General features: G+C 45.6%; 3 protein-coding genes across 7 annotated transcripts; 1 reads left to right on the forward strand and 2 right to left on the reverse strand.

Moving 5' to 3' along the window:
* The first annotated feature begins 1,804 nt into the window (after nucleotides 1-1,804).
* Nucleotides 1,805-137,149, forward strand: SH3RF2 (SH3 domain containing ring finger 2). 3 transcript variants are annotated; one of them, XM_056116884.1, is made up of 10 exons: nucleotides 1,805-1,882; nucleotides 3,281-3,789; nucleotides 70,453-70,722; nucleotides 74,413-74,508; nucleotides 85,391-85,711; nucleotides 113,633-113,730; nucleotides 115,702-115,872; nucleotides 127,993-128,225; nucleotides 132,814-133,172; nucleotides 136,855-137,149. In XM_056116884.1, exons 2-10 carry the CDS (start codon nucleotides 3,418-3,420, stop codon nucleotides 137,122-137,124), a joined length of 2,190 nt encoding a protein of 729 aa, XP_055972859.1. In that variant the 5' UTR covers nucleotides 1,805-1,882; nucleotides 3,281-3,417; the 3' UTR covers nucleotides 137,125-137,149. The 3 variants fall into 3 exon arrangements, with proteins under 3 accessions (XP_055972859.1, XP_055972856.1, XP_055972857.1); XM_056116881.1 differs by lacking the exon at nucleotides 1,805-1,882 and having other exon boundaries at nucleotides 3,121-3,789; XM_056116882.1 differs by lacking the exons at nucleotides 1,805-1,882; nucleotides 115,702-115,872 and having other exon boundaries at nucleotides 3,121-3,789.
* A 16,698-nt stretch (nucleotides 137,150-153,847) lies between these two features.
* Nucleotides 153,848-167,566, reverse strand: PLAC8L1 (PLAC8 like 1). 2 transcript variants are annotated; one of them, XM_056116976.1, is made up of 5 exons: nucleotides 167,449-167,566; nucleotides 167,167-167,184; nucleotides 165,699-165,824; nucleotides 155,740-155,876; nucleotides 153,848-153,988 (listed from the first exon to the last, which is right to left on the reverse strand). In XM_056116976.1, exons 1-5 carry the CDS (start codon nucleotides 167,564-167,566, stop codon nucleotides 153,848-153,850), a joined length of 540 nt encoding a protein of 179 aa, XP_055972951.1. The 2 variants fall into 2 exon arrangements, with proteins under 2 accessions (XP_055972951.1, XP_055972952.1); XM_056116977.1 differs by lacking the exon at nucleotides 167,167-167,184 and having other exon boundaries at nucleotides 165,699-165,835; nucleotides 167,442-167,566.
* A 3,514-nt stretch (nucleotides 167,567-171,080) lies between these two features.
* On the reverse strand, nucleotides 171,081-236,900 carry LARS1 (leucyl-tRNA synthetase 1). 2 transcript variants are annotated; one of them, XM_056116681.1, is made up of 32 exons: nucleotides 236,773-236,900; nucleotides 231,620-231,738; nucleotides 230,197-230,284; nucleotides 228,999-229,079; nucleotides 225,054-225,191; nucleotides 221,484-221,645; nucleotides 220,017-220,129; nucleotides 219,137-219,200; nucleotides 215,943-216,010; nucleotides 215,612-215,837; nucleotides 212,975-213,062; nucleotides 212,819-212,895; nucleotides 210,712-210,765; nucleotides 208,562-208,702; nucleotides 206,258-206,335; nucleotides 204,833-204,918; nucleotides 204,505-204,570; nucleotides 204,148-204,230; nucleotides 202,853-202,991; nucleotides 201,716-201,928; nucleotides 199,805-199,862; nucleotides 198,575-198,638; nucleotides 196,299-196,482; nucleotides 194,725-194,815; nucleotides 193,494-193,634; nucleotides 191,986-192,126; nucleotides 191,197-191,307; nucleotides 187,065-187,175; nucleotides 183,657-183,761; nucleotides 182,041-182,136; nucleotides 177,738-177,870; nucleotides 171,081-171,471 (listed from the first exon to the last, which is right to left on the reverse strand). In XM_056116681.1, exons 1-32 carry the CDS (start codon nucleotides 236,776-236,778, stop codon nucleotides 171,266-171,268), a joined length of 3,531 nt encoding a protein of 1,176 aa, XP_055972656.1. In that variant the 5' UTR covers nucleotides 236,779-236,900; the 3' UTR covers nucleotides 171,081-171,265. The 2 variants fall into 2 exon arrangements, with proteins under 2 accessions (XP_055972656.1, XP_055972655.1); XM_056116680.1 differs by having other exon boundaries at nucleotides 231,620-231,741.
* Between the last annotated feature and the right edge of the window lie 16,638 nt (nucleotides 236,901-253,538).

The raw sequence follows: 253,538 nt of genomic DNA on the forward strand, positions 1-253,538 counted from the left end.
CTACACAAGCACGTGACAGGGATGAATGGAGATGTTACTGGTGCCCGCTCAAGCAAATTGATGAGTAACGGGATGTCAAGTGATCAAGTGATGAAGTGATGGAGCCACAAACTTTCAGTCTAGTAAGAGACTTGTCACCCTCTGTGGAAAGAAGCTTGGGATATTCAGTTTCTGCCAGTGCGGGGGGGGGGGGGGCAATGGGAGGGGTGGGTGGCCTTTTGACTCTGCCACCCCACCTGAGGCTGAGCTTCCAGCATCATATCTCATTCCCCCAAAGTTTATTGGGGCTGGAGCGATAGTACAGCAAGTAGGGCGTTTGCCTTGCATACAGCCGACCTGGGTTTGATTCCCAGCATCCCGCCAGGAGTAATTCCTGAGTGTAAAACCAGGAGTAACCCCTGTGCATCACTGGGTGTGACCAAGAAAGGCAAAAAAAAAAAAAAAAAAAAGCTGCATCACCCAGGGGACAGGGCAATTCAGCACCCAGACCGCCCCTCTCTTCATGGAATAGACAAGAACATTGGTGTTACCTAACTGGGCTCAGTTGCCGCCTTGGTAAAATGAGGTGAAGAGGAACACAGTGTATCTTCAGGTTGTGCAAAGGATTACGTGAATTAACGTAAGCAAAGTATTTAGACCAGTGCTTGGCACTGATGAGGACGGCTTAGGGAATGACAACAATTCTGTTGGGTACTAAAAACTTTATGAGGGAAACTAGGGATATTGGTGGTGGGAAAGGTACACTAGTGAAGAGACGGGTGTTGGAACATTGTATGACTGAAACCCAATCCTGAACAACTTCGTAACTCTGTATCTCATGGTGATTCAATTGAGAAATCCAAATTTAACAGAAAATACAAAATAAAATAAATGTACTTTAAAAATAAATACAAACTTTATTGGACATCTTTGTAATGACAGAAAACATAATCCTCCCCTGCAGTAGAAATAGAAGCATTATTTGGGGTGAGGGAAAGACCACAGAGGAGAAGAGGCATGAGAAGATGAAATACACAGCTTTCTTCTTGGTTAACAAGACTTCTGGAACCACAGAGCTTGTGTTTTGCATGAAGGAACTCTGGGTTTGAACCCCAGCCCCATGTGGTCCCCTCAGCACCACTAAAACTGATCCCAGAGCACATGTGGGAGAAAATAAATAAATGCCCTCCTGTGCTCTTTCAAATTTCTGCATGGAAATTTCTACTGGAGACACTCCTTGTCATTGAAGGCGATGGAGCTAAGAGATCACTAAAGTCTCTCTAAATTCAAGTAGTGACGTGACAATGATCTTTTCAGGAGCAAAGAACCGTTTGTGTGCATGTGTGTGTGCATGTGTGTGTGAGTATGTGTGTGAATGTGTTTTTATGTGTGTGAGTGTGTGTGTGTGTGTGTGTGTGTGTGTGTGTGTGTGTGTGTGTGTGTGTGCAGTGTCCCCGCTGTGGATCATGCTGGCTCCACTAGAAGAAGAAAAATTCTTCTAAAGGTTTGAAAGATACACAGGTTTAGAACTGAGCGTTCTTCCACTTCTAGGATAAAAGGGGAACCCAGGAAGGCAAAAATAGAACCATCTTAAGCCCTTCTCGGCCTGAGGGGATGACTTATCCTTTACCCCTGGGAACCTTTTCCCAGAACTTAAGATCCAGGCAGGAAGGCGCAGCGCCGAGCAGAGCGCAGAGCGTGGCTGCCCAGCGGTGAAAGCGTTAACTGGGCTGGGTAAGGCGATCCCTTGAAATGAGTAAGACTTAGAGTTGAAAGTTTTCAAAGCTCTGAGGAAGCAGCGGCAGCGCTGCAGCAGCTTGGGGAGGAAGAAGCGAGTTGGAGGGAGCCTACAAGCCGCAGAGAAGCACGCTGAGCTGAACTGAGCTGGGGTTACAAGCTCAAGGTGAGTGACACCCCAAGCCCCCTCTCCGCCGGTCCTCGTTTCCCCCCTCCCCGCGCGTGCGCGCGCGCGCTCACCACACACACACACACACACACACACACACACACACACACACACACACACTCTTTCCCAGCAATGACACCCTGGAAGAAGCGGCTGGGGAAGGCGGGAGCCATAGATCTTTCTGGCACGACCTGTCCGCTCTGTCTGTCGTGCACCCCTCCCCATACACACACTCCCCACCCCACCCTCCAGCCTGCCGGGTCTCCCCCTGCCACTGTCACAGTGCCCCCTTCCCAGGAGTTTCCCAAGCTGGAGGTGTCTTCTCAGACCTCCCCCAGGAAGCTGTTCAGGGGGTTGGGGACCACACACGTGCACACACCTGTATCTGCTCTCCGTCTTGGTCACTGCTGGCTGGGACCTCAGCCCAAAATGAAAGTGAACAAACTGTGTGACTGTCTCTTACGGGAGGAACGGTACCTCAGAGGCTAAGATAGGAAGGTAGGAAGGAGAGAGGAGAAAGGAGAGAGGAGAGAGAGAGAGAGAGAGAGAGAGAGAGAGAGACAGAGACAGAGACAGAGACAGAGACAGAGACAGAGACAGAGAGACAGAGAGAGAGAGACAGAGAGAGGTGGTTGGGGGGAGACCATAGAGATAGCACAGCTAGCGAGGTGTTTGCCTTGCAAGCAGCTGCCTATGCTTCAGTCCTCATCGTCCCCCAAGCACCGGCAGGAGTGATTCCTGAGTACAGGCATATGTGGCCCCAACCTCCCAACCCCACCGAGAGAGAGAAAGAGAGCGAGCGAGAGAGAGAGAGAGAAAGAGAGAGCGCCAAAAAAGAAGGGGGGGGGGAAGCTCCCCCTGAAGCAGAGGCAAAACTATGTTGGGAAATGAGTTTGAAACTAAAAATGTTCTTGCTCCTTGTTAGGTCAAAATCAGGGGCCAAGAGACCTAAGGGGTGAGGGGGCGTGTGCCAATCTGCACGCATGTGGGATGGCCCTTCTATCTAAACTGGACTTGTTTGCCTGCCGAGCAGAACCTAGATCAACTGAACCCTGGGGACAGAGGGAGGAGCAAAGAGCAGGGCAGAACCGCGGGCTGGGGGGCTTTGGTGTGAGAGTGGAGTCTGCGGTCCTAGGACCCCCCCCCCACCCCCCAGTTTTATTTCCCTGCCTTGGGCTCCTGCCCGGGAACGGGTGAATGAAGAGTCCTCCCTGCTGGATGCTCCTCCAGCAGCGAGAAGCTTTACCTGCGCGCGCTGAATCAGAATGAGTCATTTGGAACTTGGGTGCGGGCACCCTGAGCTTGCAAACTGCCTTCTGAGACGCGGCCTTCCGTGTAGGTGGGCTGGAACTCCCGGAGCAGACACCGTATTTTCTCTCTTCTTTCCTCCTTCAGGCACGGATTCTGACGGTCTCGGACTTTGTGTGCGTCTCTGGGCGCCGCCCCCCCTTCCCACTCCCCCACCCCACCCCAACCATGTGGACCCGGTCCCTCCGGGTCCAGATTGGAGTTCTGAAATAAAAAAAAAAAAAATGGATGATTTGACGTTACTGGATCTCCTGGAGTGCCCCGTGTGCCTGGAGAAACTGGATGTCACGGCCAAAGTGCTTCCGTGCCAGCACACCTTCTGCAAACCCTGTCTCCAGAGGATCTTCAAGGCTCACAAGGAGCTGAGATGCCCCGAGTGCCGGACCCCCGTGTTCTGCAGCATCGAGGCGCTGCCAGCCAACCTGCTGCTCGTGCGTCTCCTGGACGGCATGCACAGGGGCCCCAGAAGAGGGGGCTCCTTCCGCAGGCCCATGGAGCTGAGTCTGCAGGACAGCAGGAAGAGCCGGACTCACCTCAGGGGGCTTCCGTCCAGTCCACTTCGACTTGTGCCCAACATCAGGATTCACATGGATGGGGTAAGCACGATCTTGTTTACTCCTCCGGGAGGCTTTTGTGTAGTTCAGCCTTTAGGCCTGATCTTCTTTTAGTTGCCCTTCTGAGAGTGCTGTGAGGGGTTCCCCAAAGATGAATCCCCATGTTGGGCAGAGAACCTTTTCCACTTCTGAAATTCTCTCTCAGCCCCTCTGCGAGATCTTAAAGCTGGGAGAGAGTGAGTCAGGTTGCTGCCTCTCCTTTGAGAAAGTCATGGGGAAAGCTTCTATTTCTTTTTCTGCTTTTTCACCCATGCTGTTCTGAAGTGGTCCCAGAACATGGGAAATGCAGGGAGGGAAGGAAAGAGAAAAAGAACCAAGGCCACCGCTCAGAGCTCGGAGAGCCAGGAAAAGTTTCCAAATGTCAGGATTCACTTTGCTTGTATACCCTTATTTGTCTTCCCACCCCCAGTGGGAGAGTGCCATCCCGACTGGGCTCGCTCAGAACCCACTGACAGTCATCAAGGTTAAACTTGTAGGGAGGGAAGTGTGTTCTGGGAGCACTGATTGACTGGAGCCTGCATTGTAGGACCACCAGCAGATATACGTAGGAGCTCTCTGGTGCGCCTTACTGTAGGAAAGGAATAAAACTCACACAACAGATGCATGAATGGCAGTATCAGAAGCCCCCAAAGGACCTAGCAGCCACCCAAGAGACCCTCTGGTAATGCTCTCAGGGCTGAGCTAAGCGGGTGCAAGTCCACAGGGCACAGTCTCCAGGGGAGCTATTTGCACTGTCACCCCTGGAGTCTGCTTGCCAAAGTGACCAAGGACAGTCAGGCTCTGGGTCATGCCATCCTTAGAAAGCCAAAGCAGGATGTTCCTCTGAAAGTGTGAGTGCCAGGCTCACCGTGGGCAGGGCAATCTGTCCCAGACTCCTTCCCTACATAAGAGAGCAGGGACATAATGGGCATTTGGGGCAGTTTTCTAAATGATTCTTCGTGTCACCTCGCACCTGCTGGGACTTGGTGGGTATGGAAAGTTTCCAAACAGAACGTAGTGGGACAGGGAGGTGGTTCAACAGCACAGCACTTGCCTTGCGTGTGTCAGGACCTGGCTTTGATCCACAGTATTGTTTTGTTACGCTATGTTACGCTTTGTTACATCCCATTATTGGGGTGGGTTGTGTGTGTATGTGTGTGTGAGTGTGTGTGTGTGTGAACGCATTTCAGAAAATAACCTTGGGATAATAAGTATATAACTTGGTGCCTATATACAAATATATCGTTTGGTGTCTGACTTCAAACTTAGGCCTCCTGCATGCAAAGCATTCACTTTATCACTGAACTGCTTCCTGAGCCCCAGACCCATCTTTGTGATCTGTTCTAGTCATTGATCAGACAGAATCCACAGGCCTGAAAGGGTGGGATGGGAGTAGGGGAGCCAACTTTTCCCAAATACACCTTGTTTCTATTTTTTTTTTTTTTGCTTTTACTTTTTGGGTCACACCTGGCGATACACAGAGGTTCCTCCTGGATCATGCACTCAGGAACTACTCCTGAAAGTGCTCAGGGGACCATATGGGGTGCTGGGAATCAAATTCGGTCGGCCACATGCAAGGCAAACACCCTACCTGCTGTGCTATCACTTCTGCCCCAAATATGCCTTGTTTCTAGAAAATGCTACCCCCCAAACTCCTTCAAATTCCTAAGATTCAGCAATCTGTTTCCCACCCCATCCCCCACCATGCAAAATCTGCCTAGTTATTATTCAATTTGGTGGTATTGCCACACTGGAGGGTGACAAGATCTCTATGGCCTTGGGAATCTCTTTGTTTGTGTTTCTATCTTTTTAGCGTCATTATGTTGCTTAGAAAATGTAGCATCAGAAAGAACCCAGCTACCATGCTTGTAAACCACAGAGGATTCTCCAGCCCCTCCTGGTGTTCCAGCGAAGGGAGTGGTGGGGATCAGGGCTGGTTCTTTGAAAGATGCCTCATTTCCTGAGAAATCTTTCATAGGGATTTGTAACACAAGCCAAGGTGCCAGCTCTGGGGTGGTGTCCTTGATGCAGCGGGCACAGTCCTGTCGTGAGGCTGAAGCACATAAGCACGTTGTTGCAGGCGCCTGTGTCCAGGTAGGGCCAAGGTTTCAAGGTTTGTTGAAGATGATTGGCACAAAATAAAAGCTTACAGCCACCCTCAAACTGCCCCCACTTCCTTCATTTCTGGAGCCATCCTTCCTTGGAGAAGCTCAACTCATTCTTTGGTTGCCTGCCTGGAAGGGCAGATGGATGAACCCATTCCTGGCTATAAGTGTACCATTCCCTCACTCTCCGCCTTGCTAACCACCTTCCTTCACAGCAATCTGAGAATTCTATTTGTGAAAGACTCATTTCGCCTTAGAAAAAGAACATGTCCTGCTGATGCAAGGTGTCATTGTCATTGTGAATGTAGGACTTTGAGCAAGCCACTTAACTCTGCTGGGTCTTAATTTAAAATTCTGTAAAATGGGGAAAGGTACTGTAAAAGCAGAGAGCCATTGTGAGGCTTCGTTAATTAATGTTTTCTGAGCACTGGGATGAAAGACATTTGGAAGATCATTGTCGTAGTAAACATTATTATTGACTGTTTATTGTGTTCTACAAAACACAGAAGGCGTTCTACAAAACACAAAAGCGTGATAGCCCTCAAGGGAATGCGTAACACGTATTATTATTGAACTTGATTCTATGATGAGTCCAGGCCAGGATGATGCTAAGTATAAAGTACTCTCCTCTGAGGACATAAATAACCAGTGTCACAGGGTGCTATTCTAGAAAGCTCCTCCACCAGAAGGCCCCATCTCAACCTGACACTCTGCAATGTTTCATTTCACTTCCTGACCCCGAGCGTTCCACAGCCTAAGTCACTTCTGCTTACCTAGTCCTGTCTGAAAAATAAGCTTATCAGGACCTGTTTGCTGGCTCAGAAGACCCGGAGCTTCTTGTGCCAACCAGTATGTTACAATGGTACCAACAGTCACTCTTCACAGTGTCAGCCCCAGACAGAAAAAGTAGTTCATTGTATCCACATGCCTCAAACTCTCCCCCATCAGTTATGTAAAGAGAAAACTTGAGAAATGGTCCTAGTTTCTGTAGCAGTCAATGTTTTCCAAGCCAACAGGTGAGATCAACAAACTCCTGGAGGCACCTTGGCTGTGCCAATCCCACTAACCCTTTTCCCTTTCATTTCTGCCGTCAAACCAAGGAAATGTGCCAGGCTTCACCAAGATTAAGGGCTTCCCAAGAGTTGATCTTTTGGCCTCTCCACTTTGCTACACTTTCCTTACATTTCTGAATTCCAAATGGCAGTAAATCAATGCAGTTAAAAGTGTGCTCATTTTGGTTTGAAAAATATCAGCGTTTTCCTCCTGAATCTACCCTCTTCCAGCGTGTTGTACTTCTAGTGAGTCAAACCCCCGAGCCTGCTATTCTCTCATCTGCAAATTGGACATAATAGTGGTACCAACCCCCAATGGTTGTTGTGAGAAATAAATGAGATGATTCAGGTCAATTAGCTCTCAGCACGGGGACTGGCTTATACTAAGTGCTCAATAAATGTTACCTGTTATTGTTACTGAAGTGACTCAACACTTTCTGCTCTAAATTAGATGTCCTCTTTCACCCCTTCTTAATAGTGTCATCCAGAGAAGGTTCATGGTACCCTGTTTTCGGGTTTGTTTTGTTTGTCTTCAAATGATTCATGGCCATGACTCAGCTGTAGGAGTCTTCTCAGCTCCATGCCAAGACCCTTTAGGAGCTGGGGGGTTGATTCTAGAAGAAAATTCTAAAAGAAAAAACCCTTCGTTGAACAGCAAGCTCTCAAACTCTAGGCAGGCCAAGAAGCCTGTCCACTTTCCGAGTATCCCAAGTTCATTGACTTGTGTTTTTCCTTCCCCTACTTTGCACCCTCCATTCAATACAAATGTTAATGCCCTGTGCTTGCAGGGCAGGACTTTCTCCCTTTGTGAAGCACCGTGCCAACAACACACATTCCTGTCCCACACTCCCCATCTCAGTGGGAACACACCTGCCACCTCCAACCTTGGGCCAGATGGCTGTGTCCTAAAAACATTTTAGTTGCTTTTGCAAGTGACCAGGGGGTGGGGAAAGAGGAGAGGGGATAAGGGCAGAGGCACAGGAGGGAATGAGAAGCCAGAACATATTCAGCCCTTCCCTGGGTCCCTGTTGTTATGTCCTCGGCAGAATGGTGCCGCGAACAGTGGATTTTGCCAAATTTGCAAAGGGACAAAGATCATCTCAAGTCTCTGAAAATAGCCAGCAGGTGCCTCCTAGGTCAGCAAGGACTACATGTGGCAGGTAGAAGACCCCACGGTAGGAGCCAGATGGCTCCAGGTTCATACACAGTCACAAATCCTTTCTAAACACATAGGAGTGTTTAGGAAAAGTCTCCATAAAAGAAACAGAAGCAGAACAATAAATGGGACAAATTCAAACCAAATACCTCATGGAAAACAACAAAACAAAACACTACAAAAACAAAAAAGACAACTTTCTGAATGGGAGGAGATATTTGCAAATCATTTATTGAAAAAGGGTTAACATTCAAAACAGCTTAAGGGGCTGGAGCAATAGCACAGCAGGTAGAGCATTTGCCTTGCACGCAGCCAACCCAGGTTCGATTCCCAGCATCCCATATGGCCCCTTGAGCACTACCAGGAGAAATTCCTGAGTGCAGAGCCAGGAGTAACCCCTGTGCATCGCTGGATGTGACCCAAAAAGAAAAAAAAATTTCAAAATAGCTTAAAAACTTATATAACAGAAAAACAAACAGGTGCTGAGAGATAGTATAGTAGGTTAAAGGAGTTTGTCTTATTCACAGCTGACCTGGATTTGATCCCCAGAACCACATACTGGGCCCCAAGCCTCGCAGGAGTAAGCCCTGAGCTCTGCTGGGTGTGGCCCAAAATAGGAAAGAAAGAAGGAAGGAAGGAAAGAAGGAAGGAAGGAAAGAAGGAAGGAAGGAAGGAAGGAAGGAAGGAAGGAAGGAAGGAAGGAAGGAAGGAAGGAGAGATAATATTTTTGTCATTTGAGAGAACATGGGTGAACCTACAGGATTTTATGCTAAATTAAATAAGTGAGATGGACAAAGATATAACATAAGATTTTTGGTCATGTGTGGAATATAAAGAAAAAACACAAACAAGACACACAAAAACAAACTCATATATTGGGAAGTAATTTGGGGGTGGCTTGTAGGTCAAGGGGGGTTCAAGTGTATAATTAATAGATAAGAACTAAATTCTTCTGTGATTATACAGTATTCACAGATGTACAATTATAGTGCTATATATACCTGAGATGTATAATGTTATAAGCTAATATTAGTTCAATAAAAAAACAATTTTATAAACAAACACCACTTAGCCCCAAATCATCTGTGCACCTCTCAATTAGCCTTATTTCTAGTTACATACCATCCTCTTTTCTTACTTATGCTTGGGTTCAAGGATTTGAGGCAGTGGGACTGGGTTCAAACTGGGATTCATCAGCTGTGTGATCTTAAGTCAGTCACTTAACCTCCATGACCACAAGTTTCCACAGTCACATAATAGAGCTGATAATGGCATACATGTGTCATAAGGCTATTGTGGGATTTAAATTAGCTAATGCATGCTAAAAGTTTAGGACAAGTGCCTGATGCATCACATGCAATTACTATTAGCCGCAGCCAAGAGCAAAACAAAACATCTGCTGGCATTGTGTCTGCCATTCTTTGCCAGTCCCACGCATTGATATGCAGAGACCTCCACTAAGCAAGGGGAACAGCAAGGGGTAAGGAGTTCTTACAAAGTAGAATGAAGAAAAATAGAGGTGTTTCAGTGGTTACGAGGATTGTGGGTTAGGAGAGGATAGGACCATAGAGTGGGAGCACGAGGCAATGGTGGAGATTGAGTCTGCCTTGCCTCCTGATCGTGGTGGTTGTTAAATATGCTTGCCTGTTAAAAGTCATTGAAATATAAATGAATTTAAATGTATACATACTTAGATATTGGTAGGCCTATGTTTTACGTCTTATATACAATATGTTCAATGTACAAAGCGAAGAGCTCATGCACATTTCTCTCCTCGGCCTGGTTTTCTCTGACCTGCTTTGATTTCCTTTCATCCCTGTGCCTGGCATCAATACTCCTCTTGAGAAGGGTTTTTCTGTCATTTAAATGATCAGAATCACCCCACAGGTAAGCTCTTCTGAGTTGAAGACAGCCCCTTGGTTACCAGCTTTAACTATTAGTGGTAACTAATGGTATCTGGGCCTTTAACACCTTTAACACTAATAGTGGTGTGATCTACAGGGAGAGCCTAGACCACGGTTGCTAGCCCATAGGTACCTTCTATAGAGTATTGGCCACGGCCCCAGCTCTGGCTCAGCACTCACTCCAAAAGCTCATCCTCATCCCTCCATTCCAGTTGCCACTTCATGCTTTGAGCAGAGCTGGGACCAGCTCAAACTCTGCTCTCCTCAATTTCTTTATTTTCTCCTTTCTTTCTCAAGTTGCATTCCCAATTTTATACATCAGCTCACTTTCCGTAGGCCTATTCTGCAAGCCCTTAATCAGCATTCTGTAGTGTTCCAACAAGACAGACTAAAACAGACCTAAGAGGGGAGTGGAGAGATAATACAGTGGGTAGGGTACTCGGCTGACTGACCTGAGTTTGATCCCTGGTATCCCATTGGTCCTCTGATCACCACCAAAAGACCAGGAGTCACCCCTGAGTACAGAGCAAGGAGTAATCCCTGAGCATCACCGGGTGTGACTCAAAAAACCAAAAGACCTAGAGTGCCTGGATTGTGGATAGCAATAGGGCCCACCACTCATGTGTGAGACTTGGGGTCAACCTAAATTATATATTTTTTCCTCTACTGCAGTGTTTTTCAGGGCTTTTACTACCTACTGTGTGGTAGATATTTAGGTAGATGATAATAAAACATTTTCCAAATTTCTATGACCGTACGATCTCCACCCTCTCCCCCTTTAATTAGCACTATGACTATTAATTGCCATGGAATACATATTTGAGAAATGCAGTCTCAGACCAATGCAGAGAAAGCCAAGCCCCCAAAACAATCTGTACAGAGCTAGAGGCTATTGACTCATTCCAAGAAGAGACTTAGGCAAGTTCTTACCATTAGGAGGTATTTTTAGAAAATTCTGTGAAATTCGCTATCCCGTCTTCTGTAGAATTTATTTAGCTCCTACCAGTATCCACATATAGGCACCCAGGAACCTACGCAGTAAAGCTTCTCACCTTCCTGGTGCTAAGTGGCTTGCCAGATTTAGGAACTGGTCAGTATTTCTGGATCTATCTATGTATTTTTATCCCTGATCTAAAGATATTTGCCATTACAAGATACTTTTTCTAGTTGGTTATATTTCTTAAGGGGAAAAAATACTATAATGATAGTTGTTCACAGTGAGATGCATCCTATTTTAGAAATGTTAAATATTAAAAGAGTACATACTGTCATTCCATTTATATAAATTCTAGAAATGGCAAAACTATAAATTATAGTGTTTGGGGGTGGGTGAAGACAAAGTGTCACATGATATGATCTAAAGGTTTGTCTCAAAACATCAAACCTTGCACTGAAAACGTACCTTGTGGATAAGTCAATCATGGCCTGATAAATTGATAAGACAAAGGATTCTTAAACACAGGAGTAAAGGGTTTAGAAGTCGGGGGTGAGCTGGTTTCTTGTAAGGGAATTGAAGCTTGGCAATAAAGAGAAGGTTCCTAGGGGGAAACTGGAGTCTCCATGGCCAGGAAGGACATGACCAGGGGATAAAATAGTCAGGTCTCCTCTGAGCATGTGAGTGGGAAAAGGCTGGAGGGAATGGGGGGAAAGACATCTCAGAGGAGAAGCCAGAGAAGAAACCAGATGGAAGGGGAAATCCTCAACCCCACCTCCAACCCTGCTGCCACACCCCCCTCTCACCACCACCCCTCCCCTGCCAGCACAAGGAAAACCAGCTACTGGTCTTGTCTCAGTGCTGTGTTCAGCACCCGGCCTATGGGAATCCCCCACTCCACACCATTTCTGAAGGGATAAATGCACGAAGAATCCTGGTGCTATCTGAGACCCATCTCATGGTGCAGAAACCAATGGCCAGCCAGAGCCTTGTGACCAGCCCAGGCACAAGGTCCTGGGGTGACTGAGATAGTCTAGAAGAGAATGTCTTTATTAAATACCCTTCTGGGTGACAGCCAGCCCTTTCTGGAAAATATTGTGAGCCAGGTTCAAAACCACTTAATTCTAGCTTTGTTTTGTTTTTTTGTTTGGGGGCCACACCTGATGATGCTCAGGGGTAACTCCTGGTTCTGCACACAGGAATCACTCCCGGCAGTGCTCAGGAGACCATAGGGGGTACCAGGGGTCGAACCCAGGTGACTGCCTGCAAGGCAAGCACCCTACCTGCTGTACTGTCTTTCCAGTCCCAGAAACTTAATTTAGGTCTTGAACTGACGAGCTGGAAGACAGGAAAATCCTTTCAGTGTGAGACTAAACTGTCATTTCAGTTGTTTATTGGGTCTTGGGAGAAAGACTGACTGCTGAGTGAATTGGCACTTGGTCACAGGGATGCCCAAGACAGTAGAGAAGAGGTTAGAGAATTCACCGCTGCTTTTGGAGCTGAATCATGCTGTCTTTGTTATGAAGGAAATGCAGAATGCCAGGTGGGCCATGGGCTTCACATGCCACACGTACCACACCTCCATCCCGTACGTCACAGACATCTGTCTGGGTGGGAGCATAGGCCAGCGGCGCTGGGAACGTTTGAACTGGTGTGCAGTCATCCATTTCAGAACACCTTTTCCTTCTTTTTCCTTTCATGATTGAGATAATGGGTTGGGGCTGGTGGGTGGGCACACGCACACTTGGGTGCAATGTCTACTCTCCTCTTCAGTAGAGTATTGGTGGCTGGTGATCACACATTCTGTGGCATCACTGGGTACCCCAGAGAGCAGAGCCAGAGAGACAGCACTAGGGATCAGACTCGTGGCCTCATGTTTACGAGGCATGAGGCTTTCTTTTTCCCTGAGTCATGCCCAGGCCCTCCAGATCTTTTTCACCACTGCAGACAGAGATTTTGTGCCCAATAAACCATCGCTGTCATTAGCACATACTTTTTCTTTTTAAGTGCATCTATTTTTATTATCAATTTAGTGGTAATTGAGGTCACAAGCTTACAAAAGTGTTGTCATTTATGGTTTTGATGTACAAACATAAATTGTATATCTACCAAAGTACCTCAACTCGACTGGCGGGGTGTAGGGTGATGATATTGTACTTCGAAAGCAGATATACATGGTCTCGTTCAAACAAAAAACGCAGAATCTTTGGGACCAGAGATAAAGCACAGAAGGTAAAGCATTCTTCTCGCATATCCCACAACCACCAAGACCACAACTGTCCCGAGCCCACTTCTGGCCCACCTTTCCCCTGCCTCTCCCCCACATCTCCCACCCATGATGCTCTCTAACTTCAGTTCTAGAGCCAAAGACCGAGGAGTTCTGTTTTCAGTAGTCCTCCCCTGCCGCACAAGGGAAGACTGTCTGCTCCTTTGCTTTGTCTCTTTTCATACTCCAGAGAGGTGAGATCACCCAAGTATCTGTGATTCTCCCTCAGTCCACACTCATTTTTCAAAGCTTCTTTCTAAAAAAAAAAAAAAAAAAAAAAAAAAAAGGAACAGGCGTGGGGCTGGGGTGTTAGCACAGTGGGTAAGGCATTTGCCTTGCACACAGCCGACCCGGGTTCAATTCTCAGCGTCCCATATGATCCCCTGAGCACCTCCAGGAGTAATTCCTGAGTGCAGAGCCAGGAGTAACCCCTGAGCATCGCTGGGTGTGACAAGAAAGAAAGAAGGAAAGAAAGAAAGGAAGGAAGGAAGGAAGGAAGGAAGGAAGGAAGGAAGGAAGGAAGGGAAGGAAGGAAGGAAGGAAAGAAAGAAAGAAAGAAAGAAAGAAAGAAAGAAAGAAAGAAAGAAAGAAAGAAAGAAAGAAAAAGGAACAGGCATTTGAATCCCACCTTCAAAATACAGACACCGGTCTTCTGAAGGAGCCCCCGCAGGGGGAGAGGTGGACAGGCTACAGCTGTCACTCAGACCAAAGGCTCCGCAGCCATAGGTGCCAGCTGTTCCTTGTGGGTGAGTCGCTCAGAGCCTCTTCGCTGTAAAATGTGAGCGGCGCACTCACCTAGAGGCTGATGGGGAGGATGTAAATGAGGGGAGACCTGTGAAGTGTGAGTATCCGGGCTGGATGGAGGTGGCTTTGTGGACACCCAGTCCTCAGGCTCACCCTGCCTGCCCTTTGGATAGGACCTCGATTGGGGGGAGGGACGAGAAGACAACAGTGAGCAGCGCTTCTAACCATAGAACCCTTGAGCAGTTCTTCCCAGCCTAAGGGTGTCACGTATCACCTTAGATATTAACTTTCAGTGTCTCCTTCATGTCACAGACAAGTCTAGGACATCTTTTCTGTGTAGGACCTTTTGCTGACTCCCAATAAAAAATAAAAATCGTCAGATCAGATCCTCGGCGTCAGAGAGGTCGTGGTCTTGACAGAGAAGAGTTCAAATGGGAGTCACAGTTTATTTTTTTAAATTTTTATTAGTAAAACACCATGAGGTACAGTTGTAGACTTACAAATTTTTGTGCTTGGGTTTCAATTATACAATGATCAAATACCCATCCCTCCACCAGTGCCCATTCTCCACCACCACTGGTCCCAGTATCCCTCCCACCCACCCCCCATCCCCCCATCCCACCCTGCCTGTGTGGCAGGGCATTCCCTTTTGTTTTCTCTCTCCTTTTGGGTGTTGTGGTTTGCAAAAGAGGCATTGAGTGGCAATCATGTTCAGTCTATAGTCTACTTTCAGCATGCTTCTCCCATCCTGGGAGGATCCTCCCAACACCCTTTATTTGGTGCTCCCTTCTCTATCTGAGCTCCCTTTTCCCCCTAGCATGTGTGGTTGGCCTCCAAGCCATGGAGTAAAATTCCTGGTACTAATCTCGGCCATTCTTGGGTGTTAGTCTCCTATTTTGTTACTTTATGTTCCCCAGATGAATCCAATCTTTCTATGTCTATCCCTCTCTTTCTGACTCATTTCGCTAAACATGATCCTTTCCATGTAGTACCACTTGTATGTAAATTTCATGGGGAGTCACAGGTTTGATCCCCAGCAGAATGTGGTCCCTGAGCATGACCAATAGTTGGTGGCCCAGGGAGAGAGAGAGAGAGAGAGAGAGTCTTTTAGGGTGAAACCATGAAAACTAGCAATTATGAAACACTAAATCTTAAATCTAAAAGACTATCATTTAGTATGTCTTGCAAAGTTAGTAAATCTTAAAAAGTCTAACTAAGTTAACAAATCTTAAAAAGACTTACTATATGTCAGGCACTGAGTTAAGCACTTTTTTAGAGGAGTCTGCTTTCTTGATGTTTGATTTGGGGCCATATCCACCTATGCTCAGGCATACTCATGGCTCTCTGCTCAAGGATCACTCTTGGCAGCTTCAGGGGGACTGTGTGTGGAGCTGAGGAGCTAACCTAGGTCAGCCGCATGTGAGATAAATGCTTTACCTACTGTACTGTATCGCTGGCCTCAACGGTTCAGCTCTTTTGTTTGAACAAGACCATGTTTATCTGTTTTCTGAGTACAATATCACTACCCTTGATATTGAGGAAAGTGCTTTTACCTACAGAATCTCATTTCTACAGTTCATTGGGATTGTTGCCACTATTTTCATTAGCTTACAAACAACACGTTTATGCTCAGTAAATGTTCATCTTTTTTTCAATGGGAGAAAATAGACACATGAAAACTTAGCAGTCCTATTATTATAGAAGGGTTCCGGGTAGTTGTAGGGGCTGCATTTGGGTTATTTTTGTTTGGTTGGTTTGGGGCCACACGTGGTGTTGCTCAAGGCTTACTCCTGGCTCTGCACTCAGGGCTCACTTTTGCCTGGGTTCAGGAGTCCATATGTTGTGTTTGAACCCTTATTTGCTGTACTTCAGCCCCTTTTGCCCTTTTATAGATAAAGATATATTCTATTGCATATATTATATATAATATTTTAAATTTTTTATTTTAATCCCTGTGAGATACAATTACAAACTTGCAAACTTTCGTGATTAGGTTTCAGTCATACAATGTTCAAGTACCCATCTGTCCACCAGTGCCCATTCTCTACCACCAATGTTCCCAGGATCACTCCCATCACCCCCGACCCCCCACCCCACCCCATACCCCACCCCCACCTCTGTGACAGGCACATTTCCTTTCTCTCTCTCTCTCTCTCTCTCTCTCTCTCTCTCTCTCTCTCTCTCTCTCTTCTCTTCCCTTTTGGGTTTATTTGGTTTTCAATACAGGTACTAAATGGCCATCATGTTTGGTCCATAGTCTACTTTCATCATGCATCTACCATCGTGAATAAGCTCTCCAATCATCATTTACTTATAATAAATGGTCCCTTCTCTATCCCAGCTGCCTTCCCCCCTCTCCCCCCCCCCCCCCCGCCCCAGAACATGACTCTGGCTTCCAAGCCTTGGAGAGATCCTCCTGGCCCTTATCTCTACTGTCCTTAGGTGTTAGTCTCCTATTATGTTACTTTATATTCCACAAATGAGTGCAGTCCTTCTATGTCTGTTCCTCTCTTTCTGATTTATTTCACTTTTTTAGCATGATACTCTCCATGTCCATCCAGTTATGTGCGAATTGCATGATTTCATCTTTTCTAACAGCTGCAGAGTATTCCATTGTGTAGATGTACCAAAGTTTCTTTAACCAGTCATCTGTTCTTGGACACTCGGATTTTTTCCAGATTCTAGCTATTGTAAATAGTGCTGCATATATATATAATATTTTATTATAAATAATATACATCATATATACTTTTTTGTCTTTGTCTTTCACATCTCAGATGACTGTTGAGAAGCGATGCCCTCCTCTGTTTTGCTTGGTGTTTTTTTCTGGTTGTGCAGGGATTAAACCTGGACTCCTGCAAACAAAGCATGTGCTCAGACCATTGAACCATCTCCCTGGTCCAAATCTCTTTTCTTTCTGAATGTGGGTGTGTGTTTGCAGAGCATCCCAGCTTCATCCCAGAGGGCTCTGTGGTGCTGAGCAGTGCAAAGGTCCTAATGGCCCGAGAAGCACAAGCATTTTTGTGGGGTTTGGGAGCCATATGTGGTACTGGGGATGAACCCTTACTTGCCATACTATCATTCCAACCCCTTCTACCCTTATAGGTAGATAGATATAGGTATAGATATATTATATTATATGGGGTGGGGAGTCCTGGCATCATGATCCCTCACTACTGGTGGAGAAAAGGCCCTTCTCTGTCCCCCTCTGAAGGCAAAAGGAGAAGCAGGGAGAGAACCTGGATTCCTTGCACTTACTCTTCCCAAGAGCTAAGGAGAACACATTGACCTGGAAACAGGAAGAACAAGTCAAATATTCCTCCTTACATGACTTTCAAGATTTCCCTTCAGCAAAGCCCCCAAGCTGAGACAATGAGCAAACCACCCATGTTCGAAAAGGCAAGAAGGGGTCTTCAGAAGAATGAGGTGGGGTGGAGTGGTGTTGCAATTACATGCGTAAGAAATCATCACTAATAGCATTGTAAACCACAGTATCTCAATTCAAAAGTTAGAAGAAAAAAGAAGCAAGAAGGAAATCAAAACTAAATACAAAACTGAACAACATAGCTCCCAACCTCTTGGAAAGTCAAGGTCCAAATTCCAAACCTGCCAGAGGTCCCTCCTTAGGGTTCCAGACCCCTAGGGCTTCCCCTCTGGCCCCATCACTTGTATCAGGCTGTAGGTGTTGTTTGTTCACTGCTTTTTCATGCTGGATTCCAGCACGTAGGTCTCTCTGGGGCTTAAGGGTGTGGCTCTCCTTCCTATCTAGCTCAGTTCTTGCATTGCAACTGACATGTTATGGATCCATATGCATCAAATGTTTAAACTTCACAGTGAATCTTGCAGTTACAAGAAACTGCATTTAGCTTCTGCAGCCCTAGGAGCAGAGGAGAAGGACTCTCCGAGAGGAGAAATATCAACCATTTTGTCCCCAGGATCCTGTTTTAGACCCTGCCTTGTTGACAAGGGTGTATCTTGACTTCGGACCAGGTGTGTTCAGAATGGCATGTAGGTGCTTGCAAGGGATTCAGAGGTAATTGGGAGATGAAAAAGACGCTGAACCAGAAAGGAGCCAGCTAGAGAAACACACTCTGATTGCCTGGCACGTCACAGCCTCTGAGCAGGTTGCCCTGGTTTTGCAGAATTTAAGATGATCTTGCAGCACATAGAGAGGTATTTTAATTGGTTGCCAAGGCAATGCAGCAGAATCAGTGGGCCTGGAGCAGGAATAGAACTCAGCAGAGCTGAGTTCTGGAAGGGTATTTGGTGGGATATTAACAGCCTTTCTGGATAGGAGGAAGTCAAGGCTACAGTAAATCTTCCCTGGAGTTCTTGCTTACTAAGCAGGAAGGACAGGAGCAACAGGGCTCTCTGGAGAAGCAGGAGTGCCATCTCCTCCTTCCAGAAGTGAATTCCCATGGAGGGGAACAACACAATCACCTTCATTCTATGCTTGAAGGGAGGTGGGGGGAAGGGAGCAAGATGGGGGAGGGTGAGAACAGAAAGAAATGCAGTGTTCTCTTCCTCCTGAGAGATTTTACAAGGAGACAGGAACCAGTATTTGTAACTGAAAGAACATTTCCCCTCTCTCCCTTTTGCTTACTTTCTGTAGAAGAGCGTGCCATGGTACATGTCTCCTTTGATTGGCAAAGATTTGCTTTCTGCAGCGTTCAAAATGCTACCCCACCCCGCCCCCAAATCATAAAACTTGGTGACCAAAACCTGATTGAGTGCCCTTAACTTCTTTCTAGGTACTAGTCCAATGTCTAGAGCACTGACTCGAGCAAACTTTTTGATGAGCATTTGTTCTTAAAATTGCTTGACCTGGAAGGGAGAAGCCTCCCCCCAGCCTCCAGAGACAGAGAAGCTAGGAGGCATCAAATAGTCATCGCTCAGCAACTTCATAGCTGGGATCCGAACACCTCATACCAGGCACTGGACTGAGGAAACAGGTTTCTTGTTTCCTTCCTGTTAGCCTCGGAAGGCTGCAGTGTTGTCTCACTCCTAGACACAGACACTGTGAGGAAGTGGCAGTGCCAAGCCAGCAGAAGTCTTTCCACATCCAAGCCAGGGGCATTTAAGCAGATATCCAGGCAACTATGATGCTCACAGTGTTTCCGTGGAACCAGGGGAGCCGACACTATCTGCCATTGCTGCTGGCTTCCTGTTGGCACCACCAACACCTGTCTCTCAAGCTTTCTGAACAGGATGCCATCTGCCACCATTCCAACTTACTGTTGGTGGTATGCTGTCAGATTTTTTACTTGAGGGGCTCTTCCCAGAAGGTCTGGGGGTCCCTCCCAGCACTTCTCAGCCAACCAGGCTGGTGATTCAGCTTGGAGGGGCTGAGAATGTGGTGTTTCTTGGCCAGTGCAAGAGATTAGCAGGACCGTGTTCAGCAAAGCTAGGGGCCTTTACCCATCGGTGCCCTTTAGGATGGCACCCAATGACTGATGAACCAGGTGGTACCAGTAACACGCAGATGGATGCTTTCAGTCTTACCTGCCTATTGAGACATGTCTTAACTGAGTGCCACGTCATCAGAATTTTAAGGATTTGTACATTAGAAATAAATAGAGGAGATGGGTGAGGAGGTGGAACCGGATAAAGGAGGAGGGCAAGGTAGGAGAGAAAAAGCAGAGACCCAAACAACAAATACTTGGATGAAGATGAGGAAAAGGAGGAAAGTGGAATGAGGGACCAAGAATGCAAAGGAAAAGTACTTAGGGAGGCATGTTATCAGGAGATATAACCAGCTCTAAGCAGGAGCTGGGCTGTTCTTCCTGAAATGTAAACAGTGAGAGCCCAAGCAAAATATTTATGCTCATTCCTTAGAGAAACCTGTGATCTGGGTAGGCAAAATGGTCCATTAGAGGTGGGAAGAAATAGATCCTGAAATTCAGGAAAGTCAGCCTCTTAATCCCATCTTAGCTAAGAACCAGCCAGGTGACATGAAATGTATCTGAGTGTTTAATAAGTTTGTGATTAGCAGCATGATGGAAACCAACCCCAGATTCTTAGAGTCTTGAGATCCCAACACCTTAGATTCTAAATTTTCCCCCTTGTTTTGACAGTACACACAGATACAGAAATATTTGCATTTCTAGGCAGAGAGGTTGAGGTCTGAGGCACACCCAGTGGTGCTCTGGACTTACTCCTGGGGCCATGTGTGGTGCCAGGAACCCAAGTGCTCTATCCCAACATTTGCTTTTAAGAAATTAAATATAAATGCAGGTCTGGGATGTGGATCTAAATGATAGAGCAGTTAGTCACCTTGAGTATGTGAGGTTTTGTGTTTGATTTTTTTGCACTGCCAGGTGAGAAATAAAATTAAAATATAAGGATTATCAGGGGGAAAATAGCTAATTTGGAGAAGGGGGAGGCAGGCCCAACAGTGCTCAAGGGTTGTTTCTGGCTCTGTGTTCAGGAGTGACCCCTGGCAGGGATCAGCAGGATGGAAAGCAAGCTCCTTAATTCCTGTTTGATCTCTCCAGGCCCCAAGTAGTAGATATTTTTAAGAACCTATGCTAAACACTTAGCTGCTAGCTCTTATTTAACCCACAGCTTAGCACCGTTTAGCAGGTAAGGAAACAGAGGCTTGGAAGGACCTATTAGCTGGCCCAAAGTGACCCATGTGGATTGACTTCAAACCTGAGCTGTAACCATGACTTCCTGCTGGTTCATTCTGCAGCTCATACCCCTGCAATATGAAGTATATGCATAGCACTTCACTGTCAGCTCATTAACAGAGCTCATCCAGTGATCTGTGACCTGTGTAAAATCTTGTCACTCCAGAACTACATAGAACCAACCACATATGCAAGAACTGTGGTAAGAATCTTCTCGTTGGATTTTTTTTCTTCTTCTTCTTCTTGGGTAATGCACAGGGGTTTCTCCTGGCTTTGCACTCAGGAATTACTCCTGATGGTGCTTGGGGGATCATATGAAATGCTGGGAATTGACCCCAACAAGTGCCCTTCCCACTGAATTATCGCTCTATCCCCTCGTTGTTTTGTTGTTGTTGTTGTCTGGTGGGGTGTCACACCCAGTGATTCTCAGGGGTTACTCCTGGCGGTGCTCAGGGGACCACATGGGATGCCAGGGATATAACCCAGGTCAGCCGTGTGCAAGGCAAATGCCCTACCCACTGTACTATCTCTCCGTCCCCTCTTCTTTTTCTTTTGTACTCTAGAATCTCATGCCTAAAAGAGATTTTGAAGCTACCCCAGCCTCTCAACCACCATTTTTTGTTTTTTGTTTTACTTCAGTTCTCTCTTTGACTTCCTACAGAATTCCACACAATCTAAGCATTCAAAGCTTATTTTCAACCTTATTTTCTTCTGGATAAAATACTCAGTTCTCCTGATCAGTTTTTTTTAATTGTCCAAAGTTGCAGGTGTGGGGGGATGGATAGGCAAGATAAAAGAGTAAGAACACAGCTTTTTAAATCCTAAGAGCTCATTTCCGCCCACCCTTGTTTTATCGCTAGTCAGCTATATATGATCTTGAATGAGTCATTTATCGCTCCTGAGCCAAGATCTCTTCAACTTGAGAATGGAGTTGTGTTTGACCTACCCCACGTTATGGTTCTGAGGATCAAACTAGGTAACCCATGGCACACTCTCAAGTGCTGGCCCATAAAGGCACTTGAAACAAGTTGATGGTTTAGGCTTTATTTGGTGGTATTATTGTTCCTTCTGCATAGACATCAGTCTAGTTCCACCCAGGGCAGGACCCAGTTGCTCTCTGTTTAAACCACCCTAAAATAAACAGAATAAGATTTTGCCCCATAAAAGATTTCTGAGGTAGCTCCACACTGGAATTTCAGGTGGTTCCAGGAAGAACTGCCACACCCCTGAGAACAAACACTCTCTCTCTCTCCTTCTAAACCATAACACAATTGACTGAATCAAAATTTTCATGAGGAATGAAACTCTTGAAAGGGCTAAAGACTACATAATATTTATTTTCTCTAAATTTGGGGGGGGGGTCATGTGAATTGTTCTGTGAGTACATGAAGGTTACTGGTCTAAACTGAAATCAACATAAGGAGAATATAAAGAAATAAAGCCTAGTAGTTTCGCATTAGGCCAATCGTGCTCACTGTGTTTCAGACACTGTATGGGCACTAGGAGGTAACTATGAATAAGCAAGACCTGTATGCTAGGATAGACTGAAAGAACACAAAACTTAGCTGAGTACCCAATACTATACCTGGCATGAGAGAAGAGTGAACCTAGAGTCCATGGCAGGTAAAGCTTTAGACATTGTCAGAGAAATAGGGACAGTGGGCATCGGAGGCATAGTGGCTAGAAAAGGTATGTTATGAAACCACTTACCTTAGGGGGTAAATGAAGCTTAGTTCTTCTGCAAAACTCTAGAAGACAATGTAAAACTTGAACCTCAGAATTATCCTGGCCAAGCCCTCTTGAAACCCCAGCAGCTACCCCCATATACCACAGTCACCACCAACGGCCCAGCCTCACTGTTTCACAGTTAATCCCTGCAGAGACGCCAACCCGATAAAAATTTCAGCCAGTAAAAGGCACATGAGGAAATGCTCTACATCATTAATCATCAGGAAGATGAAGATCAAAACAACAATGAGATATCATTTCACACCACAGAGACTGGCCCACATCCAAAAGAACAAAAGCAACCAGTGTTGGCATGGATGTGGCGAAAAAGAGACCCTCCTTCACTGCTGGTGGGAACGCCAACTGGTTCAGCCCTTTTGGAAAACAGTATGGACGATTCTCAAAAAATTAGAAATTGAGCTCCCATTTGACCCAGCAATACCACTCCTGGGAATATATCCCAGAGAGGCAAAAATGTATAGTCGAAGTGACATCTGCACTTGTTTGTTCATTGCAGCACTCTTTACAATAGCCAGAATCTGGAAAAAGCCTGAGTGCCCGAGAACAGATGACTGGTTAAAGAAACTTTGGTACATCTACACAATGGAGTACTATGTAGCTGTTAGAAAAGATGAAGTCATGAAACTTACATACAAGTGGTACTACAAGGAAAGTATCATGCTAAGCGAAATGAGTCAGAAAGAGAGGAATACACATAGAAAGATTCCATTCATCTGGGGAACATAAAGTAACAAAATAGGAGACTAACACACAAGAATAGCCGAGATAAGTACCAGGAGGTTTACCCCATGGCCTGGAGGCCAGCCACACATGCTAGGGATAAAGGCAGCTCAGATAGAGAAGGGAGCACCAAATAAAGGGTGTTGGGGAGATCTGCCCAGGATGGGAGATGCATGCTTAAAGTAGACTATAGACCGAATATGATTGCCACTCAATTCCTCTTTTGCAAACCACAGCACCCAAAAGGAGAGAGAGAACAAAAGGGAATGCCCTTCCACAGAGGCAGGGTGGGATGGGGGGATGGGAGGTAGGAGAGATGCTGGGACCCGTGGTGGTGGAGGATGGGCACTGTTGAAGTGATGGGTAGTTGATCATTGTATAACTGAAACCCAAGCACAAAAATTTGTAAGTCTACAACTCTACAACTGTACATCATGTGTTTCACTAATAAAAATTAAGAAAAAAATTTTCAGCCAGTTTTTGGCTGAAATCTCTGATGTCTTTTCAGAGTGGGGGTAGGCAGCTTTCCCCAACCCCCAGCCCCAGTACTTTCAGAAGCCAAATTCACATTCCACAGCCACTACCATGTAAACTCATCAGTCTAGTTCTATAGATCCTGGAGTTTCTGGAGTTTGCAGCTGCATGACATTTCCAAATGCCACAATAATGACATACCAGTAGGAGCACACCAAATTCAATGGGAAAGTAGCATTGCACCCAAGTAAGCTCAATAAAAAGACAATTACACAGAAGTTTCAACTAACAACAAACAGCTTAGTAAACCCCCAGACTAGGACTTAACGACCCCATGATGAGATGTAATGATTTTCACAAATTTTCTTTTACTGAAGTATTTTTTGAAAATTCTATCAACCACTCAGTTGTTAGAAACAATATAAAATAAATTATTTTGTGCCTGTTTGAGGAGCAGGCTTGGAGGGGCAAGTGAGAAACTAGGGGCAATATTGGAGGGAAGGGAGATCACAATGATGGGATTGGTGTTTAAAATTTTTTTTTAATTAATTAACTTTTAAAAAATTATCCTAGCTCAGAAGTGACAGGTGTTGAGTACTAATATCTTCTTACATGTTAATCATTGGTTAAGAGCTGCCCCCAGTGGCAAAGCAGAAATTCCAACACTTGCGGGAAGGCTCAAACAAAATGCAGATATGAACTATAGAATGGGGAAATTAGACGGTACAGAAAGATAAAGGGATCTGAAAGACATGGGAGAATTACAAACGACATCACACATGCATCCAAAACATCCCAAATTGTGTTGTGTCTGCTGTGTATACCCAAAGGATACCCAAGAACATGAAGTAGAGGATTAAAAAGGAAGACTTAGTTCTGGGTGGTCAAAGGAAGACCAAACAGAAAAAGAGGAATTTATGCTAATGCCTAAAGGATGAGAGGGAGGCAGCTTTGTGAAGATTGAAAATTGAGTCCTGCTGGGGGGAACATCTGGGACCTGTTCCAGAGGGCAAAGAGAAGCGGATGGGGGAACTGGCTGAAGACCATCCACCTGGCTGAGTGAGGGGTGATAAGGAATGAATGGCAGGAAAAAGGGTTGCTGAGGAGTATTGGGTGAGGAACCACGAGCCATCCAGGTGCCCTGAGAAAGATTCAAGCTGGAAAAATGATCTGAATCTGACTTCTAGTTTAGTATATATTTTGGATCTTATGTGGGAAATGCAATTTGGGGAGGACAAGAACTGAAACAGAAGATTGACCTGATTTGGGGTGGTCTGGTCTAAGAGGGAATCAGTGCTGGAGAGAAGGACATATTTAACAGCACATTTGAAGGTTGATGCAGTAGCTTTCATTTTGGAATGCAAATTGGACCCATTAGATCTCACTAAACTTATTGAAAACTCATGATAAGCATTTTTCTTATCTTTTGCAAGCTTTGTCTGAGGCAGGTGCTAATACTTCCTGTATAGGGACACTAAGGCTGAGAAAGATGAAATTGCTCAAAAGCAAGGGACAAACCGCATTTGACCATGGCTGATGCTCTTGAGTCTCTATTGCAGCCTTAGAACTCAAAGATGGGGACCAGAGCAATAGTAGAGCAAGGAGGTGCTTGCCTTACACGTGGTACCTCATTTGGTTCTCTTAGCCCCACTAGGAGTGATCCCTGAGCAGAGAGCCAGAAGTTAACCCCGAGTACCACAGGTTTGTCCCCCAAAAAACAGAACAAAAACATCAAAGGTGTGGTCAACTTCATAGCACCCTCTCTCAATAAGCACCTCACTAGTGTTGATCAAAGGAGTGAAAATCAAGCAAAATCCGTTTGAACCCCAACTCTTTTACTTACTATCTGTACTAACCTTGGTTCCTCTTCAATCAAGTCCTAACACCTTCTTCAATTGGTGACTCTGAAAATGAAAAGAAATCTTGAAAGTCTGACTTACTAAGTTGCCCTAGCTTCAACCCATCTGCTCCCTGGGTCCTCCAATGTATTGGATCAAAGACACTGAAATTCCTGAACTTGGCAGTGGGGTGAGCTTCCTCCCATGGTCGTACTTCAGGTATTACTTACATCACGTATTACTTCATAAGGATCATCCTAAACCCAGCTTTCTTTTAAAATGCCACCTTGTAAGAAATCATAAAATTCAGGCACCAAGAACCACTGTCACTGTAACTGTCCTACCATTGTTCATCGATTTGCTCGAGCGGGCCCAGTAACGTCTCCATTGTGACAATTGTTACTGTGTTTGGCATATCAAATATGTCACGGGGAACTTGCCAGGCTTTGCCGTGCAGGCGAGATATTCTCCGTAGCTTGCCAGGCTCTCCAAGAGGGGCGAAGGAATTGAATTTGGGTCGGCCATGTTGGCTGCTTGCAAGGCAAATGCCCTACCCACTGTGCTATCACTCCAGCCCACCAAGAACCAAAAGAACTATTTTTTAAAAGGGGCTGGAGAAATATTACAGTGGGTAAGGTGATTGCTTTGCATGTGACTGACCCAAGTTTGATCCCCAACATCTCATATGATTCCCTGAGAACTGCCAGGAGTAATTCCTGAGTGCAGAGCCAGGAGTAACTCCTAAGCATCATCAGGTGTGACTCAAAAAGAAAAAAAAAAGTCACTGTTTTTAACAAAAACTATACATGGCTCTTCTAGCTGTGACAAATGTAGAGTTTGGTTTGGTGAGAAGACTGGACTTTCCATACCATTCCATGAGGGTCAGGGGTGCAAGGAACATACTCCAGGTTTTCCTTCTCTCCGCCTGAGCACTTAGCATTCAAGCAAACCATTTTGCATCATGACCAGGCCATTGTAATAAATTCACTTATTTCTTTGGGTTAAAGGTCTTCAAACCAGATACCAGCATCAAGAATCTCATTAGAACCCAAAAGGAGAAAGAGAACAAAAGGGAATGCCCTGCCATAGAGGCAGGGTGGGATGGGAGGGATGGGGGGTGGGAGGGATACTGGGATCAGTGGTGGTGGAGAATGGGCACTGGTGGAGGGATGGGTGTTCGATCATTGTATAACCGAAACCCAAGCACAAAAATTTGTAAGTCTACAACTGTACCTCATGGTGTTTCACTAATAAAAATTTTTTAAAAATCTCACTAGAAACACAAACTCATTCTGATCATATGTAGCACTTTGTAACACGGATTGTTCAGAGCACCTCCAAACCTCTGAGACTGAACTGCAGTCTGAGCTGATAAGAAAGTTAGTGTTGACATGGACTCAGAGTTTATGCCAAGTTTAAGACTCCAAGGCCATTTTCAAAGCCTGATCTGGGGAAAGGACAAGAAACAATCTTTGCAGAGACGTGAATTAGACAGCAATGAAAGGTAGCAATGAAACCACCTTCTATTTTTTCTCTTTATTGTTATTTTTTCCACTGTTGTAACATCATGTAGGTTTCCAGTGAAACTGTACACATCTGTATGAGCAACATTACACTCATCAAAAGGCTAGTTTCTATCCTCATCACACAACTGGCGGCCCCTTTTACTAAATTCACCCAGCCCTTTTTCTCCTCTTCTGGTACCCACTATTTTCTTCTTGTCATATAAGAGTTTGCTTTTGCTCTCTGTTATTCTTTCATCTGAAAAATATTTCTCAAATGTAAATTGAAAGGTAGGCCCATGAAATCAACAGCAACACCCTAGATATTTGTTATCTCGGAAGCACTTACTTAGGTAACCATTGGCCCAATCCCATCCACTTTTTCAGATTTGCTTTTTAACCTCTTAAATTGTCTCCACAGAATAGAAAAGTGATGACTAGTCGAAGCAGATTATTTTTATGACTCCTGATGTACACTCTTCATTGGCTTTCATCTGTTTGCCAAAATGCGTTTTGCAAGTGACAGAAACCCACTTCAAACTGGCTCAATCAAAAGCGAGGATTAGTTACTCATAGAAAGGGAACTTCAGACTTTGAGTTCATTTCAGGACCTCTAAGGACCAGATCTTCCTGTCTTCCTTCTCCTCTCTTGCCTCCACTTCGTTCTCTATACAGCATCTTTCCCTCCGATTTCCCTCTCATTGCCAATGGTATTCTTTATACACAGAAGGTCACAGAAGGTTCACAGAAAGTTCATCTCTCTGGGTTCTTCACTGAAAATAGTTGAATTCACTGCATAAAAAGATTCCAAATCTCATCATCAACCACCCTCCAGATCACACGGCTGCTTCTCCCGGAAGGGAGCGTAAAATGAGGCCCCTATTGCCATGCCACTAGACTCCACTCCAGGCTGTTTTCACTCAGGGTGCCCCAGAGTGGGGCAGGTGAGAGCCCTCTCTGCCTCAAGGAACCCAGCCCCAGCAGCCGACCTCCACAACCCAACTGCCGCCACACTCCAGGCCGCTCCCCACTCTCTTGGGCCGAGCCTCTTATATAGTGAACATATTCCTGGACTGCATGGCCGCTTTCATGACACTCCCTACCCATTCTCCATAATTGCAAGACAATATTTGATGGGGTTCAGACATTAGGCAACAAATCATAGAGGTAAATATATATGCATATATATATATATATTTTCAGATATATATACCAAAGCTCACATCACCCAAACTTTAACAACATGTGAGTGATATCCTATAGAATGTCTTAATGGCTCCTGCCAAGATAGAACAATCTTCACACTAAAAAAAAAAAAGGATTACAGAAGGGAGGTGATCAACAGGGAGAATGAGTCTCGCAGCAGTTCACAGATTTCAGAACTGAAATGCCACATTGAAGCCTCCGTGTTAGAAGCGATGCCCCAAGGCCAGATTGGTCCTTCCCGTGGACATTGGTGCTGTTTCTGGAGACCCCTCTCACTGCTATTGCAGTTCCGCTGCCTTCACACACTGGTCTTCTTTAGTCCTCTCATTGTGGCACTGAAACCGAAGGTGAATTTAGAGCCCCACAGCTGACACATCTTAGATCCAGGGCTGGAAGCAACGATGACAAAGCTGGCAGTTTCAACTTCTTAATTCTGAAGGTGTTTTTGTCTCTCTCCAGAACTCAAATGTGGGTGAGTTCCCAAAAATAGAAAAGGGTTTCAGATATGGGGGTTCCAGATGATGAACACATACTATAAGAAGGCTGGTAACAACTAAGATTTATATTAACCAACTTCTACATCCCCAAGGCTGGAGCGATAGCACAGAGGGTAGGGCGTTTGCCTTGCATGCAGCGAACCCAGGTTTGATTCCTCCACGCTTCTTGGAGAGCCCAGTTAGCTACCGAGAGTATCTCGCCCTCACATCAAGGCCTGGCAAGCTCTCCATGACGTATTCAATATGCCAAAAACAGTAACAAGTCTCACAATTTGTTGTGAGACGTTACTGGTGCCCACTCGAGCAAATCGATGATCAACGGGAGGACAGTGCTACAGTACTACATCTCCAAAGGGAGAAAAAACAAAGCAGGGAAACTCTTCACCACCAGCTCTTTCAATGTCTGGTTCTTAGTGAAAAGTTATTGGATTGAAATGATCCAGAATATTTAATAAATGAAGTCAATTCCAAATCCCAGGACTCCCTTACAGCTGGTACAGTCAACACCAAGACAAAGTTAAAGTCCCCTCCTGTAACTTCTTTATGTCTAAAATATTTTTCCTTGGATTTTTTTTTTTGTTTAAAGATAGGGGGCTGGAGCGATAGCACAGCGGTAGGGCGTTCGCCTTACAAGCGGCCAACATGGCCGACCCGAGTTCGATTCCTCCGCCCCTCTCGGAGAGCCCGGCAAGCTACTGAGAGTATTCGATATGCCAGACACAGTAACAACAAAGTCTCCAATGGAGACGTTACTGGGCCCGCTCGAGCAAATCGACGATCAACGGGAGGGCCTTTTTAAAGATAGGCCAGCTCATGCACATTGCTTATGTTTGGCTTTTATGACTGTGAAATATTTTTCTGGGGGAAATAATGGGATCTCATATTTCTGGAGGGAAATAAATGGAAATCTGGCAATTCTGCCAGTGGAATTCTGCTGAAATAAAAAGGATGCTTACCTAGAAAGAACATTAACAGGATGTAAAATGGACATTGTCACTTAAGGACAATTTTGTCACTCCAACTGAAGTTGCAATTTTGTCACTCCAACTGAAGTTGCTGGTGCAAGTTGCCGATTCAGCAAGAAAGAAAAGTTGGCCAAGCCATAGAGTAACCTTACATGTCCATTTTTATTAAGACTGATTAGAGACAACTTATCCAGGAAAATTTCCCTTGTGTCAACAGTTTATCGACTCTTTTAGTGATAGATTGCAAAATTCCTTTTTAAACTTCCTTAAACCAGAAACTAGAGTCGAAACTAGAATCGAAACTAGCAGAGTTGAAACTAGAATCCAAAAGAACCCAATTGGCAAGGCAGATGGCAAATACAATTCTCAGTTTCATTGCAAAACAGAGTAGTGAGTTGGTAGGCAATCCTCAAAGAGTTTTTTACAGGATGGTGATATTGACTAGCAGCAAGCAATTGATGGAAATTTTTCTACAGCTGCTGAAATTAGCTTTGTTAACCCACCTCCCTGGGGGCATGCCACCCAGCCTTGACTCTGTAATGTTCTCTGTGGAGATGAAATGAAGAGGCATGCTAATAGTGTTTTTTGAAGATAGGGGGTTTTCAGGAGTCGCTGTCTTCCTGGATCTATTGTCATATATTATGCTTCATGTCAGTTCCAAAGTGTTTGTAGTTTGGGTGGGAGTGGGGGGGGCAGTGGGAAGGAAAGTAGGGGAAAGGCATCGGTCCTTGTTATTTGTGTCAGCTTTCCTGATTTAGGAATAAAAAGAAAGATATGTTGACTCTTTCGAATTTTCTCTTTTCTCAGAAAGTTCTTTCTTGGACCTTCTCCAGAGAGCCTCTGCCTCTGTCGGGTCTGTGGGGAAGGGATCAGGAAAGAGATCGCATTTCAGAGTTGGATCAAGTTAACACTCTAGAAATCTACAGGCCCATGGGGAGCCATTTCAGGATTCCTTGGAATGAAAAGACTCCAATTCCTAAAAGACAGAAAATAATCACGGTGAATAGTTGGAATAATTTTGTACCTTTCATCAAAATAATCCAAATCTTGCCACCCACTGTGTTTACTTACTATAAAAACCACGGCAATTTTGTCACTCCAGCTGAAGTTGCTGGTGCAAGTTGCCGATTCAGCAAGAAAGAAAAGTTGGCCAAGCCATAGAGTAACCTTACAGGTCCATTTTTATTAAGACTGATTAGAGACAACTTATCCAGGAAAATTTCCCTTGTGTCAACAGTTTATCGACTCTTTTAGTGATAGATTGCAAAATTCCTTTTTAAACTTCCTTAAACCAGAAAATAAAAAAATGGGATCGGGTGATTTAAGGACTAGAGGCCTCTGGATCTGAAACGGCTGAGTGTTGGCAGGGCAGGATCTGTGGGCTTGCAGTCGGCTGAATTCTATATCTCTGTCTTTTGTCTCTGCCTTCTGTGGCTTCCTCCATTCTCAGAAGTATTCTTTCCAGGAGAAAGATACTGGCAACCAAAGTCTACATCATTCTTTAAGCTTTTAATTAATCTTAGAGAGTTAAGAGCATTTTCCAGAACAGAGATTGCAGTTAATTTACCTTGGGTCCAGAGTGCATCCTTCAGCAGTTGCTCTGGATAAGATGTAAGAAACGCTCTATTTTTGTTTGGGAGGGCCACACACAGTGGTGCTCAGGGGACCATGTAGTGCCAGGGAACAAACACTTCCTCTTCCATTACAGCTACCAGCTCGGTGCTCAGGAGTCACCCCTGGTGGAACTCAGGGAACAAAACCAAGCCTTCTGCATGCATAGGGAACAACCAGATAGGTCGCAACCTGGTGATGTAGCCACCCCTAAGGGCAGAAAGGGTCAGCCCATCTATTTACCAAAGGTTAAGCAAAGTTACTAGGGAATAAAGGAGAGGTGATTGACTAAAGGAAGTGAGCCTGTGCTAACAAATGTCTCCTTAAGTATACTTTTCAATCCCAGGTCCTGCCAGGATTATTAGCTTTTTGATTCATGGCAGTGAAAAGCAAAAAGGGCGCAAAACTCAAAGTACTTCCCAAGACCTTTTTATGTCTCTGATCCCTCTGACTTTCAGTTGATCAGACAAGTCTGCCCACACCTTTCAAGAGCCTTTTCAAATGCTGCCTCTTTAAAATAAAAAAAAAAAAAACCTTCGAAGTCTGCCCTTCAATGAGGCAGTCTTCCTCTTCAGTTACTGCAAGAAGATTCCCCGTGAACATATCTTGTCCTGACTTCGCATGTCTTATACAGGCATGGGTTTGCCTTATGTGGCCTCACATATATAGCTTAAAAACTAAAAAGAGAAGGCTGGGAGAGAGCTCAGTGGTCTGAGCATATGCTTTACGTGTAGATCAAATTCTATTTCTGATATAGCCTCGTCCCCTGAGCAGTGAGTTGGGACAACCTTTAGGTATAGACCCCCTCCAAAAATAACAACAACAACAATATAGTGAAAATATTTATAGAAAAACAGGCAGGGGACAAGAGGAGAAAGTGACAAAGTCAGGACCCCTTGGTCTTATTCTTCTCACAATATGAAGCCTACCTCCTCAGTTGACACAGAATTTCTCTACTCATTCCTTCTGAACTCAGATTTCTAAGATCAATATCTCTATCTTGTTCAATTTTTTAGAAAAATTAACCTAAAATGTTTTTTACTGAAGCATTTACAACTATAAAGATTATTCACAAAGCCAAGATATTACAGTGCTCATGGATATATGATCTTTTTTTCCCCAATTTTTGTTTAAGCACTGTGTTAACCTTTATTCATAGTCATCACAAAATAAATACTGGGTGCACAGATGGAAAAATTAATTATTTTATAGAATTAGTTGTAGGCTGACATAAACCTTCCCCTTGTACCAAGAGAGCGCTCTGAAGAATGAAGAATTAAGATTTGCTGAGTGCAGGAACTTTATCCTGGAAAATATCACAACCACATTAAAAATAAAGGGAACAAAAGACATTGAAAGTACCACACAAGAACATTTGTTTTAATATAGTGAAAGATGGCTGTCTTGTCCAGCTTATTAAACTTTTTAAACACAAAACCCCTTCTATGAATGCTTGTAACTGCTTTTCATTTTATTTATTTTTGGTTTTTTGGTCACACCCGGGTATGCTTAAGGCTTACTCCTGGCAGGATGCCAGGGATCAAACCCAGGTCAGCCACAGGCAAGGCAAGCACCTTACCCTAGATCTATGCTCCCTGTCATTGCTGTTCAAGTGAAGACAAGAGGAGTCGATTAAATGACCTCAAGTGACCTTCCACAACCTTATCCCTTACCCTCAGCGTTTTGATTCCTTAGAGTGCTTTTTACTGTTTTATTTACCTCTCTATATTCAGAATGACCCCAAACTGCAATTCTAGATCAGTTCTATTTAAAGCCAAAAAATAAAAGATGATCTGATTACAGACTTTCCCTTCTTGGTATTGACTGTATTTTTTTAATCAGCCATATGCAAGGAAAGCACCTTACTTCCTGTACTATATCTCTGACCCCGTGACTGTACATCTTTAAGTGTTCCACCTCAGAGCACCAATGGGTTCTCATGAAAGCAGCTACTGAAATACATTTCCTCCTATGTTCTGAGAAAAATTAAGCAAGTAACAGACTCATTGTTTAGGCCTTATGATTTCATATTAGGATATTCCAAAAGCAAACTCTAGACCCTGATTTCAGCCCATTGCAGTTTTTTCAGTTTTCTACCTAAAAATGACACTGCCTTTTTTTTTCAGTGGTACTTCTTTCCAGGCAATGCCTGGTTCTGAAGATAGTGAAGGAAGACATGAATTCACTTGTTTATCCAGGACTCTATTAGTCAATGGCCGATTGACATGCTGTGTTACAAATCAGTGTAAAGCTGCCCTAGAGATTACCATTTTTGCTATTCAGAACCATCATTGCTTAAGACTATGATGATGGTAGTCTTCTATCAAAATAAAACAAGTAAAAGAATGTTGAAATTCAACTGTAATTCACTTCCACAAACATTGTCTTTTGGCACAGAGAACACTAGATTAAGCCTTCTAGGTTTTCAAAGTTGAAGAACTAAAATAATCAGAATTTACAATAACTACTTTACGTGTTGTGTATGCTTTCAACAAGTACTTATGTATCAGCAATCTTATGCCAGCTATGCCTTGGTTTGGAGAGGATCCAGGAGAGAGAAGTGTACAGCCTCTGCACTGACCGAGTGTACCATCTCAGCAGAGAGCTGTTAAATAGGAAGCACACATCACTAGACGAACTTGAAGTGTTTCTGGAAAAGCAAGGGCCTGAAAACCCTGGCCTGTTCTTGAATAGAGACAGTTATTTAAGGAGGGAAATTTAATGTAAAATAACATCAGGGATCAAAAAGGTAGTTTCTGGGCCAGAGAGGTAATACACGAGGTAAGGAACTTGCTGGGTACTGTTCAATCCCTGGCATGGTCTATGGTGTCCCTAGCACCACCAGGAAGATCCCTGAGCACAGAGCCAAAAGGAAGCCTCAACACAACCAAGTATGGCCCAAAGCCCCTGGTATTATTTTTTTAAAATAAGGTGGTTGATATTTTTTCCTTTTTTTTTTATTGAATCACCGTGAGATACAATTAGCTTTTGTGTTTGAGTTTCAGTCATACAATGATAAAACACCCGTCTCTTCACCAGTGCACATTTTCCATCACCAAAATCCCCAGTATCCACCCTCTTCCTAACCCTTCCCCTGCCTGTGTGGCAGACAATTTCCACAGTACTGTGTCTCTCTACTTTGATTACATTCAATATTTCAACACGAGTCCCACCATTATTATTTGGAATTTTCCCGCCATCACTCAAACCTGCCAAAAAGGCAATGCTAGATAATTTATTTTGTATTGCTTGTTATGAATAGCATATGATGTAGTGTGGCTGTTCTCACAGCCACAAACTTCTGGATTCTAAAATTTTAATGACTAGGGTCTGGAGAGATCTCTGCAGTGAGCTGTTTGGTTCCAAGGTTCTTTTGTGTATTGTGTATCTCTGGATCATGGATGTTAAGGAGCTTAAATAGTAGTCAGGGGAAGTTCATGGGCATCATCTCAGGGTCCCATGAGCTGGTGGGATGAGAGGGCCTGGTTCCTCCCCCAATCCATGAGGCCTGGCATTTGCTGTTACTGCTCCCTCATACCTGGACTTTTCACTGGGTTCTGGAAGATGACGGCCGCTGGGATTCCTAGGGGCCAGGCAGAAAGATAGCACCTGCTTCCATCTGGAGTAGCCCCATGAAAGCAGCCTGGTGCAAAGTCTGGAGGCATCTCTGCAGCTAGCTGCTTGGGTTCCAAGATTCTTTTGTGTGTCGGTTGATTTATTTTTAAAGGTAATTCCCATAGTAGTGAAAGATCAACCAGGATGACCCAACTAAAGAGTAGGGCAAGAATATTGATAGGAAACAGCTTGTGCACAGGCCCTGGGGAGGGAGAATGCACCCTTCAAGGATCTCAGGCCACGAGAGAAAGAGGAGGCTCTTCAGAGGTTTCAGTGGGGACAGTATGATCCAATTTACCCTTTCTACATTCTGACTGCTGCTAACATGGATCGAGTGACGGCAAAGCTAAATAAGGAAGCCGATTAGAAGAGTATGAGGAGAGTGAGATGACAGTAGCAGTGTGGACAGAGAAATGGCATATTTGATAGTGATTTTGGAGACTGAATTTCTCCAATTATATATTGGAACCAGTAGTACCTCTATTGTGGGGTCTTAAGAATAAAGGAACAGAGGCGAGGTGAGGTGGAGGGGGATGGGAGGGCTACTGGGATCATTGGTGGTGGAGAATGGGCACTGGTGGAGGGATGGGTACTTTATCATTGTATAATTGAAACCCAAGCACCAAAGTTTGTAAGTCTACAACTGTACCTCATGTTGTTTCACTAATTTAAAAATAAATAAATAAATAAATAAATAAAGACAACATAGAGTTTATATAGCTTATAGTTTACAACAAAGCTGACACATTGTAAATAGTCATGGGAGGATAGGGAGACAACAAAAAGGGGAGAGTACTTGCACAAAGATCCACGTTCCATCACTGGCACCTACATTACCTCTTGCCCCTGCACCAAGCACCTCTAGGTGCACCCGGATGGCCACCAACTTTGTTGAGTCTGAGCATTGAACCGTGGAGCCCAGTGGTTGAAAATCACCAGGACTAGCCCTAGGGGCCCCCTGTGTGCTGTTTAGGAGACCCCAAAATCAATAGATAAGTTCTCAGTGAATGTCAGCAATTGTTTTCAGTATTCTCAGACTAGTGAGAATTATTTGAATAAAAACTTTTTCTCCATGAAAGACCCCTCTGGTCAGAAACTCTAGTTGACAAAAATTAAAATACACAGTACCCAGCACTGTAACTAGAATTGGTTCCCTCAAATGCTGGAGGGGCACAGAGTAGAAGATGATGGCCATCCATATCAGTTCTGGCATTAAGAACAATACAGATTTTTTTGAGTTTATCTTTTTCTTTTTTTAATTTAATTTAATTTTTTTAAATTTTTTATTAGTGAAACACCATGAAGTACAGTTGTAGACTTACAAATTCTTGTGCTTGGGTTTTAGTTATACAATGATCGAGTACCCATCCTTCCACTAGTCCCCACTCTCCACCACCAATGATCCCATTATCCCTCCCACCCACCCCCATCTCATCCTGCCTCTGTGGTAGGGCATTCCCTTTTGTTCTCTCTCCTTATGGACGCTGTGGTTTGCAAAAGAGGCATTGAGTGGCAATCATGTTCTGTCTATAGTCTACTTTCAGCATGCATCTCCCATCCTGGACAGATCTTCCCAACATCCTTTATTTGGTGCTTCCTTCTCTATCTGAGCTGGCTTTTCCCCTAGCGTGTGTGGCTGGTTTCCAAGCCATGGAGTAAACCTCCTGGTACTAATCTCAGCTATTCTTGGATGTTAGTCTCCTATTTTGTTACTCTATGTTCCCCAGATGAATGCAATCTTCCTAAGTCTGTCCCTCTCTTTCTGACTCATTTCGCTTAGCATGATACTTTCCAAGTGGTACCACTTGTATATAAATTTCATGACTTCATCTTTTCTAACAGCTACATAGTACTCCATTGTGTAGATATACCAAAGTTTCTTTAACCAGTCATCTGTTCTCGGGCACTCAGGTTTTTTCCGGATTCTGGCTATTGTAAACAGTGCTGCAATGAACAAACAAGTTCAGATGTCACTTCAACTATACTTTTTTACCTCTCTGGGATATATTCCCAGGAGTGATATTGCTGGGTCAAATGGGAGCTCAATTTCTAATTTTTTGCGAATTGTCCATACTGTTTTCCTAAAGGGCTGAACCAGTTGGCGTTCCCACCAGCAGTGGAGGAGGGTCTCTTTTTCGCCACATCCACACCAACACGGGTTGCTTTTGTTCTTTTGGATGTGGGTCAGTGTCTGTGGTGTGAAATGATATCTCATTGTTGTTTTGATCTGCATCTTCCTGATGATTAATGATGTAGAGCATTTTCTCATGTGCCTTTTAGCCATTCGGATTTCATCTTTGAGGAAGTTTCTGTTCATTTCATCGCCCCATTTTTTGATGGGGTTAGATGTTTTTTTCTTGTGGAGTTCAACCAGTACTTTGTTTATCCTTGTTATCAACCCCTTGTTGGATGTGTATTCGGCAAATATCCTTTCCCATTCTGTAGACACTCTTTGTATTTTGGTCACTGTTTCTTTTGAGGTGCAGAAGCTTCTTAGTTTAAGATAGTCCCATTTGTCTATCTCTGTTTTCACTTGCTTGGCCAGTGGCATACATCTTTGAAGATACCATTAGCTTCAATGTCATGGAGGGTTTTGCCAACTTTGTCTTCAACATACTGTATGGGTTCTGGTCTGATACTGAGGTCTTTAATCCATTTTGATCTTACTTTTGTACATGATGTTAGGCAGAGATCTGAGCCCATTTTTTTGCATGTAGCTGTCCAGTTTTGCCAGCCAGCACAATTTTTTTAAAGAGGCTTTCCTTGCTCCACTTCACATTTCTTGCTCCCTTATCAAAGATTAGATGATCATATGTTTGGGGGGAGATGTCAGTATATTCAACCCTGTTCCATTGGTCTGCAGCTCTGACTTAGTTCCAGTACCATGCTGTTTTAATTATTACTGCTTTGTAGTAGAGTTTGAAGTTAGGGAGGTTGATTCCTCCCATTTTCTTTTTCCCAAGAATTGCTTTAGCTATTCGTGGGGGGGTTATTGTCCATATGAATTTCGGGAGTATTTGCTCCATTTCTTTGAAGAATGTCATGGGTATCATTATAGGGATTGCATTGAATTTGTACAATGCTTTGGGAAGTATTGGCATTTTGACAATGTTAATTCTCCTGATCCATGGGCAGGGGATATCTTTCCATTTTCTCGTGTCCTCTTTTATTTCCTGTATTAGTGTTTTGTAGTTTTCTTTGTACGGGTCCTTTATTTCCTTAGTTAAGCTAATTCCTAGGTAGTTGATTTTCTGTGGCACAATTGTGAACGGGATTAGAACAATCCAGATTTTATAGGTGAAAGGAAGAGATGATAACATGAAAACTCATGAAACAAATAGCAGTAGTTACTTTAGGAAGTACCCAGAGTTCCATTAAAGAAGTAGAAACTTTTCAAAATAATTAAATTTTACTATTTATCAATTTTTTAATTTTAGTTCAGACAACATGGCTACAGTAGTGTTGATGTTTATAATATACAAAGTTATTGTACCCCACCACTGTTAATGTGTCTGTGGTCCTCCACCACAAACCTATGTCACCTCTGGTTTTATCTTCGTTCTCCCTCCCTTCTCCCAGTTTGCTCATCAGTTTTAAACCCGAGGCCAAGGGTTTGTCATTGTTCATACTGTCAAGAAATAAGAACTCTTACGCTTTGTCATTTCAAAGGAGCAACAGACAACTTCACTGATAGCAGCTAAGGAAGTTCATGGACACTAAACTGGTGCTACAAGACACTAAACAAAGTTTTATAGAAGATAAATAAAAGGTCAGAAAAACAAAGATTACTCTATGGTACAGAATTCACACAAAAAGATGAAAACAGTTGATTTGATTTCAACAGTTTATTACATGTCAACAATCTCAACTAACCAATCAAAAGACTGAAAGTGACTGATGGCTCAGAACACTGAATCCAGTGTTCTGCTGCTCATAAGAGACACAACTGAACCATTATGATAAACAAACACAGGCCCAAAATAAAGGACTGGAAAACCATCGTACAGACAAATTTTTAAAAGGGCTAAAAAGAAAAAGCTGGAAAATCACCCTGCAGGTGAATGGTTTATCTATTACATCAGATAAAATAGACTTTTAAAAAAGTAAAAAAGATAGCATGACCATTATATGACAAAGTATCTATACATCAACAATTTTATGTCATCAACATATATGCACCAAATGACAGCATATCAACATATATGCTTTAAGAAATAGAACTACTAGACTGAAAGAGAATATCAACAACAATTCTATAGCAGTTGAGTATAGTTCATTATACTCTATATATAAGTATAGATACACATTATATTCTATGTATATAAGTATATATCTATATATACTTACATAGAGAAAGTTCATTACTACTTTCTCACCATAGATGCAGCAACTAAACAGAAAAGCAGTACATCGAGGCACTAAAGGAAGAATAGAGAGATCGGGGCTTAAACATTTACAAGGCCCCCCATCCTAAAATTTGACCATACATTCATTTCTGGTATACATAGATCATTCTTTAAGATTGACTATATGCTGTATCACAAAACGAGACTACAGAAAATCAAGAAATATAAATCATACCAAGTATCCTCTCAGATCACAATGTTCTATTTATGTAAATTAGCCATAAACATAAAACTGGGAAAAATTCAACATCTAGAAGTTGAAACTTTGCTGTAAGAGATGATCTACCCAAGAATATACTAATATGAGCTGAATACTGTGTCAAGTCCTATATACAAACCCGTTTCAGACACTGCCTCAAGAAAATAGCCTTGAAGCTGGGTGTGTTCCCAGAGTGAGCCCTGAGCACTGATGCAGAACTTTCTGAGCATGCCAGGTGTGGCCCCAAAAGAAAGGGGAGAGAGATAGAGTATAAGTGGACAAGGTGCTTGCCTTCAATGTGGCCAACTCTGATTTGATCCTGAGTACCACAGATGGTCTTTCTCAAAACCACCATGAGCGATCCCTGGACACGGAGTCCAGAGTTAGCCCTGAGCCCAGCAAGTTGTGGCCCAAAAGTGCCTTTGTAGTAGTTTCCTGGAGAGATTCCACAGATTAATCAATTTTCCAAAAGGTCCATGACACCACTCCTCAAGTGTTAAAATTTGGCCTAACCTGTCAGAATTTAAAATGTTTACTCAGCTGGAGTGATAGCACAGCAGTAGGGCATTTGCCTTGCACGCGGCAGACCTGGCTGACCCAGGTTCGATTCCTCTGCCCCTCTCAGAGAGCCCGGCAAGCTACTGAGAGTATCTCGACCGTAGGGCAAAGCCTGTCAAGCTACCCATGACATATTCGATATGCCAAACACAGTAACAAGAAATCTCACAATGGAGACATTACTGGGCCTGCTTGAGCAAATCAATGAACAATGGGAGGACAGCGCTACAGTGCTACAGTGCTACTCAGTGAATCAATATATTCAATAATAAAAAAATGAATAAAAGGTGTGTACATACTAATAATCTCACCTGTGAAATAGAGTAAAGTTCTTAACAATATTTGTGTAAGTGCTCAAACATTTAATCATTATGAAAGAAAAATACTAAAAATAATCCAAAACCCCATTAACAGATTAAACTATAATATGTCCATAAAATCAAATACTCTCACCATTTTAACAATGTAATATCTTTACGTATATTAATAAGATACTAATAATTTTTATGCACTAAGATTTGTATGTGCTACAGTACCTGTTTTGTTAAGAATTTTGTTAAGAATTTTGTTAATAATTTGTTAAGAATTATGTTTAAATATACATTCGTGCTGGTATTGAATTTATACATGCAGAGAAAATATTCAGAATGTTATTTTCTAATCAAAGTGTATTGAAGCCAGAGATATAACTTTCTAAGTTTTTAGTAATCACATTTAAAAAGCTTTAAATTTTTAAAATAAAAACAAATCAATTTAATATTTTTACTCAGTATATTATACATTATTGTTTCAAACATACATCCAATATAAAAATTATTATGATATGAGTGGTAGCACAGTGGTAGGGCGTTTGCCTTGCACACAGCCAACATGGCCAACCCAGGTTCGATTCCTCCACCCCTCTTGGAGAGCCCGGCAAGCAACCGAGAGTATCTCGCCTGCACAGCAAAGCCTGGCAAGCTCCCCGTGATGTATTCATTATGCCAAATGCAGTAACAACAAGTTTCACAATGGGGACGTTACTGGGCCTGCTCGAGCATATCGGTGAAAAACAGGAGAACACTGCTATAGTGCTACAGTGCTACATTTTTCTGTACTAAGTCTTTGAAGGTTTTGAGAGATTTTCAGGGGAAGGAATTGACTTATTTGGGGGTTCTTTGGGAGGCCACACACAGTTATTATCAAGCCCTCCTCCTGGCTCCATGCACAGGGATCACTGCCAGAAGTGCTCAGTGGATCATCTATGGAGCCAGGGATATGATCCAGATTGGTCATGTGTAAGGCAAAGACCTTGCTCCCATACTATCTCTCCAGCTCCACCATACTCTTTAAAACAGAAGATGCATTTTTCACTGCAGCATATCAGAATTCAATTAGCCACATTTTAAGTGTTTGTTAGACACGTGACTAGTGTCTCTCTTATTGACCAGGACCAGTCTAGAAAGACACACATTATACTGCAGACAAAGTTTATCTTGATCAGGAGGTGGGATAGACAAGAGAGCAAAAATAGAAGGTAAAATATCTTTAGTCATTCTACAGAGTCTATATATCATCATAGAAAAGATATATATAGATAGAGAGAGAGTTTACTTTTTAATTAGAGATCTATTAAGAGCAACTTATAGAAACTGGAATTTGCATCTTAGGTCCAGCCAGATAACAAACTCATCCTTCATAACAAAGGTTTGTGGTCCAGGGTATGCAAGTATATACCTGCTGCTATGAAGCAGCAAAATCAATTCATTGAGTGTTTATTCAAATTTTGAGATCTGGATTCCATGGAGGTTACGAAGAAGCAGGAGAAACAATTCCTACCACTAGATTTAGAATTTTGTTGGGGGTGGGGTGGGGAAGAAAAGAAGTGGTAGAGGGTGGGGGGAGAGGGGAATTAGAGGAAAAACCCATGGCTGAATGTCGTCATCAGGTAGGCAGTATAAGACTGACAGGCAATTGCAATGCAGAGACAGAGGAGTTGGTGGGAAGTGGGAGTGAGGAATGCAGGGAAGAGAGGAACAAAAGATGCTCCACATGGGCAGATGAGAGCATGCAGGCTGTAGGTTCCCCTGTGTCACTGAGTGGGCTTGGAAAGGGAGAGGGTAGCCTCCTGCTCCTGATGTTTCTGCACATGACTTTTGCAGCAGCTATAGAGTAATAGGACAAAGCAGGCTAATGGAAAGGAGAAGCCAAGCTGAGAGTAAGCAACGGATATGGGGGGAAATGGGATTTGTCGGGATATACTCTCACCAAGGTGAAGGACTCCCAGGATCCCCGATGATCAAGGTTATACAATTATGTGTCGTGTCATGAGTGTTTTTGTGAGAATTATTCCCTCTCTTCCCTTACAGCTGACAATTTTCTACTCTAAAAAGAAAAATATCGGAGGCCCAATAAATTCACTCTTACTGTCATGTGACAATAGTTAATCATGACCAAGACTTACTCACTTTGATTTCATGTGCATCAATTGACTTTTTCCTCACAAAAAATAATCTTTGGTAGCTGTGTCATCCTCACCCAGAGACCAAGAAATTGCGATTTGGGAATATGATTGGGCTTGCTTGTCAGTAAGGGCTGGAGTTGGGCTTGGGCATAATCTGAACCCAAGATATTTCTCCTGGCCCTTCACACCACATCTGTCATCCTTTTGTTGAGTAGTAAGGCACTGGGGAGATAGTGTAAGAAAACATATTTTTTGTTTTCCCAACCCACTGGAAACTATGAGTTCAGAGTTTGAAGAATGTTTTCAAGAGGGAAAGTCTAGGTATTTAGGAAAAGATATAATGGAAATTAATGAATGTGGACTTTTTTCACTGATGTGCTCACTCATACACTCAGACCTGAAATCACTCTCAGAATATTTGGAAATAAGGGAAAGGAATGGAATCAATCTCTTTGTGAATCTCTGTATCATTTTGACACATTAGAAATATGACTAGAAACCTGATTCATGACATTTCAAATCTGAAGTCTGTAGCATAAATTTGTGTGTGTGTGTGTGTGTTTTGTTGTGTTGTCCTTTTTCCATGCCAGGCTTGATAACGCTGAACCATATCCCAGCTTTACAAGTTTTCTTTGACAGTGGGCCATTTCTCCTTAGACAAGGAGTCCATTAGACATCTATCCCCAAGCAGCCTGTGACTATTGCCTGCCAAGCTGTGCCTGTACTTAAGGAAGCTTGCCTGTTTAATCTACAAATTCATCCGAGTCCTTTGGTCTTGGAAACATTTTCTCCTTACCAAAATCTGATCAGCAGGCTTTACTGGGAGTAATGAGGAGACTGATGGAAGTACTTAGCAGGAAAGTGACGTTGACCTTTAGGAGCTGGGCATTTTCATTACCTTCCACACCAGCCAAGAAAGACCAATTAGAAAAGAGAGGTTCTCTCAAAAATACGTCTTTTTGCTTAAATGGCCCTGATCCCAGAGACTCAGAAACAAATCTTGAAACCCAGTGGCTTTTGGCAGATATGTGTCCAGACCCTGCAGTAGGTTACTGTTGCTGAGCCACCCCAGGGGGGAAAGGGTACTGTCCCTCTGCCTGCTTCCCCTAGGTGGCTCAGTTGCCACCATCCTCACGAGGCCACTGGACAGTCGGGTTTGGGCCCACAGTGATGAGACACGCAGGGCCTCATGTGATGGAGGTGGAGCCAGCCCTTTCCTCCCTGCCCCAACAAGACCCCAAGTCACCACCCACGAATGGCCTCTTTGGCTCCTAATCAAGCTGCTTAACAGCCATGATCCAAGAGACTCAGGAACAAATCTCAGAACCCAGCAGGTTTTGGCAGAAATCCCTCCAGATTTAAGTGTTAAAATTTCAGAATTTCAAAATTGCGCGGCCACTACTGCAGCTGCGTGACATATGTTATTTATAACCAGCAATAGAAAACACATTGTCTACGATTGCCTTTTTGGCAGATCTGAGTGTTGGGGTAAAATCCCAAATAATAATAGTGGGTCTCTTGTCAAAATATTGAATGTAATCAAAGTAGAGAGAGAGTAATGTGGAAATCATTTGCCCCACAAGTAGGGGGAGGGTGTGGGATAGGGGTGTACTGGGGGTTTTGGTGGTGGAGAATGGGCACTGGTTGAAGGGACGGGTGTTTCATTGTATGACCGAGACTTAGACCCGAAAGCTTTGTAACTGCTCTCATGGTGATTCAATAAATAAAATTATTAAAAAATGGGGGGGAAAGTAAGGTGGTATTCATGCCCAATTCAATCAGCCTAATCAGTGGCTGAATAAATAGCAGTACTTCTACATAAAAAATAAATAAATAAATTAATTAATTAATTAAAATAATTTTTAAAAATATGTCTTTTCCATATCTGTCAAACTTTTGGGGCATGCATGTGATCATTGTTGAAATGTTCAAAAATAGAACCCTCCTTTTTAAGAAGGACGAGAAGTTGCTGAAATCTCTATAGCCCCATATAAGACGAAAAAATATGCTGCTTTTATTCTGCCACAAAAATAACCACAGCTTCCTGCCGTCTCACTCCAAGAAAACTTAAACCCATTCAACCCAATGCAATATTTTTTTCATTTGCTTATTTTATTTTATATTTGACCTTAAAACAAAATAGCCTTCTCCATTTCAGCAAGGGGTGGAGGGATATGGTTGGAATACCTTTTATATGTATAATATGTGCTTGGGAATGATGAAAGTAATGAAGTAGCAAAAAGGAAAGAGGAATAGTTGAAGTAGTCAGTGTATTTTTAGGGCATCCAGTAAATTCACACACACACTTAGAGGCTTAAAGCAGCACACAGTTTTGATCTCAGTTTCAGTGGTCCAGGCACAGCCAATTGTCTGCTCTGTCATTAAGAGGTCTGCAGGACTGAATTCTCATCTGGAAGTTGAGCAGAAGAAACACCCTCTTCCAAATTCACTGAGGTAGTTCTCAGAATTCAGACAGAAGCTGCAAGCTTCCTGCTGGCCATTGACTCCTGAAGACTGGTTTCAACTCCCAAATCCACTAAGTTGGTCGCTTGTTTCTGCAAAGCCAACAAAGGCAAGAATCTCTCATGAGACAAAGTCTGAATAGGACACAAACGAATTCTATTAATGACATCTCAACCCCTTTGGCATGTTCTATGGGTTAGAAACTAATCATAGATCCTGCCTACAGTCTGGGGGAGGAAATTATACCAAGTCATGAACACCTTTGTTTATGGTGAGAATCCGGGGAATCAGATAGCTAGAAAAAAAAAAAAAGAAGTGAGGAAAAAAAGGTAATATGAATGCATAACGCTCCTGAGCCTTGGCTTGTGTCCTAGTGTGGTGTTGCATGTACTGAGTCAGTTATGTTTACATGCATATTATAATTTTATCTTTCACCATACCCAGCAGCATATTATCCCTGTTTGACTAAAAGAACAAAACAAGGATTCAGAGAAGTTTCTCAAGTTCTCACGGTATAAAAATAAAGAGTGAAACCAGAATTCATCCTCCCTTATGCTGGATTCCATAGCTCAAGGGTATAACTATGAGGTTGGAATTGAAGAGGTGAGGAGGAAGGAGAATAAAAGAATAAAGGAATAAGAGAACAGATTTTCTAAACAGCTGTAGCCTTGTTCAGAGTTGTTCTGAGTTGACAAGAAGAAACCCTGTAGGTCTACAACATACTGGATCGTTTCCAACAAGAAGCAGTCGATTGGAAATGCTTGACCTTGAACTCAAGCCAGTGGGACCATTGTGGAGTCTGAAGCTTCTGAACCTTTTCTAGGCCGCCTGAGAGTTTCAGAATCTAGAGCTCCATATTCCAGCCAAGCTCTGCCTAGAAGCCCAGAGACATCCACTCATCTTGCCAGGAGCCTTGAGTCACGTGCTGCCAACTTTCTGCAGGGGCACATCTGGGCCTGGCAGCTGGACTGGGCCCGGGCTTGTTTTTCACGGCTCATTTACAATGTCCTGTTCTATTTCTGGCCACTCCGTCCTTTCCAACTGACACTGGAGCTCCGTTTCCCAACAGCCCCTTGGAGAAATGGCTCCAAAAGGACTGTTTGGTGTCAGTCCTTGGACGCTCCCATTTTCCTGCGTTTCTAGCTCTCAGATAGAGGCTCTGAGCACTGCGCTCCCATCTCCCTCCCGTTATTGTCTTAAAGGAGCAGCTGTGGACCAAGGTGAGTTGGAGCAGAGTGGAGAAGAGAAAGGTTGAGAATTGGGTCCCTGCCCTTTCCCAGAACAGGCTTCCAGCTTGTCCCAGCACCCGGCTGTCTGCTCTATTGAAGGTGACCGAGCCCCCAGCTGGCTCTCATTTACCCAGAAGGTGAACTGAGTAAAAAACAATTGTTCTTGGGCTTCACATTCAGAACTGTCAGAGTCCTGGCCAGCACTGAACTGTTTTCAGACTCTCTGCAGGCTTATCCTGTCTGGGAAATTGTGTCTTAATCAGAGGACTTACCTCTGGAGGGAAGTGTAGACATAGCTGAGACACAGTCTTAGGGAAGAGTACTAGTTCACCAGTGAAAGTGGGGTAAAAGACTCAGGAAGGAATGAACGGTGTTGCCTTTTTTGAAAAGTTAGGCAGCTACAGTGAAAAGCACATAGCTGAGACTTAACTGCAGTGCAAGTAAGAAAGGTGTTCATGACTTTGTATAATTTCCTCCCTCAGCGGGTAGCGCATTTGCCTTGCACACGGCTAACCAGGGTTTGATCCCTGGCACCCCAGATGGTCCCCTAGCCACTGCCAGGAGTAATTAATGAGTGTAGAGCCAGGAGTAAACCCTAAACATCACTGGGTATGACCCAAAATTTTTTAAAAAATTAATGTAAAAAATAAAAACGGGATATGTTGGGGTTGGGGCAATAGTACAGCAGGGAGGACATTTGCCTTGTATGCAGCCAACCCAGGTTCAATCCAGGCATTCTGTATGGTTTCCTGAGCATCGCCAGGAGTAACCCCTGAGCATCACCAGGTATGACCCAAAAAGCAAAAATAATAATTAAAAAACAAGAAAGGGACAGGTCATACACACACACACACACACACACACACACACACACACACACACCTGCCTTTGTGTGTCATGAAGTTTTAATAAATGCCCATGGCACATTTGTTAACTTGAAAGAGTGAGCAACAATAATTTTTTTTTAAATCACACATATAATACCAGAACGAGCAAGAGAGAGCACAGGAAATCACAAATGTGAGCTCTCCAGCAGTCAGCTCCTGTGTTTCCTTGCCAGCTAGAGACAGTTCTCCTTTCTGACACTCCATGTCTCCTACAAAGTGACAGAAATATCTTCCCTTCAGATTGGTGGTAAGAATTTGATGAGAGACTGTATACCTGCTCCTCAGCCCTGATTCATCACAAACACTCAATGAAAGGTGATTCTCATTGGTTATTTGACAGACGAGGGGAGTGAAGAAGAGAAAACAAAGAGTCTTTTCCAAAAGGCAATTGACTCAAGACCACAATCACTACCTGCTTAGAAGCCACTTGGGAGAAGTTTCATTCCCCAAGTTAAGAGAATCGATTTCAGAGGTGGCATGTGATTTAAGAGGTGGAGCACGTGCCAGCCATGTGCCTGGCTCTGAGTTCAATCTGCAGCACAGCTTGCCCCCACTCACCCACCGCACAACCAGGGCCCACCCCTCACCATGGACAGGAGTAGTCCTAGGCCTACTACCACCCTCAGTACTGACGGGTGCGGCTCCCAGGAAAGCAGTGAAAAAGAAAGGGGGTGTGCGGGGGGGAGGGGCAATAATGCTTCATTCATGTGCCTGACTGGGAATTCAAACAGTCTTGTTGTAACTGGAAAAATTCATAAACAGTGGAAGGCATTAGTCATTGATTGATGGAATATCAGAGTTAGATAGACCCACAGAGCAAACCAACCCGAGATGAATTAGCCCAAACAAGTCAAAGACATGAAACAGAATCTCATTTGCCTTAGTAAAATGGTTGACAGCTTAGCCGCTCTGGTCAGTTTTCCCTGTGGTTCTTTAAGTTAAAATTCACCTGACACCATCTAGCACCGACCCATTGTATGATCCCAGCCAAGTCCTGTCATCTTACTGAGAGATCTAGAATAAAGCATGTTGGAACGGGAAGTTGCTCTAAGACCTGATCACCCCTCACCCCTTTCTTGAGTCTGGCTCATGCTCCCTATTTGCCTATCCATGCCTGCCCTGATACAGCACGTGGCCTCAGCCAACCCACACCCACCTCTCATTTACTGATGAGGAAATAGGCTTGATGAAGAGCACCTGGACAATTAGAGGCAAGAGGTGCTGAGCTGGGCCAGCACCCCAACCTCTTGATTGCTAGCGCAGGGTTCTTTTCCTTAGGCCAAACTCTCTCCCACACATGCTGTATGAAAAGATAAGGGAGCTCATGGTGACTTATCACCTACACTGTGTTCTGACATAGGTTTTTACTAGTTATCCACAAAGGGGACAGGAATTACATTATTAACATCAGCTCTATGCTGTTGATGCCTCTCTTGCATGCAATTTTGAACTCAAATCCTACCTTTGCTGCTAGGCAAGTTGATTTGGGCTGGGATCCATCGTATGTTAAGTGCTGTAGAAACCTTAGACCATCTCTATGATGGAGAGTTAGCTCTATCATCGGGTCTACAGCTGAGTCTAGAATTTATTGTACAGGCACAGTATTATAGGTTAGATGCCAGGTACTCTTCTATGGGCTTTACGTGCATTCACTAAGATTCTCAGTCTAGGGGGCTGGAGCAAGTACAGCAGGTAGGGCATTTGCCTTGCACACGGCCGACCCAGCTTCGATTCCCAGCATCCCATATGGTCCCCCGAGCACTGCCAGGAGTAATTCCTGAGTGTACAGACAGGAGTAAACCCTTGTGCATCACCAGGTGTGACCCAAAAAGAAAAAAAGACTCTCAGTCTAGAAAGTACTCTGGAGACTGAAGCCAGTCTCTGTTTACCAAGCCTTGAACTGGAACCACATCTTAATGTGATTGGCCTCTTCCATATTCCCGCCCAGGAGCTAACTCTTCATCATGGAGGTGGCCTAAGGTCTCTACAGCTTTTAACACATGATTGCTTCCAGTCCAACTCAGCTTGCCTCGTGGGGATGGCAGGATTTGAATTCAGATGCTATTTGATCCAGATATGTTTCTGAGAGGTAACTTGAACAAAATTCTAGTATTAAAATACACATTGAAGGCAGAAATTCTGCCTTTTTCATTGATTCAGACTTACTGCTTAGAGCAGTGTCAGTGTATGTAGGCATTCAGTACTTTATGTTACTCAATGGCTTCCCACTCTACAGATTTAAAAACAAAACTTGAGAATCAAAGAGGAGAGATGACTTGTTTAAGATCACACATTTAAACTGTAATTGATATCATTGGGATCTGAGTACATATTGGTCTGACTCCTAAGCCTTCATTCTTTCCATAACTCTCTGTCATTCTGAAGCGTTTTTTTAAATTATTAAACCCTATGTGCTCAGGAGTGTGGAATACAAAGATTTAGTATGATTTGACTCCTACTATCATGAACCTGAGGTTCTAGTTGCCTATAAGAATTATAATCCCGGGGATTGGGAAATGGTGCAAGGGGCTGGAGCACACACTTTGTATGCTGGAGACTCGGGTTCATTTCCTGGTATCCCAATTCCTGGTCTCTTAGCAACATTGGGAGGGTCCCCCAAGTACTACCAATTATTCTTGCTCCAGAAACTGAACTTCTATTTCTTGATTTCTTACATCTACAAATCCGAATTGCATATGGCTGTGGAGCATTTTAAGCCAACGGTACCTGCCTTGTCTCTCAGATCCAGAACTCCAAAAGAAACCCACACTCTGGATCTGAAGAGATAGTATAGTGGGTTGGATGCTTTCCGTGCACAGGGTCAGCATGGGTTTGATCCCCAGCACCCAATATGGTCTCCTATGATCCCTGCATACAGAGCCAGGAGTAAGCCCCAAGCACAGCCAAGTGCCCTCCTAACCCCGGCCCTGAAAGAGGTAAACCAGCAGCCCATTTGTCTACTCTACTCTTTTTAAATGCCAGTTGATACCTCAGTGATTCTCAATCCTTTCCCCATCATGATCCCTTTCCAATCTTCTAATTTTGTTTCCTTTTTCTTATCCTACCACGTGACCTCCAAGAGCCATACCAGGGCCTACCATTTATATAGTTTCACCTGTGCCTCCCTTGGGATATCCTGGGTGCTCACAGAGGGCTCATATGGCCCCCAAATTGAGAACAACTTCTCCAAACCATGGACTTGGCATAGATACTATGCTGCAGAGAATAGTGCAAACTAGCAAGAACCAACACCCTCTCCCCCACCTTAGCTCTTCTAGACGCTTTGATGTGATATCTACATCTAAAGGATGTACCCCAGGACCTCCTGCTTTCTCTTCCCTTTAGGGTTTTTTTTTTTTAATTTAAAAAAATGCTTAAGTTATAAAACTAGACAGGGAAGGAAATTGTGCTTTTGAACAGCAATCATTTCAATAAACATGTTCTGATCAGGAACATTAATTCAGGGCTTACCTCATTTTCCTTCCTGGTTTTGTTTTTCTATAATATTTAGGAAACAAGAGGTAGTTAAAAGAGAAGGGTGGGTTTAATTAATTAAATAAATAAATAAATAAATAATGTTAAAAAAAAAACCTCTAGATTCATTAATTGAATTCCACAGGTTTGTAAGCACAATCTCTTGATAATCCTACATCAATATGAGAGGAGTTGTAACTAGTTCACTTAATGTAATTATAGGGCAGCTTTCTGCCAGACTTTAAAGATAGACTTTGAAATGCTTCTTTTTTCATTGGCCTCCCACTGTGTGGGGAGAGGCTCAGGGCTCCTGGGATGCCCGCCAGACCTTCATAGGGGCCAGCTGGGGAGAAAGGCACCAAGATTCTGTTCCTGTTTTCCTGCACTCAAAGTGCTGGGAGCACAAGATACTTTAGAAAAAGGTCTCAGGTCTCCTGTGAAGCCCAGGGTCTACGACTCTGTGAATCCTCTCTTCTTTTAATCAAAGAAGAAAAGATAAAGCCATGATCCAAATTGTCAAGACAAGGCATGACACACAAAGTTCCAGATTCTGCATTCAAACAATCTTCCCCAAAGACTGGTCTTCTGGCCAGCAAAGACTAATCTTTTGGCCAGCAGCATCAACACTACCTGGTCACTAGGAACTCAAATGATTGAACTTCGCTGTTGTACCCCCAATATCTAAGAACTGCTTTTCTAAGGCCATGGTGAATGGAACATTATCCTACAAGCTTTGTTTAGGAGATGAGAGCTCTGACTTTACAGAAAGTTTTATTTGTACAAGACACACCGGTCCATTAGACCTTGAGAGTGGAACAAATCTGTGTTCGGTCACTCAGCTGCTGCTTACCTAGTTACTTATTGTTCTTACTGGTGAGTTACTTAAGTACTCTGAGCAGTATGTGCTAGGAAATACTTTCCACACAAAGCTCTTTGGAAGAAAACCTAGTGTTTGCCAATTTCCATGGTGTTAATACTCCCACAGAAAACTTATTGATTGGCTCTCTAACCCCCTGAGAGTTGGTGTATGAACATCAGACTCTAAGACTCAGTTTTCTCTTCTGTTAAATGGATAATAATTTTTATCCCATAGGGTTGATGGAATGTTGAAGTGAGAAAATAATGGTAGTCCTTAGGGGGTGGAGATAGTACAGTAGTGAAGACACGTGCGGCCTAACCTGGAATGGATCCCTAGCACCACATGACCTCTCAAGAATTGCCAAGTGGGGCTCTGGAAATCCTTGAGTATTTCCTTGTTGGCCCTGAATGAATAGGATAACCCTGGTAGCACTTGGCACTGCAGGGTCCACATAGCACCGTATCCCCAAGGCCTGACATTAAAACAGTCCGCTCAGGGTGTAAGGATGGACGTGGTAGCTCGACCATGCCAGAAATCAGATTCCTCGGTGCCTGGCCACTTTGGAAGAAGGGATCAACATTTCCTACAGAATTAAACTTCTGAGTCACAGAATTCATATTTATTTATTTTCTGGGAGAAAGGGTCAGTATCTTAATCCTTTCGGCTGCTTTCACCAAATACCACAGACCCGATGACTTAAAAACCACATAAATGCATGTCTCATGGATTGTAGAATTGAAGCCGGGTTTGGGGGAGTTTGGCGGGGAGGGGGAACCGAAGGATAGGCACTCTCTCAGAGCTCTGTTCATGGCTCCTAATGACTCTTCTCGCCATGTCTCCTGTGGTGGAATTGTCAAGGCTGTCCATGAGCGCTCATCTATCAATTCATGGAGTTGTGACAGCTCCACCCCAGGGCCTAATCAGCAATCTAAGGCTTCACCTTTAACGTCATCAACTGGAATGTGGAGGGTAGAAACTAAATGTACAAATTGGGGAGGGACACAGCATAGCAGCATATGTTGCCTTATAGAAGAACAAGTTATTGATTATCCAGGGAACAAATGATAGGATCAACAGATAATATGGCTACTCTGTCTCAATTTGGTAGAGATTTAAGTCTCTTCCTCTCCAATTTGCTCCCTCCTCCCTCAGTCTTTATATGTGGTTATGCTGGTGTATTAGAATTCCATTCTAATTTTTAATGGGTTTTTATTAGATCATAACACATACACACACACACATACACACACACAGCAATTTGCTTTTCTTTTGAACCTAAGACTACAACATGGACATCCATCCACTCTTTTGGATCAAGCCCGTCTACTTTCACAATCACAATCACAAATCATCCTGTTATTCATTGATTGCCTCGAGCAGGCCCCAGTAATGTCTCCTTCACCCTAGCCCTGATATTATATTCAAGGCTCTTTAGGAGAATGAGACCCATAATTGTTACTGGTATTTCGCATATTGGCTACGCCATGGGGAGTTTGCCAGACTCTGCTGTGTGGGCAGGCTACATTCGGTAGCCTGCCAATTTGTCCAAAGTAGGAATGAGATAATAAGATGTCATAATAAGATGTCGCGCGGCCGCAAATGCAGCCACGCGGTTCCAGGAACTGGTTTTTATAGTCTCTGAGTCTTGGCTGCTGATGGGATTACACAGCGCCAGGGGGCCAGTTGGTGGGTGTGACCCCCGCCTACTGGAATTTGGAGGATCTAGGTGGAGGATGCTCGGCCCAAATCCAAGTAGGCTTGGAGATCTCGGCCCCAGAACCCGCGTGACTTTGTACCTCTGCCAGTACCTTCATGTGTGCGGAGAGTGGTCTCAGCATGGTAGTGGCTGGTCCTGGAGGTCTTTGGCTGCTGGAGCCCCTCTACTTTAGTCTCTCTAAATTTGTTTAGCATTCCACAATTGTTACATACCATCATTTGTCTAAACAACCCCTGACTGGAGGACATTTAGACCATTTCCTGTTCTTCATTCTCATAAGTAACTCCACAATCTCTTACAGTAGATCTCTTATATGCCTACAGGAAAAATTCTTAAGGTTACGATTTCTGGGTAAAACCAAAAAAAAAAAACCCACATAATTTAAACATTTATCATGTGTTGAAATGGTCTTCTCAATGTGAAATTTTAAGCATCCACTATTTAAGTGCCTGTTTTCACATATTTCACCAACTTTGGCATTACTTGATGATTTTTTAAAATATTTTTATTATGAAATTTTCTAACTAGAGAAAATAATGATAATGAACCACTATATATTCATCACTTGGTTTTCACAGTCATCATCATAAAGCAAATTATATTTCATTCATAACTTGCTCATTTTCTCCTTTTACTAGATAAAACTGAAACAACATTCCTCTTTCATATTTAAGGTACCCTCAATACTAATGTCACATCTAAAACTTTCTTAAAACCATCAACTATGCAATCATGCAGTCAATGTTTATTTTTTCAACTGTCTCATAATTTTTCAATAATTACTTTGCTTGTGTTGTTTGGTTTATATTATCTCTTTTGATCTCTAGATTTCAAACACACATGCGCACTTTCTTTTCTTTTTTCCCCCCTTACAATGTATTTTTCAAAGGAATTGGATTGTTTGCCTTGCAGTTTTCCATTTTCTGAAATTTTTCTTACATCTCTGTGTTTTGTGATATGTTCCTGACACAGATGACATGGAGTGGCAGCAGTGGGTCTCTGTCCACGATTCCAAGATTCTTAATGAATGACAATATTGATTAATAACGATGCTCAGAGTCAGAGTTACTGGAAAATAGAAAAGTTTATTGGGAAGTAGGAGAGAAAAGGAAAGGAACTCCCCATGCGGGGAGGAACTTAGTATAAGGACTAAGTTAAAAGTAAAAGTTTTGTGTCAGTCTTTTTAAAGTCCCTTTGCATTTCCTATCAATTGACAAGTATTACAGAGAAAGCAGGGAATCTATGGGTGGTTGGTCCAGCTGGTTTGAGTCTTCCTGGCATCTGCCTCAGGTATTGTCCATTTTCTTAGTGTCCCTGTGAGCCTAAGCCCTGGGGTAGAATTTTATGATGGACAATTGTTAATTCCCTGTTTATCAAAAAAAAAAAAACAACAACAACAACAGGAATTTGCACAAAGTCAAAAATGTAAGATGAACCAGCCAAAAGTAGGACTGCTCACAGCAGCTGGCAAGGGTAAACTGAGGCTTCCTCTTTCATTCCTTGCTCCCTGTATTTTCTGTCACTAATCACTAGATCTAGAGCTCTGTGGGCCTATATAGACACTAGCCACATATGTGAATATTTACATATTAATTAATCAAACAATTCAGTCCCTTGGTCACATTAGCCATATAGCAGGTGCTCAGTAACTTTATGTGGCCACTGTATGAACCAGCACAGGCCTTTAGCACAGAGATATATTACACACATATGCATCTAGAGACATCACAGGACCTTCTGTTCAATTCTTTCTCCTATATATACTAAAGAGGAACACCCTACAGTTTGTATGACCAGGCAGACTCAGGTTGAGAAGAAATTATGTGTGCAGGACTCTGCTCTCACCTGTTTTCAGTGACAGCGACTGTGTTTACAGAAGATGATGAGATATTTGTAAGGAGTGCCTCAGGTATGCAGGACATTCTGCAGGGAGAAAAGGTCAGCATTCCCCCAACATTCAAGCTGCCCTAAATATTTTCTGCATTGTTAGAGAGAAATGGAGGGAATCAAAGCTAACACGACAGGTTTAGTCTTGCAATTCCAGGAGACAGGCTGGTCCCAGGATATTCCTAAACATTCCTCTTTTCTGGAAGGTGCCATTGCTTCTGGCTGAAGCTTTCTTCCTGAGGGTGTCTTTGTCTTGACTTGTGTGTAATGAGCACATTTCACAGCACACCAAACCGGTTTCTCAGCTAGCCTCTGTGACAGTTTGCAAAGGCCAGAGGAGCCATAGCCAGGCAGGGGTTGATGATCAGCTGCAAATGACAGTGGAGGAACCTCCACAGATTCTTAAGAAAACCCTCAAATGATGTTTGAGGAAGCAGACATTTTGAGATCTTGATGGAGGAGAGTGCAGGAAACAAGTCCACCAGTAAATTCCCAATTAGGATACCACCATTCCTGGATTCATTGATTCATTCTAAAAATACTTACTGGACCAGATACTGTTTGGCAGTAGAATCAGTGGTGAACCAGATTAGTTTCTGCAAGTTTACAGTATGATGGCAGAAACAGAACTATAAAGAAGCCGCTTTAACACCCATTTAGCAAATGACAGGTTGGGGGTGTTAAAGCATCATGTAAATAAAGAGGGGGAGGTCCCCCTAAACCCAGCATGGACCCTCAGGGACAAATGTTTGAACTGAGCTTTAAAAGATAAGCAGAAGTTGGACAAGAGATGGAGAGCACAGGGTGCAGAAGGAATATTCTGGAGAGGTTAAAAGCATGTGGCATTGGTAGTTGAAAAAGAGGTTCTCCAATGTGGACATTTCTCAAAAAACTAGAAATTGAGCTCCCTTTGACCCAGCAATACCATTTCTGTGAATATTCCCTAGGGGCCTATAAACACAGAGCAGAAACACCATCTGTACTCCTATGTCGATTACAGAATGTTCACCATAGCCAGAATCTGGAAATAGCCTGAGTGCCGAAGAACAGACAAATAAGTAAAGAAACTATGGTACATCTACACAATGAAATACTATGCAGCTGTCAGGAAAAATGAAGTCATGAAATTTGCCTATAAATGGATGGACATGAAGAGTGTCATGCTAAGTGAAATGAGTCAGAAGGAGAGAGGGACAGATATAGAATGACTACATTCATTTGTGGCATATTAAAAAAATGCATATATATATACTAATCTAATATCCATGGCCAGGGGGAGAAAAGGGTTAGGAGGACTGGTTAATGGTCGGAACTAACCACAAGTGTGTGTGTGGCTGAGGGTAGGTAAGATAGAGAAGAGACCAGTATGACAATAATAGCTGGGAATGATCACGCTGGATAAGATCTGAGGGTTAAAGGTAGGTAAAGGGATATTCTTTTTTTTTTTTTTAGGATGAGTACTTTTTTTAAAAATTTTTTTAATAGTGAGACATCATGAGGTACAGTTGCAGACTTACACATTTTTGTGCTTGTTTCAATTACACAATGATCAAACACCCATCCCTCCACCAGTGCGCATTTCCCACCGCCATGGATCCCAGTATCCCTCCCACCCCCCCATCCCCCCCATCCCACCCTGTCTCTGTGGCAGGGCATTCCCCTCTGTTTTCTCTCTCTAAATGGATATTCTTAATGACCTTTCAGTATCAATATTGCAAACCACAATGCCCAAAAGGAGAGAGAGAGACAGAGAGAGAGAGACAGAGACAGAGAGAGAGAGACAGAGAGAGAGAGAGAGAGAGAGAAGAAAAGTGCCTGCAATAGAGGCAGGCCAGGGCTGGGAGGGAGTGATGGGAGGGAACCTGGGGACACTAGCGCTGGGCAATGTACACTGGTGGAGGGATTGGAATACTGTATGACTGAAATCCAATCATAAACAGATTTGTAAGGGTGTATCTCACTGTGATTCAGTAAAAAGAAAAAAAAGCTTTAAAAAAAGAAAGAAAAAGAGGTTCTCTTGGACTGAGGTAGACTGAGGTAAGTAGAGCTCCTGGTGGAGACGGCTGCAGACTGAGTAACTCCCTGTTCAAGGGGGGCCTGGCATCCCTTCCTGAGAGTCTGCTTCTCTATTCACCAAACAGGCAGAATCACTCTTGCCCTGCGAGGTCGGGGTAAGAGCCCAACCGTTGAGCACATATAGGACCATTTTGCCCTACCCTAAAATCAACAGACCTTGGTCACACAAGACAATGGAGGCCAAGGAGAAGTATGGACATGGTGGCAGCTGGCAGCCCCTACAAAACTAGCATCCTTGTTTTGCTTTTGTTATGTTTGTTTGTCTGAGAAACATTCTTTCAGCACACCGCAGAGAGTGAAAATAATCAGAGTAGCAAGAAGCCTCTTGAGGCAACAAAGGTCAAGGAATGATCACCTAGAAGAGAGCTGTTTTTGCAAGAGTGACTGGCCTTTTCTGCCATCTGAAGCAGGCCCACCCAGACCCTGCCTGGAGGGAAGAGAAGGGGCTGTTCCTTCATGCTCCCATTCACAGACCCGCTGATTTACAGAGCAGGGATACCCAGATCTTAAAAGTGAGGTTGGCGCCTCTGACATCAGCAGTTGCTGGTGCTACTCTCTTTAGTACCAGTGATAAGTCGGTTTCAGTGGTCCAATTAGAAACAAGGATCTCCTGCTCCCTGCCCTGGAGATGCCAACTGGTATGTTTGGTCACTAGTTATGGTTAGCTGCAGTGACCATTGCACATTCAGTGGGGGGATGGACATCTAAGTCTTTCACAGTAACTATCTCTAAGGAAAATATCCACTGGAAAAACTGGGACATGGGCATAGTTCTAAGTACATTTTTTAAAATGTGGCCTTTTTAACATATGGCCTAGAAAAAGACTATATTTATCTGTGACTACCTTGTCTGGATATGCCCCTACACTAGAAACATAACTAAGTGTGTGTGTTGGGGTTTTGCTTTTGTTGTTGTTGTTGTTGTTTTTGTTTTGGCATATATTTTTTCTTTTTGTTGTTGTTTTGGGGGACTTATTCAGCACTCAGAGATCACTCTTGGTAGGACTTGGGGAACTATGTAGAATGTCAGGGATTAAACCTGGGTCAGTCACATGCAAGGCAAGTGCCCCACCCACTGTACTATCTCCCCACTTGCTGGGCATGTTGGAGCTTTATGTTATGAGCAGAGATGGCAAAATATCAGAGTAGAAACTGGACTTAAGTAGTGTAGAGTGGATTCATATGTGTTGTTTATTCACTCAGCAAATACATATGGAGTGCTAAGAGCTGCTAGAACTTAATTCCCATAAGGACAGAAATTGTTTCTGTCTTACCCAAAGCACTTGATATTTGGACTAGCATCCACTTGCCTCCCAGGTGTTAGGGGTATAAAGATAAACCTCTTTTGGAGGATCATTGACTATCTCATAGTGAAACATAGTGTTCTAATTTCCAGAATATTTGTGAGTTGAATCATCAAAGGTTTTTCCCTTTGTGAGACACTGGCAGAGGATCTCAAGAGTAGAGACAAATGATCTTTCAGCTCTCTCTGATGCACAGAGAATACCCTCACTCCTAACACAGGAGTGGAAAAAAGGTTAGTAAATACCCTCACTCCTAACACAGGCTCTGGCTCTGGAGGCACCTGGGCACTTCTCCCAGTGATGTCTTTTCCATTTGGTATCATTGAGAGGAAAGCTCTGCATTTTAATTGGATGGAAACAAAGCGCGGACTCTTGCAGAAGAGTCTGATGGTAAAAATGTCGACCTCAAGGACAGCTGCAATGGGAGGAAGGAATTCTAATTTCCCAAGGCTTGCTGCTTTCAACAATGGGCATGTCAGAATTTTTCTCTTGGTATCAATCACAAAATTCAAGTGCAAGTCAGTAAATACACACACACCCACACACAATTCTTTTTTTAAATGGTAATTAGCCATTTTATTAAGTATTATCTAATACGCGTATATTGAATTTTACTCTTGTTGTGATTTTTTTATTATTATTAGTGAAACACCATGAGGTACAGTTGTAGATTTACAATTTTTTGTGCTTGGGTTTCGATTATACAATGATCAAATACCCATCCCTCCACCAGTGCCCATTTTCCACCATCATGGATAATATCCCTCCCAGCCCCATCCCTCCCATCCCACCCTGCCTCTGTGGCAGGGCAATCCCTTGTGTTCTCTCTCTCCTTTTGGGTGTTGTGGTCTGCAAAAGAGGCTTTGAGTGGCAAACATGTTCAGTTCATAGTCTACTTTCAACATGCATCTCCCCTCCTGGGAGGATCCTCCAAACACTCTTTATTTGGTGCTCCCTTCTCTATCTGAGCTGCCCTTTCCCCTAGAATGCCCAGCTGGCCTCTAAGCTATGGAGTAATCCTCCTGGTGCTGATCTCAGCTACTCTTGGGTATTAATTTCATATTTTGTTACTTTATATCCCCCAGATGAATGCAATCTTTCTATGTCTATCCCTCTCTTTCTGACTCATTTCGCTTAGCATGATACTTTCCATGTTGTACCACTTGTATATAAATTTCATGACTTCATCTTTTCTAACAGCTACATAGTACTCCATTGTGTAGATGTACCAAAGTTTCGTTAACCAGTCATCTGTTCTTGGGCATTCAGGTTTCTTCCAGTTTCTGGCTATTGTAAAGAGTGCTGCAATGAACAAACAAGTGCAGATGTCACTTCGACTATACATTTTTGCCTCTCTGGGATATATTCCCAGGAGTGGTATTACTGGGTCAAATGGGAGCTCAATTTCTAATATTTTGAGAATCGTCCATACTGTTTTCCAGAAGGGCTGAACCAGTCGACATTCCCACCAAGAGTGAAGGAGTGTCCCTTTCTCGCCACATCCGCACCAGCATTGGTTGCTTTTGTTCTTTTGGATGTGGGCCAGTCTCTGAGGTGTGAGATGGTATCTCATTGTGGTTTTGAGCCATTCAAAAGCAATGTGATTTTTTTTCCAAGAAAGGACAAGCCTCACCCCATTAGCTCTTCAAACTCATTTTCCCCAGGGATCCATGAGCATTTACCCTCACTGTATTTCTTGTTGCAATAGCCTATTTTACTAGTGGTATGTGTATACCTCATAGAAAGGATATTATAGGGGTTGGAGAGGTAGTACAGGAGATAGGGTGCTTGCTTTGCAATCAGTCAATCCAGATTTAATCCCTGACATCCAATATAGTCACCTGATTCTGCCAATAGTGATTCCTGAGCACAGAGCCCTAAGCAAGCCCTAAGCACCATTAGTTATGGCCTCAAAACCAAAACCAAATAAAAAAGATATCATAATAAACCACCTTCTACTTATGAGTCAGATTTCAACAGTAACATTTTGAGTGCTTGTATTTTTCATATCCTATTCCAAGTACAATGTATATATACATAAACTATGACTGTGCCATTTTATATGAGAAAGAGGAATACAGAGAAGTGAAATAAAATTTCCCAATGTTTCAATCAGTCAAAAAAAAACAGTAACATTTTGCAAATTCAGTTACATCTTATCCATCACCTTTATTTCTGAAGTACATTTCTGATTCTTCCCTCTTCTGTCCACTTTTCTTGATTGGCAGAATAAATGACAAAATTCACCTTCTTCATTTAGTAGTTGGGAAAACAAAGTTCCATGAAGGTTCAGTGCATCACCTAAGGACACTGGTAACAACAGCCCTTTACTGCAAAACATTCCTCTGTTATTCTGGGCCATGATGCTCCTAGTCGTTCCTTTTCACTTAATCACTTAAGTGAAATCACTTAACTTCCCGTTAGTCGTCGATTTGCTCGAGCGGGCGCCAGTAACGTCTCCATTTGTCCCTGTCGCGTGCTAGTGTAGCCCAATGGCATCTCTTCGCTCCGGGAACATGGAGGGCCTCAAACCGATCGTTCATGACCTTGACAAAGAAGTCTGACCATCTGGTAGGTGGGCGGCCACGCGGTCTCTTGACATCCCGTGGAATCCAATCAGTAACAGCTCTAGTCCAACGGTCGTCTTTAAATCTCATTACGTGACCAGCCCATCTGATTTTCGACACCTTGGCAAATGAGACAGCGTCCCTGATCCTTGATCGTCGACGGATGTCAGAACTCCGGATTCGTTCTCTCATTTGAGTGAAACGTGATATTCCAAGCATAGCTCTTTCTATTCTTCTTTGGGAGACCCGAATGGCGTTCTCATCTTGTTTGCGTAGGGCCCAGGTCTCTGAGGCATATGTTAATGCAGGAAGAACAGTGGAATCAAAGAGATGTGCCCGGAGCCGGAGGTTCTTCGTCCTCTTAGCTATTTCTTCGACGTTCTTGAAGGCGTTCCAAGCCGCTCTCTTCCTCCTGCGCAGCTCGGGTGCCAGGTCATTTGTCATGTTGACCTCTCGACCTAGGTACACATAGCTGTTGCATTCAGAGATGGTCGTTCCATTGAGAGCGAATGGGGCGTCAGGAACAAGGCTGTTTCTCATAAACATTGTCTTCGTAAGATTCAGCTGTAGTCCTACCTTTCCACACTCACGGTCAAAGTCGGCCAGCATTTGTGCCGCTTGGCTGATGTTTGGTGTTATTAAAACAATGTCATCAGCAAAGCGGAGGTGGTGTAGTTGCCGACCATCTATCTTCACTCCCATTCCTTCCCATTCCAGTCGTCGCATGATGTTCTTGAGGGTGGCACTGAAGAGTTTTGGTGAAATGGTATCACCCTGCCGCACCCCTCTCTTGACATCAACGATCACTTCTTTGTAGAATGGTGAGATCCTGGTAGTGAATCCGCAATACAGCTCACGGAGGATCCTGATGTATTGGGCTTGAATGCCCTGATTGGCTAGGGCTTCAATGACCGCTTCCGTCTCAACAGAATCAAAGGCCTTCTTTAAATCAATGAACGTTAAGCAGAGCGGCATCTTGAACTCCCGAGAAACCTCGTTCCTTTTATACTCCAGAAATCTGATCATGGAGCAGGAAGAAGAACGAAGAAGAAAGTCCGGTTCAGAGGGCCAGAGCTTCCCCTTCAGCCAGGAGAGAGTCACTGGACTCACCTCTCCTCCCTGTGCCTGGTGGATTTGACTTCTCAACTGCCGTGGAAACATAACCACCATGTACCACACCTAAAGGAAAAGTTGACTATGGACATGAAAGGGAGCAGAGAAATCTACCAAGATGAGGGAGACAGTCCTCCTTTGTCCTCCAAGCCACCCACTGCACCCATGAAGGGACCTTTCCTGGGGAAAAGTCTTGAACTTCCAGTGGTCCATTCTCGAGATCCCATCACAGCCTTTGTCTGCACATTCCCATTGGAATTCCCAGTGCATCTGTCCTTTCAGGGACCCATCTGTGAGCCTGGAATTCTGCATCTTAATGACTTTCTAAGCCCCGGAGATGGGTGCTTTGTGTCAGAGGCCCCCGTGCCTTCATGCTGCTTTAGTTTCCAGACTCTGTTTTCCCACAATGTGCATTGGTGACGTCTTTCTGCCTATAACTCTTTCATTCAAAGTCAGAAACAGTCTCCCAGGGCAGAGTAACACAGGAGAAACCAGGCACCAGCTTTCAGTCATCAACTAGAGAAGCAATAGCTAGAGCATTGACTCTTCCCAGCAATAAGGCCTGAGAGCACACAGAAATGTCACCCACCAAGGAAGCACTCCTAGGGTGTCATCCACCAATGAAGCGCTCCTAAGGTGCCACCCACCAAGGAAGCTCTCTTAAGATGTCACTCATCAAGGAAGCGCTCTTAAGGTGTTACCCACCAAGGAAGTGCTCCTAAGGTGTCATCCACCAAGGAAGCTCTCCTAAGGCATCCTGTCGAGGGGCTTTGTTCAGGGACAGCCTGGAAGGAAAGACTGCTCTCCCATGTGGTTGAACTCAGTCTCCAACCCATTCAAGCTAAGGTCCTACTGCTGACCCAGGTCCCCATCACAAAACACATTGGGAGCTTAGACTACTTGCTGTGTCTCAAGTCATGTGTCCCAGATGAGCAGAGTCTCTCTAAGGACTTAAAGTTTATCAGGCCAATCTTTTGCAGACCACAACACCCAAAAGGAGAGAGAGAACACAGGGGATTGCCCTGCCACAGAGGCAGGGGGAAGGGGGGGATGGGGGTGGGGGGGATATTATCCATGGTGGTGGAAAATGGGCACTGGTGGAGGGATGGGTATCTGATCATTGTATAATCGAAACCCAAGCACAAAAAATTGTAAATCTACAACTGTACCTCATGGTGTTTCACTAATTAAAAAAAAGGAAAAAAAAAAAAGTTTATCAGGCCAAGGGCCAAACTGTTCAGTGGCATGTGCAGGGTTTGGATAACCCTGACCTCTGCACTCAGAAAGGTTAGTCAGAGTTTGTGAAGAGTTCAAATTAAGCAATGTGGCCAATGTGACAAACGCCAGATTGCAAACCAGCATCCTCCTTCACCCTCACTTCTGTCTTTCTGGCATTCCAATACCTCCCCTAAACAAGTCAAAGTTCCACAAAGTTGCTCATAACCCTAAAATACCCCTCCACTGAAATGCTCAGGTCCAGTGATGGTCCCTTTGCAGGATCTCAATCCCATGAGCCTTTGCTAACTTCAGGCCCCCAAGCAATTGATAGCCTGGGATTTTCCCAGGTCAACAAAGAAGACCCCTTTAAGGGAGTTCTTTGTTCTTATCTGAGGAGGAAACAAATAAAAGACCAGTCAGCACTTTCGAATACTCTCTCGCCATTGCCCTCAACATATGTGTGCCAAATGAGTTATCATTACAGGAAATAAGGGGGTGCCTCAAGGGGTTTAGCTGACTAAATAGCAGCTAAGGAGTGATGATTCTGTCTCGCCAATAGGGTGATATCATGTGAGATGTCACAACTCCCTTATTCATAATACCCACAGCCTTACAAATCAGCCAGTTCTGCTAAACTTGCCATGTAGTCCAGCTGCAAACACAGAACCACAGAGCAAAAGCCAGACAGCAAAGAGAAATGTGAGGCTGTTTCACTATTTCCTGCGCACAGTTGAATATGCAACCCTTTCTGAACGTGTGTGGCTACAAAGAAAATTTTAGGACCATTTGTAAAGTGAAAACCCCAGCTCTTTTTTTTCTCCTTTTTAGCTCATGCTTTCAGGACATTGTTATCATCACATTTCCTTCCCTGGCAAGCATTCCTTTCCTCCATGGCAAGTCCCAGAGTTGCCTTGGTTATTTCCCAAACATGTTCACTCATCCAGCATTCATCAAACACCTGCTGTGTGTCCAAAGCTGAAGAGAGGGACCCACAGGTGCTTCACACGCAGATTCTGAATTCTCCAGCCAAGAATGCAAAACATGTTCACTTGATGATAACTTAAATCCAAGTCCAGGAGACATTTTTATGGACTCCACCTACCAGGTCTGGGGGATTTGCTGACCTGCTCAGGGAGGTGAGTGTGCAACTCTGCTGGTTCATTTTGGTTCCAACTGGTTCCAGGACTACAGGGATCCAGGTCATCCCTTTCAAGATGAGTGGGAGATGTCCTTGGGGTGTGGGAACAAGCATCCTCCCTCCCCATTTTCCCTTCTCACTCCTGTAGATTCTCAGCAAGAAAATATGTTGTAGGCACCCACAGATTTCTCAGAGTTAACTGGCTCTTTGGAAAACACCAGGAAAAAGTGTCTGGTCATGGTCTGGTTGTGAAATCTCCACCCACTTTCCCCCCACCAGTTCCCCTCACCACTTACCCCCCACACCTGCACCCCACATACTGAGCCAGAAAACTATGGTGGATGATAAAGCTGCTGGTTACAGTACAACAGTTGAGAGCCAATGGGAAACTCACTGTTCCTCGAGAGAACAGCTGAAGATCTGGTAGAAGTAATCAGTCTCTTCAGGTGCTTAACTTTTATGTGAGGGCTCTGGGGTTCAGTAATTCATGCTAATACAACCAGCAGCAAGTAAATTACATTCTCGCCTTATTCAGATTTTGATTACAAAACACAACCCCAAATGAGTTTTCTGATGGAAAAACATGCTAGGTGACTTCAGCAGGATGAATGAAAATGAGGGTGGTAGAAGCGCGGGGCTTTGAGGTCAACCTCCTGCTGCTGCCACACCTTGCACGGTGACAATGAACAGCTCAGAACTTCCATCCTCTCAGCAGTAAAACGGGGGAGGTTGGGAGCGGGAGGATGCCACCTACCTTATAGGATGTGGGGATTGGAGGAACGAGCTGATGCAAGTGCAATCAGGCAATAATCGGGTGAGGAAAAGTTCAGAAGCACAAGGAAAGTTCATTTCTTCCCTTCTCCGGATTCCCTTCCTTGCCAGTTCTCCATCTCTCTCTCTCTTTCTCTCTCTCTCTCTCTCTCTCTCTCTCTCTCTCTCTCTCTCTCTCTCTCTCTCCCTCTTTCTCTCTCTTTGTCTTTTTTCTCTTTACTGCATGGAACCCGGTGTTTCTTAGTTTCTTATAAGTATTCATGCAGAGCTGAGGATGGCGGGGAGGAATAATCTAGACTAAAAGAATAATCATGTTAAAAATAGAATTTACAGTTCACTTCCACAAAACCTGCCTGTCCTGAAGGGAGAGAGAGAAAAGATGGCCAAGCAATTAGTACTCTCTCAGAGTTTCAAAGTCTCTGCATCTTAAAAGAGATGTAAGCATTTTTTTGTCTGATTTTAGTTTAACACACTTGCTCAAAGTAGTCATTAAAATACAGAAGCCACTTACATGAGAATACCTTCCAGAAAGAGGAAGAAAGAGTAGCTTAACCCTTTATAGAACCTACAGTTAAATGTCAGTGTCTCTGTCTTCATTAAAATGAGCTCTACCACTGACCTAGGCAGCAAAGAGGAGTCCCTGGGGGGGTGGGGTGCACTTGATTAAATAAAAGGCAGGTTGAATGGCACACCCACGGGTTATAGTCACATGGGTCAGGGAGTGGATGCAGAAGTCTACATGTTGGGGTTTTTTTGTGGGGGGGGGTGTGGGATTCAATCAGACAGTGCTCAGGAGACCCCAAGACACTCAAAGAAATAACTGAGAATATGGTGCTGCTCTAGCCCTGCAGTGCTCAGGATAACTCGTGTCACCCAGCAGTGCTGGGGGGGGGAGGAGGGGCAGGGAGGGGCAGTGCTACACCTGGCGCTGTACCTGGCAATGCTTGGGGAACTATGTGGGGCTGGGAAGCCACAGCCAGCTGCATGAGAAACATATGCCTTAACCCCTGAACCATCTGTCCAGCTGGCCAGGATTCTGACACGAATGAAACTCAGACTTCATTCTCAGGCCCCTGACTGAATGCTTAGGGGCTTACACTTGGGAATAAACATACCTGACATCCAACATCTAAAATCTGAATTCTAGCTTCATTAACTTGAGCAATTTGGTGGTGGTTATTGTTGTTGCAACACTGGGTGGGGGGTCAGTCAGTCCAGTGGTTACGCTCTTTGCGGGTGCTGAAGTGGTGTCTGTACTACTGATTGTATTTGGAACATAGGCCAGGGCTGGGGATGGTACTCAGGGTTTCATGCCTGCCAGGCCAATGCTTTACCACTGAGTCACATTCCTGAACACCTTTTAAGCTCTCTGAGCCAAGTTGGGTTTTTTTTGCCATAAGTTTTAAGAAATAAACAAAGTATATGGTCGTGTGTTTGGCAGTGCCTACCCAACAGGAAGAAGCTACTGAATAAAAAGGAGCTACTGACAGTATTATTAAGACATCAAGGCAAAAGGACTTTGACTCATTTTTCTTTGTGCTGTCATTCTTTCCTTTTTGTAAATCCAAAACGCAGTGCAGTAAGGAAAATGAAACTTTATGTCACCCTCACCCCCTTTGCTCAGAATGGCAACTGGAGCACCTGCAATCATGTCTGCATCCCACACAGCGAGGTGAAAAAATTGAAAGGGGGAAAATATCTGACTCAGTAAGACTAGATCCTAAAAGTTCCTGGGGCTCCATGGGCCAGAACTTTGCTGCCAATTAACCTAGAACCTGTAGCCAAATGGTCTCATACCTAGAAAAAATGTGAATAATATTACAAAGAAATATTGAAGAAAAGAAATATGGAAGAACATCTATTATTCCATGGAATACTCAACCCAAGGATTGCCATAGACTCAGTTCATTTCCCAGAAATCCTCTGCTCTAATTCTGCTACCTGCCTCTTTCTCTTGAAAGAATATTTTCTCCAAAAAGCTAGTTGCAAAAAGTTAGTTCTTATCCTACTCCCTTTGACATATTTTCTTCCTAAATTTTTCTCATACCCCAGTTTCATTCATTTTTTTGCATTCCAATATGAATAGACAATAGTAATTTTATTGTAGAAAGGTTAGAAAACACTGCTAAGAACATTTTTTTAAATATTCAAAACCCACCACTTGGAAACAACTATTCTTCAGATGTTGGTATATAGACGTTCCATATTTGTCCCTAGTAAGAAATATTTTTACATGTATTGCTAGTGAAAGTCTCATCAACTGTTTTTAACCTTCTCCATAAAACTTACAAGTAAGTATATTATGTATGACTTGCAGTGCTGTTAATCATGGATCAATGTCATCAATTTTAATGACTGCAGTTGTTTCATTGTACTGGGTGTACCTTATAATTTATTCAACCATTTCTACTTAGATAGTCACAACACTATACTAACCCTCCTAGCTTATGCATCTTTGCCCACTTGATCCCTAGTTTTCCAAGGATAAACTGTGTTTCCATGGTTTTCTAACTCTATAGATGCATTTTACTTGTCCAGGGACCAACTAATCTGCCAATCCCTCAAACTTCTCTGCCCCTAAATGTTTGTAATTCGTCTTTAAATGAATACTCACCCCAAAGTCTTTTCAAGAATTAAATTCATAGGAGCTGTGGAAAGCAAGACTGCACCTAAGAGAGGAGATAATTTACCCCATTGCTGAGTAAAAGCACAAATAAAATTACAATCCTGAAAAAAAAATAATAAATACACACTTATAAAAAATAAATAAAATCAAGTAATACACACTTAATAAAAAAATCACAATCCCGGGTGATGATTAAGGGATTGATATCAAACCTAAGTTACTAGAACTTTCCATTTGCCAAAGTGACTACAAGCAAGACCAGAATGAGGCCACTTCTGTGTGGATAAACCAGTTTTTAATTGGAAGGGAGGGAAATGCACTTGACTAAAATAATTATTTTTCACAATTGGTTTGACATATGTTGATTCTTTAGCTATTTTTGTTTCAGTTACTGGTGGATTGTTGACTAATTGTTTCTTTGTCTCTACTGTGCCCCCAATGATCCAAACACAGGTGGGGACAATTTATAGAGAAGGAGAATGTGGTTGTGGCCTTCTCATGGATCACTTCCTGTTTTCAGGGCATCTCATCTCAATTTCCTTCCCTTCAACCCTAAGGATAGGCAGAAGTGTTATCATTCGCCTCTGTTAGAGAGAGTGATGATAATAGGTACTGTTTATTCAGCTCACACACTGTACCAAGCAAAATGCTAAATGCATAGTGAATATTAGCCATTCCTTACAACTACCCCTGATGGCATAGGTATTCCCTTATGACCCAGTTTTTGACTGGTGTCAAAATATTGAAGGTAACCAACGTAGAGAGAGAGTATTATGAAAATTGTCTGCCACACAGGCAGGGGAATGTGTTGAATGGGGGTGGGGGTGGGGGGATACTGGGAATTTGGGTGGTAGAAAATTGGCACTGTTGAAGAACTGGTTGTTTGATGATTGTTGATTGAAGCTCAAACATGAAAGCTTTGTTACTGTACCTTATGACCCAGTTTTTTAAATGATGACAGTTAAAAAAAAATTATTTAGATCTGTTTGCCATGATCACACAAGAGGAGAGAGGTGGAACCAGAATTTTTTTTAAACTCTTTTTATTATTATTATTATTAGTGAAACACCATGAGGTACAGTTGTAGATTTACAATTTTTTGTGCTTGGGTTTCGATTATACAATGATCAAATACCCATCCCTCCACCAGTGCCCATTTTCCACCACCATGGATAATATCCCCCCACTCCCATCCCCCCCATCCCACCCTGCCTCTGTGGCAGGGCAATCCCTTGTGTTCTCTCTCTTCTTTTGGGAGATGTGGTCTGCAAAAGAGGCATTGAGTGGCAAACATGTTCAGTCCATAGTCTACTTTCAACATGCATCTCCCCTCCTGGGAGGATCCTCCAAACACTCTTTATTGGTGGTCCCTTCTCTATCTGAACTGCCCTTTCCACTAGAATGCCCGGCTGGCCTCTAAGCTATGGAATAATCCTCCTGGTGCTGATCTCAGCTACTCTTGGGTATTAATCTCATACTTTGTTACTTTATATCCCCCACATGAATGCAATCTTTCTATGTCTATCCCTCTCTTTCTGACTCATTTCGCTTAGCACGATACTTTCCATGTTGTACCACTTGTATGTAAATTTCATGACTTCATCTTTTCTAACAGCTACATAGTACTCCATTGTGTAGATGTACCAAAGTTTCTTTAACCAGTCATCTGTTCTTGGGCATTCTGGTTTCTTCCAGTTTCTGGCTATTGTGAAGAGTGCTGCAATGAACAAACAAGTGCAGATGTCACTTTGACTATACATTTTTGCCTCTCTGGGATATATTCCCAGGAGTGGTATTGCTGGGTCAAATGGGAGCTCAATTTCTAATTTTTTGAGAATCGTCCATACTGTTTTCCAAAAGGGTTGAACCAGTCGGCATTCCCACCAAGAGTGAAGGAGTGTCCCTTTCTCACCACATCCGCTCCAGCATCGGTTGCTTTTGTTCTTTTGGATGTGGGCCAGTCTCTGAGGTATGAGATGGTATCTCATTGTGGTTTTGATCTGCATCTCCCTGATGATTAATGATGTAGAGCATTTTCTCATGTGCTTTTTTGCCATTTGGATTTCTTCTTTGAGAAAGTTTCAGTTCATTTCATTGCCCCATTTTTTGATGGGGTTGGATGTTTTCTTCTTGTGGAGTTCAACCAGTATTTTGTATATCCTTGATATCAACCCCTTGTTAGATGTGTATTCGGCAAATATCCTTTCCTATTCTGTAGACTGTCTTTGTGTTTTGGTCACTGTTTCTTTGGAGGTGCAGAAGCTTCTTAGTTTAAGATGGTCCCATTTATCTATCTCTGTTTTCACTTGCTCGGCCAGTGGGGTGGCATCTTTGAAAATACCATTAGCCTCAATGTCATGGAGGGTTTTGCCAACTTTGTCTTCAATGTACCTTATGAGAACCAGAATTTTAAGGAACCCAAATTCAGGAGTCAGAAAGAATCCCTGACTCACTCAAGTGCACAGAGTTGAGGCATCAAGTCCAAACTACTATTCACCACCTAGAGCACAAGCTCTCGAGTCAGGGAGCCTTTGTACAGACCCCATTGCTGCCACTTCTTAGCTAGGCCACCCTCCACAGACACTAGGTTGCATTGGGGTTCAGGCAACTAATCCTAGAATGGGGGTAACAAATGTGAGCCAATTTCCAATTTTAGATGATATGGTCCACACACACTACAGAGGAAGTGGAATTACGAATGTGATGCCTAACGCCCCTCCAGATTCCAAGCTAAGTGCCAGTTTTATTGGTCTGTTCTCCTGCAGGTACCACGGGCAAAGGCCTTGTACAGCTACCGAGGGCAGAATCCTGGGGACCTGCGATTTAATAAGGGAGATGTCATCCTCCTCCGGAGACAACTGGATGAGAACTGGTACCAGGGGGAGGTCAATGGAGTCAGTGGCATCTTCCCCGCCAACTCCGTGGAAGTCATCAAGCAGCTCCCCCAGCCACCCCCTCTCTGCAGGGCCCTCTACAACTTCGACCTTCGGGACAAAGACAAAAGTGAGAACCAGGACTGCCTGAGCTTTTTCAAGGTAAGTTTCTGGGCAGCCCCAGAAATCACCAGTAACTGCAAGGAAACCGTTGCGAACTTAAGAGCTGTGCATTTAATACCTGCTCATGTTTTTATTATGTGTGACTCTATACATAGATATAGACAGCAGGCCCTTGTATCAAATTATTTTGTTCAATGTCTCTTGTTATAACACTGATGAGAAGAAAGAAAATAATTTCAACCAAGATTATTAAACCTAACAGTGTCATCCCAGGACTTGCTTTGGTCATTTACCGTTTCAATTAAAGTCCAAAAAATGCAAAATAGAATGTTACAAATGATAAAATTAGGGGATTATAACTTGGTCATCACAAATGCCCTTAGAGATTCATGATGAACTTTGGTGGGGCATGCTCTTAAATTGCTTGTAACATTCTATTTTGTCTTAAAGATTACATTCAAAACACTCCCATCCTAGACAACAATCTAATTATCCTTTACACATGGAAATAACCTCATAATATATATTTTCCAAGAAAATTAGTGATTCTGGTTTTCTGCCTCTTTTTTTAATTATGATTCTTCTCCACTTGCAAGAAATGACATCTCTACTAAAGCGTAAACTACTTTAATACTCAGTGTTCTGTATTTACTATTCACTAAACATTCAAGTTCATAGAAAATAGAGTTGAGGACTTTTCTGCTACTTGTGATAAGTGAATCAAAAATAAGTATAAGACTAGTCACTATTGCAATAACTCAGAAATCCCCTTTTGTTGTATAAAACATTATTCTACTTCTACCAGAAATGAGATTTACTCAGATTCTTTCAACTAGATAACCTCACCAACCTCCATATTTTGAAATAAATTTTATTACTGCTTTGACACCGCGGAATGCGTTTCCTAAGGAAGGTCTCTGTAGTGAGTTAAGCCGCAAATATTTTTCCTACTACACTTTCGCTGCTGCTTGAGGGTTCCAAGAGCATTTACTATTTCCTTTGAGCCAGTCAGTTGGTGCTGAGCTCTGAGGCAGCACTAGAGGAAGACTCAAGCAGCAAGTATCATCCACTTTTTTGACCGTCTCTGAAAATCCACAAACAAGAACCATTCGTTCAGTTCATTCATTATGCCCATCCAAGATGGAGAGAAAGTGGTGAGTTACCATACCCAGCCTTCATGGAGCTGGCAGTCCAAGGGAAAATAGATACATAAATGGGCAACTATAAAAACTGAACCACAGGGGCTGGAGTGATAGCACGGGGGGGTAGGGCATTTGCCTTGCATGTGGCCAACCTGCGTTCAATTCCCAGCATCACATATGGTCCCCTGAGTACCGCTAGGAGTAATTCCTGAGTGCAGAGCCAGGTGTAACCTCTGTGCATTGCCAGGTATGACTCAAAAAGAAAATAAAAAAGGAACCACAAAAGCGAATTTGGTCAATGTTGGAGAGCTGACTTACACTTGAAGAAATCATGGTCTTCCTAACTCAGCTTGTCCAAATCAAAGTCCAGATCTTCCCTCCAACAATACTTTTTCTCTAATGTTTTCTCTCTTAGTAAATGGTACCGATTTATGCACATATTTATTTATTCATCCTCATGGGCAGGCATTCAAGAAATATTTATTGTATGACTCCTAAAATGGAGCCACTGTCTAAGATACTGAGGACACAGACATGAACAGAGCAACACAGGTCCTGTGTACTTGGAGTTTACAATCTGATGGGTAGACTATCACTAAAGATATTATCATCTAAAAATGTCTAATAGAAAATGGCAAAAAAAAAAAAAATACAGAGTAGCCTAAACAGAAGGACAATGCAGTCTTGAATTTGGCATCATCTAAAATAAATGAGGGATATGAATCAGATGAAGGTCAAAGAGATCAGTGGATGAATATTTGTGTTTAGATTGATAAGAGGTATGAATGTGGAAAGGTATTACTGAGATGGTATTTGTTCAAAAATCAAGGTGTCATGGAGTGCAAGAATAGGCAAACTAAATGATTTGTGCTAAGACAGTGAGATAGGGTCAGGTTGGATGAGGAAGAACCCTCAGGAAAGGAATTCCCAGTGTGCAGAATCAAGGGTGAATGAGCCCAGGATGAGCCCATAACCTGAATAACACAGATTACCCAATAGCAGAGGATGATCATCTCAACATCTTACCCCTGTTTTACTAGCTCGCCTGCTTTAAACTAGTGAAAAATGCTCACTCGTTCCCCTTTGTGGATATAAAAGTATATCAAAGGAGAAAGGTTTCTACCTTTTTCTGGAATCCTATTTAAGGATACTGATTCCCCCCATAATCTGGAATATTCTCTGCCTTTTCCCTTTCTTTCCCATATTACATAGAATCTTAAATGAAATATTGAATTAATAAATGCACACAGACTTTTCTCGATTCAGCTATTTGATCTCTGGTCTCTTGCTTTCATATATATATATATATATATATATGTATATATATAGAGAGAGAGAGAGAGCATGTAGCACTGTCCTCCTGCTGTTCATTGATTTGCTCGAGTGGGCTCAGTAACGTCTCCATTGTGAGACTTTTTGTTACTGTTTTTGGCACATCGAATACATCACAGGTAGCTTCCCAGGCTTTGCTGTGCAGGTGAGATACTCTCTGTAGCTCGCTGGGATCTCCGAGAGGGGCGGAGGAATTGAACCTGGGTCCACCATGTGAAAGGCAAATACCCTACCGCTGTGCTATCGCTCCAGCCCATATACATATACATATTACTTTCGGGTCACACCTGGTGTTGCTCAGGGGTTACTCCTGACTCTACACTAAGGAATAACTCCTGGGGGACTTACATGGGTTGCCAAGGATCGAACCCAGATCAGCTGCATGCAAGGCAAGTGCTCTACCTGCTGTCTATCACTCTAGCCCCTCATGCTTTCAATTTTGAATGCTTGAGGGCAAGACTCTGACAGCTGTAGCCATTAGAACTGAATCAGGAGTCAGACTAGGGTTACCTGTTGCTGAGTGAAAGGGCTTCAAAGCATTTTCTAAGTGCAGGAAATGTTGATCTAAGACTTGTATACTTTATTATAGTACCTCTGTATATGTAGGAAAAAGTTTGTCTAAATCAATATGTTTATATGTATATATGGTCCATCTTTATAGAAATGAATTTGGAAGAAAATATGTTAACCAAGATGTTAACAGCAGTTGTGTCTGTGTAGTGATAGAATTTTTTATTTTGCTTAGCCATATATTTAAATGTTTCTACCAATCTACATATGACCTTTTGTAATAGGAAAAGGTTGAATTTCTGATACATCGGAAAAGGTTGCTGATTTCTGATACATCAAATGTTGAATTGGTTCTGAAGAGTGTTCAGCATTAGAATAAAATCATTCTTCTTTTGTCGAGCTACAAGTCTGTCTCTCTGTAGTTTCCATCATGAATTTTTTTCCAGATTAAATTAAATGAAAATCCCAGGTTCTGCTGGTGATTAAATATTAGAAACAGATCCAGATTTTCTAATCAGATTTCACTGGTCCTCCAAATTATTTCTACTTCCCCTGTGGTCTTGGCAAGCTAAATACTGCCCATTACGAAGAAAGATCACTTGAGTAAAAGATTTAGTAAGTTCATACCTTAAGTTACATTTCTTGTACAAGACACCAGCTGGGACCCCAGCCTGCTCTCCACTGAGGGCTGTCACCAGCTGGAAACTGAGTGTTAACATTGACCATGAGACTTTCTCTCTTTCAGGATGATATCATTACCGTAATCAGCCGAGTGGATGACAACTGGGCAGAAGGCAAGCTGGGAGATAAAATAGGCATCTTCCCCATCTTGTTTGTAGAGGTACGTGAATATCATGTCTACATTGATGCACGCTTACCTAGAAATACACATGCATCACAGCAATCCTGAGACTGAATCTGTGATGTGTGGGTGTGTGTGTATGTGTGTGTGTGTGTGTGTGTGTGTGTGTGTGTGTGTGTGTGTGATCAAAAGAGAGTTCTATTGGCAGTAGGCTGGAAGGTTCAAAACTGGCAGACTCATGTCCTCTCAGCAACCCTCTTGTTTGTATGGTCACAGATAATATGTAAAGACCTGGAGAGAAAGGTGAGCTACAGACCACAGACCAATAAGCACTAGAATGAACAATAAAAATCGTGGGCTTCAGGGTAGAGCGATAGCACCGGGTAGGGTGTTTGCCTTGCACACGGCTGACCTGGGTTCGATTCTCAACATCCCATATGGTAGCCTTGAGCACTGCCAGGAGTAATTCCTGTGTGCAGAGCCAGGAGTAACCCCTGTACATCACTGGGTGTGACCCAAAAAGAAAAAAAAAATTCTGGGCTGGTCCCCTGAGACACTGTATCTTAGCTTCAAACCTAAACAGAGGTTGCAGCCTTTCTGGGAAAGGTTTAATAGAAAATTAACCTTATCTTTATCCTTATCTTTAAGCTTTGGGGCAAAGATTTGGGGGTGGGGGAACAAAATTTTGTCCTTGTCTATTATTGATCTTAAGTCCATTTCAAGCCCACTGTCAGTTGTTCCTTTCATTTCTGTGGAAGTTGGGGCCTTGAGTTAAAACTATTTTCTTCCTTCTCTTGGAGCTTCTAACAGAAGGGAAAGCTATTCCCTTTGATGCTAGTTCTTTTCATCTCCACTATCAGTCATTTGAGTGGGGTGTTGACTCAGCTCTAGCCATTTCCTGTTGAATAGCGTCATCCCATCAAGGGAAGGAGGAAAGGGAATAAAACTAACTGACCTGGGGGGAAAATATTTCTACCAAGGTAAACTCTGGTTTACCTGCAGTGTCTCTCCCAGGACTGTCATCTTTTAACCAAGAACAATTTGGAGTTGACACTTTTGCAACTCTACAAAAAGTTCCAAAGTTCTGCCTTTGGAACTTTGGTTTGGTTTGGTTTGGTTTGGTTTGGTTTGGTTTGGTTTGGTTTGGGGCCACACCTGGTGATGCTGGGGCCTTACTCCTGGTTCTGTGCTCAGTGATTACTCCTGGTTGGCTCCGAAGACCTTATGGGGTGCCAGGAATCGAACCTGGTTCAGCTGTATGCAAGGTGAACACCCCACCCACTGTACTATTGCTTTGACACCCCCCCCCCCCACCTTTGGGACTTTCTAAGAAGTCCCAGAACTCAGAAGTTGCTTTGTCCAATTATTTCACAGCAAAAACTTGAAAAAATTAAGAGTAAAATCTGATTTTTATGAGAAGCCATGTTACTGAAAAACATTTTTCTCTCCACTTTCACTGCTGATCTACTAAACAATTCTAGTCACAGATTGCTTCTAATAAACATGGCCAGTTATTTTTTGCAAAAGTACAGTCAGAAGCGGATATGATAATACACATTCCTTTAACGTGTGGCTTGAGATTGAACTTAAAGGGACCCTGTGGAATTGTTTCATGATTGTGTGGGTCTTGCCAGAATATTTTAAAAAGCTGATGGAGGCTGGAAAGATAGTATGGTGGGTAAGAAGTTTGTTGTGCAAGGGACCAAAATGGTTTCTATTCCCAGCACCCCATGTGGTCCCTCGAGCCCACCAGGAGTGATCCCTGAGCACAGAACCAGAACTAACCCCAGAGCACAGCTGGGAGTGACCCAAAAACCAAAATAATAATAATTTTTAAATGAATAAAAATATAATGGCTTGCATTATATCAAACTAGATTTAGAAATACTTGTGTGTATCTGTACATGGATAAACAATATCAACATATTATCAATGGTGATCCCTAGATGAGATCCTAAACTATTTTCATTTTCTTCTCCAATGTATTTGCATAGTATTTCTCTTCTGAAATGACCATATGTGTTTTTTAAAATCACCAACAAAATTTATATAATTAAATTTTGATCAACACATATAGTTCTTTACTCATTATGAAATAAAAATCGATGAATGACCATATGTTTTTATTTCTGGTTTTGTTTTGTGTTTTGGTGGAGCCTCAAAAACCCTAATGGGGTAGCCCTGGGGATGTTCCCAGCAGTGAAGTGCTCAGGCCCTTCAGTGGTTCCGCTCTGATATGGCAGATAATGTGGCAATACTGGAAACCACCAGTGCTAAACCACGTGGTGCATGGGAATCCAGCCAGCCACTGGATTAAACCCAGGGGCCTCTGCAGGCAAAGTGCTTAAATCTCTCTGGCCCTCTGTTATTGGGGTGGGAAGAGACACAATACCCACCAGTGGCAGGGTCTACCTCAACCCCCACGTTTAGGGCCCCCCCAAAGTGATTGGAGGCGCATGGTGCCAGGAATTGAATCCAGTCTCCTTCGTGCAAAGCACGTACCCCAACCCACTGAGATATCTGTACAGCACCATAAGGTACTTTTTAAAACAATTTACTTATTTATTCATTTTATTTTTATTTTTATTTTTTGCTTCTTGGGTCACACCCGGCAATGCACAGGGGTTACTCCTGGCTCTGTGCTCAGGAATTACCCCTGGCAATGCTCAGGGGACCATATGGGATGCTGGGAACCCGGGTTGACCACGTGCAAGGCAAACGCCCTACCCACTGTGCTATTGCTCCAGCCCCTATTAATTCATTTTAGATTTGGGGCCATACCTGATGCAGCTCAGAGTTTTCCCCTGGCTCTGGCACTCAGGAATCACTCCTGACAGTGCTCAGGTAGCATATGGGGTACCAGGGATCCAACCCAGGTCAACCACATGCAAGGCAAGCACCCCACTTACTGTACTATTTCTCTGATCCTGTAAATTGCTTTAAAAAAAAAAAAGCAGCACCTCTTAGGTTGTCTCTCTGCTTCTCCCAAATAAAAAAGGTAGCCCAGAGTCTCTTTTCCTTATCCTCACCCTAGCTTGAATCAGGCTATTACAAATTTTCTCTCTCTCCCATATTCCATGTTGAGCACAGAACGGTGAGAGGCTCAACCCAGAGTCCCTCGGGAACCCAAATTAAGTTGGCTAGATCGTGTTGTAACACCATCTGTGATACATAGACTTTGTCTGAAGGGAAGACAAAAGACAAATTGTATTTGAGCAAAGACCTCAGCAAAGTGACAGTTGTCACTACTCATTACCTGTTGTCTTGAACTGCTCCCATAGTGCCTCTGCCCCCAACCCCCAGCAATTTTCAAATCAACTGAGAAGCACATGGAGTCTTGATGAACTGCTGTGTCTGCCACCCCGGAAAGACAGAAGTTGATAGAAGTCATTGAAAGATTCTAACGAGGCAGTGATTTCCCCTTATTTGGGTTTCTTAAGAATAGCTGTAGCTATTGTGGGAAGGAGAATTTGAGAAGGAGGATGGGAAAGGCAGTAAGGCCAACTAGCAAACTACTACCCGGGTCAACTGGAAGATGATGGTGGCGTGGACTCAGAGTTTGCAAGCTAACAGGCAGATTTATGGAGCTTTTCTGAGGCGGATACACTGAACTTGGAAACTCACGAGTGAGGAGAGGAGTGGTCAAGGAAAGTGCCCCACTCTCTGACTTGTGGTAGAGTCCTTTGTTGTGTTGAGCAATGCATGCAAAGAAAAGCTAATTATGATGGTTGGAAGATGTGGTTGAGTCTCCAAGGACAGAGATTGGCCACAGCTAATACCTAATTAGCCATGTAGGACGGTCTTACACTTTTGCATTTTGGAGATTACTTCAAGCTTCTATGTCCTCTACATTATTTCAAGAATTTTCTTCGTAGATCTGGGGCTTGGGGCAAGGAAGTGGGGATGGAAAAGCGCCACTGATTTTATTGCTCATTCCAAGTATTCTACGTTGAGCAGTTCTTGGTTCTGTTACTCTCAACACTTCACCTCTAGAACCAGTAATTGTACGAACCCTCAAGATTATCCTCAAACTAGCCATCGCTTCATTTGTGGGGGCAGGCAGCAGGGGATAATCAAGTGGTTACTCTAATATGTAAGTCTGGGTTTCAAAAACTACATAAGATCTAAATTGAGCTTTTTAAAGCAGTACTTACATTTTGACTCCAATCTCTTCATCGAGAATAGTATTAGTGGAAAATGCTTTAAATAAACTTTGAATTGCAGAGCAATCGGAAGAAAGGAAAATGTTCTCAGAAAAGTGATGTGTTTTTTTTGGCCCAAGCAGGATTTTCCTTGTTAACATATCATTTGATTTATTGAATTGCACCTGGAGAAAAAGGTGGTACAACAAACGCCTGGTCTTGTCAGGACTTCTCCCACAGGACCTGCCTGGTTCATAGGAAGCCTGCTCAGCGCTGAGAACCACGAGGATACTGTTTCAAATGAGTGGGTGCAAATTTAAGAGATCTGCAATCCTTCTCCAGCTGAGTTATTAATCACATTGGCAGATGACAGGACACACCGCAAGTCACACGGGAGCCCTTTGTCAAAGTCTTTGATGGAAAAGCTGATGGTGTGACAAATAGAAAAGTTAGGAGGAGGCAAAAAAAAATTAACTTATTTCACCGTAGCCACAAATGACTATATAGAACTTTACTTACGCAACATCCGGCATTTATTGTCCTCTTACTGGGCAAGCGGTAGAGAAATCTGGGCTCCAGGGAGAGACTTTGTCCCTAGTTCAAGCTTCCGTCAGAACTTACCAAATCAATCTCAAGAAATTTACAGCTGGTCTCCGTACTGGAACTGGGACTAGCAGCTCGAATGAGCCTTTTCTCTTCACTCTCATACACTACAGTATATTCTCTTTGGTATCTTGTTCTATATTTTTTTATGAATCCATGCAGTATAACCACACTGCAATTCAGACTTAAAATAGCTCCAGCACACTCCTAAAATAGAATAGCGCGCTTCCACCTTGAAGTCAACTCCTCCAACTCCAAACAACCAATATTTTCTCACCCTTTTTTTTTGGGGGGGGGGGGGAACAAGGTGGTGTTCTTTGTTTGAGAGCCACACCCAGTGATGCTCATGGTTTACTTCTGGCTCTGCACTCAGAAATTACTCCTGGCAGGTTCAGGGAACCATATAGTATGACAGGAATTGAGCCTAGGTCGGTCACATGCAAGGCAAATGTTCTATCTGTGTATTATCACTCTGGCCCCAAGGAGACAATCAATATTGATCAGTCTTCTCTTCCATTGTTCTGGAATGTTATATAAATATAATCATGCAGGGCATGTCAGCCATTGGGTCTAGCTTCTCTCATTCAGAATAATGTATTGCACCCATCAATACTGCTGATGCATCTGAGTTCAGTGTGTGTGTGTGTGTGTGTGTGTGTGTGTGTGTGTGTGTGTGTGTGTAGACCATGTTTATCCAGACACCAGCAGTGGCAAGACACTTTTTCCAGTTGTGAAGTTGTAACAACTATGAATAAGGCTGCTATAAGCATTAAGCGTTTGCATATTGTTTTTTTTAAGTGGGCATAGTTTTCATTCTCTCGGGTAATTACCTGGTAATGGAATTGCTGACTCAAATGTTAAGTATGTGTTTAACTTTGAGGAAGGGAGGGAATTTTAAACCATGAACTTTTACAAGCATAAATCAAGATCGTGTCATTCCTCTACCTATGTTCTGCCCGAGGCTTCCTGTTTTACTTGAATAATCCTGAAGCCTCCCAGGGCTTCGAAAGTTAGCCCCTGCCTCTCTCTGTAATCCTCTTCCCACTCCTTACTCTGTCTGTCTTCTCTCTGCTTTTTTTTTTCTTGTCTTTTTCTCAAAAAACCTTAGCTCTCCCCCACCTCAAGGACCTTTCCATTAATATCTAATTTTTCTGTCTGCCTTGTGCTTACCTCTATCCCTGTGTGGCTGACTCCTTGTCATCAATGTTTCTTTTTGGTCTTTGGGCCACATCCAGGGATGCTCAGGGGTTATCTTGGCCTGTATTCAGGAATCGCACCTGGTGGAGCTCAGGGGACCTGGCTGTGTTCAAGGTTTACTCCTGGTTCTGCACTCAGGAATCACTCCTGGTGGGGATCAAGGGACCATATGGGGTACCAGGAATCAAACCTGGGTCTGCCACATGCAAGGCAAGTGCTTTATTTGTACTATCTCTCTGCCCCCCCTAAAAAGTTCTTAAATAGGGAAATTTTCTTTTATCTCTTTAAGTGACCCTCCAAGTGAAAATGAGGCATGGGGATTTAGACAACCTCAGTGGTGGTCATTTAACTATCCTTAAAGGGAAAGGACAGGAAATATGTGTCAGGTTTGGAAAGAAATGAACCCACAGGGGCCCCTGCTGGACAGGGAACTCAAAAGCTATTTCTTGGGGTTAGAGACATGCAGGGTGTGTAGGGCACTTACCTTGCAAGCTGACCCCAGTTTGATCTTTGATACCTCATATGGTCTCCCAAGTACTGGCAGGAGTTATTCCTGAGCACTGAGCCAAGAGTAAGCTTTGAGTATGATAAGAGTTACCCCAAATTCCCCCACTCCCAAAAAATCTATTTCTTGTGGAAAGTTCGCACATACTGAGGAAGACAGATGGTAATGCAGGATTTCTGCTGGTTGATACAAGTTGCAAGTTTGGCTTATAACATTTTCAGGAATTTTCCTAGACCATTGCATTTTTTTGTTTGTTGAGGAATTTTCCTAGATCATTGGAGCGATAGCACAGCGGGTAGGGCGTTCGCCTTACACGCAGCCAACATGGCCGACCCGAGTTCGATTCCTCCGCTCCTCTCGGAGAGCCCGGCAAGCTACCGAGAGTATTCGATATGCCAGACACAGTAACAACAAAGTCTCCAATGGAGACGTTACTGGGCCCGCTCGAGCAAATCGACGATCAACGGGAGGGCCTTTACCTTTACCTTTTATTCTTGGGTTTGGGGACAGGGGTGGGGGAGTTAGTTTGGGGAAACACCCAAAATGGTGCTCAAGGGTTACTCCTGGCTCTGCACTCAGAGATCACTCCTAGTGGGCTTGGGACCATATGGGATGCCATGGATTGAACCTGAGTCAGCTGTGTGCAAGATAAGTGCCCTGCCCATTGTACAGCTGTGTGCAAGAAAAAACTCCCTGCTCATTTTACTATCACTCTGGCCCCACCTAGACCATTGTTGAGCCACTGGCAGGTCTTTATGTCGCAAAAATTGATAACCTTTACAATTTCTTTCTGATTTGCTTCCGTATCACAAAAAGATATAGAAAGGAAAAAAATCATGCTGGGATGAAAGAATTAAAGGAAACAGTAACCAATAATCTTATCATAAAGTCAGGGGCCCAGAATAAGGGTAATATCTCAAAGGGCAGGAGTGCATGCCTTGCATATGCGAGCCTTGAGTTCAATCCCTGGTACAACATGGACCCTGGCACCACTTGCAAGACCCCCAAGGACTGCAAGTTAGGACCACCAAAAGGAAAACTACAAAATAAAAAGGTCTTGGGATCCCAGAGGGATTTGCCCACTACTCACATAGCGAATGTCTGATCATGAGCAATGTCACTCACTCTGACTCATGACTCAGTGAACACCCTACTTGGGCTCCAACAGAGAACCTTATGTGTCAGCTCCCTGTCAGCCATAACCAACAGCCCAGTCAGGAACTGTGGGAAGGAAAATCTATGTCAGAGTTTGAAGTGAAAACACCATGATGGGGGGCTGGAGCGATAGCACAGCAGGTAGAGCATTTGCCTTGCACGTGGCTGACCCAGTTCAATTCCCAGCATCCCATATGGACCCCCGAGCACCACCAGGAGTGATTCCTGAGTGCAAAGCCAGAAGTAACCACTGTGCATCACCGAGTGTGACCCAAAAAGCAAAAAAAAAAAATTAATAATAATAATAATAATAATAAACACCATCATGGAAAGCCAGAAAAGCAGGGGTTCCAGGAAGGCAGCCCAAACACAGTGAGGGAGTCAGGAAGGTCGAATGAGGATGAGGTGGGGTATGGTGCCGCCAGCAGGTCAATCTGTACCTGTGAGGCGAGTGCATAAGAAGCCTGATGGTGCCTATAGACTTCCAGATACCACAAAATTGCTGCTGTGCCTTTCGCCAGACCCCAACAACTTGGGACAAAGTTTACCAAGAAAGTAAATGGCCAAAAGTTAGGTATTTGGGAGATACACCCACAAACCACCTCCAGTTCAGCTTTTGGAGGCATGGCCTCTCTGGTTCCTTATCAAACTGCTTAACGGCCATGATCCCAGAGACTCAGAAACAAATCTCAAAACCCAATGGCTTTTGGCAGAAATGCGTCAGTCCCTGCAGTAGGTTACCGACGCCGGGCCACTCCAAGGGGAAAAGGGTGCTGTCCCTCCACCTGCTCCCCCTAGGCGGCCCGGCGGCCATCATCTTTCAGAGGCCACTGGGCAGTCAGGTTTGGGCCCACAGTGACGAGACATGTGGGCCTCACAGGATGGGGGTGGAACTGGCCCTTCCTTCCTAGCCACGTGACATTGTATGTTATTCATAACCAGCAATAGAAAACAAATTATCTATGGTTGCCTTTTTGGCAGATCTGAGTGTTGGGATAAAATCCCAAATAATAATGGTGAGTCTGGTGTCAAAATATTGAATGTAATCCAAGTAGAGAGAGAGTAATGTGGAAAACATCTGCCCCACAGGTAGGGGGAGGGTGTGGGATGGGGGTGTATTGGGGGTTTTGGTGGTGGAGAATGGGCACTGGTGAAGGGACAGATGTTTCATTGTATGACCAAGACTTAAACCCAAAAGGATTATAACTGCTCTCACGGTGATTCAATAAATAAAATTATAAAAATTATATTAAAAATTATAAATTATAAAAAAATGGAAAAAAAAGTAAGGTGGAGTTCATGCCCAATTCAATCAGCTAATCAGTGGCTGAATAAATAGCAGTACTTGCTGGTGGGAATGCCGACTGGTTCAGCCCTTTTGGAAAACAGTATGGACGATTCTAGAAAAATTAGAAATTGAGCTCCCATTTGACCCAGCAATACCACTCCTGGGAATATATCCCAGAGAGGCAAAAATGTATAGTCGAAGTGACATCTGCACTTGTTTGTTCATTGCAGCACTCTTTACAATAGCCAGAATCTGGAAAAAGCCTGAGTGCCCGAGAACAGATGACTGGTTAAAGAAACTTTGGTACATCTACACAATGGAGTACTATGTAGCTGTTAGAAAAGATGAAGTCATGAAACTTACATACAAGTGGTACTACAAGGAAAGTATCGTGCTAAGCGAAATGAGTCAGAAAGAGAGGAATAGACATAGAAAGATTGCATTCATCTGGGGAACATAAAGTAACAAAATAGGAGACTAACACACAAGAATAGCCGAGATAAGTACCAGGAGGTTTACCCCACGGCCTGGAGGCCAGCCACACATGCTAGGGATAAAGGCAGCTCAGATAGAGAAGGGAGCACCAAATAAAGGGTGTTGGGAGGATCCTCCCAGGATGGGAGAAGCATGCTGAAAGTAGTTGCCTTCATGCCTCTTTTGCAAACCACAGCACCCAAAAGGAGAGAGAGAACAAAAGGGAATGCCCTGCCACAAAGGCAGGGTGGGATGGGGGGCATGGGGGGTGGGAGGGATACTGGTATCCATGGTGGTGGAAAATGGGCACTGGTGGAGGGATGAGCACTTGATCATTGTATAACTGAAACCCAAGCACAAAAATTTGTAAGTCTACAACTGTACCTCATGGTGTTTCGCTAATACAAATTTAAAAGAATAAATAAATAAATAGCAGTACTCCTACATAAAAAAAGAGGAAAAGGCTCCACTGGGTGCAGAGAGTTGGGACATGACTTCAAGAAGGGGGTAGGGAGAGTGCTCCACTCACAAAATCGTGTTAGCACCTGTCCAGCTCATAAAAACTGAGGATTTATTGATGATGCTAACTTGGATCTATTGATAAAACCAGCCACTGACCAAGGAGGATGGCTGAAATGGAGGCATCTGAAAGGGTTAAAGCTCTCAGCTGACAAGATTATTAATTTCTCTTGATACCTTTTTCATTTTTAATTGATTTTTATTTAAAACACCATTATTTACAAAGCTGTTCACTATACAGTTGTTTCAAGCATTTAGTGTTCCAACACCACCATTGTGACCTTCCTTCCAACAATATCCCCAGTTTCCCTCCCAATCCCAGCATGCTTTTCCCAATCCCATAACAAATTTACTTTATATTGCTCATTCCAACATAATTTTAAGAACTGACAAATAGAACAATCAGAAATAAATCAGTAAGGGCCAATTAGTGGTTACTACAGGACTTTGACCTATGTGAAAGTAAATTAAAACCATTTAATAAAATATTTTAAATGTCCATTCTCATTTACATATATGTGTTTTCAACTCTGGAATGTAAAGTATGTAACATTCAATTTCATTTTATACTTGGATCTCGTTATGGTAGTCATCATGTCTCATCTGTCATTAATAATACTTTTAAGGCAATTCTGTGTTAATATATTTTGGAGTTTATATGAAATAGGTAATAAGGCCTGCCTATGTAAAATTTCCCCTTATGCTTTATATAAACACCATAGTTTACCCCAATTATGAACAGCTTTGTAATGGTCTATCTCACAGATACCCAATTAAAAATGTTCTTTAAAAACAGTAATGTGAAGTTCATGCCCAGCTCAATCAGCTTAATCAATATCTGAATAAATAGCAGTCCTAGCATATTAAAAAAAATAATAAAAAGAATAAACACCATAGTTTACAAAGTTGTTCATGATGATTTGTTACGACACCAATTATATATTATATATCATATATAATTATATTCCAATACCAATCTCATTACACCTTCCCTCCATCACTATCTCCAATTTTCCCATCTACCTTTTGTCTCTGCAGCCAAACCTCACAGCCAGACACCTCCTAGAAAAGAACAAAGGCCGCCAGTCCTTCAGCACAAAAAGCCTGTCCCTGATGTCTCCCTCCTCCAGAGGCAAAGAGACCAGTATGGCCACTCTCCAAAGGGGCCCTGGGTCCAGGAGGAAGGGACCAGGGCAGTTTTCCATCACAACGGCCCTCAACACACTCAATAGGATGGTCCATTCTCCTTCCGGGCGCCACATGGTGGAAATCAGCACCCCCGTGCTCATCAGCTCCAGCAACCCCTCTGTCATCACCCAGCACGTGGAGAAGGAATTGCCTCCTAGCAATCTGGGCCAGGTAAGGAACTGACACCTGGCAGAAGGGTACCTAAGTCCTGGGCCTGCTAAATGCCTACAATGCCTCCATGATTGTGTCAAATGTTTCATGTTGCATGGTGGGTAGTGACCTCTTTCCTCCTGATAGCAGCCTGCGAGTTGGGTATTATTCCTCTCTTGACTTTACAGATGAGAAAACTGAAGCTCTAAAAGGTTAAGCAACTGGTCATATCCTCTCTTTGCCTTGCTTTCCCAGAATAATAGCAGGCACGTGGTCTCTGCCCTCAACCAATGAGGTAATGGTACCCATTTTTCAGAGGGGACTTTGGCATCACCAGTTGAGATTCTCTGCCCATCCGCTGCTGTGGTGTTAGGCATCTTCTAGAAAGGGGAAAAAAAGAAACACTGGTTTCCTGGGGTGTTTTCAGGACTGGTTGCATAAATGGAAAGAACCAATGAAAAGGAAAATTCTTAAGGATGATTAAGACTTTCAAGATGGGGGACTGCAGTGATAATATAGGCATAGGACATTTGCTTGGCACATAGCTGACCCAGATCCGATCCCCTGCATCCTATATACTCTCCTGAGCACCACCAGGGGTAATTTCTGAGTGCAGAGCCAGGAGTAGCCCCTGAGCATCATTGGGTGAGCCCCTCTCCAAAAATAAAAAAAAAGACTTCCAAGATGATGACCACAGCAGAGCAAGTAAGCAATATGTTTTCTTTCTGAACACGGAGCCCTATGGGACTTTACATGTCACACATCCCTGAAGCCACCCTTTGCGTTCCCATAAGGAGCAACTACTAAGGCACAGCCTGAAGTGCTCGGCACCATGGGTGGCACAGGCTCAGCTCACAGATGGGAGAGTCAGGTCACTGAGTCACCAGCTGGGGGGTCAGAAGCTAAGGACTCCTAAGAGCACAGGGCTATTTGGATGGAAGGGCACTTTAAGAGATGAAGGATGGGAGGCAGGAGGCAGAGCAAGGAAGAAGCTCTGGGCATTGGACACACTGCTGAAAACACTCCTTACAATCAGACAGGTGGCAACTTGAAAGCACAAAATTCAATGCACACTGGTGTCTTCTTTTTTTTTTAAACTGTAAATCTTGTTTTTAAACATGAATCTCTGCCTTGGGATTAATGGCTTAATTGGACTCTAATCCCTTTATAACGAGACAAGGGGGAGGAGAGAGTCAAGGGTTGCTGCCAGCCACCTGTGCTGACCTGAAAGGAAAACCATCAAGAAACTTTGTATCTTCTACCCTGGTCTGGATCACACACACATATACACACACACCATGTTTCCATGTGTCCTTGCATAAGACACTTACATTAAAAACCTTTAAACTCCTGGGACTGGAGCAATAGCACAGCGGTTAGGCCTTGAACACTGCTGACCCAGGTTCAATTCCCAGCATCCCATATGGTCCCTCAAGCACCACCAGGAGTGATTCCTGAGTGCAGAGCCAAGAGTAACCCCTGTGGGTGTGACCCAAAAAGAAAAAAAAAAACTTTCAAACTCCCTTCCTATACTTACATTCCAAACATTTTTTTCACAAATCCATACACACTCTGTGCTCTAGATTGTCCCTCAAACACACAACACACCATGCATACACACACACATACACATTCCAAAATGAACACACCATACATACACACACACATACATACACACTCCAAAGTGAGGGCTGAGTAGTGATTAGTTAGACCAAAGAGTAAGAGTTTTTCTGAAGCTGTTCTTAAGATACGGACAGACGTGGCTCCAGGTAAGCTCAGTCCTTTGGGTGCAGGCCTCCCAAACAGTTTAGCCTTCACGTCCTGTGTGCCCTGATAAGTCTTCTTCCTTGTACTTAATCTACAGAGAGACTGACCTAGAGAGAACAATCCTAGTGGAATTCGAAACAAGGAACATCCTTGAGGCTAGAGCGATAGCACAATGGGTACAGCATTTGCCTTGCAAGCAGTCAACCCAGGTTTGCGTTCCGGCACCCCTTATGGGCCTCATGGTCCCCGAGTGTTGCCACAATTGACCCCTGAGCACAGAGCCAGAAAGAGAGCACCTGGAACAAGGACCTCGCTTGGCAGGGACCCTTGTAAAGGACATGTGCATCTCTTGAGTCCCTCGAGATTCAGCAGCATGGGCAAGAGCCTTAAGTCCAGCCTCAGGCCATGCTCCTCTCACCATCCCTGCAGGGAGACGGGGTGAATCAGTAACCACCCTGGGCTCATCTCCATAAAAACAGGGCTAACCTCCACCTCATTAAGTTTCGAGGAAAGTCAAAAGAGGTCAGGTGCTTGACTACCACTATCACTAGTTGATTATTAAAAAGTTTTAGTGGAGCTCAGAGCAATAGTACAATGGGTAGGGCATTTGCCTTGCACGCAGCCAACCCAGGTGCCAATCCCTGGCATCCCATTTGGCCCCATGAGCACCATCAGGACTAATTCCTGAGTGCAGAGCCAGGAGTAAGCCCTGAGCATCTCTGAGTGTGATCCCAAAAGAAAAGCAAATGAACTGAATCAAATTTCTTGGCAGTCAGTTACTAGATTTCTTTTATTCACAATCCTATCCACATTGAGAATTTTTTAAATTTTATTATTTTTTAATGTTTTTTTTTTATTTTTCTTTTCTTCTTGAGTCACACATGGCGGTGCACAGGAGTTACTCCTGGCTCATACACTCAGGAATTACTCCTGGTGGTGCTTGGGGGACCATATGGGATGCTGGGAATCAAACCCGGGATGGCCGCATGCAAGGCAAACAACCTACCCACTGTGCTATTGCTCCAGACCCAGCATTGAGAATTTTTTTATAAAATAAATTTTTAAGCATATAAACTAGCACATGTATTGAAGTTGAAAGAGGAATATAGGAAGGGGCCAGAGCAATAATACAGCGGGTAGGGCATTTGTCTGGCATGTAGCTGACTCAGGTTTGATCCCCAGTATCCCATCTGGTTCCCAGAGCCCTACCAGGAGAGACCCCTGAGCACAGAGCCAGAAATAAGTCCAGAGCACAGCCAGGTGTGGCCCCTAAACAAACAAGAGTATATTGAGCCCTGAAGTACACATCAACCAGTCTCAGCAATTACCCCGAGTGCCAGTCTCATTGCAGTGATATCCTCACCATATACCTTATTCCCAAGTCATGCCCAGAGAGCCTCTCTTTTCATCCATACCCACTGAGGCGTGTAGCCCTTAAAATATTCCAAGAAGACCCAGAGAGATAAGACAGAGGTCAGGCATTTGCATTGCATGGAGCCAATCCCCAGCACCCCATGTGGTCCCCCAGCATTGCCAGAAGTGACCCCTGAGCACACAGCCAGAGAAAGCCCTTAGCTTCTCTGTCAAGTGAGGCTTCCCAAAGCTAAACAAACAAGCAAACAAAAAAGCAAACAAACAGCCCTTTCCGGAAGGAGGCCCTGCGGATATGACTCAGAGGTGAGCACCAGTGGTGCCTGATGTGAGTTTAGTCCCTGGCACAGCCCTATGTCACCAGCTGTCTCAGAGTGCTGCTGTTATTCCTGTGGTCACAAATGTGTCACTGCAACAATAGGAAAATAATCAATTTTTTTAATGATGGTAAAAATGTCCATTTCAGTGTTGAATTTCTAAGATATTACCACATGTTTAAAATACACAGTGGGGTGGGGGTGGGGGCTGGAGCTGTGGTACAATGGGTAGGGTGTTTATCTTGCACATGGCTGACCCAGGTTTGATTCCCAGCATCCCATGTGGTCCCCTAGCACCACCAGGATTTATTCCTGAGTGTAAAGCCAGGAATAAGCCCTGTGCATCGCCAGGTATGACCCAAAAAGCAAAGTAAATAAATAAATAAAAATAATAAAATGCACAGCAGGTGCTGAGAGTGTGGCAACAGTTGTACAATTCTCAGCATCATACTATCTCTCCACCCTCATCCCCAGCACCGCTAAACAAACAAGCAAACAAACAACCCTTTGTGGGAGTACGTGACCCCTATTTTAAATATTCATTTCTTTAAAACAGTAAATATTCTATTTGGTTTCTAAATATTCTTGTAGAGTTGATTTGTTCAAACAGCACTGAAATGAGAAAAAAATCCTGTTTTGTGTTGATATCTTTTGCATTTCTCTTATTCCAGATATCCTTTCTCTCTCTTGTCCTTTCTTATGTACATCTTTTTTTAAAAAGCCAAATCATTTGTCTTGAATTCTCCACATTCCGGGGGCATGTTGCATCTTTGCAGTGTAGCTCACATGGTCCTTCCTCTCCTGAGCTTTCTGTAAACTAGGAGTTAGATCCAAAAGTTTAATCAACCTCAGACTGATTTTCTTTTCTCCTTCTTTCTTTCTTTCTTTCTTTCTTTCTTTCTTTCGCAAAAATATTTTGTAGGTAGAGCTAAGTGCTTCTTTTTGGTGGGTTGAGTTGGGCTTAACAGTTTAGTTCAATGGCTTTTAGTATATTCATAGAGCAGTCCATTCATCATTGCAACTAGTTTTAACACTTTAATTATTCTAGAGAGAAACCCCTACCTCTTAGTCAACAGCGAAGTGCCCGTCAGTCCTAATTTACTTTCTGTCTCTATAGATTTACATCTCTCCATGCAATTTCTATAAGTGGCATTATTTGGTTCTCTGTGGTTCATATTAAAGCCTTCACCATACTATCCCTTTTTATGTTTGATATTTTGTTTTGCTTTGTGTTTGCCCAGACTCAGCTGTGCTCAGGAATTACTCCTGGCTCTGGGCTCAGAGATCACTCCTGGCAAGCTCAGGGACCATATGGGATGCTGGGGATTGAGCACGGGTAGACTCCAGGCAAGGCAAGCTCCCTACCCACTGGAGTATCACCCCAGTCCCTATCCCTTTTACTGGTTCAATATTGTTCCATTTCATGGATAGAGAATTATGTGTTGCTTAACAGTTTTAGCATCAGGCAATCACATGGACTGTACCATGTGTCCTAGTTGTATCATGGTTTCTGCCACCTATGTTTGTATGATTACCCTCTGACATTCCCCCCCCCCAACAAAATGGCTTAATGAATGACACATTTCTCAGAGAGGTCCCCATTGTTAAGCAATGTGTGATTTCATTTTTTATTGATTCACCGATAGACATAGCTCTTCACTATTAGCCTCTTATAAATAATGCACCTCTGAATATTTGTGTATGTTTTTGAATGGACGTGTATTTTTCATGAGTGTATAGACCTAGAAGTGGAGATATAATATGATATAGTAACTCTCTTCTTGAGTGACTCAAGCATGTTACATTTCTTCCAGCAGAGTATAAAGATCCTAGTTTCTCCACCGCTTCTCCAGCTAGTTTTGTTACCTGTTGTTTTTATTCTGGCCATCGTAGTGAGATGTAGTGGTATCTACTGTGGGATTTAGGGAGGAGGAGTTCAGATTGGATTTGGATTTGAGGGCCATACCCAGCTATGCGCAGGCATCACTTCTGGAGGTGCTAGAAACTATCCATGGTGCCAGGGACCAAACCAGTATTCATTACAGGCAAGACAAGCACCTTACCCCAGTACTCTCTCACCATTGTGTTTTGATTTGCACTTTCTTAGTAGCTAGTGACGTTCTTATGTTCTGAGTATATGTTCTTTGGAAAACTATCTGTTCATAACCTTTACCCTTCTCGTTTGTTTTGTTTTGGTTTGGTTTTGGTTGGGGGCCAGACTTGGTGGTGCTCAAGGCTTGCTTCCTGGCTCTGCATTTAGGGATCACTTTGGGCAGGGCTCTGGGGGGCAAATGTGGTACTGGGGCTCAGTCAACCCAGGTTGACCACATGCAAAGCAGGTATCCTACCCTCTGTACTATCTCTCAAGCCCCATCTTTTGCCCCTTTTTAATGGGGTTCTGTTTTTATCCCTGTTCTTTTCATACCGTAGATGCAAGTCCTTTATCAGATATGCATCTTGCAAAATCTTTCTTTTATTGTGTGGGTTGTTTCACATGTTCTTGATGGTATCTTTTGAAGAAAAAATATGTTTTATTTACCCCCACTTTTAATGTGCTTTCAGTGTCATATTTTTAAAAATCATCACCTTATCAAAATTCACTTAGAATCACTCCCCACATGAATAGTTTTGTAGCTTTGGCTCTTCAACGTAGGTGCCCAATCCACTCGGAGTTCATTTTTCAATGTTTCGTAAAGTAGGCTCCAACTTCACACTCCTACAGGTAAGAGCCTTTCATCTTGCACCACAACTGATTCTGATTCAAAGGCGGTGCGTCTGCTTCTTCCATCAGCTTTTCACCTAATGGCTTGAAGTGCCATTTGTGAACATGACTTCATTCAGGGCTGCAGAATGAATGTGTTTTAAGCTGCAGTTCTCCTAAGATCGCCTTCTGCTTTCTGAGAGTCAAGTATATTTCAAGATGCTCTACAGTGAGTTTGACCTAAATTATTCCCGAGATCTCAGGTGGCTATGGAGGAACCCAGACCCGTGCCTCGAGCCCTGTTCATCTCTGCCACCACCCCCCCAACTCTCTCTGCCTTTTCTCCTGTCCCTTCTTCCCTCCTTCCTGCCAGTGTTTGTTCTGGGCGTTTCCCTAACTCCAAGACAGACTCAGTTCTCACCAGCCTCTTGCCTGGCATGTTTGCCATCGCTGAGCTGCTACCCCTTTTTCCATGAGCAGCTGCCAACTGGGCAGCCTTCCTCCGCCTGTCTGCGCCAGTCTCCTTGTTTACAGCCTTATCGCTGCCCTGGGGCGGCCTCCCCGTGCTGGTACCTCGGGCCCTGCATACACCCCTCCCGTCTCGGCCGGGTCCCACAAACGCCTGAGTCTAGAACAGCAAGGCCTTCAGAGTTGACATGGAGGTGGATGACGACTTTGTTTTTTCAAACGTGGATAAACACTCTGACATTGCGTTCCTGTGTCCAAAAGAGGCAAGGATCATAAATCAGAACATGAAGAATTTCGTGAGGTACAAGGAGAAATCTCGCCCATCATGTAAATATTTTTTAGAAACTAAGTACTAAAAAAATGCTGAAAGGGCCCATGGCAACAGTTGGGGGATTTAAGGGCTTGGTTTTTATTTTTCCCTGCAGCAACAAAGGAGGTTTAGTCTAAACACCAAAGCTTTGTGCTGGGTCAAGATGGTCATAACAACTAAGTACCAATGGTCATAATAACTAAGTACCAAGTACCCCTTTGATCCTCAATGTTCTCATCTAAGAATAGGAGAGAGGGCAAGTGATAACCCAGAACACAGTAGCTATTCCCCCCAGAATAACCCAGAACCATAGCTATTCCCCCCTCACCACCACCCCCCACCCCCGCCGCTGGTGTCTGTGACTGAGGACTATCCCCAATTTAAGCAGAAATGACCTAACATCTCACAGCATCTAGAGGACCCTTCCAGGCTGGATTCCCTATTGGCTATTTCTCACTACTTCTAGCAAATGGGGGTGTATGAAGGGTGGGGAATGTCTCATTCTCTCTGCAGGAAAGCCGGCAGGGAAAGGGGATTTCCACAACAGACTCAAAGTCTTCCCCCCAAATTAAGACATCAAACGCTTTGTAATTGAAGACCGAACTAAACAGATCCCTGCAATAAATCTTTCCTGCAGCCACGTAGCCCCAAGTTGTGGCAGGCCCCAAGAATACAGACAGGTTAGCAGGATCCTTACCAGTTAGGCTGAGAGAACTCGCCCAAGTGTTCCTGTCAGGAACTGCATGCATGGTCCTGCGTGACTGTTTCTCCTCTCCAGCTTCCACTGAAGGGTAGAGCACTCTTTTGCTCAGTCAGTTACCAGCACAGTCTGCAGACAGATCTCTAGCAAGAGCTGGGCCTTCTCCTCAGTTAACCACTGTCAATAAGATTCTTCCTGTTTTCTGCTCAGCCATTGATCCAAGGGGCCCGTTTTGCTTCCAGCAACTGCAGATCCTTCTCAGCCCCAGCTCATGCATCAGGTTGAGTGCCATATGGAATGAACTAAAGGGCTCTTGAACAAAGAGCTTCTCACGCTAGGCCACAAAGCGAGAGAAGGCCAGTGAGGGCCCTGAGCCTGGAAAACTCTGTGAGGTGCTGCATCCTGCCTTTCACTGAACAGAGAAACGTTGGGTGACTTCCTCTCTCTGGGCCTCTTGTTCCATCTGTAAAATGGAACTGGCACCATGCAAAATTGAACTTAACCTCATAGGAGTGTTGGGAGGATAAAATGAGGCAGTACTGACACAAGAAACCAGCGCTGTGGGCTGCTGAGGTCCTGCAGAGGTGTTTGTTCTCAGTGTGGGCTCCAGGGAGGAAGCAGTAACCCTCCACATCCCGCCACCCAAGCCCAGCCTGTGCAGACAGGCCTCACCCAGTGTTGCCAATTACCAGTCACTCTCCAGCCGAGTGATCTGTTGTGGCCTGCTCCACAGTGAGGAGGGCAAAGGCTTCCTAAGTCTTTGCCTTACAGCTCACAGGGACAGTTCTGCAAGTAGAAAAGGGCTGTGTGGGGCCAGAGTGATAGTACAGCAGTAGAACATTTGCCTTGAACTCGGCCAACCTGAGTTCAATCCCCGGCATCCCATAGGATCCCAAAGCACCACCAGGAGTAATCCTGAGGGCAGATCCAGGAGTAACCCCTGAGCATTGCTGGGTGTGACCCCAAAAAAAGACAAAAAAGAAAAAAATGAAGGGAGGTCCTGGGACAATTGAACTTGCTCAGTTCAGAAGTGCCAAGGGAGGGGCTGGAGCAATAGCACAGCAGGTAGGGCGTTTGCCTTACACACGGCCAACCCGGGTTCGATTCCCAGCATCCCATATGGTCCCCTGAGCACCGCCAGGGGTAATTCCTGAGCGCAGAGCCAGGAATAAACCCTGTGCATTGCTGGGTGTGACCCAAAAAGCAAATAAAAAAAGTGTCAAGGGAGAAGCCACTCTAAGGTCTAGGAAATTCTCCGAATGAAGTCCCTAGCAGAGGAAGAGGCTACATCACCTGTCCACCATCATCTGTGAACAACTTCCATTGTTTTTCACGAGCCCTGGTATGGAACACCCCAGAAATCCAAGACCCTCACTTCCCACCAGCAAAACAGCACATAGCTCCATGCCCAGGGGCAGTCAATATCCACGTGCTCCCTGTGCTCATGAGACATCCAGGTGCTCAGAGAAGACAAACACCAAATGTCATACTCATTTTCAAGGTCACCAGTGTGTGTAGTGTGGTGAACCAGAAGGATAGGGAATGGTGGGGCCTGTGAGGGAAGCCTCGCACATCTAGGAGGTCAGTCAAGGAGGCTGCGTGGAGGAAGTGGTCTTCTGGTAGAGACTCCAGGAAAGCCAGCTGACATGTAAGATGAGAGGGGCCCTGCATGCAGCTCTCCTCTACCAGGGCAACCCTGGTGGAACCCTTTTCAGCAAAGTCACTAAAAGCATCTGTGTTTCTGCCACAGAACAAGGCCCTCGCAGCACCAGCCTCCCCAGCCCTGCTCCTTCTCCTGAGTTCCTCTGGGGAAATCCCACTCTGGTTTCTGGTGACCCAGACAAGTTCTGTGATTAACCCTGCCACCCGGCTTTCTTCCTTGATTCAGCACTTCTCCAGTGAAAGGTTTGACCTGACATCATCACTTGCCCAATTAATCCCATCAAATGAGCCGATGAGGAGATCCAACCCTGCCCCATGGTGCAGGGCGCAGCCCAGCCCACACACAGACCTTGGGCCTGGGGTCAATGGCTGAGACGGCTCCTCTCCATGGCTGCTGGGCCTCCAGTGCTGTCCAGCCCATACTGCAGATTCATCAAGAAGGAAAAGAAACCATACAGAAGGACGAAGCTTAGAGAGAAGAGGTGGTCAGAGGGGAAGTAGGGGATCAATAGGAGACCACTCTGAGGGCACAAGCTTTCCTGGAAGCTTCTGGGCAACCTGGCATAGGATCTTGCCCTAACTGAGCTCTTGCCTTTTTCTTTGGCACAAGGCTTGACCTCACAAGGTCTCAATTGCTTCATCTTCCATGGAAAAGCAAATAGCATTGTTCCTGTAGATGGTGAGAGAGTCCCATGAAACAGCCTCTGACCATGGGACTCCACAATCTGGCCCTTTGGGCACATTAGGATGGCTAGTACTTTGCTGTGGGGCCATGCCATGCATCAAAGGATTTTTATCAGCCTCCTTGGCCTCAGCCCAATAGATGCCTAAGCACCTACCACTGAATCACGGCACCTAAGGTCTCCAGACATTGCCAAATGTCCAATGGGTTACACATGGCTCAGTTGAGCACCACTGAGGGGGTAGGACACAACCCCAGGCCTGCTTTGAGGGTTCATGCATCATATATGGAAAACCGCCCAAGGGCCTGGACAAGGCAAACATCTTGTCTAATCACTGCAGTGGGTCCCTGTTCCCAAGCATATGCGCAGAGTACAAGGGCTTTGGAGGAACATTCCACAGTGGAGCCATTGGGATTAGTCAGTGCCAAGGCTGGAAACGGGCAAGCAGGACAAATGTGCCTGTCTGGGGAAGCTGACGGAATCTGTGCATTGATAGAGTTGCTGAAGAAGGTCCAGCTTCCAGACAGTCAGTTTGGAGGGGGAAATGCTCGTTGTAAGGGGAGGGGAGCTGGCAAACATCAACCTCCTGCAAGTATTGTGAATTGATGTTACTTCCATTCTGATGGAGAAACAGAGACCCAGGGAGGTTTAGTCATTGCGATTTACTTAGCAAACACCTTGCAGGCTTGGGTCCCTATGGATCTCTCTTCTAAGTCCATGCTCTCTCCCCACCCAAGCTTATTTGATTGCCCACAGTGAGAATATAGGGGCAGTAACTGGACAATGGGATTGATTGGTAATGTCTGTCCTGCATCCAGGAGGAGGAAATCCGTGTGCCATCCACAAATCAGCTCATCATCCAAGATAAAGTGATTCTCTCTCAACCTAGCCTGTTTAAACTGGGTGCTATGCTGGTCAGTGGAGTTTATTAAACAAATAAACTACTGTTACTAGAAGCTTTCTCTGAACATGAGCACAAAATGAGTTCTTCTCCAAAAGAGGGTTTTACTGAGGGCACAAAATGGGCTTGTTCTTAACAAAATGTTCTCTTACAAAAGTGAGTTATGGGCACCTCTGATAGCCCTTTATTTGTGCTTCAGAAATTTTATTTTTGGGTAGTGGCACTGTTCTTACAAAAGAAAAGAGAAGCTTCCCAGGAAATGGATCATTTTCTTTCACAGAGGAAAACAAAACATGTTTATTTTATTTCAAAGGACAAGTTCTGAGAGATACATATCTGTTCTTCTTCTTTTTCCTACTCCAAAATAACCAAGCCCTGGTGGAAAATTGCACAACTAGATGCATGGTAAAATATTCTTGTATGTGCAGAAAATATTGCGCACACCAGGTTGTCAGTTTCTAGACACTTTGCTTTATACTTTCTCACAGCTCCAGCACCTCTGAGAACAAAGAGGGCAGAAGCAGCAAGGGAACAAATTGAACCCACGTCTGGGCTCAGCACAATTTTTTTTAATGACTTCATGCTATTATTTATTTATTTATTTATTTATTTTGCTTTTTGGGTCACACCTGGGGTGACTCCTGGCTCTGCACTCCGGAATCACTCCTGGCAGTGCTTGAGGTACCATATGAGTTGCTGGGGATCGAGCCCGGGTCGGCCATGTGCAAGGCAAACGCCCTACCCACTGTGCTATTGCTCCAGCCCCTGGACTCAGCACAATTTATCTAACTGAGCTCTTGTCCTATGTTTTGGACATTGATTAGAGGAGACGGACTTCCTCCACATTCCTCCTTCCAGACATGGAGTGTCCAACACATGCCCAACTTTTCACTCAGAAAAGACCCACTGAGTCCTGCTACATGCTCTGTCCTGTGTTTGGGGTCCCTGTCCTGTGTTTGAGCTAGCATACACAGAGAGCTCATTATTTTATTATTTTACTCATTTCTTAGCCTTCATTTCTGGTGGGCTGGATGTTAATAAAGACTGTTCATCCTTTTTCTTTCTTTATTTTGTTTTTGTGTTTTTTGGGCCACACCCAGCGATGCTCAGGGATTACTCCTGGCTCTGCACTCAGGAATTACTCCTGGCGGTGTTTGGGGAACCACATGGGATGCTGGGGATCGAACCTGGGTCAGCCGTGTGCAAGGCAAATGCCCTACCTGCTGTACTATTGCTCCAGCCCCTCATCCTTTATTTTCAAAGTCAATTACCTGTGCTCAAGATCAAGCATTTGCTGGGCCCCCACTTTTCTGCATGGGTCTAGATAGCAGTCACCAGAGAACTCCAAACTGTTGTCCCCTATAAATTACCCATTGTCCATTCACTTCTTTGAGCTACAATGTGATGGGTAAACTACAGTCTACCAGACATTTGGCCCTTTGACTGTTTTGAGTAGTCTGCAAGTTAATGCTGATTTCAAGTTAAAATGATTGAGAGAGAAGGAACAAAAGAATAGTAATCCATGGCTCAAGTTAAGTGAAATTTCACTTCTGATGTTCCAAATACAGGTTTGTTCTTCAGCCATGCTCACTCCTTAGCTACTGCCTAGACAACATGCAGACCTCCCATAGCCACAGAGACATATGACCCAACGAGCCTAAAGTATTTTCTTTCTGACCTTTCACTGGAAAAGTTGGTTGACCTTTGGCCAGAAACATTTCTCTCTCTGTTTTTCTTTAAAGTGAGAAAATTGACTGGTGTAACTGTTTCTGAAGTCTTGAAAGCTTTTGAGAAAGTGTCTTTATATGGTGACTTTTGTCCAGTAGGCCAGAAAAGACACCAGGTGCCTCAGAACCTCACAAGAGTGACCTGTGCCTCCGGTACACATAGAATCCCTGCTCCCTCCCCAAGTGCTGCTCTTCTTGCTCCTAACTTAAAGACAAAGTAACTTGTCCCTCCCTCATTAAGTCTACTGAACCTGGCACAGACCTGCTTAGATTTTAGTTGAATGTGTATGTGTGTGAAAATGCACGTAAATCCCAATGGATCTATCTAAGCACACGGAACCTATGTATGTCAATAGCACACATACACAGTGTCTGCATCAGTGTAGGAATTAATAAATAATTAGGGGAGCTAGAGGCTTGGTTGGAGGACCAAGAATGAGAGAGCCCCATTTAGAATGAAGACTTGGGAAGATTGTAAGGGATCTATGGAGTGGGGAAATGAGCAAGTATCACAAGCTCTATAGAGTCCAACAAATGACATAAAGGGGATCAAAGGTGTCACCGTAAGCTCTGCTGATCTCGTTGTTTTACCTTGGTTGCCAACACCCTACCAGCCGTGGGAATTGTGAGCACAAATGACACCCTTCTAAGCCGAGGGTGTGCCTGTGCTTTAATGGTTTAGTGTCTGGGACTTCTAACCGAGGAACAAAGCCGCTACACCCTGGGTTTGAGGCTAGAGAACTGGGCTTCTCCGAGATGGTGGCTCCTGCCTTTGGGAAATCAGACCTTCTTAGCCCCGTTCCCCGACCCCACCGTGTGCTACAGAACAGATCCTGAAAACACACTTCCAGGTGCAAGGAACAGCAATATGGGAGGTTAGGAAGAAGTTCATGGCCAAAATCATCCTACTATAGAAGTAGGATCCAAAATATTCTATCCAAAGTGGGTCCCCAGTTATCCCAAACCCAATTCTCTTACTGCCCGTGAGTTTTGTGTCCCTGTTTTTCCTTTGGGCGGGTAGTACTTGCCTGTTCCTTCTCTAGAGTATAAGCTTCGTGAAGGCAAAACCAGACAGGTGGAAATCACAATAAATAGTTGTTGGAAATGAGTGAAACATAGTCCAGAAGACAAGCCAAGGAAAACAACCACTTGAACCAGAATGACCTCCACCCTCCACAAACCTCCCCAACCCTGCCAGATGGACCAACTGAATCCTAACACTGCTGGGTCTGAGCACCTATTGAGCCAAGTATTGATTGATGGAAGTAGCTTCCCAGTCCTTGAACAACCCCCTGAAATAAAAATATAAAAAAAATTAACTCCCTCCTGCAAAAAAAAATATATGTATGTATACATATATGTGTGTGTATAGTGTGTGTGTGTATATATATATACATATATATACATATATATGTCTTGATAGGTTGATGATAACAAAATCTGAATGTCTACAGAAGTCCATCTGATCTGTCTCTGGTGATTTAGCCCCTGACTTTCATGGAAGCATCTTAGCAATTGAGGTGCTGAACCTTGAGTCTAAAGACTGGGCATGCAAGTATACAAACAATATTTTTACCGTTGTCCTAAGGACAAGCCAAGCTTAATAATCCACTTCTGCACTGCAAACCCATGTTTTCATTCCTTCTTAGCCCAAGAGAGAAAAGTGCCAGGATCCCAGGAAGCAGAGCTTGCTGGGAAAGTTTTGCTTGAGACAAACTGCATCCATGGGAAAATACCTAGACCCTGAGCCTCTGTGTCTTGCTCAGAGAAAGGGAAAGACTTGATGACATTGCAGCAGCTCCACAGGTGCCCCAGACTGGCCCTCTGGACAAGAGTGGTGGTCAGCCCTGTCTGCCAATCAAACCATCAACCCTGCTCTGTCCACCATAAAATATCACTCTTGGGGGCTGGAGCCATAGCACAGTGGGTAAGGCGTTTGTCTTGTACTCAGCCAACCTGGGTTCGATTCCCAGCATCCTATATGGCCGCCGAGTACTGCCAGGAGTAATTCCTGAGTGCATAAGCCAGAAATAACCCCTGTGCAACACCAGGTGTGACCAAAAAGAAAAAAAAATGTCACTCTCTAAAGACATAAGGCCGTACTGTCTCTAATGGAGGCAGGCAGAGCGTGGAAATTTCTAACTGTTCAGTGATGGCTCATTTGTGGGGATGCTTCTAGTATCTTCTGAAGAGGGCAGACCCGGGTAGGTGGTTTCTGACACTAGCTGAATCATTGGTACAATGGCCTTTGTCACAGCCCCAGTCTAGAAGCAGGAGGGTACAGGTTTCTCTCGGTTTCTGCAGTCCAGACAGGGGCTTTCGGCACTGCCTGTGGAACTGTCACATACCCTGACACTTGTGGTACATCTCTGAGCCCAACTCTAAGGAGGACGCCAGATCTTGGGGGATCTGATTTCCACCTAAGTCATTTGTTGGAAGGGAAAATGGTTATGGGTTGTACCATGCATCCCCCTCAGTTTTCAGCTTCCAGATCAGGGGGTTGGCCCAAAGTTTCTGATCACCATTGTCAGAGAGGAAGCACACTAGCCAACAGGAAGGGGCTGGGCATTGTTTGGGGGGTGCCCGAAGAGCACCTGCTGCAATAGTTTCTGAGATTGCAAATTGTTCATTTATTGAGGGGACTTGGTTACTCACAGGGGGGACAGATGCTGCTTTGATAATGTTGACGTGTATGAGATTATTTTATTTCTCTTCACAAAACCCTTCTTGAAGGTTGCTGGGACATCCTGGGGACCATGACAGTGACTTTTCTGAAATTGTCAAGTGAACGCAATATTGTCAGATGATTTCTCAAATCTTTAGAAGAATTTTTTTATTTGTTTTTTTTAAAAAAAGGATTTGGGGGTTGGAGAGATAGCACAGCGAGTAGGGCATTTGCCTTGCACGCGGCCGACCTGGGTTCAATTCCCAGCATCCCATATTGTCCCCTGAGCACCGCCAGGAGTAACTCCTGAGTGCAGAGCCAGGAGTAACCCCTGTGCATCACCAGGTGTGACCCAAAAAAAGCAAAAAAAAAGTATTTTTTGTTTGTTTTGTTTTGGGGGGGTTTGGGGGCCATACCCAGCGATGCTCAGGGGCTACTCCTGGCTCTGCACTCAGGTATTACTTTTGGTGGTGCTCAGGGACCATATGGGATGCTGGGAATCGAACCTGGGTCAGCCATATACAACACCCTATGCACTGTAGTATCACTCCAGCCCTCATTTGCTTTTCTTCCTCTCGTATTCCTACTTGCTTCTATGGCAATTCCCCACTCCCTAACTTTCACCTCAGAAGATAGACTATAAGATTGACAAGTCATTAGAGAAAAGGAAGGTATTTAAGGGCCAAATCTGTTCAATAACTTGGCTAGGGTTACACCAACAGTAGCAAAGCAGGGACCCACACTCAGAGGACTGTGAATGGAGAAGCCAAGTGCAAAAAGTGGATGCTGAGACTGGAGAGAGAGTACAGCGGGGAGGACTCTTGGTTCAATATAGGCCAACATAGGTTCAATCCCTGGCACCATGAACCCTGCCAGGAGTGATTCCTGAGTGCAAAGGCAGGAGTAACCCCTGAGCATCTCCAGGTGTGGCCCAAAACTCAAAATAAAAAGTGTATGCTCTATTGTCTCGTATAGACCTTTGGAATCCTCAGCATCCCCTCCCAACTCACACCTCCAATTCATCTTCCTTAGATAACTGTCCATTCCCTCTCACCACCATCAAAAGCTGCTTTCCACGAATATAAGGTCAGGTTGTCTATCAGATGCAAACAGAGCTTGGAGATTTCTGGGTATTCAGTGATGACTTATCTATACATTGCTCCTGGCTGGGAAATGTGAGGGCAGGTCCTGGTGTGAGACAGATTTTTCATATACTCTCAGCCACTCTGGAGGCTGTGGCTTTGGTCACCATTTCCCAGCCTGATGTTCAGGACCTAGTTACATGACAAACATCTTTGGTGAACAAATGCCTCGAGAGAACCCACAGCCAACTGAAGAGGAACATCGCTTGCTGAAATTTTTATGACCTCTAATGAGGCTTAGTGAGAGTATTTAATTACAGTGATTGCTAAGTAGTTATATCTTCAAGTGGACAGTTAGGACCAGGAAAGCAGGGGTTATAATTAAGGTTTTGATAGACCCTGGAATTTAAGAAGCACTAATAGTACTCAACCCACCACAAGCTGTTTTGATGCTAAAATCTTGCCTTGAAGGCAGCAGGCCATTGGACTCAGGGAAATGTGAGGCAAAAAAAAAAAAAAAAAATGGAGGAGCACTAGGAACCAAAAGATGGTACAGTAGGTAATGTGACCTTCCATCCCCAGCACCCCATATGGTCAGGGCCTTCAGGAGTGTTTCCTAAGTGCAGAGCCAGGAATGAACCCTGAGCACTGAAGGGTGTGGTCCAAAATAGAAAGGAAGGAAGGGAGGGAGGGAGGGAGGGAGGGAGGGAGGGAGGGAGGGAGGGAGGAAATGATAACCTGGACCAACCACAAGACCCAGGCTTGGGAGAATTCATCTGTGTGAATTGAGTTGAGGGGTAAGTTGTATTTTCTGCTCAGCATTTTTCCCACTACAGTGCAAAACTGAGCTATAGAGAAATGTCTACCCTTCCTGGGAAGCCCTGGTGGTCTTGAGCATGACCTAAGTGTTCTGAAAGAGATTTTTAAATCCACATCCTCCTGCCTGGAGTCAGACATCCTCAGTGGCTCTTCCTCCAAGAGGGGACTCTGGAGTACTGTGACCTGCAGCCCTCTGGGCTAAGAATGAGTCTTTCTTCCCTCTTAAATCCAGTTCCATTGAGAAATCCTATTGTCTTTCTCCCCATGTGTGTCTCTATCTCTTAACAGTAACAGTTCCTATAAAACTCTTGATAGGAACCAGACTATGCAAACTACTTTGCAAGCATGTTCAAACTGCATCTTCACAAGAATTAGGCAGTGGCTCTTACTGTTGCCCTCCAGAAGATGAGGAAACTGAGACTCAGAAGAATTAAATCTGAGCCTTATGTAGTCAATGCAGTTAAGTGATGGTGCCAAAACTTCAAGGAACTCCACACACACACACACACACACACACACACACACACACACACACCAAAAAAAAAAAAGAAAAAGCCATTGACAACAGCAATTGAAATTTTTTAATCCCTAGGAATATGTCCAACCAAGCTCTTTATGGAAATCATTTCTAAAACATGATTATAAGGGCTGGAGAGACAGCACAGGGGTTAAGATGATACTTGCCTTTCATCTCCAGCACCACATATGGTGCCCCAATCCCCACTAGGAGTCCTGAGTACAAAGCCAGGAGTAAGCTCTGAGCACTGCTGGGTGTGACCCAAAGTAAAAAAATAAATCACTTGATTATAAGATATTAAGAAAGTCATAGAATAAGCAAGGAATCACTACACACTGTTGAATGGGAAAGAATAGTTGAAATATATTTGTCCTCCCCATTCTGATCTATAAATTAGTTTGTGTGCAAAAATACCATTCTACAATTTAAATAGAAAAACAGAAAGCCAACACTCAGAGACTTCCAAGGAAGAAAAGGAGGAGAATTGGTCAAGGTGAGGAGCAGAACATGCCCTTTTAAATATCAACTTTCCTTTGAAAACTATAGTAATTAGGTTTCATGGATTGAGCATAGGGATTCTATTAAACCAATGAAACATACTGGAGGACCAAGAAATAGGCACAGCAGATACCTGATTTATGACAGAGCAAGCTTTGCAGATGAGAGGAAAAGGACAAATTACAAAAGGACAAACCAGGCCAGAGAAGGTGCTGGGCTAATTGGGTGTCCATGTGGAAAAAAAATGAAATTGGATTCCTCCCTTGTCAAAAATCAATTCCAGGTGGATTAAAGTCTTAAATATGAAAGACAAAACTATAAAAAATTTTAGAAGACAATATGAAAATATATCTTCATGACCTTGGCAGAAAAAAATCTTATATGAGATTTTATTTTTAAGTGTAAACCATAAGGGAATATCTAGTGTATCTGGATATTAAGAATAAGAATTTTAAGGAGCTAGAGAGATAGTACAGCCAGCAGGGCGCTTGCCTGATCCCTGAGCGCAAAGCCAGGATTAAGCCCAAAGCATTGCTGAGTGAAAGACAAAAAAATAATAGAATAAGAATTTTTGTTCATCAAAATATATCACAGAGTAATAACACAAGTTACAGAGGATTCATATTCAAAGTAGTAGAGTCTGTAATTTAATTACAAAAATAATAACTCATCCCTGGGTATATAACTTAACAGTAAACCCTGTACCTTGCATGTGTAAGACCCTGAGTTCAAACCCTAACACAGTGAATAATAATAATAACACAATAAATAATAATAAAAACCCAACCAGAAAGAGAAGACAACATGAAGAGCATTTCATATAAAAATAAGATGAGGCCTAGAGAAATAGTTCAAGAATAAGGTGTATTCTCAAGAATAAGAATAACCTTGCATGTAGCTGACCCAGGTTTGATCCACGGCACCACATATGGTCCTCTGAGCTCTGCCAGAAGTGAACCCTGAGCACAGGGTCAGGAGTAAGTAAAAGCACTGAGAACCTTAGGTCTGCCAAAAAAAAAGAAAGAGAGAGAGAAGAAAGAAATGTGAAACATGGAAAAGTTTCAAGTTTGAACATTTGAAAAAATACACTCATTATTATTCTGAGAAATTAATTTGAAACCACAATGAGACATCAACTCGGATTACCCGAGGCAGATATTAAAAAGCTGGGCATTACCACATGCTGGGGAAGTTATGCAGTGACAGGAATTGTCATCTGCTGCTGATGGAAGTACAAATTGGTCCGGCCACACCGGGAAATTGTTCTCCCCTCATATACCTGGGCAGAGTCACACCCTGTGGCCCAGCAGTTCCACTTGGAGGTAGTTATCCTGGGAAAACTTATCCAAGGACACAGGGAATGTGTGTGAGCTAGTAAAAGACTCTCAGGGCTACATCAGCACCAAACTGAATCAGCAACAAACTGAATCAGCATCCAATGACCCCGAGGATAGAATAGTTCAATGTTGATGTGTTCATCCAATGAACTACAAGCAACCACAGAGACATGACAAACTAATTAGTGAGCAAAAGATGTATGTTCCAGGCACTGCACCGCATAAATGCATACTGCCTTCCGGGACAGGCAAATCTAAACTGCACATTGTTTAGAAGTGGAGGGCAGGGTGATCCAAATGATATAGAAAAGCAGTAAAATGACTTGACTCAAGTTTCAACATGGTTGTTGCCTCTGAAGAGAGGAAATGCTCAGAATAGAGAGAAACTTGCAGAAGTATGTTTTATTCTAGTTCTGTTTCTTTTCTGTCTTGAGTTGGGTGCTATGTTATATATGTGTTCATTTGATTATTATAACTGAAATTCTTCATGCTTATTTTTATGCATGAGGTATTTTATTTTAATTATTTAGTTTTATTTTTTGTTTAAATGTTTAATAGCAAAAGAGAATAAGAAAAGGGGGGAACAAGGATTTGCAAAATCATGAGTTACTCATCAGCCAGTGCTTCTCCACAGAGCTGAACAGGAACCTCAAGGAAGAACTAGGGGGAGCAGAGGAAGATGAGCTAGAGCTAGAGGGTGAATAGCACAGAATTCACCAGAATTCACCACACTATGTGATCCCGCCCCTGCCCGCCAAGCTAGCCTGTTGTTCTGAGGTGATTTTTGTGAGCTGGACTCTCAGGAGCCTGCTGTCAGTTCATTATGGAGTGCTCTCTCTCTCTCTCTCTCTCTCTCTCTCTCTCTCTCTGTGTGTGTGTGTGTATGTGTGTGTCTCTGCCTCTGTCTCTCTCTCCCTCTCTGTCTCTGTCTCTGTCTGTCTCTGCCCCCCCTTTCTCTCTCCCTCTCTGTCTCTCTCTGTCTGTCTCTGCCTCTCTCTCTCCCTCCCTCTCCTTCTCCCTCTCTTTCTCCCTCTCTCTCTCTCTCCCTCCCTGTCTCTTTGTCTCTGTCTACCTGTCTGTCTCTATCACTGTCACTGCCTCTGTCTCTCTCTCTGCCTCTCTCTCTCTCACACTGCTGTCATTCTCTGAGGAAAAAAACAGCAGCATTAAATGGTCACTCCTTGTCCCCCCGAGACCAGGAGGAGCTGCAGACCTGCCCGGCTCAGGCAGGTTTGGCTGAGGGGGGCAGGAGGCGCCCTGCCTACAGCAGATGCATGGGCAGCAGGAGGGCACACTTGCATTTTGGAAGAAAGAAATGTTTGCCTCTGGAAGAAAGTAATGTCACTTGCTCCCTTCACGTTCTTGGGTGCTGCTCTCAGTTTAAGACCTTGCAGGGTTATTTCATAAAACGAGGGCTTTACACACCCTACCCCCACCTCCAGAAGCAGCATATGTCTGCAGATCAAAAGAAATCACATTTATAATGCATGAATTGTCTTCTACAATACCTCCAATACCTCTGAGAGAAATACTGTTGTTGCACCATTTTACAGGTGAGACATGGTGGATCCACAGCCTAACAAGTGAGTTCAAACCCAGTAGGACATCTGGGGGGAAGCCACACTCCCTGGGCCTTCTGTACACTATGGAGAGTCAAGGGGATGCCTCCAGGATGTCACCCCCAGATTCACTTTCCCATCCTCCACCTGAAAATACCCATAGGCCGCACAGCTGTGGATTCTGGTTATTGACAAAGACTTCTTTTAAATGAGTCATTTCCTTCAAAAGCAAGGGAAGTTTCTAGAAACCCCTCAAATACAATCTCCCCTCTGATTCTGCTCTGGTCAGGGCCCCCATGCCAGGAAGCATCGGTGCTTTAGGGTCTTGCATTAGCCTCAGTGTGCAAGGCTCAGAGATCTGCAAGGTCTCACTCTGCATGCTGGGAACTGCCTCGGGAAGCAGGGCTCCCCCTGAGCTCCCAGAGACAGAAGCCCACTGGTCTCCTCAGAAGGGGTCCCTCCATCTGGCTGTCTCAAGAACCAGGTGGGGCCTTCGTTTCTGTGCCAGTTTCTTCTCTCCACCTTTATCTCCCCAATCATTCATTCATCCTTATTTTGGCCTTAGTTATTGAGCCTCTGACTGATCTGTTTTCCACTTTTGATTTCCTCCTCTGTAGTTCACTTGCCTGCTATGATGTGGAACCATTCCTTCTGTCTCCTTCTCCTTCCCCTCTATCCCTCTGCATCTCTCTCTCTCTCTCTCTCTCTCTCTCTCTCTCTCTCTCTCTCTCTCTCTCTCTGCTCTTTGGGCCACACTGCCAATGCTCAGGGGTTACCCCTGGTTCTGCATTTAGTTACTCTAGGGGGCGCTCGGGGGACCATATGGGATGGCGGAGATTGAACCCAAGTCAACTGTGTGCAAGGCAAATGCTCTCCCTGCTTGTATTATCACTCTGGCCCCTGCATCTTTCTCTTTCTTCCAGTGTGTCTCTCGCCCAATTTCCCTCTTCCCTCTTCTTTTTACTTTCTCCCCTTTTGCCCCTTCTTCTCTGTCTGATAGATGGTGCAGACAGAGGAACAGAAACAAATAAAGTGAAGGAAACAGGAGAAGTTTACTGGGTTGCACTCCCGGACAGAACTCTACAAACCCCTAATGAGGCTGGGGTAGAGCTGCATCCTGGGAGAGACTAGCGGGGGCTTTTAAGTTGTCTTGGGCAGGAAAAGGAGACAAGGGAACAGAGACCAGTGGAACCGGTCTTGGTCTGGCCTGTTATCTGTAGGGAATGGATGTGACGAAGCACGAGATGCAGCCTGGTGGCTTCCTGTCCAAGGTGGGCCATCTGTCCTGTCATCTGTGCTGGGGGCAGGGTGCTCTTTGACTCTGGGCATGTCACTATTTCACCCACTAGCCACCATCCCAAGCAAACCTTACACTGCCTCCTTCGCCTTTCTCCACTAGTTTTCTCTCTTCCCCTCTAAGATATCACAAATCTTAACAAGGGTCTCTTGGGCCTGGAGTGATAGCACAGTGGGTAAGGCCTTGCACAAAGCTGACCCGGGTTCGATTCCCAGCATCCCATATGGTTCCCCGAGCACTGCCAGGAGTAATTCCTGAGTGCATGAGCCAGGAGTAATCCCTGTGCATTGTTGGGTGTGACCCAAAAAGGAAAAAAAATAAAGGCCTTTTTTTTCCCACTCCATGTGAAAATGAGCTCCATGATTTTTCATTTTTGATTTTGATTTTGATCAATGATCCATCGATTTTTACCCCGGCCAGGTTCAGGAGAAAAGATGAAGGCTAGAGAAGTGGAAAGCTAAACCAGGTAACAGAGCCTGGCTCTGCATTCTGCTGCCTTCCTCCTCCCCGATGATTAATCGTGTTGATGGAGAGAAGAGCTGTTTGCTCTACCACCCCAGAGTCATGGGTATTAAGTGAAGTTCAGCCTGTTAATCAGTGGCCCAGCAGTCTCCACAAACATAGGATTAGCCGCTCACTTGCATACCTAGGCTCTCCCTTGGCACACCCCGTAGGGATTGCTCTCACCCAGTCACAGGGAAGACGCAGCTTAGGTAAAGCCAACAACTTTTCATCTGTTTGAAGGAGCTATTTGTCAATATTTGATTGCAAAGCTTTGAACACTTCAGGCAACACTAGAGAGCCATGAATGAGTCACCACAGAGTGGTTTTACTTTTGAGAGCTTCTCAAGATGGAATGTGTGTGCCATATGTTTCACCCCTGTAGAGTGTGTACGATTCTGTAAGTTTTAATACACTCACAGGGATGCACAACCATTATTACCTCAGTTTGACATTTTGTCACCTCAGAAAGAAGCCCGAGGGGGCCAGAGTGATAGTACAGCACGTAGGGCATTTGTCTTGTATGCAGCCGACCTAGTTTCGACCCCCAACATCCCAGATGATCCCCAGAGCACCATCAGGAGTAATTTCTGAGTGCAGAACCAGGAGTAACCCTGAGAATCACCAGGTGTCACCCAAAAAGATCCCCCCAAAAAACCCTATATCCTAATCTCCCCAACCCTTGGAAACCATTAACCTGGATTTCCCTGATTTAGACACTTTATATCAATGGGATTATATAATGTGGTCTTTTGACTCTGTTTTCTTCTACTTAGTCTAATGTCTTCAATATTTATACATGTTCTAGTGTGCATCAATACTTCATTCCTTTTGTGGCTGATTAATATTGCATTGAATGTATAAGGCATTTGCTTATATAGTCACCCACCAATGGGCATTTGGGTGTGCACCTTTATTGGCCAATATTGTTATGCTGTGTTAAACAGCCATGTATAATTTTTTGTATTGATGTATGTCTTCATTTGCCTGCCTATGGACTAGGAGAAGACTTATTGGGTCATCTCATGATTCTGTGTTTAATCATTTGAGTAAGTGCCAGACTCCTTTAAGGGGGCTGCTCCATTTAACATGCCCCCAGACTGCATAAGGACTTCGCTTTACTACATTCTTATTGACCCTTGTTATTCTCTAACAAGAATGGTTTTCTGATCCTATAACTGGATTATTAAAAGACCACATGCATACTCAGCCACACCTACACTGATACAGTCATTGAAACAGATGCACACAGAAAACTATGCTCCTATCTGTACCTACTTCTGGAGTTCTATGCAATACAGAGAATTCCAGAGTCGTTTACAATCGCAGATACAACCAAAAGATATATAATCACATAGCATATATGCATATGAATTCATAGATCCACATGAGCAAACATAACCAACATACAGTAGACCAGTGCTTCACATATGTGCATACATTTGTCATGGCTCCCACACAAACACATATTTAAACAGAGACCCATATACGTGCAGCTGGTAGCATATTCACCCTTGCTTAAATAGCCGTATACAAACAATAGTGTGCCCACAAAAAAACACAGTGCTAACTAGGAATACACAAACATACACACACACACACACACGCACACACACACACACACACACACCAGCATAATTTGTGGTTGCTGACTGAAGAAAATTGAATGTATTTGCTCTAGATAGCAGGGAGATGACTGAGATGTATTAGTCCTTGATGTATTTGGTAGGAATTCCTTTTCATTCATGCATACATTTATGCTTTCATTAAGCTACAATGAAGTATAAGTTGAACACATAATACAGTGAAGAACTGGAGTGATCGTACAGTGAGTAGGGTTTTGCCTTGCATGCAGCCAACAGAGGTTAGATCCCTGACATTCCATATGGTCCCCCAAGCACTGCCAGGAGTAATTCCTGAGTGCAGAACACAGGAGTAACCCCTGAGCATTGCTGGGTGTGCCCCCCCCAAAAAAAAACAAAGAAATAAATTAAATACAATGAGGGACTGGATAATACAGTGGATAGGGCACTTGCCTTTGCGTTCAGCCAACCTGGGGTCAATTTTTGACATCCTATATGGTCCCCAGAACCCAACAGGAGGGATCCTGAGTGCATTGCCAGGTGTGCCCCTGCCCAAAAAAAAACAAACCAGAAAACAAAGAAATACAATGATAAAAGAGGCTGGGAGATAGTACATGGTTAGAGCAGATGCCTACTGTGCTCCTGATCTGAGTTCAATTCCTGGCACTAAATGATCCCCTGAGATTCACTGGTTGAAGCCCTGGAGGCCTTCAAGCACCAAGTGTGTGACCCTGAAAGTCCCTAGCATTGTGAGGTGTCCTGGTCCTCCTCAATACTGCAGGATCCAAGCAGCAACACTTTGCATTGAACCACTGGCCAGAAACTGTTGGGACCTGTGGACCTCCTGAGCACTGCTTGGGAGCCCCCCCCCCCCGCTCCCCCTCAAAAGAAATATAAGAGATGACACATACAATACAATACAGAGTTCTTGTCACTAGGGACAGTTCTAGTGAGGGGTTAGCTAGTAAGTGAAGAAACAATCTGTGATAATGTGCCAAGAAAAAAATAAAACAAAGTGCTGTTGACCCTTGAAAATACCAGTTTTAACTGCATAGATCCACGCACATGCAGAATTTCTTGTCAACAATGTATACTTACAGGATCAATAAATACAGTATTGTCAATGTGGTTTTTTTCTGCCTTAGGATTATCTTAATATTTTCTGTTCTCAGCCTTCCTCATTGTGTTTAAGAAGTTGGTGTACAATACATAGAACACAAAATATTCATTGAACAGTTCTTGTTTCTAGTAAGGCTTTTGGTAATTGAGGGCTAATAGCAGGAAGGTTCTGGGGGGAATCAAACATTGCACATGGAATTTCAACCGTGCAGGAAGTTGGCAAGTTTGAACCTTTTGTTGTTCCGGGTCATAGGAATCTGTTAGGTCATACGCATGTTTCCAGGACAGCTGCAAGTTTCTAGGAAAACAGGAGACTTCAGCATTGCTGCTCCCTCTTTCTTTTCTTTTCCTGGAAAAGAAAAGTTTCAAGGGGGCTGGCTTGGTGGCTGAAAGTACTCGCCTTGGGGCTGGAGAGATACACAGTGGGTAGGGCATTTGCCTTGCATGCGCCCAACCTTGGCTGGATCCCAGGCATCCCATATGGCCCTCTGAGCATCTCCAGGAGTGATCCCTGAGCACAGAGCCAAGAGTAACACCTGAGCATCATCAGGTGTGGCCCAAAACAAACCAAAAAAAAATTTTTTTTAGGGGTTCGAGTGATAGCAGATCAGGTAGGGCATTTGCCTTGCACATAGCCGACCCGGGTTCAATTCCCAGCATGCCATCTGGTCCCCTGAGCACCGCCAGGAGTAATTCCTGAGTGCAGAGCCAGGAGTAACCCCTGTGTACTGCCAGGTGTTACCCAAAAAGCAAAAAAAAATTTTTTAATGTTTTTTAAGTGCCTGTCATGCACACTTGGAGTCATGAGTTAAATACTTGGTGGCACCCACGAGTGCTGACTGCAGTCCTGAAGTTCTGCCGTCAGGGACCCTGCTGCCCTCCCCAGCGCACAGGCAGGTGTGCGCAGGGACAGTCACTAAGGTGTGTGACCTCCCAAGCTCACCAGCTCCACAGCTAGCAATGTCTCCCCCATGAGCACAAGTGGATGCTTCCCCTGCAGTGTGTGAGCACTGTACCTGTGTGCAACTACCACCGACTACGGGTGCAAGTGCCACATCCAAATGGTGCAATAACCCCTCAACACCCTGGGCATTGCAATGACAAAAACAACAATGGGAAGTGAATGGGGGACGGGGGGGGGGGGAGAAAGGAGTCTTCGTTGTTGTTATTTGTTTGTTTAAGTTTGGGGGCCACACCCAGTGATGGTCAGGGCTTACTCCTGGCTCTGCACTCAGGAATTATTCCTGGTGATGCTTAGGGGACCATATTGGATGCTGGGGATCAAACCTGGTTTGGCCTCACGCAAGGCAAGTGCCCTTCCCACTGAACTATCTCTTCAGTCCCTCAGAGCGAGTCTTTAAAAATAATTAAGGGGGTCGCAGAGACAGTACAGCAGACAGGATTCAATCTCCCAGATTCAATCTCCAAGCCCCATCAAAAGTGATTTCTGAGTGCAGAGCCAGAAGTAAGCCCTGAGCACCACTGAGTGTGGCCCCCAAATAAAAACAAACGAACATTTGACAGACTCCCCTGTCCATCCCGGGCTCGGTTATGTGTGTGTGCACGGACATGTGCTAATAACAGCAGTAAAGAGTCTGCAGTTGGGACCTAGACTGCCGCTTTGAAATGTTCATCCTACCTGGATGACCTCTCCGTCTCTTTCTCTTTCCAAAACACGAGGCTGATAATAATAGTCACTTTAAATGGACCAAATTAGCTCGTACTTGTAAAGCACTTTAAACTGCCTGGCAAGCATTACGTGCTCCATCAGTATTAGCTCTCTAATCATTTCCCAAGGTAGGTCTTCACAGAGGAAAGATGAACATCCAAGAACCGGGGCAGGGCGAGAGCCACAATATAGAAAGTAGGGCTTGGGTTTGATCCCCGGCATCCCATATGGTCCCCCAAACACCACCAGGATCAATTCCTGAGTGCAAAGTCAGGAATAAGCCCTGAGCATCACTGGGTGTGACCCCAAAACAAAAAAATTTTTTAGAACAAATTGTATTAGCTGATACTTGTAAAGAGCTTTTAACTGCCTGGCAAGCATGACGTGCTCTATCAGCATTAGCTCTCTAGTCATTTTCCAAGGTAGAGTTTCACAGTGGGAAGATATGCATCCAAGGACTGAGGGAACAGAGCAAGGAAGTTGGTGTGGCCAGCTCTGAGGCTGAGCAGGGCTTCACACTGGGCTGTAGTTGAAGGGTCTCAGAGTGAGGTGCCGGCATGTGCCCTGAGCAGGCCGCAACCGTCTCCATCCTACAGACCAGCGGGGCTGCCCTGGGCTTCCAGCCCCATCAGGCCTTCCTGCTGTGGCCAGTGCACTCACGGGTCACCTCTGCTGTGTTTCCTCTGTAGGTCAGCACGTACCACCCTGGGCCTGCCTCCCCAGCGCACTCCACGGCGGCCGCCATCCTCAGCCTGCCCAGCTCCCAGCAGCACCTTGCAGCTAACATGTGAGTACAAAGCTCCAGCAGCCAGCCCATGGGCCAGCACATCGCCAGCCCTGTCTGCTGATGCTCTGCTGTGGGCTGTCACCACTCCAAGTAGCCCCTAGAGATTAGAGCTTCTGGTCCTTTGCCACCTCCTGAAGAAACGGGGCTACCAAACACACAGGAGCAGAGTTCCATCATTCCACTCCTGGTTTTACAACAGTAGGGACTCAGGGATGATGTTGCTGGGAGCTTGGATGTCGATTTGCATCTTCCTTTGGTCTGCAATGGGGCTGGAGCCATAGCACAGTGGGTGAGATGTTTGCCTTATATGCAGCTAATCTGGGTTCAACCCCTGGCATCCCAGATGTCCCCCAAGCCTGCCAAGAGTGAGCCCTGAGCGCAGAACCAGGATAAGCCCTGAACAAACACCACTGAGTATGACTCCAAAACAAAAATCACCATTTTTTTTTTTGAGTGACAAGTTGACAAGGGAAGGGCTGCAGAGGAGATCATTCCTAGCCCCATGGATAAACTGGTCCAATATTCCTGATCTTGAGGGTCTAGCAGAGTTTCCAGATATCTAGTCTGAGTATCAGACCCCTGGATCTGGCACGCCGATGTGGGCAAAGGTGTAAGACTTTAGTTAGGCAGGGATGCCTGTACAGCCATACATTCCCTAGAGCATTCTCTCCCAGACACAGACCTAGGAGTTTCCTGGCTCCCCCTGAAGAGAAAGTCATGTCTACCCCAAAGGACTCTGCCGGTTCCCAACCCAGCACCCCAGTTCCACTGTGTTTCCCTATCTCTCCCACCCGACCCCCAGAAGCCCAAATGAAGCCTCCTGCTCCCCCAAGGCTGCTTCTCAATCCACAACAAAGGAGAATTGCGGGACACTCCCTGGGTCCTAAACCAGCCCCTCTGCTCGGAAACAGGCATGAACCAGACTTCCAGCCCGCCCTACCTCTCCCATGCCTTCATGGCTCTGGCTGTTTTCAGTGTCCCTTAGGGAGAGGCCGTTGCTTCTAGGCAAGAGAGCCGGCTCAGTCCTAACTCCTGCTGGCCAACTGCTTTCTCTAGTAAAATATATTCCCACCGCTGGGGCTGGAGCGATAGCACAGCGGGTATCACAAAGGGCATTTGCCTTGCACACAGCTGAACCAGGTTCGATTCCCAGCATCCCATATGGTCCCCCGAGCACTGCCAGAAGTAATTCCTGAGTGCAGAGCCAGGAGCAACCCCTGAGCATCGCTGGGTGTGACTCAAAAAAAAAAAAAAAAGAAATATATTCCCACTGGCACCTCCCGCTGTGGACTCACTGTGTGCTCCTCCATGTGATACAAGCGAGAGGAGAGGCAAGAAGGAGACCTTGTGCCCCCATTCCCCACCATCCCAACCAGATGCTACCCCATTGATCACATTCATCAATGTGTATTAATTGGTTTCAATTTGCTTTTTAAATAAGTGAGCTTTGGGGCCGAAGCAATAATACAGCAGGCAGGGTACTTGCTTTGCAAGCGGCAGACCCAAGTCCAATCCCCAGCACCACACATGGTCCCCGAAGCCCTGAGCACAGAGACAGGCATAAGCCCTGACCACCACCAGGTGTAGCCCCAAAACCAAACATAAGTGAGCTTTATTTGTCTTTCTTTTTCTGTGGGAAAGGGCTTCCCCAGCATTGTTCAGGGGTACTAGTGGATGTTTCCCATGACTTTCGGCCCTGCTATACTCAGTGTTCAGCCTGGCACTGTGACATTGTTCAGACTCAGTTGAGGGCACCAGTATCTTGCCCTGTGAGGCTGGAGGTGGAGTTTGGGGCCTTAAGCCTGCTTGTCGAGGTGCCCAGTTTTGTGAGCTCAGCTTCTGCTTTTTCAGGCTTTGGGTTATGAACTCACTAGACTAATGGGCTTGCCTCCCCCATAAACCCCCTGCCCACACACACACACACCGTGACTCTTGCCCTTTCTTCACCTGGCTCATCTACTGTCTCTGCAGGTTTGTGGCCCTGCGCTCCTATGCAGCACACGGACCCGAGGAACTGGACCTGCAGAAGGGAGAAGGCGTCAGGGTCCTGGGGAAGTACCATGATGGCTGGCTCAAGGGCATCTCCTTGGTCACCGGGCGAATGGGCATCTTCCCAAACAACTATGTCATCCCGATCTTCAGGTGTGTCCCTCCCGTCCTGGGCATGGGGTGTGGTCCTCTAGGCAGGGGCCATCAGCGATTGAAGCAAGGACTTCGTATGCTTTCAGAGTGTAGTCAAAAAACTGTTTCCCATTTCTGTCCCATACTTGAGCGGAATAGCAATGGGAACATGTAAGATCCACAGATTCTGGACTGCTGACCTACAACCCAGGTCTAACACTGTCTACCCCCCGGGTCTTTCTTTCCCAAATAGCTTTTCCCCCAGTCTTTCATTCTCTGGCTGTACCAGCCCAGGTTGCCTCTAACCATCTTTTTTTTAAATTTTTATTAGTGAAACACCATGAGGTACAGTTGTAGATTTACAATTTTTTGTGCTTGGGTTTCGATTATACAATGATCAGATACCCATCCCTCCACCAGTGCCCATTTTCCACCACCATGGATAATATCCCCCCCATTTCCATCCCCCCCCCCATCCCACCCTGCCTCTGTGGCAGGGCATTCCCCTCTGTTCTCTCTCTCTCTCTCTCCTTTTGGGTGTTGTGGTCTGCAAAAGAGGCATTGAGTGGCAAACTTGTTCAGTCCATAGTCTACTTTCAACATGCATCTCCCCTCCTGGGAGGATCCTACAAACACCCTTTATTTGGTGCTCCCTTCTCTATCTGAGCTGCCCTTTCCCCCTAGAATGCCCGGCTGGCCTCTAAGCTATGGAATAATCCTCCTGGTGCTGATCTCAGCTATTCTTGGGTATTAACCTCATATTTTGTTACTTTATATCCCCCAGATGAATGCAATCTTTCTATGTCTATCCCTCTCTTTCTGGCTCATTTCGCTTAGCATGATACTTTCCATGTTGTACCACTTGTATGTAAATTTCATGACTTCATCTTTTCTAACAGCTACATAGTACTCCATTGTGTAGATGTACCAAAGTTTCTTTAGCCAGTCCTCTGTTCTTGGGCACTCAGGTTTATTCCAGTTTCTGGCTATCATAAAGAGTGCTGCAATGAACAAACAAGTGCAGATGTCACTTCGACTATACATTTTTGCCTCTCTGGGATATATTCCCAGGAGTGGTATTGCTGGGTCAAATGGGAGCTCAATTTCTAATTTTTTGAGAATCGTCCATACTGTTTTCCAAAAGAGTTGAACCAGTCGGCATTCCCACCAAGAGTGAAGGAGTGTCCCTTTCTCACCCCATCCGCTCCAGCATCCGTTGCTTTTGTTCTTTTGGATGTGGGCCAGTCTCTGAGGTGTGAGATGGTATCTCATTGTGGTTTTGATCTGCATCTCCCTGATGATTAATGATGTAGAGCATTTTCTCATGTGCTTTTTTGCCATTTGGATTTCTTCTTTGAGAAAGTTTCGGTTCATTTCATTGCCCCATTTTTTGATGGGGTGCCTCTAACCATCTTAATCCCGTAGCCTCAGATGTGCACAATCCCCAGGCCCAAATCCCCAGTCCTCATTCCTCCATGCCTCCACCTTGCCCTCTACCCCCAGCAAACAGGAAGTCTGTCAGAGATAGCCAGGTGCCACATCAGGCACTGTCTTTCTGACACAGACCTGAGTCATAACCCCCAGGACAATGAGACCTCCACTGAACTCTGTGGGGGGACTCAGACCTGCAGTCATATGTCCAGTTTGGGGTCCTTCATATAGGCAAGATCTGTAGCCTGAAGGTGGGGAGCAAGGATGGTGAAGAGATAGAAAACCATTCCAGGAGAAATGATAAAGAAAGTTGGCTTGGGGCTGGAGCGATAGCACAGCTGGTAGGGCGTTTGCCTTGCACGCGGCCGACCCGGGTTCGATTCCCAGCATCCCATATGGTCCCCTGAGCACCACCAGGAGTAATTCCTGAGTGCAGAATCAGGAGTAACACCTGTGCATCGCCAGGTGTGACCCAAAGAGCAAATAAATAAATAAATAAATAAATAAAATTTTAAATGAAAGAAAGTTGGCTTAAGTAAGCTGCGGAAGCCAGGGTGTGGCCATAGCCAACTGTCAACTAGGAAATCATGTAAATTAGGACTATGTAACTTAGTATGCTAAAAGAATGAAGGTCAACCCATGGCTCTACCTTCGAAAGTCGAGGTTTGGACTGGAGCTATTGTATAGCGGGTAGTACGTTTGCCTTGCACACAGCCAACCTAAGTTTGATCCCTGGCACCCCATATGGTCCCCTAAGCACTGCCAGGAGTAATTGTTGAGTGCAAAGCCAGGAGTAACCCCTGAACATCACTGGGTGTGGCCCAGAAACAAAATAAAACAAAAATTTAAAAAGAAAAAGACAGGATTCAATAAAAAATAAAGTTGCACTTCCTAAGCCATAGAGTTTTTTCCTGCCAGGCTGGCTGGTATGGTAATGGCCTTCCTTTCTAGGAAAAATGCAAGCCAATTCTAGGGTCCCTGTTTTGTATAGAAATCTCTCTTCATACGGTAAAAAGTTGGAGCAGAAGGTCTGAGCTCTTCCCTTCAGTAGAAGGCTCTTGTAATTGATTAAAAAGTGGGGACAATTCCAAAAGCAAACAATGTGTCTATAACCAACCCTTTAATTCATTTATTCACCAAATATTTACTGAGCACTTACTAGGTATAAGATACTGGAGAACAGACCCCAGTGAGCAGAACACTTCAAATCCCTGCCCTCAGGAGCTTACATTCATTGAGGTACAAAGAGAGGCTAATAAGTACTGTACATAGGGTGCAAGAAGAGCCAAGAAGAAAATCATTTCAGGAAAGGGGATACAATTATGTGGGATCCATCAAAATGTTGGTGGGGGTGGGGCAGAGCAATAGCATAGTGGGTACAGGATATACCTTGCACGCAGCCAACCCAGGTTCAATCCCTGGCATCCCATATGGTCCCCAAAGCACCACCAGGAGTAATTCCTGAGTGCAGAGCCAGGAATAACCCCTGAGTATTTCTGGGTGTCACCCAACTCCCCCAACCACTAAAAAAATAAATAAATAAAAAGAAGTTGGTCAGGGTTGATCAGGCTGGCCTTATTAAGCTACATGATCTCTGAGGAACGTGTGTCCCAGGCCAAAGGAACGGCATTTACTCAGGCCCTGAGGTAGGAGTGTCCTTGACTTGATCCTTGAGACTGAAGTGGGACATCTGAGAGGAGACAGGATGGTAACAGGAGGGCCAGCTTGTAAGAGTTCCCCAGCTCACAGCGGAGGATGTTGGCTTTCACCTTTTTGCACTGTTGAACGGAGGAGATTTATGATCTAATACATTCTCACCAGAACCCTCTAGTTTCTAGGTTGGGGACAAATTGTAAAGAGCAGCAGGTGAACACAGAGTAATTATCTGAGGCTATTGTAATAATCTGGGCTGGAGCGATAGCACAGTGGTAGGGCATTTGCCTTGCACGAGGCCGACCAAGGTTCAATTCCTCCATCCCTCTCAGAGAGCCCGGCAAGCTATCAAGAGTATCCTTCCCGCACAGCAAAGCCTGGCAATCTACACATGATGTATTTGATGTGCCAAAAACAGTAACAACAAGTCTCACAATGGAGACATTACTGGTGCCCGCTTGAGGAAATCGATGAACAACAGGAGGACAGTGCTACAGTGCTATTGTAATAATCCAGGGAACCAGTGTGTTGGTGACTAGACCCAGGATGTGAGCCATAGAGATGGAGAGGAGTGGGTAGCATCTGCAATGTTCTTTGTTTTTTGTTTTGGTTGCTATGATTTTTTTATTTTTTTAATTTTATAAAGTAGTTCACAATATTTGATTACATTTAATATTCAAACACCAATCCCACCACCATTTCACCGTCCCACCACCATACTTTGGTTATTTCTGACCAGAACCCCAAATTCCTACCCCAAAGTAGAACCGAAATAATATATTTTTTATTGTTTGTTGTGGAAAACCTGCGATGTTCTTTGGAGGGAGAGACAGCACAGTGGTCCGACAAGTATCCATGTGTAGGACTAGATGTGCTTCTTCAAGGTGAATCCATGTCTTTGGGTCATTTAACCAAAAGATGGAATGGCCTCATGCCGAGATGGTGGTATAAACCAAAATAATAGATTTTTGAGGACTGGGGAGGTAGTTCAAAATCAGGAGAAAATGCTTTACGTGTAGGAGCCCCAGATATAATTCCCCTCCGGCACCAATGGAAAGGGTGGCGCCCCTCCCTTAAAAAATACTAAATTTTGAGTGGGTAAAGAGCAAAGGCTTAGGTAGAATCAGATTGTTTCAGATACTTAGTCATTCCAGCAAAGAAGTCATACGTGATGAAAATCTGTATGTCTAGCATTTACCGGAGAGAGACAGACTTAAGCTGGTATTTAAAGTCCTAAAACAAAATGCCAGTTTTCATGACAGGACCAATTATACTGAAGAGAGAGGCTGGTGACAGGGCTGGGATCCTGAGGGAATTAGGAGGAGCACCTCAGATGGAAAAACGACAGTCCCAAGCTGGGACTGGTGGCTGGCAGGGATGGATAATAAGAGCCAAACCTCGGTGCAGAGTAATAGCACTGTGGGTAGGGCACTTATCTTGCATGCAACTAGCCTGAGTTTGAGCCCCAGATCCCATATGGTCCCCTAACCGAGACCAGGAGTAATTCCTCAGCGCAGAGCCAGGAGTCACCCCCTCACCATCACCAGATGTGGCTCAAAAACAACAGAAAAAAAAGAAAGTTAAAGCTCAGAAGTACTGAGGAAGGAGGGAGAATCATCTAGAAGTAGCAAGACTCACGGGACACTGACCCACTCAGGAGCAGCGTCTTCTGAGGGATCAAACATGAATTCCCCAGGGCCCAAGTGGACTGCTAGGGACACTCTCTGCAGGTCAGATGCAGGAATCCTGGTTCTTAAAATAGTTCCATAAAAACAGTCCCTGGTTCCTAAAATAGTTCTAGAAAAGAACTCTTTGAATCCTGGGTCTGGAAGGATCGTATCAAGGGTAGGGCACTGGCCTTGCTTGCAACCAAGCCGGGTTTGATCCCCCACCACCCGATCTGGTCCCCTGAACCCCGTAAGAAATGATCCCTGCACAGAGCCAGCACAAGCCCTGAGCACTGCCGTGCGTGTCCCCAACAAACAAAAACACTAACCATTGGAATCAGACTATATCGTTTATCACCAACCAAGGATCTGTGTGAGGGAAAGGACTTTGCCTCCCCCAGAGACAGAGGCCCAGAGACCCCTTCTCTCCTTGGTGGCTTTTCTCTTGTGTTCTCGAGGACATCGAAAGAGCCTAGACTCTCAGCCCACAGAGCACCGAGTTTTTCTGGCCCCACTCAGAGACTCTGCACTTGGCGCGCCTGTGTCGCGTGTCCGACATGAAGGACTGGTTTTACTTCTAGGGATCTAGGTTTCCCAGAAGTAAAGGTCCTTGGCAGTATGTGCCCCAGAGGGCTGCAAGGAGTGAGAGGACCAAAGCTCTGTGTGTGTGTGTGTGTGCGCACGCGCGCGCGCACGTATGTGTGCATATGTATGTCTTTCCCACTGTGTATGTGTGTGCGTGTGTATGTGTGTGTCTCTCCCTCTGTGTATGCAAATGTGTATTTGTGTGTGTCTCTCTCTTCCTCTGTGTGTATGTGTGTGTGTCTGTGCGTGTGCGTGTGTGTATGTGTCTCTCCCTCTGTATATGCGTGTATGTGTGTACATGTGTATATGTGTGTGTGCCTCTCTCCCTCTGTGTGTATGCATGTGTATCTGTGTGTATGTCTTTCTTTCCCTCTGTGTACACATGTGTGTATGCATATGTGTGTGTGCGTGTGTGTGTTTCTCAAGGGCCTCACTCTCTCCAAGCACAGATAGACGCAGATACATGTACCTGCTTTGTCTGTCTAGAGGCAGCACACCTCGATTCTGAACCACCCTCAGCCCCCCAGAGAGCTGCTGCTGCTTTTAGCAGGTTGGATTTGAGAGCTGGTGGGTTGACTTGCATCCCAAAGGCCTTTCTGTTGGTACATGGGAGGTTCCATCATCTCCTCACCCCATTTTTGTTTTCATTCACACCACACCACCACCCAGCCCCCTGAGCTATAGTGCAGCTTTTTTCAGAAACAGTCAGGAACAAAGGGTGAGGGGCCCGTGGGGTCTCTGAACCCCTCCTGAGCTGAATCTACCAGAGATGGAAGGCGAACCAACAGCCGCGCTTTTGCACAAGGCCAGCTGTTCCACTTAGAATCCAGTTGGAGCTGAAGAGATAGCACAGTGGGGAGGGCATTTGCCTTGCATGTAGCCAACCATGTTCGATCTCTGGCATCCCATATGGTCCCTTGAGCACCACCAGGAGTAATTCCTGAGTTTAGAGTCAGGAGTAAAGGCAAAGAGAGAGAGAGAGAGAGAGAGAGAGAGAGAGAGAGAGAGAGAGAGAGAGAGAGAGAGAATCCTCCTAGTAACAGGGAGTGAAAGCCTACCAGCCTCTTCCAAGCTCTTCTAGACAGTAACAGTGAGCTGCCCCCACCTGACCCCAACTGATCTCTCCTGGTGGGACATATTTTACGGTGGCCCCAGGTGGGACAGAACATCTGTCCCATCTTCACCCAGACTGCTGAACACACCAACATCCTGGGACAGCCCCTTTGAGCACCGTCTGGGTAAGCGGCCAATCTTTCTTTCATTCCGGATTTTGCAGAAGCCCCCTCTGCCCCATGCCCCCTCTGCAGCCCCTCCCCAGGGGTGAGGGACAGACTCAGCCAGTCTCACACTCACGCACTCTGGGACTTAAACCTTGAACAGGAAGGAAGCACCTGAGCAGAGCTGAAACCAGCCACCCACCAGCATCCCCTCGGAGCCTCCTGGCTCCTTCTGCCAAGCCCCCCACCCCCAGCCTCTTCCTTTCTGCCCACACAGCAGGATGTTACTATCTTACAACCTTCCTCAGTCCACCCCCCATGGCCCTCTGTTGCCTTCCATGGGCCACGACTCAGTTCCTCTTCTTTTTGCACATGACGGAAAGAATGACTGAGTCCAACTTTCCCCTTGGCAGGAGGCTGAGGAAGCACAGCCAACAAGCTGACGCAACGCCCTGTCCAGGGGCTGCCCATGGGCCCGGGTCACTGACTAAGAGCCTCGGGAACCTGCACACACGTCAGAGGCATGTGCCACTCCCACTTGGGCTCAAACGTCTCCATGTCCCTGTCTGGAAAGCCAAGGGTCTGCGACATCTGCCAGCGGGTGTCGGGAATCAATGAATATGTGTTAGGTCAGTGCTTTGAGCTTAGAAGTAAGTGCTGGGAAGTTTTGAGCTTCTGGCCAAAAGACTAAAGCACTTGGTTGGAGGTATGAGGGGGCAGGGGGGATGTACTTGGGATTTAGGAGCTTCTGGAATTGAGCCTGGTGTTGGGCTCAGAGAAATGATGTCACATCTTGGCCCGTAAACAGTTGTTCAAAGAAGGGACGGGTGGAAAGACTTTGGGCTGGGCCCTAATTAGCTGTATTCTGTCCTTGCTGTGTGGCGGCCTCTGGGAACAATTTTGGAACCTGTCTTTCCTGTTTTCAGCCCTTTTCGCAGCATCCGACATGTTTAAGCCTCGGTGCAAAGGCAGGGCAGAAGTCGTGCTCAATTGTGGAAGTCAGAGTGGGGTTTGCTCTCCATCCCACAGTGCTCGTGTCCAGAGTTTGGACTGAGCATGCGCATGTGGGCAGTCATGCCCCTTCCTTGGCCCCAGCATTGCCACAGAGGCAGGTGGCAGCGATGATTGTAAGTTAGGCCAGTGCTTTGAGGTTAGAAGAAGTGCTGGGAAGTTTTGAGCTTCTGGCCCAAAGACCGAGGGACTTGGTTAGGGGTATGGGTGGTGGACGGGGGAGGAGCCCCTGTTTGGGATTTGGTAGCTTCTGGAATCCTCTTGCTGTTAGCATCTATTTCTAGCAACTTGGGTAGCAAATGCTTCTGGGACAGAGTTAAATGACGTTTTTCCTGCTGTGTATGGCCCTGGCTGGCTTGTTACTTAGCTGCATAGCATTGCCTTTTAACCAAGAGCAGGAGAGAAATGGAGAACGAGGAGAAATCAAGGAGAAATTGCCAAATGAGAAGCCCAGAGGTGGTATTGAGAGTAAGGAAATGACAGGGAGGGTGTCTTTAAACTGGACTTCAGTTGAGTTGTTTTTCCCAAGAAATAAACCCAATCTGTGTATTTATTTATTTTTATTTAATTAACTTATTTTTATTGAATCACTGTGAGACAGACCCTTCCAAAGCTGTTCATGATTAGGTTTCAGTGTTCCAACACCCATCCCTTCACCAGTGCACATTTCTCAGCACCAGGTTCCCTCTCACCCCTAGCCTGCCTCTGTGGCAGGCACCTCCCCACCCCAGTCTATCTCTGTCTCCTCTGTCTCTCTGTCTGTCTGTCTGTCTGTCTGTCTCTCTCTCTCTTTCTCTCTCTCTCTTGCTCACTCTTCTCCCTCCCTTTTGGGCATTTTGGTTTGTGATACAGATACTGAAAGGTTGTCATGTATATCCCTTTACCTACTTTTAACGCTCAGTTCTTGTCCAGCGTAGCACAGTCTGTTTAATGAGCAGAGTGACCATTGATTGATGGACTTCTCTGCCATGTTGAGGCAGGATTGGTAAAGCAACAAGAAAAGCATGTAAACAAGTGTTGTTCCCTGTGGAATATAGCAGTTACAGCCCACAGATAGGGATAAGGAGTTGCTGTTTAGCAAACACACATGCAGTTATTAAAAGTCAATGCCCAGGGGCTGGAGCAATAGCACAGTGGGTAGCGCATTTGCCTTGCATGTGGCCAACCCGGGTTTGATGCCCAGCATCCCATTTGGTCCCCCGAGCACCACCAGGAGTAATTCCTGAGTGCAGAGCCAGGAGTAACCCCTGAGCATTGCCGGGTGTGACCCAAAAAGCAAAAAAAAAAAAAAAAGTCAGTGCCCAAAAGGAAACAGAGAGGGAGAGAGAGAAACAGAGACAGAGAGACAGAAGAAAAATGCTGCCAGAGCTTCAGGCTGGGACTGGGAACATGGGGTGATGGGAAACATACACTGGTGAAGGAAAGTGTGATGGAACATTTTTTTTTGCTTTTTGGGTCACACCCAGCAATGCACAGGGGCCACTCCTGGCTCTACACTCAGGAATCACCCCTGACGGTGCTCAGGGAACCACATGGGATACTGGGAATCAAACCCAGTTCGGCTACGTGCAAGGCAAACGCCCTACCCGCTGTGCTATTGCTCCAGCCCCCGTGTGATGGAACATTTTATGACTGAAACCCAATCATGAACAACTTTGTAACTGTGTATCTCATGGGGATTCAATAAAAAAGAAAGTAGAAGCAAAAAATAAATAAATAAAAAAATAAAAGTCAGAGTCCTGGGCAGAGAGACGATAGTTACAGTAGGTAAAACAGTTGCCTTGCATGTGGCCAACCCAGTTCCATGGAGTCCCCTGACCAAGGGTCACTCCTGAGCACAGAGCCAGGAATAGCTCCAGAGCACTGCCAGATGTGGCCCAAGTGCCACCCCACCCTCAAAAAAAAAAAAAATAAAGAGACCATGGCCTGCAAAGACAGTGAAAAGGGCTGAGCACATGTTTTTGCATGTGGGAGACCCCAGTTCAGCCCCTAAACACCCAGCCAGGAATCCCACCAGGTGTGACCCAAAGACTCAAAATAAAAAATCAGAGCTGGAAGGCAGAAGAATTGGGGTCGTATGGAAGAGGCAGGGCCAACCAGATACTTGAGCTTATTGCTTTTAAACAGGATGCAGGTTTTTCCAATCACCCATAATGTATGCCTGAATCAGCCAAAGGGAGTGTAGTTCAGTAGTAGGAGCAGAGGGCCAGCCTGGAGCTGGATTCAAATCTCAGGTCCAGTAGCTTCTTGTGTCTAGCTTTGTCCTCAGTAAGAGGACATTAGTACTACCTCTCTGAGAAGGCTGCAATGAAGGCTCGGGGATCATTTCATCCACTGGCCAGGGCCCTGCGGATCATGACTCCATATGGGTTTGTCCAAGTGGCTGCACGGATACTGCGTATATTACAGAGGCCGTCTACCACTATTAAATATCACTGTCACTGTCCTCCCATTATTCATCGATTTGCTTAAGTGGGTCCAGTAACATCTCCATTGTGAGACTTGTTGTTACTGTGTTTGGCATATCAAAATACATCACGGGTAGCTTGCCAGGATTTGCCGTGTGGGCGAGATACTCTCAGTAGCTTGCTGGGCTCTCCGAGAGAGAAGGAGGAATCAAACCTGGGTTGATTGGGTCGGCTGCACAGAAGGCAAACGCCCCACCGCTGTGATATCACTCCAGCCCCATTATTAATACATAATAATCAATCGTGAATCTTATTAATAAATCAATACAGAACACCTAAAATAAGTCATGTAAAAACTCTGCCTTTAAGGAGCTTAGAAACTAGTGGGAAGGACCTACGCCACACAGAAGAGCGTCCCTGCAGAGTGAGGGAGAATGACATCCTATCCTCTGACCGGAGGGCCAGGGGTGAGAGTGACCGGAGCTGGAGTAGGGGGGAGGCATCCTTCCAGCTTCTATATCCCCCAGGCCTCCACTGAAGAGCTCCCTGCACTCAGATAGCCACAGTTAACAAGGTGAACGTGGGGCTGGAGTGATAGCACAGCGGGTAGTGGGTTTGCCTTGCACGCAGCCGACCCAGGTTCGATTCCCAGCATCCCATATCATCCCCCGAGCACCACCAGGAGTAATTCCTGAGTGCAGAGTCAGTAGTAACCCAAGTGCTTTGTCAGGTGTGACCCAAAAATAATTTAAAAAAAAGAAACCCCAAGGTGAACAGGGGGCCGGAGAGAGAATACAGTGGGTAGGGCACTTGCCTTGCACACTGTCACCCTGGATCTGATCCCTGACACCCCTTATGGTCCCCCAAGTCCCAGCAGGAAGCATCTGCGAGCACAGAGGCAGAAGCAAGCCCTAAGCTCTGCAGAATGTGGTCTAAAAACACTCATAAAATAATAAACAAATTGGACAAGGGAGGCCTCATTCCTGCAGCCTAAGTGGTTGGCAAAGAAAGGAGGGATGGAGCGGTGGCACATGTGGGAAACAGCTGGAGCTGATGGGTTTTAGAAAGAGGGATGTTTTATGCATCAACCCTGCCATGAATACAGGGCCTAAAATAATTTATTTTTAAATAACAAATTAAAAGTAAAGATAAGACTCCTGGGGCTGAAGGGAGAGCAGCAGGGGGTTAGGTGCTTGCCTGACATGCGGCTGGCCCTGGTTCAATCCCAGCACCATACAGCATGACCCTTGGGCACCACCTGTATGGCCCAAAAAACAAATCAAAAACTAGGACTCTCTCTGATAGGTAAGATTTTATGGAAAGGACATTGCACTGTAACATTCTAGAAACTTCAGGTGCGCAACATTCTCACCCACATCTGGTACTTCCACCAGGTTCACTGAAAGTCCAGTAATGGCAGCCAGGCCTGTGACCATGTGACTCGGCAGGTGTGAAACCCTGAGTTCCATCCCTAATTCTGTACAGAGAAAAATTAAAGAAAGACTAACCCTATTTTCACCATGCATCTGAACCTTCTCATTTTTTTTCTTTTCTTTCTTTCTTTATTTATTTATTGAATCACCATGAGATACCCAGTAATAAAGTTGTTCATTATTGGGTTTCAGTCACAGGATGTTGCATTACCCATCCCTTCACCAGTGTAATTTCCAACCACCAATGTCCCCAGTTTCCCTCCCGCCACCTCCCTTTTCTCCTACCCTTGCCCCAGCCGCTCTCTATGGCAGGACTTTTCTTCTTTCTCTCTTCCTCTCTCTCTCTCTTTCCTTCCGGGCATTATGATTTGCAATACAAGTGTTGAGGGCTGGAGCAATAGCACAGTGGTAGGGCGTTTGCCTTGCACATGGCCGACCCAGGTTCAATTCCCAGCATCCCATGTGGTTCCCCCAGCACCGCCAGGAGTAATTCCTAAGTGCGGAAGAAACACATACACACACACACACACACACACACACACACACACACAAATTACAGGTACTGAAAAGTTCTCATGTATCTCCCTTTCCCTAACTTTCAGCACTCAGTTCTTGTCCAGAGTGATCCTTTCCAACTATCATTGTCATACAACTGAACCTTTTTAAAAACAGGATTCTTGTGTTTTTTCCCCTTCTGTGTTTTGTCTTTGGGAAAAAAAAATGTCCCCCCCACCAGAAGGACATCTAGTTTTCCAGACCCCCGGAGCCCTGGTCTCTACGCCACATGGACGCTGTCCACCTCGTCCGTATCTTCCCAAGGCAGCTTCTGCGAAGGGGACCCTCGCCAGAGCCATCCGTTCAAGTCTGTCTTTGTGCCCACTGCCATCGTCAACCCCGTGCGGAGCACAGGCAGCCCGGGGACGCTGGGTCGGAGCTCTTTCCGGAAAGGCAGGAGCAGCATGAGAAAAAGTAAGTGGAGACAGAGCGGTGTGTGCTTAGAGATTAGGTGGGCACCTCGTACCCCAAAGTCCAGGGCACTTTCCACCAGCATTTAACACAGACATCACAGAAGTGGGCCTTGCCTTTCTCCAATACTGGGTGGTCTATTGCATGAAGCCAGGCCTCTTCTGCTAGCCACTTCTGGCCTGCGCCTTGGATTCCCAGAAGAATGATGGCAGTTCTGGACACCAGTGTGGGCATTAGGACACAGCAGGGAAGATGGTGGCTGTGATTTGATCAGAGCCAACCAAACACTTGGGCCAATGCTTCTCAAACCATATCCTAGAGAACCGTTGTGGGTGCCAGAAAGGAAAGAAGAGGAAGAAGGGGGGACCAGAGTGATAGTACAGTGGGTAGGGTGTTTGCCTTGCATACGGCCAACCAGGGTTCAATCCGGGGCATCCCATAGGGTTCCCTAAGCACCACCAGGAGTAATTCCTAAGTGCAGAGCCAGGAGTAACCCCTGAGCATCGCTGGATGTGACCAAAGAGAGAGAGAGAGAGAGGAAGCATGTGTTCAAGATAGAACACAGGCTGCCTGAGAGGAGAAAAAAGAAACCAAGCAAAGTGACAGAGAGACAAGCAAGTGAGATGTGTATGCAAGGGAGAACATGGCTTGAAGAGCAAGCTCTGGCTTTTATTTTGACGTTATAGCAGCCACGGTGCTCACATGGCAATGTGAGAGATCCTTCATCTTCACGGCTTTGCTTTTACCTCCTCACACATTGGACTTCTAAAGGAAACTTCATTTTCAGGGATTCTAAAAATAGTGCTGGAAATCCATTATTTCACAAAACACCAAGATTCTAATATTTGTACAGCTCTCTAGAGGAAGACAGGGAGCTAAACAAAGCCAGTTGATTTACTTCATAGCCCCTAGTTTAAACAAGCTCTGGAATCTCTCACTATTTTTTTTAATAAAATGTTTCACGCAGTATTATTACTCAAAAGTAAAAGGTAGGACCATAGTCACAGCGGACCATGCCCTATCTCCTACACTGTGTCTCTCTAAGATATGGCCCGAACCCCCCTAAATTTTAAGCTACACCAGAAAAAGTGTTCCAAGAAATGTGAAGGAAGCATCTTAGCTCCACCCTTTCACTTTGCATCTGATCCCCTGCTTGACCATTTTTGCCTCTTAGTTCACTATCTCCCTCCACCCAGATCCTCCAAATTCCAGTAGGCGGGGGTCACACCCACCAACTGGCCCCCTGGCGCTGTGTAATACCATCAACGGCCAAGATTCAGAGACTATAAAACCCAGCTCCCGGAAGCGTGTGACCGCATTTGCAGCCGCGCGACATCTTATCATCTCATGCCTACTTTGGACAAACTGGCAGGCTACTGAATGTAACCTGCCCACACGGCAGAGTCTGGCAAACTCCCCGTGGCGTACCCAATATGCCAAATACCAGTAACAATGAAGGGTCTCATTCACCTAACTCTGAAAGAGCCTTGAATATGGCACTTTTTTAAAAAAAATCTCAGGGCTAGGACGAAGGAGACTTTACTGGGGCCTGCTCGAAGCAATCAACAAAAAACAGGATGGTTGTGATTGTTGTGATTGTGATTGTGACTCCCTCCTTAGTCTTCCTGTTGCTTTGTCTACCTTCCCTCCAGCTCTTCCCTCCTCTAACCTCACACCAAATAAGTAATCCCTCCATGACAGCCTGCAACAAATTGCTGATCTCATCCATCTTCTCTTTTCTCATTTGTGAAACAGAAATGGATAGTACAGTGGTAGGGCACTTGCCTTGCATGCAGACGACTGAGGTTTTCTGCATCCCATATGGTCTCCTGAGCACCACCAGGAGTAATTCCTGAGTGCTGAGCCAGAAGTAACCTCTGCGCATCACCAGGTGTGCCTCCCCCAACTCCCCCCTCTAAAAATGAAATGTAAAAGCAGAGAAGATAGCCCAGTGGGCCAAGTACCTGCCGCAGATCTGGGTTGTATCTTGATCCCGGCACTACATAATCCCCCTAAGCTACCCCCAGAAGCAACCCCCAAGGTCTCAGCTGGGAGTAGCCCCTGGGCACTGCTCAGTGAGTCCAAAAACAAAATGCCAATCTCATCAAGGTTACTGCATGTGTTTCTTAAACAATCCACGTAAGATTATGCCACGGTGCCTGGAATATCCTAAGCTCTTAAGAACTATTAACTTTGTGTAAGGTATTATTCCATTACTGCTGTTATTGCTGCTACAGCTAAGCAGATCTCTGATCCAAACTGAACATGAACTCCTGTCGACACATTCTCCCCCCTCTCCAAGTACGCACTGCTAGCAGGAACTCCCTCTTTCTTCCTTTCACATTCTCTTACTCCAGCTCTGCAAGCATTTTCATTGATTGGGAGCTTTGCTGTTTATCTTGCTCTAAATATATTGGGAAAGCATTGAAATGAGGAACCAACAAGATAAATAGGCCTTAAAACCCGAGTTCAATTCCTCCGCCCCTCTCGGAGAGCCCGGCAAGCTACCGAGAGTATTCGATATGCCAGACACAGTAACAACAAAGTCTCCAATGGAGACGTTACTGGGCCCGCTCGAGCAAAACCAATTTCTCAGACACTTCCTGGAGCCTTAGGGGGTGTCTGTCTAGTGACACTTGGATTTTCCCTGGTCCCAGATTTTTCTCTCTCCCGTTCCCAAGGTGAGATGGTCAAGCTATCAATCTCCCCAGAAGCAAAGAGCAGGGACTGAAGAATTGACTCTGCAGGTCCCAGGGCTGTCGGGGAAAATAAATGCATCTCAAGGTCGAATGTGTGGATGGTGGCTGGCTGCCTTGCAACAGCTAAGAAGGCCCACGGGATCCTCCTGCATTTTACGTTCACCTCAAGCCTCATAAGGAATGACAATGCTGAACATGGGCCCAGCGCAGGTCCTTGGAACTGAACGCAAGTGACAGATTCACACATGAGTCTGTAGAGTCATGAAGGGCAAATACCAGGCTGGACGTTACTTAGCATTGTCTTCTACAGGGCCGGAGACAGAAGCCAGGACCTTGTGCAAGCAAAGGCCTGTGCTTTCCTGAAGAGCCAGCTCCTGGCCACATTTGTGGTTCTCCAAATGCTGAGACACTTTTAGGGGGAATTTCCCTTGCATTCTCAAGAATGCAAGGGAAGGGCCAGAGCAATAGTACAGTGAGTAAGGCCTTGCACATGGCCAAACCGAGTTCAAACCCCTGCATCCTATATGATCCCCTAAGCACCACCAGGAGTAATTCCTGAGTGCAGAGCCAGGAGTAACCCCTGAGCATAGCTGGGTGTGACCCAAAAAGAAAAAAAAAATGCAAGCGATTTCCTGTCATTCCCAAGTCTCCAACAGAGCGTGTGTCCCTCGGGGGTGGGCTCTCCTAAGAGAAAGGAGAATGTCTTCCGGTTCCTGATGGAAGACCATCTCCATTAACAGGAGCAACAAAAATAAAAGAAGAGCTCATGGAAGGAGCCAAACCAAACCTCCTGGGCCTTGCATGTCTAAAGGTTTCTCTCCTTTACCCCAAACTGAGGATAGCCAATAATCACGGGCCGATCGACATTCCCCTAGATGCCCCTCACACTTGGCATACATCATTCAGTGGAGCCCTCACACTAGCACCCATGGGTGATGTTAGTAGCTCCAGTTAACCAGAGAGGAGTGAGGCAGTGACGGGTGCCATGATGGGGGACAGGTCTGACCTCTGAGCCTGTGTCAGGGACTTTCCAAGGCTCCATCAGCCCTGACCCTGGAAAGACTTTCCCAAGACTTTTTCTTGTCTCTAGTGCTACATTTCCTGTCCTCCCTTTTGCCCCCCACCACCTCCCCTCCGCCACACACACACACACACACACACACACACACACAATACTACCTTCTCCTGCACCATGTCTGACCCCAACAAAAATCAGGCCACCACCCCGCCAGAATGAGCTGCTCAGTTCCAATTGTCTCCAAGTCGCAGGTCAGGGGTCTCTCTTGCTCCTTCCCTCTCACCTCCCCCTAAGTCTCTCTCTCCTGTGCTCCTCAGCTTCCTCTGTCTCCTTGTCCCATGTTTCCTCGTTGGTACCCTTGCCTCTGTGTCGGACTCTCACCTCAAGGCTGGCTCTTCAGGTCTGTCAGCTTTGGGCTGGGGTGATACCACAGTGGGTAGGGCATTTGCCTTGCACGCAACTGACCCGGGTTCGATTGCCAGCATCCCATATGGTCCCCCAAGCAGCACCAGGAGTAACTCCTGAGTGCATGAGCCAAGGAGTAACCCCTGTGCATTGCCGGGTGTGACCCAAAAAGCAAAAAACAAAAAAAATCTAGGTCCTTCAACTTCACTTTCCATCTTGAAGGTTGTCTGAGGGGAAGAGAGTAACTGGGAAGCAAAATGCCTCAGCCACATCGCCCTCCTCTGCAAACATCCAGCGAGACAGAGAACATCTACCAACAGCTCTCAGAAAAGAACATGGTCCCCTTGAAAAGACAGGAGTGAATGTGCACCATCCCAGGGGCAAGTGCCTCACTGTTGGGGTGAGGAGGGCCTGCTGCTGGCCTTGCCTCCAGCCCACCATTGCTAAACTTTCTGTCCTGTCTCTCCAGATGGATCCCTGCAGAGACCTGTGCAGTCAGGAATCCCTACCCTGGTGGTGGGCTCCCTGCGACGAAGTCCCACCATGGTGGTCCGGCCTCAGCAAGTCCAGTTCTACCAACCGCAGGGGTCCCCTACCTCCCCCTCACCGGTGATGGTGGAGATGGGACCCAAGGCTGCTCCCACCGGGGAACCGGTCCTGACGTGTGTCAGCAGGGCCGGTGACACCAGGATCCACTCAGCGGCCAGTTCCTTGATTATGGAAGGCAAAGAAGTCCCCATCAAGAGTGAGCCCCTTCCCAAACCGCCTGCGTCTGCCCCACCATCAATCCTGGTGAAACCGGAAAACTCAAGAAATGGCACTGAAAAGGTAGGAGTGTGTGGCATTCAGGAAGCTGGCCCTTTAGATCCCTCACCTGGAGAGGGTTCCAGCCCCGGAAGGTGGAGGATAAGAACAGAATTGCCAACTCAGTAGTAGAATCCCTACCCAAAGGGATAGGGTGGCAGTCTCCACAGCCCTGCTAGATGAGTTACTGAATCTCTCTCATGCTTTTGATTATTTTACACAACTTCTCTTAATGCCCAGTGGTGGCTCAAGAAAATAATAGTAAAAGATGGAAGGATTTGACTTGAGTTCAAAAAGTTGGTTTGAGTTTCACCTCTGCTACTTGCTAGTTTGTGACTTTGACACTTCACCAAGACACTTCACCTTTCTTCATCTGTTTTTTTTTAATCTGTAAAATGATGGTAAGGACCATAACCACCTCATTGGATTGGAGATTAAGCAAGAAAAGATTTGTAAATCCTACACAGGACTTGATACTTAATCACTCATGGCATAGAGAAGGCAACTGAGGAAAACTTAAGTGACTTCTCAAGGTGGTACTGAATTTTAACGACCCAAACAATTAATTGTTACTATGACCTCCAGAGGTCAGATCCATTAACTTCTAGTCTAGTCTAGTCTTTTTCCACTAAAAGACATGGATATTTTTAAGGTGCATGTAATATACTCGAAGCAGAAGAAATGATGGGAGGGAGAAGGTGACATTAAGAAAATTGCATGGTAACACCTGTGCATCACTGGGTGTGACCCAAAAAGAAAAAAAAAACTAGAAAGAAAGAAAGAAAGAAAGAAAGAAAGAAAGAAAAGAAAATTACATGGTACTCATTCGTTAGCTTATTGAATACATCAGGGCCATGACCACAACTCCATAATTTCCACCATCCTCACCACCATCATTATTATCACCACCACCATCTCTCCCACTATCCCCCCACCACCATCTCTCCCCCATACCAACCACCACATCATCACCACCATCACCACTAACCAGCATCTCTGCCACCATTAGCATCACATGGTCACCATCCACCACCACCATCACCATGACCACCACCACTATCAGCAGCAGCAGCACCATCACCACCCCAGGCCTCCCAAATGAAAGAATGGCAGACCTGACTTCTCTATTGAAGGCCATCATGTTCGGTCCATAGTCTTCAAGTAGGCTAGCTTTAAAGGTACAGGGAAAGGCATTTGGAAAAAGTTTATGTGAGTTGATATAAATGTCAGAAGTTTTTTAATTATAGTATTCAAACAGTTCTAAGTGTTTCCATTTCCCATTACCCCAAGCTGCTAGATGCAAAAATAGATGTAAAATACCCTTTTCAAAGGGTATTTGCTAAGTGCCCAACCCCTGCTATATATGATGAGCATCAAAAGTGTGAAGCAAGTTAGATTCTCAGTGAGAGATAATTTGAATCAAATTTCATGAGAGACTATGCCATTCTTAAGTGCTACCACAGAAAACTTTATAAATTCTATGCTAGGGTTTGCCCAAAGCCAATACCACCTGGTACCAAGACCAGCCATTACTAAGGAAGCAGGAGAGTGGCATTGGGGCAGCCAGAGACTGGGCTTTTCCTCAGCAAGGGAAGGCTGATTGCTAACTAGCTCCAGCCCATTGCCCCCATAGCATGGGGCATAGGCTTCATATGCAAGGTGTTTTCTTATTTTTCCAAGAGAACTATGAAAACCTGCTTTTATTACGCAGTCTCCCCATGTTTAAGTGTTTGGTAAGAACTAAGTCAGACTCTCAGACGGGGGGATGGGGGGATGGGGGTGGGAGGGATATTATCCATGGTGGTGGAAAATGGGCACTGGTGGAGGGATGGGTATCTGATCATTGTATAATTGAAACCAAAGCACAAAAAATTGTAAATCTACAACTTTAAAAAAAATAAAATAAAATAAAGGGAAAAAAAAAAAAAAAGAAAAAAAAAAAAAAAAAAAAAAAAAAAAAAAAAAGAACTAAGTCAGACTCTCATTCTCGAGACTTAAATCCAGGCGGTAGGGGTTCCGTTGGCAAACTCTACTCTCCCTCAGTTTCTAGGTCAGTGGTCCCAAAGTGGGCAATGTTTCTGGGGGGGGGGGGGGGTGGAGGGAGGGGTAGTTTCTGGCCATGCAGTTGGTGCAGGACACTTTCTGTTTGCTTCCTAAAAGAAGGTAGGTTCTAGGAGGACTGGGAGGACTGGTGATTTTCTTTTTTTCCTGAAAAGCAGGCAGTAGATTCAATCAATTTGTGAACTTTAAATGGAGTCACCTGGGGATATTTCAAGGGTGAGGTTGGCTTTGAGAGAAGGCCCATGGAGAGGGGAGCAGGGACTGGGGAGCGGGAGTTGTAGTCCTGGGAAAGACTCAGGCACTCCGGCCTCCAGCCCTCCTCTGCAATTACCTCCTCTATTGCTCCTTCCTAAGAATGTGTTCCGGTAGCTCTGCTTCTGGGAAGTCTCCCGGGCGAGCCCCCTTCCAACTTTGCTTAGATATTCTCCTCCCAGATGTGCGCTCAAAGTAGATAAATGACCAAATGTGATAGCCTCTCAATATCTGTATTGCAAACCACAGTGCCCAGAAGTAGAGCAAGAGTTTGGGGGAAAATTGTCTGGCATAGAAGTAGAGGGAGAGCTGGGATGGGGGAATTGGGGGATGCTGGGGACATTGGTGGTGGAAAATCTGCACTGGTGGAGAGATGGATGTTCACTCATTGTAAGACTGAAACTCAAATATGAAAGCTTTATAATGGTATCTCATAGTGATTCAATTAAAAAAGGGGAAAAAATAAAAAATAGGAGCTAAAGAGATAGCACAGCGAGTAGGGCATTTGCCTTGCACGTGGCCGGCCCAGGTTCAATTCCCAGCATTCCATATGGTCCCCTGAGCACCGCCAGGATTAACTCCTGAGTGCAGAGCCAGGAATAACCCCTGTGCATTGCTGGGTGTGACCCAAAATGCAAATATATGTAGATATAGATATAGGTATAGGGCAGGAGTGATAGCACAGCAGGTAGAGCGTTTGCCTTGCACACGGCCAACACGGCCAACCTGAGTTCAATTCCTCTGCCCCTCTTGGAGAGCCCGGCAAGCTACTGAGAGTATCTCACCTGCATGACAAATCCTGGCAAGTTATCCATGACGTATTCGATATGCCAAACACAGTAACAACAAGTCTCACAATGTTACTGGGCCTACTCAAGCAAATCGATGAACAATGGGAGGACAGTGCTATAGTACATAGATATAGATATAGATATAGATATAGATATAGATATAGATATATTCTCTCCCTTTAATATCATATTCTTTCAAACATATGACGTTTCAATGTATGGCTAACAATCTCACAGTTCCGGCCACTCTGGCTGAAGCCCCTTTTAGGACATCCCAGAAATTCCACACAGTACATGGGGACAAAAGACCACACCTCAGTTGGGGAAGTGAGTGGGCATGATGCTCTCACCGGCCCCACTCTCACCCCCTCAGAACACTTGATAGATTTGTCTGAGCAGCTTTGTTTATTCTTCCTGGGCCACACCTAACCCCAGGGTACTCGATGCTTATGGACACCCAGGCTTGACCCAGGTGTTCACAGAATGAACGCATGCATGAGACATGACCAGGAAGAACAAGCATGGAGAAGCGACAAGCACCAAGGCCCGGCTCAGAGCTTGTTCCTCTCCTGACTCACCCTTCACTCTCCTTTCTCTTGCAGCAAGTCAAAACCGTGAGGTTTCAGAACTACAGCCCTCCTCCCGCCAAACGCTACACCTCCCCGCCCACCTCCGGGAAGCCTGAACAACCAGCCAGCCCCAAGGGGTGCCAGCCTGAAGCAAGTCCTTTAAGCCCAGAGATGAATATCTTATATGCCCACCGAAGTGGCTGCCATTCAGGTCAACCGACTGACCTCCGGAGGAAGCCGACTTTCAGCAAGACCCCAATGGCCACTGCCTCGGCCACACAGGCCATATTTGCCAGCAAATGAATCTGCAGGTGGCTTTTCTAGAGACTCCCCCCCAAAAAAAAGGTTAGTTGCATTTAAATACAATCTGCCTCCACTGTAGGCATCCTGTCCTTCTTGGGGGACTAAGCACAGATTCTTCTCTTCCCATGTGACCTCCAGGAAAGGCGGAAGCAGGGCTTGAGGGAGGGGTTGGGGAGGAGAGGAGAGAGCAGGTGGTCTGACAAACACAATGACTCTATTATGAGCGAGGTCAGGGCCCAGCCCAGGGCCTGTGAGAGTGTCCTGCCCACTCGATTCCCCGCCGAGGTGTGGCCTCTCGTCTCCCTGTACCATGTGGAATTTCTAGGATGTCCTAAACGGGGCTTCAGCCTGAGTCTCCAGAACTGGTTGGCCTTGCTTCTTGGACCTCATCACCAATTATCTTTTCTTTTTTTTTCTTTTTGGGTCACATCTGGCAATGCACAGGGTTTACTCCTGGCTCTGCACTCAGGAATTATCCCTGGCAGTGCTCTGGGGACTATGTGGGATGTTGAGAATCGAACCCAGGTCAGCCACATGCAAGGCAAACACCCTATCCGCTGTGCTATTGCTCCAGCCCCTCATCACCAATTTTCTCACCACACATTGAAAGAGTTTCTTACAGGGGCTGGAATCATATTACAGCTGATAGAGACTTGCCTTGTGTGCAGCAGACCCACATTTGATTCCTGGCATCCCATATGGTCCCCTGAGCCCACCAAAAGTGATCCCTGAACACAGAGTCAGGAGTAAACCCTGAGCACCACCAGGTGTGCCCCCCCACCAAAAAAAGTAAAAGCATTTAATGACAGCTGAAGCAATAGTACAGGGGGGATGGCCCTTTCCTTGCATACCACTGACCTGAATTCAATTCCTGGTATCCCATATGGTCCCCCGAACCCTGCCAGAAGTGATCCCTACCTTTAATGCAGAGCAAGGAGTAAGCCCTGAGCACTGTTAGGTGTGCCCCATCCCACACACAAACCAAAAAAAAAATAAAGGAAGGAAGGAAGGAAGGAAGGAAGGAAGGAAGGAAGGAAGGAAGGGGAAGGAAGGAAGGAAGGAAGGAAGGAAGGAAGGAAGGAAGGAAGGAAGGGAAGGAAGGAAGGAAGGAAGGAAGGAAGGAAGGAAGGAAGGAAGGAAGGAAGGAAAGCAGAAAGGAGTCCAACTTCCAGACAGTGTGTCTCCCCACATTGCTGCTTTCAGACCCTGGCCAAGAGTGGGTGCTAGGAAACCCCTGCTGAGTGACATGTGACGTGGTGGGGTGGGGGGGGACTGCTGGGGGTGGGACTCTTTCAGTTGCTCAGCCCCATGCCCTGACCTTCGCTCTCTCTGCTGTGTTCTGTTGGTCAAGTCCAGTTCATAAGTAGAGGTCAGTTCCTGGGAGCATTTGGTTTCTGCTCTGGCCCAGGACCCATGACTGAGGCCAGCCAGCTGTATTATCTCTCTGGCCCCACCTTTCTGCGTTTCTTCCCCTTTCACAGATCATTCGGTAGCAGCATCAAATAGCCATTTGCCCCAATCTGGCTCTTTCCAGAGCTCCCATCCACACCCCTGCTCCTGCCCTCTCTCCTCCTCCCCACCTGCCTCCCATCCACGTTCCTGCATTCCACACTGACCGTTCCATGGTGCATGTCCCACACATGTGTCCTGTGGAATTTTCAGAACAATCAAAGTCAGTCAACAAGAGTCAGAGGGTAAAAAAAGTGGCACAATTAGAATACTGCCTGGCTATTTGAACTGCCGCCTGGCTTCTGTTATGGGATGTCCCAAGGCTTTGTTGCTCAGCTGGGAATTGAGATTTTTGATGCACCAATGTGCCTGCCTTCCAATGGTTCTAGTCATATTTTTCTTTAATTTTTTTATTTTATTTTTATAAAGTTGTTCACAATGGGCTGGAGCGATAGCACAGCAGGTAGGGCGTTTGCCTTGCAAGCGGCCAACATGGGGGACCCGAGTTCGATTCATCCACCCCTCTCAGAGAACCCGGCAAGCTACCAAGAGTATCTTGCCCACATGGCAAAGCCTGGCAAGCTACCCATGACATATTCGATATGCCAAACACAGTAACAGTTGTCACAATGGAGACGTTACTGGGCCCGCTTGAGCAAACTGATGAACAATGGGAAGACAGTGACAGTGTTCACAATATTTGATTACATTTAATATTTGAACACCAATCCCACCACCACTACACCTTCTCACCACCATATTTCCATCCCGAACCCCAAACCCTGCCCCAAAGCAGAACCGAAATGTGTATTGCTTGTCATAAATGAGCCACTAGAAACAAGACCAAAAAGGTTTCTTAGAGGAAAGTGTGTGAAGATTGTTGTATTTCACGCAGGAGCCATTACACCCTTCTATAAGACATGTTGTTACACACTGAGCCTTGTGTGCTTCTATCTATATCTGTATAAATATATTTTCCCCTAAGATTGGTTGCCTTCTAGGTTCTAGTCAGTTTTTTGCAAGAATTCCTCCAAACGGTTCTTCTAAAAAGCCTTATCATGCTGGTGGGCCATGGGGCTTGTGCAAACTATCTCAGCAAAGGGTTATCTGCTCTATGCCTAGCCTGACCCCGGTGGGGAGTGAGCCACAGATGCCAGGAAGCGCCTTATTCAAACAGCTCTTGCCATCGTTTTCCACTCTTGCTACTGTTGTCTCATGAGAACTTCCTGAAAGAGGCCTTGGAAGTCTATTTTTGTCCCCAGAATATAGAGCAGGAGATAGTCTCCTCATGCTTCTGTGATGACCTGTGTAAAGTCAGTTTGAGATGTGAGAGAGTTTTGTTGTTGCAGGGAGCCATGCCCCCACCCAGTGGTGCTCAGAAGTCCCAAGGGCTACTCCCAGCAGAGCTGGGAGAGGGATGAGGTGGTACAAGGCGCCACGTGCCTGGTTCCTGAGGGAGATGTTTTTCTCCTCATCTAGCAGCCAATCCCTCCTTTTGCTGAGCAGCTATTCTGTGTCGAGCAGTGTGTGCTATAGTCTTTGAATTCTACCTAGGAGGAGAGGGACTACTATTCGCAGGTTGTAGAGATCAGAATGCTGGCTCAAAGGTGAAATGACTGACCCAAGGCAGCAAGGGTTAGAGTCCAACCCTAACCTTAAAGCACCAGTGAGCAGTGATAAACACATACTCAGTGTGGCTCGGGTGGGAGCAGGTAAACATAAAACTGTGTGCTGCTGAGATCGTGGGAGTGAGGACGGAGAGGACTTTTGGGTCATGTGAGGCAAATTCTCCTGGACAGAAACTTAAGCTGCAGCCAGAGCAATAGTACAGTGGGTAGGGTATTTGCCTTGCATGCAGCCGACCCAGGTTCGATCCCTGGCATCCCATATAGTCTCACAAGAACCACCTGAAGTAATTCCTGAGTGCAGAGCCAGGAATAACCCCTGAGCGTAACTGGGTGGGACCCAAAAAGATGAAAAGCAAATAAATAAATAAAATTCAAATAAACCTTTCTACCTATTTTTTAAAAGAAGAAGAAAGAAAGAAAGAAAGAAAGAAAGAAAGAAAGAAAGAAAGAAAAACTTGGGTGGGGCTGGAGAGAACGAACACAGGCAAGTAGGCACTTGCTTTGCCCCCTGCTGACCATGATTCAATCCCTGGCACTGCATATGGTTCCCCTGAGCCCTGCCAGGAGTAATCCCTGAGTACAGAGTCAGGCATACCACTAATTGTGGCCCCCAAAGCAAACAAATAATAAAGCTTGGTCCTGATGTCCCAGTAGGGATGGAAAGGAAAGTCCCTGGCAGCCAGCAAATCGACCCCCTGCTGCAGAACTTCGAAACCTGAGGAAGAACACAGGTGCCAAAGGCAACCAGAGAAGAAGAAGAGTCCAGCCCTAGTCTCACACAACCAGCCACCTTGTTCCAGAGCAGCTATAAACAAACAAGGAGCGTGGCAACAGCTTGAGATGAGAGGGAGGAAGAGGTCTATTGTGGATATATGTGGTGGGGCACACCCACCCAGTGATGCTAAGGAGTCCCCAAGGCTATGCTACCAGCAGGGCTGTGGCAGGGATAAGGAGGGTGCCAAGGATCGAACCCAACACAGCCAGGCAACCTAACACAGAGCCTGGCACGTGGTCCTCCACCAGTGACATGAAAACACAGCAGCAGCCGTCCTGTACCCCAAGTGTGCTTCATGACTTCATTTCCGGTTTTGCCTGTCCTCCTCAATGAAAGAGTAAGGCTCAGAAGAAGGGAATATGATTCCCACTCCCCAGCTCCCCCAGGACATCACTCCCACCCACAGTTTCCTCTTTCCTGTGAGAATAAGAGGCCTTAGAGGGGCTGGAGCAATAGCACAGTGGGGAGGGTGTTTGCCTTGTACATGGCTGGCCTGGATTTGATCCCGGCATCCCATATGGTCCCCCAAACACCACCAGGAGTAATTCCTGAGTGCAGAACCAGGAATAACCCCTGAGCATTGATGGGTGTGACCCAAAAAAAGCATAAATAAATAAATAAGAGGCCTTAGTGACATCTTCCAGTGTTTCATGCTGGTATTTATAGGGATCAAGGTGGGTAGATCCCCACCCACAGAGACAGGGTAATAATGCAGAGAGGATCCCTGCTTGGGGGGGGAGGAGGGGGAGAGCTGCCATATTAGACCATGGAGAAAGTCCTCTGACTTGCAAAGGTCACTCTGTATGTCTCTGGTGCCACTAGAATCAGTGAGCATGTGGCCTGCTCGCTCAGCCAGTCACAGTGTCAGCATTTGCTGGCTCTCAGGCAGCGTGTTCTGAAGGCCAGAGCTATCCTGACACCATTACCATGAAAACAAAGACAGCCTGGTCCATCCCAGGGACAGTGAAAGGCCATTATATCCCAGAGACCCTCACAAATTAGCCAAAACACAAGTATAAATCCAAACAAGCAGCTACCATGGGCCTGGGGGATCAAAGAGGAATTCACACAAACATCACCCCGAGAGGACTGTGCCCAAGTCCCTCAGCCCAGTTCCCTGAACTTCTCTGCTGGGGGCTAAGCCAGAGGCCGCTCAGCATGCTGGAAACATGTCAGTCCCCGTCACAGTGTGCAGTGGAGCACCAGCACCAGTTTCTTGGATGAGCACAGAGCAGTCAGCACTGAGCCTGCTTGGAAGGGAGGTTACCTTTGGATATCAGAAGCACATTTTTAAATACTCTGCTCTGCACACTATTTATATACTGAGCAATCTTTTTTAAGCTTAAGTTGTTTTTAGGTGTTGGCAAATGTGAGAATTTGCGCCTTCTTCGCTACAGAGGCATTTCTGCATCAAAGAATCTTTTTTTTTTTTTAAGTGTTTTTCTTCTCTTCGAGGCAACAGGATGGCAATAGTGTCACTATTCTGTTGGCAGTGTAATCAACCTCCTACCAGGCAAATCAGGAACTGAAGCAAGGGAGGAGTGGACAGTGCCCAGTCAAAACTAATCTCAGGGATTCTTACCACAGAGCTGAGGTCACCAAGTGGTGGGGGAGGAAGTCTGGGCGTGAGGAAGGAAGAGGCAGACTGGAAGTGACATCAGGACAGGGGTGGGGCGGTCACTGGTGTGTAAACTCACACAAAGGGGCACGGCACACAGCGGCGGTGGCTCTATCTCTCCAGCCGTCCGCGTTCGGTAGTCTCACCCTTCTCCCATCCCGGGGAGGTCGATGGCGATGGTCAGGAGGAGGAAGGAAACGAGGGCCAGGCTGGTTGGTATTAGTCGTGGTTTATTCCGATTCTCTCTCCATCTACACCAGTCTTCCTTCTCTGCCTCTGCCCCCTTCTTCCTCCCCCATGCTACTTCATTCTCCTTCTCCATCCCCCTTCATCCTCCTTCTCTGGAGTCTGGATTCTGATCCCTCTCTCTTCCTTCTGATCCCCTTCTGATCCCTTCTGAACATCCAGCCCACTCCTACAATCTAGTTAAATCCTCTCTCCATGAGGAATTGGGGGAACAATTACACATAGGTGCGGTCACAATCAGTAGGGGTAGAACTCTTAGTCTCAGGGAAAGCCGCTCCTAGGATAGATCCTTTCTCAGCAGGACAACCCACCCTAGGGCGGGATCCCATGGGTGTGTCTCTCCTCTCCTTGTCTGACAAGCATATAAGCATATATAATATAAATCATTTTGTATGGATACAGTAAGAAATATCTTAAACTCATAGAATCACTCTCCTAGGGCCATCTTGGTCTCAGACTACAGTGCTCAGGCCAGATAGTCTTTCTCACCCCTAGCCGGATCCTAGTCTCGTCATTACCTTTGGATCATGACAGCATTTGTCTATGATCAAACTCTTAACTTATAGTTAAGAATCGTGGCACTTTGGCCTGGCCCATTTCGATGCCAGGGTAGCTCACCGCTTGCCCTGGGTCCATTCAGTCCCTCATCGGGACTCTGCTTTTGGGGTATTAGGAACTAAGGGTAACTGAGGCTTAAGTCGAGAAAGCAGATGCCTGGGAGTGAATAATATTCAAAGCCAATCAAATCCTAAGTTACAAAGTATAATGTTAGCGGTCTTCCTGTATATATACAAAAAGGATATTGCTTTAAAGTAAACTGTTCATAAGGCATAAGGAGAGGAGAAAGGCAATATTTCACTCATACATATAAAATCATAGATTTCTGGGAAACTGACCTTACAAATTAACAGAGTCTGATTAAGGGGAAAGCTGATTAACTGGGTGGGGAGGAGAGCATAGGGAAGACTGTTTACAGATAAACACAATGGAATGGAAGTGCCCCAGGAGCACTGTGATGGGTGTAACCAGATAAACCTAAGCTTCTTGTGGAAGAAGGACAAAGCAGTGTTACCCTACACACTGGCACTGTGGTGGTGTCGGCACCGGCACCGTGACTGCACATCACAAACGCTATTGATGCTAAAGGGTTACAGGGCAAAGCAACAGCCCACGGGGATTCAGGGCTAGTTGCTCCATGATCTGCATTTCCAGTCACAGCGCTTTGTGGGTCATGGAGAAGCAAAACAACAGAACAGCTAGGAAAATGGGTCTGGGAGCCAGATCAGTTGAGATTTGGGACCAGCTTTCTCACATATTGTGTTTTCTTTCACCAGTGACTAAAAAAACTTAGAAGAGGGGCCAGAGCAATAGTACAGTGGGTAGAGCATTTGCCTTGCATACAGCCAACCCTGATTCTATCCCTGGAACCCTCCACAGTCATTTTATTATATCCAGATTTAGGGTTTCCCACTCGCAGAAAGACCAGTTCCACACTTGAGAATGCAAAAGCAAAGGACCTTTATTGTTAGCTCGAGCTAGGTCCAAGTCTCATCCAACACAGTGGAGTCTTGACAAGGGCCCCAGTTGTAGTTTCAGAGGGCATATAGCATATGGTTCCATAAGCTACTCATTCTTTACAGTTAACAAAAGACAGTTTCCGGCACACGGTGATTGATTGTGCCCACTTGCTGGGCCCAGGAACCTTTCAGGTGGGGTTACGCTGGCTAGTTATGCATTGTTTTATTTCTGGGAAACTGAAACAGTTTCAGTTCCAGGAACTGAACCTGAGTCCTACCTGATTTTTCTCATTTCTGCCACCTGTCGTGGTGTTGCCACTACTTATGGCGTAGCTCATTTCTTCACTCTGAGCCCTACCAGGAGTGATCCCTGCAGTGCACCCAGGAGTAAGCCCTAAGCATCGCCAGGTAGGGAGCAAAAACCCAGAGAGAAAAAGAAAAAAGAAAAAAATTAGAAATGACACCCCTCTGAGACCTGTTTTCCGCTCCATAACTTGGGGGTCACAATGCCCACGTCAGAGGCTTCCTGGAAGGATTTAACTAGATGGCATGTGGTCAGCACTGGCCATACCATCAGGTACCTGTAAGTGCTGCAGAATGGGGCCTTCACCTGGAGATGGGGCCATGGAGAGAGGGTAGGGAGAGAAAGCGACACTGGCACAGATATAGACTAGGGGAAGCAGGGAGTGAGGCATGGTCAGGAGAGAGGGTAGAAGAGAGAAGAGGGGAGAGAGAGAGAGAGAGAGAGAGACAGACAGACAGACAGACAGACCGATTTGAACCCCTTGTCCCCACATCCAAATCTTTGCCTGGTCACTTCTAGGCTTTGACCTTGAACCAAGCTCCTGAACTTCTCAGTCTTTCCAGGATGGGTGAGCCGGGGATCGGGAGGTCAGATTCCGATCCAGGCTCCATGACTCCTTCCTGCTTCTCCCTGTACTCCCCGAGGCAGCTCCTAGAATCTCTCCTGCCTTTAGCTCCCTTGCTTAGAAACAGTGGGGCTGAGCTGTGCTTTCCTCGGGGGCTGTGCAGGGGTTCGAGGAGAAACTGCCAGTGGAATCATTAGCGTGTGCTCCGCCCAGCAAAACAGCTTTAACCTGGGTGATCCTCCTGTACGAAGGCTTCGTCCTGAGTCCTCACAACTACCCAGGAGGCAAGAGCTAATGTTCCTGCTTTACCCACCCGACTGAGGTCTATTCCATAGCTCAGGGCATAGAGCTGTGGGGTCACTCCCTGGAGGACTGGAAATCGCCACTTCCCTGCTCTCCTTGCCTCTCTGATAAGCCAGCAAATGACATATGGACAACGCCATATAACAAACCTTTTTTTTTTTGGCTTTTTTTTTTTTGGAGGGGGGAGAGGTCACACCTGGCGATGCTCAGGGGTCATTCCTGGTTCTGCGCTAAGGAATTACTCCTGGCAATGCTCAGGGGACCATATGGGATACCAGAGATTAAACCCGGGTCAGCTGTGCGCAAGGCAAACACCCTCCCTCTTATTCTCTCTCTCCAGCCCCTGACTAATCTTTTTAGATGCATCTTTTGTCACAGCCCCTTATCTTTGTTTTCAGGGCCACACCATGCAGTGCTCAGGGTCTAGAGAACTGAGTCTGAACCCCGGCACTGCGTCGGACCCCTGAGAAATAAAAAAGGGTCACTTGAGGCCCACTGAGCCATCTCCTCAGCCCACCCTCACCTGCCCTTCCCACCTGCCCTCATCACCTCCCCTGGTCCCCTGTTGCAGGTGCAGGTGTAAGGTTGTCCTGACCCCACCCGCAGCCTGGAGCTCCCCAGCTGTGGTTCTCTGCCTTGGCCACTCCACACAATGGACACGGGTTTTTTTTTTTAAATGTCCATTCTGATTTGCATGTAAATTGGACCTGGACTGACTGGCCCAGCTGACTTGTGATTTTAGAGACAATCCCTCCTTTTTGGTGCCAGTGAACAGAAATGAAATGCCTCTGGCACACTGTGTCATTAGAACCTGCCTTTTCCAGGGCCACACCCTGCAAAGCTGAGGAGTGACACCTGCTGGTGCACAAGGGACCATATGGGATGCCGGGAATCGAACCCAGGTCAGCTGAGTGCAAGACAAGCATCCTCCTCATTGTGCTCTGGCACCTCCTTCTGCATTTAAAGTCCCAGAGAGGTGGGGTTTTTTTTTACCCGCCATCTCTAGACATGGGGAACATCTCAGGCACTAGGCTTCCATGCCTATCAGAACTTAAGAACTTGCCTCTCCTGAGGCTAGAGAGAGAGGGTACCGCAGATAAGGAACTTGCCTTGCACGTGGCCACTTTGATCCCTGGCACTGCACATGGTCCCCTCAGCATGCCCAGCTCTGAGAGCCATGACTGGGCAGTAAGCAAGAAGCAACTCTTTCCCAAAGATGCTCTTGAAATGGACACTCTGCTCTCAGAGATTCTGTACTGACTTTTCTCTTTCAGAAAATACAAGTTTTGAGTCTCAATTTCTGTCTGTCTCTCTGTCTCTATCTCTGTCTCTGTATGTCTGTCTCTGTCTCTCTCTCCCTTTCTCTCTCTCTCTTTCTCACTGCCCCCTCTCTCTCCCCACCCCTTCTCTGGCCCATCATTTTGGGTATCAGACCTAGGGCCTAAGACCAGACCCCAAGATGTCAGAGGTGCCTGGGTCTGCTCAGGCCTCTTCACCTGAGCATCATGTTCTCAAGCCTAACCTGGGGCTAACACGGCATCTCTGAGAACCATGGAAAGTGAACACCACGATAAGCCTGGGAGAATCTATGAACTCAGCCTCAAAAACTGAGATTTAGGGCAAAGGAAACACTAGTGCCAGTTCAATGTCCCCACAGTGTCCTCCATTCAGTGTGTGTGTGGGGGGAGGGGTTTGCACACTTGGCTGTGATGTGCTGGGAATAGCCCAGGGCCCATGCATTTAGCGGTGCTCGGGGCCTCCAAGGCTACGCTAATGCTCTAAGGATCAGTATAGGGATTAAGGTGCCTGTTTTGTGGGGCAGGAGCAATAGTACAGCAGGTAGGGTGCTTGCCTTTCATCCCATAGGTTCTCCTGAGCACCACCAGGGGTAATTCCTGAGCATAGAACCAAGAGTACCCCTGAGCATGGCCCCAAAATGAACAAAAACTTGCTTGCTTTGTGTGCCGCCAACCCCAGCTGCCAGAGATCAAACTGGCGTCAGGTGCATACAAAGCAAATACCTTAACCCCTACACTAGCTCTCTGCCCCATGGATTGTGCACGCGCGTGTATGTGTATGTGCATGCATGGATATGTATGCGTGCATCTATGTGTTGTGTGTGTGTGTGTGTGTGTGTGTGTGTGTGTGTGTGTGTGTGTGTGTAACCAAGGATTGAACCCAGGGACTCACACAAGCAAAGCAAGTTATCAACCACTGAGATACAGGCTTGGTCGGCCAACAGATATCAGTGGGTGAAATCTTGAAGAGCTCTGAATTTCTCCTAACAAGAGACTTAGTCATCACAAAGGAGAAAATTGGGAGTAAGTAGACCTCTACTTTGACCAAAAGGCCAACATTAGCATCCCCAGTAATAAAGAAGCAAAGTGACACTCTGTATACCCAGTAAGATTAACTGAGCTTCTAACATCTCAAAATTTAGGGTGGGTACCACACTCAGTGATGCTCAGGTCTCACTCCTGGCTCAGCACTCAGGGATCACTCCTCGCAGGGGACAGGGGTCTAGGGGATCGAACTCAGAGGCAAGGCAAGCACTCTACCTGCTGTACTATAGCCCCATCCCCAGCTTACAAATTTTTAAGAATTATTGTTCTTCCTAGGCTCCATCTGTGCCCAGTCGATTCTGAAATGTTTCTCGCCCTCACAGGCCCTTTGCCCAGGAGGACTGGCAGCAACGGGCTGAAGGGAACCATGATCTGCGTGATGGAAACTCCCTTGGCCGTCGGGAGGGGATGGGAATACCAACATATTGGCTGGCTCCCAAGACTGAAGGATGCTAGAGGAGGAAAACATCAAATCTCTCTTCACCCCCTGCTTCCTCCCAGGGCCGAGATGGAGAAGAGCAGCTGAGTCGAGTCCTGCCAGCCCCGGCCTTCCTGCTCCTCTGCACTGCTGGCAAAGCCAAAGCTTCTCTGGCCTGTTTCTCACACCCTGGCAGCCTCGGTGGTGAATGGAAGGCTTGGCCATCAGCCACCGTCCTACCCTCCATCTCACCTGTCCTTCAGCTCGGTGCGGGAGCACTTCAGGGAGGAGTGCTATTCTTCCTGCAGAGGCTCTCACCAGAGGCACTGCCTGCCCAATGCCCCCAGCCTGCCTGCCCTCCCCGGACACGACTTGGGCCCCCTCACCCCCAACACACCCTCTACTCCAATTGCATCATCCTCCCCCTTCTTATTCCAAGGGTTTCCTTGCAAACTTGCTGTTCAAGGGAATCAGGACTGGAAACATAAAGAATCTTAGATTTTTCTTTTTTTAAATCCCTGGTGAGGGCTAGAGAGAGAGTACATGAAATAAGGCAGTACTTGCTTGCGTGTGGCTGATGTGGGTTTGATCCCCATCACCCTATAGGGTCCCCCAAACACCGCCTGGAGTGAGTCCTGAGCACAGCTGTGTGTGGTCCCCAAGCAAAAACAAAACAAAAATCCTTGTTCTAAGAGTTAGCACAGACAGCAATGCTTAGAAAGAGGCTATTTCAGGTCTAAACATTTAAAAATTAGCAGTAAAAACATAAAAATAGCAGTCTAAACATAAAAATTAGGAGTAACCAGGCATTCTTTTGTTATTTTCATTGTTGTTGTTCCAAAGTGAATCATCAGAGAGAAACATCATTAGAAGAATTCTTTGCCAGCTTAGAAAAATTATGATTGAAAATGATCTGTAGTAGCCTAAGAGTCACTGCATCGATTAAAAAAAAATCCCAAGTACCAGAGATGCCCAGGACCCTACATTTGCCTCTTCTCCCCTGTTTTAGAATGAGAATTTCCATGTCACCTTGATCGTCAGAGATAGTTGCAAAAAGGCCGCCCTCGGTGGGTAGTTCATGGGTTGAAGATCCAGGCTCATAATTTTGCCCTGAAGCATCTTTGGTCTCTAATCCAGTCCTGTCGGGGAGGAGGCAGAAACTTCAGCCCCATGACTGGCAGACTAAGACGCTGATTTTGACTCACGAAAATGTTTTCTTGTGTCTCAAGCTGCCACTTGCAGGCCACAAAGGGGCACCGTCCCTCAATGGGATGAACACTGACTTCTTTTTTTTTTTTTTGTCTCCACTTTATTTAAACACCATGGTTTACAAAGTTGTTCATAATGCTTTGTTACAGGCAGTCAAGTATTCCAACCCCAATCCCACCACCACGTCACCTTCCCTCCACTATTGTCTCTCTTTTCCCAGCCTTTGGAACACTGACTTCTTAACCATGCCCTCCTCCCCATTAATCACAGGGGAAGATGGGAGTAAGCCATACGAAGCCCCCAAAAGATTGGTTTTATCTGCCAAGTGGCGAGTGAGAAGAGCGAGCCACAGCAAGAGGGGCTTGGCAGTGATACCGCTATCTCGCTCGTGGCCAGAGACAGTGGGCCACTGGGCCACAGTGCTGTCCCCTTTCCCAAGAATGAATTCAGGGCCCTCGCAGCAACTCTTCAGCCGCAAAGCCAGCAAATAGAGATGCTGCCTTCAGCTTCTGGAATCTACTTGTTACCACTATAAGGCCTTATAGCCCAGCTATGATTTGGGTTCCTGGCTCAAAATGGAAAATGCCAAAGGTTAAATCGTAGAATGTAGAGTTAGGAGTTAGAGAGTGTTAGAGAAAGACCGAGTGTAGCAAACAACCCACTCCAAAGTGAGTTGTAGAAAGTGCAGAAGACAAGCGGCCCTCAAAGCACATAAACCAACCATGAGGCCCCACTGGCTGGGGGCAGCATTGTGTGTGAGACTTCCTGCCAGCTCAGGGGTTTTTTTGTGTTTGTTTTCTTGAGTTGGGTTTTTTTTTTATTTTGTTTTATTTTTGTTTTTGTTTTTTTGTTTTTCGTTTTTTTGTTTTTTTTTTTCTTTTTGGGTCACACCAGGCATTGGTGGACCATATGGGATGCCGAGATTGATCCTACCTGGGTCAGCCACATACAAGAAAAACACCCTCCCACGTCTTATCGCACCAACCCCTCAGATCTTCTTAGATGCTGCTTTTTCCCCTCTCACACTTGAGAAATTGGAAACCAGCTTTTTTTTTTTTTTGACTATTGGCTTTTGGCTTTTGGGTCACACCTGCTGGTGGTGGTCAGGAATTACTCCTGGCTCTGTGCTAAGGGATTTCTCCTGGACACGCTTCTGGGACCATATGACATCTAACCCAGGCCAGCCACATGCAAGGCAAGCACCCTACTCACTCTACTCTCTCTCCAGCCCCACCTCTCATCATTTTGACTCTGACTAAGTTTTTATAAGTCTCTGGGAATTTTCATGGCTTGGGGTGCAAGGGTTTCATAGACACTGAGTTTTTCCCACAAACCTGCTTGGCCAATATATCAAATACTTTCTTAAAATGCAAAAGCAAGGAGCCAGATAGCACAGCACAGAGAATGCTTTCCTTCCATGCAGCTGACCCAAATTCAATCCCAGGCACCCCATATGGTCCCCCAAATCCCTGCAGGAGTAAGCTTTTTAGCTCAGAGCCAGAAGGAAGCCCTGAGTATTGCCAGGTGTGGCCCCCAAACCAAAAAATTTTTTAAAAATCCATTTGTTCCCAGCAAAGCTAAGCAACTTAGGAAAAAGCTTCCCATTTCCTGAAGTTACTTTTGGTTCTGAGTTCCTGCAGATACCAAGGTGTCAGGGGCCAAAGAGGGGTGCAGAGGGAGAAGGGTCAGGATGGATTAGAAAGATCAGAATGAGGCCAGCCCAGAGATGATCCTACTGGGGACTAAGTCTCAGCTCCTACAGTGGTGTTTCCATATTGGCCAAGGGGTGGGGTCTTGTTTAGAAGGATCCAGAAAAAAGAGAAATTCACTCCTGAGAAACAGAAGCAAAAAAGCTCTAGACTCTTGTGAGTCTGCTTGCTTTTTTTTTTTTTTTGAAAATCAGTGTTTTCAACAGACCAGAAAAAAATCATTATGGGTTGACATATATGTGAATAATGTTTATAAAGAGGGTATATATCATATGTAAGTCATCATGGACTACTATCGATATAAATCTTAGATATATAAAATATATAAGCATATAAAAACATTTTGTAGGGCAGTGGACACTTAAGGGCTCCCAAGATTTTTTGAATTTTTGTTGCAAGAGTATAAAGTTTCAGGGTTAGTAGCTTAGTTTTTTTGGTATACACCCCTGGGTGGGGTGCATGGTCTCGAAACATTGGCGAAAGTATTTTGAAATACTTATAGCAAGTGTGTCGTTGTTGTTTGCTCGCAAGGAGCCACTAGTGATCAGTGTGTCCATTGCAGTGTGAAAAGCCAAAAGGAATTTTGCAGAGAAGAAACAGAAAGTGTCTTCACTGTGGCAAGCTTTTGGACTGAAATCGACAAGTACTTTTGAGACTTCCGGTGTCAATGCTATTGTCTCTCACTTAAATCCCCAGTGTGGGATGACTTTACACCAGAGAAGAAGGCGCAGATGTTTACTAAGCCCCCTTTCTTGGGTTTACCTGACCTGTTCCAGAGGAATCCGGAAAGTTATGGTCCAAAGTCCTCTTGCTTTAGGCTCACGCTCCACTCACCATCAATTTTCAAAGAACTGGCTGTTCTTTGAAATAGTTTTGTTCTGGCATTCAGAGGCTCAAAGCTTTGAAGGCCAATTTCACTTGCTTGGTTCAAGGCTCCCAGGAAGGGTTGAGTTTGCTCTTTATAGCCCAAAAGGATCAGCAAAGGGGAATAAGGGAGTTCCTTGCTGGAGAAGTCCACTCCTTCCTTTCCGCCTACCGAAAAGATGACTGTGCTCCTAAGCATTGTAAAAATGCCCTCTGCTCTTCCTCAGGGAGCAGTCTGCCCCATTAAAGTGGAGAGTCTCCTTTGCCAAAAATGCCCACTGTTCGCAGCTGCAAGCTTGTAAGTTCCATTCTGTATTTTTGCATGAAACAATAAAGCAGGTTTATTTTCACGTAATGCACTCGTGTCTCAGGTCTGCTCTACGCACAAGCTAGCCTGGAGAGGGGACTCTTGAGCACTGGTTCAATGTCCCCAGAAGTGGGGACGAATGGAGATACAGCAGAGAGGGCGTCCGCTTGCTGCATTCAGAGTTGAGTGATCCATCCCCTCAAGCTTCCAACTTCTAGTACCCACAGGGATTTCTGGGTGGGTGGGACCACGCCTCCAGTCTCTGCCCATCCCTGGGATCCTGCCATGTCTCGGAAGGGCAGTGGGCATGGTTGGTTCATTGCTAGTAAATCACTGCAGATGACATCCTCGAGACCCCGGACCCATGCACAGACCCCGGTGTGTACACAGCAATATATCCTTGAGGGAACGAAGAATACACCACCCCCACTATTACCCACGCAGGGATTTGGGAGCTGAAGGTTTGCAGGTGCTAGAGAGAGCTCCAAGCTTGGAAGCAGCCCAAATTTTCCCCAAGAAGGGCAGAAATAAGCCGGTGAAAGGACAAGTCCACTCTGTTTTAGTGACATTGAGTGCCCAGTCCAGGAACTAACTAGCATTAACCATCTCCTGCTCCATCATTGGGACTTGGGGGAAGGGACTTTGGCAGAGAAAACAATTCTTCCAGCTTCCCAAATGTCACTCATGAGAGGATTGATACAGAAAGCAACCTCCGGGGCTGAGAATGAGGTTCAAGAGTAAAGCAAAGAGGCTGCACTGGGCAGGGTGAAGCCGGGGGACACAACCTCCTCTCGAAACCTGCCCTAAACCATCGTGCTGGGAAGAGCAAATCTGGGGAAGAGTCTCTGCTGCAAGTCAAAAAGAATGTCAACAGCAAGATGGTTAAAAGAATTTTTAATTTGAGATGATTTCAGTGACTTAGGAAGCATCATCTTTCCACTTGGAGGGCTCAGAGAGGAGGGTGCTGGGAGTTAGGAGGAGGGGGGAGGAGGAGGAAGAGGAGGAGAGAGGAAGGGGAGAAGGGGAGGGTAGGAGAAGGAGGAGAAAGAGAAAGGGAGAAGGGGGAGGTGAGAAGAGGAGGAAAAAGAGAGGAGAAGGAAGAGGAGAAGGGAGGTGGAGGGAGAGGAGGAGGGGAGGGGGAGGAGGACGGGGAGAAGGCAGAGGAGGAGGAAGAGCGGACAAGGGATAGGAGGACAGGGAGAAAATAGAGGAGGAGAGGGAGGAGGGGGAGGAGGGAGAGGAGGGAAAGGAGGAGGGAGTAGGAGGCACGGAGGAAGGAGAAGGAGAAGATGGGGGGAGGAGGGAGGGAAGGAGAAGGGATGAAGGAAGGGGAGAAAGTAGAGGAGGGAGAGGAAGGCAGAAGGAGGACAAGGAGGAGGAAGGAGGAGGAGGAGGAAGAGGAGGGGAGGAGGGGGATGAGGAGGAGGGAGGAAGGGGAGGAGAAGAGGGAGGGGCGGAGCTCCCCAGCATCAGAGCAGGGTGTCCTTGGTGGGCGGGGCCGCGTAGACCTCATAGAGCTGCGCCGGCCGCACCTTGAGCTCCCGGGCCACCTGGCAGATGGAGAAAGGCCAACAGCAGTGCACCGCCAGCCAGTCCTCACACACAGTGCCCTAGGGGGAACCCAGGGCTCTGTCCACCACCACAGCACAACGCCCCCCCCCCCCCCCCCCGCCAGTCTAGCCCCAACCCCAGGCCTTTCCAGCCACTCACACATATACCCTGGAGCCTCTAGTTCAGGCCTCAGACCTGAAGGCACCAATTTCTCCATAAATGTTTTTCTGTTTTCTCTGAAGTGTTAGTATTTGTCATTTTTTTCCCTTTGGAGTAAATAATAAATGTGCATGGTCCAAAATGCCCACAGTGGGGCTGGAGCAATAGCACAGCGGGTAGGGCGTTTGCCTTGCTTGTGGCCAGCCCGGGGTTCGATTCCCAGCATCCCATATGGTCCCCCAAGCACCGTGAGCAAAATTCCTGAGTGCAGAGCCAGAAGTAACCCCTGTGTATCGCCAGGTGTGACGCAAAAAGAAAAAAATGCCCACAGTTCAAGGGAGAGAAAGGGAAAAGGATACCCCTTCCATAGCACGTCCTCTCCCCCATCCCCCACTCCACCCCCGGGGAGTGCCACTGTGACTGGTTCCTTTGCCTCCAGAGGGGGACTTATGGGGACTGAAGGACTAGTTACAGCAAGTAAGGCAGGAAGCCCACCCAGGTTTGATCCCGGAAACCCATATGGTCCCTGAGTCCACCAAGACTGATTTCAGGAGTAAGCCCTGATCACTAGTGGATATGACCCAACACCCCAAAACATACAAACATAATGTATAGGCAAGGAACATCGATCAAAAGATAATAATGTATGCCTGGCATGCCCAATGCCTGAGTTCAATCCAGCACTGTCAGGGTTAACTCTGGTGACCTGCCCTCCCCACCCCCCACCCTACCCCCATCCCAACTGCACTCCTGGGTCCAAGCATGGAGGCACAGACACACTGATGGCCAGCAGTGCTGAGGCGGTGCCCCTATCCATGTGTCTTGGGGGTGATTCCACATGAAACCAGAGAGACCGCTTTTCTCAACTTCCCATGGGGGTCGTTATATCACTTAGTCTCTCCTTGCAGCCCAGACTCCACCCAACTGCGTCTTTGGAGGCCCCCAAAAAGCCCCCGCAAAGTGAATTCTGCGTATGCCACATATGGCCCACTTGGTGGGGGGGAGCTCCTTTTGGGTTATACCCAGCAATGCTCAGGGGTTACTCCCGTCTCTGCACTCAGAAATTACTCCTGGTGGTGCTCGGGGGACCATATGGGATGCCGGGGATTGAACCTTGGTCAGCTGCATGCAAGGCAAACACCCTCCCTGCTATACCATAGCTCCAGCCCAACATGCTCCATTTTAAGTCCAAGTTCTTCCATCGTCCCTTGCTGGGATAAGAGAGAAGCAGGAGCAGCTTGTAGACAACCATCTGCATTCTACTGTGTCCCCCTTAAAATCCTTCACAGTGTGGCATTTTGATGAGCAAATATCCTAACAGTGAATAAGTCAAAAATGGCTTTCCTGGGGACTGGAGAGATAGTACAGTGGGTAGGGTACTTGTCTTGCACGTGTCTGCCCCAGGTTTGATCCCCAGCACCCCATCTGGTCCCCCAAGTCTCTCCAGAGGTAATCCCTGAGCATAGAACCAGGAGTAACCCCTGAGTACCACTCAGCGTGGCACAGAAAAACAAATAAAGAACATGTCTTTATTTTCCCAAGGCTCCCACTAAGAACTAAGAGTGCTTTGAAGAATCTTTGTCTGCGTATATGTCTGTATGGGCGAGAGGGTGAGAGGGCCTCGTTCTCACGTGCTTGGAAACCTACTTACCCGTATTTTGTGTCTCTCTCGGGTGCCAGTTCTCAGTGCAAAGGTGGAACCAGGTAGCATTGGCAAACAGAAACATTCTCCATAGTGCCTGGCCAGGTCGCACTCCAGACACATGGGGCAGAACAGCCCACAGAGACCTAGCAGGAAGCACGGGAAAGGAGGCCAGCGCTCAGCTCTTCTCAGATCTGCGTAGTCTATAGAAGAGTCTCTCCAACCCTCCGATCCCCAGCCCTGCTGCCTCTGAGCCCCGCAGCTAGATGGAGAGGAACCTGTCAAGCCTCAAAGCTGCGAATGGAACATGGCCAGAACTGAGCCACATCCACATTGTCTTCTTTTGGGGCCCAGAGAGATAGTACAACAGGTAGAGAGTGCTTGCTTTGCATGCCGGCGACCCAGGTTCAGTCCCCAGCATCCTATCTGATCCCCTAAGTATCACCAGGAGTGATTTCTGAGTGTAGAGCCGGGAGTGAGCCCTGAGCATCACCAGGTGTGGTCCTAAAACAAAACAAAAATATCTTTATTTTTTGTAACGCTTGCAAAGCTGAACCTAAGACACTTCTGTGAGCATTCACTATGGTCATTGTCTTTTCCTGTCTAACAAAACAAAAACAAAAACATCATTTTTACCATTCAATCATAGCTGTTGCTTCTATTTATACTTATCTACCTGGTTTCAATACTTAAAAGATACAGTTGGGCCAGAGAAGTGGTACAATGGGTAAGGGGCTTGCCTTGCATGCGGCTGACCCAAGTTTGATTTCCGGCACCCCATATGGTCTCCCAGGAGTGATCCTGAGCACAGAGCCAGGAGAAAGCCCTGAGCACCACTGTGTGGCGGAAAGAAAGAAAGAAAGAAAGAAAGAAAGAAAGAAAGAAAGAAAGAAAGAAAGAAAGTCACAGTACACACAATATCAGACATTTTGTATACTTCATCCTTTTGGATAGTAGGCATATTTTTCTTTTTTTTTAAATAATGTAGGAGTACTACTATTTGTTCAACCATTGATTAAGCTGATTGGATTGGACATGAACTCCACATTACTTTTTTATTTTATTGTATCACCATGAGATAGAGTTACAAAGCTTCCATGTTTGATATTCAGCCATACAATGACGGAACACCCATCCCTCCACCAGTGCACATTTTCCACTACCAATGTCCCAAGTATCACCCCCCTCACATACATACATATCACAGTCCTCACCCTGCCTCTGTGGCAGAAAATTTCCCCAATACCCTCTCTCTAATTTGGGGCATTAATTTTGCTCTAATTTTCCCACCACCATTCAAACCTACCTGCCAGAGGCAGACACTAGATAATATATACTCCATAGCTCATTTTGAATATCACAAAAAGTCCACATGGGAACAATTGTAAATGTAAATTTCTAGATTGTAAATGGTTGGGTTCCAGAGACATCTCTGTATGGCACTAAACCATTTTGGGATTCAACTGGAGCCTCTGGGTCAGGGTTGTTGGTGCACTAAGATGGCATCCAGAGGCAAACTGTGGGTGTGACAGCCAGACTTCTGGGTAGGTGGTGACCCAGGGAGGGACAGCCCAGGTCCTCTCCCACCATATGGCCTGGAGATATAGTCCTGAACCCAACCCGCATACTTAGGCCTTGCTTTAAAAGCTCTTGGTCGGGGGCTGGAACAATTGCACAGTGGGTAGGGCATCTGCCTTGCACACGGCCGACCCGGGTTCGATTCCCAGCATCCCATATGGTCCACTGAGCACCGACAGGAGTGATTCCTGAGTGCAGAGTCAGGAGTAACCCCTGTGAATCGCCGGGTGTGACCCAAAAAGCAAAATAAATAAATAAATAAATAAATAAAAGCTCTTGGTCACTGGGATTCCATCTGGAGTAGGTGGGGAGACTGCACCTGCTCCATCTGGGGTGTCCCAGCAATATTGGCTCGGTATGAGGTCCAGAGAGATCTCCGGTGCTGTCATCTGGGACTTGTTGCTATTTCTCTGGGCCAGGGCTGTTGGTGCACTAAGATGGTGCCCGGAGGCTAATTGTGGGCATAACAGACAGTCTTCTGGGCAGGTGGGGACCCGGGGAGGGACAGCCCAGGTCCTCTGCCACCATGCAGCCTGGAGATGTAGTCCTGGAACCCACATAACTGGGCCTTGCTTGTAGAAGCTCTCGGTCACCGGGATTCCATCTGGAGTAGGCGGGCATATTTTTCTCTAACTGTGATCAAAGTCTGGTTCCGCTTGCTGTGCTTCTCAGGACTCTAGTTCTTAGGCCAGTATAAGCTTAGCTGACTTCATGGAGCGTCTGCCAGTTTTAATCAGTCAATGGTCCGAGGTGAAGCTTCTCAGATGTCAGCTGGACACAGTCTGCTTTAACTCCTGCATTCAGCTCTGCACTTGTTCTGCATGAACATCTATTGCAGAGGCTCTGTTTTCAGTATGTTTGGGGTCAGAGTCTCTGCTGCGAATATGACCATAGCTATCAATCAGCTCCTCGAGGGAGAAGAAAATGACAGACACACAGACACGCAGAATTGAAGAGCTTCACGGGCATGCACTGCAGGCTGTGAAGCCCTGATTTACAGAGCTGTTCTGAACCAAGAAAACAGCACAGGGGTTAAGGCTCTTGCCTTGCATCCTGCCGACCCTGGTGCTAATCCCCAGCACCACAAATGATCCCCCATTCCCACTCACAGCCAGAGCTCACTCCTGAGCACAGAGCCAGCAATAGATCCTGAGCAGCCCCAACTCCAGAAGAAAACATTGGTTATGGGAAAGGCATACTGGTGAAGGGGTAGGTGTTGGAACATTAGAGAACTGAAACCCAATACAAACAACTTTGTAAACATGTATTTCACTATGATTCAATAAAAAAAAAATAAAGAAGATAGTATGTCATCTAGCACTGCTAAGGATGACCACCTTGATGAATAAAAAAAAAAATCAGGACTCTAAGAGAGGGGAGAGGTAAACTTCACCTTTAAAAGAAGTGTATTCGGGGCTGGAGTGATAGCACAGCGGGTAGGGCGTTTGCCTTGCACGCAGCCAACATGGCCAACCCAGGTTCAATTCCCAGCATTCCACATGGTCCCCCGAGCACCGCTAGGAGTAATTCCTGAGTGCATGAGCCAGGAGTAACCCCTGAGCATCGCTGAGTGTGACCCAAAAAGCAAAAAATAAATAAATAAATAAATAAATAAAAATGAAAGAAGTGTATTCAGGGGCTCCTGGTTAGGAGAATACCCCACTGTGGAAGCTTCCTGCTCACTCCCCTTTATTTTCCTTATTCCTTATTTGTTTGTTTTTTGGAGGGTCCCATCTAGCCATGCCCAGGGGTTACTCCTGGCTCTGCACTCAGGAATTATTCCTGTTGGTGTTTGTGGGACCCTATGGGATGCTGGGGATCAAACCCAGGTCAGCCACAGGCAAGGCAAACACCCTGCCTGCTGTACTATTTCTCCAGCCCTAATTTTCCTACTCTTACATAAAGCCCTTATCTGAAAAACAGTGAATCCAATAAATGTCACTGAGGCATAATTTTTCAACATTAAGAAGAAATCGGGCTGGAGCGATAGCACAGTGGGTAGGGTGTTTACCTTGCACGTGCCCGACCCGGGTTCAATTCCTCCGTCCCTCTCGGAGAGCCCTGCAAGCTACTGAGAGTATCCCACCTGCATGGCAGAGTCAGAGTAACTTGTTTTTACTGTTTTTTGGCACATTGAATACGTCACGGGGAGCTTGCACAGTCTGGCAAGCTCCCCGTGGCGTATTCAATGTGCCAATAACAGTAAAAACAAATCTCCCAATGGAGATGTTATTGGTGCCCACACAAGCAAATTGATGAACAATGGGAGGACAGTGCTACAGTGCTAAGAAGAAACCATGTGGAATAGAGCAGGGATCACTAAGTCAATGATGGTTGGAGGAATCATTCGGGATGGGAGATGAGTACTGAAAGTAGATAAAGGACCATACATGGCAGCCTTTCCATCTGTATTGCAAATCATAATGCCCAAAAGTAGAGAGAGAGTAGCACTGTAGCACTGTCCTCCCCTTGTTCATCAATTTGTTCAAGCAGGCATCAGTAATATCTCCATTGTAAGACTTGATGTTACTGTTTTTAGCATATCGAATACGTCACGAGTAACTTGCCAGGCCTTGCAATGCGGGCGGGATACTCTCAGTAGCTTGCCAGGCTCTCCGAGAGGGACGAAGGAATTGAACCCAGGTCGATCGCATGCAAAGCAAATGCCCTACCCGCTGTGCTATCGCTCCAGTCCAGAGAGAGAGTATGGAGGAAATTGTCTGCCATATAGGCAGTGGGAGGGTTGGAAAGTGGGTGGAGGGCAGGGGGTATACTCGGGACATTGTTGATGAAAAATGTACACTGGTGGAGGGATGGGTGTTCGATCATTGTATGACTGAAACTCAAACATGAAATTTTTGTAACTGTATCTCACGGTGAGGAGGAGGAGGAGGAGGAGGAGGAGGAGGAGGAGGAGGAGGAAAAAGAAAAAGAAGAAGAAGAAGAAGAAGAAGAAGAAGAAGAAGAAGAAGAAGAAGAAGAAGAAGAAAGGGAAGCATGACCCTAGGTAGCACCACAATCAAACCTATCATTGTAGTCATGGAGACAAGCAACCAGCAACCAGGAAGGGAAGGGAGAATGTATAGAACATATAGAAGGAAACCCGGGATAACCCCCTCTACCCCCAGAATCACATCATGATAAAGCTGGCAAGTTAAGTGATGAATCAATTGCCTGAGCGGCCACTGGAACACACAGAGAGAAACACACAGGATCCTCAGTATTCCATCATGAAGAAGTTTCTTGCTTCAGAACTACTGTGCTTAGTTGTTAAGTCATGTGTACTTTTGAAAAACGAAACCCAAGCACAAAATTTGTGAGTCTACAACTGTACCTCATGATGTCTCACTAATAAAAATTTTTAAAAATTAAAAAAAAACCATTATTTTCATTTTCAATCCTGTTGGTCATATAAACCATGTCATTTAAGTGTTCACCGGGAGATGGTCCTAGATACTGAAAGAAACACAAACAAAGCTCAATTATCTTGATGGCACAGCAGTCAGATGTGATTTTTAAAACACACTTCGGCTTTGCACACAACCATCCTTTGTCCGATCCCTGGCATCCCATTTGGTCCCCCAAGCAGTGCCCGGAGTAATTCTTGAGTGCAGAGCCAGGAGTAATCCCTGAGCATCACTGGGTGTGACCACAAAAAAGCCAAAATTAAATAAAATAAATAAATGAAACAACTCTAAAAGCCAAGGTGGTACTACGCAACAGCTAATGCTTATACAGAATTTACCTTGGGACAAAATATTAGTTCTGCTGAAAAAACACTTTACATTTATTAACTCATTCATTTCTCACAACAATCCTATAAAACACACATACAGTGGTAGTTATGCCCATCTTAGAGAGGCATGAACTGCAACCCAGAGGATTTAAACAGCCCTGGTCAGGCCTTCATTAGAAAGGTTTGAGAGAGAACACATTTGAATGAAGGTCATCTGGCTCCCAAATCTACACTACTATACCCAACACACCTGTTCGTGCATTCCTTGGTGTGGCTTACTTAGCCAGCAGTCACACTGGCTGGGGATTTGCAAGCATCAAGACACTGTGGTCAGGAAGCCAGAAAGACAGTAAAGTGGGGAGGGCACTTGCCTTGTACGCAGCTGACCTGGGTTGTTCAATCCCCAGCATCCCATATATGGTTCCCTGAGCCCACCAGGAGGGAAACGAGTACAGAGCCAAGAGCAAGGTGTGGACCCAAAACAAAACCTTTGTGGTCAATAAGTATATTCCAGTAATTATGGAGACTAGTGGTACTACCACTTCCTGTTTGCTCTCATGGGAGTTTGAAACACCCAACTTCTCTAGGAATGAGCCTTGGCTGGGTGAGGGGTGAAAAAGTACAGTGGGTAAAGCCGTCAGGTCACATTCAAGAGATGTGTAGGGGCAGAGGATGATTCGGTGACTTAAGGAAAATGTTGGCAAGCACAAGGCCCTGAGTTCAAACCCTGGCGTCACTTGCAAATGTGGACATGATCCTGGCAGTCAAGCAATGTAGCTTGGTGCCTTAGGCAGCACCCAGAGCAAATGTGAGGTCCAGAGTTTGATTCCCAGTACTGCCTCTACACCACATGATCCTGACTGCTCCATTTCCTTGGTGAGGGGAAATAAAGAATGATGTGCAACAAAGGAGGAATGGAGGGCCTGGAGCAATAGTACAGTGGGTAGGGCATTTGCCCTGCATGCAGCTGACCAGGGTTCAATCCCTAGCATCCCATATGGTCCCTCCAAGAAGCGCTAGGAGTAATTCCTGAGTGCAGAGCCAGGAGTCACCCCTGAGCATCGTTGTGTGTGAGACACAAAAAAAGACAAAAGAAGTATTTTAAAAGAAAAGGAGAATGAAACTGTTTGTTTACAAGAGTCTCTAGGAGAGGGGTTGGAGCAATAGCACAGTGGGTAGGGCATTTGTCCTTGCACGCGGACAACCTGGGTTCGATTCCCAGCATCCCATATGGTTCCCTGAGCACCACCAACAGTAATTCCTGAGTGCAGAGCCAGGAGTAATCCCTGTGCATTGCCAGGTGTGACCCCCCCAAAAAAAAGTCTCTAGAAGAAACTTTTGCAACGTATATTGCAAGTTAAGGAGTGAGTATTAGGGGAACAGGAGTGAGCTTACAGTCCTAGGGTACATGCATGCATGCAGGAGGTGCCCAATATAACATGGTTCCTCAGCACCTGGCCAGCTGCTGGTAGGCAGAAGTGCACCTGGGCAGTAGGTCCAGGAAGAAATCTGCTAGGATTTGGGTCAGCTGGGCCAACTTACAGGGACAGTAGGAGTTGTCCGGTGCTAAGTCTCTGCTCTATGAGGTTCAAGCGGCACCAGCCTGGATGATTGGAATCTAACGATGTGGGAGATCTTCCATCTCAGCCCAGCTCAGTTGCCTGTGGATTCAGCTCCCCTGACAGCCCCCAGCATCCTATGAGCTTTAGCACAAGTTCACTTCTTCCCAGACACCAAAAAAATGACAGTGAGAGCCACAGTCTTGGGAAATATTACGTCCAGGGCAAGAGAAGCAGTACCTCTGGTTGAGGCTGGCCTGGCATGGGTCTGACTTGGGTTGATTCCCGGCACCACATTTGGTCTCCAGAGCTCTGCCAGGAGTGATCCCTGAGCACAGAGATAGGAGTAAGTCCTGAGCACCACCAGGTGTGGCTTCCCTGCCGCCTGCCTCCTGCCTCCTTCCTCCCTCCACCCCACCAATATATATTATTAGGCCTAGGATCTTTTCAGTTTTGAAATTGACAGGCTGACCCTCATCCCTTTAAGAGAATCGTCCACATCCAAGAGAGACCCAGTAACCCAGTTGCTTCGTAGAGCAAAAGCATCGGGCCAGTAAGAGGATATTTCTATGTGGTACCCAGGGATGAGTCATAATACTCCAATTAAAATGGAAATGAGGGACGGGTGTGAAGAGATAGCGGGGAGAGTGCTTGCCTTGCACGTGACTGACCCGCATTCCATTTCCAGCAACCCATAGGGTCCCCCAAGCACCACCAGGAGTGATCCCTGAATGTAGCATCAGGAGTAAGCCCTGCGCATCGCTAGGTGTAAACCCAAAACAAAAATAGAACTGATGTGCTTTGAGCTGGAAGCCCAGGTGGGAAGGGAAGCACGGAGATCTAGGAAAGTATCATGTTGTTGGTGCCAGTTTGAAGTTGAACCAGTGTCTGAAAATAGTTGAATCTTTTTTTATTATTATAAAAGTCCTACACATTTCTCATAGAGATGCACAAAAGAAAACTCAAAGTATTGGTGCTGCCATATAATTTCATCAGTGGCCAAGATCCAGAGACTCTGAAATAAAGTTTCCAGAGGAGAGAAACACAAGCCTTACCCATGAGTGAATCTGCTTCATAATCACATTCTGAATTTCAGAAGCAGCATGACCTCTCATACTCTACCCCACTGTTGTAGCAAAAGTAGCACACATTTGTTTGGGTTTACCATACATGTTAGTAATCTCTTATACAAGGGGTTAATGACTCCAGGATGAAATACAACAATCTTCACTTTCCTCTTATAGTGGTAGGAAGGTGCATGGTGGTGGGATTGGTGTTTGAATATGAAATGCAATGAATTATTGTGAACAACTTTATAAAAATAAAATAAATTTTTAAAATGATTGGTGCTGGAGAGAGTCCAGTAAGCTGGATTACATGCCTTATATGTGTGAGGCCTGAGTTCAATATCCCCTCACCACCACAAACACAACATGAACACACACACACACACACACACACACACACACACACACACTTCCTGGCCCTGAGCAATGCAAGGGTAACCCTGATGGTCGGTAGAACTGGGAGGGGCTCAGCAGCACAGACCCATCTGGTTAGCCTAAGTGACCAGTGCCTCAGGAATAACCCCTACCCCCATCTCCCAAACATGGTTTAGGAGGCCTCCTCAAAGGAAAAGAATAATCTGTCAGCCTACCACTGTGTGGAGCAATAAACTTCTGTATTCAAATCCTTCTGTACACTTTTCTAAATATTTCCCCACCCCACCCCCAAGTGGCATCTAATTGTGTCGGGTTAGTCTAACCTAAGACATCTTCTTATCCCATTAAATGTCACCCTGCAACAGGACTTTCCTAACTGTCTAACAATTCAATGCTGAACACCTAGGTTGTTCCAGGTTTTTGCTATAATAACAAGTGCTGCAAAAACTTAATGTTGCAGCTTAATCTTTGCACATTACTTCCTAAACACCTAAAAATAAAACTACTGGGTCAAAACAAGGTAATACTTAAGTTTTTTATGTTTTGTTTAGTTGTTTGGCTGTTTTTGTTGTTGTTGTTGTTGTTGGGTTGTTGTTGTTTGGAGGCCATACCCAACTGTGTTCGAGGCTTACTCCTAGCTTTGTGCTCAGAGATCATGCTTGGAGGTGTTTGGGGGACCATATGTGGGGCTGGAGATCAAACCTGGGTTGGTTGTGTGGAAGGCCAGGGCCTTACCTTCTGTGTTATTTCTCCGGCTTGCAGGGTGTGTGTGTGTGTGTGTGTGTGTGTGTGTGTGTGTGTGTGTGTGTATGTGTGTGTGCGCACGCGCGCACACACATGCACAAAAAAAGATAAGAGCTTTCTGTTCCTCAGCCATATTCCCGCCCTTATGTTTCTTTTCTGTGAGCATTGCTTATCCCTCCACTGGACGGGTAAAAATCAATTTATTTTTCTACCAACAGCAGTGCAGGTGTGCTTCAATTACTTGTGTCTTTGCCAACATGAGTTTTGCTCTCTTCAAAAAATCTGGGGGAAGGAAAGCTAGCTCAAAGGACTTGAGTATATGCCTTGCAAATTTGAGACACCAAATCTATCTCCAGCACTATCTTCATGCCCCCTCCACCCCCCACACACACATAGTACTGCCAGGTGTGGCCCCAGCGACCCCCAACACTACAGGGCATTAGCACGGGGGTTGGGGCACCACCCCCCAAACACTGCTGGGGAGGTCTCCCCAAAAGATTTTACATGATCACTTATGCTATAAATGTTATGTATTTGTTCATATTTTTATATATTGCTTTTTATTTTTAATATATTGGCTTTTTATTTATTGGGAGTGGAGGTCAACCGGCGATGCTCAGGGTTTAATCCTGGGTCTCAGGACTTACTCATGGTGCTGGCTCTGGGGACGATCTGGGTCCATATGAAAGCAAGCGCCCTACCCACTGTACTAACCAACTGTGAAGCCAAGGGACAGGCTGCCAGTGTGAGGTGAGGAAAAACGTCTTCTCTTCCTGGTGGACTGTGGGCATGACCCTGCATCCCAGGGTACAAGGTCCTGACCTCAGGTAAGCTGCCCGAATGCAGCTTTCCAAGCCCCTGCTGTGTGGGGAGAAAGCCTGAAGGAGAGCGGGAAGGGGCAGAACCTACAGATCTTCTTGTCCCTGCAGACACTGAAGAGGCCGGTGCTCCAGTCACCTCCTGTCTGGACAACGGTCGCCACAGCATGCTTGCCAGCCCCACCACGGCGGGGCTGCGTCACCACGGCCTGGAGGGCTGAGCCGGGCCTGGAGAGAGTCAAGGGGATGGTTAACTCAGGGGCCAGAAAGGATGGTCCTTGGGCCCCACCGCCCTGGTTCTGCCGGGGCTGCAGCAATGCTTTGACATGGGGAGCCTGGGCTTCAATTCCCAAGAACCGCTGGGTGACATGCGCCCCCCGTAAAAAAAAAAAGGAGGCAAATCCCAGCCCTCCTCGGGGCCTCCAGGATAGCTGTCCCAAGGTGTCCCTGAAGAAGTCCAGCTCACATTGGTTCCTGGGACTGGGTTTTGTTTGTTTGGGGCCACACCCAGAGGTGCTCAGGGCTTACTCCTGGCTCTCTGCTCAGGGCTCACTTTTAATGAGACCTTATGCGGTGGGAGGAATCGCGGCCATTAGAGGAACATGTGGCCTCCTGTACTACCCAAAGGTCATGCATCCTTGCTCAAGAGACTGAAAAGGAGTTGAGTCACTGAGCCCACAGTTAGTGAGATGCTAACCGGGATGTTCCCAATAGGGTTTGACATCTGACACCCGTGCTGTGGTCCCAGTGCACCTTTGGGCTGATCCTCCCTGAAGGGCAGGAAGCTGCTGCCCCCCAATCCCTCCGACATAAAAACTGTGAAGTCAAGGGACAGGCTGCCAGTGTGAGGTGAGGAAGAACTTCTCTTCCTAAAGTCGGAAGTTGGTTTTGGTGGACTGTGGATGTGACCCCCTGAGTCCCAGGGTACAAGGCCCTGACCTCAAGGAAGGGGTAGGTGTGGCAGATTCTGGGGGCCAGGAAGGAACTCAGTGGGGAAGCCCCCAAGATGGGTTCCAGAAAGAAAAAGAAAGTGTGGGCCTGCTCCAGGCGCTCAGGGTCCTGTCACGTGCTTCCCTTCTGAGAAACCTCGCTGGGCTTGCTCCAGCAGTGGCCTCACACTGCCATCCCCCGCCACCTCCCCCCCCCCAGACACCAACCCCCAAAGAGACTTTAGACCTCGATTCTGATTCCAGTGTGCAGAAAGAATGACAGAAAAAGCCACCTCAGGGGCTGAAGCAATAGCACAGCAGGTAGGGCGTTTGCCTTGCATGCAGCCGACCTGGGTTCGATTCCCAGCATCCCATATGGTCCCCTAAGCACCACCAGGAGTAATTCCTGAGTGCATGAGCCTGGAGTAACCCCTTAACATTGCCAGATGTGACCCAAAAAGCAAAAAAAAAAAAAAAGCCCACCTCAAACCCAGGCAACAGTGAGTTTCTTCCTGAAACAGGTGCTGCAATGTTAGTCGCTGGAATCCTGGGATGCTGAAATGCCAAGAGAGTCCCACCTGCTAGTTAACAGCAGGGCACCCACTTCTTTCCCAAACCAGGCCAGGCCACGACTACACCTTTTCAAGGCTGAATGGGAGGTGACACAGCTCCTGTCTTTCGCTTTTGTTTTGTTTGGGAGTCACACCCAGAGGTACTCGGGGCTGACACCTGGCTCTGCACTCAAGGAGTGCCAGGGATCAAACTCAGGTGACCCTCCTGCAAAGGCTGCCGATCGCTCTAACTCCACCCACTATTTGTTACACAGTCATTTGCTACTTCAACCAAAAAGCTCAAGTTGGAATCGCAAAGGGAACAGACACAGGAGGGCTCACCCTACTTCCTACCTCCAGCTGGAAGCAAACTGTTGCTCATCTTCCGATGACATGAGTGAAAGCAACAGAGGTGAGTGCATGTTGAGTAAGGAAACGTCTTCAGGAAGCCCAGAGGCATAATTTCCAAAGCAATTCATAGCCAGGAGGCGTTTTCTTATTCCTGGACTAACCTTGGTCTTCCCACAAGAGGCGCGGGTTTAGTCTGGAACTTCTCTTCCAGAGAACTCTGTTGACTTGCAGTTCTGGAACCTGAGGTCACAGCAGAGTAACAGGCATCTAATTTCCTTGAAGTTCCACACCGCAGAGCCTGGGGAGGTTAGTACAGTGGGAGAAGGCACTGGCCTTGCTTGTGGCTGACCATGTTCAATTTCCGGCACCCCATATGGTCCCCCAAGCCCTGCCAGGAGTGATGCCTGAGCACAGAGCCAAGAGGAAACTCTCAGCACAGCTGGATGTGACCCAAACACCTTCATCCCCCCAAAATACACATATAACGACTCATTCATCAAATTGATGGGAAAATTCAGGATCCTTTTATTTTTTCAAAGAGAGAGGAAGGGCCGAGAGGTAACTCAGTGGTGATATCTCAATGGTGTGTGCTTTGCATGCAAGAGGTTGGTTCAATCCCCAGCACAGAGTCAGGTATGTTTCCAAAACAAACAAAATCAATTGTTCAGGTATGTAGCTCAGCGATACAGCATAGGCCTTGTTTGTGAGGCCGAAGATTTAATCCCTGGCAGCACGCGCGCGCGCGCACACACACACACACACAAACATACACACACACTTTAAAGGGACTCAAAAGGCTACAGATGTCTGTCTTGCTATAGAACTGGAGTTAGCAAGCATCCAAGATATAGCTCCAGTTCAGGAAATGATGTGAAGCCAGACAAACACGAAAGCAGGGGCTGAAATGCCTCTCAGCTCAGGGGGCCTATTGGAATCCATCTCAAAGATGATTTCCAGGGGGCCAGAAAGATAGTACAGTGGGTAGTGCACTTGCCTTGCATGCAGTAGACCCAGGTTCAATCCTCAGCATCCCATATGGTTCCCTGTGCCCTGCTAGGAATGTTCCTGAGCAACATGCCAAGTGTAGCTCTGAGTACCACCAGGTGTGACCCCCAAAATAAATAAACCCAATGTGACATCCGTTTTCTTCAGCCTTTCAACTGAGTGCTGCTTCTTCAGTTGAGTGTGAGGTGAAGTCGGTTTATGCTTAGAGGACTCCATGTCCAAAAGTCCTTTTGCCCAGAGTCAGGGCCCCACATATGAGAAGCATACACTCTCCCACGGAGCCACATCCCAGCTCTGAAGAGCATCTTCGCTCGTTCTGAGAGGCACCCGGGTGCATCCGAGGGCACAGAGGACCCATGAATCCCAACTACTTACTCGGAGGGAGCCGGTTAAAGGGCCATTGAACAGATGGGAAAATGAGTCCTTTAATTGACTTTCCTTAGTTGGTGGGGGGGGGGGGGGGGATGGGGCGGGGTGAGGAGGCTGTTGATCTTGCTCTTCTCTGCCAAGCACACACAGTTTAATTTGCCTAAACTAAATCTAAGTAGGTTTGTGCCTGGGCACCAGAGAAGGTCACTTGATTGGGGGACACAGACAGGCTGAAATCTTAAAGAAGAATCTTAAAGATGGACAAACCACATAACAGTTGCCCCAAAGGAACCAACAAAAAGGACATAATTAGAGACTTAAGTGGCAGCCAATACACCCTGACATATTCTTATCAGCATTACTGTTATGATTCAAAATTATCATCCTCACACTGACCTAAGGCTCAGTACCTGCCAGGCAGGGCACTTCCTGCTCCATGTAAATACCTCCCAGTGAGCCCAGAAACCAAGTACACCATGAGGTACGTTCTCCATTATCAAAATCCTCACTGCTTCAACAGTGATTCCACATGGGTTCACATAACTTAAAGATGATGGGGATGAAAAATCTGGAAAAGGTTTCCAAACATGCAATGACCAAAAATTAATTCAAAACCAACAGCATCATGAACCCTAAGCGTTTCTGTCAGTGCTCACTGATGCTGTATTTCCCAGTCAACAGCAGACAAAGTTTATACAGCCGGGTCTAGATGAAGATACTGAGGCTGAGTAATTGACCAAGATCACCCGAGAAGCGAATGGAAGGACTCGAAATCAGACCTTCCACTCTTCTCAGCCTCTGCCCTGACCCTATGCTCTACTGCCCTCAACCCTGATAAATAATGATGCACTTAGAGATCTCCAAGGGAGCTTTCAGTCCCAACATCAATGATTTGTTTGACGGAATCTATGATAAAGCATTCATCTTGGCCTAATAGGCTCAACTTGCAGAGAACAAATCAAGAAGCTCAATAGCACAGCGGGTAGGGCATTTGCCTTGCACACAGCCAACCTGGTTTTGATTCCTAGGATTCCATATGGTCCCCCAGCACTGACAGGAGTAAATCCTGAGTGCAGAGCCAGGGGTAATCCCTGTGCATCACTGGATGTGATCCAAAAAGAAAACAAAACTTCAATAAAAATCTTTCTATGACCAGGAAGTTGAAATTCAGATTGCCTAAGGTCATCTGGATCAGTCTATTCCCATACTAACAGTATTCCCTGCCTCTGCCAGGTAATACTATTTTTTTTTCTCATATGAAGACAGGGAGCACAGACATTTCAAAAGACATTCCAGCAAGAATCAAGTAATTCATTTGCAGTACAACAGCATGATCTTGTAACACAACGGGACTCAAGAAAAATTTGACAAATGCCGACTTCTAGAGGGGAAAATCCTCTTTCCCAATTTTTGTGCAGATAAAATAAACTGATAATAATCTTGTAAAAGTACTGCTGGTTAATTGAATATACACCTAAGGAACTAGGGCTGGAAAGTCAGCACAGTGGGTAAGACTCATGCCTTTCATTTGGCCTACCCTGGCACCACATAAAAAATAAAAACAGAGCAAAAAAATAAAAACAGACAAAAAAGTATTAGACTTATTGCTTGTTTACAAAATGGTATGTATTTTGAATGCATTTGGGGAGTATATAGTCAAGTTGAAAGAGTCTCATTTGTTCTTTTACTTGGTTTTGGGGCCACACCAGTGGTCAATACTGGCAGGGCTCAGGGAACACTATAGCGTAATGCCAGGGATTGAACCAAGTTGGCCACACGCAAGGCAAGCTCTTTACCTGCTGTACTATCTCTCCAACCACAACCTCACCAAATTTTTAAAGGCAAAATTTTCTATTTAATTAGTGTTTTCCTTTTACAGAATACAGCTAGTACTATACTGAGTAAGATCTAAAAAGTGGTTAGAAACTCCTTTACCCTTAACAAGTGGTATAAAGCAATTATTTCTCAACCTTTTTCCAAGGGTTTCTTGTAAGCTTGTTCCTTCCTGGGCATCCTACCCTGTAGCGCCGGTTGCCCTCTAATCTTGCACAGTGACCCCACCTGTGTGCCTGGATTACCTGAGTGTCTGATGGGGACCAAATAGCCCCCAGCTGAGAACTGCTGGTATAATATACACCTCATAAAAGCAGCTTCTGGATATGTTTGTGTTGATCCAAAGAAATGAGAAGCTTCTGGGCAAACAGCAGTGATGTGTGAAAGAAGAAAATGCAAGCAGGACACAAAAACTATTTCTCTTAGAAACTCCGAGAAGGAAAAAAATATTTATTAGGCCCAGAATCCCAGACTACCTAGGATTATTCGAATGACATGCAGAAATTGATGGTTAGGAAGGAAATCCACTGAAGTCTCCACTAAGGGTCTCGATCCCCACTGAGGCACCGTCACAGTGGCTGCATGGTCAGGAACAAGAACAACCCTCCCCGAGGCCACCATTAGAGAACCAGGTAGACAATGGTGTCCCCGATATCTGCCCGCAGGCCGTTCTCTGTGAGGTGGACTTTCTTGCTCGGGAGGTCCACGTGGAAGACCGCGTGCTCCGTGATGGGTGTCTTCTCTGCGTGCTCGTTCCCCAGGACAGGAACTCGCCTCGGCCCCAACAGGGGGTCATCGAACCGCATCAGCTTCACTTTGGAGAGGTCTGCCAAGAAAGAGACGACCCGTGAGAAGTGACGCGGGCAGTCCCTCCAACCTGGGCCCAAGTTCAGGCACTCTTGTCCCAAAAACACTGGAGTGTATGAACTTCATCCGGACACTCAGTGGAACCTAATCTCCCAAAGCAAAGCTAAATTCCACAGACTTTGGTCTGCTCTCAGCCTTTTTCCAGATCAAAGATCCTGACTGCTTTTGTAGGACACGTCTGCTGACGTCAGGAGCCCAGAGGAACGACTGCTTCATGGTTAAGGATTATCTCTTATGATATCTCAAATCACTTTTTGCGGGGTGACGGGGTCAGGGTGTTGGGGATCATTCTCTGCTGTGATCAAGGGTCACTCATGACCAGAGACCACAAAGGTGCCAGGATTCAAACCTGTGTGGGCCTCATGTAAGGCACGTGCCTTACTCACTACACTATCTCTCCAGCCCCATATCACTTTTGATGTACTTCAATAAACCATTATTCAGAATATTAAAAAATAAAAAGTCTAAAACTTCTTTCTTCCCAGAATACACGAAAACTCAAGAGTTGGAGCCAGAGAATGAGTACAGCAGGTAGGATGCTTGTCCTGCATGTGGCTGACCCGAACTTGATCCCCAGGATCCTATATGATCCCCGAGCACTGCCAGGAGTGATCACTGAGGACAGAGACAGGAGTAAGCCCTGAGCATTATCAAAGAAATGATACAAAGAAAATAAATAAATAAAATGAAAGAGTTGCAGCGTTTTTTTTTTTTGAAAGATACTTTCAGAGAAAAAATTACTACTCTAAAAGAAATAGCACTATCAGTTCCTTGTTTTGCTCAAAGAATGAAATTGTGTGTATTAACAAGGAGATGAGAGACAAGGAGAGATGGAGTGGGAGGGGGAGGGCGGGCTCCTCCCACTGGGGAATATTTGTCCCACGAACATATCTATCCAACAACTGAGCTCAAAAATTAATTTATTTGAGCCTGGGGCCAGAGAGGTAGTGTGGTAACTCAGGCATTCGCCTTGCATGCGGCTGACCCAGGTTTAATCCCCGTCGCCAGCTGGTTTCCCAAGTACCACCAGAAATCTGAGCACTGCCGGGGGTGCCCCAAAACAACAACAACAATAAAATTCCAGCAATTCCCAGACTTCCTAACATCAAATGGCTTTATTTTATCTGATAGGAAAATACCGTAAGTGGCAGCAAATGCTCATTGTGGGTTTATGGCCCCTAACACGCAGACACTGGCCCATGTCACCAGTGGCTCACACTTGAACGTGGTTTCACTGACACAAATCGCAGCGCTGGCATCAGTATGAACGAATCCCAGTGTGGCTCTGCCACAGGAATAGAGGTGACGCTCCGACTCCCTCCCTAGTCCTTCCTAAGCAGGCCACTGGACGGTCCGTGAGCTGCCGACCCCCTGCTGTCGCCTCCAGAGGACAAGGCTGAGCCTGAGTGGGGTAAGGTGAGAGGCGACGTAGGTGCAGAGGGCGGCTCGGCCGGGAGGGCCCCCACAAAGACCAAAGAGCTCGGAATTTAGGGTGCAGACCTTGAGGTTTACAGAGAAGTTGCCTGTGCCGAGCATGAAGGCAAACCCTGCCTCGGGGTCTACAGGGTCTACTACAGTTGTGTGTGTGTGTGTGTTTGTGTCTGTCTTCCCATCTATCTGTCTCTCTTCCTCTGTCTCTCTCGCTGTCTCTCTCCATCTGTCTCTGTCTCTCTCTATCGCTCTCCTCTCACCCCACCTCCTCTCATACCTTCCCAGACCATCCCCATCATGCCAGGCAATACTGAATCCCACCATTTCAAAGAAGCCCTTAACAGTTAAGCTTCTAAGTAACAAAACGCCTTTGCTTTGACAGTTCATCAGGTTGCTCGTTACTGCCAAGACATTCTGGGGACTTTCTCAGTGGCTTTACTAGCTTTTCTTACCCCACACCTCTCTCGGCATCAAAAGTATTGAAATTTAGGTCTGCAACTAGACCAGATTTCAGGCACTTTGCGGAAATAAGCGCATGTGCCTGATCTCGGGTCTCTAAGGGTGGATAATGTGCAATGAAGCCTTTCGCCTTCGAGTTATGAGTTCGCATGGGGCACGGCAGTGAGTGATTTCAGGGCATTATCATCCAATCTGGCCTTTGGTGGGGGGGGATCGTTTTAGCCCGTTCCCCCTGAACTTATCATCCACCTCCATATAATCGGCACTAATTAGCGGCCTGCCGGCTATCGCAGGAAGCAGACTGAGGCACGTGTGATTAATTTCCCTCCTTTCCCGTCTCAGATCCAATATTCTAAGCCCACCCCCACCAAAGCCCCCTGAGGGCTTTCAGAAGAAGTCTCAAGGTTAGAGGGTTTCTGCAGACACCGGAGGAATTTCAATTGGAACTCCTCCTAACATTTCCATCCTCTAAAATTCACAGCAGCCCCGCACCCGCACCAATTCAAAGCACTTTACAGCAATATTATTCACAGCTGGCGTGCCAAAGGATGCAAGAATTAGGCCAGTGAGAGGCTCCATGAGTAAAGACAAGAGATGGGGAACAGATTTCAGTGGATCCTAAAGAACTTAGCACTTGGGGCCAGAGCGATAGCACAGCTATGCCTTGCATGCGACTGAACCGGGTTCGATTCTCAGTATCCCATATGGTCCCCTGAGCACCGCCAGGAGTAATTCCTGAGTGCATGAGCCAGGAATAAACCCTTTGTAATGCCAGGCGCGACCCAAAAAGCAAAAAAAAAAAAAAAAAATTTAGTGCTCTATCCCAGGACATGTAACAGGAGGCAGGTTTAACTGTGCAGAATACACTTTAGGGGCTGGAGAGGCTGTACAGTGGCTGAGGCGCTTGCCTTGCACACGGCCGACCTGGGCTCGATCCCAAGTCGCACATATAGTCCCTGCACCACCGGGAGGAAGCGCTGAGCACTGCAGGGTGTAGCCGTCCCCAAAATGAACATGAGAAAACAAAATCAGAATGAACTCTGCACTGCCTCAGCTTCATACTAACACTCGCAAACAACTATTTCTTAACAAGCTGTCAGATTTATTCTTTGAGTATGAGTTCTTTCTCTTTTTTTTTGTTCTTTGATTTATCATTTATTTTTTAATTTTATTGAATCACCGTGAGATAGTTACAAGCTTTCATATTTGGTTTATAATCACACAATGGTCAAAAACCCATCCCTACACCAGTGCATGTTCCCTACTATCAATATCTCCAGTATACCCCCCCTTTCCCACCCTCCCTCTGCCTCCATGGCAGACAATATTCCCCATGCTCTCTCTCTACTTTCGGGCATTATGGTTTGCAATACAGACACTGAGAGGTTTTCATGTTTGGTCCTTTATCAACTTTCTTCACACATCTTCCATCCCGACCAGTTCCTCAAGCCATCATTTTGTTAGTGATTCCTTCTCTATTCCAGCTGCCTTCTCCCCTCGTCTCATGACAGAATATAATTGGTACAAACAATGGAGGATCACAAAATATCTTCCTGTGTGTTCGTAATTCGAAATTGTCTGCTCTCTGTGGCCTGGAAATTGTTTTTATCTTTTTGGTTTGGAGAAAGCACCACTCATTCCCTGGCGCTGTGCTCAGGCCTCACTCCTGGCAGGTTTGGGGGACCAGCTGGGGTGTTGGTGCACAGAGGGGCAAGGCGAGGACCCCACGTGCTCTACTCTCTCTCCAGCCCCCATTCCATTTATCTTAAATTCTGTAGCCGCTTCCAGGGGCCTTAATCTGGCCTCTGTGTTAACACATTGCTTTTTTTTTTTTTTTTTTGCTCTTTGGGTCACACCCAGAGATGCTCAGGAATTACTCCTGGTGGTGTTGGGGGGACCATATGGGACGCCGGGGATCAAACTCGGGGTGGCCACGTGCAAAACAAATGCACTACCCGCTGTGCTATTGTTCCGGCTCCACAATTTCTTAAAATATCCCTAAACAATCAAAGCCTGAGCCCTCATACACTCCTGGCACAGAAAGAAAACAAGGTCTACCTGTGGCTACTAATCTACACCTTTCCCCTCAGTCTCATGAGGACAGCTGGAGGTCTAATGCAAACTTTCTGATCCCTGCGGACCAACAGCTAGAAACAATCGCACCTTGTCCTCGACTGCAAATGTGATCGGCATCACAGCTGCCCCTCCTTAGAGCATTACATACTGTTCTAGCTCAGTCCCCTGCTCCTTCACAACATCTGGTCCCCCCTTTCCCGCCAGCTTGCCCCAGGCCCTTTGGACATGGTGGGCAAACACTTTCCTCTTTCAGATATTAGACATGGTGGCCTCATAATACACCACAGGAGGTAGATAAGCAACTTCAAGAGAACAGAAAATAAAAACATCTTTTTGTGGTGAAAAATACGTGGCAGGAAGGGCTGAGTTTTCGTTTGGGTCTGACTTGTTTGTGTTTGGGGACCACACCTGGCAGCGCTGGTGGGCTGCACCCAGGTGCTTGGAGGTCACTCCTGGCAGGGCTCAGGGCACCATGCAGCGCCAGGGAAGAGACCTGGCCTCCCTCACGCAGCGCCTGAGCTCAGCCACTCGACTCCCGTGCAGGTAAAGGGCTACTTTAAGTTCTCTGTTAATAAAACATTATCACCTTGAATAGCAGTTCCATGAATTAGGCCAGGTTTCCAAAAAATGTTCTACTGATGAAATGTGGCCCAATCAGTTCTTGGCTGCCACCAAGAAGTAAGAGATAATGTAAAGTAGAGAATTGCAACATTAATGTTTCCATAATTGGGGGGGGGGCGGTAGGAAGGAGAATACAGACATACACTTACTTCCTTCACACAGCTCAATTTACAACTGGCTAAATGAAAATTTAAAAGTTCCAAATTATACTAAACCTAATCACACTAATCATATACAACCTAAGCTTATTCTTGACGAGAAATTTAGGTTGGGACCGGAGCAATAGTACAGTGGGTAGGACACTTGTTTTGCACACGGCATCTAATACGGTCCCCTGAGCACCACCAGGAGGCCAGGAGTCACTCACGAGCACTGTCAGGTGTGGCCCCAAAATAAACAAAATAGAAATTAAGATTATTGGGGGCTGGAGCAATAGCACAGAGGGTAGGGCGTTTGCCTTGCACGCAGCCGACCCGGGTTGGATTCCCAGCATCCCATATGGTCCCCTGAGCATCGCCAGGAGTAATTCCTAATTGCAGAGCCAGGAGTAGCCCCTGAGCATCGCCAGGTGTGACCCAAAAAGCAAAAATAAGATTATTTACATATTTTGCCCAAAGGCACATTATTTAAGAGAAAGTTAATTTGGAAGTGAAAATATCTGAAAGTTAATTTGGAAGTGAAAATATCTGAACCCCAACTCCGGAAGTCCCAGCAGTCACGCACACACCCCAAAGCCAGTTAAAAATTTAATTCCAGCTTGACTGAATGCCTGGCACAAATCATCATGAACAACTTTGTAAACCACAGTGTTTATAAAAAGTTACTGTAAGGGGAAAATTTATATAAGTAGGCCTTACCTACTCCATGTGAACTCCAAAATAGATTAACACAGAATTGCTATAAAAGTTTTATTCGTGGGGGGTGATGGGAGGGAACCTGGGGACACTGGTGCTGGGAAATGTACACTGGTGGAGGGATGGGTGTTGGAATACTGTATGAGTGAAATCCAATCATGAACAGTTTTGTAATGGTCTATCACAGTGATTCAATAAAAAAGTTAAAAAAAAAAGTTTTATTAATGACAGGTGAGACATGATCATTACCATAACAATATCCAAGTATAAAACAAAAATTTGGTGTAATATACTTTAGATTCCGGAGCTGGAAACATATACATGTGAATGAGAATAGGCATTCTATTATATTGGATTAAATGGTTTTAATTTTCCTATTTACGTAAGTCAAAATCACATAGCAATCCATAATAGGCCCTTATTGATTTATTTTTCTAATCGTTTTATTTGCTGGTTCTTAAAGTTTCGTTGGAATAAGCCATATAAAGTAAGTGTGCCTAAGTGGGGGGCAGGTTGGGGTTGGGAGGGAAACTGGGGGTATTGATGGAGGGAAGGCCACACAGGTGGTGTTGGAACACTAAATGCCTGGAACAACTGTATAATGAACAACTTTGTAAATCATAGTGTTTTTAATAGAAATTAATAATAATAATTTAAAAAAAAGGTTCAGAGTCTAAGTGACAGGTGACCAAGTCACAAGCTGCCCACCCACAACTCCCCACACTCAGAGCTCACCCACCTACAAGTTTCTGCCACACGCACTTCCGGGAGCCGAGTCACCTACCTTTGATTCCCCGGTCCATTTTCATCAAACGCCTGATGATGGAATCACGGTTATCTCCTTGCCTGATTTCAATTCTGGTTGAGAAGTGACCATTGGATGGCTGGGGATTCACTAGGGACACGGACACGCCAGGCTGGAAAGCAGAGAAAGGAGATGTGAGAGGGAGGGAGAGGAATCTCTGCCAAGAGGGTGTGCCAGAGAACGCCAGCAGAGAGCAGGGGAGGCGGGACTCTGCCCTAAGCAGTGGCCTCGCCCACCAGGGCTCCATTCCCAACGCCCAAAGAAAAGCAGCTTGAAGTATGGTTTGATTTTATCCAAACCAATGTAAATTCAAACTCAGAAAAAGAAAAACAGAGCTCATGTTTAGGACCAAGAGCAAGGTGAAAATGACTAGACTATCAATATTAATAACAGATAGTAACAATAGTCATATTTTTTCTACAGCTACTATCAACGACTGTCACTGTCACTGTCCTCCTGTTGTTCATCGATTTTCTTGAGCAGGCCCAGTAACATCTCCATTGTGAGACTTTGCTGTTACTGTGTTTGGCATATCGAATATGTCACGGGTAGCTTGCCAGGCTTTGCCGTGCAGGCGAGATACTGTCGGCAGCTTGCCGGGCTCTCGAGAGGGGTGGAGGAATCGAACTCAGGTCGGCCATGTTGGCTGCATGCAAGGCAAACGCCCTACCCGCTGTGCTATCGCTCCAGCCCATCAATGACTAAATGCACTTATTCTTTTGGTGTTGGGAGTCACACCTGGAGGTCCTAGAGGATGACTCCTGACTCTCTAATCAGGGATCACTCCTAGTGGGGTTCAGGGGACCATTTGTGGATGCCAGGGTCCAAATCCGGGTTGGCCACGTGCAAGGCAAGTGCCCTCCCCACTGTACTATCGCTCCAACCCCTAATGGCTGAATTTCTATGTGCCAGGCATTTCACCAAGGACTGTATCAGACACTATTCTCGTACCCTTTGTTCCTACAGGGTCTCTGCCAGCGCCACGGGAGGCACCGTGCCACTCGGCAATGCTCAGGGGACCACAAGCAGGCACTCCTGTGTGTATATTATAGTAAGTTGAGCGTTACAGATCCAACCCCCCCTTCACCACACATCCTTTTATCTTGTTCCTTTATCTTGATTTATCACCTCTCTGTCCCCTTTCCAAAGCACTCTCCATTCTCCCCCTCCCTCTCCCTCTCTCTCCCTCTCTCTCTCCCCCCTCTCCCATCTCTCTCTCTCTCTGCTGAGAACCAGAAAGATAAACAAAGTAGCCCAGGGTCACAAAGCCACCTAGAGCCGAAAACCCCACTCGATATTTTCAGTGCAAAAGAGTCAACTGATTAGATTTAAAGCCATAGGAACTTAGTAGGATGTCTGAAAGTGGCTTGAAATAAAACATCGGAATAGGAAACACAAGTTTATGGAACTATTTCCATGGCCTAGATGACTGCACTTTAAAGCCACCATATCCTAAGGAGTGAGTATTCAGTACATGATGACAAATTCAGGTCTCATTCATAATCACAATTAAAATTTTTACTCTCTTCGAAACACTGAAAACGTGTGTTCTCCTCTAAAACTTTTACGTTCAACTACATGTGGTACTTATTTTTCCCCCTAGTTTATAGGCCACCCCTGGATGTGCTCGGGGTTTACTCCTGACTCTGTGCTCAGGGATCAGTCACGGCAGTGGCTAGGGGACCACATGGGGTGTCAGGGATCGAATCCCGGTCAGTTGCATGGAAGGCAAGCGCCCTACCCACGGTCTATCACTCCAGACCCTAAATGTGGTAAAAGTAAACAGGATATCTCTAAGTCCTGTGTGCTAAGAAAAGTAGGGCACTTCACAAACCCTCACAACTGTACCCTGAAAATTATCCATGAGTTCTTTGAAAACAAATAAATACAATCTCCTACAATGGCAAATCTTTACCAGTGATAAAAATATGAGAAAAATAAACAATTCCAGCGTAACATAAAATGCCCAATCTGGGGGCTGAGAGAGAGAGAACAGCAGGGAAGGCCCCCAGGCACTGTAGGGCATGGGTTTGACCAAAAAAAAACAAAAAAAAGCAAACAAACCAAAAAAAAACCCTTTATTTTTTATTACCACTATATTTTTTATATTTTTATATATTTTAATAAAAACCAAAATCTGAAATCATATTTTTATTCTTGTTTTTCTTTCTTTAAGAGGGATCTAGCCAGTGATGCTCAAGAATTCCCTCGAGACCACTCCAGAGTGGCCCGGAGTGGCCAAGCGTGCTCAGAACACGGCCCACAGCTCAGCCAGCTTTCCAGGCGAGCCGGATTCCTAATCTCAGGGTCACACCTGGCAGTGCTCTGAGCACATTCCTGGCTCTGTGCTCAGGAGTCACTCCTGCTTTGGGAGGCAGTCTCTGGGATCAAACCTGGGTCAGCAGAATAAGCATTTTATTATACTGTAGTAAATGGTTTCAATTTTCTTATTCACATAGCTCAAAATCCTATCGTAATCCTCAACTGACTCTTACTGATTTATTCTCTCTGATCATTCTATTTGCCATTTCTTAAAGTTTTGTTGGAATCAGCAATATAAAGTTAGTATGTTCTGTGCCTAAGAGGGCAGGTTGGGATTGGGAGGCAAAATGGGGACATTGGTGGAGGGAAGGTCACACTGGTGGTGATGGAACACTACATGCCTGAAACAACTGTATAATGAACAACTCTGTAAATCACAGTGTTTTTAATACAAAAAAAAAAAACCTGGGTCCTGTCACATGCCAGGCAAGTGCTGAACCCTGTAAACTCTCAGGCCCCTATTTTTCATTTGTTTTTGTTTGGGGCCACACCCAATGGTGCTCAGAGGTCATTTCTGGCTCTGTGCTAAGAGGTCACTCCTAGCTGTCTTTGGAAACCATATGGAATGCCAGGGACTGAACCCAGGCCAGCTGCTCACAAATGTCCTACCCCATGTACTATTGCTCTATTTTTATTTTTAAATCTCACAAATAATATTTGATGCCACTCAAAGCAGAACAGTATAGAGAGGTGCCTCGATCTAGCATGTTTTAAATTATGTGGTATGCAGTAAAGCAGTAATTCTGGGCTAGAGACAGTACGGCAGGGAAGGAGCTGCCTGCGTGTGGCCAATCCCCAGCACCAGACATGGCGCCTGAGAGCACTGCCAGGACAGAACCTGGGCATAGAGACAGACGGCGCCCAAAAAGCACTGCCAGGAGCGAACCTGAGCACAGATGCAGAGCCCTGAGAAGCACTGTGCATAGCCCAAAATCCAAAAGAAAACAAAATTAAACTAATCACTTAATTTCTCTAGGTCTTTCTTCCTTCTGTGTTTAAAATGATGTATTTAAGGGCCAGAGAGATAGTAGGTGAGGCAAAGCAGTTGCCTTGCAAACAACCAACGCCAATTCAAATCTCCTGGTACCATAAACGATCCCCCAAAGCACTACCAGGAACCACTCCTGAGCACAGAGCCAGGAACAGCTTCGGAGAACAGGAGGGAAGGAGAGAAGGAGAGGAGGGAGGAAAAGAAGGATGAAGTAAGGAGGGCAACAATGGAGGGAGGAAAGGAAGGAAGGGAGGGAGGGAGGGAAGAAGGAAGGAAGGAAGGAAGGAAGGAAGGAAGGAAGGAAGAAGAAGAAGAAGAAGAAGAAGGAAGGAAGGAAGGAAGGAAGGAAGGAAGGAAGGAAGGAAGGAAGGAAGGAGTTAGGAAGGAAGGAAGGAAGGAAGGAAGGAAGGAAGGAAGGAAGGAAGGAGTTAGGAAGGAAGGAAGGAAGGAAGGAAGGAAGGAAGGAAGGAGTTAGGAAGGAAGGAAGGAAGGAAGGAGTTAGGAAAGAAGGAAGGAAGGAAGGAAGGAAGGGAGGGAGGGAGGGAGGGAGGAGGAAGGAAGGAGGAAGGAAGGAAGGAAGGAAGGAAGGAAGGAAAGAGGGAGGGAGGAGGAAGGAAGGAAGGAAGGAAGGAAGGAAGGAAGGAAGGAGTTAGGGAGGAAGAGAGGAAGGAAGGAGTTAAGAAGGAAGGAAGGAAGGAAGGAAGGAAGGAAGGAAGGAAGGAAGGAAGGAAGGAGTTAAGGAGGAAGAGAGGAAGGAAGGAGTTAGGAAGGAAGGAAGGAAGGAAGGAAGGAAGGAAGGAAGGAAGGAAGGAAGGAAGGAAGGGAGGGAGGGAGGGAGGGAGGGAGGGAGGGAGGGAGGAAACTAAAAAAAGGAAGAAAACCCGCCCCTCCCAAAAAAGGAGGGGGGGCTCCATGCAATGGAGCTAAAGTCTCTTCCAGCTCTGAATCACAATAAGTCCTTGAACCTACTTCCGTTCTGAAAACATTAAGTGGCTTTCCAGGACAGCAATCTTCCCTGACTTTATCTTCTGCTTCGGAGGCAAACTTGACCTCTATGTGTTCAAGCTAAATAGAGGGGAAAAAATGAGAAAGTTGTTAGTCTCACTTAATATGACTGAAATTAATCATTGCCTCATCTTGCCAAAGAGTAAACGAGGTTTGACACTTGACAAGAAATGGTCTGTGCTATTTTATTCTTTCCCATATAAACATTAAGTTAAATCTGTAATCAATTTACACAACACACATCTTAGAGGTCTCAGACACTGCATATTCATATAGTCACGTTTGCCATCTCCTAAAATGAAGTACAGCGTCTACCCACTGGAGAAGAAAATGCAAATCAGTATAAAACTCAGAAATTCATCATTTCAGAACAAAATTTTTTTCATTTACACAATTGGAAAAACCCAGAAACGGGCAGATTACATGTCTCCAACATAATATGACCTAAATATAGAGGTATCCACAGAGAACCAGTGAAAAGATCCAAGATGTTTTAACCTGAAAATTGATATGAACATTTAGAAATACAGATCTAAAATGTCTACTTTTAATGTATTAAATCACTAACTCAGTTATAACTACATTACATAAATGATTTACAAATAGCTTTCCCCTATTCCCATATTTCATAAAATAATATTCATATTCTTATTTTTACTTTATTTTTTTAATTCATATCCTTATACCTGCATTAACTCTTAGTGTCTTCATTAGCATCGGAACTCTGGTTGGAAACCCCCTCCCGACACAAATTTCTACCGTAAATTATCTTTTCTTCTACCTAAGTTGTCTCAGAGAAAGAACTTTTAGAATTGGCCTTTTAGAATCTGAGGCTGCAGCAAGAGAGAAGGGGGCGCGCAGACTCAGAGAGAGCAGAGCCGTTGGCAGTGTCGCAGTTCCCACAGGTGGTAGCAGGTCCATGGATACGGATGATGTCATTCATTCTTTTTGATTTTGGTTTCGGAGCCACCCCGGTGGTCCTGGGTCAGTGCAACCCCCGCCTCAGTGCTGGCGGTCGCCCCCACAGTGCTCAGAGGGAAGCGGAGCTGGAACACGTGGTGTTGAGGGTGGAATCTGGGGCTGCAGCATGCAAAGCCATCGTGCTGAACTATCCTCCCCAGCCCCTCACTCTCTGTTTTTAAAGGACAGCTGATAATGTATCATGAATGAGGGTTTTAACTGATCCCATTCTAAGAATACGGGGTCAGAAGGGGGAACAGCAATTCAGAGCACTCTGTATTAATATCAGACGTTCTGAAAGCACTCGATTATAAGATCATCCACCTTTTTTTTTAACGATGTCTCTCTCGAAGGTGGGGGCGAGTGGAGTCAGTAAGATATGGTTACTTCTTTGCACACAGAGTGAACTGAAGAGGAAAGATCACCTTATCTGCCTGCAATTCATTCTACGCCCAGCCCTTCCCTTTGCTTCAAAGAAATTTTGGCTGATGTATTTTGGAAAGGCACTAAACTTTCTTCAAAGTTCCATTATCAAACAAAAGAACTAGATTTCGTTTATTATATAGGTGAAGCCTATGCTGCATGTGTAATTGTCAACATAACCCACAGCCCCTTTTTACCTCGAGGGAATTGGTCAGGTAGACGATATTCTCCATAAGGACAGCCTGTTCATCAAATTCTAGTTGTAAATCCAGAACCCGAGGTCCCATTTTCTCCAGATTTTCCTAGTAGCCCAAATGGTTTGGAAAAACAAAAACACATTAAGAATATGATGGAAAAAAATTTTTATTTTCTCTAAAGCAAATCATTCTTCTCCCAATTGATAAAAATCTTCAAATTTGAACAGTCAGAGGAAAAGCTTGGCTACATGGTTTTATCTCTGTTTGCTTGTTAATGAAATTACTCGCTCAGGGTAATTATCATTTAAATCACGGTAATATTACGGCAGCACTGAAAAGACTGAAAGAACAAGGTTCTCAGACTTATAAAATAAACGTAGTTTTATCATTTTCTATTTAGTCGGACTTAATATGCAAACCCAAACAATCTGCTTTTGACAAGGAATCAAACAAATGTGGGCTTATTAGAGAACACATTTTAACTTACCGAGCTACAACTTTAGAAATATTTCAAAGAATAATTTATAACAAAACAAATACTTTCTGAACATATTTCTATAAATTTAAAAACAAAATTGGGCAAGCCTCCCTATGGCAAGCCTCATAGGTGATGCCAGGGGTCTAATCGGGCTATACCAGGCATGTGTTCCAGCGCTTTGAGATATCCCCATGGTCCCCCCAAACACTTGGGGGTCCAAATACAGGCGTGGTTGGGGCACATTGCTAAGAAATCATAGGCCAAAGATGTGGCTCAGTACTAGAGTTTCCTCACACTGGAAGCAATCCCCAGGACCACAAAAAATTAAATGTTTTTTTTTTTTTTCTCATTTGGAACCAAACCCAGGAAAAGCTCGAAGGGGACCATATGGTACGCCAGGGATTGAACCTGGGACAGCTGTGTGCAAGGCAATTGCCCTATTCACTGTATTATTGCTCTGATCCCCCCCAAAAATATTCTTCTTTTAAAAAAATAAATTTTTTAATGTCAAACTGTGTTAGTACTCAGATATAAACCAGATATATACCAAACTCAGATATATGCCAGTACTATACCAAAAAAGGACTGCTTAGGGGCCAGAGAGATTTGCATGTAAGAAGCCCAGCACTTCAGGGTCCCCCAGGACCTGATAGCCCCCCAAGAACCAAAGTGCAACCTCCTGAGAGAAGCCTGAGCACTGTCAAGTGTGCCTCCCCCAAACAAAAGCAGCAATTCTTTAGTCTTAATTTTCTTAAAAATTAAGAAATACTCAATATTCAAAATGCACCATAATGGGGCCAGAAAGATAACACAGTGGGTAGGATGCTTGCCTTGCATGCAACCGACCTGGGTTCAATCCCTAGCGTCAGGAATAAGCCCCAAACAGAGCCAGGTATGGGCCCAAAAGAAAAACTAACAAACCAACAAAAAAATATGCAACCTACAGAATTCAAGTTCAGGACCTGGAGCGACAGTCTAGCAGGTAGGGCATTTTGTACACAGCCAAAAAAAGGTTCGATTCTCAGCATCCCATACAGTCCCCCAAGCATGCTCAGAAGTAATTCCTGAGTACAGAGCCAGGAGTAGCCCCTGAGCATTGCCAGGTGTGGCCCCAAAACAAAACCAAAAGGGAAAAAAAAAAGAAGAAAACAACTCCAGAATTTAATTTCATATGCACTATATCGACAGTCTGTAATGCGTAGGCAGCGCTTATATGAATGTGCCGACATGATTACAATACTCACTGCCTCCACTTCCCTTCAAAGTTGCTTCTCTTCCCATAAAAAAGTGCTAGCAAGACATTTTCTTATTCCCAGATTTACTGAGCACTTTCAACAGTTCAAGCCACTAATTTTGGATGGCAAATCACAAATACGATTGAAAAACTGGGGCCAGAGTGACAACACCGCAGGCTGGGTCTGTGCCTTTGGGAGCCAGCTGGGTTCGATCCTCACAAATCTGTGTGGTCCCCCAAGCCCACCCCAAGCGATCTCTGAGCACAGAGCCAGGAGCAAGCCCTGATCACCACTGGGCGTGGCCCAAAAAAAATCAAAAAGAAAAAAGAGAAAGAAAAATACAATACTGTTTCATCTAACATTAGTTGTTTTTTTTGTTGTTGTTGTTTTTATGGCTTTTGGTTTTTTGGGTCACACCCAGCGATGCTCAGGGACCCTATAGGATGCTGGGGATCAAACCCAGGTTGGCCACATGCAAGGCAAATGCCCTACTCGCTGTACTATCACTCCAGCCCCTAACATTAGATTTTTCAAAAGTCAATTCTTAAATCTAATAGTTTGGAACTTTATTTCAAAACAGTTTCACTGGATTCTGTTAAAGCAGAACATCAAGACTATCTTTACAATCAACAAGAGAGTATTTTCTGGAATGCACACATTGACAATGGGCCTGGCATTTCGGCCAGTGGCATCAGTGGGTTAAAGGAAGCACTGGTAGGTCTGCACAGCAGACATTCTCACTTGATTAGTGACTGCCACCAGGATTTTAAATTATTTCTAAAACTGCAAACACCATAGTACTCTGATAGTTGACTGATCTGAGAGAATTAAAAGGCTATTCTAAAGAATACAATTTTCTCCAGTATACGAAAAGCTAAGAGTTTTGATCTCCATCAAACATCTGCAGGAAAAACATTTGAGTATTAAAGCATCAAATGAATCACTAAGTGGTTTCCATAGGTTAAGTTGTAACATATTCACATTTAAAAAATTTTTTAACTGGGTCAACTACTTGAGCTGTTTTGTGTTAAATATTACATTTACTCTTCAGGCATTCCTAAAGGTAGGACTTTCTCATCTGATAGATGAGAAAACTGTGACTCAGAGAATTTAGGTGGTTTGTCAAAGCCTCATAACTAGAAGTGAAAGGATTTGGACCAGAATTTGTCTGACCCCAAAGTCTACGATCAGGAAACCATATGTGACATTGGGGATCGAACCTGGGTCAGCCACATACCCTCCATAGTACGTATTTTCATGTATTGACAATTCTGTAAGCATCCCCCAAATATGATAGCTTGTTTTCCAGAACCATTGGCCAAGAGTAGTTCTTTGGGTCTGTCTAGAGTGGCTTTTTAAATTTTGGTTGTTTTTCTGGTTGGGGGAATATCCTCTAAGTTGCCTCCCTGGAGTTGTAAGTGATATTTCTAGCAATTTCTTAGGGAAGTCTGGACCCAGTTTTCCCTTCCCTGTACTGTACTTTTTCTTTTTCTTGTTTGGTTGGTTGCTGGCTGTTTCTGGGGCCACCCCTGGCTGTGCTCAGGGCTCACTCAGAGATCACCTCTGGCAGGGTGCAAGAGGCCATGTGCAGTTTGGGGAACAGAACCCGGGTTGGCTGCCAGCAAGGCAAGCTCCCAGTCCCCAATTAGCTCTACGGTCCCATGGTTAGCATTGTTAACCAAGGTCACAGCTTACCTTAATCATGGCAACAAAAGGCATCACTTTCTTCATGTATTTCTTCAATTCTGGTAAATTGCCTAGTTCACTAGCAATGACTTTGTTATCAGGCAATTTTCCATTGTTGGTCTAAAAAAACAAAATAAATAAAAAGAGTCAAGAGGGGCTGGAGCAATAGCACAGCAGGTAGGGTATTTGCCTTGCATGTGGCAGACCCGGGTTCGATTCTCAACATCCTATATAGTCCCCCAAACACTGCCAGGAGTTAATTCCTGAGTGCATAAGCCAGGAGTAACCCCTGTGCATCGCCAGCTGTGACCCAAAAAAGGGGAAAAATAATTGAAAATGATAAACATTTACACACACACACGTATATATTCCATATATATTTCAAGACAGCAGACCTGCCATGGAATAGATCAGTCATAGAATTGAGGTCCCCAGAAGTTCCAGAGAACAGCAAGAAAAGAATATGCAGCCCCTCCTGAGCGCCATGACATGTGAAAGGTAAAAGACAAAACAGGCAAAACAGGCGGGGCTGGAGAGATAGCACAGCGAGTAGGGTGTCTGCCTTGCACGCAGCCAACCTGGGTTCGATCGCCGGCATCCCACATGATCCCCGAAGCACCGCCAGGAGTAATTCCTGAGTGCAGAGCCAGGTATAACCTCTGAGTATCGACCCCTGAGTGTGGACCCCCCAAAAAAACCAGAAGGCTGACTACTATTCACACTACATATTTAGGGTAAAGGAAAAAAGCAATTATTCAACTTTTCCACATCATACCTGCACCTCTGGGGTGTTTGCATCAGGTAAGAATCAGTTAAGAGGGGCAGAAACAATAGTACAGTGGGGAGGGCATTTTTCTTGCCTGCAGCCAACCTATGTTCGATCCCCAGCATCCCATATGGTTCCCCAAGCACCACCAGGAGTAACTCCTGAGTGCAGAGCCAGGAATAACCCCTGAGCACCACTGCGTGTGACTCAAAAAGGTAAAAAATAATAAATAAATAAATAAAATATTTCAAGGGGTCAGAGCTATAGCACAGCAGTAAAGTACTTGCCTTGTATGTGTGAGACCCTGGATTAATCCCTGGCACCACAAAAGAATAGTAATAATAATAATAATTTTTGAAGCATTTTATTCCATTAGTCATTACCCCACCACCACCATCAAAGGAATAAGACGAGGACCAGAGAGATGCTCAAAGAGGTCCCAGAGTCCACCCCCAGGGCTCACTGAGGCAGCCAGGCCGAGAGCACAGCCCAGGAGGCCCAAAGCAATTTTTAAACTATCACACAGTGTTGATTATGTCTACATTTGAATTCTCTTCCCTCTGTTTACCACACATGGATAAAGAATCCAGGGACGGGGGCGGGAGGAGAGAGAGAGATAAAGAGGGAGAGGGAGAAAAGGAGAAAGACGGGGAGAAGAAGAGAGGGAGAGAGGAAGAGAGAGACAGAGACAGAGACACAGAGAGAGAGACAGAAACAGTTCAGCAGTAAGGCTTTGCCTTGCATGCGTCCAATTCCCAGGACCACACATGGTCCCTGGAGGCTACTGGAAGTGATTCCTAGGAGCAGAGTCAGGAGTAAGCCCTCAGCACAACTGGATGTGACACAAAAATATCACACACACACACACACACACACACACACACACATACTGGAGTCAAGCATAAGAAAGAATCCAAAAGAAAAGTAGCATTTCATAAGATACCCAAGAATCCATTCGCTTTCAATTCTAATCTTCAGTGATGTGAAGATTTTAGTGCTGTGGACTTTTGGGGTGCAGTTTGTTTGCACAGAGCTGGGGATGGAACCTGGGGGGGGGGGGCTCAGCACATGGAAGGCCAGGACCCTGGATGGAGCCCCAGGGATCTGCTTTAAACAAAGGGAAGAGGACAGGAGAGGAGAGGAAACGGATCTCAGAGAGGGCTGACGCAGGGGCCAGAGACAGCACCTGCACCACACAGTCATGCAGCGGCTCTCCCGGAAAGTGAAGAATCAATCTGGGCATCAGAGCAAGAGCAGAGTGGGCAGGGCAGGTGCCTGGCATGCTGCTGACTTGGACCCCATACGAGCACAGTGAGCACTTAATGGGTGTGACCCCCAAATCAATCTTGGTTTTTGTTGTTTTTTTCTTTTGCTTTTGGGTAATACCCAGCGATGCTCAGAGGTTACTCCTGGCTTTGCACTCAGGAATTACTCCTGGCAGTGCTCAGAGGACCAGATGGGATGCCAGAGATCGAACTCAGGTTGGCTGCGTGCAAGGAAAATGCCCTACCCGCTGTACTATCTTTCTGGCCCCCCACTCTTGATTTTATTTATTTTTTTCTTTTTTAATTTTTATTAGTGAGACACCAGGAGGTTCAGTTGTAGACTTACAAATTTTTGTGCTTGGGTTTCAATTATACAATGATCAAATACCCATCCCTCCACGAGTGCCCATTTTAAAGCAAAGCTGGTGAGGGGGGTCTGAGGTCCAGGGGTTGGGTCACGCCCTTCTGGGCTCCAGAGATTGTGTCCCTCCAGGCAAGAAACTTGAGCCCTCCACAGGAAAAGCACATGCCCTGGCCCTCGGGCCATCATCTTCTCATCTCCTAAACTAGTACTGGTCGGTTCTTTCAGGTAAAGGGAAAACTTTAAAAGGAAATGATTATCCTAAATAACAACATATGACAATGTTGACCTGAAACCACATAATATCTCGTCAGTGAAGGCTAAGTAAAAATAGAACTTCTAAAAGAACAGTGGTGGTATATATTTTTTAAATATCTGGGACATTACATACTATATTTAGTTATTCCACTGTTTCCCCAAAAATGTTGATATGTGGAGAACTGGTCCAGAGAAACGACATATGACCAGGGCCAGAGCCTGGCATCCTCGAGGGACCCCCAGCACCGCCAGTAGTGATGCCTGAGTGCAGACCAGGGGTAATCCCTGAGCATTGCCAGGTGTAACCCAAAGAGCAAAAATAAAATAAAATAAAAATAAAACAAAAAAAAACTGATATTACCTAGGGTGAGGAGGGTTGGATGGGAAGAGTCTGAGGGACACAAGGGAAGGAAAGAGAACTCTGGCAGAGGATGTGGGTATGCATGAAACTTCCCTTAACAGTATTATAAATCTTGCTACCTCAATAAAAAAGGAAGAAAGGAAGTAGTGGGGGTGGAATCATAGAGGGAGGGGTAGAGGAAGAAAATGCTAGTCTGAATATATAATCCACTGAGGCACAAATTTATCTGCCTGCCCACCCAAACCAGCAGTGCCCAAATTTGCAAGATTCCATTGGCTACCTTTTCTATTTCCATCACACACAATCCAAAGAGGAAGTTGCTATCCACATGAAAAGGTTCAAAAGGAGGGGATGGAGCACCAATAGTACACGTAGGGTATTTGCTTTGGTCTATTTCCATATTTTAAGTGTGAAAGGGAAAAGACAGTTGAACTTTTTTCTTTAAGAAAACCTAGAACTAATCTGAAGTTTCCTTTACATATAATTACCATATTTAATAGCTACCTGACAGTCAAAAAAAAAAAAAGAAAAAGAAAAACTGAGCTTCCCATTTCTATGAGGAATTAATATTTTTTTTAATTATACAGGAGTCAAGCTTCACATTTTTTCAAACATATTAAGGTATAATAGGTTTAGATTTTATGAATACCAGTGTTTTAAGTCACAACAAATTTGAGAGGCATATGTAGTTCTTCTGCTTTATAATTTTAACCAATGTATGAAAAAGTCCCACACACGTAATTGCATGCAACCAGATTGTGTATGTGTGTATAAAAATTTCAGAAACAAAGGCAAAATAGCAGTTTTCTCGGTGCCCACTTCAGGGCCACTAAGGAAAACAAGAGATACGCCAATCTTAGAAGAAACTCAAACAAAGCTCCTACCTTTCTCCTCCCAGATACTGTCCCCCCCAAAAAAAGGCACAGTACAGGGGCCACCATGATAGTACAGCGGGTAGGGCCGTTTGCTTGGCACATGGCCAGCCCAGGTTCGATCCCCAGCACCCCATCAGGAGTAAGACCTGAGCACCACCGGGTATGGGCCCCAAAACCAAATAAATAAATAAATATGGAAAAAACAAATTGGACAGGACACAACAACAGAGGAGTGAAGTCTCCTGAGAGCATCACCTCAAAGTGCTTCCGGAGCACTGACAGAGTGACATGTTGCCAAGACGGATAGTTCTTTGCCACGTAGATGGTGCAGTGTGAAGGCTTCTGAGGAGGCTGCTTGTCCGTCTTCTGTAGAGCAAAAAGCAAGGTGAAGATACACGATCACTTCTAGAAACCCAGAATGAAAAGAGTTTCCCCTCAATTTACAGCACCACCGCCTATCACACTGCATTCATCAGAACATCTGTATGGCAGGCATGCGCTCTCTCTCTCTCTCTCTCTCTTTCCTCCCCCACCCCCACCCCCATTTTGGGCATTATGCTTTGCAATAGACCAATAACTTTTAAGGATTGGCCTGTTCCAGTTTGTTTTAATTTTTTGTTGGCTTTTTTTTTTCTAATTTAGTCACCATAAAATTGAAACATTTTTCATGACTGGGTTTGCCACCTTCTCTTGGCTGAACGCTTCCCTCCCTGTCCAATGTCCCAGCCCCCACAGTGGCCCATTTCCTACTGAAGATGAGACCTCATGTTCTTTGTTTCCATCTCCTTGGGTACTTGTTAGGAATAACCGTTTTTTGAAGAGATGGTGGCTTAGGCACACCTGACCATGCTCGGGGTTTACTTCCGGCTCTGTGCTCAGGCATCGCTCCTGGGTGAATTCAGGGAATCATCTGGGGGTACCAGGGATCAAATCAGAGGAAGGTGAGGGTCTTCCCCACTATACTATCTCTCTGTGCCCAGGAATGTTTTTAAAATGTTTAAAATTGAAAAAGAAAAAAACAAAAAACAAAACATATGACTTTACCTTTCCTTTGGCTGGCATCATATAGTTCTTGAGTCGCAGCCGAAGGTCATGAGCCACTTCCATGAGGTACTGTGAGGAACGTATCAAGGCTTCATCCACAGGACCCGCCACAGGCCACGAAGCATTCATAATGGAGTCCGACTGACATACACAAAAAGGCCCGAGGAGATTAGACATCTATTTCATGACTCTGGGCTGCAGTTCCACACCCCGGCTGCCATCTGTAAGTGCCAGCTCCACGCCTGAACCTGACTACACATAACACACTTCCCACAGTCCCTGATCTCATGTTCCCTAGAATTCAAGCTGTGAAGTCTGACTCTACATTCATAATTAGCATCCATTTGAAGAGAGTATTAATACCCACACACATATGCTCACTTTCAAAGAAAATTATGTAATGCTAATTTGCCTAAACTGAATCATTATTATATAAATTATGCACACTCTCAGTTTTTAGTCTATTAATACCTCCAGTATGGAAAGTATAGCTCTTCAGTATATGCATCATGAGTACAGGCTGCACTGTTTGTGCACTAGAAAATACAAAAGAGACTGGCCAATAAGGCTGAAAAGGAGTTATTAAACCAGCAAATCTATTTATCTGCAAGCCTGGGAGAAATAATTGAATTTACCTTCACAGTAAGAATGCTAATAGAATACCCCTAAATATAGCCCGATACATTCCAAGAATTTTATATAAAACCGGGACTTTATGCAAGCACTTCTTTCTTTGTTTTTAAGCAGATCACAGTCATTAATTATATCATTTTCAATATTTACACCTTTTAAACAAACTGTTGGAAAAACCACATTAGCTATACATGTACTCAAAGGTGTATCTGAATACATGCAAATGTATTATCACATTTCATAACAAGATTTAAGTGAAATCCAATCTGGATCACTTGCTCTTCAAAGAAATGTGTGGAGGCACAGACATAATGCATCTGTATATACAGGAATTGTCCATTTACTCTACCGTGATAACTATAATGATGATCCAGCATTATTCTTTTTGGGCCACACCCAGTGATGCTCAGGGTTACTCCTGGCCCCATACTCAGGAATGAATCCTGGTGGTGCTGGGGTACCATAGGCAGTGCCGGGGATCAAACCCAGGTGGGCAGCATGCAAGGCAAATGCCCTCCAGGCTGCACTGCTGCTTTGTGTTTTGGGACACATCTGGAGGTGCTCAGGGCTTCCTCCTGGCGCTATGCTCAGGGATCACTCCTGCTGGGGCTTAGGGAACTGACCACACAGGGTGCCGAGGATCACCCTACCCACTGGACTGTTGCTCCAGCCCAACAATCTTTTTTATTTTTAATTTTTTATTGAATCACTCTGAGATAGACCCTTACAAAGCCATTCATGATTGGATTTCAGTCACACAGCATTCCATCGTTCCACCAGTGTCCCCACGTTCCCTCCCATCACCCCCTCCCCCCACCTCCCTCAGGCTGCTTCTATGGCAGGAGCCCAACAATATCTTAACTGCTGAAAGGTACCTTTCCCAGGAGCATCCAGATATGCTCACACAGATGGGGACAGAACGGAGCCAAGAGGAGAGTCTGGACTTCAATGAACCGGAACACGAGGTCCCTGTGCATCCCTTCAATGGCCAGTTCCCGGTACTTATCTTTGGAGGCCTAGAACATTCGAGACAAGTTACCACTTTTCTCCCCTCACTTCTTTGAAATAAAAATAAAGAGGGAAAGTAGGTTATCGCTTTCTAATGCATTTTTAAGTTTTGGGTCTTTTAAAATGCCATAATGAATTCTGGTGCAGCCTTTTATTTTTAATATATTAATGATTCTCAAAAATACAAATTCTAAAAAGACATTTTTGTGACAGCCATAAAAGTTGACAAATTTAAGCTATGGACTACGGGCAAATGCTCTGAGCAGCATGCAGAAAAGGTACTTTCCAAACAAGGATATAAATACTACACATTGGCATGCTCAGTACTTATCTTTATTTAAACTGTATCTCTGAAAAGCAAGTTACATAAATCCCAGTCTGATTTTATAAAACCGAGTAAAGAAACATTTTTCGAGTTGCTTGAACTGCCAAACTTGAGGAAATACTGACACCTTGTGGGAAGCCAGAAAATATTGCACTAGTTCTCCAACTAATGGCAGGGACTGATAATTCCGTATTTTCACCAAGTTAGGAATTTTCCTAGAAATGTATCCATTTTCCTAGAAGACATAGCTGATGTTTAGACTCCATCTCTTTGTTAATGGCTACAGTTCAGCCAGAAACAAAATTAATTTTATTAAATAAACACAATGGGGAAAGCATCAAAGAAATTGTTTAGTGGAGAATTGAAAACTTCCTTGGTTAAGACTCCTGGTCTTCACTTTAATTTTCATTCCCTGTGTGCTCGGGAGCCTCCCCAGCCGCGCTGGGGACCAACCAGGACACACCTGGTGGTGTCGGGGAGGCCAAGTGGTGCCAGGGATCAAACCTGGGGCCCTGGGTGTGACAAGAATGTGCGCCAGCCCTTCGCACTGGTTCCTCAGCCCCTAAGTAACCATTTCAATGACCTACCAGGGACGGGATACTGCCTGCCTACTAGGACTGGGGGTAAGGGGATGAGAGAGAGAGAGAGAGAGAGAGAGAGAAGGCATTTATTCATTACACACTGTTATGTTATAGCAGTAGAAGGGGAGAAAGGTAAAAATACATCATTTCATTTCACACTGACATGTTCAAGCTACTAAAAGCATAGCCTACCTGAAATTCAAAAAACCCTGTTTTCAAAGCTTCTTTGAACATCATCTTTTCAAAGTTTTGATCTGTTTTTATAATTCCTGCATTCATTTCACTATTGAATGGGGAGGAAGGGGAAAAAAAAGATTTTTGAGTTTAAAGGCAAGCACATATGGGTATAAAAGACTGCTGATATACTAGCAGACAGTAACATGGGAATAGTTCCTGAAATGCTCAAAGCCACTTCGCCACAAGCCCTCCTTCCTGTTCCTTAGACCTGCCGATTGCAGGGTCACAGAGACGGTCCAGGGGTGAAGGCCCCGCCTTGCCTGCGGCCGACCCCAAGCACCACTGGCTGTGGCACACACACGCTCATGCCCTCCAACGGTCTCCTCACTATCTGGTTACACTGCCGTTGTGTCTGACTTCACTCCTCATGGATGGGTTTGAAACTGCATTGATAGAATCTCTCTGGCCCAAAATGCGACACGTGAACAGCTCAAGTAGTCTATGGTCACATTTAACTACATTTTTTGTTTATTTTTTGCTTTTTGGGTCACACCCAGCGATGCACAGGGGTTATTTCTGGCTCATGCACTCGGGAATTACTCCTGGCGGTGCTTGGGGGACCATATGGGATGCTGGGAATCGAACCCGGGTCGGCCGTGTGCAAGACAAACGCCCTACCTGCTGTACTATTGCTCCAGCCCCTTAACTGCATTTTAAACTACAAACAAGGCCGGAGAGATGGGACAGAAGATAACGAAGGCGCTGTCAAGCAAGTACCCTGGTTGGATCCCAGGTAGTACGTGGTCCCCGAGCACCACCAGGAGTGATCTGGAAGCACAAGACCAAGCTGGCCCTTAAGCACTGCCATATACACACAGTTCTCTCACGCTGCCCCACACCAGGTTACAGCCCAGCCTGTTCCTCTCCCCCTCCTGCCCTCCTCACACTCCACTCTACATCATCACATTCTTCTCCAGCCTTTCTCCTCTCGCGGCGAAAGAAAACATTTATTTTTCAAGAAGCCCTGCGCTCTGACAGCAGCTACCTCCTCTGAATTCCCTCTATTCCAATTATACTTTTAGCTGGTTGGGAAAATGGTTTTCTCCCCAGCTAGTCGACAATAAGAATCAAGTCTCACTCATTTTATAACACCAACACCTATGCAGGTTCCTGAGAGATACAGGCTGACGGACGTCTTTTGAAGGGGGAAACAGCCATTTCCCACTTCTAATCAACTTCTCTCCTTTGACCTACGCTAGTGAAAGATGGCATGGTAAAACGGTTTAGGACAATGGGCTTCAAAAACAAAAACAAATGGAAGCAAACCCTATTCCAATTTGCAAGCACTAGCTCTAAGGAATTTCATGAAATACTTAATTTTCCTAAGACTCAACTTCATTATCATATGGAGCCAAAGTTATAATATGGAGCCAAAGCTATTACAGGCATAGTACCTAGAATAAACTTGTGAAGAATAGTAGCTATTATTATCATCTAACTTTTTTAAGGGGGTCGGGGAGAGAGTAACTTAAAAATGCACCAGACTAAGGAACTCGCAAGGGCCAGTGATTCAGGGTTCTCCAAGTCACCTGGCAAAGACCCTGTCATTGAAGGTGCTGGCAGCGCCGCTCCTCAGGCTGTCCCAGTTGGCGACCATTTCTTTCACCCACTCTACCCAGGTGTACAGGCGGAGGATGCCTGCGTCTGCCATGGCTTCCACGAAGTTGGCATCTTCAACGGTGTCACCGGCGTCAGCCAGCGCCAAGCGCATTCCTGGAAGGAAAGAGAAAAACTATGATTTAAAACATGGTTACTAAGTGGGAACTGAGCCATAGTACAGCAGGGAGGGCATTTGTCTTGCACGCGACCAACCCGGGTTTGAACCCTGACACCCCATATGGTCCCCCAAGCACCCCCAGGAGTAACCCCGAGCATCACCATGTGTATCCCCGCCCCGACCCCCAGCCAAAATAAAACCTCACAATGACTAAATACCAACAATGTGGCCTGTTACCTACATAAGGAATAACCAAAGTCTTAAAGGACAAAACAACTCAACGGCAAAAATAACACACACCAAGAGCGGGCCTGTGCTGTTAAGGCACTTTACCCCAGGACTACAGAGAACAGACCAACAGACCCACAAGGTCCCAGGAGAACCACTAGGAGTGACCCTGGGGTAGCCCCTGAACACCAGCAGGAATGGCCGAAAACAAATCAGAAAGGCATTTGAACCATCTGTTTTGATTTGTATGCACTCAGTATCCAGATGTGTGTCTTCCCAGGCCTGTTGGATTAACGACACAAAAGTGATCCCTAATGAGGCAGAGGAAGAAAATGAGAAACTGGGAAAAGAGATCCCTACCAACATCTCAGGCTCATCTGGAGATGGCAAAATATTGTATTTTAATGCATGACAACATACACTGGCATCTACGCCCTAAAGGTATATTCTTCTAAGTTCTCAACCAACAAAATTTTACTTCTCAGACTAGGGAACATACCTCAGCCAGCAAAACCCCATGGGCCAGGAGGCACCAGGACCGAAGTGTTAACTGCAGGCACTCCTGGGTCCCAAAGCACTGCCAGGTGGGGTCCTAAACTTAGGACCTAAAGGTCATAAACTTCGGTCTAACCTAAACTTCCCCTATTTTTTTTAAAAAAAGAAAAACACCTTCTGCATTATTCCAAAAGAAACGTTCAAAAACGTCAGCAGAGCGAGAGAGCCAGTTAGAGGAGTTTGGGCCCTTGTCTTGCAAGCCGCGGCTCCAAGTTTGATCCCTGGCACGCCAAATGCTAACCTGGTGCCATAAGTAAGCCCTGAGTCCTGTCGAATGTGGCCCCAAAAAAACAAAAGAAAAAAAAAAAAGAGAGAGAAGATACTGAGGGCCATGCAGATAGTCCAGAGGAGTTCGCCCTGACCTGCACAGGGCCACAATTCAGTCCCTCCCTATCTCCACACAGCTGCCTCCCCAAAAAAGTAGAGTACATAAAGGCGGCGTGGTTGTTTCCTTTTCCTTTTCTTGGGCAGTGCTGAGGGCTTACTCCTGGCGTGGTCTGGGGGACAGTACGTCACACTGGGGCTAGAATCCACTACCAGGCAAGTGCCTGCCCATGCTCCGAAGTTTTATTTATTTATTTAGAAATATCTCTCTCTCTCTCTCTCTCTCTCTCTCTCTCTCTCTCTCTCTTTTTTGCTTTTTGGGTCACACCCAGCAATGCACAGGTGTTACTCCTGGCTCTGCACTCAGAATTACCCCTGGCAGTGCTGGGGGGGGGGGGGGGGGGGCATATGGGATGCTGGGAATTGAATCTGGGTCGGCTATGTGCAAGGTAAACGCTCTACCTGCTGTGCTATTGCTCTAGCCCCTACTCCGAAGTTTTAAATAAATAAAGACTAATCATCTCAGTGTGAATGTTTTCCTGAAGATCACATCAGCAATGTTTTTGAGTGTCTGGTCACACCCAGTGGTGCTAAGGCGCTACTCCCCACTCAGGGGTCACTCCTGACCACGCCCGGGAGGTGGCAGAAGGAACTGGTACTAAGGATGGAATCTGGGTCCCCTGCGTGCAAGCCCTGCCCAGGAGCCTGCCCACTGTGCCATCTCTCCTACCCTTTCATCTACTGGATTTTGTACAACAGTTTTTTGCTTTCTTGTATTTTATCAATTCACATTTTTCATCATTTTTCATGTATTTTCAATATTATGTTGTCCGTATCAAGGGAAAAATTGTGAGTGCTTTCAAATAATTGGTAAGAGAAAAAGAAAAAAGCACTACAACTCAAAGAACAATTTTCAAGTACCTGTGAGGGAAATCAGAGCTGACACAGTGTTACTGTGTCATTGAAAAAACACACACTCACCGTCGGCTGAAAACTTGTCAATAGCTTGGGTCAGAGTGAGAAAGTTGCCTGTAGATTTTGACATCTGAAACAGAGAGCAAAGACAGGTATCAGAAGACTATATATACTGGAGCTGGAGCAATAATACAGCGGGTAAGGCATCTGCCTGGCACACGGCCCACCTGGTTGGTTTCTGTTTGGGGGCCACTCCTGGCAATACACAGGGGTTACTCCTGGCTCAGCACTAAGGAATTACCCCTGTCAGTGCTCAGGGGACCATATGGGATGCTGGGAATCAAACCCAGGTTGGCCATGTGCAAGGCAAACACCCCACCCACTGTGCTATTGCTCCAGCCCCATCCAGCCCATACTCTTAAATGGAAGATTTTTAACACCCAATTTGTGCTATTGTTATTAAATATTTTAAATAGATTTTCAACACTCTGATTTTCTTATTTTTCATTTCTTATTTTTTTCCTTTGTTGTTTGGATTTTACTTTTTTTTTTAACTTTTATCAGTGAAACACCATGAGGTACAGTTGTAGACTTACAAATTTTTGTGCTTGGGTTTCAATTATACAGTGATCAAATACCCATCCCTCCACCAGTGCCCATTTTCCACCACCCACGGGTCCCAGTATCCCTCCTACCCCCTATCCCCCCCCCATCCCACCCTGCCTCTGTGGCAGGGCATTCCCTTTTGTTCTCTCTCTCCTTTTGGGTGTTGTGGTTTGCAAAAGAGGCATTGAGTGGCAATCATGTTCGGTCTAGAGTCTACTTTCAGCATGCTTCTCCCATCCTGGGGGGATCCTCCCAACACCCCCCATTTGGTGCTCCCTTCTACATCTGGGCTGCCTTTACCCCTAGAGTGTGAAGCTCGCCTCCAAGCCATGGAGTAAACCTCCTGGTACTTATCTCAGCTATTCTTGTGTGTTAGTCTCCTATTTTGTTACTTTATGTTCCCCAGATGAATGCCATCTTTCTATGTCTATCCCTCTCTTTCTGACTCATTTCGCTTAGCATGATACTTTCCATGTAGTACCACTTGTATGTAAATTTCATGACTTCATCTTTTCTAACAGCTACATAGTACTCCATTGTGCAGATGTACCAAAGTTTCTTTAACCAGTCATCTGTTCTTGGGAACTCAGGGTTTTTTTTTAAAAAAAAAAAAAAAAAAAAAAAAACACTTCCTAAATCTAAGAAGCTTGCTTTGGAGAGTTTGAAAGGAGGACTGCAAACGAGACTCACCTTCTCGGAGTTGAGGAGAAGATGCCCGTTTGCTCTCACCGCTGCCGGCCACTTGTCACTGAACATTTAAATATATTGAAAAATAGAAATAGTAACACAAAGACACCTGGCACGGGGAGGCGCAATAAGCTGCTCCTAGACCCCACAAGGAAACAGCAGTCACAATGACCTCTGGGAGTATGGGGAGAATGGAAGGGAGTTTTGAACGCTGGTGCTCAGGGGGGATTCCCCACACAGGGTCCCAGGGTCCTTCCCAGAGGTGCTGGGGGAGAATGTGTGTGTCTGCACGCAGACCCTGTGCTCCACCTGTTGACCTTGCTCTCCGCCCAGATTCTTGACAGTTTCTGTTCCTGAATTGTTTGGATTTGGACATTCTGGCTGCTGCATCCCGGGAGCCACCAAGGGTGAGAGCAAGGCCTGTTGGGGGGGGAGGGGGAGGGCCTGCCGGCGTCTGGCTCTGAGCTCGGGGCGTCGGGAAGGGTCCCCCTCTGCAAACAGGATGCTACTACGGGTCTTCCTCAGGGAGCAAAGAGAAAATTATATGAACTACTAAGAGATGAGATGAGCCGCTGACGCAAGCACTTAAGTGAGTAAATAAAGCTTTTAAAAACTAGATACAAGTTGGGGTGGGAGTCATGATACAGCAGGGAGGGCGCTGGCCTTGCACATGGTCAAGCCAGGTTCGATCCCCAGCACCCCATGTGGTTCCCTGAGCCTGCCAGGACCACAGCATGGCCCAGAAACAAATGAAAGCCAAAAACAAAAGCAAAATACCATGATGCATTCTCCATCCCAGAAACAGAAAGGCTGCTCGACCTGAAGTGTGTGTGCTAAGCTTTCTCCACTCTGGAGAAATCCATGCCCTCTCCTGAATACAACCCTCTCCCTTGCCCTCTCCCCTCATTTTCTCTAGAAAAAGTTCTTTAAAATAAAACTATTTAAAATAAAATTATTTGACTTCCTTTAAAAAAAAAAAAAAAAGCAGGGCTGGAGTGATAATACATCAGGCAGAGCGCTTGCCTTGCACACAACCAAGCCAGGTTGGATCCCCGACATCTCATCTGGTCCACCAAGCACTCTCCTGAGTGCAGAGCTAGGAGTAACCCCTGAGTATCACCCCCACTTCTCAAAAAAGAAGCTTCTTAGGGGCAAGAGAGATAGTGTAGAAGGTAAGGCTTGTCTTGCAATCAGCCAACCTGACTTAATCCCCAGCATCACACAGGGTCCCTTGAGCAATGCCAGAGGTCACTCCTGAGCACAGGGCCAGGAATAGCCCCTGAATACCACTGGGAGTAGCACCAACCCCTCCTCCCCCCAAAAAAAAATTTCTGGAGGGTCCAGAGAGCTAGTACAGCAGGTAGGGCACCTGTCTTCATATAGACAACCTGGGTTCGACCCCCAGTATTCCATATGGTCTCCCGAGCACCACCAGGAGTGCAGAGCCAGGAGTAACCCGAGCCTCGCTGGGGTGGCCCAAAAACAAACAAAAAAAAAGGGTTTCTGGATAAAACAGTAAGAAGATAACCGATTTCTCTTGAGGCTGAAGCAATAGAATAGCAGGTAGGGAGTTTGCCTGCATGCGGCCGACCCGGGTTCGATCCCCAGCATCCTATTTGGTCCCTAAAGGACCACCAAGAGTAATTCCTGAGTACCCCAAAAAAGAAAACAGAAAAAATTTTTCTTCAGAATATATTCAGTGAAACATATTCAGAGGACTGCCAGTGGTCACTTACAGGGTCAGTAGACCCTGAGCACTGGTAGAGGTGACCCAAACCACACCTCACCCCAAAAGAACCCAGGAAAGAAAAAGGATATTGGCAACTCTATATAAACCCTCCACAGTAACTTACTACTATCTGACACCCACAATAATAATCAATAAAGCCAATCCCCATCTTTATCAGCACTCACCTCTGATCTGGCCACATGGCAACATGATTATAAAGGTAATAGGAAAGATGGTTTGGGACAAGATCCTTGCCGGAGACACGAAGATCCACAGGATACCAGAACTCAAACTCCTGCCGTAACTGATCTAATTTTCCCTTCGGGATTTGTGTCTTAGGAAATGGAGCATTCTTAAAGAAAATATAATCCCAAACTTCCTTGGTCATTTGTTGTGGTCTGTATTAAAGATAAAACAAACAACAATGACAGAGTACAGACGTCCTTTCTTTGAAAGAAATCCATATTTTAAGACCCATGAGTTTGGTTACAGTCACAAATGAAAACAATTAACTCCAAAGAAAAACAAAGGTGAGAGACAGTGCAGGGTAATTAATGCCTTGGCTGTAGTCTTCCTGACACTGCACATGGTCCCCGGTGCACCACCAGGAGTGACCCCTGAGCATAGAGCCAGGAGTAAGCCCTGAGACCTAAACCCTTCCCCCCACAAAAAAAGAAGAAAAATTAAAACATGCTATAAATTTTTTTCTATCCGGTAGGAAAAAAGCATAATCATCATGACAAAAGTCTGTAAAATGAACTCTTACAAAAATCTAAGTATGGGGCTAGAGCGATAGCACAGCAGGTAGGGCATTTGCCTTGCATGTGGCTGACCTGGGTTCGATTCCCAGCATCCCATATGGTCCTCCGAGCACCACCAGGAGTAATTCCTGAGTGCAGAGCCAGCAGGAATTACCCTGAGCATCAACGCCGGGTGTGACCCAAAAAACAAAACAAAACCAAAAAAACCAGAAATACATAAATTAAAGATCACAGAAAACAGATAAATAAAAAGATCACGTCTCAGGGCTGGGGAGATGGCACAGTAGATAAGGCACTTGTCTTGTACATATCGGCCCAGGCTCCGATACGGTCCCCAGAGCCTCCCCAGGACTGATCACTGAATCCAGAGCCAGGAGTAAACACACCCGGTATGGCCTCAAAATGAAGAAAAAACAGAAGTGATCCCTAAGTACAGAGCCAGGAGGAAACCCACCAGGTTTTACTTCCCAAAAAAAACAGGGAAAAATAAGATCGCAGCTCTCTCTCTCTAAGAAACGATACTGTGTTCCTTATTCCTTGGTCCCTCATCCATTCACCCACCTGATGCCCAGGGGGGACTCGGCCTGCCCGCGCAAGTGACCCCCCTGCAACAAGTGTGCGACTGTGTAGAAGGCCATGTAGATGGTGGAGTCGGAGAGAGACTCGATCAGCCACTGCTCGTCCCACGGCAGACGGGTACCTGCACGAGGGAAGGAGGTTAGCGCCAGTGGAAGCCAGGACGGGCTGTGTTGACTGACTCTGCGTTTCCAGGGAAGGCTCTGTAGCATTTATAAAGCTGCTGACTTAGGGGGCCAAAGCGATACAACAGTGGGTAGGGAGCTTCCTTTGCACGTGGCTGACCCGGGTTTGATTCCCGGCATCCCATACCCGCCAGGAGTAATCCCTGAGTGCAGACCCAAAAGGAAGTGCTCATCATCACAGAATAGGGAGAAAAAAAAACTAGGGTGAGTGAGGGGCCAGAGCAATAGTACAGAGGGGAGGGCAAGGCGGACCAGGTTTGATCCCTAGCATTCCATATAATCCCCTGAGCTGCGCCAGGAGTAATTCCCGAATGCAGAGCCAGGAGTAACCCCCGATTATGGCCAAGTATGACCCAAGAAGCCAAAAAAACAACAAAAAAGATTTTTTTAAAAGCACTCATTTAGAAAACTGTTGTATATACAGACTTTAACGGCCCCAGGACGAAATACAACAACCTTCACACACTTCCCTCTTATTGTGGTCAGAAGATGCTCGCTGGTTAGGTGGGTGTTTGAATACCATCTGTAATAAACTACTGTGAATTACTTTATGAAAATAAAATGTATAAAAATTGTAAAAAAAAAAAAGCACTCATTTAGAAAATTCCCAGATTTACTTGAATTCTTTGGGAGGGTGGGGAATAGAAATACCAAAGAGTCAAAGGACCAGAATCCCTTTATGAAAAAAGGAATACCGGGAAAGCTATACTGGAGAGAGGGCAACTCCTCTCTACAGTAGGAGTCAGTAAGGGACTGTAAGCATCCTGTATGCCCTCACCTCTAAGGAAACCCAGAACTGCCACATCAGTAAGAGCAGGGCCAGGTAAGTAACACAGCTGGACCCCCAGGACTGCGTGCTCCCCTTCCCCATTACCATGGTGGCAACGGGTAGGCCATATCCTCGGACCCGACCATCGAACCCTCCAGTCTATTGGCCAAGGATGTCTGGGGGCAGCCCCCTGACCTGCTGCAGAGCCCCACCTCTTGGGAGCCACGTCCCCCAGCGCTGCCCCACCACCACCACCAAGAAGAGTGAAAGCACTCATTTGCTACACAACTGGCCAAGGCAAACCGATTACTCTGAGGTGGATTTACCTAAACCATAGGTCCTGGAGCAAGCATGCTCTTGGAGCCAGTCTAAGGTGGCTTCGAAATTCCTCCTGGTCTCGTCACAGAATCTGAAGAGAATCAAAAACACGGCATCTTAGGGCCGAAGAAGCAGGTAGGGCAACTGCCTTGCTTGCAGCCAACGTAGGTTCAATCCCTGCCATTCCATATGGTTCCCCAAGTACCGTCAGGAGTAATTCCTGAGTGCAAAGCCAGAAGTACCTCTGAGCATCGCTGGGTGTGACACCCCCCCCCAAAAAAAAAGACATGGCATCTCTTTTTACCTTCCCAGTCCTTCCCAGTCAGCCTCCCCCTTCCCTTCTCTGTCACTGCCGCTCAGCTTACGTTTCCAGGTTCTTCAGGCACTGAGACGTCTGCTTCTTCCAGTTCTCTTCTCCATAATCCAAGTACCTGGCAGCAGACATATTAAATGAAATGAATCAAGTTCGAAAACTGACCTAAGTGATGCCAGAAAGTTTCTTCTGGCTATAAGAGACCAACCATCAGGCCAGAGAGGACACCTGACAGTACCGCACACATCTGACCCAGGTTCAAGCCCCGGCCTCCCATGTGGACTCCCAAACATTGCTGCGAGTAGTTTCGGAGCACAGAGCCAGGAGCTACCCTTGAGCACCACCAGGTTTGACCCCAAAACCAGGAAAAAAAGACTAACCACTGATCACACAAGGCCACGACGCACTCATCTGAAGACCTGGACATAACTTGTTTCTCTGGTTCCATGTAAATAAATGCATCTTTCTAAGTGAATATAAATAAAAGCATATCAGATAATACTGTCATGTGAGTCATTAGTCTTCAAGAGTAATAAAAAACAGGGCTGATGGGGCTGGAGTGATAGTACAGCGGGTAGGGCATTTGCCTTGCATGTGGCTGACCCGGGTTCGATTCCCAGCATCCCATATGGTCCCCTGAGCACCGCCAGGAGTAATTCCTGAGTGCATGAGCCAGGAGTAACCCCTGTGCATCACCAGGTGTGACCCAAAAAGCAAAAAATTTAAAAAATTAAAAAAAAAACAAACAGGGCTGGAGCAATAGCACAGTGGGTAGGGCATTTGCCTTGCACGCAGCCGACCTAGGTTCAATTCCTAGCATCCCATATGGTCCCCCGAGCTCCGCCAGGAGTAATTCCTGAGTGCATGAACCAGGAGTAACTCCTGTGCATCACCAGAAAAGCAAAAAAAAAAAAAAAAAAAGAGTGACAAAAACAAATTTAAACGCCTTACCACCAATAAACCAGAGCCCCACCTGGCCTTGTCCTCAATTTCTATAGCACACTTGCTCTGAGTAGGGGTGAACCAGGGCCAGAGAGACAGAAATTTAGTAGGTGGGATGTGTGCCATGCACATGGCTGACCCAGGATCAATTCCCAGCACCACATATGGTTCTCCAGTCCTGCCAGGAATGACCTGTGTGTGCAGAGCCAGGAGTAAGTCCTGAGCACTGCTGGGTGGAGGGACGTGAACAATGGTGAAGAGATTGGTGTTGGAACACTGCATGCTTGAAGCTCATTAAAGAACAATTTTGGAGCTCTGTAATTCTGATTAAAAAATAATAATTATTATGAAAAATAAATCTACCACACTTCATTTGGAAAAAAAATATTTTGGTGAGGCCGGAGAGAGGGTACAGCAGATAAGGTGCTTGCCTTGCAAGCAGCCAGTCATGGTTCAATCCCTGGCACCACCTACAGGCCTCCAAGTCGTGCCAAGAGAGATCTCTAAGCACAGAACCAGGAGTGAGTTCAGAGTACCACTGGACACGGTCCAAAAACCAAAGAGGAAAAAAAAAAAGAGAGAGAGAGAGAAAAGAGAGAGCAAGAAAGGGGAAATCCCGTAAAGTAAATCAATTACATAATCCAAGTTGGAATAGGAAAGGCAGGGCTAGAACAGGAATCCAATAGCTATTTAAATTAAACGAGAAACTAAGCAGGTCTCCTACTTTCTACCACAGAACTATGCATTACCCTTGATACAGCTCAAGGTTCTGCTACCGAACTCACTGCTAATTAATGTTGAAAAGTCTGTGTCCTAACAGCATTCCTCCTAAAACACTCTACACAATCTAGCTTTTCACATACATTGTCAATCATCTTTCTCTGAATTGTCTTCTTCACATCTTGAACCTTCTGTCCTTTAAATCCATCCACCAACATTATCTAAAAGAATAAGAAATGGAAAAGAAATATATATACACATATATATACATGTATATATAAATCACAATTAAAATTTGCTTTCCCCCAAAAGTTTTTATCAGACTAAATTTACTTCTACCCCCCAACTCAAAATACTCTCGAGTGAAATTTATCATTCCATAACCATAACTTCCTATTTTGTCATCGTCTAGACAACTAACAGCCATGACACCCCTTTTTGGGGGGGAAAGGGATAGGAATAATACAACCATCATGAATGCAACTGGGAAGGAACACATGCTTCCCTCCCATTTCTCGGGCTTCCAGGGAGAGAGTTCCCTCACTAACTCTCTTCCTGAAGGCTTTGGACAAATAACACCTCTGGGGCAGCCCAACCCACTGCAGCACCTGTTTCCACCCCACCCGCGGTCGGAAGTGTTCTCCTCAGCCTGGCATGATGGACTGGAAGGCCTACTCTTTTGCAAAGCACATTTTAAACTTTTGGGAAATCTCATTCCAGTGAAGGATTAGCTTGCCCACGGCTATCACAGATCTCATTGACAAGCTCCTCCCAGCTGTTATCTGGCCTCCTTCAACCTGAAGCTTGGGCCTCCCTCAAGCAGCTTCAAGCTGACACGGGAAAGTTGCACTATTCTGCTGTTGCCTTAAAATCCTCCAACGTCCCAACCTGCTTCCTTCCTATATAACTCATCCCCGTGAAATGAGACTAGGGGTCCTGAGGGCGAGCAGCAGAGAGCTTGACTCCTCCAGCCAATGGGAGCCATGTGGACCATCCCCCATCTGTCCCCAGCCGGTTCTCTGGCCCATCTGAGGGAAATCACTTTATGTCTCAGTCCCTCAATTTCCTCACCTGCAAAATCAAATAGTACCGACTTGGCAAGACTACCATTATTATTATTATTATTATTATTATTATTATTATTATTATTATTTTGGCCGTGCCCAGTGAAGCCTGGGAGATCGTGCAATGCCAGGCTTGAGACAAGGGGTGCTACTCCAGACACAGAAGAATATCCCTGGCCCCCGTTAGATTAGCTTAATAATTTAATATATAACTACTACATAAATGTTGATTTCACCAAAAGCATATAAACCACTATATATATATTATTTTTTATCAGTTTTAATAATCTAGAAAAATGAGTGCAATTGTAAAAGTAAATTCTCATTCATACCCTTGAAAATCACTGCAGGTCAGGGACATAGCTCAAAGGGCTAGAAGGCATGCTTTGCAATTGGGAGGCCTGGGTTCAAGTCCCAGCATTGCATAATCCCCAGAGTACCACTGGAACCAACCCCCAAGCACTGAGGCATAAGCAGTTCTTGAATACCGCCAGGAGCAGCCCCGCAAAAAAGAAGGCCCAGGTATCATACGTGTAAACAAGGTGAAACTCATTGCACAATATGAACTTCATTTTCTCAGGAAATGTATTTGGGGGTAGAGGGCTGCAGAGTTAGTACGGGGGGACGCTGTTTGCCTTGCAAGTGGCTTCCCCTGGTTCAATCCCTGGCACTGCACCTGGTCCTTCAAGCACTGCCAGGGATCACTCCCAAGTACAGAGCCAGGGGCATTTCTCGACCACCACTGGTCAGGGCCACAAAACAAACCAAAATATTCATTCCTTAAAGAAAACATACAAATAATTTCTGTAAATTCTATTGGATCAAAAAAATATAAACCACACAAAGGAGTAAAGAAATAGATTAATGATAAGATTTCCTTTTAGTGTATGTTGAAATAATATTAAACTTTCCTATATTCCATCTAAATCTTTAAGATGATAACCACAGAATACAGAGTAAATTAAAATAAACACAAACAACCTTAAAAGTATTATGTATATTGGGCTGGAGCAATAGCACAGCAGGTAGGGCGTTAGCCTTGCACGCGTCCACCCAGGTTCGATTCCCAGCATCCCATATGGTCCCCCAAGCATTGCCGGGAGTAATTCCTGAGTGCAGAACCAGGAGTAACTCCTGCGTGTTGCTGGGTGTGACCCAAAAAGCAAAAAAAAAAAAAAAAGTATTATGTATGGAGAGGTGATATAGCAGCTAAGGCCCTTGCCTTGCATGTGCCCAACCTGGGTTCAACCCCCAGCATCACCCATAGTCCCCTGAGACCCATATGAAATGATCCCTGAGCACAGAGGCAGGAGAAGCAGGGAGCACTGCCAGGGTGCTCCAAACTGCCATACCCACAAAAAAAAAGAAAAGAGTATTACTTACACCATCATAAAACCCTTTCAAATATAACTTCTCCTTTGCTTCAGCGAGTTTTTCTCGGTCATTCTGGCTCTGAATTTTCAACTCCTCACAAATGGTTACGGCAGAAAGGTTTCCAAAACCTGGGATCTCCATGACTGGCACCTGCAAAAGAACAACAATGGTTGATGGTCATGAGGAATAAAAGCAGATCTCTGGCTCTGCCATCTAGGGAGCTATTCAGATTTGATGTATCACATGGCACCGTCACACACCACACAACTGCCCGGTGACTAGCTTGCAGATAGGAACAACTTTTTTGTAGGCCACACCTGTAGTCAGGGCGACTCCTGGTTGTACACTTAGAGGTTGAGAGAGAGGAGAGGAGAGGAGAGGAGGGGAGAGGAGGGAAGGTGAGGAGAGGGGAGAAAAAAAGGGCGTGCCTGCCATAGAAGCAGGCTGGGGTAGGGGGAAAGTTGGCAGGGGAGGAAAACTGGAACACTGGTGGTGGGAAATTACAGTGGTGCAGAGATGGATGTTGAAACACTGTAGGACTAAAACCCAATTATCAACAGTTTTGTAATGCTCTATTGCACGGTGATGTAATAAATATCATAAAATACATATAACGTGGGCTGGAGCGATAGCACAGCGGGTAGGACGTTTGCCTTGCATTCGGCCGACTTGGACGACCCAAGTTCGATTCCTCTGCCCCTCTCGAAGAGCCCAGCAAGCTACCAAGAATCTCTCACCCGCATGGCAAAGTCTGGCAAGCTATCCGTGACGTACTCAGTATGCCAAACACAGTAACAAGTGTCATAATGGAGATGTTACCGGGCCTGCTCGAGCAAATCGATGAACAATGGGAGGACAATGATAGTGACATACAACATATTTATAATAGACTATAAAGAGAGAGAGAGAGAGAGAGAGAGAAGGCAGGAAGGCCATGAGTGATGCAGGCCTGACGGACGTTGGAGGCCAGCGCCCTATCCCCACACTCTCCCCTGCAAGCCCCAAGACGTGCATCTCCCTTCAGTGCTCTCCAGGACACACCTGACATCTGTGCTGCTCCCTCCTCAACTCACCTTCCCGCTCCCAGCCCTCCCTGGCATGGCACTAGCTACATAACCAACACAGAGGTAAGGCAGACGCCATGCATGTGGCTAAAGCCAGTTTAACCCACAGCAGCCTTTGTGACCCAAGAAGCCAGGCCGGGAGTCACTCCCAAGCAGAATCAGGACTGGCCCGATCACCACCTGGTGTGGAACAAAACCCTCTCCAGCCCCAAATAAAAAATATATATTATTAACAGTGAAACCAGTAAAATGACATAACCAACCACATTGGTAGAGAGTATTGATTTTGGTTTATAATGTCTTCTGGGTCTTTTTTTTTTTTTTGAAGGAAATAAGGAACAGAATTTATAGTGTAGGTGGCAGGAGGGCAGCAGGCGAGACTCAAGGGCAGACTGCCTCTTCCGGATTCTGCAGGAGAGTCATCTGCTAGTAGCTAGCTGTTTCCTTCTGCAAGCACTGATTTATGGAAACCTAAATGCTCATGGGTAACACGGCAAGCACTCATCTTTAGAGGATGGAAAACAGACCCACATCATTTATCATAAATCTGATGTTGCAAAAACGTTCTTTGTTTCAGGGTAGCAAGTGCCAAAGGGAACGTTTATTGTTGGATCTTTCCTTCCTTCTGATCCCAAGGCAGTCACCAAATTAAAGAAGTAAACGCATTCTTCTTAAGGGAGGGGGGCTTGGGTCACAGCCAGTGATGCTTAACAAGCCGTTAGCAGTGCAGGGGCTGAACGGGGACGAGCAGCGTGTAAGGAAGGCGTCTCACTTCCAGTGCTCTCAGCCTCAAAGCAACAACGCAACTCTTCCGCACACTCCCTTTTGGTCTGTGCTCCACTACTTATTCGGTTTCGCTACAAGGAAAAACTCAACTCCTTCCTTTCCAACAAAGACACGGATCCCTGGGGCCCAAGAAAGAGCCCCAAAGCTGGAGCACAAGTCTCCGATCCCCGGGATTACACAGGTCCCTGGAGAGGGGTTGCTATCACTCTGGGCACTGAACCATCGGGCCCAGTCACAGGAGCAGAGCCCGAGACCTCTGAAAGGCAACCCACTCTCCAACAGCACAACACACATCGCCCAGGGACTCACCGGCTCAAACGGCAAGACCATATCATCTCGGATTCCGTATTTTGCTCGTAAGGCCTGCCAAAAAAATGGTACAAAGAAACAGTAATGGTCAAAACTCCACTGGCATAATTGCTGAGAAAAGCACCATGAAATTTTATAAAAATTGTACCCCCTTAATAAGAAATCTATGACTAAAATCTCAATGCTTGAGTAAGTGTGAATGGCTTAGAGGATGAAACTACGGAACCAAATGTTCAACACACACACACACACACTCTCTCTCTCTCTCTCTCTCTCTCTCTCTATTTTTTTCATGTTTTAAATTGCAATTGAAAATGGTATATCTGAGATGGTTTGTCAAAAAGTCTTATGGGGGCTGGAGAGATAGCACAGCGGGTAGGGCGTTTGCCTTGCACGCGGCCGACCCGGGTTCGATTCCCAGCATCCCATATGGTCCCCTGAGCACCGCCAGGAGTAACTCCTGAGTGCAGAGCCAGGAGTAACCCCTGTGCATCGCCAGGTGTGACCCAAAAAGCAAAAAAAAAAAAAAAAAGTCTTATGAAATTCATCACATCACCGAAAACTATGAACCACCAAGTTAGGAAAAGACATTTAAAAAACCATAAAGGCCTATTTCACTTTATACTATGGGAAAAGGTTACCAGGTTCCAACAACTGGCATTTTGGTAAAGGTCAAACTATGGAGACAATAAGAAGATCAGTGTCAGAAAGGATAAGAGAAAGACAGAAAAGCAGAGTTTTTTAAGACAACAAAAATACTTGATACAATACTACAATGAAGAAATTGACATTTTACACCTGTCCAAATCTACGCACTGCATTGGACAAAAAAATGGATCCTTGACCACAAAAAAAAAAAGAAAGAAAGAAATCAACAATGTACCACTCGGGTGAGTAGCACCGATCGATCGTAGGCAATCTATGCAGACGCTGGAACAAGAAGCATCTAACCTATTCCAGAAGTCAGGAAGATGGCTCAAACAAAGGGCTCAAAGGAGCCCTGTACTCACTCCCTAGTACATGGCTCCCAAGCACCCTGAGGAGCAACTCCCAAGCACCACACCAAGAGCAGCCCCTAAGTACCAGTAGGTATAGGCCCAAAACAACAGAAAAAGAAAAACCAACAATAACAACAACCCACGATTCTAACAAATATAACATCCAAGGGCTAGATAGTACAACAGGCCAAGTGTTTTGCCTTGCATGAAGTCGAACTGAGTTCAATCTCCAGCACCATATACGGTGCCCTATCCCACACCAAACACCGCCAGAAGTGATCCCTAAGTACCTACTGGTACTTAGGGGCTGCTCTTGGTGTGGTGCTTGGGAGATGCTCCTCAAGGTGCTTGGGAAGCCATGTACTAGGGAGTGAGTACAGGGCTCCCACATGCAAAGCATGCACAGAAACAGAAGCACCACCTCGTACGGTCCAAAACACAAGTAGTAAATATTGAAATTTGAAACCTTAGAAAAACATAGAAAATGAAGAAACAATTTCAAGAGAGCAGTTCCAAGAAAGCTTAGTGCTTTCAGCCCAATCCCAGGGACCGTTCAGCAGTAGCTAGGCAACAAAAAGATGACAGGAAATCAGAACCTGAAGTCGTGATTTTTCACTGTGACAATGATAGCTGACATACACAGGTGCACAACACCACTATGACAATGACAGTTGGACCTGATCACTCTGGACAAGAACTGAGTGCTGAAAGGTCAAGGGATATATGTATGATAGATATTCAATAACAGACTGCAAACCACAGTGCCCAAAAAGAAAAAAGGGAAGATAAGAAACAGAGACAAATAGAGAAGGAGAGAGAGATAAAAATAATTATCTGTTATAAATGCAGGCTGTGGGGGCAGTGGAGGGTGGGAGCTGGGGCCACTGGTGGTGGGAAACTTGCACTGGTAAAGGGATGGGTATTGGGACACTGTATTAAAACTTAGTCATGAACAACTTTGTAACTGCGTACTTCATGATGATTCGACAGAAAATTTTTTTAATTTAAAATTTAAAAAAACTAAAGACCTTGAGTTTGATAAAAAAAAAAATATATTAATAATAAAATAAAATAAAAATTTTTAAAAAACATGAAATTCAGATACTCACTTGCTTCTTCTTCAAGTCTCTGAGGGCAGCAAAATCATCAGGGGAGTCGGAGGGGACACTTGTGACGACACCGGTGCCTTATGAAAGGATGCGCGGAGTTAACGACAACCTACAGGTGACTTCCAAAGCAGTCGAGAGAAAAAAGAAACTCCTTACCTTTATCCTCCTTAATGGTGAGCATTGGGAGAACGTAGATGACCTTGTAAGATGTCAAGGGCGCAGAAAGCGAGGCACCAATTATTTCCTGTGTGAGAAAAGGGTCCATGGAAAAGGGAAATTTATTTTAAGCTTTAAGATGTAAAGCAATGTTAAAACTGAAGTTCCAAGAGGCTAGACAACAAAAACATCTGGACTTTGGGGAGTCAATCGTAGGCCACTGCCTTGCATGCAGCTGACCAGGTCGACTCCCAGGTTTAACCCCAACACCACACTCATAAGGTGTTTGATCCCCGGTTTCTTCCAGAAACGACCCCTGGGCCTGCAGAGTCAGGAGCAGGCGCTGAGCCCCGCAGGGTGTTTTTCCTAAACAAACAAGCAAAACCCATAAGGTCCCGGGGGATAGGTCTGGGCAACAATATATATATATGTCTCACACCCAGCCCCAGTTTCCATCCCCAGCACAGTGCTCAGGAGTGACCCTGAGCCCCAAACTGGTGTCAGAACCAGCCCCTGACACCACAAGGTGTGGCACCCCCAGGCCCAAAACACAAGCACGCAGCCAGCTCCCCTGGGGTTTGATCCTGGGCATCCCATATGGTGTGTCGTCCCCCCAGCACCGCCAGGAGTAATTCCTGAGCACAGAGCCAGGAGTACGCCCTGTGCATTGGCCTGGTGTGGCCCAAAATTAAACACAAAAATTCAAGTCTTTAAAATATAAAGAATAAAATATACTCAGAAATAATAACAAGTAAATAAACTCTAAGAGCTGTTAGCCATCCACCCAGGTTTAAGCAATTTACATTACTCTGATTTAATCAATTAGATTAAATCCGTGAGGTAACATAAGATCAATGAACCAAGATTTTTTTTTGTTGTTGTTGTTTTTTGAGGAGAGGCCAGAAGGCGGCTCCCAGTGTGTGTGCTCAGGAGGTCCAGGGGTTTCGAGAAGCCGTGGGTCCGTTCAATGCACGATGCTGCTTGGGCCAGCTTGGGAGTGTGGGGGACCTCCAGGCCATACCCCACAGTGCTCAGGTGCCTGGGGGGGCCGCACCCTGCAATGCTTAGGGGGTTGATGCGGAGGCAGAAATCCAACTCAGTCTGTACTATTGCTGTGCGTGCTTTCCGAGACATGTTTCTCAGGGAAAAAAAAAAAACAGCTGCGATTCGGATTCCACCGGAAATGGAAGGAATCATGCTTAAAATACTATAATACCTGATGACTCTATTAAATGTCTTTGTGAAAGCTATCTATATTTTTCAACCAGGAAGCACTCACTACGCTCATACATAAAACCTTATGTATGGTTTCATTTGGGGGGTTCAGGGAACACATGGGGCGGTGCTCAGTGCTGACTCCCGGCTCTAAGCTCAGGAATCATTCCTGGCAACGCTGGGTGGGGGACCATATGGGCTGCTGGGAATCAACTGTGCGCCAAACAAATGCCCGACCCACTGTACTATCACTCCGGCCCCTGAAGGCGGTATTTAGGAGACAAGTTATACAACAAATATTCGTCACAGCAATGAAAAAAGAAAAAAAAAGAAAAGAAAACAATCCTATGGGGCTGGGTCGATAGCAGAGTGGGTAGGGCATTTGCCTTGCATGAGGCCAACCCGGGTTCAACTCCCAGCATCCCATATGATCCCCTGAGTACCACCAGGGGTAATTCCTGAGTGCAGAGCCAGGAGTGACCCCTGTGCATCACCAGGTGTGACCCAAAAAGAGAGAAAAAAAAAAAGTCTACTCCAAAATGCAGATGCAATCCTCAGTTATAAAATTCAACACCAGAACCCAGACATGGGAAAGCACAGGTTGAGCAAGCGGATTAGGTCAGGAACTGGAGAGGCAGGGCTGGGGAAGGCACTTGCCTTGCTGGGGGCTACCATCTCTCCTCAAGTTCCCCATGCATGACTGAGTGTGACCCCCAGCACAGTCAGAAGGATGGCCAGCTGTGGCCTACACCACCACCCCCCACCAAAACCTGATGAACACGGGAGTGCTTTCGGCAGGACTAAAACTATTCTACAGTTTGATTTAGATGATGCTTACAGGAATGTAGGTAAAGAATGTAACACAATTACAATCTACAAAACTGATGTCATGGATGTTCAATTAAAGCCTGTTTTCCTGGGAAGGGCGCGTCCGCAGCTTGGGCCACAGTGAGGTGCTCACAGAACCATGCAGTACCAGGGATTGAGCCCAGGTCGGCCACAGCAAGACCAGCGCTATAACCCTGCACAATTTCTCTTACCTCAATTCCTTATGGTCTCCTCTCAAATTTTATTGTTAAAATTTCCTGAGCTGGAGCGACAGTACAGCGGGTAGGGCATTTGCCTTGCATGCAGCTGACCTGGGTTCGATCCCCAGCATCCCACATGGTTGCCCTAGCACCGCTAGGAGTAATTCCTGAGTGCAGAGCCAGGAGTAACCCCTGAGCATTGCCGGGTGTGACTGCCCCCTCCCCGAAAAAAAAATCTGCTACAGAGACAGAGAGATACTACACAGGGGACAGAGAAATACTATGCAGGGGACAGAGAGGTACTGCTTGCTCAGCAGGTGGGAAGCGTGCCTTGCATCCTACAACCAAAACTAAAAAACATTCTGCTCCAATAGCAAGTGTACCGTGCACTTACCTCTCCCATGAGTTCCTTGACGACAGGCACCACGCCGTTGTCTCTGGTAAAGCCCTGGAATGACATGTTCCTGGCCGCCCTCTGCGTGCAGATGAATATATCGCCACTCGCGGTCTCAAACCCGATGTACTTGATGTCAGGGTGGACCCAGCAGTTGGTCTGCCCAAACATGGTCTCAGGGCGCAGAGTTGCAGCTACCAAGAAGATGTTTTTGCCTTTGAGACCACTAAGAGGAGAAAATAAAAAAAAGATTTATGCAAAAGGCTGCTGTGTATTCCCCCACATACCTGAGCGCAGAAACAATGACATAGGAACTGCTTGGCATGCCTACCTTAATTTAGATGGGTAAGGTTCAAGCACTTTCAGTTTGATTAAAGAATATTCCTGTGGTCCAACACCCTAAAGAAAGAAAGAAAAAAAAAAAAGGAGAAAGAATTCGTAGCAAATCTCCTCACATATGTGACATATCTGAGATGGGAACTTCCTGAGTTTTGTTTGTGTTTGGGATGCTTAGAGCTTAGAGCTTATTCCTGGCTCTGACACAGAAACAACTCCTGGAGTTGCTCGGGGGACCATATGCGGTTCCGGGGATCAAGCCTCGGTTGACCGCTTGCAAGGTAAGCGCCCTACACACTGTACTACAGCTCTGACCCCTGAGATGTGCTATCACTGCTCTATCCTGATTCTCCCAGTGAAGGACTGGTGCTAACCGTGTCCAGATGGAAGTCTCAGAAGGCACTTGGGAAACCACCCCACACCCCACCAGGAGAGAACGGCTGAAGGAGAAATGGACACTGAGTAAGGACGGTCTGCTGAGTAAGATAGAGGGGAACTGGTAGAATAATCAGTTAAGGGGCTGGAGCCACAGTATTGCAAGCAGGGTTTTTGCCTTACACGCAAACGCAAATTCAATCCCCGAGCATCCCATATGGTCCCCCGAGCACCACCAGGAGTAAATTCCTGAGTGCAGAGTCAGGAATAACCAATAAGCATTGCTAGGCATGACCCAAAAAGACAAAAAAAAAAAAACCCTCAGCTAAAAGCGATTACCAAAAAGTTGTGATATAATCAATACCTATCCCACAAAGCAATCATCACAGACATGAACTGGATCGGGACAAATGATGTGCTTTCTGACTAGCCTGGGTACTTTCTAATAGCCTGACACAAGGAGTCATCATCTCACTGAGTATTTGGTTCATTTGCGAGATGGGGGGCAGGGTGGGCCCACACCTAGCAGTGCTCAGGGCTTACTCTTGGCTCTGTGCTCAGGGGTCAGTACTAGCTGGGCTCAGGGAAACCAAATAGATGGAGTACTAGGTATCAAACCTGGTCAGCCACGTGCAAAGCAAATGCCCTACCCACTCGACTTGGTCTCCGGCCCCTTGGTTCTTCATTTATACAGTAACTGTGTGGTGGGTGGGAAATGTGGCTCTGATGGTAGCGTCCATGCTCAGCATGTCTAAGACCCCAGCACCTCGCAGCTCTCTCAACAGCCCAGGAATACCAAGCATATAGAGTACTGGTGGGTCCCAAGCACGGCCGGGCCCAGCACTTCTCACCACTGGACAGTGGCTCCTTTAAAAACAAATGGAATTGTGTGAGAGACTGAGGATGGGCTGAACAGGACTTACCTCATATCTGGGAGGCCCTGGGTTCAATTCTCAGTAACACACATACACACACACATACAACAACCACAACAACAACAGTCAGTGGCTAAGGATATAGTTCCGTGTAGAGTACAAGCTGCAGATGTCTGAAGCCCTGGATTTAATCTATACACTTAGAAAAAGTATAAAATAGGGGCTGGCACGATAGCACAGCGTGTAGGGCATTTGCCTTGCACACGGCCAGCCCAGGTTCAATTCCCAGCACCCCATATGGTCTTCTGAGCACCAACAGGAGTGATTCCTGAGTGAGGAGCCAGGAGTAACCTCTGTGCATCGCCGGGTGTGACCCAAAAAAAAAGTATAAAATAAATGTGCTGGGGCTGGAGCAATAGCACAGTGGGTAGGGCATTTGCCTTGCACACGTCCGACCCGGGTTCGATTCTCAGCAGCATCCCATATGGTTCCCTGAGCACCGCCAGGAGTAATTCCTGAATGCAGAGCCAGGAGTAACTGCTGTGCACTGCCAGGTGTGACCCAAAAAAATTAAATAAATAAATAAATGTGCTATACTTTCCTCGTGTCTATCCAGAGAAACACATAAAAGAAAAAAGCGTAGGGGCAGGAAGAGATAGTACAGGAGTGACAGCTTGTCCTGCTGGAGGCCGACCCAGGCTCAATTCCTGGCATGACATAGGGTCCCCCTGAACCCCATCGGGAATGATCCCTGAGCATAAGGCCAGAAGTAAGCTCTGAGCACTGACTCAAGGTGGGGAGAAAAAGGGGGACACACGGCCAAGGCACCACTGTGTATGGCCAGAAATACAAGTGTCCAGACCTGCGACGTGCTGTCTCTCTCTTCAGTCACCAGATCGTCATGATTATATACCTCATCAGTGGAACATCATTTTTTAAGCTTCTTATTTTTTTCATTTTTGGTCTCAAAAGATCCAGGGGTCCCATCTGTGATTTTTAGCCAACTGGAGAAGTCATTTGGCGTTAAGCCCAAGGGTGCAGCGTTGCAGGGACCTGATGCTACTAGGGGCACTCAGGGCCACCTCCAGCAGTGCCTGGGGGACTAAGTGGGCCAGGAATCAAAATCAGGTGAGATGCATGCTAGCATGGACCCTAACCTATCCCCAACCATCCCCTGCTCTACTTCTTAAACTCTATGGCCATATTAAGAATTATAACAGAGGGCTGGAGCAATAGCATAGCGGAGAGGGCATTTTCCTTGCACGTGGCCAACCCGGGTTCAATCCCCAGCATCCCACATGGTCCCCCAAGCACTGTCAGGAGTAATTCCTGAGTGCAGAGCCAGGAGTAACACCTGCGCATCACTGAGTATGACCCAAAAAGAAAATAAAAAATTATAACAGAGCCAGAGACAATATACAGCAGCTCGGGCATTTGCCTTACACCATGACCAATCCAGATTTCATTCCTGCCATGTGGTCCCCAAGCCCTGGTAGAAGTTCTCTGAACACAGAGCCAGGAGTAAGACCGAAGCACAGCTGTGTGTGGCCCAAAGACCAAAAAAAAAAGTATGCCAAAAGGTCAGAGGGCTAGTAGAGAGATTGAGGCACTGGGCCTCCAAGCAGCCGACTCTGGTTCAATCCCAGCACCAGATGGTCCCCTGAGCAACCCCTGAGCACAGCACCTGAGCACTGCCAGGTATTACCCAACAATTCCCCCTCCCCAGAAAGAATTCTAATAATTGAGTTTCTGAGCAGTAGTACAACAGGTAGGGTGTTTGTCTTACATGCAGCTGACCCAGGTTCAATCCCCCCGCCAGGAGTAATTCCTGAGTGCAGAGCCAAGAGTAAGCCCTAAGCATTGCCAGGTGTGACCCAAAAAGAAAAAAAAAAAAAAGCACCAGGAATTCTAAGAGTCTCTCTGCATCACAAGTAATTACCTCTCCCGTTTGCCTATCATGGTCCATACAAGGCTGTCCATCCTTCGGAGAATAAATGGTATACCTGAAAAGTGAATGTCACAAATATTATGAGACCATCAAAACTTTCCCTGACATGGGGCTGGAGAGATAGCACAGCAGGTAGGGCGTTTGCCTTGCACGCGGCCGACCCGGGTTTGATTCCCAGCATCCCATATGGTCCCCTGAACACTGTCAGGAGTAACTCCTGAGTGCAGAGCCAGGAGTAACCCCTGTGCATCACCAGTATGACCCAAAAAGAAAAAAAAAAAAAACTTTCCCTGACATATCTGCTAGTGTTACTCCTAACATCTTATGTCTTCTAACTAAAACTTATAAATAAGCAAATATTCCCAACAATTACTTATTTATGCTTTATGTGAGTAATTCTAGTGCCAGCCTAGTAACTTGACGAAAGTGTTAGGCTCATCAAAGATAGCAATGAAATATATGCAATGAGCTTGGCTTTTGTGTTGGGAAACAAAGACTTTATGAAGCGTAAGTCTACTTATGAAATGCAAATAGCATTGTAATTAATCCATATAATGGAGAAAGAAATCTTCCCACAACTTAGAAAACAAAGGAGAAAACTAAAATGTACAAATAAAATGTTTCTACTCGGCTTTGAATACTGCAGAGAATTTTTTGCAAAAACATGAAAACCAGCCCTCCTCTTCTCCCTAGCTCTCTCCATCACAAACAATAAGCACCTCAGAGAAATTAAGATACTGGCAAGACAAGAAAAACAAAGAACACAAAAGAAAGATCACAAAAGGAGTAAGTCTAATGGGGAAAGTGATGGCCCAGATGAATCACAATGCGGGAATTAAGCAGCTTTTACTTTACTAAAGAACTCACTCACCGCTTCCCAAACTTGATTTTGTTTCTTTCTCTTAATGTTAAAAACTGCCACCTGACAAATGAATCATAGTATGGATTAACATCAGTGGTGATGAAGGAGCGACGCCAGTCTACCTACGGAAGGAAAGAGGAAAAGATCATTTTCCAGAAACCTAAACACAGCAGGCACCAGAATTCCCAGTAGCAGTGATGAACTCGTTATATTTTTCCAAATAATAATTATGGCAAGTATTAAAATAAAACAGCTATTTCAAACCACACCTATCAAACTCAGATATCACAACTCTCGTAATTTCAGCTTACTACGCATTTTTAACGTATAGGGAATGTAATAGGTAAAGAAGGAATACTTGTCTCACTAATGCTCGAGCGGGCCCAGTAACGTCTCCATTGGAGACTTTGTTGTTACTGTGTCTGGCATATCGAATACTCTCGGTAGCTTGCCGGGCTCTCCGAGAGGGGGTCTCACTAATACAAATAAAAAAAATTTTCTTAGGGTCTGACTATAGTCTAGTTCAATTTGGTTCATATTTATATAGTCTTGAGCTCTTAAACTCAAAAATTATCTTTAGACGTAAATGGTAATTGGATCTCAACATTTTATACTCTGAGATTAATGAGAATAAATTTATTTCTTAAAAAAAAAAAAAAGAAGGAATACTTAGGGGTCCAGAGGACAGCCAAATGCAGTGGAGCACAATTCTGACACCTGGGGAGCAACCTCTGAGAACTGAGTCGGAAGTGGTCTCCACACCCCCACGCCCCCAACACACACAAAGAAGAAATTTTTTTAATGATACCTCTATGGGGGGACCAGAGAGATAGTATAATGGTTAAGGTATCTGTCTTGCACACAACTGACCCCAGTGCACACAGCTGTTTTGGGTTCAATCCCTTGCACCGCCCCCCGCCCCAAGAGTGATCTCCAATCTCCAAGCATAAAGCCAGGAGTAAGCCTTGAGCACCACTGGAGGTAGCCCAGCATAAAAGAGTACCTCGGGGCTGGAGCAAAAGCACGGCAAGTAGGGCATTTGCCCAGCCCGGGTTCGATTCCCAGCATCCCATATGGTCCACCAAGCACCGCCAGGAGTAATACCTGAGTGCAGAGCCAGGAGTAACCCCTGTGCATTGCCGGGTGTGACCCAAAAAGCAAAGAAATAAAAATAATTTAAAAAAAAAAAGAAGAAAACCTCTATGTCTGCATATATATATACAAGTTCAAGTTTGGCTTTTTTCACTTTTTGTAACAGAATGTCTATGAACTAACACATAAGCGTATTTGCCAATACAACAAAATAAAGTGCTCCAGTCATTATATTGAGGCGCATCGGGTTCTAATCTGACAACGAATGAAATAGAGGTGGAATATATCACCAGTCTCCATGAAGAAGCGTTCTAGATCTAAGCAAGGAGGGACATCTGAATGTATCCTTCCTACTTTCCTGGACTGTCATGGTGATGAGCGTACCTTCAAACCCATTCTCTTCAAATCCTGAATGGCCAGTGGCGGGAAGTAATCGAGCCAATGCTCCGCTTCGGAAAACTTGACTATCTCTTCATCAGACAGACCCAGGGACTTCATAATGCACCACTGGTACTTGGAAGATCCAGCTTTAGCCACAGCTTTGCTCTGGAAAGAAAAACAAAACCTCCATCAAAGAGCAACCAAAAATTAATAAACTGCTGCAAAATGACCATGACTTTTTTTTAATTACTACCATCTGATAACTTTTCCATTCCAAAGCAGTATGGCTGCAGGAGTTCAACGCACTCCTCTGTTTGCCTGACTTTGCAGTCTGACACTCAACAGCTCGGTCAGCTAGAGTAACTAAAAAGCATGGCGAGAAAGCTCAGCCCATGCCAGCCCATGTGTGGCATGCTGGAGGCCCAATTCCAGCCCACGCAATGAGCTGCTCCCTGCAGCATCCCTGGGTATGGCCCAAAAGCCAAAACAAACAACACAAAAACAAGAATAACACCAAGGGGTGAATCCACAAAGAACTTGCATCACTAGGGTGTGATCTCAGCACTAAACTTTTTCACCTTCCCTTTTGTCTAGTACCACATGCATCTCGTCCTTATAAATTAACTGCTTGTATGAGGGTTCCCCTTTTCTAGAATTTAACAGTATCAGAAAGGCAACCGGGAGCCGGAGCAATAGCACAGCGGGTAGGGCGTTTGCCTTACACGCAGCCAACATGGCCGATCCAGGTTCGATTCCCAGCATCTCATATGGTCCCCCGAGCACCGCCAGGAGTAATCCCTGAGTGCATGAGCCAGGAGTAACCCCTGAGCATCGCCGGGTGTGACCCAAAAAGCAAAAAAAAAACACAAAAAGGCAACCAGATCCCTTTCATTTGGAGACAGACAAATGGCAGAACTATAAAAAATGTGAAGCAGAACAAGGGAGACTGAAGGGGATGTAAATGCTCGGCATGGCCAGTGGTGGCCGTGTGATTCTAGGGCCACAAGACTCCATGCATGCAGAAAGCAATACGACATATTGCAATGAATTGAATTACATTTTTTTTCTGAACCTGCCAGAATTGGGGCAGCAGGGTGGGCTCAAAGGGCTGGAGTTCAGAGAACAGATGACTGGTTAAAGAAATGATGGTATATCTATACAATGAAGTACTATGCAGTTGTTAGGAAAGATGAAGTCATGAAACTTGCTTATAAGCGGATGGACATGGAAAGTATCATGCTAAGAAAAGTGAGTAAGAAAGAGAGGGATAGACATAGAATGACTGCACTCATTTATGGAATATAAAATATCATAATATAAGACTGACACCCAAGGACAGGAGAGATAGAGACCGAAATACTGCTCCATAGTTGGAAGTCTGCCTCATGAGCTGGGGAAGAAGACAGCTGGGATAGAAAAGGAATCACTAAAGTCAATGATGGTTGGAGGGATCATTCGGGATGGGAGATGTATGCTGAAAATAGATAAAGGACCAAACACGATGGCCTCTCAGTTCTAAACTGCAAACCAAATGCCCCAAAGTAGAGAGAGAGTAAGAGGGAAACTGTCTGCCATAGAGGCAGGGGGAGGGGTGGGACGGGGGGGGCGAGGATACTGGGGACATTGGTGGTGAAAAATGTGCACTGGTGGAGGGATGGGTATTCAATCATTGTATGACTGAAACTCAAACATGAAAGCTTTATAAGTGTGGCTCAAGGTGATTAAATAAAAAATAGTTAAAAAATAAACAAAATAGGGCTTGAGCGATAGTACAGCGGGTAGGGCGTTTGCCTTGTACACGGCCGACCCGGGTTCAATCCCCAGGGTCCCCCAAGCATCACAAGGAGCAACACCTGAGTGCAGAGCCAGGAGTAACCCCTGAGCATTGCTGGGTGTGACCCAAAAAAGCAAAAATAAATAAACAAATAAACAAATAAAAACAAAGGGCTGGAATTCACACTCTGCATGCAGAAGCCAGAGGCCAGCTTCGAATCCCAGCGCCACCACACAGTGACCCCAAGCTCCACTGGGAGCAGCCCCTGCCCCCACCCCACAGAGCTGGGCCTTGTGTGGCCCTAAAACCCAGAAATAAATCATTTCTTTTACTTTTTCCTGTTTTGGGGCCACGTGCGGGGGTACACAGGGATGACTCCCGGCAGGCTCAGGAGACAGATGGGCACAGAACAGTTCCCGAGTATTGCCGGGTGTCACAAACCATCCCCCAAAAACAGAGGCAGAGGGAGCACAGGTTAGGGGGTACAAGTCTTGACACGGCCAACCCTGATTCAATTCCCAGCATCCCTGGGCTTCCAAGCATTCCCAAGTGAGTCCTAGAGGCCCGTGAGCACTGCTGGGGGTGGCCCCCGGTCCCCGGTACGCAGGGCCCCAACAGCAGCGACCTTGGGCCCCAGCACCAAAGCAGCAGCCTAGCCGGAGACTGTCACCAGGAGTGGCCCTCAGGCCTCCTGAGCCTAGAAGACCCAAAATAAAAAATAAGGAACACCTTCTAGGACTCCAACAGGGAAAATCCAGAGGGGGCCGGTGGCTACAGGCTGAATCTTGGGACAAGAAGTGCTTTTAGGAGCACAGGGCCAGCGCAGTGGCTAAAGCATCCGCCCGACAAGCCTGGTGCCACCGCATACACTGGACAAGCTCTGGGCAGCTCTGCTGAGATCCCCAGCACTTCATGATTCTGTGTAAATCCCAGGTCAGTGCAACAAAGCAAAGTAATGTGAGGAGGATGGGAGAGGCACAGCACTTTAAAAAATAAACTATGGGGGGCAGGCAGACCACCAGTACAGTGGGGAGGATGTTTGCCTTGCAAGGGGCAACCTGGGTTCATTCCCCGGTGTCCCATATGGTCCCCCAAGCAATGCCAGGAGTAACTCCTGAGTTCAGAGCCAGGAGTAACCCCTGGGCATCGCTGGATGTGACCCAAAAAAAAAAAAGCCAAAAAAAATAAAAATAAAATAATCTACCAGGGGCCAAAGCGATAGTACAAAGCAGGCAGGGTACTTGCTTTGCAGAGTCATCCCGGTTTCCATCCCGAGCACCTCACAGGGTCCCCGACATCTGCCAGGATGGTCCCTCAACACAGTGCCAGTAGTAAGCCCAGAACACAGTTAAGTGTGGTGTGAAAAAAAAATAAATAAATAAAGGAAAACAGGGCCAGGGATGGGCCCAGAGTGTCAGTGCAGCAGCTAGGGCACTTGCCTTGCTAACCTGGGCTCAATCCCCAGTACCCCAGATGGTCTCCCAAGCCCGCCAGGAGCAATGCCCGAGCACAGAGCCAGGAGTGAGCCCCGAGCACAGCCGGATGTTGCCCAAAACAAACAACAACAAAGACACGGCCAGGGAGACAGTCAATGGCAGGAATCCACGACTCTGATTCCCAGCACCATATGGTCCCCCAGCGCCACCAGGAGCAACGGCACCGCCACTACATATGGTCAAAAAGAAAAAGAAAATGTGACAATACCCCTTTCGTGTGCGAGTACCAACAGTTGACATGTCAGTCAAAAACATATAAATATGACTTTGACTTCAACCAACGTAGCATCACCAACCACAAACCTTTTTCCCTTTAGCTTTGTCCTTCATTACTGCATCTTCTGTTTTAACATTGGTTTCTTCCTCTTCCTCCTCCTCTTCTGGAAAATCAGGGGGGCAACCATAGAGTTCTATTTCTCTTTTCAATTTGTCAGCACATGCCTGAAATAAATATGACACTGTGAAATAATGAAGCTCAAATCGATGTAGCAACAATTTGAGTTTTCTGGGTTTTTTTTCCTAACGTCAATTAAAATTGACTCTGAAGATGTTGGGTCATATTTCAATACATAAGTGAAGTCACTTTATAACTCAAAACAATACTAATCACCTACTTTGAAATTCTCTAATGTCTAGGTTAGTACTTTACTTCATAATTCAACAGGCTTCACTCAACACCCAGAGTATGCAATACAACCGAGTAAACGTTAGGAATGAGAAGGCGTAGAGACTCAGTGGTCGAGCTTGCGGGAGGCCTAGATCTGATCCCCAGCATCACCTGGTCCCCCAAGCACTGCCAGGAGAGACCCCCAAGCACCAAACTAGAAATAACCCAGAAATACTGGTTGTGCCCCCCCCAAAAAATAAGCAAAAAAGACATAGAATGTTAGCATTTTTAGTTAACATTAATAATAGGCTTGTCAACTTTGTTTTGTTTTGGGCGACCCCTAGCAAGGCTGGAGCTATCTCTCGGCCAAGTGCTAGGGGGGTGGGGGAGGGGACTCCTAACAGCTCACAGGACCAGGTGGTGACGGGGATTGAATCTGGGCCACCCACATACAAAGCAAGTGCTCAGCCCACTGAGCTGTCTTCTCAGTCCACATCTGTCAATTATAGATCAGGGGCAGGGCCAGAAGATAGTACAGCAGGGAGGGCACTTGCCTTGCAATGAATGATCTGGGTTCAATCCCCAGCATCACATTGTCCTCTGAACCAGGAGGAATCCCTGAGCACAGAGCCAGGAGTAAGCCCTGAGCACTGCCAAGTGTGGCCCCAAAACCAAGAGGGGAAAAAAGAAAAAAGATTTCAGATTCTTTGGGGATAAGCATGGCCAGCAGGGCACTTGACTCAAAGGCAGCCAACCCAAATTCGATTCCCGGAACCCCAGATGGGCTCCTGAGCCCTGCCAAGAGTGATCCCTAAGCACAGAGCCAAGAGGAAGCCCTGAGCACTGCTGATTACGGTCTCCCCCTCCCCAAAGATCTGGGATTCTTTGAGGCAACTGAAGAACACTAAGATCAGTAAGTGAGTGAGCTTGACCAGTTGGAGCAGAAGAGCAAATAGATTAAAAACCCAGTCGGGCAGGCCGAAGCAACAGTACAGTGGGGAGGGTGCTTGCCTTGCATGTGGTCGGCCTAGGTTTGATCCCCAGCACCCCATATGGTCCCCAGAGCCACGAGAGGAGTGAGCCCTGAGCACAGAGGCAGGAGTAAACTGTGAGCTCTGCCAGGTGTGACCCAATAAACAAAAAAAGAAAGAAAACAAATACATAAAAATCTGAATCAGGGGGCTGGAGTGATAGCACAGCGGGTAGGGCGTTTGCCTTGCATGCGGCTGACCCGGGTTCGAATCCCAGCATCCCATATGGTCCCCTGAGCACCGCCAGGAGTAATTCCTGAGTGCGGAGCCAGAAGTAACCCCTGAACATCATCAGGTATGACCCAAAAAGCCAAAAAAAAAAAAAACTTAATCAGAATTCAATTAAAATTAAAAAAAAAAAAGTCATGTGAAGTTCATGCCCACTTCAATCAGCTTAATCAATGGCTGAATAAATAGCAGGACTCCTACATTAAAAAAAAAAAACCCATCAGATTCACTAAGAAAGGATGCACAGACACAAGTCTCAGGCCCAGGCATCATTGGGGAACACGGAGGGATACTGGGCTACAATTTCCCCAGGATGGAGAACCATCATCTGGGACAGCCACACCAGAAACAAGGTCCAAGCCATCCCCCTGCACACATCCCACTGCTCATGGATCTCCATCAACATACCTATCTATATCTATTCCTATAGATACAGCTGGGAACTCTATGCTAGTGGTGGCCTGGATAACATTTGCTCTTAGTCTCAGGATGGTTTTTTACAATGTGTTGGGTTGGTTTTTGTTTTTGTTTTGTTTTTCTGGGGTGGGATCTGGGGGTGGCCTAAACCCAGTGGGACTATTTACTTCTGGCTCTGTGCTCAGGGATCATGCCTGGACTTGCTCTGGGGGACTTTTGGTGCAAGATTTCAAACCAATATTTGACAAATGCAAGTCAAAGGCCCTAGCCTTTGTACTATCTCTCTGGCTCTATTCACTGAATTTTTATTTTTCTGCTTGTTTTGGGTCATGCCCAGTGAATGCTCAGGTTATGTCTCAGTAATTCCTCAGATGTCTCTGCAGGAATTACTCCTGAAGGTGCACAGGGGACCCTGTAGGATGCTGGGAATCAAAGCTGGGTCAGCTGCATGCAAGGCCCTCCCCACTGTACTATCACTCTGGGTCCTCGGTGAATTTTTTTAGCGATAGCACAGCAGGTAGGGCGTTTGCCTTGCACGTGGCCAACCTGGGTTCGATTCCTCCGTCACTCTGGGAGAGCCCAGCAAGCTCTCCAAGGCGTATTCGATATGCCAAAAACAGTAACAACAAGTCTCACAATGAAGGCATTATGGTGTCTGCTCAAGCAAATCGATGAACAACGGGAGGACGGTGCTATAGGGCTACAGGGGTTGGGGAAACGTGTGACACACCAGGCTCTGCTCAGGGCTTACACCTGGCTCTGCACTCAGGGATCACTCCTGCCAGTGCTCAAGGGGACCATATGGGATTCTGGAGATTGAATCCAGATTGGCCACATGCAAGGCAAACACCCTATCCGCTGTACTAACGCTCCAGCCCAAGCAAGGGACTTTAATTTTTGCACTATCTCCTCAGCCAATCTTCAAGTATTTTTGGAGTCCACACCAGCAGAGAGAAGCATGAGACAGTGTCAGGTATAAAACTCGGGGCCACACACGTCAGGCACACGCTTTAAGCTCTCTATCTCCTCTCCCTCACAGCCCTCTGCAAGGTCTGTCTATCCTCTTGTTTGCTTGTTTGGGGGCCACACCCGGCGGGTTTACTCCTGGCTTTGCACTCAGGGCTCACACCTGGGGACACAGGGGACCACGTGGGACTGAATCCAGGTTGGCCACGTGCAACATGCAACACCCTACCCACTGTAATATGGCTTTGGTCCCCAAGTTGTTTTTTTTTTTTAAGCTCTCCCAAGCAGTGCTCAAAAGACCCAGAGGTCCCACTGGCAATTCTCTGCCAACTAGGCTGCAGTTGGAGGCGAGGGTCCAGAAGGAGGTGCCGCCCGATCCCTGGGGGGCTGAGGAGCACCCATATCGCTCAGCCATTCTTGGGGTCTCTGTGCTTGGTGCTGAGGATAAGACCCAGGTCTGGCACATGCCACTGCACTATCTCCCGCCACAAGGAGAAAAGCCTAGAGAGACAACAGTACAGCGGGGAAGGAGCTTGCCTTGCATACAGCCAACCTGGACTCAATTCCACATATGGATCCCAAAGCTCGGTCAGCGGTGAACCCTAAGCACAGAGCCAGGAGTAAACCCTGAGGAATAGCAAGTCTGCCCCATCCACCCCACCCCCCCAAATTAAAAAAAAAAATTGTCCAGAGAAATGGTTCAAAGATGCGGAACACATGCACCCCATGTGGGAGCCCTGGGTTTGATCCCCAATACTGTACTGATCTCTGTGCCTCGCTGGAACAGTTTGTGAACACTGAGAAAGAACAGGCCCCTAGCACTCACAGTTGTGTTTCCCTGCCCCCCCAAAAAAAATCTGACTTTCATCCTAATAAATTCAATGCATTTCGACTCATTTAATATGGCTGTATTAGAAAATCCTATTTCAAACTCTTGAATTAGATATTAAAATTTTCTCTAAGCTTAAAGGTAGAAACCAATCCCCAAAGTAATCGTACCTTGATAGGCATTCCAGTGCAGTGCAAACCAAAGGGGAACAGGCAACTTTTTCCTTTCAATCTCTGGTACCCTATTGCAAACTACCAAGAGAAATGAAATTTGAATTACAGATTTAAAAGCAAATGAACAAAAACAAAGATGCTAACTTTTAACAAGGAACATTAATTTAGTTTTCCTCTTCACAGCTTCCTTTACTTTTGAATAATTATAAACGGTAATGTGTAATTATCGTTTATCTATAATTATTCCAAAGTTCTAGTCTACTATCTTTTTTTCTGTCTTTCCACAGAGCAGAAATCACTCAAAAACATATAAATGTATATATTCCTTAGACTTTGACACAACATACACACAGCATGCGAAAATTAGTGCAGGGCCAGAAATAAGTCCTAAGCACAACCGGGTGTGGCCCCCCCACCCAAAAAAAAAAAAAACAAAAAATAAATAAAATTCTCTAAAAATGAAGCTTACTTTTATTGAATACGACATTTATAGGTAACTGTCAACAAATAAATGTGCAGTGCTGGAAAGACAGTACAGCAAGGAAGGCACTTGCCTTGCACACAGCCGACCCAGGTTTGATCCCCAGCACCCCATAGGGTGGCTCAAATCCTGCCAAGAGTGAACCCTGAGCACAGAGTCGGGAGCAGACCCTATGCACCACCAGGTGTCTAGCCCCAAAATTAAACTGTTTAATTAGGGGCCAGAGTGATAGCACAATAGGTAGGGTGCTTGCTTTGCACACGGTCAACTCAAGCTTGATCCCCGGCATCTTACATGGTCCCCTGAGCACCACCAGGAGTAATTCCTGAGCACAAAGTCAAGAGTTACCCCTGAGCAGAGCTGGCTGTGACCCAAAAAGAAAAAAAATTATATTAGGGGCTAGACGATAGCACAGCAGGTACGGCGTTTGTCTTGCACGCAGCCGACCCGGGTTCAATTCCCAGCATCCCATATGGTCCCCCAAGCACCACCAGGAGTAATTCCTGAGTGTAGAGCCAGGAGTGACCTCTGTGCATTGCCAGATGTGACCCAAAAAGAAAAAATAAAAATTAAGTAAAATGTTTAATTATGCTAAATATAAAGGCATTCTAAGTTCTCTTAACAGGAATTAAGTTCTATGAATGCTACTTCAAAATAATCCCTGTTAAAGACCCTCTATCCCAGCATATATACCCAATATACAGAAAGCTTTACCTCACATTTGGATAAAGAAAATGTGTGTCCCAAATGAAGCCGCCCGTTCATATATGGATATGGGAAGGTTACAAAGTACTTGCCCTTGCTGCAAAATAAACACATTTTAAAAAGTACAACAGGAAAGACAATTTAAGTTCTTTTTATGTATATATGTAAATGACAATACGTATTTTTTTATACTGTAGTAAATGGTTTTAATATTTTTATTCACATAGGTCAAAATCATATAGTAATCATTGTTGGTCCTTCCTGATCTCTTTTCTGATCATTCAATTCGCCAGTTCTTAAAGTTTTGTTGAAATAAGCAATATAAAGTTAGGATGTTGTGTGCCAAAGGGAAGGTTGGAAACTGGGGAAACTGGAGATATTGATGGAGGGAAGGTCACATTGATGGTGCTGAAACATTAAATGCTTGAAACAACTTTATAATGGATAACTTTGTAAATCACGGTACTTTCAATAAAAACCGATTTTAATCGATTTTATACTACTGATTTAAGATCAATAGTATAGCAGGTAGGGCTTGCCTTGCATACAGCCGACCTGGATTCAATCCCAAGCATCCCATAAGGTGGCCTGTGCATGCTAAGAGTGATCCCTGAGTGCAGGGCCACCAGTAAGTCTTAAGCACCACCAGGTACGGCCCCCAAAGAAAGCTAAAATTAAATAAGTAAACAAATAAAACTCTCTTGGGGCTGGAGCGATAGCACAGCAGGTAGGGCATTTGCCTTGCACGCGGCCAACGCGGCCAACCCAGGTTCGATTCCCAGCATCCCATATGGTCCCCCGAGCACCGCCAGAGCTAATTCCTGAGTGCATGAGCCTGGAGTAACTCCTGTGCAATGCTGGGTATGACCCAAAAAGCAATAAATAAATAAATAAATAAATGAAACTCTAAAATTGAAGCTTACTTTTGATTTAGGAAGAATAAGACATTTATAGGTAACTGTCAGCAAATAAATGTCTAGGGCTGGAAAGACAGCACAGCAAGGAAGGCACTTGCCTTGCACACAGCCAGTCTCTGGGTTTTATCCCCAGCACCCCACAGGGTCGCTCAAACCTTGCCTGAGCACAGAGCTGGGAGTAGGCCCTATGCACCACCAGGTGTGTGGCCCAAAAACTAATACAACTTAATAAAACAGATAAAGTGACAAACTCCCTTCCTAAAAAGAGAAAAAGACAAAAGGTTATTGGGATAGAGGCTGAGGAGGGAGAGTGCAGGGGTGAAGGCCTTACATGTGGCTGACCCGGGTTCGAGCACCACCAAGGATGACCCCTAAGCACAAAGCTGGGAGTAATCCTCACCAAGTGATCCCCAACACCCGCCAAAAAGCATTATAAGTATAAATCTGCTTTATCTTATCCGCAGAACAGTTCCATACTACAGAGCCAACAGTTTCAGAAACAAACCATTACTCACCCGGCCTTTTTCTCTAATTTCGATGCATTGACCTCAAAGACTTTCTCTGTATCCCATTTCTGTTGGACTTCTTTCTCAATCTTCTTCAAAAAGTCCACTTTGGCTGTTCCTTTTCTTTCCTGCTGAACATAAAAGAAAAGGAATGAAACACCCATATGCTTCTGCAGGCTCACTTTTTTTTAAAAAAAGAAACTGGGCTCACACAGAACTGAGCAATTTAACAGAGATCAATTTGTCACTGTTAACTTGAAATTTAAGTGAACAAAGTTCAAAATTCAAGTCATCCTGACTTGTACACTTCAAAGTTACTTGAGCATATAAAAAGCTCTGAAATAATTTTTCAAACTAGACACAAAACATTATTTTCAGATATTTCCACTTAGTTCAAATAGATGAACACAGGAAAAAAGTACTGAACAGTGTCTGCTTTTTAACAGTAATTATGCTACATGAAAAAAGAGGGGCCGGAGAGATAATACAGCTGGAGAGGCAATTGCCTTGCATGCCTGACTAAGCCCGGTTCAATCTGTGGAAACACATGAGATCCTCTGGACACCGCCAGGAGTGACCACCCCCACCCCCAGCACAGAAGTCTGGGGTAAGCTCTGAGAACCACCAGGTGTGACCCAAAAACAAAAAGTAAATTAAAATAACAGGGGGTGAGATAGTCCAACAGGTAAGATACTTGCCTTGTATGCACCACAGGGTGTGACCCCAAAACGCAAAAATTAAATTAAAATAATGGGGGGGGAGGGAAAGGGGGCACAAAATGATAGTATAGCAGGTAGAGCGTTTGTCTTGCATACGGCCAACCCAGCTTCAATCCGCAACATCCCATACGGTCCCCCAGCACCGTCAGCAGTAACTCCTGAGTGCAAAGTCAAGAATAACCCCTGCACATCACCGGGTGTGACCCCAAAACAGAGAGAAAGAAAGAAAGAAAGAAAGAAAGAAAGAAAGAAAAGAAAAGAAGAAAGAAAGAATTAAAATTAACAGGGAGTCGAGGGGTTAATTGACTTCCCTCGTGCGAAGGTTAATCAGGTTCAATCCCCAGCACCACATACAGTCCCCTGAGTGGCATCAGGAATGATCTCTGAGCACAAGCAAGGGAGCACAGTAATCTTTAAACACAGCCAGGTGTGGCAAGGGGCTGAGAGGGGGAAGTACCCTGAGGGCAGAGGGTAGTACTGAGAGTAAGGGGCTAGCCTTACATGTGACCAACCTGTATTCAACCCCCCAACCCCCCGCCACCCCTTTTGATCCACCAGGAGTGATCCCTGAGCACACAGTCAGGAGTTATCCCTGAGCACTGCAGAGTGTGGCCCAAAACAAGTCAAAAAAAAAAAAAAAACCTTAAAGGGCCAAGGAAACATAAAGTAACAAAATAGGAGACTAACACCCAAGAACAGCCGAGATAAGTACCAGGAGGTTTACTCCATGGCTTGGAGGCCAGCCGCACATGCTAGGGGAAAAGGCAGCTCAGATAGAGAAGGGAGCACCAAATAAAGGGTGTTTGGAGGATCCTCCCAGGATGGGAGAAGCATGCTGAAAGTAGACTATAGACCAAACATGATTGCCACTCATTGCCTCTTTTGCAAACAACAACACCCAAAAGGAGAGAGAGAACAAAAGGGAATGCTCTGCCACAGAGGCAGGGTGGGACGGGGGGGGGGGGGGGGGGGGGGGGGGGGGGGGGGGATGCGGGGTAGGAGGGATACTGGGATCTGTGGTGGCGGAAAATGGGCACTGGTGGAGGGATGGGTACTTGATCATTGTATAATTGAAACCCAAGCACAAAAATTTGTAAGTTTACAACTGTACCTCATGGTGTTTCACTAATAAAAATTTAAAAAAAAAAAAGGGCCAAGGAAGTCCAGAGAGAGATCACAGTGGGTAAGGTAACAGCACAACACACTTGCACACTGATGCCGCTGATTCACCTTTTAGCAGCTTTCAGACTCCAAGTACAGTTACTTAGTTTTGAAAGGACTGTCTTTTTTTTTTGGGGGGGGGGGGAGGGGTTTCCACACCAGCAGTGCTCATGTTTCTATGCTCAGGGGTCACTTCTGGTGGGGATCAAACCCAGGTCAGCCATGTGCAAGACCAGTACCTTACGTGCTGTGCTCTAGCTCCAGGCCCTGTGTTCTTTTTTTTGAATCTGTTGTGGGTGTCACACCTGGTAGAGCTGGAGTTCTACCAGGGCCATAGCCATACATGCGGTGCTTAGGGTCCATGCAGGGTTACGGACTGAATCAAAGACGTTGCGCATGCCACCTGGCCCAACATTATCGTGTGTGTGTGCATAGATCAGAGATCAAGCCCGCGGGTGGGGGGGAGGGGGGAAGAGGGGAGCGGCGATTTTAGGGCTTCCTTCCAAGCTGTGCTCAGGGACCTGGGAACGACTCCTGACTCCTGGGGGAGAGGGGCGGGGCAAGTGAAGGGCATTAACCACGCACTACCTCTTGGGGACTCAAACTCAGTCGCTGTCTGCAGTGCCAGAGATTAAGGCTGTGCCAACATGTCTAGGAGCCGCTCTCCCTCACCAACCTGGTCCCTTCAAGCAAAACAGACTCTTTGTGCAAATTCTGCAACCCTAACATTAGACTTGCTGCTGAGGTCAATATAGAACAGATTGGGGCTGGAGTGATAGCACAGCGGGCAGGGCGTTTGCCTTGCACGCGGCCGACTCGGGTTCAATTCCCAGCATCCCATATGGTCCCCTGAGCACCCCCTGAGTGAGGAGTCACCCCTGTGCATTGACAGGTGTGACCCAAAAAGCAAAAAAAAAAAATAGAGAGAGAGAGAGAACAGATAAAGGGGGCTAGAAACAGCGGGAAACAGCTGTTAGGGTGTGTGCCTTGCACATGGTCCAGCCGGCTCAATCCCCAGCACCCCAGAGGGTCCCCTGAGCCCTGCCAGGCACGATCCCTGGGACCCTGGATGGAATCCCTGGCACCACCAACGAGCTGGCACACATGCTCTGTGTGTGAGGAGTACAGATTGGATACCTGGTATCACATGGCCTCCAAGGACTTGGAGCACCAAGCCAGGAGTAACTCATGCGCACCACCAGGAACCGCAAAAAAAAAAAAAAAAAAAAAAGTTCTTTCATTACAACTACTCTTTTGTTTTTATTTTTGCTTGGGGGGGGGTCATACCCCACGATGCCCTGGGGTAACTCCTGTCTCTGCACTCAGGAATTACTCCTTGGCAGTGCTTGGGGGACCACGTAGAATGCTGGGGATCGAACCTGGGTCGGCCACGTACAAGGCAAACGCCCTACCTGCTGTACTACTGCTCCGGCCCCAAATGCTCATATTTCTCTTTTGTTTTCGTTGGTTTTGCTCAGGGGCCGCACCTGGCATTGCTCTGGGCTTACTCCTGCCTGGCTCTGCTTTCAGGGATAACTCCTGGTGGGGCTCAGGGGACCATAGTGTCAGGAACTGAATCTGGGTCAGTCACATGCAAGGAAAGCACCCTACCTGCTGTACTATTATTCCAACCCAATTTCTCCAATCTTTAAATTAAAAAAAAAAAAAGCCAGCTCACAGGGGCAGAACAGATGCTTTGTATAGTTTGCGCCTCTGAGCACCACCAAGAGTGACCCCTACACACCATGTAAGGAGCAGCCCCTCAGCACAGACAGGAATGTCCTCCCCCAAATAATAATTATCTACTCTCATCTCCATCCCTTTTCTTCCCCCCCCTTTTTTTTTTTGCTTCTGAGGCCACACGCTACAGTGCTTACAACTTGCTCCCAGTGCAGTGCTCAGGGGGCAGGCAGTGGCAGGAACAGAACGCAGGGCTCACACATACAATGCATGTGCTCTGGCCTGTTGGCACAACCCCCTGCTCTCACACTCTCACATTCCCACTCTCTCCTTTTATTTATTTTGGGGGGGTTTGGGGTCCCAGGATTGGAAAACCAGATCAGCAGCAGCGTGCAGGGCAGACACCCGAGCCCCTATACTACCTCTCCAGCCCTTCCACACTCTTTCTGGAATCCACTCTTCAATCAGCAACACACAGGGCCCACGGCCGGCCCCCTCACCGCAGCCAACCTCCTCGCCACACATGCACCATCTTCCCTGCCCACTGTCCTTGCTAGTTACAACCGGCCTCGCCTCACACTGACATGGACATGGCCCACACTGCTTGCTCTAAAAACTACCGGATAGAGGAAGAGAGAGGGGGTGAGGGGTGGGGGGGCGCTGTGTATATGTAGACCATCAATCAATCTCAGGTGTGTGTGTGTGTGTGTGTGTGTGTGTGTGTGTGTGTGTGTCTATGTATGCAGACCTGAGATCAAGCCCAGGTGGAGTATGTGTGTAAATCAGGGGTCAAGCCCAGGTGGTGTGTGTTGGGTGTATGTGTGTATGTGTGCGTGTGTGCATGTGCAGACAAGAGATCAAACTCAAGCAGTGCATGTGTGTAGATCAGGGATCAAGCCTGGGGTGTGTGTGTGTGTGTGTATCAGGAATCAAGCCCAGTTGGTGAAAGTGGTGTGTGTGTGTGTGTGTGTGTGTGTGCATGTGTGTAGATCAGAGATCAAGCCGTGTGTGTGCACGTGCATCAGGGATCAAGCTCCAGTTGGTGCCTGCAGAGTGTGTATGTGTGTGTAGATCAGAGATCAAGCTGTGTGTATGTGTAAATCAGGGATCAGGCCGTGTGTGCGCGCGTGTGTGTGCGCAGATCAGGGTTCAAGCCCGTGAGTGTGTGTGTGTGTGTGTGTGTGTGTGTGTGTGTGTGTGTGTGTGTGTAGGGGAAGCACGTGCTCTACTCCTGACTGAGAGGCGCGCCTGACCTCTCCCTGACATATGTCAGTTTGTGGAGCACACCCTAGTCGCCACGCGATGAAAACCAGGGTAATTTCTGTCTTTCTGTGAGTGGCGCCCAAGTTTCTGTTGGAAGGCGACCCACGTCACACACAGCCTTTCTCAGATCAACTTTAGAAAGCGGGGAACTAGTACACGTGGCACTGAGCTAATGACATCAGTTCCTGGTGCATTGGCAAGCAAGGAAAGGCACATCCTCCACTCGGCCGCGCCTTAAGTCGGGGGGCCGCGGCGACCCCTCGGGCTGGGGCAGGGACGCGCCCCCCAGCACCGCGGAGACCACGTGAGAGCCCCGGGCCTCTTCCCGCCAAAACTCACCGCCATGGCGCCGCGCAGCCGCTCCGGCAAACCCCCTACAATGACCTCGGCGACCCCCCCAAAGGAGTGGTTACAACCTTTCCCCTCCCTTCCGAGGCAGAGAGGCCTCCAACGATGCTCAAGCACACACTTGGATTCGGATGAGGCAACCTCCGGCTCGCTAGGAACTACCGCCGGGGACACCGCCTAGCACGCCGGGAGTTGTAGTTCCACAGCCCCGGCGGCCCACCGCCAACGGGCCTCGAGGGACTACAATTCCCAGAAGGCACCGGGACGCCGGAACTCGCCCCAAGCCGCCCCTCCCCGTGGCCCACAGTTAGTGACTTCACGGTGATGCTGAACTACACAGTCCATGATGCAGTTCGAATTCTCGGAGCCGGAACAGGTGGCTTTCCCCTACCTCAACCTTTTGGCCCTGGTGGAACAGGCTTGAGTTGTCAGGATGCCAAGGTCATGAGTCTCCAGTACCCAGTATCCAAGCTGCTGATTATGGTTTGCCAGTTTACGCAAGATGTGCCATTTGTCGTGACGTTCACAAATCCGGAATTTAGACATTTTTGTGGTTTTCTCTGTTTTTGATTTTGGGGGAGGGGAAGTGACAGTGTCACACCCAGCGATGTTCAGGGCTTACTCCTGATTTTACACTCAAGAATTACTCTTGGCGGTGCTTCGGGGGACCATATGGGATGCCGAGAACCGAACCTGGGTAGGCCTGTGCAAGGCAAACACCCTACCCGCTGTACTATAGCTTCAGTCCAGAATTTAGTCATTCTGTGACCATTAACTTCAACTCTCCAATAGTATGTAAACTATGATGCCTCGATTTTAAAAGTTACTCAAGGGGCTGGAGATAGTACAACGGATAGGGCACTTGCCTTGGAAGAAGCCAACCCCAGTTCGATCCCCAGCATCTCATATGGTACCCAGATCACCATTAGGCCTGATCCCTGAGCACCAAGCAGGAGTAAGACTTGAGTCCTGCTGGGTGTAGCCCCACCCCCCACTCCCAAATAAATAAATGTAAAAGATTCCTCCAGACTGAGACGCTAGCTCAAGGAGTTGAATATGTGCTTTGCATACAGGAGGTTTGATCTGAACCCCAGCACCATATAGTACCCGAAGCACCCCTGGGAGAAGTCTCTAAGCACAGAGCTGGGAAGAGGCTCCAAATATTACTGGGTATGGGCAGAGAGAGAGAGAGAGAGAGAGAGAGAGAGAGAGAGAACCCTCATCATGGCAGTGAGTTTTGGTGGGAAGAAACCGGGGCTCTCACATGACATAATCAGTGTGATATGTCATTGTTGATTCAGCAGCTTTTAATTCACAATGATAGATGAAATTATTCATACACTGAATATGTATTGGGTACCTCCTAGTAACCTCACATAGGGTCGAGGTATAGTAAAGAACAAAAAATAAATGAGTAACGAGACTTAGTCTCTGCATTCATAAAACGGGTGGGGAAACTTTTCTGCCATGGGCCATAGAGATTTTTATTGTTGTGGCTGTTTGATTTTGAATCACACACCAAGCAGTACTCAGGAATCACTCCTGGCTGGTTTCAGGGGACCAAAGGGGGTGTTAGAGTTTGAACCCAGGTTGACTTCGTGCAAGGCAAGTGCCCTATCAGCTGAACTATCACTCCAGTTCCCACTGGGATATCTATAACATCAGGCCACAAATACAAGCAGATGGGCCACTGGCAGCCCACGAGAAGCACATGTGCCTGTCTTGTCAGGTACCAGAGCCAGACAAACTGAGCATGCCCCTTCCCTGGTCTACAGGGTGTGACACGGCTGAAAACATAGTTCAGTGATAGAGTACAGACTTTGTTGCCGGTGTTAGATACTTCGGGTAAGGGTCCAGAGAGACATTAAAGAGATTAAGGGCTTGCCTTGCATCTAGACTTAGAACCCCAGAACCACATACAGTCCCCTGAGCCCACCAAGAGTGACCCTTGTTGGGAGGGGCTGGAGCGATAGCATAGCCAGTAGGGCATTTGCCTTGCACGAGGCCAACCCAGGTTTGATTCATCCCATATGGTCCCCAGAGCACAGCCAGAAGTAATTCCTGAGTGCATGAGCCAGGAGTAACCCCTCTGCATCGCCGAGTACGACCCAAAAAGAAAAAAAATGAAAAGAGTGACCCTGGCACTCAGAGTCAGGAGTAAGCACTGAGCACTTCCAAGTGTGGCCACCAAACCAATTAATTAATTAATATAAATGGACATGGTTCAGAAAGATAATACAGTAGCAGGTAGGGCAGTTGCCTTGCATGTAGCTAACCTGAATTTGATCCGATATCGCCCCTCAAGCCCCACAGAAGTGACCTCAGCACATGGCCAGGAGTAAGCCCTAAACACCACCAGGTGTACACCAAAAAGTAACTAAATAGCTAAGGGACACATGCTTAGCCTATGTAAGACCCTGAGTTCCATCCCTGGTACTGCGGGCTCCCTGCCCCTAATACCACCCAACGGCCCTACAGTCTGGAGCACTGAGTCATCACTAAGAGTTATAATAATAGGGGAAGAGGGATAGGTAGCAGAGAGGTTAAGGCATCTGCCTGGCATGCTGCCGACCTTGGCTGCCCCAGCTTCACTGGAGTAACACCGAAGCACATAATTGGTAGTAGCTCCCAAACACTACCACATGTGCTCCAAAATCTCTCAAGTAAGCAAAATAAATAGCATGTATATACACATTTTGTTTTGTTTTGTTTTGGGGTCACACCAGTGATGCTGGGGTCCACTCCTGGTGACACTTGGGAAATATGGTGCCAGGGATGAAATCTGGCCCATTGAGCTATCTCTCCAGCCTCTGCATGAGATATTAAACAAGTTTTTTCGTAGTTACAATGTATGAAAAATCTACCTTTAAACCTCAAACTTCATAAAGGTCTAAGTCAGTAATTTTTTTTGTAGTTGTTTGCTTTTTTGTTGTTGTTTTGGGGCCACCCCAACAGTGCTCAGAGATTACTCCTGGCTCTACCTTCAGGGATCACTCCTGACTGGGTCTGGGCACCAAATAGATTGCTGGGGATCGAACCCAGATCAGCTACATGCAAGGTAAGCACCCTACCCACTCATTATTGCTCCATCCCCGTGGCCTCCAAATTTTATTTAGATTGTGCTGTGTATAAGACACTATCCTAGGGCCAGAGAGATAATACAGATGTTAAGGTGTTTGTGCTGCATGCGCCTGAACTTGGTTAGATCCCCGGCACCACATAAGATTCCTCTGGCACTGCCAAGAGAGATCCCTGAGCATGGAACCAGGATTAAGCCCTGAGCACCACCAGGTGTGGTATCAGACAAATATACTAACCTAAATGCTGAAGCTACAGCACTCGCACATTTTACAGGCCCAGTTCACAAGCTTCCAGTCTTGTGAAAGAGGCAGACATTGCAAAAGCAAGATTGTGAGTTCAAAACCCTTGTGGTGGCCATGAATGGGATGATCAGGGATCCCCACTGAAGAAAGACCTGGAAGAGGGCTCAGGGCTCAGAAAACACCTTAGAAAGTATAGGGACAATGGGCTGCAACAATAAATAGCACAGCGGGTAGGGCATTTACCTTGCTCGGCCTACTAGGATTTTGGTTCCCAGCATCCCATATGGTTCCCTGACCACAGTCAAGGGCAATTCCTGAGTGCAGAGCCAAGAGTAAACCCTGAGCATCGCTGGGTGTGACCCAAAAAGAAAAAAAAAAAAACAACAACATGGGGACAAGGCTGAGGCCCTGTGCTTAATCAAGGGATACTGAATCGAACTTGACTATCCAGAGGTCTGGGGTGAGGGGAAAAAGGAAAAGGAAGATACGTGTTTTCATCTGCGTGGTTGGTTTTTTGTGCTTTTTTGAAGGAGGGGTTTTGAGCCACACTAGGTTTTGAGCCAGAGCTTACTCCCGGCTCTGCCCTCAGGGATTACTCCTGGCAGTGCTCAAGGGACCATATGGGGTGCTGGGGATCGAACCCCAGTCTCCTGTGTGCAAGGCAAGCGCCCTCCACACTGTACTATCTCTTCAGTCCGATTTTTCTTTTTTTTTTTAAGTTGATTCTTTTATTGTTTGCCTTTAATGTAATGTATTTTTAACCAACTTGTCCTGCTACAAAATTCATACCAGCTAAAGCTTTGTTTTTTCATGATGCTTACAAAGCTATTTATGATTGGATTTCAGTCATACAGTATTCCAACACCCATCCCTCCACCAGTGTACATTTCCCAGTACCAGTGACCCCAAGTTCCCTCCCATCACCCTCACCCTCCACATGTTCTCTCTCTCTCTCTCTCTCTCTCTCCCTTTCTCCACCCCCCCCCCTTTTGAGGCATTGTTAGCCCTTTTTGTTTTTTTGCTTTTTTTTGGGCGATGCACAGGCTCTTGGCTCATGAACTCAGGAATTACTCCTGGTGGTGCTCGGAGGAACCATACGGGATGCTGGGAATTGAACCGAGGTTGGCTGCTTACAAGGCAAATACCCTACCCTCTGTGCTATCACTCCAACCCCCCATTTTCCTTCTTAAGGATGTATGTGTTTGCATGTTCCTCAGAGGTCTGCTCCCAGCTCTGTGCTTGGGGGTCACTCCCAGTAGTACTCAGAGGACCAAGCAGTGCTGGGGAGAGAACTGAAGTTGGCCCCGGTCAAACACCTTAACTCCTAGACTATCTTTCTTGACCCTTATTTGTGTCTTATAGAAATAATCCTGAGGAAATATTGAAAAGCCATACTGCAAAAGTGACAGCAAGAGGCTATTATTACTATTATTATTTGATTTTTTCTTTTCAGTTTTGTTTTGGGGTCGCAGCTGGCTGTGCACAGGGCTCCTTCCTGACTCTGAGCTTCAGGAATCACTCCTAGTGGGGCTCAGGGGACCAGACGGGCTGCTGGGGAAAAAGCTTACCTGTGCTTCATAATAACCTGGCCCTTAGCCTAAGCAAGTTCTTCAGCCACAAACAAGACAAGAACTCACTGTATTATCACTCTGCCTCCCTCCCTGCACCAGCAAGAGGCTATTATTTCAGCGCCAGGAAGCTAACTCAGAGGGCTGGAGTGCGTCATTTGCATGCGGGAGGCCCTGCTTTAACCCTTCAGTATGGTCCTCTGAGCCCCCTGCCAAGAATCACCCCTGAGATGGGATAGTGGTTTAGACTGTGGCAGCAGGTTCCAAAGTGGACACAAATAAACAGATTTAGGAGATTTTCAATGTGATTTGAAAATCACATGTAGGGGCCAAGAAAATGCTGAAAGTTCTGGAGTGCACGTTCAAGGCCCCAAATTCTGTCCCTGTTTACTGCATGACCCCCTGAGCACTGCTGAGATGCTCCTAAAAATTAAAAATAAAACGTATTTTACTAAATGCCTTTAAATTGAGAATTGTGGGGGCTGGAGCGATAGTACAGCTGGTAGGGCGTTTGCCTTGCATGCGGCCGACCCGGGTTCGATTCCCAGCATCCCATATGGTCCCCCGAACAACGCCAGAAGTAACTCCTGAGTGCAGAGTCAGGAGTAACCTCTGAGCATTTGCCGGGTATGATCCAAAAAGCAAATAAATAAATAATAAATTGGGAATTGTTCGTTCTTTGCTAGGCATGTGGAACATCCTCTCAAGGTAAGTGAAATTTGAAATTATTAATACAAGAATTAAGGTACTTTCCTTGCATGCAGCTGATATACACCCAGTTGCATCCCACACACCCCCACACACCAAAAATTTTAAAATGCATGCTAGAAAATAACAGGACAAGTGAAAGCAAGGCATCAAAGAGGCAATACCTAAGTTTTCCTAGGCCTGGACAACAGAACTGAAGATGGGAAAAGAAATTGAAATAGGGGGGCTGGAGCAATAGCACAGCGGGTAGGGCGTTTGCCTTGCATGCGTCCAACCAGGGTTCGATTCCCAGCATCCCATATGGTCCCCTGAGCACCGCCAGGAGTAATTCCTGAGTGCATGAGCCAGGAGTAACCCCTGTGCATCACCAGGTGTCACCTAAAAAGCAAAAGAAATAAACAAACAAACAAAAAAAGAAATTGAAATAGGGGGAAGTAAGAAGATCCAAACAACAGAGGGAGGGGCGGGGCTGGGGAAGGACCTTGGATACACTGTTGGTGAAGAGATGCTTTTTCTTTTTTTCTTTTTGGGCCACACCCAATGAAGCTCAGAGGTTACTCCTGGCTCTGCATTCGGGAATTACTCCTGGCAGTTCTTGGGGAACCATATGGGATGCGGGGATTGAATCCAGGTTGGCCACGCACAAGGCAAATGCCCTACCCGCTGTACTACATCTCCATTCTATGTATCTAAACCCTAGAGTCAGCAAAACTAAATGCAGGCGATTCAAACTACAATAATCAAACTTAAAATGTGCGCATCAAAGAGTAAGCTGGAAGGGGGAGAGAAAGTGGAGATGTTATTGGAGGGAAGACCACATGGGTGACGATACTGGTGTTGGAAAATTGTACATCTGAAACTCAACTATGAAAAACTTTGTAAATCACGGTGTCCACATGAAAAAATGAATTGAAAATAAATTAAAAATAAAACCCTCAGGTTCTTACTCAGTCTCTTTATCACTTACTAGGTGGTGACCTCAGACAATTCAATTAACCACTCTGCAAAACAAGGGTAATAAACAGAAAGTAACTCATAAGATTGCTATGAGAAATACAGAAATAATATGTGTATAGACTCTATTATGTATATATATGTGTGTGTGTGTGTGTGTGTGTATATACATGCACCTGACATGGAGTAAGCACTATGTCAGCTATTGGTATGATGATTGTAGGAAAATTGGCTTATAAACATCAGTGTGATTCAAATGGAAAAAGCTTACCTGTGCTTCATAATAACCTGGCCCTTAGCCTAAGCAAGTTCTTCACCAGAAAACTGTACAATCTCTCTTCTCCATCTGTCTAGCTATATCATGCTTGTTCTTCAAAACTGCACAACAGAACAAAAGCACTCCCTTCTTCCTTGTTTTGTTTTGTTTTACCCAAACCCACCCGACCAGTCACTCTGTGGAGTTAACTGAGTCAGCATTTCTAAATTTAGATCCATGAAGCTCCAATTAGCTTTGGCTTGTCTCTGAGTCCCTTTTGTATTTGTTTTCCGTGCATATTTATGAAACTTTAGATGATATGTTCCTCAAAGGAAGAAACTGCTTCTGCTTCAGCACCGTACAGCACGCCGAGATTATATCTGGCATGTTCCTACTTTAGGGGACACTTTTTTTTAATTACTTTTATTTTATTTTTATTTATTTGAATTTGGGAGCCACAGCCAATGGTGCTCAGGGATTACTTCTGGCTCTACACTCGGATCACTCTGGCAAATTTAGGGGAAGATATGGGATTCTAGAAATTGAACCTGGCTCAGCCACATGTGAGTCAAACAGTAGTACCTGTTGTACTATCGCTCCAGCCTAATTTTTGTATTAAAATGTCTTTTTAGAGGCTGGAACAATAGTACAGCAGGTAAGACACTTGCACAGTACTGACCTGGGTTCAATCCCTGCCACCCCATATGGTCCCCTGAGTCCACCAAGAATGAAAAAAAGTTTTTTTTAATTGAAAAAAAATATATATATGTATATATTTGGCTTTTGGGCCATACCCAGCAATACTCAGGGCTTACTCTTGGCTCTGAAGTGTCTTTTTTTTTTCTCTCTCTCTCTTTTTGGGTCACATCTGGTGATGCACAGAGTTTATTCCTGGCTCTGCACTCATGAATTACTCCTGGCAGTGCTCAGGAGACTATATAGGATGCTGGGAATTGAACCTGGGTTGGCTATGTGCAAGGCAAACACCCTACCCGCTGTGCTATCGCTCCAGCCCCTGAAGTGCCTTTCTTTTAATGTCTCCATTCCATATTAGTATATCCAGCTTTGTCCTTGTGCTTCCTCAGTGATGAACAGATTACGGGGTGTTAATTTTGGGGGGGGCTACAGCCCATTGTGTTCGGAGCTTACTTCTGGAGGAATTCCAGGGACCATATGTGATGCTGGGGATTGAACCCAGGCTGCCACATGAAAGGCAAGCCTTTCTGCCTGCTAGACTATCTTTCTGGTCCAGGTGTTTATTTTATTTTGTGTTTTGTTTAGTTGGTTTTTGGGTCACACCTGGTAATGCTCAGGGGTTACTCCTGGCTCTGCACTCAAGAATTACTCCTGGCAGTGCTCAGGAGACCATATGGGATGCTGGGGATCAAGTCTGGGTCAGCCACATCCAGTACTGAGTTCTGAATGTTCAGAGTACCATGAAAACTTCACCTAGTGAAATCCTAATGGCAAAGGTCCCTTACAGAAGGGGCCTTGAGGAAGTGTTTAGTGCAGAGGGTAGACCTAAACACTGCCTTTTGGGAACAGGATTAGTGTGCCTATAAAAACTCCACACAGGGGATAGAGCGACAGCACGGCAGGTTGGGTGTTTATCTTACAGGCGGCCGACTGTGGTTTGATTCTCAGCAACCCATATGGTCCTCCACGCACCACCAGGAGTAATTCCTGAGTGCGGAGCCAGGAGTAACCCCTGAGAACCGCTGGGTGTGACAAAAACAAAAACAAAAAAAGCCCACACAGCTCCCACTTTCCACCTTAGGAGAAAAACACACATCTGTCACCTGGAAGGCAGTAGTCAGTCCTGCCATATCCTCATTTCTGACCCCCAGACTCCATGACGGGGACAGATTTCTGTGACTGATCAGCCAGTCTGTGGTTATCAGTCTTGTTATGGTAGGCCAAGTGGAACTAGTGGTCATTTAACTAATGGAAATTCTAAATCTGACACTGTAGATTGTGTAAATTCGGAAGGCCTTTTTTCTAGTAACCAGGTTAGAAAAACGCGAGTTTTCAGGGACCAAAATTTGGAGTAACCCCTGTTGCCAAAATTTCTCCCGAAGGGTGTCTTTTTTTTTTCTTTTTGGGTCACACCTGGCAATGCACAGGGGTTACTCCTGGCTCTGCACTCAGGAGTTACTCCTGGCGGTGTCAGGGGACCATATGGGATGCTGGGAATCGAACCAGGTTGGCCATGTGCATGGCTAATACCCTACCTGCTGTGCTATCTCTCCAGCCCCAAGGGTGTCATTTTTAATACTCTGGAATTAGCACTCTCTCACCCCTGCTCATCCACTGCAGACTCAGGAGCTAGAAGCAAACTTCAGCCTCTTTTTTTACCAGCATTCCATGAGGATTGTGGGCCGTGTCACAGGCTCTTAGGCGAAATGTAACACCTGAGTCATCTGAACATAGCTGTGGTTCCCCAGTAGCAGGAACCTGATGCTCAGAGGCTACTCCTGGATCCGTGCTCAGGGTACTAGATAGGATGCCAAGGATGGACCTGGGGTGACAGCGTGCGAGTCAAGCGCACTACTGGCACCCCTACTTCCAGCCTGAGTTGTTTTTTTTTTAAGAAAATACCAAATTTACAAAGTGGCTGCAGCATCATTTAGTGATGTTCTCTCCGCATCCTTTTCAGCATTCAATATTGTCAGTTTCACTTTTTTTGTCTGTTTGTTTTAGTTTTTTGGGCCACACCCAGCAATGCTGAGGGATAATTCCTGGCTTGACAATCAAGAATCACTCCTGGTGAAAAAAAAAAATCACTCCTGGTGGGACTGGAGGGATAGCACAGTGGGTAGGGTGTTTGCCTTGCATGAAGTCGACCCGGGGTTCGATTCCCAGCATTCCATATGGTGCCCCAAGCACCACCATGAGTAAGTTCTGAATGCATGCGCCAGGAGTAACCCCTGTGCACTGGTGGTGGGTGTGACCCAAAAAGCAAATAAAGAAAAAAGAATCACTCCTGGTGGTGCTGAGGGACTTTATGAGACACTGGCCATCAAACTTGAGCCCACTGCATGCAAGGCAAGCACCCTGCCCACTGTACTATCGCTCAAGCCCTCAGTTTTACTTTTATTTCTTAAATATTAGTCAGCACTACACATATGTAATGAAAAACAATTTAAAAAGAACAGCACAATAGCACTTTTATAACATAGTACTCCTAAGAAAACAAAGCCTGTATTTCCATAACTAAGAAAGACTAGTTATTGTAGCTCAGTTTATCTGCCAACTCACCTGTCTTTGCATAAGTGAGTTCAAGGGACTTTCCGTTATGAGGGTGGGGAAAGCACTTGGGCCCACACCCAGAAGTTCTCAAGGATTACTCCTGACTCTGTGCTCAGAGATGTTTCCTAGAGGCCATATGTAGTGCTGCAGATATCTCCCCAGTTCCTCAAGTGACTTTCTAGAACCATCTTTCTCTGAGTGGGCTGTGCTGCTCAGGCTGTGCTGCCCCAGGCCCAGAAGAAGCTGCTATTTGGATGAGAATGTTGTTTAATTAGTTGAGTATCTAAAAGTCCGAAAAAAGGAGAGTCTGTACAAAGTAGGATCTTCTCCCCTTGAAATTCAACTAAAGTTGGGGCTGGAGCGATACCACAGCGGGTAGGGCGTTTGCCTTGCACGCAGCCGACCCGGGTTCGATTCCCAGCATTCCATATGGTCCCCTAAGCACAGCCAGGAGTAATTCCTGAGTGCATGAGCCAGAAGTAACTCCTGTGCAAAGCCAGGTGTGACCCAAAAAGAAAAAAAACAAAGAAAAGAAATTCAAACAAAATTTAACTGTGTATCATGATTTTTTTTTCTATTCAAATTCTCTACAAATTTCACTAAGAAAAAATTTTAAAATGACTCTCAATCTTTTTATTGTATACCTGGGATAATTCTTAGCCACAGGATGGAGAATAAGAACAATTAAGTCTGGAGTGATAGTACAGCAGATAGGGTGTTTGCCTTGCACCTGGGTTCGATCCCTGGCATCCCATATGGTCCTCTGAGTACCACCAGGAGTAATTCCCGAGTGCAGAGGCAGGAGTAACCCCTGATCATCACTGGGTGTGACCCAAAAAGAAAAAAAAAAAGAACAACAACAACCACAAAAATTGCTGTCATGATCCACGATGCACTCTGATTCTGAAATGCCTCCTTACCTCAGCCAACACATGCAAAATCCCATAGTTGACAGCTCTTCCTGGTTGAGGCCCAGTTATTGATGCTCAAGCCAGGAAAGGGAACTTGAATTAGGATGGCTTACATACCTGTCCTGCTAGCAGTCACTCTCTCTGATTAATATGAATAATCTCCCTTTTGGGCTGGAGCGATAGCACGATAGCACAGCGGGTAAGGCATTTGCCTTACACGTGGCCCACCTGAGTTTGATTCTTCCGCCCCTCTCAGAGATCCTGGCAAGCTACTGAGAGTATCTCGCCTGCACGGCAAAGCCTAGCAAGCTCCCCGTGACGTATTCGATATGCCAAACACAGTCTCACAATGTTACTGGGCCCGCTCGAGCAAATCAATGAACGGGAGCACAGTGACAGTGACGGTGAATCTCCCTTTTAATAATTTCATATTAATGGTCTCAATAATACCCCTTTTCTTAGATAAACTAGCATTTTTCTCGTGTTCTGGTTTTGATTTTTGAGCCACACCCAGCTATGCTCATGGCTTACGCCTAGATTTGTGCTCTGAGATCACTCCAGGCAGGGATTGGGGAACATATGGGGTGCTGGGGATTGAACCCTGGCCAGTCACATGCAAGGCAAGTACCTTACCCACTGTACTACTGCTCTACCCCCTAAACCAACATCTTTATAAAAACTGGCTTCTCGGTAAAAGACAACATTGATAGGAAAGGGAATCTATTTATTAAATATTGGTTCCTCACCTCCAGCCTAATTAAGAAAGAAAATTTCATTGTATGACTGAAACGTAATTCTGAAAGTTTGTAAATCTGTAACTATCTCATGGTGATTCATTAAAAAATATAAGATAGGCGCATATGCTGCCTGAGCCCATGTGTGCTTACGCCCACGTGATCGAGCACATGTGGTGCCCAAGCATGTGTGTCTCCCGCATCTCCCCTCTTGAGATGTGTACTTTCATGCTTTCGTGTCTAATGCTAGGATGTGTGTAGAGACTCTCTCTCCACCCTTGGAGAAGCCCGTGTTCTCTCTTGAGTATGTTATTCTCTCTCTTTCTCTCTCTCTCTCACACACTCTCTCTCCCCCTTGCACCTAAAAATCCTCCAAATAAAATCTATTTGTTTCCAAAAAAATAAATAAAAGAAAATAAATAAATAAAAGAAAGTGTCTTCCCGTTGATTAACGTCTCTTATTTTTTGAGACTTCTTGTTACTAGTAACGTCTCTATTTTTTGAGACTTGTTGTTACTGTGTTTGGCATACTGAATACGTCACGGGTAGCTTGCCAGGCTTTGCTGTGTGGGTGAGATACTCTCGGTAGCTTGTCAGGCTCTCTGAGAGGGGTGAAGGAATCGAACCCGGCTCGGCTGGGCTGGCTGTGTGCAAGGCAAACGTCCTACCGTTGTGCTATGGTTCCAGCCCAGAAAAATGTAGTTAAAATTAGTCTTATTGCCTATTACCCAAGAACAATGCCCCCTCTTCCAAAAAAAAGAAGCAAAAATACATTGGAATATTTTTTAGCCCAGTGTCAGCATAGAGTATGAGTATGTACTCAGCAACTTTGGCCCTGGTTATTTCCAATACTTAACTATCAGACCACTGGACTCTGAGCTCCCAAAAGCAAAAATATGGGTATAAGTTTTCCAACATTGTATCTCCCTCATCCCAGAGTGCAGAATCTGGCACATGTAACCAGTACTGGTATATGTATGTAAAATGAATGTATGCTTATATGTATTCCCTATCTGCTGAATGAATATCTTGCATTCAGGGTAGCTCAGTAACTGTATGGCTGAAATCAGTACCTCATTCACGGACTGCAGACGAATCAGTTCTGTGTATACATCAGAGGTTACCGAATAAAGTAGGTACAAAGTTCTCGACCATGACTATTGACCAACTCTGGGCATTTTTTATTTATTTGTTTGGGCGTTCAGCACTTACTCCTGTTCAGCACTCAGCAGTCACCATTGGCTGACCTGGGAAATCATATAGGGTATTGGGGACCGAACCTGGGTTAGCCAAGTGCAAGGCAAATATGCCTTACCTGCTGTACTCTCTCTCTGGCTCCAAATCTGAGTGTATTTGTATATGTATATATATATAGGCTTTTTGGGTCACACCAAGTGATGCTTAGAGATTACTCCTGGCTGTGCACTCAGGAATTACTCCTTCCTGGCAGTGCTCAGGGGACCATATGGGATGCCGGGGATTGAACCTTGATTGGCCGTGTGCCAGGCAAATACCCTCCTGGCTATACTATTGCTCTGGCCCATATTTGTTGATTTTTGGTTTTGGAACCACACCTATCTATGCTTAAACACCTGTTTGGTGCTTTGAGGTCACTCCCTAGGTGTGCTCAGCGGGCCATGCAGTGCTGGGGAAGAGAACCTGGTACTCCCATATGCAAAGTAATAGCTGCAGTTCTGTGAGCTAACTCTCCAGCCCTACTGACCAAATTTGAAACAGCTATTAAGCTAATGGAGTGAGTGAAGCATGGGAATGAGATTAATTACTTACTTTCCCAACTTTCACTTCTAGAAAAACATTTATCTTCAAGATAGAGTCCAGGGATTATTATTTATTTTCAGAACAGTAATCCACATAGCTAGATAATTCAACTTAGAAAAGCAATATAATAACATGAAAATGAGAAAAAAGAAGAAAAAAAATCAACCAGGTTCCCCAAGTCCAAATTTTACCATTTTAATCGTGTATGTAATGCTCCCTGCAATGTAAGTGAATCTACAATGTCCTTGGTCACATCTACCAACCCATGTAAACTGGTATCTCAGCACCCCACCCCTGAAATAATAACCCTTGCAAAATGTAATCTATAAATACATTTGTAAAGTACTTAGGGCTTCTTGCAGATATATGATTTATTGTGATAAAGGCAATTCCTGTTCCATTTCTCTCAAACGATCGAGTCCTTGAGTTGCCTTAGGCCTAGTCAAATCACTTTAATATCTCTTTTCTCTTTTTTCTTCTTTTTGGGTCATGCTCAGCGGTGCTCAGAAGTAATTGCTGGCCCTGCACTCAGGAATTACTCCTGGCAGTGCTTGGGGGATCATATGGGATGCCGGGGATCGAACCTGGTTGGTTGCGTGCAAGGCAAATGCCCTACTCGCTGTACTATCATTCTGGCCCCATATCTCTTCTTTTTCTTAGGTTTGTCATTTTGGGTAACACTTCATCACCATAAAGGAAAGAAGCAAAGGAAAAATGTGGATAAGCAGAAAGTAAAACGGGAGGAGAGGAGAAGAGGCAAGAGGAGGACTTGACAAAGTTCTGCTGCCAAGATCTAGGTGCTGCTTCTCCACAGGGATCAGTGATTCTACAGAAACCCTCACCCACAGTCTTCTTCCTCATTAGCAAAGCAGAGGGGGCAGGGGGGTTCATTAGCTGATTTCTAACTGCATTTTGCTTTTATTACTCTAGATAAGGAATCCACCACACTGTCGCCAGTGTGCCAGAACACCTATTTTTTAAAATACAATATTCAGATAATTATGACTCTGTGTGTGTGTGTGTGTGTGTGTGTGTGTGTGTTTTGTTTGGGGGCCCACACCTGGTGATGCTCAGGGGTTACTCCTGGCTAGGCATTCACGAATTACTCCTAAGTACCATATAGGATGCTGGGGATTAATTCCCAGTTGGCTGTATGCAAGGCAAGTGCCCTGTACTATCCCTCCAGCCTGTGACTAAGACTTTTATACTAGGTGTGTGTGTGTGGGGGGGGGGGGGGGGGCGGCGGGCAAGGACTAGGAGGTCAGAGACATATCTAGGAGGGAAGGCACTTGTCTTACTATGACTCTGGTTTGAATCCTTGGCACCACATATGGTCTCCTGAGCACAGCCAGGTGTGGTCCCCAAACAAAAACAAAACAGTAGAAACAAAAAAAGAAGACAAGAGAGAATAATACTTTTTTATTTTTCGGTTTGTGTTTGGGCTACATCCAGTGGTACTCAGGGCTTACTCCTAGCCCTGCACTCAGGGATGAGTCCTGGCAGTCCCAGGGTCACATATGGAGTGCTAGGGATTGGAGCCAAGTCAGTGGCATGCAAGGCAAGTGTCCTACCTGCTGTACTCTCTCTCCAGCCCAATACTCCTTGACATGTGAGAATGATCTAGAATTGAATTTTTTTTCTTTTTGGGTCACACCCGGCGATGCTCAGGGGTTACTCCGAGCTCATGCACTCAGGAATTGCTCCTGGTGGTGCTCAGGGAACCATATGGGGTGCTGGGAATCGAACCTGGGTTGGCCATGTTGTCTGCGTGCAAGGCAAACACCCTACCCGCTGTGTTATCGCGCCAGCTCCTAGAATTGAAATTTTTATGCACATTGTAAGCCACAATGCCTAAGATAAAATTCTTTTAAAATAAAATTCAAAGAAAGTTTTCACTTAAGTTTTAATGAGCAGAGCCACCATCATTTACAACCCAACAGTGGCCAGTTTCATAACCAAACAGCCAGTTGAGTAGTTGCCAGAGAACTTATAGCCCACAAAATAAAATGAACTATGTGTAGGTCCTCTGCAAAAAGTTTGATTATGCCTATCAGCTGTATGTATATATATTTCAGTTCATTACTTTGGGTTTGCTATCTTTGTGGGGGATGGAGGAGATGCTTGGGATCATATACCAAGATGCTCAGGGATCACCCCTTGTGATGTTGGGTGACCTTAAGTGGGGTTTGAACCAGGATGAGACACTGCCTTCATTCCTGTGTTAATCTCTCTGGCTCCACCATCCTTTGTTAGGGGGGTTAGGGGAGGGTGGGGCCACACCTGGTTAGTGGCTGGGATAAACCTGCCAAACATGTAAGGCCATGTACCCAGACCCAATCTTTCCAGACCCTCATCATCTTTTTCATTCGAAGTGCAGTGCTCACCGCCCCCCCCATATTATTATCATACATAAACCCATGAGCTCCCTAAGAGGAAAGACTAATTTTGTTTGTTCATCATTGAAACCAGAGCCTTACAAGTGCTGGTATAGAGCAGGTGCTGGGTATTTGTTGTTGAATAAACATTCTAACACCAAGTGCCAAGCTAGTAATTAAAGCACTCCAAGAAAGGAATTTCTCATGTAATACAATCAAAGTTGCTTATTTCAGTTATTTTTAAAAATATATTTCAAAAACTTTTTTTTTTCCTGAGCAGAATGTTCCCTGAAAAAGGAGGGGGGGCAATAAAATGAGAATTAAAAAAATTTTTTTTTTTTTTGTATTTTGGGCCACACCCAGCAGTTGCTCACGGGGTTACTCCTGGCTCTGTGCTCAGAAACATTCCTGGCGGGCTCGGGGTGGGGGGTGTGGAAGGTTTTTTTTTTTTTTTTAATAGTTTTTCCTTCCCAAATATAGTCTACATGAAAAGTACTGATAAGATGTCAGTGGCCCCAGCTTTTTATATCCGTGCGCCACGTTTTGAAAATGATGCTTGTCGGAATCCCGGGCACGGCTGTCAGAAACGTTGCGCGTAATTTCAGCACAGCGGCAGAAAAGCCGAGCACGGCCGGCAGCAAAGAGAAGCGTGCGAAGGCAAAAGTAAAATTTTGCATCCCGTGCCATGTCTCGAACGTGAAGGCGCTGCACGTTGTGTGTTGCAGATTTACGAGAGCTGAGTCATTTCGGGACACGAGCGAATGTGTTTCCAGGAAAATTAAAAAAAAAAAAAAGGGCAAAAAAAAAAAAAGAGAGAGAGAGAGAGAAGGAAGGAAGCCAGGTTGAGGGGCTCGCCGGCTTTCCCGGGCACTCCCAGCAGTCGCCGCCGACGCCAGTATT

This window comes from Sorex fumeus, unplaced genomic scaffold (assembly GCF_029834395.1).
Source record: "Sorex fumeus unplaced genomic scaffold, SorFum_2.1 ptg000033l, whole genome shotgun sequence".
NCBI classification, from domain to species: Eukaryota; Metazoa; Chordata; class Mammalia; order Eulipotyphla; family Soricidae; genus Sorex; species Sorex fumeus.

What these genes read in the sequence shown, in the direction of transcription:
- SH3RF2 (XM_056116881.1), top strand. Translation starts at nt 3,151, where the DNA reads ATGAGTCATTTGGAACTTGGGTGCGGGCACCCTGAGCTTGCAAACTGC. An exon ending in TCAGGATTCACATGGATGGG is followed by an intron (nt 3,790 to 70,452) that starts GTAAGCACGATC and finishes GTTCTCCTGCAG; the next exon opens with GTACCACGGGCAAAGGCCTT. An exon ending in CAGGAGCAGCATGAGAAAAA is followed by an intron (nt 128,226 to 132,813) that starts GTAAGTGGAGAC and finishes CTGTCTCTCCAG; the next exon opens with ATGGATCCCTGCAGAGACCT.
- PLAC8L1 (XM_056116976.1), bottom strand. Translation starts at nt 167,566, where the DNA reads ATGAATTGCTTTGGAAATTATGCCTCTGGGCTTCCTGAAGACGTTTCC. An exon ending in CTGCAGGGACAAGAAGATCT is followed by an intron (nt 155,877 to 165,698) that starts GTAGGTTCTGCC and finishes GCTTCCTGCTAG; the next exon opens with GTCTCTGTGGGCTGTTCTGC. An exon ending in GAGAGAGACACAAAATACGG is followed by an intron (nt 153,989 to 155,739) that starts GTAAGTAGGTTT and finishes GGTTCCCCCTAG; the next exon opens with GGCACTGTGTGTGAGGACTG.
- LARS1 (XM_056116680.1), bottom strand. An exon ending in CTCCAGGACCTATGGTTTAG is followed by an intron (nt 202,992 to 204,147) that starts GTAAATCCACCT and finishes TCCCTCGTGCAG; the next exon opens with GTACCCGTCTGCCGTGGGAC. An exon ending in TGATGCCAGCCAAAGGAAAG is followed by an intron (nt 191,308 to 191,985) that starts GTAAAGTCATAT and finishes TTTGCTCTACAG; the next exon opens with AAGACGGACAAGCAGCCTCC.